The sequence below is a fragment of the Dryobates pubescens genome, chromosome 8, assembly GCF_014839835.1.
Source record: "Dryobates pubescens isolate bDryPub1 chromosome 8, bDryPub1.pri, whole genome shotgun sequence".
Classification (NCBI taxonomy): Eukaryota; Metazoa; Chordata; class Aves; order Piciformes; family Picidae; genus Dryobates; species Dryobates pubescens.
In genome coordinates, this window is record NC_071619.1 from 28660560 (window position 1) to 28948917 (window position 288358).

The 288358-nt window shown below is 40.1% G+C and overlaps 1 protein-coding gene across 3 annotated transcripts; it reads right to left on the reverse strand.

Annotated features, from left to right (window-relative positions):
• Positions 1-7285: 7285 nt before the first annotated feature.
• MID1 (midline 1) lies at positions 7286-218760 on the reverse strand. Of its 3 annotated transcripts, none has more exons than XM_054163456.1 (10): positions 218657-218760; positions 90244-90959; positions 50584-50679; positions 35306-35413; positions 32088-32236; positions 28290-28417; positions 19835-19978; positions 12123-12284; positions 10126-10333; positions 7286-7772 (listed from the first exon to the last, which is right to left on the reverse strand). In XM_054163456.1, the coding sequence occupies exons 2-10, from the start codon at positions 90901-90903 to the stop codon at positions 7424-7426; spliced, it is 2004 nt and encodes a 667-aa protein (XP_054019431.1). In that variant the 5' UTR covers positions 90904-90959; positions 218657-218760; the 3' UTR covers positions 7286-7423. The 3 variants fall into 3 exon arrangements, with proteins under 3 accessions (XP_054019431.1, XP_009895266.1, XP_054019430.1); XM_009896964.2 differs by lacking the exon at positions 218657-218760 and adding an exon at positions 160587-160617; XM_054163455.1 differs by lacking the exon at positions 218657-218760 and adding an exon at positions 132512-132624.
• Between the last annotated feature and the right edge of the window lie 69598 nt (positions 218761-288358).

The window sequence follows — 288358 nt, forward strand, 5'->3', positions numbered from 1 at the left end:
TAATTTCAATTACAATTGATGGAAACTATGTTTATGAGCAACATTACAGTGCTCTGCATTCAGCCTGCACCTCTAGTCTCTAGGTCCTGTGTTGTTCTTCACCTCTATATTCTGCCATAGGCTACTGACATTATATTAATAATGTTTGTTTTTGAAGCAGCTTGACAAAACCCTAACAGTTAAAATCCCAAACACATTCAGCTCCAACTTTAACAGATGTTCAGTGAGCATGTGCATGTAAACTGAGGGACAAATGGAGAGATAAGTCACAGTCACTTGAAGACATTAAAAGGATAGGTTACTCATTGCATTAATGAACAAATCTCCATTTGCTGGTCTCTGTTTCTGGGTTGGGGTCATCACTGGTTGCAAACACTGGTCATGATTCACCAGAGAGGCCTTCCACCTCTTCCCACACCCCAAAATCTGGATGAACCTATTTAAACCTCGGTTTGGTCATCACTCTGCACAAAGATGATGACAGAAATGCACATCAAATTGCCCCCTGCCAGTGGCACTTGTTCTCACTGTGCTAGCACCACCTTCACACCTGCCATAGGGAGGACATTTTTCTCAATTCCATAAGGAATTACATCATAATTCCATAAGAAATTAGAGCCAAAAGAGAGCCATACTCTTAGGCTGGGAAGTACGGCTTAGAGAAGACACACAATATTTAAAAATTCAAAAACTCAAGCAAAATCCTCAACAAAAGAGCTGACATTAATGAGGTTGAATGTATGTATTTTGCTATTAAAGTGAACTCATTACAGGGTTATCCTAAAATAATCCACTGTTCCTCTGCTCATGCTCCTTAATCAGCTCTCATAACACTGTTTTAATTAGAGAACAATACACTAATACTCCAGAAAAATTAAACCAAATAATTCAGGAATTGTGGAAGAGTGACAGGCTTATCTGCACTCCTTCTCTAACTTCAGAAATAGTCTTGACTTTCAAACTGCCACATGGAATCAGTACTTTCACTTCTTGGTCTGTTTTCTGTAATAAGCCTCATGAAAAAGTCATTTTCACGGAAATCCAAAACAAGCTAATTTTATTTTTGTTAAGACATACACTTCTTGCTGTTCTAATACTGAACATCTGAAAATGACACTGAAACCAGAAAAGAAAGGTGAAGAACTGGATGGATAACAGAGAAATATTTTCAAGTGGAATTATTTGCTTTCTATATTAATAAAAAAAGGGAAAAAAAGAAAGAAAAGAAAAAAGAACAAGAAAAAAAAATTCCAAATGAAGACTTTCCCATCCTCTTGGGTGGCATTTGGGCGTGATCTAAAGAGCTGTAGCTTTTTTCCTCCCTGTTCAATGACTAATGTTATGCAAAAAGCAAAGTCTCCATTTGCTGTCATTCCAAGGCCTGATTCTAAGCTGCTCTAGGAATTCACAGATTTTCAGGAGCAGTCCTAATTACTCTGTGTCTGTGTGTATTACAAAGAGATGAGGTGATAATTCTTGAGGGGAAACACCACCCTGCAGTCAAATAATTAAATAAATTAGGACAAACAGATAGGGGAAGTAAACTTTTAAACTTCTTTACCTATTAGCCATTTTTAAATGGAAGTCAAAGAACAATAGTCTTATGTGGTAGTACTATAGCTTGTGTATCTGCCACTCATGGTTTTTATCAAAGCACCTGCTAAATGAATTGTTTCCATCCTGCTTGAAGGAAAGAGCAATGTGCTGCCTGGACAATTCACCCAAGAAGAATGTTATTGAACCATACATTTGAAAAGAACCATACATTTCCAAACACACCTGTGCTGGCCTTGGGAAACTGCTCATGAGAAACTGCAGCTTGGCTAGCAGCTAACTAATGTGCTCTCTCCAAAGACATGATTTAATAGGAATGCTGAGCTGCTTGCACAGGGGCTCGTGCTCTGCTTACATCTGACCCCTTGGAAACTGAAGATTCATGGGCTTGTACCTACCTCTGTGTAAATCAGGACTATCTCCTTTGAAGTCAACAGATGTAAAAATCTGTGTTAATAAAGGAGATTCAAGGCCTGCAGCTGTCATCCCTGCCCTACTGTTTTTATTCAGGCTATATTGCCATACTTTTTTCCTGTCATTTGGGAGCTGTAAAAAAAGGAAGAATAGGTGAACACTTGTTCTGCAGAGCTGCAGTGTGGCACCAGGAAAGGCAGCGGTGGCAGGTTTCCATCTGTCCTGTCTGTCTCAGTGATCTCTCTTGTTTGCCACCTCTGTCCCTCTGAACAATCTCTCTGTTCCTCTCTCAGGCAGCAGCAATAATGCCACTGTGGATGACACTGTAGCAGACTTCAAGGCTTCCTAATATATTGCCATGCTGTTAAACCAGAGCTGCCTCAATACTGATGGCATTCAAGCCCACACCTTTCCTGTATCATTTTTGTGAAATATATGAACCTCTCACTTTGAATTAGTGTCAAGATTTATGCTAGAGTTCGTTACTCACTGCAAGATGTTATATACTTAGTCAATGGCTTAAACACCAGTCCACACACTGGAGGTGATATTGCAAAGGTCATGGCTGCAGGTGGTGTATTCAGCAACCTGCCAGAGGCGTGTGACATGGCAGGGCTTGCTAAAATAAGTAACGTGCTGAAAGTTGATATTACTTACAGTCTTACTAACATGTCTGTGCTTGAATCAGAAAACCCATTAAGAAACAATTAAAGAAACAGAATATTCCACTCCAAGAGTGTAATTAATGCAACAGCCTGCCTCAGTAGAAAAACACTTGCACCTGTGCTGTTCAACTCTCACATGAATGACAAATCAGTCTATCCTGATTTGCACAGAGATTCATGTATAGATTTGGCTTAAGCCTCACAGTTCGAACCAAGAGACTCATCTACACCAAAGTATTGTTCACATCCTTGCTCTTTAGTGTGTGAAAATTGAGTTCTAAACCAAAGGTTGAAATGTAAAGTGAGTTTCTCTCACTTCAGAAGGAACACTAAAACTATCTCAGTATAATCTAGAACACCTGCCACCAGCACTTGGGAGTGACCCAGGCCATGTGGAGAATACACAGTTTAAGCCTGACGTTTGGAGTGCTGTGCTCATTTCTAAAAGGGTAAATAATCCAGTAAGACAGGGAAATTATGCAGTTTATATTCCTATTTCTTAACAGACAATTCCACTACTGGAAAGATCAGCATGTGAAAAGACATTAGAGAGAGTCACAAGAAAACTGCCAATACATCAGCACAAAAGCAGCTTCTGTGTATTTTTTGTTTATCACTGACTCCTCAAAGCTTCCCAACTAATGGCTTTCAGGGCAGGCATACCCTGGCAAATCATCGAGATAGTCTGGTGTGTACTGTCCGTGTGGATCCAACACTGCTCCACTCCTAACCCAGAAATGAAGGCAGAGTATCTAATTAAAAAAAAGGTCCCCCAGTTTTGGTGGTGCAGGGAAGGCCGACTAACAGTTCTTTGTTTTGGTGCATGAGCTTATTTGGCATTTGTGCTGCAGTAAGTAAAAGCAGGATCTAGGAACTACTAGACATTTGCTGTATCAGAATAGGTAAGGAAAAAATATTTGTATTGTGTTCAGTGTCAATAGTTTACAGGAATATTCCACAGTAAATGCTGGCCATCACAAGGTGCACTGCTTAAAGAGCTGACACTTTAATTTGTGCTATCAATGGTGTCCTGTGGCTGACATGGAGTCTTTGCAGTTAGAAAGCAGGATTAAAACAGATGATGCACACAGCTGTTTAGTGACCTGCTATTGGTATTATAATGAAGAACATGTATGTGTTTTCACCTGTACCTGCAGACCTCCACCTTTTTGCAGTGTACCCACACCTGAGGGACTTTTATGCTCTCTATTGTTTGTACTCCTCACAGGGATCTTTTTGCTGAACAATTGAGAAATGGGATACCCAAACCAGCAACTGCATTGCTCTCTGAAAGCAGGCAGTTGGGAGCTAGAGTGGGCTGGTGACAGTCTAATAAATAATTTATGACATGCAGCCCATTACTGATTGATTTTTTTTCCCCACACATGGAAACATATGGAAAATGTTACCTGGCCTTAGAGATAAAAAGGTCCCCCACTGCTTCATTAGCTGAAGCTTTGACTACTCTGAGCCAATGCTACTGTCTTCGAAAGAGATTGTGCTATAGTTAGCTCTAATTCTGCTGAATCCCAGCTTAGGTTTTAAATACACTTTCAAAACAACCATGATACCAACACAAGCTTTATCTACTACATTCATTGCTTGCATCTCAGCCTATACCTCAAACACCTCTTTAAACATGGCATTATACAACTCTACCTCGTTCCTAGTCACAAAACTTTCAACAATCAGGGAAAACCCTCATCTAAGACTGCACACTACATCAAAGTACCAGGTTTTATTTTTACACAGGGACTACCATTCCCCCTCATTTCAGTTGATTACTATGGACCATGCAAAATGCCACAGACCACAGAAGCTACATTTTCAAATGGATGTTTTTATTGATTAATCAGGCATTGAATCAAGTATTGGAAAATAAACAGATTTTGTTAATTAAAAAATGTCCAGAAGAATACCATTGGTAGCAAACTTGTTTCCTCATAGTCACACAAACCAGGAAATTGTTCAAGAAACAAGCAAGAAAGGAATACCTCTGACTGCTGTCAGTTTGTGTGTGTGTGTGTGTGTGTATGCATGTATGCACATACACAAACCACACACTGTGTTTGTGCATATGCTGGTGTGTGTGTGCACCCATGAATATATGTACATATATACACAAACATATGCACAAGGAGCACTCACTGAACTGATAGTCCACTGGAGAAATCTGGCTTAGCTTAAATGATGTATCCTGTGTTAAGATAAAATCGATACAGCAAGGCCTGTAGACAACAGACCTTTATTTTCCCACTGACCAAACCCATGATCTATCTTTAGACTCAGGGTCTGCTTTTACAGTGGTAATATGTGAGATCATTCATGGTCTTACTACGACCCAGCTCAATCTTTGCCAACGTTGTATGGCCAAACACTGAACAGTTTTTACTATTTGTCCACTACTGAAATCAGCTTCTAGGTTTAATATTTGGGGCAAAAGAGAACACAGACAGCTTTGCTATTTGTACTTCGGTAATACACCCTTTCTTTTGAGGCAGAAACTTGGCAATATTTCTGGATAAAAATAATTTCCCATCTACATTTTTTTTTAATCACTGTTTTGCATCAGTCATCTCCCATCAACTCATCATCATTTTCATGCCTCCTGCACATCCCTGGCTAGATCATCTCAGCAATGTATACCAGATTGTATTGGTAACATTGTGCTCAGTTATAAAATGTAAAGTTTAGGGACTAATTTGCTTTTTCATTTTTGAAGGTATACATTTCATAATCGTGAAAGACTATGACAAACACTGCAGCTCACTATATATACACTTTCCCCCTTATTTATGTCCACTCTGTAAAGGTCAGTGTCAGGATCCTACCTGCGAACCATGGGATGCTGCCCCAGATGAAGTTGTGGTACCAGCAATGTACTGCCAGAATTTTCTCCATTCAATTCAGCAGTTAGCAGAGCATGTGAAGGGAAATCAAAGGAGTATGGATATGTATTTATTTTCTACTTAAAAATAAAACAACCCCCCCCAGCTAAATAGGTATGTATGTATTCTTCATCTCGATCGTGTGTCTCCTACATCATCATAAGGCAGACTGTAGTACAGATTTGTACCTGGAGAATCAGAACTTTAAAAATATGAAGCTGAGCCTGGGACCATTTTTGTGTTGGACCTGCTAGTGAGCAAAGTGCATTAAGGCATCCTTTTCAACAGACACCTAAAGCATCGGTATAAGTTATTGAGCAATTTTTTTTCTTAAAGCTGATACTCAATTTATCCTTTTTCTACACAGGCAGTGTAGGCATAGTAACAATGAAACACTGTGGGAAACCGTTCTTTTAGAGTTGTCATATGCCTCAAACATCTCCCCACATGATCAGCTGTATATAAGCGCTGGAGTAATTACAAAGGGCTTCTGTTCTGTAGAAGGAAAACAGAAAAAATATGCACCTGATTCAGCTCTGAGATAAATTTGGAACAAACTCTATTGCCTTCACTCAAGTCCATCCACCACCACCTGAACGAACACACAGCCTGCTTGTGCAGCTTCTTACTGCTGCTTGAAACTTGCTATTTACTCCTGATTCACAGAGACACCTGTGCTTTCCCTAGCAACCCAGGACAATGATAGTTATGAGCAAACTCCAGCTGCATCATTTCTTCATGAAGTAGATGCAAAACAGATTTCCTTGATTTGTTATAGAGACCACGTTGTGCATGACAATGAAACACTTGTATTTGTTTTAAAATCAATGATTAAGTGGAACATGTCTTACTTTGAATTGCTGGCTAGGCTTGCTGTTTTGAAGCTTGTAAAATCAGCAATAAACATTCATATGTTTGCCACCAGAACCGTGACATCTTCTATTACAATCAGTCCTTAAGTGATGCCATGCTCTATCAAATTAGTCTACAGTCAGACCTTGTATTGGCTGCTCTCCTTCAGTGTTGCTGATTCTCAGAGATGGTATCAGTCTTTCACATCCTCAGCGATTCTACAATGTTTCCCAAAGATGAAAGCGAAGCACTGGAAGATGGGAATGTTGCCATCAACAAAATAAATCACCAGATGATTTATCCACTCACATTCTAGGAGATGTTCCACATATTTTTCATGAACAGAGGGAGAACTGCCCTGTGAACAAGAGCAAATTAAACTTTCTTCCTTTGCTGTGTTGGCTACCTCCACTTCCTTTCTTGTTTATTTTTGTTCTTTTTGGTCTGCACACTCTCACATGTGAAGGAGAAATTAGGAGATCTCACACTCAATAAGCCTGGTAATGACTGTGGTAATATTGGCAGGAGCAAAACCTGCAGCATACTGACTTGTCCACTGTGCAGTTTTCATCCTTCCAGTTTCCTCGTTTTATCCACTGTAAAATAAAATGATGTAAAGGGCTGATGAAACTTTAATTAAGAGGACCATCAATGTGCAAAACAAATAAGTCATTTACCAAGTGTCCAAATCAGGTTTTCCTTTATCTCTCTTTCTTTTTTCCTTTTTCTTTTTTTTTTTTTTTTCTTTATAAATAATTTATAAATCTTCCTGTAAGAGACTAAGTACAAACCCAAACAAACAAAAAACCAGAAGGGAAAAAAAAAAAAGGAGTTCTAAAAAGGAGTTCTAAGATATTATTAAAGCCACTTCTCATCCTTCCATAAAAAGTACACATTAAAGAGAGATTCTCTTCTTTTCAGTTCTGGCTGGATTTGGCAGCAGCAGTTGGGATGCCACACAGTATGCCATACAGCTCCAGGCAGGCTCATGCAGGCAGCCACCTGGCCACCCTGGGAAGATGTGTTGTCCTACCTTTTGGCTTTTAGCAGTCATGCGAGCTGCTCAGAGGAGTCTAGGTGGTCAGGGATAGGCAAGCCGGTTATAATGGTCAAACACTTGTTCCACACAGTGAATGTGGGGCACACCGGCTGCCCAAATGAAATGTCAAACGTGTAAAGGTGTAGGGAGTTCAAAGCATCATAAAAAGCAAGGGAACCGTTGTCATAGTCCAGTAAAATCCCAACCCGCCGCAAGTGAGGAGCAGGCTCAATGGGGACCTCTTTGCTGTTGTGCCGAACCACCCATGTATTGTTGCAGCGGCAAAGCACCCAGGAGACAGAATTCTTCCCGATCCACTCGTGCTTTGGTGCCGACTTGTAGGAAATGCCAATAGCATACCTGCAAAACAAAAACAACTCAAGGAAACAAATGCTTCCTGCCATAGACTCGTAGCATTGTTAGGGGTGGAAGGGATCTCAAGGACCACCCAGTTCCAACACCCCTGCCGTGGCCAGGGACGCCTCACACTACAGCAGGCTGCTGAGAGCCACACCCAGCCTGGCCTTAAAAACCTCCAGGGATGAGACTTCCATCACCTCCCTGGGCAACCTGTTCCAGTGCCTCACCACCCTCATGGGGAAAAATTTCTTCCTACCATCCAATCCAAATCTAACCATTTCTAGTTTTGCTCCATCCCCCCAAGTCCTATCACTCCCTGACACCCTAAAAAGTCTCTCATCAGCTTTCTTGTAGGCCCCCTTATGATACTGGATGGTCACAATAATGTCTTCTTGAAGCCTTCATGTTTGTCTCTCTTTTACAACTGTAGGGCATTACCATCCTGGACAGGGGATTCCAGGTTGCTCTCTCCTGAGTGTGTGGGCACATTTTTTGTCAGTTTTCAGGATTCTGGATGACATTTCCCCTTTCCCCTTCTTTCTCTTTTGTACATGTACTGATGTAATCTGTTACTTTCATAGTGGAGGAGTAAAATATTCTGTGTAAATCAACTAGAAGAGTCTCCCTGCCTTTCCCCCCCTCACCTCCCTGCCTTATCTCTTGGGAAGAGGAGGTGGGAGGGGGAAAGAGGTGGCACTAAAACCATAACATTCACTATGATAATTTTCTGGAGCATTGCCTCTGGTATCCAGAAGGAAAATCATTGAACACTTGATGACTCTAGGTTTAAATTTCAATTTACATTTCCCAAATTTCCACTTCCAAACAGAAGAATGCAGAGGAGTTCATTGATTTTAAATACACTGCTATCTGTCAGATAATCTGATCTCTCATTGCTCCTTTAATATATGTCCCAGAAGAAGGTATGCAGGTGTAAGCATCAAAGGATACATTAAAAAAAAACAAACCTGAAACACACTTCTTTGCCATTCTGAAATATGTTTTGCCAGGTGTTGGTGTGGTTTCAGATTCAAATGAGCATTTTTGAGACTGTGTTTTGGGCCAAGTGAAGCAATTATAGGTGAAGACATTTGCTCTGCAAACCACAATTTATGGCAAGATGTACAGGATAAAAGGACTGAGAAAATGTTTGTATAAATGGACACTGAGGGCAGATACCTGATTTCTTGTATAGAACAGAAAGGTAGAAGTTCCGCCTGCTGTGGAGATACTGCAGTGTTGCTTGGACTTTCAATCAACAGAGATTAATGTGACATGTTACTCTATTTCCATTCCTTACAGTTGGCACAGGCAAACACCATTTTCCTTGTTTGAGACAGTGGGCATATCTGAGGCCCTTACTGACTTTTCCACTCCATTAACCTCCTTCCTAACTGTTGCCTTTGAATCTCAAAGGATGACATCACTTACACTGTCTGAATAGTCCCTGAAATTCACTCCCATAGGACAGAGGATCATTCAGGAATGGAGAAATGCATTCCTTCATTTTCTACCCCTTACTTCCATACTCTGGGGCACAGACTTACAGCTCTGCCTGTCCCTAATCAAATCTGACCTCGAGTCATGTGAAACTGGATAATTGTCCTCATTTTCTTTTCCTTACTGAAGGACACTAAGATGTTTGATATTTAGTAAAGAAATGGTTACTCTGTGGTATAAATGAGATGAAACTTTCTGACTTCTCCAGTTCACTAAAATATTAAACTATACTGCATGTAGGTTCAAATCCCAACCATTCCTAGATATGTAGTAAAAGTCCTGTGAATATATATGCTAAGTATAAAGATCACAGAATCACAGAATTGCCTGCATTGGAAAAGACCTTTAAGATTATCAAGTCAAATCATCAGCCTTACACTGACAAGTCCTTGACTAAACTGTGTACATGACCCTTAAATACCTCCGGGGATGGGGACTCCACCACCTCCCTGGGCAAAACCTTCCAATCTCTGATAACACTTTCAGTGAAGAAATTCTTTCTAATATCCAACCTAAACTTCCCCTGGCACAACTCAAGGCCATTTCTTCTTGTCCTGTCATTTGTCACTTGGTTGGACAGGCTGACCCCAACCTCTTTTCAGCCTCCAGGCAGAGGCTTTACCTAGTAGATTTAATTCCAGAATACAACAGTGATGGAGTTTGGAAAACAGTCTTGACAAACTATGTGAAAGGATATGCTTGTCCTCCTGCACTGCTCCCCGTGCCTCCCCATGCCTATTATCCTGCTTTTCTAGTTTGCTATGCCTCTGCCACTGGTCTCAACAAGAGAAACTGTGCCAGGACCTGCATGATGTGAGCTGGTGATTCCTTTCACATCTGTTTGTACACTTACCATGTACTTCCACTTATAACCACTTCCCAGTAGTGCCGCCCACTGTCAATGAACACGTTGCCAGCTACTCCGTAACTCCCTTGGCTCGTGAATCTCTCTGGTGTATGGCTCTTTTTGGACGATGTTTCATCACGTTCCACTGTCAAATTATCATGAGACACTTTCAATTTTCTGTGAGCAGACTTGGGGTCCAGTTTAAATGGCTGACCTGAAGACACAGACAAAGATGGCAGAAGAATGTTTCGCTTTGATTGTAAAAAGGATTAGCAAGCCCCTAAGAAGACCACAAGCTTACACAACCATATTAATCTTCTCCTCTGAAACATTCTTGAGGCAGACTAACCTATTCTGCTCCTTGCAATAGCTAGCTGGCATTGTCAGTTTACTGTCCATCTCATTGTGCACTAACTTCCCCATGCTGATAATCCCTGAAAAGAGCCTTGCATAATCATCATGCCCATTATCTCTGACCTAGAGGTAACCCGAATACTCTAATTCCTGCATGTAATTGAAACCAATATACATGCTAATAAAGCTTGGAGGGGTGATTTTTTTTTCCCACAACATATTAGATTTTAAATAAATTACATTCTATTAGTTCTCTAGGGATAAAGCTCCATAATAACATCTTCATTGTTACTACAAAATTATGATTTCACATTCCACAAACTGAGTTTGAAAATAGGAAGAAGCCTTCTCTGTTCATTCACTCACAGCTTTATTTATAACAATCACAGTCAACAATTCAGGATTGCTTTGGAAGCATGCCCACACGGCACTGGATACTGTGCATTAAAAAGAAGGAAGTGAATTGTAACTTGGTCCAAATAATATGGTGTAAAAACATTACTAAGGCTGTTGCTCTTGGCAAGTATCTTTGGCTGTAGCACAAGGTTTGTAGACAATAACAGGAAGCTTTTTGGTAAACTGAATCCTGTAGATATATAAAGCCTGCCACAATTCTGACAAGCTTGCTCATTGTGTCATAAAGCAGAATGATCCTTTACCTTCACCAGGAAACAACTAGTAAAGTATGAGTCCACAAGTGGCCCAGCAAAGCCCTTTTCCCTTACTGAAAAGTCTGTATGTGACAGGTAGTTCAACTATGATGTAAATTGTTCAGAGTTATCTACAACATATATTTAGTTATGTTTCATGGCCACATATGGAATAAACTCATCTGGGGACACATTTTACCTGCTTTTTCTTACTACTTGGTAGCAATAAAATACCTGCAGCTTGCCTCTCTAACTCATTAGTAGCCTCTGTGTTGCTAAAGCAGTTCCTGAAGGATACTCTTCAAGCATCCTTCTCTACAATAAACAGCGTTCCCTTTCCATTGCTCAGAGCTGCCTATGATGACTTTATGACTGAGGGAGTGGCTAGGGCACAAGAAGAAAAGTGCTGAAAACCAGTCCTAAAATTGCTATACTACATCTGCTAAAAATTTGCAGAACCACTGTTTTTTTGAAGTGGGATCTCTGACTATTCTACCACCTTGCTGAACACCATAAAAAACTGAGGGGGATGGAGCTAGGAAGTTTTCCAGTGCCCTAAGGAAGAGATCATTTTGGAGGATAAAATTAAACTAGTAATCATCTTATGAACACTACATAAAAATGAAATGTTCTACTAAAAACAAAAGTTGCTTTTTTTTTCCCCCTTTTTGCTCTGTAGAGGAGCAAAGAGGGAGGAGATTGAAAGAAAACCACAAAAGAGTACTTTCAATCACTTCATATGTAATGGCTCTGCTCCTAAATGGTATTTCCAGTGACCAAACTATAGCTGGATCTCCTGAAAAAGTAAAAAAAAAACCAAAAAAGGGCAATTTCTGCACTACTCTGGCAATCTTAAATTGAGTTAAATAAGTGACTTCCATTGTGGGAAGCACTTTAAAGAAGTTAAACTGCTCTGTGCTCACGTATCTTCCAAAGATCAAACCTAAAAGGAAAGACAAGGAAGAAGAATGGGTGTGTAGTGTGTCTCACATTACTCACTGTTTGTCTTGAGCTTGCCAGGCTCGCTGCTTCGGCTGCCTGCCTGATTAATGGCCTTAACAATGAAGATGTACTTAGTGCCACTCTGCAAGCCGTGCACTGTGTAGTGGTTTTGTTTGATATTGGGAACAATCATCCAGCTGTCGGCTGAGTTGCATAAACCTGCAATTTCAAACAGAGCACATCAGTCATGACATACAAACCACTTTGCAACAGAGGAACATTTAGAGCACTTCCAGGCACCCAGTGGCCTATGCGAATTTTGCTTCTGTACCTCTCAAAGTGTGGTGGCACTTACTGAGTCACTATGTAATGCCACTCACTCATTTCATGAGCCTTCAAAGTACCTTTTATGTTCTTGAAATATGAAGTCAACCATGAAAAATGGGCATTTAAGAAATGACTTAGTAGAGGCATAGGCAATCTGAGATTTTTCATATCCCAGCACAAGGAATTCTTTATTGCTTAAGAACTAGAGGATTATGGAGATCCCATCAATCTACTGTTTGGATTAATGAACTCAGTTTAAACCTTAGAAAACTAATGCTAGCAGAAAAGTTAGGAGGGGTGAGGAGGCACCTTTGCTGACAGTCCCCAGGTATGCATCCTTCAGAACCTGAAGCAAATCATAAGGCCAAATGAGGCAGAGTATGGGCTTCAGCTCTTACACTCCAGACTTTGCCAGGATGTAGTCTAAGACAGTGAATTTAATGGATGCAACTTTTTGATTTATATCCTCACAGTTAGAAGTCAACTGGAGAAGAGTCAGATAATTTTCCACTTACAACATTTTTGGGTACATTTCATTCTTACCACAGAAGTATAATACGTAGCAAGTAAGTAAAATAAAGGAGGAGCAATATCACCTTCAAAACATGAACATACTCTGTTAAGATGAACTTAGTCATCTACATCATTTTTTTCCTACTGTGGTATAACTACAATGATGTTCAATCACCTATATTACTTACTGTACATTCTGAACAGCTCCTGATCTGATGGATCCCTGGTCTCACAGCTCTCTTATTATAAATGTTTACATAAACAACCATTTTAACATTCATGAAGTGTATATATATTCAGAACATGTTATATAGACATACAACTAGAAAAAAATGCCTGCAGATGGAAATGTATTCATGTGTGTGCCTAGGTAAGACTGGAGAACTTAAAGATGCTTGAGTGGATAAGTAATATAAAGTCTAAAGTCTCTGCCTGTACTGGGCATAGAAGATGTTGTGAGAACTACCATGCTATTAAAAATCCAGCTTTCAGCTTTTAACTCATGTTTTACCAGCAAATCACTGTGTACTAGTGAGGAGAACCTTGCAGAAGTCAGCACTACTTTCAGCCCCGTGTATTAGACAACACAAAACCTTTATGTAAAATAAAAATTAAAAGGCTACTGACATGAAAACTGAAACTTGAAAGAAAAGGACCTGTGGTACAGGTTTACAAGCTCACAAACAATTAATAACCTTCCTAACTTGGGATATGCTTTTTGTAACAAGTTCAATAGAAAGAGAACTCAGACCCCAAACTTCAATGCAATAATTACATAGCTTGTGTCTCAAAGTTCTCCTATATTACGTAGCATCCTTGAGAGGCAGGCAGCTATTCATACTCTGCACATGGGTAACTGAGGCACAGTTTCAGGTGGGACTCACTTCACCTGGCCATCTAACAAAGAGCTGCAATGTCTAACCTGATAGCACATCAAATAATATACGACAGTAATTGGAATGGATCCAGACAGTGGTCCTTCCACAAACACACGTTGAAAGCAACTGTCTGTGGTATACAGAGGCCATACACAAACCTGACACAACCACAGAAATACCCAGAGTCTTGCTAAATCACCTTGACAACAGATTTGTATTAGTCACTACAACTCTCTGAAGCACACATTTTCCAGGCTCACATTACACTTTTAATGATATTCTACAGAGATGGATTGCTCCTTAAGCAAGTAAAAACCCCATCTGAATAGGTGTATGAAGGACTCCAGAGGTACAGTTGCATTGTTATGTGTCTCCTCTCCAGTCTATCCTCTCCTTCCGTGCATGTGGATTTATATGTACCCAGTACTCATGAGTCTGTAAATACTCACACAGAGCAAATTATTATGGTATTAAATAATCAAGTTAATGATTAATTTATATTTCTCTGTACAAAAGCCAGAGCTACAATAATTTTAGGTATTGCTACACCTTGTCCTCCTCTGCTGGAGTTAATGCCAAAACACTCACAGGCAGGTGTGTATTCATCCCATCTGACCCTGGACAAACAGCAGAGGTCCTGAGACCTTGCCTGCCCTAAACTGTCTGCATAGTCAATAGGGAAAGGTGGGAATCCTTCATTTGATCTGACTCATGTTCTAGGGGAAAGCTGTTGATGACCCAAGATAAGGTGGATTTCTTCTCTTTGTTCTTCCAATCTAAGGCACACCAGACAGCTGGTGGGCAGTAGATGTTGGATGTGCAGTGACTGACTTGGTTACTTTGCTTGACAACCTTTTGCTGACCCAACAGGCTTAGCTCATTCCTATGCACTAGGAGACTCAGTGATGTGCCCATGTTCTTCCTGACTGTGAGCCATTTCATAACAGGCTTTAAACTGGACTTTGATTAAAAAAAAATCTTGGGAATGAAGTTTTGATGGTGTCCAACTACAAGTCCAAAATCCTTCAATAGAGAGAGCAGTAGCTAGTGGCAACCAAGCTAAGTTTTTATGTATGAAAGAATATTTTGTCGCTGCATCAAAAGAATCTGTCGCCAGTTATGCCCTGTCAGGACAGCCTTTATTCTCTGAATACAAAAGAAGATTACTAAGAAAGTTGAGGGAAACGAGCAAGTAGCCTGGTAATGCAGGCATCTGAGGGTAGTGTCTGCCCTCTCGGCTCCCTACCAGCGGCAGCAGGTTAAGTGGAAAAACACACACCCTCACTGGCACAGCAGCAGGAGCTAAGGGGCTCCTATTGTACCCACTCCTAATCCAGGCTACATTCAGGTTTCTTGTTTCAAAAACACAGGGCTTTTTACAGGGTTATGCAGGTGGCAAAACAATGTATTTAAAAACTGTAGCCTACAAAAATGTAGAGAATTTAAATTACATCCTGGAATGGTGCACTGAGCACAGTGATGTCCACGCAGGATGTGTGAGTTTTCAAAACAAGTTTCTCGGAGTCTGGAGGTAATAATTTTTAAAGCAATGTGCCTGGTGTTGGCTGGTGATGCACTTTAAACAACAGATGGGAAAAATCCCAGGGTGTAAATCCTCCTAAAATTTACACGGATAGGTTTTAATAAAATACATCTTCTGGAAAACTGGAGAAGGAGCACAGAAGTCCTGGGAAGGTTATTTCATCTCTTGAGTATTTTAATTCTTTTTAAAAGCTTTATTTGAATAAATGATTACCAATTCAAATGGGGAGCATAAATACAGTAGGTGAAAGTAGCAAATATCTCTCTGCCCCCACTCTGCATTCCCACGTGAAAGAAAATAATGCATGCAGGATTTCTGCAAACCACGGGGCATGTTTTAAAGAAATACACTCTTCTTATTCTTTTCAAGAGGCAGACATTTTCCTGGGTTTATCTCAAGGCTGCATTTGAAATACTAGAATATGCTCACCTGAGGATGGTGAGGAATCTGGTTTTAATAAATTAAAACTTCTGGAAACAGACAAAAGCTAGAATGTTCAAAAATAAACTGAAGAATCATAAGTTCACTGCTTTTCAGGGAAGCTTGAGCTCCTCATTGTCTTAGATCCTCAACAGAATTTTATCCTAATACCATGGAGAGTGTAGCCAGGTAACACTGAACAGGCTCTAACGGTACAGTGCATCCTTAATACAGTGACCTTTAGTATTTAGCTGATGTAACTAACTCACCTGAATTCCATTTACTAGGAAAGAGAGAACTGTTACTTCTTTTTATTTTGAAGACAGAGATGCGTTTTTCATAAAGACTTCTTGTACCACAGTTAATAAACAAAGGGATGTTTAAATCTTACCCTTCCTGAGGCACATGAAGCAAATCCATGACATTAAAAAAATGCAAGCTCAATAAATACTCAAAAAATTATTGAAATGAGATAATGAAATTGTAATGCATGTTAGCTAGCTAGTGACAAAGTCTTTTTAAAAGCCTTTACAATATTCAGATTGCAGGTGATTAGGTGCCTCTCTGAAATGCAAATGTGTGAATGGTATAACTGAGAACACTCTGAGTACAACTGCTTTAGTAAAAGCCTGATCAATTTAAAGTCTGTATTGCTCTTATGCATAGAACAGGGCTGCCAAGCATTTAATAGCCAAGCACTTTGGCCACATTTGGAAATAATCTTTCCTGTATGAAATAGGATTCAAAATGAAATACTCTGTTTGGATCTTTTCCATCAAATGTTAACTCTCCAATTTTTCAGTTAATAAAAAAGAATATAGTTGATTATGTTGGATTGAAAATACGCTAGAAAAACATAGCACTGCTTGCTCTTGTTACTGAATTCTTAGCAATGTCTGAGTGATATATGCCTCTGGTGGGGGGAATGTACTGAGCAGTGGAAAGTGCAGTCAGTCTGGCTATGTGGTTTTAAGAAATGGATTCCAAAATAACAGCTTCCATTAGCACAGTTGGTGGGTATGTATGCAAAGTGATTCCCGTTGTCTCAGGGGAAAAAGGCTTGTTAGTTTAATGCAGCACTCATCCTTCTCCCTCCTGAGTAATTCATAGCTACAAAAACACAGGACCAAAGAAAATCCATGAACCTGTTTACATTACCTGCTATAGGCAACACACAATGCCAGTGGAAACTTCTGGGGATATGGCAGAGAAACAAATGGAAAAAAATAATTTTGTGCAACAAGGTGCAAGTGCCATAAATAGAAAGAAACTGGAGCTAATTCAAAATCTCTGCCATTAAAATAGAATCAAAAGAGAAAAATCACCTAGCTTCAGTTCATCAAAACATGAAGGCTGCAGCACAGCACCTGCTAACGTCCCTTACAGTAAAAATAGCTCACTCTGTCCAACCACACCAATAAGGTACACTCTGATATTTAAGGACATTCTTTGAAAGCAATTGATAAAAGTTGAGATATTAAAACCTTTTGCAGGACAAAGAGTATAACACACCAAAGTGGAAAAAAAAAAGTCCAAGCAGGTTCTAAATAGAATTGGGACATTGTTTGGCAAATCTCCAGCACCAGTGGAACTTAGAATGAATTGTGAGAATCTCCTGTGTTAGAGAACTGGGAAAAATTGTAGCAGTTAATTTTGGTGGCAACATCTCTATTGGGAATGTTCAACTCTACATTAAATATATATAATGTGATTGAAACAAACAAAAAAACCCTTTACAACATTAGCAAAACCCTTTTACACACACATATATACATGCATTTAATTTAGGTTGACTTTGCAGCTTTCAGTAAAATTGAAACTGACAGCTGGGATGTTTGTACACTAAAAGAAATTAAAAATTAAAAGGGACAGCTCTTTAATTTAATTATTGTTGTTCAAGGTCTTCAGAACACTTTGTAAACAAAGTTCTTACAGCGTTAATTTACTTGTTACATATTTTCTAGTAAGCAAACAGAAACACCCCATTATCACAAAGCTGTGGAAATGACCTCTCTGCTGCCTTTAGTGCCAACAACAGACTTGCATAAAGTCTTCTAGCATGAAGCCTAACACGGCCTCAAGCTTCATCAGGGGAAGTTTAGGTTGCATATCAGGAAGAATTTCTTTACTGAACAAGTGGTGGGGCATTTTAACAGGCTACCCAGGGAGGTGGTGGAGTCACCATCCCTGAGGGTATTAAAAAAAGATTAGATGTGGCACTGCAGTGGTCATAGAGACGCTGGGTAGAAAGTTGAACTTGATGATCTTAAAGGTCATTTCCAACCCTAATGATTCTACAAATGGGCTAGAACACAGCAATGCACTTTATCATTAAGTCCTGACCACATAGTAGTGATTAATCATGGAAGCTTTTCTTTCCTCATCTACCTTGCACTGATTTGTTTCAAATTGCTGTAAGATCTTTTCGTTATCCAGCTTGCTCAGACGTAGAAGCACGTGCTTGGTCTTTTCAGCAGTCTTAAATTTTACAGTGTGTTAGCCAAAATTAGGCTGCTCAGTGAAATGCTAAATGGAGTTTTTGGAAAAACACTCACCTTATTTTTCAGTCAGTCCTGAATACCTTAATATATTCACAGTATACTACATAAAAATGGTGTTAAAATGATAGCACTTGAATCCTCAGATATTCCTTCAGATGGCTTGGAAAATTAACTCCGTTTAAGTGATGGAGAAAATGAGGTGCACACAGTAAGAGGAGTAATTTTGGCTCAGTACTGAAACTTTGCATAGGCAATACCATTTTCCCACTGACATAAAACATGGAAATGCATTGACAGCACTGACCCTCATCAAATTACCTCGATGGATTTTGTGAGAAGAAAAACACTTCTGCACTGGATCAGAACTAAGCCTATCTATCAGTGTATGTCTGGGATATCTGATAGTAGACAAAAGCAGGAGTGTTGGAAGGTGTTAATGACCAGGGAAAGCACACAGTGATCATTTCTCACCACTCTCTCCCAGGCCTCAGCAGCTTAGTGCTCTGGGACTTCCTGAGCTAGGAGGAAGTCTCTGCACTTCATTGTTCTCAGTAGATTTTTCTTGCATGATCTGTCCAGTCATATCTTGAACCCAAAACACAACAAGCCTCTGTGGCAATGAATTCCCAGTTTAAATACATGTTGACTGAACAAACTCTGTCTCTTGATTGATTTGATTTCTATCAGAAACTGGTTCGTGAAGCAAGTACATGTCAGCTAGTGGTATTCCCACTAAATGTAAGAAGAACAGGAAGTTCTTCAGATTCACAGTCAAGGATCACTATCCAATGAATCCGGAAGTGTTGACTCCCTGGCCTCTTTTGTTTTGCTTGGTTCTCAGAAGAATAGTTATTTGCCAACAAAACAGGGAATAATCAGTAAGTCTCTTCATTAAGGAAAGTCAGGGATTCAAAACAGAAAGTCTATTTAATAAGAAAGGTGATACAAAATATAAACCAATTATTATTAAAGCCATTATAGGTAGAACAAAGTTCCCATATTAATTGTTCCACTGGTGTTTGCTGAACTAGCCTTCATTATACTGAGACCTTTGCTTTGTAGTCTTGAAGACAGCAAAAGCAAAACCAAAAAATCCCAAGAAGGAGGACCTTAATCTGTATTTCTGAAAAAGGTCTGGTTGTCAAAGTTATCTAAATCACAATGAGGCTGCAGGTCTAATTACTGATCAGTCCAACACAGGCTTCCAAGTGCTTGACTAGCTAAGGCAATGGAACTGAGATCTTTGTCCTTGCTCCATATGCAACAAGGAACCTAGGATATGAGAAACAAGTCCTATTAATATAGATGATATTTATACCTTTGGTAATATGCACTGGATTTATTCTTTGAAAGCTCTCACTATATGGCACTCACAGAAAAGACAAGAAATTTGAGCTGAATTAATTCTGAAATTTAAAATGTTTTGAAATCATTATTACTCTGGGTTTATCATTTTGACTGTAAACTGCCCTAGAAAATATTCTCTCCTTTTGTTTTTAATGTATGAGTACATGTACACTTAAAGGCACTTGATTGAGAGAGAAACCATAAGGAAACAGAACTAGAAAAGTGAAGGTTCATACTTACTAACAACATTAGCTTGGCCAGTGAAGATGGTGTACTGCAGCTCATAAGAGACCACACTGAACTCATCATCCGATGTCCAGTGGACAGTAATAGTATCATAAGAAGCTGTACAGAGCTCTTCTCGAATCGTAGGTGGGTTGGGAGCTGTGAGATACAAGAGAGGAGGCTTACCGACAAAATCAGTTAAATATTTCCCTTCTCACCTGAGATCAGTGGATGCATCTGATATGTAAATTTCTATATCATTCAACAGACTTTTCAACACCTTTTTACCAATTCCAGTAACAATTTTGCTTATCAATAAATTGTTGAACAGGAATTCTTACTACCGATATAAGCACCTAAGAGCACTGGATTGTGAAAATATTTTGTATTAAAGTAGCTTTAATTTCAGACACCCTGGCTTAATTGCTATGTGGGTGGTCACATTGTGATTCGATGGGTACAGCTGACATGTCACTTCTTCTAGGATTGTTCTGACCATCGTAGCAAAATTACCAACGCTTCATATTCATGTGGTGGAGATATCAAGAGGGAGAGTCAACACTGCTGACTTTAAAGCAGTGTTTGCCTAACCTGTCTTACCAGAGACTGGTTTAAGTGGTACTTACAAAGTAAAATTTGCAGGAAGCCACCAAGCACTCCTGCTTTCCTGCTCGATCTTTTCCTCTCTGTAAGTTCATTTTTATTAATTTCCTGGCTCTACACTCGAGTTTAGACACACATGATTTGTTGGCTATACACAGAAAGAGTTCTTGTAACATCATGCTGTATAATGATTATAACCTAATTCTCAATGTCACTGCTAATTCAATAGTTCTAGAAAGCCATCCAAATGTTTTAATAAAAAGCTGTCCCTTTCTTTTGTTGAGTGCTTTTTGTTTATTTGTGGGGGTTTTGGTTTGTTTTGTCTTAATCAAGAAGCAATATCTCTGTGTAGCAAGCTATAAATTCTTCTCCCCTATGAACTCATAGGTTTATTTTAAAGACCTATTTAAAGCACTGAAACTTGAAGCAAGCTCCTTAAATCTCTGTTTTCCTTGTTTGCATTCTTTGCAAAGCCAAACACCTAAATAAAGAGAAATCAGTCTTTCTTTGACAGACGGGGGGACCTTCCTCAATGCATGCCTCAGCGGGAGCTTCGTTCTTAATCATCGTCCCTGCATGACACTATGATGCAAAAAGAGAAATCCTTTTGCTTAATAGTGGTGCTGAAGCTGTCATGAAATGAGGAAGAAGGCCACTCAGGCTGAAACAATCAAAATATTCCTGCAGTAAAGGTAAAGGAAGGCAACTTGAAAGGTATTTTTACCACCATTTCTTTAACTTCCTTTAGCCACAATTACAGGCCTTAGAAAAAGTCCCCTCTGAAGGAATTTCACCTTTACTTTTGTAATGCCTTGTTTTTATAAAACATCTGTTTTATTTCTCATTAAGGATTCCTATAGTTAATGTGCCTGCTTTACTGACTTACATTCCCAAGAATTAAAAGTGCAGCTGCACTTCCAAGCAACCTTTTCAACCAAGGGGCATAAGGAAATGTTCAAATGTGTTTCATAGTATCACCATGATTTGCAATGCTCTGAATGCTGTGGCAAAGAAGCTCACCAATGCCTCTTTTTTGGGTTGTTTTTAATGCAGAAGAGGAACCCTTGGGACAGATGGATATAAGTAAACACAGAAAGAAATGAACTAAGATAGGAGCAGTTGTCCAGGGTGGGAATATACACAAAAACAGGAGAATAATACCTGCAGGCTTCCTGAAAGATTAGTGCTGCAGCTTCAAAGTTTTGTGTAACTGAGGCCAGCTAACTGCTGTGAGAACTATACTGTACTGGATCCATCCTATCAGCTTTGTTTCAAAATCTTATCTGATGGAACAATTATTAGAGTGTTGGTTGTCTTTTGTTGTTGTTTGTGGGTTTTGTTTGTTTGATTTGGGTGGTTGGGTTTTCTTTCCCTGTCTGAGGGTTTATTTTTGTATTTCCACCTTCCTCCAAAGGCAAAAGAAAAGAGATCAGCTGATCATTTTTTTTTTTTTTTTGCATTCTGGTATTCAACTAAAGTCATCTTCAGTCACCTTCTTCACTTTACAGAGAAAAGCCTCTTACCTGAGAAAAGTACTTGTTGATATTACAACACAGATAATAAATATTGATTTATGGAAAGCAAGAATTACTGAAGGTTTAATGACCTTTAAAGTGCATTTCAGTACCACCTTAGTGTCTTCAGCTCTTTTGAAAATGACAAACCTAAGATCTCTCTTCATGTGCACACCTGGCTGGCCCTATGGCTGGAGATTTACTGGCTTTCATGTAAAGAGAATGATAGAAAAACAGTCACTTGACCTAAGCAGGACATCTTTTCCCTTGCTCCTGTGATTAACCCACACCCACTTAAGACTGCATGAAACTCAGTTTTTCAAACACTCATTTCATAAAACACTCAGAGTAAAACAGATACCTGCTTCTCTTGCAGACAGGCAAGGAAGGCTACATGAAAATGTTTTGTTCTGACTTTCAAAATAATGTAGAATTCTGATCATCAAATTCTTCATTCCACATTCTACTTTCTGTTGCCGAGTGTAAGATGGTAATGCAGTTAAAATAAATTGACTGTAATCAGTTATCTTTGTTATTACATTTGATAGTGTGTGATTTGCATATGAGAAGTACAAGTACTGCTTCAGAGCTCAGGTGCCACACAGAAAGCTCTGCAGAGACTCCAGAGTGACCTCAAGACTGCACCGGTAACTTCCCCAGCTTGGTCTTGACTTGGTTGTGCTTCACCATTGCTCAGAAAGGGGAAGACCAGGATGATTCCAGCACAGCAGTGGAAGACATATCCACCCTTTAGTCCTGTTTCCCAGTGTAGAAGCAGTGATTGCTCATGAGCCTTTCTAGACCATTTCAGTCCATCAAACAGGAGTGAAGTTTGACAAGTCATGTTGATAATGTGAGTTATTAGCAGCCTTCACAAACTGTTACTCACTGGCAAGGGGAGACAGAAAATAATGTGAAGCAGCTTTAGAAAACCCAAAATTTACAGCCTTAAGAAGGAACCTGGAATCAGTGCCAGCAGACTTAGCAAGGCACAATGAAAGCTGCAGTGTTCTAAGGAATTGCTTTCTAAGGTATAGCTCTCCACAAATGGGACAAGGCCCATGGAGGACCAGGGCAAAGATGTGGGAGTGATAACTGCTTTTTCATCCACCTACATTCATGAATCCACACTCTCTGACAGGAGAGAAACTAATTGCTGAAGGCTACTTGAGTTAATTTGTTTGACTTCAACTCAAGACCGAGCAGGCACGTTTAAAAGGTCAGGAAATCCATCTGAAGTGCCGGAAAGACAGGAGCTATTAGAAAAGCAGTTTCTTAGATTTGCTCCCAGAAGTAAATGACATTGTGAGCACACCTATTCCCTTTCAGACAGGCTAGTCTAACTCACCTTCTTTCAACATTACCTGCATTTTGCTCTGGAGAAGGCTGAAAGTACTTGCATGGTCCATACACCTAAGACGGAGTTTAGGGAAACTGCCACCTCTTATTGATGAATCCCAACAAGAATTCAGTGGCTCCTGGGTGACTACTGAGACTATATCTCAATCCTCTCAGCACAAAGTCACAGAGACTAAAATCAACACAACTTCCTTTTGCATGCTTGGTCTCTGCCTCCCTCCTGTCATGACATGATTGATTTTGTAAGGGTTCCTTACTGATTTGGATACTGAGTGAAAAAGCAAGATCTAAGGCATCTCCATGACTTAATGGTACCACATACTGCTGGTATGAACATGAGGGAGTTGAGGAAACTGCTCTGGAGCTCTCTCAGCTATTTTTCACTGTTTTTATGGTGTATCATGACAGTGTACAGTACCAGTATGCAGGAATTTCAAAGGCACTTGGATGCTTATAAAAATGTGATGTACCAGTAACACGTCATACATGAGCTGGCCTCAAGAGCTCAGTCATACAACCTTCTAGACATAGTCTTTGCATAGAGCAGAACTGTTCAAAACCAACAGAATCAGAAGAAATTACACCCAAAGCAGGAGACTCTTCAAACCTTGTAACGGGTTTGCAGAATGAAGCGGATTTTCTCTGAAAAATATGTTGGCATCTGCTAGGCAAGACATTTCTTTGTTAAGCCATAACTGAAGTGATGGAAGAAGAAAACTTATCACTGTTTCAGAAGGGATTTCTGAAGAAGGGTAAAATGCAAGGTCAGACTAGCTGTTCCTGCAATTGATTTCAAAGTATCAAGAGATAGAACAAGTATTTTTGGTTCACAGTGGATAAAAAAAGCCCTTATGCTGGTAATGCTGCGCAGAGAGTTTGCAAGTCAAATGCGTTGCCTTGATCTAGCTAGAGACATGTTTAGAAAAAGATAAGTTCCAGATGAAGAGTTTGAGCAACTGGCAAGATAAGAAAGCTTTCAAAAGACATCAAGGCTATATGTACAGAGAATAGAACAGTCAGAGGAAGATTAAGGATATGGTTTTAATACACTGAACTTGACATCTCAATGTCTGGCTGGCATCTTTCAGAGAGATATAAAAGATTTTCGTTTGGATAGCAGAAACTTTGGACAGACAGCTGTGCAAATGATAAGCACAAAGCAGCTACATTTATATTTGGGAAAGAGATAGCCTAGGAAGAAAGAAAGATGCAAAATCCAATATGCCACATAAAAAACTGGATCTGGGAGTTAGAGGATGAAGATCAGACAAGTAGTGCACTGGGAAGAACCACAGGAGAAGAAAATCTCCAGAAGACAGTCAAGGTCAGCTGCTTTGAAGGCAGCTGACAGCAGAGAGAATGAAGCTGGAAATCAGGCTTTGACATTTTGGTCATAAGCAGTATAGATGATAGATACAAGACAGGCTTCTTAGCTTACTTCACAACACAGAGGTACCACTAAGGCTTACAAATGGTCTTCATTTAACTTAACTGTGAAACATGATAAAAGCAAAGCCCAATTCACTCAGCCACACAGTTTTCAGTTCAATACCCATGAAGATTCTATTCACCAATCTGAAATAGGTAAAATAAAATAAATCTTCCCCTAGGGTTTCTGAACAGCAATAGATAATAATAAAGTGCATTTGACTTTGGGGACTATGCATATACACATAAACATTACATGCATACACATATTTACACAAATGTATTTTAACTGTCTGCAGAAGTTGTATTTTATGCTCAGATAATTTGGACATGTGTTTTGGATTTTTCCATTGCAGCCATATGCTATTTATTAATGTGAAGAAAAATGGTACAAGACAGACCCAGCTAAAAATGTCCTTCACTGGGCATCAAAGGCAAGAGTAAAAATGGTAGATTAGGGAAAAAACCCAGCTAAACTGCTTTATATGTTTGAAAGTTCCCTCAAACTCCCTTGTGAATAATTTTTCAAGACAGCAGACAAGGTAGGAAGAAGGCAGAGAAGGACCTGTGTAAAGGACAGAGCCAGCATGATGGACCACAGAAAGGATCTTTGTAATAAGATCATTCTTCATTTTGGTACAGATCCCACCTTCATTTTCTACAGTGCACATCAATTAGAGCAGTATTATGAAGCTGTGACTTATAAAGGCAAAAAGAGAGTACAGGTACAGGCTGCTAAATAGATTTAAAGATCCAAACTACAAATATGTGTGTTTGAATGAGACTTTCTATCCTTTCCTGCTTTTGGAGTGATTGGGAGGAAAAGGCACTTCCAGAACGAGGTCATCTGACCTGATATACATGCTTTAAAATGAGATGGTTATTCCTCTCTGACTATAAAGGAAGCTGAGGTTTATTATTTTACAAGTAGATTGCAAGGTTAGGGCAAATTAGTTCATTTATTTCTTAACATTTTCTTTCATTTCCTTGGCTTTTTTATATTTTTTTGGGGTGAATACTCAACATGGTAGCAAATTCCAGCATATTTTGGGAAGAAGAGACACCAGAACATTCCACTGCTACTATATAAAAAGCTAAAGTTACTCTCACCAGATTATTGTTGTAAATTGCTAGAGTATGTGTTAAACACTGATTGCATTCACCAGTCACACACTGACACAGAAATTTCTTTCAGACAAAATCTCTCTTTCAGACACATGACCTTACAACTCTGTAAAACAAGAGTGGCGCTGCCCTTTGCATGCAGGCAGCTTTGCTCTTCCCAGTATTAATTTGTTCATTTATTCATAAAAGTCATAGAAAAATTTGGATTGGAATAGACCTTTAAAAGTTATCTATTCCATCACCCCCTACAGTGAACAGGGATTTCTTCAACTAGATCATGTTGCTCAGTGCCCCATTGAGCTTGACTTTGAATGTTTTCAGGGACGGGACATCTGCCACCAATGTTTCAGTACCCTTGTGATACAAAACGTCTTCCTTATATCCACTTTGAATTTACCTTCCTTTAGTTTAAAATCATCACCCACTGTTCAGTTACAACAAGCCCTGCTAAAAGGTCTGTCCCTACCTTTCTTATAAGGTCACAACCAGGTCTTTTGCAGGCTGAATAACACCAACTCTCCTGGCCCTTCTAGAGAAGGGCTGGAATCCAGCCCTCTGCGTGGAAAGTTCCAGTGGCTGCTGATGAGAAGACTCCACACACTCCCATTCTTCTGAAGCAGCACAGGTGTATCTTCTGAGGGTGGGCCCAGGAAGTGCTTTCAAGTGTTTTTCTAACAGTGCTTTGTGCATTGCGTTGCAAATTCTTGCTCTTAACAGCAGATGCGTAAAGACTGCAGAATGAAAACCTACCCTGTGTCTCTTCTGTTTTCAATTGAACTGGAATGAATTGTTCTAATTCTGGCATTGAAATCAAAACACCCTAAATTACAGTAATTTGTTTCTCTTTGTGAGTCATGACACACTCTGGGATCGCACATTACTCAGGCCTTCAGTAAAGGTCTAATCCTGCACGCTTCTTCAGGCCAAAGCTCTCAGTTAAGTGAGCCAGGGCTCTGCTCTGAAAGGAACCCATCCCACATGCTGGCACAGGCAACACTGCATGCTCTCTAGTCCCAGACACTCCTCCAGTTCTGTGATGGCAGAAATACACAGTGTCACTGGCATAAGAACACATCTTTCGGTTCCGAATCATTGATGTTGATTACTTGAACAGCTTCTGTTGGCTCATGGGAAATCTGCCAGGCTCCAATCTGCCACAGTGAGGAGGTAGCCCTAAGGGAGAGGGTAACACATGGAGCATCTGTCCCCTGGGAAATGGGATTTGGTCCCTACTTTCCCTCCTTTGGCTGCTGCTGGCTGATCGCCAGCTGTTCTTTCATTTCACTCCACTACACTGCAGTGGCTTTTAGCCATTTGTCACTCCCACTTGCCCACGGCCTGGTGGGGAGGATGAAGGAAGAGGAGGTAGGAAATGCATCCCAGACATGCTCTGTAGTACCTAAGTCTTCCTGGAACATTCTGGACCTGCTGGGGGATGGTATGTTCAGAATTAAGAGGGAGAGTGTGTTTGGTTATGCATCAAGGTTTTGGTAGTGGTTGGGCTGAAGGGATGACTTCTGTGAGAAAAGATCAGGAGACCATGTTGGACACAGTCATTCCTAAGAGGGACTCACTGCTGCTCAAACCTGAACTTATCACTGATGCTGGTCATGCATCTGTGTGATAAAATATTTAAGGGAAGGTAAAAAATGCTGCACAGCAACTGAGAGAGAAAATGTGAAACAACCCTGCAGACAGCAATATCAGTGAAGAATGAGAGAGAAGAGGTGCTCTAGGCTCAGGAGGAGAGATTCCCCTGTCAAGAAGACCATGGTGACATAGGTTGTCCCTCTGCATCCCATGGAAGACTACAATAGAGCAAGTGTCTACACTGCATCCTGTGGAGGATCCATGTTAGAACAGGTGGAAATAGCAAATTCACAGAATGGTAGGGGCTGGAAGGGACCTCTGGAGGTTGTCTAGTCTAACACCTCTGCTAAAGCAAGTTCACATAGATCAAGTTGCACAGGAATGCATTCAGGAGGGTTTTGAAAGTCTCCAGAGAAGGGCACTCGACAGCCTGTCTGGGCAGCCTGTTCCAGTGTTTAAGCACCCTCAAAGAAGTTTTTCCTTAAGTAAAACCTCCTGTCTTCTAGCTTGTGCCCACCCTTGACCTATCACTGGCCACCACTGAAAAGAGCCCAGTCCCATCCTCTTAACCTCCACCATTTAGATATTTATATGTATTGATAATATTCTCTCTCAGTTGTCATCTTCTTTTTTCCCCCCCAAGCTACAGAGCCCCAGGTCTCACAGCCTTTCCTTGTAAGACAGGTGCTCCAAAACCTTCATCACCCTCATGGCTCTCTGATTCAGTAGTTCCTCAGTTGCTCTCAGAACAGTTGCTTTTGCTTCCTCAGGAGAGGAATGAAGAAAATCCTTTCACTACTCTTTAATGAGAAACACATAATAGATGCACCATGAGAAAAAAAAATAATTACCTGTAAGGTAATCAAGGCATTCCAACAATTTCTTCTCCCTGGTAAAATCAAGTGCGAAGGTATCAAAAGTATCATTGAGATTAATTTCAGGAATTAGGACCTGGGAGGATGCAGTTGCCATGGAAACCCTAAAATGAAAAGCAAAAAGTCTTTCAGCATGCAACACAGCAACTTTCACATCAAGGTAGGAGCTGATCATTATGATTTTTATCACTTCTCAAAAAGCTGGGCAAAACCTTTTACATGTATTTCATTCACTTGCTTTAGGTTAGGTTCTTCTGCCACTTCCATTTTTGTGAGTAAAGTCTCCAGTCAAAAAATCTCTTTTTACTTAGTTTTTACCTAACATGCTGTGTTAGATGAGTTTTTAACGCAATACTGGCTGAGCAATAATATACTTTGAATTGTTCTTTCTGGTCACCCATTGAATCAAAGCAGCAACAGCACCATATTTATGTGTATTTTAAGCACTCATGACAGATGTTGCATCTCTCCCAACCCTTGTTTTCCCAAGCATTTTCTTGCTCCAGGCATTCCTTGGCACTGCTGTCCCAAGGGCTTGGTTGCAGATCCTCACACCTGCTTAGCTGTTCAGCACAGCATGCTGTTGTTAACTTCAAAAAGCACAGAGGGGGAGATAAAACAAACAGATGTCAGCACAGTTTATTTCGAAAGGCTTTTTCCCCTGCAAAGCATGTGTGCATACTTACATTTCCTCCAAAATGGAAAGGTTTCCTTGCCTACCTCATTTTAGAGGCTACAGCTACTCTTTTTGCTGTTCTGCTGTACTAATATATGGAGATGAGCTTTTGCTTTCACAAGGATACCGCTATCAGCACGGATTTTTCAGGTCCTTCAGCCTAGCATCTCAAAATACCTGTTTCTGGGTAGTTTGATACTGGATATGTATACAAAAACATTCCATCCATTTAAGCAAAGAGATTATTGAATCCTGTATTACACAACAGAAATTTGTTAAGAATTTAAGTTTGGAGGTAAACATACAACTAATGCACGTGGCGTGTATCAGCTATTCGTGTCAGCATCCATGACATGTCAGATGAAAATATTTTGATTGCTCCAATTAGCAGTTTTCCAATTAGGGTATGTCTCTGTAGACAGGGCTCAGATGGCTCCAGGACAAATGGGGAGCTACTGAGGAGTGTATTCTCATATATTTCTTGTGTAGCATTTAGGAAAATACCATAGGAAAGTCAAAAGCAGCACATTTCCTTGCCTTTCAAGAAGTAGGATGAGGAGGTTTCCTAGTCAATAATTTGTATTGTACAGCTTTTAGCAGTGTTTCTCTTGCAGCTTTAGTTGTAGAACTTAATTTGAAGTAGATCCTAGTACAGATGGTGTTTTTTTCAGAGAGGAAAACTGAGGTGGTTTTTGCCCTATGTACTTAGAGGTCTTTCACTCTGTTTTCTCCCACACCTGTCTCACTCCCAGCAGTTCATCTGCAGTTGCACCACGGTGTTTTCACATCCATTTGGGGAAAACAAAGACATCCTTTTCTTGTAGGGTCTGTGTTAGAGCAAATTCAAGAATGATACACACCTCTACAAAATGAACAAATACTTTGTTCATAAACCAACAAGCATGGATCAAGGATTAAGAGCATCTTTGCATGCCTCCATAAAGCACACATTTATTGTGAAGAAGAGCATATCAAGAGGTCCTTTTGGACTCTTGCTTGGGGCCATGCAAAGGGTGCACTGTGAGTGAGTAAGTCAGTTTTTGGGAGAGCTCAGCAGTTCACAGTTTCAGACATCATGTCACCATATTAGGTCCAGAAGATAGAATTTCCTCTTGTAGTTCTCCCTGCTCTATCTGATACTGCACTTAGTTGGAAAGGGTTTTCTAGAATAAATGTGTTTCACTCACTGTAAAAACTGCATGATCTTAATCATTGTAGCATGTGTAATGTCTTTGCTATACATAGTTACCTGTTGTGCTTACAACAGAGAATATTATATTGCAATTACTTTGAAATATGTGCATAAAGAAATGCAATGAGCATAATTTCAGGAGACTGTTATAGCTGCTGGAGCCAAGGGCCCTGGTGAGACTGTTACATGAGCCGTCTAGAAACAAACAAAATATTGCTCAGCACATGAGAACCAAGAGAGTTACTTGTGGGGAATAATTTATTAATCTGATTTACTCTCTTTTTCCTCTTATAATTTGTCTGCAAGCACTTGATTTTTTTCCCCCCTTGGTTTTATTTACTCCTTAAAATGCTTCTCTGGTTTTCTGAGTGTTCACAGCCACCTCATTACAGACAGCAATCTATGATAGCCAAGAATTAGATTTGATTTGGCACATACGTCAGCTGGTCTCATTTCTGCTCTCTGAGTGTCTCTCCTGTGACTGTATTTATGATGCAACTATTCATATTTACAAGTGGAGTTACTCTGAATATTCTCTGCTAGTCAATTAAGCTTTGTGTCTCCACAGGTTTCTACCCTACTGCTTGTTCCACTGGATACTGAAAAAGGGAAGACCCTCACCTTCAGCTTTTTACTCATGATATCAATGTGGTAGTTTTACTAGCAGCTTCTGCTGGGATGTCACAATGTAACTTGGTGCAGAATCCAAACCAGAGTCTCAGTCTGTGATGGTTTGGCCACAAAGTATGACAGATCATGTGCAATCCACTTCTTTTCCATACCTTGCCTTCCTTTACCTTGCCTTGTCTGGCTCTTCTCAACAGATTTTCTATTCTCTGAATCTGTAACGAGCAAGCCAGTGGTGCTGTCTTCATTTTAAATTGATCAGGTATCTTTGTTGCAGCCTGATATTCAAAGAATCGGCATGCAGCACTTCAAAGTGATAGACTTAAGTAGTAAATAATAAGAGCAGGGAATTGACTGTTTCAAATTTGGTGAGAACTGGCTGGACAATGTGAACCTAGAAATTTAAAAATAGCTGAGTGAATGAGCATATTTTATACACTTTTCTCCTTCATTATCCAGATCCATTCTCCTTCTTTTGTTTCTCCAATGGCTAATTAGCTGACAATTCCAACAGAACACTTGGGGTTCTTTTCATTAGAAAATACTGCTAAAATGAAGTGGGAATGTTTCAGCATTCACAGTGTTGCATTGAAAAGCAGACTGAATTTTCTGACAGCAGTTTCCCGAAGATATTTACTCCCTTGTCTTTGGGTCCTTGATATCTCTGGCACACTAAAGAGAAACTAGGGTCCTAGAAGCCATAAACATTCCCTGCACCCAGGGATCCAACACAGCAGCTGCTTTAACTTCCAAACACACGAACTGTTGAATCTCCAATTCTTTGACAAGCTACCTCAGAGATGCATGCCACAGGTTTCCAGAGTTACATGTTTCATTACCTTGCTGTTTGCTATTTTGTGAAGAAGATGAATTCATTAGGATAATTACAAATTTCATCTAAGGAATGCGCTCATTGCCTGATTTCCTTCTTAATCTCAGAATATTTCATGCAGTAGGAATTTCAGCCTCCAAAAGCCTTGTTTAGCACCAGGTGCCTGCTTGTGATCTGAGCTGCCTCCTTCATTTGTGCATGCTATTGCTGTTCCATCTCTTACCTTGCACCCATTTCCTACTGTTCCAGTTTTTAAAGAGACGTTTTGCTCAGCATTACAGTAAGGTCCTTACCACTCTGACACAGCACAAAGCAGTGCTTTGGAGGAATGTGTCAATTAACCCCCCGCCTCCTTTGGCCACTTCTTTGGTGGGACAAGACAATGTGGTAACTGTGAAAAGCCATTTGCCTTAAATTGAGGTTTTGCAAGAGGAAAGTCTGCTTTACCTTTCAGTGATATTTTTAGCAGTTTGCAGGAAGCGAGCATGGTCGTTCTCCTTCAGTGACTGTTCAGCCTGAGAGATGAGGGATGTTGAGCGCTCAATGCACTGTTTGCAGTTTGCAATTTGCTGAGCCAGTTTTCTCAACCTTACCACCTTGAGTGGAAACATAAGAAAGCAGTCACATCTCTAAGGTCACAAATCATGATTACATATGCACTTCCGAGGCAAAGCTGGAATGCAAATGGGGAGCTAAGATGAACGGCTTTGCTGACAAGAGCTTCTTTCACACTAGCTTGATGGTGAGCCCCATCTAACCATGTAACATTTTTAATAGGGGGCAGGCACAGCCCTTCAGCCTCAATATTTTCCACATGGAACACAACAGGGGAGAGCCAAAACAAGCACAGCTGGCCTCTTTTCCAACAGAATAAACGTCATTTCCCGGTATTTCTGCTTACATGATAACCAAGGGCTATTTAGATAGCAGTTCCCCTGAAGAGATGAGATCTGTGTCAAAGGCAGCTTATAGTTAACTACGTCTTCCTGCTGCTGAGGTGAGTTTCATAAAAAATAATTTGACAAAAAAGGACCTTGACAGAAAACTCCTGTTCAATTCTTCTCACAATATATGCCTGCCCTTTTCATTAGGCACTTTTTTTTTTCCAAACAGGGTGTTTTCTTGTTGGATATTTTTAACTGGACAAAAGCACAGTAGTGCTGGAGAGCTGATTATTACTGCTGTGAACAGTGCTGGAGATAAACACAGTAGATGTGACTGTAGTCTTTGGCTGAAAGGTTAAGGAGGGGCACAGCAGGGAGGGACATGGTCTGTCCTCCATTTAAAGACAATGTTGGCTAACAAAGCTCCTAGTTCCTGAAAGGCCTGCAAGTCCTTCCCATTGTTAGCACATCAGGATCATAGTTTCAACAGGACTAAGAAATTAGAAGGAAATGAAATGGAATTTAGTTACATTAAAAATGAGGAAACCAACCAGAAAGTGGATTGGCAGAAATGTCCAAATTTATGATCACAGTAACATTCCCACTCTCAGCAACTAGGCCACAAGCTATGAAGCTGATGAATTGAATTTCAGATATAATTTTACCCTAATTAGAGATAAAGGTATCTTAGTGCACCTGTCCTACAACACAGATCAGTAGGAAAAGAAATCTTCTGGAGCATTTTCAGAAATAAAAAAATGGCCAAATTATCAGTACTCTGTAAAATCATTATTTCTCCTGAAGAGAGAAACAACAAAGGGAGAAGAATTCTGGGAAAGCATGAGATTTTGATATTGCTAATGATCTGATGAGCTTCTAGGTTGGACTAACACCATAACGTTTTGCCTGTCAGTGCACTTGCAGAGATTACCATTTGGTCCATACCAGCCTAAGTAGGGGAAGGTTCATTGCCATATTATGTAGCTCATCTCTTTGTGTACTTATTAATTAAGAAAACAAACAATTAACTGAAAGAAATGGTACCGTGTGAGCAATCAGAAGGTGTGTCATGATTTGTGAGGTCTATATATGAGCTGCTTTTTTTTGTTTGCTTTGTTCTTTTTTCATATCTTCTTCAAGAAGACAACTGATGATAGACTTCAAAAGGAAGCATCTCATCTCATGCACTGCCTACCCCCTCCCTTAATGGTAGGAATGACATCAGAACTAAAACTATCCATTTATCTCTTTCCCTGTTGCACCCTCCTAATTTTATATAGGGTTTATAGGTGAGATTAAGGATGGAGCTGCATCACATTGCCAGACTTGTGTGGCTGAATTTGTAGCCATCCATTCAAAGCTAGAACTTGATACCTGAACGTTTCCAGTTCTGTAGCCCTAACTATAGTCCCAATTTGCTGTGTCCTACCTTCCAGAAGGATTCTTAGCCACAGGCTCTCATGAAAGTGGAGACATTGGGCAGAATCTCCTGTAGCTTTTCCTATGTATCTCTCAATCCCCCAAAATCTTGCAATGTATGCAACATCTGGGGCAAAGCATTCCAGATCTTTACCAGTCCTCTGCTGGAATCACTTTTGGTTGAACAAAGTTACACAAAGAGTGGGGATAGACTCTAATATCAGCTATATTCAAACAAACTTGGAGCTAACTGCATTATAAATCTTCCATTAATCTGGACATTAGAATACATCCAGGCCAGCCATAGATTTTTATTTTAAAAGCAGCTATTGTAGAGCACAAATCCAAATGAATGGAAAGCTTTCTATTTCATAAAGAAAGATTTGAAACAATAATGCAGGAGGCCATTTTCCCCACTTTGGTGGGAATTATGATTGGTTAACAGTACAAAGAAATTCAGGTTCTGTCACACAATGCACGGGACTTGTGGTTTCAAACACGTTCAAGTCAGCCTTGCCTACAGGCTTTTTATTTCAAGTTAATTGAAGTATCCTGTCAGCTGCATGAATCATTCAACCTGCTCTTGACTTCATTCCTGTCCTGAGTTTTTCCCACACAAGAAGAGTTTATATTTGACTTAGTTCAGCAGTTAAAGAGTAAACACCGTGCACACGGAAAATAAGACTTAATTCAACTCTAATGTGTTTCTGAGTTAACAGGCAGCTAGCAAAATGGGTTGAAACTTAAATATCAGAGATTTTTCCTTCCCAGTAGGTTTGTTGCTAACAATAATTGTACCTCAGTAACTAGAAATGCATGCTTTGCTTCATTTCCTGCAGGTTTTTGAATGTTTGGGGTTTTTTTGTAGGTAAGTTAGATTTCCCATTCTCAGGAATGACCACGATTGAAACAATTTCTTTATGTGACAGTATTTGAATCATTAATTAGAGTATCCAGACTAAAATATTCATGTAGATAGTTGCTAGCCCTGATATCAAATGTTGTGACTTTGTGAAAGTGAAAACTTTGGGGGAAACACTCTCAGAAGTGTAACAGTGTGAAGGAATTGTCAATTAGCCATAGTTTAATTATCACTTACTGGTGGTGATACAATTTCTGTGTTTATCCTTAAAAATAAGAACCACATATACTAAGGAAAATGCCAAATAAACTGTTAGGGTCTAGCATGCTAATTTTGATATATTCTATTCCTTTTTACATGGAAGTAGCAGCAGCCCAGGACTGCCAGACTACATAAGGACTTTCATACAAAATTGTATTAACAGTACCCGAGGTCAAAAAGCTGCAAGCATGAGGAAGCAGTGTTGAAATATTTGTGATCTAAGGAAGAAAAGCTTTTACCTTTCCTTCCTTGATTTTGGTTCCAATTATTTGTCGTCTTTGCTGGATTATTTCAATGAGCTGGTCACATTCTTCCATCAGCTTGGTTTCTTGGCGGGATGCATTTACCTAGAAAGCAAATAATTATGATTAGCAAACCTTTTTTTTCTTTTAAACATTTTCTTTTCTTTTCTTTTCTTTTTTTTCTAGTTGAAAATTTGTAATTTCCAAACTGTTTGTTCTGGCACCTTTTTGCTCCTTTCTATGTGCAATTTATGTGCCATTTTGTTTTCCATATCTTAGGTTGTGTAAAATACTGAAGTGAGTCTAAGTGTCTTGTCTGTAGGAGATAGGACTTGAAAAGAGATACTCATCAGGTATTTCTAATTCAAGCAAGAAAAGCATGGTCCTGTGAGTACTTTGTGAGTACTTAGCAATGTCACTTGCAGCGGACATCGGTGAAAAGTGAAAGCTCTTCAGGAGCTGCTTAACACATCACAGTTTCGAGCTGTATATAGGTCTGCAGGGAATACTAATGCCCAAAAGAGCACAAGTACTGGATCAGATGGTCCATTCAGTGCAGTGTCCTGTCTCATATGCTAGTAAAGCATCTTAGGAAGACATTCCAATATGCCTGATAATTCCCATTAATATGTTCTCATCCTCCAAACATTGCAGTTCTCGAACTAGACACAATTTCTCCATCGATACTAATCCTCAGAAGTGCTATCTTCTGTGAATTTATTTAGTCTCTCCTTCAACCCCTGTAAACTTAAAGTATCTCCAGCATCCTCCACCAGAGGACCATAGCTCAGTTCACTGACAAGTGAACAACCATCTCCTTTAGAGGAAGATGAACTTGCTGCCTTCCAGCTACTTTATTACTTTCATAATATTCATAATTTAACACTTGAAAATATTGTGGTTCCTGAAAGGTTCAAAATAATGTGGTGACATTACCAAGTCTTGTTTGTTGACTGTCTTTATTATTATCACTTTGCCACAGCAGATTCAGATAGAAAATAATAGTTGTACTCATGTAGTTTTGAACAGTATAAATGTATGAGCTAGTGAAATAGGTTTCAGTACTAAAAAACCTCATGAAGTAATTACCTGTCTAAGGAAAATGTTAACTTTTGTCAAAAATAAGAAAAACTAAATGATAAAAGTTTGGTTCTTAGCTGAAAATGTTTTGTTTCTGGGGGAGATGGACTTTTCCCCCACCAGCAGCAGTGTGTATCACTTCCATGCACATGTAAAGAGTCAGGAAAAAAGTGCAAAGAGCTGTAATCACAGTTAGAATACAGAAAAATGGAAAGAGGAAATTTCAGAGCTGTGTTTCCATATACACTTTGTGAAGAGGGTAAAGCAGTCTTCAGCCCTGACCAATGGCTCCTAGAGCCACATTAGCTAGTAAGAGCTAGTGGTGAATAACAACAAGGAACAGTTCCCCTTGGTTATTTTTCAGTCTGATGAGCCTTTTGATCTGCCTCAACCTTCTTTCTTTTCTTCCAGTGCTGTGTTTAAACATGCATTTACCTGGAGCTCATTAAGATTAAGCAAATGCTTATAGGTCTAAATTTGGACCATGGCCAATTCTACAAATAACCTTCTTATGTGAAATACATTATGTCCTCCAGGCAAAGAGGGGACTTGTGTACAAAGGACTGCTTTCATTAATGTTTTGGATTATCCTTTCCAAACTTTCATAAAATTAAAATTTGGTTGGATATTTTACATGCTTCTGTATTAATTATCAAGATATCTTAATTAAGATGTCTTAATCTTCCACAGGGGTGGACTTGATGATTTCCAGAGATTCATTCCAAACCCTGGCATTCTATAAGGATTATAAAGAGAAAATATACTTGTTTCTGGAAGGGGTCAGATCATACTGAAAGTGCTGGAGAAATCTGCACACACTGGGTGAAGATGTAGAAAGTACTTCTACTGTGAAGTTTTAGGTGTCTATTTATGTCCTTATTTTGGCTATTCGCTCTGCCTGGCTTCCTACCATAGTCCATGAGGAGACAAAGATCATGGAGCAGCTCACCCATAGCCTCTGGCAGTGCCAGTGTCTCCCGAGTTCATGCTTAGGGACCTCAGAGGAACTAATCAATCAACACTATCCCTCCCATTCCCCCTCTTCTCAAATCCCACCACTCTGGCTGCACCATGCTTCTCCTGTCATACACTGTACTTTGGTGTGAGACACTGCAGAGCTGATTCCAGTGAGCCATCCAGTGCAAAAATTTCCTCAGTGTGAACTCCAGGTTTACCAGTGGACTGAAGTTCCACCACAGAGCAGGGAATCCCCAATGTGCTCAGCCAAGGGCAACGATCACTCTCAGCACATGGACACAACTCCTTCTATGTCAGTGCTGAGGTCTGCTCATGGCAGAGACGACTTTGGCACTTAATCACGGCAATACTTCACAGGATTTTCCATTCAAAGTGTTATTTCTATGACTACTTAGATCACAAATTCATTTTGTTGAGCAGGTCTAATTAATCTTTGGGGGTAACTGTAATGAAATACGGAGTTATAGGAAGGTTAGGTCAACATTGTTCTAGTTAATGCTCTGGTTGGTTTGAATAATAACATATTAATTGAATCTTAATTTAAAAAACTCTAGAGTAAGAAACACAAAATGCTTGGGAAAATTATTTGCATTTCTTATACACTAACTGCAGACTTCTCTTTTGCTTTAAAATCTGAAAAGTATACTCTTCAATAAACTTCATTTGAAGACATTTCCAACTTTACAGCTTGCACAAGCTTATTAAAAGTGAAAAGAATATTCCCCAAATGATGGGATACATCTGAGCTTTGTATGAAAAACCCCAACATTTAATCTGGGGACTTTTCTCAAATTGAAAGACACCTTCATCAGATTTTCAGCCCACAAGGCCTCTGATTCAGTAATAACTTTATAATTGAGCACATGGCTAACTTTAAGTGCATCATATTACCTGTGGCCCTAAAGGGACTATTTGGTGAGATTACCATTGAATAATATTTACTTGCATGTTTCTGAGGAGTCATATGTCAGACCAAAAAGCCATAGGCATGGATCAGGGCTCCACTGCACAGGTGCTACAGAAATACCAGAATAAGTCTCTGCCTTCTGCTGGAGTCCTTTGATGAGCAGCAGCCTTGACAATAACTTCCAGCTGGGGCTGGCCAAGGAATTCAAGTTCTGTTTGATGAAAATATTTGATGTTTTACATTCTACATCTTTCCACATTAAAAACAAGACCTCTTTCCAAGGAGTTCATTGAAAGAGACTGAGAGCTCCATCAGAAAAGTGTGGAGACTGTCATTCACTTTGGTTATGGGAGGCTCTGAATGATGCAGAGAGCAGAGTTGTATCTTCCATCCCAGGTGGATGCTGACTCCTTAACCTGAGCTATCTATTGCTGGAGAGTTTATGCTGTGCTTGGGGACATCCTTCCGCAGAAAATCTCTCTGACATGAGTACATTTAGTTTTGACATCCACAAATTCCTTACAAATCCATGTCCACAACTATTTCAGAGCTAAACTTTGTGCTTTGTGGGTATCATTTTTATAATCTCCTGTGCTGAGGAAGAAGAGGCCTTGCTACAATATAGCAAAAATGATGACATATTCTGCTACCAACAAAGCAAGTAGTACAGATTCAATCTATCCCAGATGCTTTTGTGGATAATTTATTCCTCTATCTGTAACATCCACTAACCTCAAACTGAAAACACAATAATAATTTGGGGGTTCTTTCCAAGTTTTCCAGACAGATGGACAGGGGCTGCTAGCCTTTGCCTTGGGAAGTGGGGGCAGCCAAAAAAAGGAAAAAAGAGGTTCCTCAGATGTCTGACAAGGAGCTGGAAACAAGCCCTCCGGACCCACAGGGACAGCATGCCAGCTGTTCTCAGCTCCTCAAGCTGAGAACTGCTTTGGAAAATGTTCTGCTCTCTGCAGAGGCTTCCTTGGCTTTCATCTTCAGAGACCTGAGTTAAATTGCCGTTTAGGTCACAAGAAATTGAATGTGGTGGTTTCAAAGTCCCCAGCAGATGTTTGGAAAATCACAGAACTACAACACAGCCAGTGGCTCACAGTTACAGAGGAGCTTCTATAGTTAATTCAAAGGCAAACAAGGTGTCAGAGGGCTAGATTCATAACCACGAAAACTTCCTCAACTAATACACTGGAATCAAAGGATGTTGTAGTGTCTCAGCAGAATGCTTCTTGCAGGGGCAAAAGATTTCCTCTGAGATTTCTCATGGGTGAGGCAATTTTGTCCACAAGTGGAAGTGTACATGTGTCTTTCTGGCATATAATCTCTAAATGATAAGTGAAAGAACACATCCTAGATTAGAGAAGGGTTGGTCTTTTAGACTCCACTATCAGGGATAAATTCACCAAAACCAGAGTAATTTTTACCTACTAGTCCTTCGCTGGCTATGCAAAATGGAAGAAAGTAGGTTGTACAGAGTCTGATCTTTGGGAAGTGAGGATGAATTTCACTTTCAGTTTTACTATTTAAAATTGGTCTCAGTGCCCAAAAAAATGTGATTCTGTGCATCTGTGGCTATCTGTGTGAAGAAGAAAAATTTGGGTTTTTTTAATGTGTTTGAGCTGATGGCTACAGAATTATTGCAGTCACAAATAAGCAAACATGTCAGAAAAGCAAAAAGCAATGATTCCTCTTAACTTTAACAACTTTACCACACAATTCAGTCTAGATTTTGAGTCTGAATTCCTCCTTACCCCAAACCCAGAAACTGGGGGAAAACCAATCTAACATGATGACATATAATGACTGGCAACTGTATTCGCTAGGAAACTGTTCTTCATTGTCCTGTAGATGTGATCCTGTGTAGGATTACTCTCCAGATGAATTAAAGGATTGTACTCATCTAGGGAGGCCTTTCTTTTTTTTTAATTACTCCACGTTGTGAAGTGAATAACTTTTCTTCATAGAGTCACAGTACACCGAAGTCATATTTTAACATCATACATGTCTCATTTATTTATTTAATGGAAGTACAAAGGATTAATGAGCACTTATGAAAGCATTATTTTTATGGATAGTTAGACTGAATGTCAGTCATGAGCTCAAACTTCTTTAATTTTACATATCTTTTTTGATACTATGGGTTTTTCATTATAGTGTTTTGTTGAGCGAAAGACAACTCTTGGAATAGAGCTTTTTCAGACTTTATCTACCTTGTGTGTAAAACTGATTTTATCTATTATGACAGGCTGTGCCTTTGGAAATATGTGATATTAATCAGCTTGCCATCTGAATGGATCATCTAGGTCTCCTTTATTCAGAATTGGAACAGGAGAAAGGAATGGTCATCTCCCATTTCAAGTGTGCTAGAGGCTTTGTTTTTGTTTGCATTCCACATCTATCTCTAACCAGGGGATCTGTGTTTAGAGGCAGTCTCAGAGCAGGTTAAACAAAGGTCAGTGCAAAAACACAGCAGCTTACTCTGGCTACTTAGGAATTTTGTGAATGAAGGATCAATTCAGCCAGGACAGCTAAACCACTTTGGGTCGGGCTGATAAGTCTATCTGCCCCATTCTTGACTAAAAGTAAACCTTTCTAGAAGCTTGAAATACTCATGTTACTTATTAAAATATTATTTTAAAGCTCTTTTTTGTCCCACTGTGCTTTGAAGCATATTGCTGAGAAACCAAACAGCAAGATACCCAGCAGTCCTCTGGTGACATTTACAATCTCATCACAATTAAAAAAAAAAAAAAGAAAAAAGGAAAATAAACTGCTTTGATAAGATTTCCATTAAAAGCATTTAAAAAAATCATTAAATTCAAATGAACTGGAAAGTTCTCCTAAAGAGCTACTCCAGAGATGCTTATGCTGACAGCTGTAAAGCCCACAGACTGGGCTTGCTTCTGTGAACCACATATTGTTTAGATAAAACACAAACGCAGCATCGTCTTGAAACTATAGCAGGAGTCTCTCAGCCACTGTGGCCAGCTGGGGAGATGGCTGGGCTGAGCTCACCTGCCTGATAGGGATGTTGCACAAGCACATAAGAAGCAAGTAGACAAACACAGTGGGGAGGGCTGAAACAGAGAGCTTTGGCAGCAATGAGGCTTAAGATCAGATTAAGCTGTTTGTGAAACTAACCCCCAAGATGGATGTAGCTTTTGAGATGCAGTAAAAGGGTCATATTAATAATTAATGTCACACTCTTCTTTATGCTAGTCCTTGTTTTGAACTTATGGAAATACTTTTTTGAATTTAACAACATTTATTTGGTTTTTTATTTTGTTTTTCCTGCTGACATTAAGGCCTTTGATTCACGCTGAGCAAAACACAAAATATGTTTCATTTAGGGTTGAAAACCAAAAAGCAATTAAATAATCACTGAAGTTCAAGGGGCTTACTGTCCTTTGATGAAGGTGGAGCAAAGGCTCTTGTCATGAACAATTTAGTACTTAGAACCTTCAGGAGGTGTCTAGTCTAGTGTCTAACATATTCAGTAGAGGACACATACATTTGCTCTCCTTGTTGTTCTAATCTCTATTAGGCAGAGAAAGGAGGATGTCAAGAGTATTTTGTTCCCATAGATGTCTCAAAGGCTTATGACATTTTGATGGTCAAGTTACATTCTCTGATGACAGCATGAAGTATTATCTACTACATTATTTAACCAGTGATTAACAGTGAACAAAACCTCATTTTCTAGTCTAAGGACAAAGTTTTTTAGGCCTATCAATGTAGCAAGAATGTAAACACATACATGTGCAAGCACCCATCACTTACCACCAGTCATGGCTAACTGGGGAGGTCCCAGAGGACTGGACATCCATCTACATGAAAGGCCAAAAGGAGGATCCAGAGAACTACAGACCTAGGAGTCTGACTTTGATGCCAGGGAATGTCATGGAGCAGATCATCTTGAGTGCCATTACACACCATATACAGGACAACCAGGTGATCAGGTCCAGTCATCATGGGTTTATGAAAGGCAGGTCCTGCTTGATAAACCTGATCTCGTTCTATGACAAGATGACCTGCCTAGTGGAAGAGGGAAAGGCTGTGGATGTTGTCCACCTGGACTTCTATAAAGCCTTTGACACTGTTTCTCATAGAATTCTCATTAAAAACCTCACTGCTCATGGCTTGGATGGGTGTACACTCTGCTGGCTGGCTGGCTGGACCCAAAGAGTGGTGGTGAATGGAATTAAATCCATCTGCTGGTCAGTCACAAGTGGTGCTCCTCAGGGCTGAGTATGGAGACCACTTCTGTTGAACACCTTTATCAATGATCTTGATCAGAAGATAGAGTGCCCCCTCAGTAAGACTGGATGACACCAAACTGGGTAGGAGTGTTGATCTGCTTTAGGGTAGGGAGGCTCTGCAGAGGAATCTGGACAGGGTGGATCGATGGTCAGTTGTATGACTGCTAAGTGAGTTCTTACTGGGCATGCAGCTTCAGACATCCTTAAACCAATATTCTATATTTCCATATGCCATGCAGCACTTCTTGCCACTTTTATTTCTCAAATTTCTCTTTTCTCTAATGCTATATAAAATTAAGACTGACTACAGCTTACCTGAGATTTTCACTCAAATCAGCTTTTATGAGTGGCATTAAATGTAGAACTGTAGTAATCAGAAATCAAAAGTAGATAATGCCACGTATTTAATCTACATAATGTTAATAGAGAAAGTGTCTCTTGAACCTTTTCTCATTAGAAACTGTCTTAGGAATCACATGCTATAAAATCATCCTTTGGGTTTTATGCACATCATGAAATTTGTTAATTAGTCTCTTATTGAGAGTAAGAAGTCCCAGTTTCCTTCAAGTCAGATTTTCCTATTTCACAAATCAAAAAAATGTCAGTTACTTCTAGCATTTAAATATAGCAAATAAATTCAGCTGCTGAACAAGCATCTTCACCAAAATGGAGCAGAGGAAAAAGCAGCTTTCAGTGGAGCTACTTTCTAGTTATTTGCCCCAGGTATTTCACAATGATGGTAAGCATTTAACCCATGTCCCCTTTCCTATTACCTAGAAGAATCCCCAGCAAACTGGATTCTTTATTCCAAACTACTGATGACCATGAAGGCCTTTTGCTTTCCACCTAAATTTTCCCAGTGCTTGGGCTTTGAATGAGATGGTTGTAAGTCTCAAGAAAGAGCAAGTACCACGAAATGTAGTGGAGACAGAATACTTTTTATCATCACAGATTAAACCTCTTTATCATTTGAGCATCCTCAAACAACCAAGTTTTAACTTTGCTGTCCCTCAAGTGATAGAAATGCTATAGGTACCTCACATAAAATCTGAGAGACGTTTCGTCATAAAATTTGAAGAAGTTATCTTGTAGCTGAAACTCAAATTTCCATTTTATTGCAGGACTTGAACATCTCTCCTAGGAAGAAAGACAGAGAACTAGGGCTGTTTATTCCTGAGAAGAGAAGGCTGAGAGGGGATCTGATCAATGTCTCTAAATATCTGAGGGGTGGGTGTCAAGACAAAGGTTCCAGTCTCTTTTTGGTGGTGCCCAGTGATAGGAAAAGGAACAATGGGTACGAGCTGGAACACAGGAGGTTCCACCACAACATGAGGAGACACTTCTTTATGTGAGGGTGACAGAGCACTGCAACAGGCTGCCCAGGGGAGTTGTGGAGTCTCCTTCTCTGGAGACTTTCAAGACCCCTCTGGATGGGTCCCTGTGTGGCCTGCCTTAGGTGGTCCTGCTTTGTTAGGGGGGATGAACTCCATGCTCTCTAGAGGTCCCTTCCAACCCCTAACATTCTGTGATTATTTATCTATTCAGTAATTTCTTTTTGAGCAGCTACACAAAACAAACAAAAAACCCCAACCAAACAAAGAAAAAACAACCCCCACCCAACAACAAATACACACCACCACAAAAACACCCCACTGATTTTAAAATGTTATCTGATATGTGTGAGTGTTCAGCATGTCTGCCAAAATATCACCTTTTTTCCCCCCTCAGGTGAATATGTAACATGGTTATATATATAAAAATAATCCCACCCTTTGACACAGACAAACCCAATGTTTAAATGAGAAGTTTAGACTGTGATTTAGCCTGCAGCAGATCTTTGGAAGTGAGGTAGAAACTGAGCATTTCCATTACAAAGAGAAAGCAAAGGATGCAGCAGTCTGAGGGTTACACAATTGGAGGAAAATGCCTTCCCTTCCTTATAAAACCAAAAAGGATTTTGCAGTGGTGTCCAAAATTTGCTTCCTATGATGTTTAGTGAATTGAAAAAAACCCAACCAAACCAAACAGCCTGAGATACAGCTGTTATAAAGCTGTCTACAAGCAAAACCTAGTTCCTTTCCCCTCCCCCCTGCATAATTGCTCCAATTTTCCCTCCAGCTGAATACAGATTACATTTCTGCCTAACAGATGAGAGAAGCTTCATGGTATTGGCTATATAACGGGCTTTTAATCATATATTTCCTAGAAGAGATGATCTAGAAGATGTCTGCAGAAGCCTCACTCATTCACAGAAACAATGTGCCTTAGAAACTAAGGCAAAGAAGGAAATTCACTGGGATACAGCACTTTGTCAGACACAGGAACCTGTAACACTAAAACCAAGAGGAGAACCCAAATGCTTGCAGTGTTAAATTCCCTGATTCAACAGCAAAGCATCTAAATTCAGATCTGCATACAGCTGGAAAAGGCACAGGCCAGCAGAGTAGGTAGGATTCAGTCCTCACCACTTCACATGTAGCAGGCATGCAGGGGAGGATGGAAATGCAGCAGCCAGAGGGCAGGGAGGGAGGGCTGCCAAAGATCACCCTCCCTGGGACACTGCCATGCTGACACCTCCCCAGTGCATGGCAGAAGGAGGAAGGCTTGCAAATGGTTGGTATGGTCATGGGGATGCTGTCACCCAGGGATTAACTGATATTCACAGATCCTAGACCTGTCTAATCCCAATATTACAACAAGGTTTTTGGATGATTTATTCAAGGATCCTACTGAAATAGTGAGATATTCACAAGAGCAATTTCCATGGCAAGTTTGTTACAAGCAAATTATTGCAGCCTTGTTTCACCCAGCAGGACAGGATCCAGACAAAGATTCTTCCTCCTCAGCTGAGGTAGGATGCTTGTACCTAGACTGTTAAATTTATGCCAAAGCATAAATATTTTCATTACCTCCTTTTCTCTCAAACACCTTCTCCTCAGTAGCTTCAGAACTAAGTAGCTGCTTTCCTGACATGCACAAATATCCTTATAGACTTTTAAGAGCCACGTGCTGCTTTAGCCCCATGCCAGAGGGTTCTCTTTTTGGGTGAATGTCCACAGAATGTAAAGATAAAAATTTTCCAGGATGAGTTAAAATGCCTTTTTTAAAAAAAAAAAAAAAAACAGAAAAAAAAAGTATTCTACAGATACTCTGTGCTGTGTGAGTGCTGTGAACTGGCACTTCAAAGAAACATACTTCAGATTAGCAGCCATTTCTATTCTACTTTCTCAGACTGTGAGGAGAATTGTATTTTATCCTGGTAATCATTTTACGTAGCCAAGCCTGCTATCCCTGGGAAGGCAGCTGTAGCTGCTGAGCAGAGCTGGCTTACCAGGGCCAACCAAGCAAGTGGCCCTGAGGGAGGGACTGCTCTGCAGAAAGCAGCCTGGCCAAAGGCATGACCTGTCATCATCTCCAAGGAAGGAAAACAAAACTTTGCTGATTAACAGTCTTCAGGGTTTCTGCAAACCCAAGAAATGACAGACAGGATTATAGAGGAAGGGAGAGCAGAAATTCTGATGGGAAAATGAGTGCAAATGATAAAAGATGGTAGGGATGTGTCTGAAAGATTTGTAAACCCGGTGTGTCAAGGTATTCCTAACAAAATAGAAAGGTTAGAGATAAAGAGGAGAATTATCACCTCATGCATTCACTTTTCATGGCTCCTTTGAGAAAATGGGATTTTTTAACTCAAGTGTTACCATAAAATAGGTATTAGCACAGACTACTTGCATATTAAGCATGAAATCAGACATTCAGATACTAAAATTAAAATGAAAATTATTATCAAATGCTTAATAATATCCCTGCTGTACTTGTAGCAGTAAAGAGCACAAGTTTGCCTTGATTTATTCACCAAAGATTTCCTGTTGGTATGCCCAGAACTGCCCACAGGAATGCAAGACTGGAAGTGGACTTCTTGAATTTCCCAAGATCAGGATCCCTATCAGGACAAATCCAGTCATAAACTGATGAAATCCATCTAAAAACAGACAAGATTCATGCCTCTGCTGCTGTGATGAAAGGTGGCCCCAGATCCCCCCACTCTGCTGCCTGGAAAGCATCCAGTGCCCAGATAATTAACATCCCCAACCAGTCTTTGCCTGCTCATGGGAGTGAGAGTTAAAAATAATTCCATTTCTTTTCAGAAGAGTTTTGAAACATAGAGACTAAGATTTGGCCTTTGCAATCAATGAAGTTAGAGCTGCCTGATGGGAAGGGTGTATGGCGGATAATTCATCTGCAGTGAAGCTGGTTGCTGGGAAGCCGTTAACAGCTCACTTGGTTGATGAGAAACAGTGGCTCTGCGACACCATTTGGTTTGGCTGGCAAGGAGTCATTTATTCAAAAGACAAAGAGCCTGCTTGTGGTTCATTTTCAGAAATATCAGGTTCTGCTTCACACTGAAAACCAAAAAAAGACATTCCTTTTTCATTTTTCCTCTAACAGTAAGGGTTTTTTTGGCATATGACATGGCAAAGACTTTTTTACTTGTTTGTGTTTACTTCTGCTAATAAATGTTAATTAGCACCACTTTTTCCCCCCCAAAGTTTATGTATCCCTTACTAAGAGCAAGGGAACTTTAACACAGGGAATAATTATTTCATTTCCTTCTTTCTTTCTCAAATCTCGAATTATGTGTGAAACTTTCCCTCCCCCAGCTAGTTTTAAACACCCCCCCCCATCTAAATCAGCATTAAAATAGCATTATTTAAATGATTCACAATTAACTAAGGCAAATGAAAGTATGCAAGAGCAGCTTTTGAAGTGTACCGCCTGTTTTTACATTTAACAGACTGTATACAATATATTTTATGTTATCATCTGTGGTATACTGGATTAAAATCTGAGAAAGGAAACTTTTCCTGTGAAAGGTTTCAGCCTTTGAGTGAATTCCTAAGGCAGCGCTAATACAGACATTGGATGTGCCAGCTTTTCATTGCCTGATATATTGTAATTTTAAACGTGTAGCATTAATGTTACAATTCTTCATTCAGGTTCCTGGTTTGAGATGAATTTGTGTGGTGAATAAGCACAAAGAAAGAGACCATACTGACTTAAACAAACCCCACCCAACATCTAAGCATGAGCTTCTCTAACTCTGGAGATACGCACAAACAATCTGAACTTTCCACAGAGCTCTGAGAAACAGAGATAGCTTTAAAGTTTACTTCCACATCCCCACTTGCCCAATATCCAGCGTGGCCTAGGTCCGGGCTTTTGACTGAACCTAATTTCTTAATATTTGGCTAATTTAAATGCTAATTAGAGTAATTTGATGACTAAAACGTGGTAAGAATTAATTAACAATTTTTCTGCTATTGCTTTATGTCTACAGAGAAATTTTCTAAAGCAGGGCTCCAGGGACAGCAGCGCATCTGTTACCAGTTGAGCAAGTTGAATTTTTGGTAATTCTAAAGCTCAGAGCTGGTCATGTATTGCACAGTTGCATAGGAGATGCAGCAGGGACTTACAATTTTCCAGACCTAGCCCACCTTGGACACAGGCTACCAATGAAGAAGAGGCCTTATGCTGTCTTGAGCCCATCTGCTTCATGGGTTTTGCCTCTAGTTTTATACACAGAGGAAGAAAACACGTCTCATCTCTCTCTCTCAATATCTACTACACTTGTTCCAGCAGGCACTACTGCTGTTCTGCCTGAAGTTGTTCTGACTCTACAAAGAACTCAAATAATTTGCCTCATGCCTGGTACTGTGGATAGACTTTCTTGGTTTTATTAAGTCCTACGAAGTCAGTGAGGTGCCACAGGGGTAGAGCTGACAGAAAAGTAGAGAAGATGATTTCAGAAAAAACAGTCCTGAGATAGATTTTGTTTTGTTTGCTTTAGTTTGGTTTGAGGGTTTTAGGGTGGATTTATTTTCTGGCCTTTTTTGGGGGGGGTTGGAGTGTGTGTGTGTGTTTGTTTGTTTGTTTGTTTTGAATCAACAGGCACAGATGCAAGATTTTCAAGATGTGGTTTCAAATCTATTCACAAGCTAAAGTCAATCTTGGGCTTAATTAGGTCACTGAATTTTAGCCTGGGAAAAAAAAAAAAAAAAGAGAGAAAAGAAAAAGCCCTGTAGAGAACTTCCATGGGACTTCATAAATAAGAAAAAGAAACTTCCCTAAAAACCTTTCAGCAGAGCTGGGAGGTGGCTGCGTTACATCTCTCTCTTGCATTATATACTTGTCTCAGAAGCTCTTGGTTAAGGCTACCTTCCTCTCTCAAATTCTCCTCAAGCTAACATTGATGAAGAAACCTGGCTTGATTTGACACACACACTCTAAGTAGAATACTCTTCCTGCACATCACTGCTATTATTTAATTTCCTTGTCTGCTAGGAACATACAGAGTGCCCTTCTCTGAACAGACCAGGCTGCTGCAGGATTTGCAGTGTAGTCAGAAGTGAAATGGTCCTATGCAGAAATCTGACAGCAGACAGCATTGTAATATGAACAAAACCCAACCATTTTTCACAAGGAAATAAAGTTCTTACTGGTAATCTGACTAGTATTTGGCTGTTCAAATAAAAAGACTCTTTTCTCTTTGATTGAGATCTAAAGCTTCTTTCAACCTAAATTGGCAGCATTTATGTTGTATCAGGTCCTCTGATTCTTACCCCTTTAATTTCACCATGCCATCCCAGACAGAGTTTATACTTAACGAAAGCTGATCGCACTGCAAATGCTGGCCTTGGCAGATCCCAGCGAATCTAGTGTATATGTCAACAAGCACATGGGCCTCAAGATGTTGAGCCTTTCCTAGTCTGTCAGTTTCTCAGCCACAGTTTATCTGGAGAAGGGGTACAAATGTTTTACATCAGATGTTTCACCTGGGACCCATGGCTGAAACTGACAACAAGAAAAGCACTAGTGATAAAGTTTTGATTGCATGAGGTTGGTTGCATAATATTTGCTGGCAGAAGGCATAAACTCATGAAGTGAAAAAGCATGGCAAAAAGCAATAAAAAAAGAATTTTGCTAAAAAAATGACCTATTATGGACAGTCTGGCAAAAGCAGAAAGAAAAGTTTTGCTACAAAAGCACTTATTTTGGACTCTGATCTTTTCCTGTGCGAGCTCCAAAGGCTGAACTAGTCTGCAATTACTTTAATTTGCTTGTATAGCAGTAGCCTCTCTGGGGCCATCTAAAAAAGCCCATAATTTGGGGGGAATATGGATTCAGATCTCTCCCTGATAAATATTTTCTGTGACACTCGAAGTGGAATATGGAACCGAGGCAACTCAAAGGTCTATAGGCATCTTTCATCTTCTGAAAAGAAATATATCTCATGTATGACTTTTGATTCCTCACTGCTCTCTACAACTGCCTGAAAGGACATTGTGGAGAGGCTGGTGCTGGTCTCTTCTCACAGTTAAGTTATAGAACAAGAGGGAATGGCCTGAAGCTGTGACTGAATAGGTTTATACTGGACATTAGGAAAAAAATTTTCACAGCAAGAGTGGTCAGGCATTGGAATGTGCTGCCCAGGGAGATGGTTGAGTCACCAACTCTGGATGTGTTTAAAGGTGGTTTGGATGTGGTGCCTGGGGTATGGTTTAGGGGTGAACCTTGTAGAGTAGGGCTATCAGTTGGACTTGGTGCTCTCAGTGGTCTTTTCCAACCAGAATGATTCTGTGATATATTTAGATACTTAATTCTGATAGGGAAAAAAATAAATCTGTGGCTGATAGAAACCTAAATACCTTTGTGGATCTGGGCATTACTATTTCCAACTGTAAATATTACTCTAGTTCACAAAGCACACAAGCATGTTATGCATAGTGAGTACAGCAGTGGCAGGAGCTACAAAACCATCACAACTTAAAGGGGGTAGGAAGGAATGTAAAGTGAAAAAGCTCCAGATCAGATTGCCACTAATGTGATTTAGTTTTGGTGTTTTCTGTTGGTTCATTTTTGTTGTGGGGGTTTTGTTTATTTGTAGTTGTTGTTTGGTTGGTTTTGTTTAAACTTTTGTTCCTGAGTGCTAGAAGTGAATGTGATTAAGTCTACAAGTATTTCAGACAGAGATCAGTACTCACTTCTACATGTTGACAGGTCTGGATGAGTTTTGCCAAAAGAGTTTCCAGTTCAGTATTCCTCTTAATAAGGTTGGTGAGGTTACTTTCCAAATTTTGCTGTCAAAAAGAAAGAAAAGAACAGGTCAACACTTTGAAGAATTTAATGCTTAGGCAAACAGTTGAAAAATGGATATATCTTCTGGATTTGAATGTTGAAATTGCACAAGTATGAACATGAGACTTTCATATGCCCCATTAGATGTTTTGTACATATTAAGGATGGCAAGACAAAATAGCAGACAGGTTCAAGATAAAAGTGGGGTTTAGAAAAGAGTGATTCTAAGGTCCTACTGAAAACTAGATTAAGCAATTAGTTTCAATCAGGGAAAAAAATAGGGAAAGTAGAAGAGCCCCAAAGCTACATATATTTCACCAAAAAAAGAGAGTGGTTTCTTTATTTAGGCTGGGAATATTGGGGTTTTTTTACTTCTCCTTTCCTGCTCTCATTCTAATATCTGAATTTAAAAGCCTACTGAGGTCTCTGAGAATGTGCCCATTTAGAACTGTGTTTGTAAGGACCCAGTAGGCTGGTCAGCACGTTCTCCCTGGGATTCACAGTGCTGGGGGAAGTGAAGCTAGTAGATTTAATTCCATAGCTCTGTGGTGTTAGAGTTTATTAACACATAGTTTCAGAGGAAAAATGATCCTTTCTGTGCATAAGAATGAAATATCTACTCACAGACTGTCCCTTCACTAAATGTTCTTAGTAGAGAACTTATGGTTTGTGGCTATGTTTATCAACCAATACTGGTATAAACAATACCCGCAACTGTGGGAAATCAGTGTGCTTTCCAGCTTCCAAATGTGATGTCCCAACCTGGTCACTGTGCAACTGCATTGAGGTCTATCAAGAAATGTTTGAGCCTCCTTTCTCCTCTCCCTATCCACAGGAAGGAAATCCAAGCATGTGAGAAAGAGGAGGAGGTCTCTGATGGCTGTGGCCCACTCCCTGGCTGCACTCTGGAATCTGCAGCTACCAGCCTCTCTTTTTTTCACTACATGTCTCAAGATATCTGGTGTTCTACATGAAATTCCATCTTCTGGAAGCATGTGGGCATGAAAAAGTAATTTTTTTCATTTAAAAAGTAAAGTTTCCACAGAGATAAAAAAGCCCTGTGAGTATAAATTAAGTACATAAAGCAGAAGATAAGAAAGAAGCTATTAAAAAGAATCTTGACTGCAAATACTCATTCCAGGGGCATATATTTCATCTTAAAAAACCCGAGGGCTGCTGCCAGCACAAGCTGTTTCTCATAGTTATTCACCTATGTAAGTGTGTGAGACTAGTCCCTTGCTTAGTATTCCTGACAGGCTGACAGTCCCTGTCTTTTAATTGTACTTTGTCCTCTGAGCAGTCCCCAGTATCTAGGAAGTACTGAAGAAGAATACCAGAAATGGGCCCTGCATTTCTCTCCACACAAGGGCTGTAGTGTCTCTGCAGAGCTCTCATTAATTTCATCCCTCCTCATCTTTTATTAATGGGCTTCTATTCTTCACACTACTACTTTTCCCCTTGATGTATCTATTACATCACTTAAGTCCCTTCAGCTACCATTAACTCATTTGACTTCCCTCATTTATCTCAGCTTCCTGCCTCCCACCTCCATGCACACATTTAATGTGTGTGTGTTTTCTGACACTGTTATTCTCTGCCTATTTCACACTGGTTTAAAACACTTTGCTCCTTCCCCTCCCTTTCTACATCTCTGCAATTCTCTTATTCCTTCTTGCACAGGGCTACAAACTGATGAAACTGGCAGTAGTTCATTGCTGTACTGTGTGCTTTGTTGTTTACCAGGGCTGATGCTGTAAGTGCTGCAGTAGTAGACACTGCTGTTACATGAAAGACACCAGAGGATTTTAATGGCTTTATGTATATAACCCTTCCAAGAAGTGTGATGGGTGTTGGAAGAACATGATTTTGGCATTTTCTTCCCAGTACAGCCATGCATATTGCATATCACAAGATCTGGCTGTAAAAATACCTTCTACACTGCATTCCTTTTATAGCCCATTAAGAATGGGCATTGTTTACCCAACAGTTTGAACTGTATCTTAGACTTCCATAAGGTGCACTGTGAACATTTAATTGCAAAGGCATGTCTGCTGTGCTGTTAGATGTCCCTTTGCAGAGCTGAGACTCACATGCAAAGTCAAAATAACATACATAGTTACAGTATCAGATAACCTTTGTCTTTAAGGGCTAGTTTGTTAAGCAAATCCAAATGTGCAAATACTCCTGAAGCGATATTTATATACTTTCCTAGTGCTCATACATTGCTTTTGTACAACCTCTAATATTTTATTCTAAAAGGTTGAAAAAAATTTTCTGTATTTATTATTGCCTAATTTAAAATGCATTATTGGAGATAATAAATGCTAACAGTTGGGATCTAGATATACTATGAAGAAAAAATGCTCTCAAAGCTGTTATGAAACACTGAAGTGATTTTAGATAACCTGAAATAATCTTCAGCCCAGGCCATTAATACACGAAGATATGACAGTAGGCACCAGAAGAGTTCGAGTCCTGCCCTCTTTCTTTGCTCCACAGAGGGGAACCCAGCCAGGGCCTGAAAGCTGTGTAAATTTCAGAAGAAGAAATTTACTCACAGGCTTTCCAAAGTGCTTCAAACTCATTTCACATCCACACTTGAAATTTCCCAGGTTTGGAACTCTGTTCATCTTGAAAAACTGATCAAGTACTGTCGACCAGAATTTCTGGAGTAGTGAATTATTGCCTGGGTTTTCAGTGTGGAGAAAGTGTGCTCTCACATTATGATGAGTCCCTGTGAAAATGAGTGGCAGAATAATTTTATTCAAAGCATCTTCCTTCCTCTCACCTAATCTTTTACTGCCATTCTCCCAGGTGAACAAAATTCCAGCTCTATTTTCCCTATTATTGAGGTAAATAGTAATTTCTCCTACTGCATGCACCTGTCTTTCTGCATCTTCTTTGTCAGTCACCAATTTTTATTTTTATCTGCCTATTAAAAAGTGATACTAGAAATGCAGAGGCTGTTTCTTTAAAAGGAGAGTAGGTGCTGTGCATTTACTCTGTGAACAGACTTCATGCATCTTAACTCAGTGGATGCAAACTGCACTTGTAAGACAAAAGCCAGGCTGGATGCTCCCTGACTTACAAATGCAGACGTAGCCCAAGATATTGATGTTCCACGAGTGCTTTGAAACTGTACTTACAACATTCAGTATAAAGCAAAAGGAATGCTAACCGTCTATTTAGCGTGGTCTGACAACTGTACAACATAAATATTCCTAAAATCTTGGGATGAATCCAAGTACATGAAATCACAGACATGTAATTGAAAAGGACAGTTGAGGATGATGTTTCGTTTTGACTCTGCCTGCCAATAAAATGATACAATCCAGGGACTCAAGTCTGAAGTCAGAAAAAATAATGCTAATAATTAGAGGAAGGCAACTCAGGACTGAATGCCTTTTTTAAGCTGCTGTCTAGCCCACACTGAAGTGGCAGCAATGATTGCGTGAGGCTTGTGTCCCGACTGAAGTGGAAGGTCAAACTAGATGATCATAATGGTCTCTTCTGGCCTTTCAATCTCTCAGTCTATGAAAACCAAATGTGAACCCGTGCCCTTTGCCAAATTAACAGTCTCACGCAAAGCATAGCTTGTCTGCAATCAGAAGGTAGCACAGATAGTCGTGAGCTACTACAGGGTTAGAAATGCTGTCAAAATAAATTAATGTAAGATTCAAAAGGAGAAAAATGCTGAGCTGTGTGCTCCTGCCTTACGTCACAGCAGAGAAAACAGCATTCCTGAGGTCACGTTCTCAGGGGCTTTTTTCTGCCTGATAAATGGCATCTATGCAAAGGGCCACAAACTAAAACATGCAACTATCGGCTACAATGAGGTTTAAAATTCCATTTGAAGTAAAGCCACTTTTTTCTCATTAAAAATATTCTTTTTCCTGCCATTGGTAAATATGAGAACCACTCCCTGCTTCCTGGAAAGCTTTGAGAAGCAGTCCATTGAAACTGCAGCACATGCTAAGACTCACAAGCTTTGGGACTGCACTCTGTAACAATGGCCTTGATCACCATTAACATCAAATCCATTGTGATCAACACCTTTTGGCAACAAACACTTAGAGCAATGTGCAGTTTCCTTTGCTCCTGGTGTAGAACTGACCAGAGCAAGCCATATTTTGAGGCTACCTCCTGGCTTACAGAATCAAAGAGAATCACACAGAATCACAGAACATTGTGGGTTGGAAGGGACCTGAAAGATCACCTGTGGTGATCCCTGTAGTTTAGAGTTGAAAACAACTTTGGAAAGAGTTCTGAGTATCAGAGTCCTGCATAGTGGAAATTAGACTTAGTACTTTTATGGGTTTCATGAGAACCACGGGCACCCTCCCGTCACCCCTTTACAAATGACCAAACTGAATCAGAGATTATATATATTCTGATGTTTTTGGTTACAGTATGCAACCGACAGCCACACAGTTATGCTGCAGTAGAAGAGAGATGAGGAACAAAACACCATAAAGCAGAAGCGTGATTGTATCCTAACTTACTGAAGCTATCAGGGCAACAAGAGCAGCCTTGACAGGGCAGGTTAGTCTCCAGTACATGCCAGCTGCTCATAAATATACACTGTGCGGCTAACAAAGTCCATGCAACCACATCTTCACTCTGACTGTTTTTCCCTCTAACTTGAAGAAGCTATGCTTGCATGTGCTCCAGTTACATTTTCACCTCATTGTGGTGACATACCCTATGACCTAGGCCTGTTGCCTCCAGGACTTGTGTCTAACCTATTAAGAAACTTGCCAGTCAATTCCAGAGGAATGGCCAGACTATCAAGCACGGTTTGGGGCCAGATTTTGGGTCTATGTGAGTTTAATGTTTCCTTTGTTGTTCTTTATTTAAATGGACATGCCAGGTGCACATGGAAAAACTTAAGCTAATTTTTATTCTATATACTTGTCCTGAAACAGATGACTACTCTTCCACAGGATACACATGCTCAGCCTTGTATTTCTCCAGCCAGGGAATGGTAACATTTGCGGTTAATAGGAATGATTGACCTCAAGTCCCAAATGTGCAGAGCTTGACAACTGCACTCCACATTTCTACATGAAAAGAAATAACAGCTATGATGTGGATAGACTCCTGGGGACTAAGACTTGTACCTCAACTGATTATAGTATATAACAAGGAAAGACCCACGAGGTATTGCACTGTTAATTAATTGTCCAGGAATATTTTTATTAAAAGTGCAATAAAAATAGCTGTATTTTAAGTCATTTGACATAAAGGTTGTTAAATAACCTGTGTCTATTTCCATATTTCATAGAAATATGGAACTTATTTTTTTCATTAACCCTTATTTAAAATGGGACATTGTGGAAATGAAAGGAAATCCAAGTGTTTCAGATTCTTGACCATGTAAAATCTTCATTAGCTGAGAGGACAACAGTCTAGGGAAAACCTACAATTGCACTCTCACTTCTCTGCAGAGCCATGCCCTCAAAAATAGCATGAGTACTGGCCACTTGCAGCCACAGCTCTGCATTTTGATTTAACTACACTAATCTGCCTTGTGAGCTGCTTTGCTGCAGTGCACTTTCATCTTCCTTTACTGCTTCTTCTTCGATCCTCAGAGCATAAGAGATATTTCAGGACTGGGGTCTCTGAGGAAAAAATACATGGGAGCTATATATATATAGTACCCCATAGCAAGAATTTTCCTTTGATGTGTAGTTACTAGTTTGGGAAAAGAAACAATACATAAATATATACTTTAAAACTACTCTGCCTGTAACAGGAACCATGACTACCAAGAACACAGGCCAATAAAACTGACACTGCTTAGTTATTTTCAACATTATAATGAGAAGTGGAATTTTAAATATACATATACTAAAAGTAGTAACATTTTCTTTTAAACAGAGGAAGTAATCTGTTTTCTGAGAGCATTCAAAAACATTATAAGAAATGTGTCCCCATTTGGACAGTGACAAAACTAACTATATAAAGCAAGCATTCCTTTAGAGATTCTCACTTCAATGAAACCATTAGAAGGTACCCAAACACTGGCTTAGCAGGGATCTGGAGGGAGTGGGTTCAGCCCTATTTCTAATAAGTCATTAATCACAGAAAGACCAGAGTGATGCTCAAGAACCAAGAATCAAATCTAGATTAAGCATAAGACTTGGTAATAAACCAAGCATTTGACTTGATAATAAAACAAAGCCAGTCTTGGAATGATATGTGAAGTAATAAAGGTTTGCAAAACTTGATATATTTGAGGCCCTAATTTGTCTCCATTTGTGTGGGTTTTTTCTTCAATGCAGTAGTCAAACTGGAAGCTAAGTATTAAAAGAGCACAACAAGTACCAGACACTCTGTGTTTAAAACATGTCATTGAAGACTTATTGTGGGGATTGAAGGATTCATAAGCTCATTGCTTTCCCAGTGCAATGAAGGCGGTTAAGGAGAACTTTAACTGTTGTGCAGCTGTCTTGCTGCATCCTGGCTGTGTCCACTTCCAGTCTCCCAGGAAATGGAAGATATTTTAAACAGGGAGCTCAACAAGAGCCCCTGCTCATGAATTGCCTAATCTAGTCTTGCACAAGCAAGATCTGGGAGGAATTCATTAAAAAAACCACAACCACTGAAGTTCTGTGTTTTGCACATGAGTAATGACAGACATTTATGTGAAGAGAAAGCAAAAAGCTCATCTAAAGAACCACAATTTATGCAGCACTACTGAAGTCCTGGCTTCTACCAATGTCTGCCCAAACATTTCTAAGAGTTTTTATTTAAGAGGTTGCATTATGAAAAAAAAAAATCTGGTTTTAATCAGCCAGAACACATTACTGCATTTTGTGGTTGAAAATTTCCATCTTATCTAGCCAGGTATGCATAAAAGGCAATACAGTATTCTGCAAAAGGAGCAGGTTAGAAAGGACTCTTGGACAGGCAAGAAGTAGAGAAGGTCAATGTGTTGATTTGGTATTCGTTAAAGAGCAGACTAGTGGAGCTTTCACAAACTTCAGCTATTTCTGCTGGCCTGTAACAAAGCTGACATTTGGGACAACTGCACTCATCTGCATTTCTGTTTCTCAGTATGGCAAAGAGTGCTTTGAAGGATAGGAATTTTCCATCTGGAGAATGAAGCTGAAAGTCCATCTTCTGACACATCTGGAAGGACTAGGGCAATCAGAGCACACACTGCTTTCATTTTCTACTGGTGTCACATCTAGCATTTGGAATAAAGATAACTGCAGCAGTTCTTTTTTGAGAAATGGGAGTGATTTTCCATGCAGGTATTGTCCAGGCTGCTAGAAGCACTCTCTGGAGCCTTTTTCCCTCCAGGCCCCAACTCTGGCAGCCTGTCCCTATAGAGGAGGTGCTCCAAACCTCTGATCAGCTTCATGGCCTTCCTCTGGACCTGCTCCAGCAGTCTGATGTCCCACTTATGCTGGGGGCACCAGAACTGGACACCCTATTTTAGGTGGGATCTCACAGGAGCAGAGAAGAGGGTGAGAATCATTTCCCTTGTCCTGCTGGTCACACTTCTCTTGATGCAGCTTGTCTGTCGTTGTTTCCATTTCCAACACAATATTTTGTAGTGTACATTCTGAATTCAAGCTTTCTCTTTGCTGAAGGATAGAACACTAAGGGAAGATCTACCTGTCTTCTTCATAATAGAACCTAAACAATTACTAAAAGATACACCCATCTGAATAGGAAGAGACTTGGAAAGTTTTACAGATAAAATAAGGACAAGATGCTTTGTCTGTGGCCTTAATATTAAACATCCAAATTTATGTTAGTAAGTTTGATAAATCTGGCATCAGACAAGAGAACATTTAATGCAGAGAAAACCTTTTTGAAGCACTACGAACCCACAGTCCCCTCTCTATGATAACAGCAAGTGAAAGGTATAAGCCAACCCTTCACAGAAAGGGTGCCACTTTCTTGTTACCTCTTCTTCCTTCAGAACATCAGATACAGAAATCATGATCCTCTAGACAAACTTATGTGTGAGGAATCCTGCTAACTTATCTTAGACCTTTTCATCTTATCCACACCAGAATATATTTGAATTAGGGATGCAGAACTGACCTAGTTTTAAATGGCCTGCTGACCATGTTCACAACAGGTGGCCTAACAGCAGGAAGCTGTAGAATCAGCCTGCCTGAACCCTCCCAAACTGTTTTGGCCACTTTTCTGTGCCATTTATCATGACAGGCACTCAGATGATGAAACATAAACCTTCTTGCATTTTGGTGAAAAGACTAGCAATTTAGAGAGAGGTACAAATCCAATTATTCCTGAAGAAAGGGAGAGGGAGATCTTAACATTTCATTTGACACATTTAGATAATGCAGCCAATTTATACAGACTTCCTCCAGACAAATTATTCATTTGATTTATCATAGTCTTTGAAGTTTTCCCTACTGTCAAGGCAGACACTGAAAAATCTGAGCCAATGCTGATTATACAAGTAAGCTTTTCATGGCACTTAAAAAAGATACAAAAAGCATTAAACCCTTGGAAGTATTTATTTGGGACCTTTGATTAATTTTGATCTCAGAAAATATTTCTTTGGAATAAAGACTTAAATTTGTTTCACTGATAAGTCTTTGATTCCCCCTTTCTGCATGCAGGACTGTTTGCCCCACGCCTAGACAGGCAAGTCTGTGAGATGGCCAAGAAAGAAATTGTGCAAATAGCTGAGGGTGTGCCAGGAGGCCTAGGCCATATATTGCCCGCATCACCGATGCTGTGAGCAGCTCTATTTTCCCAATTGCTTTGCTGCTTCTGGAAGTGCATGCATTTTGCAGTTACACTGTGACAGGAAAAGCAAGTTGGTGTCTGCAGGCCTTTCACTTTGTTGTAGCTGCTCATGCAGGATATGGGAATTAGCCCTGGAAAACTGTATATTCTAGATAATGTTACTGGATATTGAAAGGACAGCTCTATTAACTTGCATTTTTTTCCCCTTAAACTTGTTTCTACCAGAGGCTGCCTATTCCACACACTTAACAGCACAAAACTAGCTTTTACTCAGGATATGTTAATTAATAATGATGTTATTCTACTTTATAGTTCAATACCTCAGGGATTTATTCTTGGGTTTGCAATAATGTATTTGCTCCCAAAGCGAACAGCAACTCAAATCACACAATGTCTTTGTTTCCATAGTAACTACCCTGTTTCAACTGAAACAAATGAAATGCCAAATGCATGAGGCCTTAAAATGCCTTAAATTACTTAAGTAATTAAATGAAAAATGATAAAACTGGTTTTCTCAATAGAGATAAAAGAGTAACAGTGCATACTTTATACTTTCTTTCTATGAATTTCAATCACTTTTGCAAGAGAGAAACATTATGATCTTTACTTTACATATTATTCATCTTCCCTAAGATTAAATGCCTTTAGTCCAAAACCCACATAGCCTTCAGCTATATTAACTTTTCTACTGAGTCAGTGGTCTTTGAATGAGAGTCATTAGAAGCCAGTGAAGTTAAGAAAGGTCTCTCTTGTCACAGACACCACACACTGGTAACACATGTAGTCTGGGTGCTCAAGATACTGACTAATTATTACTTTGTTGTCAGAGTAGTATTGGTATATATGATACCAAAATATGCTTAAATAGCATGCACATGGTTGCTGATGACAACAAGCACAATGGCTCAAAGGTACCAAGGTTCGACGTAACAGCAGTATCTCCCTGCCTGAGTTCATTGACACATGATTGAATCGAAAAACTTAGTGGATGAACATCCCCAATGCAGATTTCTAACACTAGCACTTCAGAAATTTCTGATGAAAAAGTTTGTCTTGCTGCCAAATGTGATTTTGAAAATGCATGTGCAACAAAAAAAAAGGAGATTTCAGTGCTTCCTGATGGGTTTGTCCAAACCTTTAAGGCTGCATGTTCCCATTGCTAAACACATGCTGTGGTATGACCCCAGTGTATGACACCAGATGATGTGTGCCTTTCAAAGTGAATAGAACTCTGTTTGTTTAAAAACATGTAGAGTTCTCTACAGGTACCTTCAGAAATTACTTAAGTACAAATTAAATTTGTACATCAAAAATGCTTTTGAGGCTGGGGGCAGAACAACTGGCACCAAAATCGATCCTGAATTAGAGAAATGGAAATGGCCATAAAAATAATTCATCATCAATAAGTCACAACTTTGTGGCTTTCTTTCAGGAAACATTGTGCTTGGTAAAACAGCTGTTCACCCTGGCAATGGCAGAAAAGGTCCCATGATCCTCATGGACAATAAGGTGAACATGCTTTCACAGGAAAGGTGGCTGTTGTCACCCTAAAGGTGTTCAAATACTGGAAGAGGTTGCCCAAAGAGGCTGTGGTGTTCCATTCTCAAAGATACTCAAAACAGTTATCCCTGTCAACCTGTTCTCGTTGTGCAGGGGGCTGGACTGGATAACTTCCAGAGGTCCCTTCCAAACCAAATTATTCTGTAATTAAGATGCTTAGTAGCATAAATCACAAATTTTCCTAAAGTTATGAAAATCTGAAGATCTTTTAGGATAGATAGTTGAGCCTTAAATTTTATGAAGTGTATTTATTTAGAAGTTTTCTTATACACTCTTTTATGTTTCACCAGAGCTAGGAGGCCTGTAACATCCAAATCCGAACTAAGCTCACACACTTTGGGTAAAAGCACGAGAAATTAACAAATATCTATGAACTTAAGAATTTGTTTTAAACATTTAAGGAGGCAGATTTCAGGAGGATCGTGTTTTAGGGTTTTAATAAGCATAAAACTTGATCAGCTATGACTAATATGTTCATAGTGCATAGGTGCCAACTTTTTCTCTACATTTGATTGCAGTATTTGCTGTGCAGTATAAACTCAGTGAATCACACAGCTACGTAGCTTGCTCTATTAACTCCATTGAATCTTTTCTTTGAATTCTTATCTTTTGCAGGATATCAGGTTTCAGGGAATAATATAATCTCTAGGTAGTGTACAATTGCAGAAACTTCACACCTTTTCTACCTCACCTGGAATGTGTCACAAGGAAAGTCTTATTTATTAAAGGATGTTTTCGGTTTTCAGAGCAATTGTGAGAGGCGATGAATAAAACAGGACAGGAACTCCGAGGCATCTTCAGCCTTCATTATTTAACACACTCTACTAAAAAAGAAAAATCTGACATATTTCCTTCATTTGGCATTGGCTGGGCACTGTAAGCAAGAGTGGAAAAACTGCAACCCTTTTTCAAGCCTTGGTTTGTCAGCATGTGGCACCAGATGTGGTTTTGTGTTCCTGGGCTGCACTGGCGGGCATGAAAGTTTCAAAGAGCTTTAGTTTAAAAACCTTTCAATGCACAGAACAGATTCACGCCTGCTTTTAGCTGCTTTTAACATTTGGTTCCTTGGCATGAAAGCTGTGGAGCAAAAGGAAGAAAAAGCCTTAAGATGTGTGTGGATTGCTTTATGTAGAAGTACAAATTAAATTAAGAGGATTGAATACTATACAGTGCTAGAAAAGTGCAAAGAAAAGAGCACCACTTCAATGAATTACAAACCCTCACACAACACTTGTTCCTATTGCTCAGTTTTCCCTGCATAGCCTGGCTACCCTGTTTTCCTCAGCTTCATGGAACTGTGGGGTTTTCTCGTCTGGTGGTTGGGTTTTTTCCTTCCACAGCAGCAAATGCCACTTAACTGAAGTGAAATCCTTAATGCTTTTGAGGGTATACAGTATGGGTCTCCTAATTAGGACATCCTGTGGAAACTCCATTTAAAAATAGACTGGAGAAAGAGGAAAGAAATACTATTTAATACTTTGTACAGAAATAATGCACCAATTAAACAAAAATGCAAGCTAAAAATTGCACGCTCTTCATTTTACCCCAGAGGTCTTGCAGAAGGCTGAAAGCATTTTCAGTTTAGCCTCACAGATTCTAAAATCTGAGTGCTGTTCTGCAATTATTCTGTAATTAGTCATTTTGTTACTAACAATGGAGTTTATAATTTCACACCAGGATGATCATCACTTAAAACCATTTATTTCAGCTCAGTACATCCCCTGTTAATTGGAATGTTTTGCTCGTGGTGTGCTCCCATTAGGATACAGCCATGTCATTACAGCCATTAGGCTCAACCTCTTCTCTTGAACACAACCCAGGAAACAGCCCCCCTTGAACACATGCATATTGATATCTGGAACTGGATAGAGTAACAGCTACCTTGGTTTGTGAGTTTTAGGTGAAACAGAAGAATTAGTATGCAAAATGTTGCCCTCTCTCTTGCACGTGAGGTCAGATTCTGCAATTACTTCAGTCACGTCTGGCCTTAGAAAGCTGAGGATTTATGTCTGCCTGCAGCAAGTTGGAAAGAGAAGCTTTGCCATATGCAAAGGGCTCCGTTCTGTCATTAGTTGAATCAGATGATTTCTAGAGATGCAGTTCAGCTCTTAATTTATCCTCAACTACATGGATTTCAGATTTCTTAAAGCTGTTCCTCATACCAGCAGGGACTGCAGTCTCACCTACGATTATGCATTATGCACTGACATTTCCCATTATTGAATTCTGTTTTCCCATACAGAAATGTCAAACTTCAGCTCTTCCAGATTACATTTTCCAGTTACAGCATTTCTTTGGCCCGATTTTCTTTGATTTTTATTTCTATGAAAATGACAGATAAAATCACCAGCTAATTTCACAAAACAGGCTGAGCAAAATGTGCTCTATCAATGATGAAAAAATCTTGCTCTGCTGCCTCAGTGCTATGAAAGAGAGGCTTCTCTGCCAGGTATATGTGTTTTTTTCTGGCAGGTATACGGCTTTTCCTGCCAGTCCTTTCAAAGTCAGATGAGATCTGAAAAAAATTGTACATCACAGTTTTGCAGCTAAAAATTCTGAAGCCTGTCAAACCTGTCTGAGTCCCAGTGAACCAGCTGGTACATGTACCATGGTACACTTCAGGGCTACTAAAACTAAATCACACTATTTTTGTAACAGCTTCTCCCACCTAATGATTCAAGGCAGGGTCATATTCCAGATCTAAAAGCTATCCTGTGCCTTCAGTCCCACGGGGACCCACTACTTAACACACAGAACTGGTAATTGAAATTAAGCAAATGCCATAATTTGAATAGAGACAGAGAAAAGAGTTTTACAAAGAGATGAGATCTGATAGACTAGTAATGGACAAATACTGCTCCTTTTGAGGCTAGACTGGAGGGAAGTTGCTGGGAAAAATCAGGATGGACACCTGGAAAAGCAGAGTGAGCAAAGAATGACATTGGGAAAAGATCCAGGGACTGGGAGACCACTGAGCTGGAAACTCCTCTGGAATTACAGCATTCAATACTTGTGTCCAGTCCCCTGGCAACACAGTCTCACACCCAAGAAGCGAAAGTTTTAGCTAACAAAGTGTTTTAGAAACACACCAGGATGCAAATTATGAATGTATGGTGTTCACTGAGTTTCAATTCTGTCTTCATTACAAGATACAGATTACCAGATACAGCTCCACTCTAGGATGCAGCAACAGCCCAGCTGTCCTTGCCATCCCTCTACACCACAGTTGACACATTCAGCACTGAACTGCAGAGATTTCCAATCTCTATGTTCAGTTCTGTGACTTGGTTTGGACTGCAACAAGATAAAGAATCAGTGTAAAAGCAGGCTAGATGTGCTGATTTATGTTTTTCAAAGGTGTGTTGGCTGCAATTGTGTGTTCTTTATGATATGTTCATAAATGTCTAGGGAAGCAAATATATAGAATACGGATCTGTAAGTAAGATATTCATATCTGATGCATATTCATTTCAAAGGGACTTAGACTCCTACATGCAGTGCCCACTCTGACCTTTGGAAGTAGCAGGTAAAACTTCATTCTTTTCAGTCATGCCTGTTTCCATAGCCAAAGTCTTCTCCCCTAACATCTTATACTTGGGGCAGATCTGGTGAAAATACTTCACGATGGAGAAAAATGTTCCTAGCTGCTAGTACTGCAATAATCAGACCTCTCTGTGTTCCTTACATCCACAGACAAGGTAAGACCACTTAGGAAGATTAGAGCTTGGCTCAGCTAGCTAGCTTAAAGGTACTTTAGTATTCATCCAATGCTTGCAGTATGCCAAAGGCAAAATGTTCTTTCCCAATGCTTTTATTCAGTACTAACCATTTCTCTTATACTGCTAGATATGCTATTTGTTCAAGGAATATGTCACTGCCTGGACAAAAAAACTGCTGTGAACATAAAATCCTGTCTGAATGAACCCACACAGAGACTTCCCAGCAAATACCAAATCATTTATGGAAAAAAAAATACTTAGGCAAAACAAGATTTACCATTTCTTTAAGAGGTTCTGGAAATGGCATTCAGCTCTAGCTCACAGCAGCATGCTTTGAAATATATATTACTTTCTTGAGTATTTATTTAAGGAAAGAGCAGTCCTGACTGATTACACCTGGTGAAGAAAAAATATATTCATTATGAGAGCTGCATTATTTTAAACAGACTTTAAACCAGTATAAGAGATCCAGTTTGCAATGCAGCTCCACAGACAGCTGTAGCAGAAAAACTGAGGAGGTGTTGAGCTGTGACAGAGAGGGGAGAGCAACCTGCTGAAGGGCCAGAAATCGTGAGGCAATCTTCGCACCAAAGTCAGGACATTGTGAAGTGTTTCTGACTCACCGAGTCCCTTTAAACACTGTAAAATACAATTGTATAGCTCACCTCTTTTCACTGATGTGATATTAAAAGGATAGAGGAATTTTCTAAAGAAAACTGTGAAATCAACATCTGATACTACATGTGATGATAAAACAGAAAGGGAAGGAATAGCATGAATGTATACTACTACTACTATCTTATACATAAATAATATGTATATAAAAAGTAAACTGGAAAATAATAACTGCTAGATCTCAGAAAAGTGTAAGCTGAGGTGTGTGATCATGTGTCCTTGGCAGAACATTATTCAATTTGAGTAAGGGCCAGTGAATTCCAGCTGTAAACTAAGGTTGCTTCCCCATTAAACCTGATCATTTAATGATGTTCTATTTATGTATTTTCAACTGGTGTGACAATCTTTGCAATGCAAACTTCTTGCTTCCTCTCTAAGATCTATTTTAAATGTATGTATATGGCCAAAAAATGTGCTCTACTTTAATGTACCATAAACAATGACCTCTTTCAGCTCTGTTTTTCACATGACCACTGAAAACATACTCATTACAGGATGAGTATATGCTTGTGTTCAGGAAATTGAATTATGAATGCAAGTTTCCTTACCTGGCCTATCATGTCACTACAGAGAGATACTGCCACAGCTTCTGAATTCTCAGCAAGGTCTGGACTCCAGGATGGGGTTAGTTCCTTGGTGAGAAAGAAATGAATTGACACAGATAGAGTTTATGGCATCATTGCATCTTTTACTTATGGCAGATGCAATTTTAAGGAGTCAGCATGTGGTAGGTGACTTGGAGACTGGTCCTGAAACTTCAGAGAAGTCTCCCTCGTACAAAACCCCACACTTTCTCTGAGCAGAGGAAGGGCTCTGCTTAAGACCCTTTCCCTAGGTAGTCAGACAAAACCACTCAGCTTTATTTTATGTCTTTTTTTGGTCTTTTGGCAGCTATTGACTTAATTTCAAAAATTACTAAAATAACTTAAGATTGAGCCATTGTTGTAAGGGATATTCCTGCTTTCACTCTTCCATTAGCACTATGGCATGTGGGAGTATATAGTCAATTACATCAAACTATTACTCTTACTGAAAGCAAATCCTTACCAAAAGAGCATGACTGTAACAGCCAGCACCTATGAGGCAGTGGACAACAAGTTGTCTTAGCAAGTGGTGAAGCAGAACCATCACTCCTATTGACAAGGTCTCAGATTAGCTGACACATTTTCCTCAGAGATTTATAGAGTTTACAGTATTTTCTTTAGGCTTATGACTGTCAAAGGTCTTGCAGTCTCTCTGCAAACTACACTGCTTTTACTTGGAAATGCTACTGATTTGCTTTTATGGAAGCTTGGGATTTGAAGGACCCATTTACAAGGCATGGATTTATAAAAACCCCAACACCACTAGAAAAATGAGGCTCCCATGAAGCATTCTACTTTAGGCATCCTAACTCCTGAGTAACTTTTTCAGATCTTGAATAAGCTCAACATAGTGTATTTACATCTCCCACCACAGCATCTGCGTGCTCGGTCACACAAAGAAGCAGCTTCCACACCAAGCGGCAGCTTACCACTAGCACTAGAGAATGTCAGTGGTTGGAAGGCAACTTGAAAGATCATCTAGTCCGACCCCCGCAAAGGGTCAGTCAGCTACTCAGAAATATTGTATTTGCATGTCATTATAGTTTGTTTACCTTTCTAGATGAATAAGTTAGAGCTATAGAATGCTGAGTAACTTCACAACAAGTACCTCTAGAAGCACAGGGGTCACACGTAATACAGAAAATGCAACAGCCACTCCCAAACCATTTGGTCTAACTAACTGTGTAGTGTTGTGCTGCAGAAGGAGTGAAGAGCAGGGGTGCAAAAGTAGCTTTTAAACAATCTAGAGGGAAAATATATATAGAAGATAGGAAAGGTTTTGTTTCCTTTAGGGTTTTGTTTAAGTTCAGAGACTCAGGTGATATGATATTTATCAGCAGAGAGGAAAGGAAGAAAAAGCACCGGATTTTGAGCATTCTAAAAAGCCTTTCCTTCTCTAGTGCATGAGACATTTACCTCTAAATAAAACATCACTTGTGAATCATTGTGAAGCTAACAGAAATTTGTAGTAATTAAAGGCAAAGCTGAGCACTGAAACATTCCCTCCAGGGACACTTTCTCAAATACTGTCTTGTTCTAATGTTAGAGAATTCAGGCCAAAATGTAAATACTGATAATTACCCATAACCCACAAATGACTGATCACTCAGGAGTGATAGTTGGTCAAAATTAAACTCATTTATCAACTTCATATGTAAATGTTACAGGCTGTGCTATAAAATGAATAATTTATGATTAGAGAACCATCCCAAATATATTTAAATAAAACTAAAATCAATTTTTTTTTCTCTGCAGCTTTTAATACTTTCTATATTGTTGTATATGGATCCAAGATTAAAATTCGTCAGTAGTTTGAAATGCCCAGAATAAAGCAATCAGTTTGTTGTCTCCTTCTTGTGTCCTGCAGTATGGGCTACCATACATCAGAATTCTCCTGTGCTGGCTATTGTATAAAGATAAGATAAAAGTTTAGTCCCCACCCAAAATTAGTTAAACATTACAAGCAAAAGCCTAGCATTGAAAGAAAAAGAGGGGGAAAAAATATAGCTTTTTATTAACATTATTTTAAACTTCCTTGTTGTATGACTTCCTGAACCAGCAAAACCACAGGCTTCACTGGTTTGGAATTGCCACTATAGAGCCTGATGTGACCATGCCTTCAACCACCAAGCTTTGTTCTACAGGGTGGCTGAATGTTAAAGGGAATTAAATGTGAGGGGAAAAAATGCCTATTTGGAAAATGGCAGCACTAAGACAGTCAGAGCAACAGGTAAAACACAGGAGATACAGGGAAAGCACCATTGTGTAGGCTGTTCAGAGGAAACATGGGAAGCTGCTGTTCAAGGGACATCAAAACACATTGCTGAATCCATAGCTGGAACATAGAAGTAGTACCTTGGATGACAAGGAGGAGTAAAGTGAGGCAGAATCAACATTCACAAGGAGGCTAGAGTAGAAGCCTAATATGGGAAATGGTTAGCATATGGACAAACAAGGTCATGAGCATTAGAGCAACTGTACCAGGAAATGAAAGGCTGAAGATATAAGAAACTTCAGCCTGTGTGAAACTATTGTTTTAGGCAAAGGTATGCATACACACATATGCATATATATATATATGCTTGTGAACATGTGTATATATACAGACACAGGCACAAACAGTTTGTCAGTAATCAAAAATAACCTTGACAAAACTAATGCAACTGGCTGATTTTCTCCAGGACCCAGTAGTTTTTATGTATGTTTCAAGCGATGTTTGTTTCCCCCCAGCTCCTTCTCCTTCAGAACTTCTTCCCAACTGCAATAAGCTGATAAGAAGTACTGCCTGTGTGCACAGGATGCTGAGATATGACTCTCAGAGAAAGATGTCAAGCCCCAAAAATGTCATTAAAGGTCAGAGTGTCAAAAGCCTTTAAAGTTAATTTCTTAGATGCATACTCTGTGAGAAAAAGTTTTAAAGAGAGCATTAGGCAGATGGGGACAAGGAAACAATTGCTGCCACTTAGAAAGAAAGTCCAATGTGGTTTAAGGAACAAAAGAAAGTGTGGGAGCACATGCACAGAAAAAACCACAACTGGCTGAATGTGTTCTAGCAAAAATGAATGAAAACTCTAGAGCTATGTAAGAATGACAATAGCAAGATAACTGCATCATTCCTTTTCTCTTTCCTTCAAGCAATTTCTGCCTCTCTGCAGAAATGTTACAAAAAAATAGATCATTCCTCTTACAAAGAAATAATTGATTATATATAGATCAGCATTTATTGAGAAGAACATCAGCAGAAAGCTATTTCTCAAATTCCTAATCATCCCTGCTACCAATCCCATACACAATCCTATCACCCCAGGATCTCTGGAATAACTGCTGTTAAGATAGGTCAGGTTCTTCCTTGAACTAGATGGTTTTAATTTTGCAACACAGATTCAAATGTCTTCATTAAGAGTACTCGCACACACAAAAAGCAACCAACCCTCAAGTTTCTTTACTTGAAAGTTTATACAGGAATGGAAAATTAATCTTATGACCTAATGATATGTAAAAGTGACAGGAGATTCAGTTACTGGTTCTGAAATGACAAAAAATAATATTGAAGTGAATTACAGCATTAAAAGTGGCTCTGAGCCCAGGCATTAGACTATATTTAATTAACTTTTTTCTCTTGCAGACTGAAGAATAGAACAGAATATTAGACGGCAGATGATAGAAGATAAGATAATTTATTAAATAGTAAGGCTAGGAGAAGAGTACACAATTTTATTTCTTTCAGTCTTAGCTTTGTTTTAAATAAAGGAATTTGATAATGGATTCTCCTTTAACATAAATAATAACCATTTTCCAACTCTTATCTCATGTTCTTTATGAAAATAAAAGAATAAAATTACTACCATTATTTTCCTGATGCCTTTGGCTCTTGATCAAAGATAAACCTGATCTGATCTGCCTGTGCTCTGTACTGAGGTTTTCTATTGGAAGCTACACTGAAGCACTCATTGTTCGCAAAGTTTCAGGTTGCTTTCTTTGTTCCACTAGGAGATAATAGTTTGCCAAATGTTTAGGATACCTCTATCTAATGTCATAAAAACCGAAACATTTGTTCAGCTTGCTTGCTTGCTTGAAATAAACATTGAAACATGGAATGAAACAGGTATTCAAACTCTGAAACATAGATAGGAATGGAGAAAATGTTTTGCAGTTACTTGAGGCAGCATTATTTACTAGTTAGAGCACGAGCAAGAGACTCATACTTGACTATGGGCACAAGAATTGAAACCTAAGTTCCCTCTCCAGGCTTGGCAATGACTGTGGGTGAGATGAACACATGCTTTGTGTTCTTGCTTTGAACTAAGGGTACACTCATAGAAAGTGTGGCAGCAGATATGAAGTGCTTGAAGAGGAGGAGAGCACAATGGAAGTGATGAAAGAACATTTGTGGTGTCACATTTCTTCCACTTCACGCTGTGGGTTTCTTTGAAGTTCCAACAAAGCTTTTATCTCATCCTAAATTCTGTTAGTACCTTAACTCAGAAGTTTACAAAAAGAACCTAGAGTAAGAAATCCAAAACAAAATCAAGATATCATAGAGCTGTCATAGTGTCCAAAAGAACTTCCAGCTTACAAAATTCTCCAAGAGTAATGCTACCCTGATGAGTGGAAGAGTTGATTTTCTAGTGTGATCCACTGCACAATAGAAAACCTGCATGGTATAAATAAAGCCATATCTAGTATTAACAGGCTGAGACTCTGATTTTAAGGTTGCTTGTATATTTGGGACATTCTGCCTTGCCGTGTTAACTTAAAAGAAACAATAACAGTAGCTGCAAGGCTTTGAACAGATGCTGGTCCAGACAATGGTAGAAACGGAATAATTTTTCATTTACACCTAGGATACCAAGAAATGCACAGGAATAAAATAATAGACATATAATAGAGGTGACATGACCTCTGTCTTGTAAAACTGAAATAAAAGATCCAAGATTAAATAAAAGCAAAGAGTGATGTGGAAGAGTGCTTGCTGTTTTCTTAACTCCAAATCACCACTCACATTTTATGCAAAAATAGTACTTTAAAGGTTTCTAGATATATTTTGCATGGAATGAGACAAAATATATGTGAGGAAAACACTATACAGTGACATTATTAAGGCTTGTAGAGGAGTTAATAAATAGCAGTCAGATAACTAATTCACAATGTAAAGTTCATGGTACTTGCACATTTAATTGCTTGATTGAGTGCTCAATCAAAGCACGTGGGGCTTGCTGCAGTGCATTTAAATGGTTCATGCACAGTTTGACTCCATGGACCTCACTTGAGACTTTACTACTGAAGATGCAGACAAAACACTCAAAGTAATCCCAGTAAAATTCTTATTGGTATAGTCCTGGATTCCCTATGGTATTTGTGCAGCAGCCACCACAGCCATCTAGGACTTTGGTTTCTGCTGATGCTAACAAGCCCTGAACCAGGTGTGCCATCACAGAATGTTGGTAACACCAACTTCAAAAGTTTAGGGTACAAAACCTGAAGCCTGCTCCTAATAATAGATGATTAAAACTGAGTGATATTTTATAAGGATTGACACTTAGATTAGAAAGAACTAAGTTCTAGTTCTAAACATAACCAACAGTATTTGCATATTTAGTGATTCTGAATGCAATATTTTTTTGTGTGAAGTCTCTCATTGAGCATCACATCTGTATTCACTGAGTTCTTCATCGTATTTCAGAGCTGCAAATACATTTTATACCAATACCTGAGGTAGGTACTAAATTGAGCTAGATGTCTTCTCTTGTGCTCTGAGGCCCAGAACATCATAGAAAGGAGAAACTGCAGTAACTTTAGTGAATTAACTTCATATTTGACCTACAGAAGCAGATGTCTATGGGGTAACATTAAATAATTTACTGTAGTCTCATTTAACCCTGGGGTCTCTTGCAAAGAAGGATGCCAAATTGCAAAGGTGCTTTGTGCAGTCACCTATTGCACATCAGATTCCAGTCTGAGACTCCAGTGTTCATCCTTTGCCAAGTGCCCAGACACAAAAAGCTCGTGTTTTACCTCACTAAAGACCCTTCTTTTTTTACAGCAAAATGAGAGCTGCAGCAGGCTGCCAGTTGCCAACAAAAATAAGTGGTTTACTAAACTTATTTTAGACATTAAATGCTAGCCTAGGGATCTGTAGCTGTTGGGTGTTTTCCATGATGTGAAAAAAAGCTATAGGAAATACACAAAACCATTTTACATAATGACAGGCCCGTATCTTGTAAGCAGTTATTCTGCCAAAGGGCAAGTTCCTGCTCCCATTGAAATCAACAGCATGATTTCCACATCCAAGACTGGAACCTTTGCACAGCTTTTATTTACCTTTTCTTTTCTTATGTATTTTCTGTGCCTGTTTTCATTCTTTCTTCTCCTTCTCTGTTTTGTTTGTTTGGGTTTTGGTGGGCAGGTTTTTTACAAATTAATGGAGTGAAATACATCTGTCTTGAAATATTTGGAATTAATAAACTACATTACAATCGTCATCAAAACAAGCAGCCCTCCACTTAAGTCAAATAGATTAACAGTAATTCTGAAATGACAAGAGCCAATTTTATACAGAATTCAAAGTCAATAAACAAGAGGTCCACCAAACATCTGCCCTGTCCTGGTGCTTCTCAGAAGAAAAGGTTCCTTATGGTAACAGTTAGTTTTAATTTGGCCAAAGATTTGACCAAATCATAAACACAGACTTCTCCAAACTGCTGATTATTTGGATAATTTTAATTCCCAGGACTGCACTCCATAGGGTGCTAAATAAAATTCCAGACTTCTGGATTTTAGCTGCAACCAACGTGAAAGTGCAGAAGGGACCAGCACTCTTTTGGCATTTATTGCTTGGCCATGTCCTAAAGCTATAAAAAATCAGTGGTTTGAAGTCAGTCCTTTCCCAAGGCATCACAGAACTTACTGTCATTTCTTGATTGTTTTGAAAACCTGGCATCAAATTCTTTCTCTCCTTCTCTGTCACACTTGGAAACCTGATGTTGGGCTCCACAAGACTTGGCAATGTCTCTCCCAGAACCTTCTGCTGTTAAACTGCATCATGCCTCAGGGTTTCCCAATCAAACACACGTTGGACTTCATGGCATGCTTCTGATAGAAAAGCCTTTGAACAGTTCAGGCCTTCTGTACTGTGTGGTATTCAAACTACAAAAGCCGCTCAGCACGGAGGCTGAAATAGCACTTGAAGGGACAAGTCACTAAACGTCAGTTTCCCAACACCAGTAAAACAAAAGGGGCCACAGAAGCCAGGTGCCTCAGTACAGAAAACCTCCCTACATAAACAAATGAAACATTTCTGTTTTGCTGGTGGTGTACAAAAAAAGAATAGTGAAAAAATTTTCCTTCTTTCTCCTGCAGTTATTAATTTGTAATTAAAACCCCACACCCTTCAGTAATCAGGGTGATAAGTCATGCAAACGCCAGATAATATCTGATATCACAGTTAAAATTCTTAGTGTGGGATTTAACCCTGGGATGCACAAAACTTCAGAAAGCTCATTTAAGTACTTCTGTTTAGAGAACTTGGCCCATGAGTAGCCTCACCAAATCGCAGTGGGTCAGTTGACTTAAGATGAAGGCATCCAGATTTGAGAACCACAAAAATCCATCCACAATAGCTGGACCAGAGTAGCCAAACTTTGACCACTACTCTCTTGTAATAAATGCCCTGGTTAATGACCTTTGAATATAAGCAGGCAACCTCTGATGCAACACATGGAAAGGCAAGCTATAAATATGAGGAATCAAGGTAGTACAAGGATCAAAAGTGGACTGACCACACAGCCCAAATGAGGCTGTAAGAACAAAAGGACATAGTAATGGGTGGAAATTATTTATAATATATTATTCTCTTCACATAATAAAGAGGAAGTCTCTTCCCCCCCCCCCCTTTTGGTGTTCTCTTATATATTGGATTGAAACACTTCCTTCTGGTCCTCTCTGCCAAGTCTCAGTATCAGAGGAAATATCAGCTCACTATTGTTAGTACATAAATTAGCTGAACTTCATCTAGGACCAGTCTGTGGAATTCCTGTGCCAAAAACATAAAAAAGAAAAGAAAAGGTCTCTATTATTTTAATCTGCTGCATGTCTGTTTTAAATAAACCTGCAGAGAAGACAGGGTTCCTTTGGAGAATGCAAAGGAGTATAAAGAAGTGTATAAGGTAACACATGGAAAGCAGTCTCTGCAGGTGTCTTAGATCCACATAGGCCAGACATGACCACTGTCATACTGAGTATTACTTTATTCTGCTACATAGGACTGTGACTGTAATTGATTTTCTGGGTCAACAGCCAAACTGAAATACTGGAAGCAAAAAAGTAGCTGTGTCTCTTTGGTCCTCTCCCCACCCTGGACTGGGAAAAGAATGAACTTGACCCAACTTCCCATTTACAAGAGAGACTGAACCTCCAGGCTCTGTCACAATCAAGCAGGAAGGCAGCCATGGCTAACAACATCTCTGCTGTTAAAACTGCTTTCAGCAGTAGTGTGAGCATCAAGCCATGCACTGCAGAGGACGCTTTGCACCAAAGTAGCTGGCAGAGCCAGTTGTGGACCACCTCTGGCTGGCTGGGCAAAAGAAACACCATGTGTGCCACCAGGGACAGATAATGCTACTGCAGTTTACTGAGGAAAGGATCAGGGGAAGAAGTGCTTTCTCCCATCAAGCTGAAAGACATGAAGTACACTGAAGAGAGAAAGAAGAACCAATTCCAAATTCCCTCTACTTTGTCCTTTTGCTGACGAGGTGCAGTTGCCAATACTCTCATGCTGAGATAAAAGTCAAATTCCATAATCCCCAAGTTGGTGTGTAAAGGAGGAGTGGTGTGAGTAGAACATGTCCAGGCTCATTTTCCCCTCACCTCAAACCAATTCAGTATTTTAATAAAAAAGGAAACAGCTTTAGAATCCAAACTCCATTTGTGAGGATTTTGCAGTCACTAAAAATGCTGCTCAACTCCATTGATTAAATTTCAGTATAAGGCCAGTCTGATCCTTCCAATAACCTCAAGATTATGCCAGCATTTTCTCAGAGACTTTATAGAACTTTATAGCAGCCAATTAACCTGACCAGACAGGCCGAAACCCAAGTCAGCATCCAGTAATGCTAAAAACACCACGGTGGATTTGTTAAGCAACTGCTACAACATTTCTCGTGAGTTATGGCACAGGATAGAGACCCCCAATTGCTTTCAGCAACACTGAAGGCATTGCATTTGAAGTCCAGGATAACTGTAAAGCTCCTTGTTAGCTGAAACAATATGGCATGAAATTATTTCAGGCTGTTGCTAAGATCGCCAGCGCTGCGTCACTTGGCACACCTGTGCGAAGACATGAACATTTGTTTTTCTAAATCTCAGACAGCTTTGAGTTTGCAAAGCTACATAAACAGATGAATTACATGAAATCCATGACTGACCTACAAATCCCACCCTGTTTCTCTCTTCACTTCCCCTTTTGGCAGTTTAAATTCAGGAGACATCAAGTTGTTGCTGGAGTAGGTTCATGTTGCTGAAACATTTACCTAAGGCCTAATGTTAGCTCTAACAATTATTTCTATTCCCATCCAAAGGTATGTTTACTGGCCAGCACTGAGCAACAGAAGGATACAGCAGGCTCCTTTTTTCTTCATGTCTTACATCTTAGAGTAGAAGGAATATCAAACCTCAAAGTACAGTTTTTCTCAAAGTATAAATGTGTGTAACAAGAATTCCCACCTACCTCTCAATTCTTTGCTCAGTAGTTTTTTAATGTTCTCTCCACATCAAAGCTGTTCTGTGAACTTTACTGTTGAGCCTATTAGTCTCTAATCTCAACATTTGATCTCTAAACTTTTCTTTCTTTAGTAAACTTCTGTTTGTTTGTTTTTCATCAAAGGCCTGAAATTTTCCTGTTTCCCCACCATACTCTTCCAATTACTTCTGCTGGCACCACTGTTAGCTGCTGCTGCCGCCACTTTGCCAGCAACTCCTATGCACTATGGAATAGGAAAAAAAACCTCATTTATTTTCTTTTAAAGAAGATAATGTCAAGGACTTTATATGAAGATGATGTAAAGGACTTTGCTGTCGTTATCTGATCATCTGTTTCTGAGCTGAAGTGTTAAGTAACCCTTTTGGGAGCATGTAATGTTAAATATTCATGGATATCCAATTCTGAAGTCATAATGCTGAACTGGAAACACAGTCCCAGGAGCTTTACTTAGCACACAAAGGAACAGAAACAGAGCTGCTAGACTAAAGCATGCTTTAAGACGCAGTATTTCGTGTGCTTAATTAGAACAGGCATAACTATGGATTATGAAACACACACTGAAAGACTTAGATTTGACACCAGTGCAAGTTCCTCTCTCCTGAAACTGGAACTTGATTTGAGGTCACTTTAAACACAAATCAGAAATAAAACCTGTTTTCTAATGAGACAGGATGAGCCTGATTTTAGTTTCACAGTTCTGTAACCAAGAAAATTATTGCAGTAGTAACTTCATCATAACTCTTTACACTTTAGTCTCAGCTTGTTTGATCTCAAACAGCCCAACCAAAGATAACGTCAGTTTGTTCAACACACATGCATCATGAACATTTTTAAGGGTGTTCAGTTTGTTTCTCCAAGTGCCTGACATCTCCAGAGAAACAATCATGCACCCAGATAGAGGTCATTGAAGTTATGATCAAGTGTACACACTCTGAGAGCAAGAGGGGTGGGGGGAAGGTTTTTGTAGGGAAGGAGGTAGGAAGGATGAGTCAGTGGCAGGCATGATGCCCCAGAGCCACCCTTGCCTGATTCTTCTGTGAAGGTGGCAAAGCTGTGGCTCCTACTAGTTTGCTTTGGTGAACCCTCTTTTTGTGTTGACCTCATCACTGCAGAGCATGGTGAAGAATTTTTCTAATGTAACCCATTAAATGTTTCTTCTCCCATCCTCCCCCTTTGCATTCCCTACTTTTGACTTCCTGGGAAGCCTATTAGACTGACCAGAATGGTTAGGATTAGCCTTAAATTCTTGCGGTTTCTTGTTTCAGATTTTGGGCTGGCCATTTGTCATCATCTTGGTTCTGTTTCTCCTCTCTCTGTTCTTAGAATGACAGACCACAGGATCACCTCTCTGGATAAGATTATAAATGCTTCACTGTCAAATTGCCAGTAACAAGTCTCTGCCAAATTTATATTCCAAAATTCCCCAAGCAGCAATTTAATTACATTATTTTGGATACAGCACCATAGCAGCTGCATGCATTTGATGAGGATTCATTATGGTGTATGGTGAAAACAATGGCAAGCTAACTCTGATGTGTTTTGGAATTTGTTCTTTATTTGGTTTAGAATAGCCCTGTTTCAGTGAGCATGACTCACAAGAACATTTGATCCTGCAGTCTGTGAGAAAGTGGAAAGGCTCTGACAAGAGTTCTTAAAAACTCAGATCTATCTACACCTGTTGCAGCTCAGCTGTTGAAGTGCTGCTGGTTTGTGGTTCATAGAGCATTACCAGACAGATCCATTCCTCTCCATTTCCAGGAATATTCCAGGACTATTTAAATGATCATGGCTGTTAATCAAGATGAATATGCAAATAACAAAGACTTAGCTTTGTCCATATTTCTCATGGGCCAACTTTTCTGAAAAAAGAAAATATTATATCTCTACTAGAAATTGAGTAAGGGTTCTGAAGGAAATCTGAACTCCTGTGACTGCTTCCAAGATCAAACTTAAGCCAGGGGTTGTGAAATATTTGTTCGATTCTTTGGAACTCCCCGGAGGACTTACAGTAAGTCCTAAGCACATACCAGGGGGTGACATGAAGCCAAATTATAGGCCAAAATTCACAACAGGAGTGTAAAAACCTCCAAAGATGCAATCTGTTCTACTACCAATAGTTTCAACATAAGCCACAGCTTCACATTAGAAGCTACATGAGAAGCTTTTGCCAGGGTGACCGTACCCTGTGAGGGGGATAGCTTCTGTAGAGAATGTTTCTACTGGAAAATGTCTTTGCATAGGCACAATTAGAGCACCATTTTTCATATGCCTGTAGTTTATGTTGCATTGTTTATGAATGTAGTTGGTTTCATTGGCATAAATATTTTTTGGCCACTTAACAATAGAAGGAAAAGGAAAGCTTTCTTTTCTCAGTTTTCCTCAAATTCTGAAAGGCTGCCTCACTGTTAAGAGTCACATCTGTACATCTTGCAAGAGATTTGTGGTGATAAAGACAATAACCTGTAACAGAGATGGATATATAGAAGAATTTTTTTATACAGTTAAAGGCAGAATTGGTCCTTCGTGATTTGGGTAATATTTAAAGTCAACTCTATCACTTTCTTCCTTGTCCTATGTGCTAACATCCTCATCTTTACTTTGTGCCAGAACCAGGGTAAGTCTGACCCACCACTGAGTCATTTCAACTTGCTAGACAGACAGAAAATCATTCAGTTATTATGCAGAGTTGGTTTTTTTTTTACCAGCCTTGAGACATGGCATAGATCAGGGTGAGATCAGTCAGGTATGGCACAGATGCTGAAGAGAAGGTAGGGATGAAGCACTACAGAAGGGGGGAAATGGTTGACACAGAAATCAACCATTAAATTGATTTGGTTGCTGGGAAATTGTATTTTAGGCACATGACTCACGCACTATCAGCATCTAGCTCAGTAGTCTTCCTGGGGTACACCTGTGTGGTCAGTGAGGATGGGTGGCTGCCTAAAGAGAGATGAAATGGACTAGACTCAGTGGTCCCACATCAGGCATGCCTGCACCACTGCATTGCCAGGGCTGTCACTGACAGCAGAAAATGCAGGGAGTCAGTTCATTGAAAGGTCACAGAAGTGCCAGGGCTGCTTCAGCAGCATGACAGTAGCATGCATTAAAAACATAGGAAGAACAATGTAACAGGATGAACCATATTTTGGCAGCAGCAGGCTTGTTAAATCAGTTCAGTGATCCCATAATGCGCTCTCAGTGATAACAGTATAAATAAGAAAACCCTCACAGAGTCAATAATAACAAATAAATAAGTAAATAGTAAGAATAATGAAAACATCCAGTGATATTTGCTGAAACATCATGAAATTCTGCTGGTGTGCCTAAGGCAAGAATTTGGTATAGACTGTAAACACAACATGAAGCAATATGGACAAATTCTAAAGGCTGAACTGGAAGCCACAATTCACACTTCCAAGGTGTTACTGCTTCACAGGACTAGAAATCAGTCAGATGAATCCTGCCTCTTAAACAAGAATACTGAAATTACTTATATACTATATAAAGAGAAGAAAACTCCAAAATGCTTCTCTTCTACCTGGCATGCTCAGTTTGAAACAGCTTCCCAATACTGAAGCACTTAGCTACACTCCAGGGTTCTTGACAGACTTTTCCTCTAAACGTTTCTGTAGAAATAATGACTTGGAGAGAGCAGCCTTGAAACAGGCAGCTTCCAAGTTCGGATATTTGCCTGACCTTGCAGACCTTCTCAGGAAGGAAACGAGTTCCTCCAAGGAAAACACGTGACAGCAGATTCAGAGCCCCTTCTGTAAGCAGGAGTCATTCAATGAGGCACTTCTGGTCTTGAACTTCAGGGTGAACTGGGGCTCCTGCTATACTTAGAATATGTCAGAAAAAAACAAGAAAGGAAAAAAAATAGTCTTCCCGTTTTACTTTGCTGTTGCTTTGTTCCTTGGAGTGATAGTTTCATTGCTAAGTATAAGCAGAGTTATTACAAAATCACCTCTCCCACATCTGAATTTGTAACTTATGACAATCATGTACCTGTAACCCAACAATTTACTTACACCTCTGTACTGCAAACATTCAACTCTGCACACAATAGAGACAACAATCAGACTAAAATAGCTTCCTAATTTATTCAAAGTTATTTTGATGCTGTACACATTGAAATCTAAAGCTCTCACTAACTTTACCAGTGCTGAAATTAAGCCTTACAAGATTCAAATGCAGAGCTCCAAATCTATTTTGTTTGATGGTTGCTTGGCTTTTCCTTACGAGCAGTAATGATTTGACAGAAAATTTGCATTGCTTTCATGTGAGAATGTGCAAAGTGATGTAGGCAGAGCAAGAACCCTTTTAGAGCTGCTCAAAAATTAAATCTTTTTCAGATGTTGAAAAAAAATGTTGCATTAGCTTATCACTCTCTTTACTCAGCCTCTTTTAACAAAAGACAATGCAAGAAAATTAATAATCTTAAAGAAGTGGCATTCCTTACAGTAATTCACCATATGGTCACACAAAGCTTTTCAATTTGTATAAATATGGACAAAGTTGGAAGCAATCAAATAAATTAAAGAGGTAATAAAAGGCTCCTCTGATAGTATTCTTATCCAAAAAGAACTATTGTAATTCATAACATCCTGCCTGCATAAGAATTCCAGTACATTGCAATTTCAGGAGAGCTGGAGCACTTGTCTTCCAAGTCTGAAAAGTAAGCTAATTCGGCAGAGGGAAGGAGAATGTGAAAGCCACAAAAAATCTTCACGGTCACTGCTTTACTTGGTGGATCAGGAGTGGTCATAAGAAAAGCTCAAAAGAGGGTGAAAACATTATTGTGTTTCTAATATAATGCTCCTTCCTCCAAGCTGCAGCACATTTTTAAAGTTGAAGACTGTAATTAAATGGAAGGGAAAGAACAATACCTGTCCAAGCTTAAGCCACATGAAAGAAATGACTGCACCATTATATAAATTCACCCAAAGTGTGCATAGCCTCACCAGGCATCCTAAGTGGCTCTTCTTAGTAAATGGGCACCTAATACCCCATGGGATTAAAAAGGGCCTCGCTGCAGCAGGTCCCTCGCATGGTGGAGCTTTCCCACAGTGCAACACAAATATTTACTCAAGAGAAAAGCTGTGAAGAGCATCCTGTGGAATAGGAGAGCCCCAGCATCAGTAGGGCCATCCTGGATTGACACACTGCCCCAACAGCCTCCAGCTGCCTTCAGCATGGGGGTGTGTGTAGGAACCACAGGAAAGACAGGAACCTGGACAGTCATCATAACTGGAAAATGACAGAAGCTTTCTGTACCAAGCATTCATCTCTGCCAACCTCTGGCCTGTCTACCTGTAGCATAGTTTGCAGAACATAGTCAGGTTTGGTGTACTGGGAGACGCATTGAAAACGTCTGTTTTGGGATTGACAGATTTTAGGGGGTTAAAAAGTAATGATGTCAGACAAGTATTATTTGCAATATTTTAATAGTTCCTTTAATTATTTCTTTGATGTATGTGTTTAGAGTCCTTGGGCCACAAAAAAACCCAAACAAACAAACCCCAAACCCACCAAACAAAAAGCCAGCCTACTCAGGTGAAACATCATCATACATTGATTGATATGTTTTCTTCTCTTTAGAGACTTATTACGAAGACAGATATTGCTCAAATTAAGCTTGAATGAGTTATGTTCTCCATATGCTGCTGTCTTAATCTGGAAATAAAATTTGAACACACTGTCATTAGCTACAGTCTAATGAGCCTGTTTAATGCTCCTATCACAAGATGCATATGTTGTGAACAGCTGCTCATCTTTTATCTCTTTCAAAGTATGACTGTATCACAGGAAATAACAAAACTTGGCTGTAGAGTCTCACATTTCCAAATATCCAGTGTGCCTCCAGAAGCACAGAGATGAGTTTCATCAGAGAGGCTACTGTAACATGGGAAACTAGACCAACTGCCAGCTGCTCTCAAAGTAAATCTCCGAGTGTTGACTAGGAGATCATTAATCTGTATCAGCAGTACAGCAATGTAGATTCTTCTCTTTTATTCTGTCACAGGATACTTCCATTTCTCCAATAGTTAATGAAAGATGATATCTTTTCTTTTTCACCTTTAACTAACTTCACCTATCTGCTTGACTTGGATACCGAAAATTTGACAGTCAAATGCATCACAAGCTTGAACTGACATGGTTATTCAAGGATAGCATGATATCTGCATATAAACTGCATGGGGAAAGCAGGAGCATTGGACAAGTCTTGCTTACACATATGTGAATAGTTTTAAAGTATTTTAACCAGGGATGCACTTTGATTATTTTTTCTTTCTTACTCAGCTTCAAATTAGCCATTGCTTCCTCCAGCTCTGATACTCTGAGCATGCTAAGAAATCTTCCAGTGCTATCTGACATCAGAGAGGTTACAGATTATTTGCAGCTGAACAGGTTAGTGCACATCTTCTATGGAAAAATAGAAGTTTAATACCTTTGAAGTACATATTTTGAAATCCATGACAGGAGACACGATAAAAAAATACCAGGTGGCTTGTGATTTTAGGTATACTCCTGAACAAGAGAACATTTGCAGTCCCATCCTGCTATTAGTCCTGGAACCCAAGAGCTCCATCACCCTTTCACTCACATCTCTTCAATCAGCCTTAACAGCAGATTGCTGTTCCCATCTTCATCTGTCCTGGTATTAACAGTGATTTATGACCCACAACTGGTGAGCCTACAGTAAGTGCGTGTGCAAGAAATGATTCGTGCAGTACAGCATCTAGGAAGCAGTGGCATCCAGAAGACCCCTTTGTGCATCTTAGCTTTTCAAGAAAACACTCTATACTTTATTAATATTTCTGTAATTTATATGAGCTCTTGCACATGTTACATTAAAGAATCTCTTCTCATTCCACCATCTATTTTTTAACTTTGGAATACTCTTTGGAAAAGCATGTGGTATTGAAAGCACAATTTCAGTAAGAAATAAAAGGTGAAATGCTTGTGAAGAAGCAGAGAACCTCTGTTTCATAAAATACTGGACAAAGTCATGAGATGTTGGGTGATAGGTTGGACCTGATGATCTCTGAGGTCTTTTGCAACCTTATTGATTCTATGGTTCTATGACAACGTGGTCTCAGTTGAGCATTTATCTTGTAAAAGCTTAAGAAATGCGTACACTAACATTTACAAAAGACATGGAAATAATTCAGTGTGGTCACACTGTGATAAAATCAACTAATTTGCCATTTCCTTTGCTTCCCCTAGGTTTTTCCACTAACTTTAGATAACTGGAAAACAGAACAGGCCCTGTCTGATTTGCAAAAGTGCACTATAAATGGGATGTGTAAGCTGTGAGGGACAGGAATCCCCTCACACCAGGTCTTTGGTGTGGGTGCTCACTCTTGAGGGCAACAACATCCTCCACAGAAAACTGCATGGGGGGTCAAAGGATGCCAAGGGAGACAGGAGGCTGGATGGCTGGGTGTTGGGAGAAGGATAACCTTATCACCCATATCAGGCCACAGTGTTCTTTACCAAATCAAATATGACTTTCCAGTCCATCATCTTCTGGAGGAGATTCCCTCTCCATGGGACTATTCAGGCTTTCCAAATCAGGCACCATTTCTGACTGGTATGAACCCCTCTGTATAGGGATAAAGATACATCATGACAATGCTGAGGATACAAACAAGTATTTTCTTTTTGCTAGGAGCTGTAGTTTTTGCTGGGAAAAAAAAAAAGGGGGGGGACACAAAAAGGAAAAAAAGCTGTATATTTGTAAAGCCTGAACTGGAAAGCAGTGTACTGGGGCCAGACAATATGAAAAAAAGTTCATTAAAATTGTTCAGCATAATATGAAGAACCATAATGCTTTAATCATGTTCTAATGATGATATGTCATTACAAGACAGAGCTAAAGTAATTTGGATTTCTCTTCATGGGGTAATTTAACATATTAAATTAAAGCTTGAGACAAACTGAGTAGAGAATGTTCTGGAGTGCTTATTTGGGAGATATTTATCTCCAGGTCTTGGGATCTTCCCCTGCCCCCTATTTAAAGCATACTCTTAACCATCTTTGTCTGAAAATGCATTTGCTGTCACAGTATTTCTTAAAATATTTGTGTTAAAATAAGGTTATCCCTTAAAATAAGTTCAGAATACACACATCTAATGTATAGACAAACGTATTCAAACCTTTTCACATGCCTTTCAATGCCACCAAAGAGCATGAGATTTTAGCCACACTTCTGTATTTCCCATGATTCCCCAGTAAAGCAACAAAGGAACTTGCTTACTTATTCTATTTATCAGTTATAGGAAAACCTACGGTTATGCTAAACCCCATCAATGTTCTCCCTTTGGAAGGTCAGCTGTTTGTAACTTCTCCTGCTCTCAACCCCATCTTTGTCACTCTGGTAGGCAGACACTACTTTTCCTGAACAAAGGGTCAACCCCTGCTCAATATTATAAACCAGACCATTATTTGCCCTTAGCCTCATCTATTTGCTTAATTTCCATTTTTATTGCTTTATCCTTTTATCATTTTATTGTTTAAGCACAAATTCTCTCTCTGTTGAAGTATCTGGCATGTACTATATTCCACCACCAACTTTCACACATTGTATTATCTAAAACACGTAAGGAATGAAGAGTCAGTGAAGAGGTCATTACAATAAGCAAATTCAGAGCCAGAATGTGGACTTTAAGTCTGTTATCTGAATGGTTTGGACCAGATCCATAGAAAAGTATGAACATACATATTACTTAATGCCTAGTTTGGCTTCCCTGGAAACCAGAGCCATGAGAACAAAGGTAATAATGCTCTACTATTTACAATTTTATTTGATTTCCTTGTTCTTCCTTAACAGATTATGGCTTCAGCAACATCATTTCCACTCAAAACTGAAGGGACTAAGTACTATGCCAACAGTTACAAACAACCCATGGTTTATATTATTGAAAGGATCTTGCATAGCTAAAAACAATCTCATAGTACTTATAACTGTTATTAAGCCAGAGTTCATTATGCTCAGTCATAAACAGGGAACTTCATATTACACTAAAACAATGTAAAATTTACCAAAAACATCCCCAAACAAACAATCCCTCAAATAAAGGACTAATTCTTATTACTTTATTGACACTTTCCATTATCCCAGATGAAGAAAGAAATCCCAGATGGAGGAAACACAGCCCTGTGAATAACACCAGGTTAAAGAGAAAATGTTCTAAAGTTTGCCTCAATATTTATGTATCTTAGTGTACTTAAATGTAGCTGGAACACATTTGTGGTACAATAGACCAGTCCTACATTGATCCTCTTCAATGCAACAACTTCATATTATTGGGTCTTTGCAAATGTTGAAACACATACAATCAGCTACATTTCTGCAACTATTTCTGAGTTAAGCAATATCAAATAGAATTCCATACTAATACAGAAGTGCCCATTCATCATTGTAATGTCATAAAAATTATTATACTGAAATACCTGTTGAGCTGTGTCTAATCTAGTAATAAGCTGAAATAATTTCAAGCTGCATCTAATAGAAAAATAAACCAATAATAATGAAAGTCCTTGAGTTTCATGTTTTGTCAGGCTGGCTGTAGTGCTGTAACTATGTGTTAAACGTGCATTACTGGCACTATAGAAAGCAAATGTCTATATTCTGAATCTGTTAAGTACAATGTAAGGAAAAGTGGCATGTATGTACCTGCTTATCAAAACGTCACCACAACACTGTTATGTTATGTCTTTAAATGTAAGTGGGAGGTTTTCAGTTAACAGCTTCCATTAAATAAGAAATTAGTACAGTTAGAGGTACGCAGGGAAACTATAAATATCAACATGAAAATATCTAGCTACTAAATAAAAAACATATATTCATGGAGTGTTAAAAATTGATACCAAGTAAAACGGCTGATGTGCAGCTTTTGTATATGCGTGTAGATATGATCAGATATATTTTACTGACCTACATACATATGAAACTGTATATATGTACTTGAAATGAAGTTGTGTATTTATCAAAATTCAAGATTCTAGACAGTCATGAACTTAGACATGACTAGAAATGGCATGCATTTCTATGCTAGACAAGTCCACATACACATAATGATGTAGCATTGCCTGTATATATCAACATATCCACTATGAACGTGCAGATAAATGAATGAAATGCATAGCGACACATTTCACATGCATGTGCATAATGTATTTATCTGTAAGCCCAGACTGTCAATGCTACTCTTTGTGTAAGCATAGATTTGTAACTGCCAGGTTCTTTAGGTATCACAGTATAGTAATTAATGATCCAGCTGCAGCTACAAAATACTGTCAAAAAGAAAAAAAAATCTTCACATATTTTGCCAGAATTTCTGGGCAGAAATGGAAATTGGAAAAGTTTTGGGTTTGGGTTGTTTTATTCATAATATGCATAGCAGGGAAGCAAGCATGTTTTTGCACTCTGTTTACAGAAGCTGTGGGCTTGTCAGAGTAGGCGTAGAAGACTTGAATGCTTTTCCCTACACAAAACCAGTCTGTGGCTGCTTCCCACTAAACTGCTGCATCCTGAATCAACAGCATAGTAAAGATAGATGTGCACCGATTCTGCCACTAAGACTAGATGAAAACCATAGGAACAAGAAGCTCCCTTTTGTTCTTGGAATTGCCGAGTGCCATTCAGAGGACTGCCTTGCCCTCATAAACATGCCCAACACACGTCAGCAATAATAAGATTCAAACAAAACCATGGAGAACCACAGCTAACCTACAGCAGTTCAAGTCAACAAAAGATCTTTCTTGACTAAGCAGTACAAAATCTGTGATAAAAATTGTGTTTTGTTAAGAATATGTGTGTCAGCAGCTGGATTCTCAGTAAGTATGAAGGAGAGTAAACCCAGTGCTTTTAGTGGAGTTATGCTGGCTTTAAAAATACGGCTTACCATCTATCTTGCTCTTTTGTTACACTCCTTCCTCTTCATGGGCTTTTGCCAAACTTAAATAAAAAATATCTTACCATCCACCTTGTAACTCCTCCCCCAGATTTTCTCTCTTCTTCAAAGTAAATCTTACCTTTTCGTCTTTCTTTATCAATTCCTTGAGTATAAATACATCTAGAGAACAATGGTGATTTTATGAATTCTCTATCAAAAACTCAAAAGACTTACTTTTCAGTTGCTTTTTCCTTTCCATTGCAAAAAGACAAAAAGAAAAGAATAGCAAAAGTGGTTAGCCATAAATATTTCCTCTGGGGTCCTATGGTGGGCCAAGTTTTCATTGTTTAGGTACCTAAAAATTATTTCCAATTTATACCACAATCTTGACCACCACCTGATAAATTCAACATATCAATAGGACATTTCCTGTTCTCTGTTTTGCTCGTGGTTTATAATTTTTTTCAACTTTTAACATGCACGTACTAAAAAAACCCCAACCCAACACTGCATCAATAAACACTGAAACAGCTGCAAGTGTGAAGGTGCATTGTGTAGTTGCATAACTAAGCATGAAAGGATTAATCCTGGAGGAATATGAGTGCTCTCAACCCCCTCCATCCCTATACACATTGAGTAAGAAAAGCACCTCTCAAGGGCTGGAACTGTAGTTGCCTGAGGAAAACTCTTTCTCATTTTCAGATGTCCAGAAATACTGTTATACTGACTGTTAAACACACTTCAGCACAGACACCCCTGTTGGACAAGTGTACAGAACTCCTAATTAAGAGGTTTCATTTTTGCCACAAAAGGAGCTATATTGTAATGGCATCTTTTGTCCTTTGCTTAATGAAGGGTGATATATTGTTTAAATAATTAGTAACACCACTGGAAAAGAATGCAAATAATTAGCATAGCTTGACACCCAGAGCAACACAAGTTGCCTTTGTTAGCATCGACAATGTGTCAAATTACAAAGGAAATCACAAAAAAGAGTGTCACTGAAAGCAGTTTTGCTTTTCTCTTTTAAAGATACAATTAAGCACTCTTTTTTTAAAATTAATCTTCTATGCTGTTGGTTACTGCATGCTCATTCTTTTAGAAGGTTTTTATTAAGAGTTGGGCAGCCTATCTGTCAAAGCCCAAGTATTTAAAAAGACCCACAGCAACAATATAGCAAGCAACAGGCTGTGTTTTCAGGTGAGGGGTTTCTGGGCCACTTGAATGCTGAATTTGCCAATGGCATATGCTCATTATCCATGACTTAACAAAGGCCATCTGCAAGCTCATACCTAAGATTTATGTCAGCATGATCAGTGACTCAAGAGGTTGTATCACCATTTATGAAGGAGAAGACCTAAACATGTAAATCAACCTGGAATTCTTGCCTCTCAGTGACCAAATGCTGATGCGACAGGTATCATTCCCTTCCCTCTGAGAGATAAATGTCAGCCTACAGAGCTGACAATCTCATTCTTGGAGTTCTGTATGTAAAGCAGCACACATTTCTGAGATGGAAGAGGTAATGAGGAGAGACACAGTTTTCAGGTTATCTTCTTATAAATACACACTGGATCTGAATGGAAACCACCTATCCTACTCTTCCTGGGCTCAGGATATGTTACAACTGCTGGCATAACTGGCATGACTGATGTCATTACTGGCATTAGCAAAATGAAATAGGCTGCCTCATGACAAAGAAGATGGAAACCAGATTTCATGTAGGTCAATAATTATATGTAGAAAGTACTTTTAGATAGTTTAGGAACAAGTAAAGTCCAAATCTTAAAACCTGTACAAATATTATAAACAATACCATTATAAGGAAAGAGTTATTTCACCCAGGCCTACATTAACCATTATTTGCTCTTCAAAGTGGCTGACAGAAAGTACTTTGGCCAAGTTAGCTAAATTGTTTAACCTCCAATGTCAATGTTGCTTGCCTGTCTGAGATACCCATTTAGAGCTTGCTTAGGAAACTTGGCACAGAAAAGCCAATATGAAGTCAAAGATCTCAGGAGAAGATACATGCCATTTAAGGTCTGTTTTTCACAACTTGCCATATCTAAATAATCCAACAGTAAAAAATGTTGAATATTTATTGACATCCTGAAACATATACTTATCCAGTATTTAACTCCAAAGGTCCTTCATGCTAAGAAGTGCAATTCCTACTTGTATAAAGGTGATCAACAATCACCTTTAGCACACCAAATAGTAGCACCTGGTAAGGATATAAACCCGTTGGATTATTGAAAAGCATTGTAAATCCTGGCACCTTCTGTTCACATTTACAGCTCATGCTCCATTTTATCAATGGCTAAACTCATACACATTAAAATAACCAACAAAAGTTTAGGGGGAAAAAAGGCACAAAAACAATGACTTCTTACCAAATAAAAGAGATGAAAGGAAGCTGTGAAGTGCAGGTAAAGAAGTACCTTTCATTGTGTTTAACATGATTTGCATGTTTGCGCGTGCATAGAGGCACAGAAGCCAGGGAGCAGGTGTAGGCAGGTTTCACCTGCACTCACATAAAGTTATGGCAGAGGGTGTGCAGCCACATACTATTTTTATGAAGGTGTTTAAGAAAATTCACACAGTTAATTTGGTTTCTTTTTCTTCCTCCAAATTTCTGAGGGAGAAGGCTGACAGATAAGCTTTGCCTTTTGCACTTCTGTTTGCTTGATTGTAGTCCATCTTTAAAAGGAATACCACCCCACCCCCTCCTGCCCCAAGTCATGCACAGGCATAGGCAGACTGTCTGGAGGGAGTTGGTGGAGGAAAGGATCTCTCTACAGTAGTACCTAAATCCTCGTGAGAAGAATGTGTGCCCGTGGTGCCCACTCACCATGCCCTCAGTGTTCAGCAGGAGCTCTGCTTTCACCAGCAGCCTGGAGAGCTGCCAGAGAATGCTGTGACCTGACCATCTACTGCCACACCACCCAGGGTGTCCTGAGCAGAGATAGGGGGCTGCTGGAGACACCTGGCTACCTGGCAGGAGATATGCCAGGAGATCACCTAATGCCACAGGAATGCCATAGGAAGCTCAGAAACATTTTGGGTTGTTTTTTTCCAGGACTGCATTGCCTGTGAGCCTTGGTGAGAGGCAGAACAGGAAGAGCAGAATACCAGCATTCACTTTCCCTGGCTGGACAGAGAGTTGGCATCCCTGAAGCCAGCAAAGATAAATGTATCTCCTGTTAGCAGCAACATGAAGGGCTTCTCACAATGAAAGCAATCAAATGAAAAATAATCAAGAGCAGAGCGTAAGCAAATAATTCCTGACATCTCAGTCAGTGCCTGTGTCTGTGCAGTCAGCACTAAACCCTGCCAGCTACCACAAAACAGCCCTAGGTAGAGAAGAAAATTCACCTAAACACTAGTATATACTGCATATTCTTTATAACACCTATAGAGACATCAAAGTGCAGCTAAGGAATTTTCCCTTAAGTAAAATCTGACACCTTTTCAATGGTGATGAGCAAATGCACATCTAGGTCTGTACACGTATCTCATCCACACCTTGCTTTCCCAATCCCTGCCCAAATGAGGAATTCAGCATGCAACCAAAGAGCCCTTCCCATCCCAACCACATGATGCCTGGCCAGAAAGGACAATAGGTAGCACTAACCTTTAGCTTATCATAGCGCTCACTTAAAGCTGCCACCTGATGGTCACGGTGTCGCCCAACCAGTTTACACAAGGCACAGATTAACTGGTCATCGGTCACACAGTACATGTTAACTTTCTCATCCTCATGCTCCAAACACATTAATCCTCTGATATGAGAGTCCGGGATGGGCTCGATGAGACGGTGTCCGGTGAAGGGCTTCTTGTTGGGGTGAGTGGCTTTCAGGCACTCCTCGCAGTAGGACACTTCGCAGGTAACACAGGTTTTCACTGCCTCCTGGGCAGGGTCCTGGTCACAGAACTGGCAGAGAACCTTCTCACAGGACGACATGCTGTTGCTATCAAACGCCCGCTCCCGGCGGGTTTCACTGGGGGAATTAGGCCCGCTGACGGAGGCTTTCTGAAACCTGTCGATGATGTTCTGCAGGGTGACGTTGCGCTTGAGTCCGTCTAGACCGCGCTGACTGAGGGTGATGACATAGCGGCAGGTTGGGCACTGGAAGGCAGTGATAGACTCCACCGGCTCGTTGGTGGCGCAGTGGGAGACCAGGATGCGGTGCGCGCAATTGAAGCAAAGGCTGTGAGCACAAGGCAGCAGCAGCGGGTCTTCAAACAGCTCCAGACAGATAGGGCAGGTCAGTTCCGACTCCAGTGTTTCCATCTTCAGGCAAAGCTTTCCTGTGGCGTCAGCGAAATCCAGGGAAGCTGATCAGCTATCTGGAAACACACGTAAGATTCGATTAGGCGAGAGGGAACATGAGGGGTCAGCTGTGGGGGGTTGTCAACTTTAACCACTGCTCCAGGGGCTATCAACCCACCATTCCAGGCAGGAGAACAGTCGAAAGTTTGGAACCTGCACATGCACGCATCAAGGTACTTAAAAACTCCACTGCTTTACTACCTAACCCCTCTTCCCTGTTCACTTAAAAATGTAAAATAAAAGCTCCTTCTTAATCTGCTTCTCCTTCCCTTTCTCTCTCATGCAGTTGAGACAAAACAGCAGATGTTTCTGCGCATTATTAAAGCCCCAAATGCTGACTTTCTAACAGACCATTACAGCAAGTTTGGATTTCTTCTGCAGATGCTGCTTTTGGCTTTACTTGTCTAGAAGTAAAACATTTTTTAAGAAACTTCACCTCTGTATAGCATTGTGCAAGGATTAGTCCAGAGTACTGAAACTGACAACCTTGCAATTACAATGAACAGATTCATTTTATCACATTGAAATAGTCACTTGCTAGTGTAGCAATGGCACAGCATTTGAAGCATACATCTGTGTTTACTGCCATATACACATGATTATACACAGGAATTAATGTTTTAGGAAAGCATGTGATTTTTTTTACATGTGTGTTTTAAGAACATATGCAACTGCATGTATATGCACCTGTACTTTTTTGTCTGTATGTATCTTAACACATATGCCCCCACATAGATGAAGTACATGTTTGCAGCAATGTAAATGTAGCTGAGGATCACACAGTGTTGTAACCAACATGCCTAAAGGAAGGTGGATGAAGGAAATCATGAACAGTAGTTTAGACTGAATTTCTGGTGATCCTAACCTCTGGTACAAAAAGAGCCTCTAGAGAATAAGCTCATAAAGCACAGTGAGACAGTGAAATGTGTGACTGTTCTAAGAGGAGTTTGTGTGCGTGTGCATCCACTTCTGTGTCAATACTCTCTACTGCTAAAACTTAAGAACTCCTGCTTGCTTTAGTGGCCTTACTAATCATCTGAAGTGGATTAAGAATCAATGACTTTTAAATGGGAAGCATGGGATTTTCTCGAGAAGGCAGCAGTACACCCCCATTAAAGAAAAGCTGAAACTTTGTTTTGCGTCCTTTCCTGTGGTCAGCGTTACAGAGAGCAGTTTTGAAAGAGTCACCCTACGCATCTTTCCCTGCCTAAGCTCCCATCAAGGGCCCGTCGCTGCCTGAAGCAGACAGGTCAGTGAAGCAGAAGCAAAAGCTATGCTTCACACTCACAGAGCTGTACCTTTTCACAGTACAATCTATTTAAGCTTTGTTGCTCATAACTAAGGACAGCTTCAGATGGCACAGCTGCATCGTCCTTACACTGTAAAGTCATTGTTTGGTTGTGTGAATACTTGCCTCCTTCTCTGACCAAGGAAAAGGAGGGATGGACAAGAAATCTCCCACAAACAAACCTTAGTTCATTAAGGGTGAGGAGAGCTCAAGGCTCATTAGCAGCCTTGGGAACCAAGCTTGCTTAAACCTTCTATACTTCACAACAATTAGTGTGGGGAGTGCAGTAGCAATGAGAGGAATGCTACCTATAACCCCCATATGAACAGCAAAAGGGAAAGTTCAGCAAACAGAGGCAAGGTTCAGACTGCCCATTGGTATTTAGTTGTCCTTACTCTGTGGGAAGAGCAGCAAGGCATCTGTTCAGAGGTATGCTTAGAAATGAGGATACTTTGCCTCTTTGCACTAATGCGTCCTTTTATTCTGCCAAGAAATCTGAGCATTTAAAAAACTCACTGACCCCATCACAAAATTCGCTCTGTTGTATCTTCTGTGACGCTGATTTTACTTGAAATAAAGTTCAGTTTGCCAAAGACTAATTAATTTATAACTATCCATCAGTTGCTATAATTGCATGGTACATCTGGTCAAAATTAAAGCTCTGGCAACTTGACATAAGCAGGAAGACAACTCCCCTATTCTCTCCTCAGCCATAGCCACATAGCATAGAAGAGATGAATGCCTTTTCTGCAAATGAAGACCAGTTTGTCCTTCCTCCTCTTCACTCTCAGTATCACAGAAGTCCCAGGAGGTCAAAAACTCATTCACATGGTTTGAATCTCTTCCACACCACAACTGTGTACCTCATCATCTACTTATCCTATGGGCTGAATGCTGTGTTGGAAATGGGAGAAGGGGATTTGGGGTTGGCAAGAGATAGCATTTTTAGAAGGCAAACTAATCATTGTTCATCTAATGGCAGTCCAGTGAAAACCTACTAATCTTTTGAGTTTATTAGGACCATGTCAGGAATATGGGGCTTTTTGCCATGCTGTCCTTTCTGTACACAATCCTTCCTGCTCCTTCCTGTGCCAAACAGTTTCATCCATTCAGTTTCCTTCTTGAAGCATTATTTTTTAGCCAAAGGCTTTTTAAGGTACTCATGTAAAAGAGGTAAAAATAAATGGACAAAAAAAGTAGAAAACCATTTGCACTGCTGCCTCATGGAAAGATGTTTGAATCACCATCACAGCTCTACATAAATACCAACATCACATTGACAACTAATTCTGATCTATCTGACCTGAATGAGCAGCAGCTCATCCTTGACTAATGCTATTCAGTTATGAGCAAGGGTGCCAAAATTTGATCTTAGACTGTAAACATCTTGGAATAAGAACCTATCTTCCAAGTTAACCAAACCTGAGCCCACTGACAGAGACCAAAAAAAAGGCATTTGCTTGTTTTCTTTCACAGTTGTCAATAAGTCAAAACACACTGCATCTGGGACTGAATAATGGATCACTGAAGAGTCACTGAAGAGAGGCTACATCTTCTGGGCAATCCAGTAATTACTATTTAATCAGCTACAATTCTGCATTCACTTTTAGGTTGATGCCTGAAGTACAGAGTGTGTTGATGATCCAGCTGTGGAACCTTTCAAATTCACCAACCCTTGCCTTAAGGTTTAATGTCTAGTAATCATTTTCTTTTCCTGGAGAGTGCTATAGAATCCATAGCTTCAGAAAAGATTAGCCAGAACCTCAGCACACCAAGACATGTGGGTATATACACACAATTGTATTCCATATTCAACATGGCCCATAAACTGAAAGCCATATAAACAACCTCCAGAAACAGAAAGGAAATAAATCATTTAAAGAACATAATTTCATATTTGCAAAAATATTGAATTACTGGCAGGAAATGTTACTGTTGCAAAGTGTCACTGGAATGAGAAGCATTCTTTTTCTACCCACAAGATGTAGTTACAGGAATAGCTACCCACATAGAAGTGATTATCAGAAAACAAGTCTTATTTTAAAAAAAGCAAAAATACACTTAATTAACTTTGGATTTGTGACATCTCCTTAGCTCATAACAATTAGTTTTGCATTATGTGGTAAGCAATACAGTAAACGACATCCTGGTAATGTAGTTTGAAGGAAGACTTCTACCAACTTTAGTGGAATTAGGACCTTTGTACTTGTTTTAAGCATGACATTTTGCAGGTGGCATTAATGTCTTCAGTTGCCCAGAAGGATAAAACTTTGCAGAAGTAAAGAGACACCAGAGAAATTAAAATTAAAGCTGAACTACATTAAACATTTATCTCAAGCTATTTCATAAGTGGATGCAATGCTATGCTGCAAAAACAATGAATTATGCCTTCCATTTGTTTTATACTTGAAAAATTACAGAACAGAGATACTAGCAAAGGCCAGTAGATTGTTGCCACTGACCTTAATGAGTGCAGTAATCACAACCCAGAAACACATTCCTGAGGAGGATGAAGAACAAGTGATAGAACAAGAGGAAATGGCCTGAAGTTGCAGGAGGAGAAGCTAAGGTTAGACACTGTAAACAATTTCTTCCCTGAAAGGCTTGTCAAGCCCTGGAGCAGGCTGGCTAGGGCAGTGGTGGAGACCCCATCCCTGAAGGAATTGAAAAGCTGTGCAAATGCAGTGCTGAGTGACAAGGTTTCGTGGAGATTTGGCAGTGCTGGGTTAACAGCTGGGCTTGATGATCTTGGAGGTCTTTTCCAGCCTTAATGATTCTTTGACTCTAGCTGATTTGGTGTCTCTGACATCAGTCCAAGGCTAACTCAAGAATGAATTTTCACTCCTGGGAGTGCCAATGTTATGAATGATCCCTATGTTTTAATTACAGAAAGAAGTACATAGAAGCTGCAGGATAAAAATATCAGAAGTGTTGGTGGGGCAAGAATTCCATGAACCAGAACTGCAAGCATTTCCTCACAGGAAGCAACGCACTCCTATGATCTCAAGAAATCGCCTACCCTTAGAAAGTTATTGCTAACCATACATTCCTACACGGAGCTGTTCTCACCACAAATACCCCTACATAGCTCTTACACAGGCTAACACTCTTTCTGCATCCAAATGGCAAGTAATGTCCAAAGCAATTAGTCTGCTATCCTCCTTAGGAAAATTACAAGCACCCAGCTGTAATGCTACAGTAGTAAAATAGAATCACAGAATCACCCAGGTTGGGAAAGACCTCAGAGATCATCAAATCCAACCTATTATCCAGCACCACCTGACAACTAAACCATGGCTCCAAGTGCCACATCCAGTCTTTTTTTTTAACACCTCCAGGGATGGTGACTCCACCACCTCCCTGGGCAGCACATTCCAGTGGCCAATTACTCTTTCTGTGACCATTCTGGGAATTTAAAAGCATCTTACTGCACTGGGCAAAAGAGCTGCACCTGTGCCATATTCCAAAATTCCTTGATGGCAGAACAGGCATAAGTGTGGTGTTTGGATGAACTATGGCCAAAATACATCCAAGCAGGTTCAAATAGCATTTTTCCTAATAATATTTTCTAACAATTTGTGGTGTTGAGGCTACTACGAAATGCCTGTTACAGTAAGGCTATTTCAGTCCTGGTCCTCCAAACTTTTACACAGGAATCTTCATGAATGGACACAAGACTACCAGGCTAAATTAAAAATCAAACACTTGCACATTAAGTATTTTTGCAGAAAAACTTTGCCAACCTTTTTAGTTGGAAAATAAAAAGTATTTAAACTGCCATCCCATGAATACGAAACAAAAGTTTGTATGAAGGGTGAACATGTTGGACTTGATGATCTCGAAGGTCTTTTCCAACCTGGTTAATTCTATTCCATTTTCTCTAAATGTGATAAAATGTATTATGCATGTACGTATGCATACGTGCGTATTTATATGTGTGTATCCTACTTTTATAGTACAAGAGAAATTGCAGTTGATACACACACTACTCCTGAATAAATTATGGAGTGCTCGAGCAAGCTACCAGCACAGCATGCAGCTGTAGTTTGCAAAGTGGCAGTGTTTGTCTGTTACGTGCACTAGAAAAAGAAAATTTAAAAGGTATGTTCCTGTCACAAAATCTGCTATGGGCAATAAAAACAAACAAACAAACTTCCCAACCCACTTGCAATTTCATATGCTAACTCAAAACCTCTTTTTGCCATTTTGTATCCTGTCCTAGGATAAACACAAAACTGCCTTGGGAGCAACTTTTTCTTCCAACAGGAGGATGTGATTGTTTCACATCACATCCAATAAACATTTCAAATACAATTAAAGCAATGAAGTGCTTCACAGCCCACGCTGTCTCAAGTCCACTACAGCTTTCACCTTCTGCAGCACAGACACTGTAGTCTACAAGTACTTGTGTTGATAGTAATTGACAGCAGCAGAGTTAGTGAGATGTGTAAGTCTTCGTGCAAACAGTACAAAACAAGCTAATAATCAAAACTCAGCATTTTTTCTTTAGAAACATTGAATGAAAACTTTTATAATGCTAAAGAAAGCAAGAGTCACACACCCCAAAGCCTTCAATTATTTGTTACTTATCAAAGTAGTGTGAATTAATAAATATTCAAAGCATAGTTCCCTTTAAACTGGTTGTGATAAATGAAACCACGCAGCATAAAAGATGTTGACTAGTTCATCCTGTTCACACATTTTCATTGACAGAAGAATGATCAGCTGCCTTTTCTAGAAGTTACAGGTAGCATCTCCATGATGTTGAGAAAGTTGCTTGCAACCTTTAAAGAATATTAGTACAACAAAAGCACATCTGCTGTGCTGTTTATGGTGATACAAAGCCTACACAACATTCCTCTCTGGCTGAAATGTACTAGTAGGACAAGACATTTCCAAAAAGCAGAACCTTGCATGTTGTTCAGTGAGACAAGTGCATGGCACAGAGGTAAGGTCTTTGACACATCTCATACTACTTCTCATGGGAGCTAAAACAATAATTGAGCCTCAAAAGCTAACAGGTAAGAAAAAAAAAATCACGTCTTCCAAATCCCAAAGCAATCAACAAATAGCTGATATGATATTATCTATAGTAATATATTAGATACAGTATTACAAGTGGGATAAGCCTATAGTAGCACACATTTTGAATGCTTCTTGACTTTTATTTTTTATAAGCCTTGCAACTCACATAGCTTTAGATACAAGATTTAATATTTCCTCAAAACATTTCAGGGGAAAGAAAGCAAAGGGTTGTTTAATCTTTAGCACCTGTGATCCAGCATAGGTCTACTGGCACCAGCAGCAACCTCCCAACAAATTTATGGTGGAACAAAAAACTGGAGCAACTGGAGCAACCCCAAAACCTAGCCAAAAGGGACAAATTGCTATATAACACACAGATCTTTTTCTCTCTCTCTTATTTCAAGCAAAGTTCAAATTTACTTCCAGTAATTCTCCCAATATGCCTTCTTTATATAATCATCTGTATTTAAAGATGCAAAAGGAAACACAGAACATTGAACTGAGTTGCAGGAGAAAAATCCTAAATCATCTCATTTCCAGCTGAGACTACTGAGCTGGGATTTTTCTGAGTTCAGATGGTTCTTGTCTCTGTTGCACGAGAGGTGTGCAGACAGTTCCGGAGAACCAGATACAACGGGGTCTTGCATTGTCTGAAGACCAGCCTGCTTGTCATGACAAACCTAACTTCAACTTCTGGATTTTAGTCATAATTTTTTGGCAATAGTAGCTTGCCTTCCTATACTGCAGATTATGATCCGCATGAAAGACTTTCATCCTTACAATTGTTCATCCCTGTCCTTTCTGCCACCCCACTGCAGCTCTCTGATAGACTTCAAATGGCTAAGTTTGCGCCCCCTCACAACACCAAGGAGTACAGTAACTATTTTACTGATCCTCTCCTCAGGTTACTTGGTGTTACCAAGCAGCAGTATTAACCCAAATAACCCAAAATGATTAGTGCAAAGTAAAACAATGAATGAGTAGAAACTGACTCTGGCACAATAGGACACAAAATGAAAACAAAACACCAAAACTAAAACAAAACCCAAACACACACACACACACACCCCAGAGTTGTATGTAGTGGTTAACAAGAGGTGACTGTTCTGCCCCTAAGACACTCAAGGGTTTGGCATTCCCCTCACTCACAACGAGATGTAAAGTCTTAGTCTCTATTACTTGCTAATAAAGCTAAATCCTAGGAAGGTGGAAGGTTTCCACTCAACTGCTCTGAGGACTTCCTAAGTCACATCAGCTGGTGCTTTATGCAAGCATCCAGAAATGCTTTATTGTTTACCAGAGGCACACCCACATATATTTCATTTCTTGAGAGATACTTAACAGAAACATACCACAATAAACCCTAGTGATCTCAGATACTTCCTTCTGTGCATTTACATCCTTTAAAGACTTTTAAAAGACCAACCCAGATCATTATTGACAGCCACATAATCTTGCCTCACTGGTTTTTTAGTAACTTCCCTGTGGCAAAACTTCATTGCTTCAGGCAAAGAAATTAAGAGCAGCAAAGGACTACACTGTATCAGAGACATGGTTTTCATCTCAGAAACTGAAGTGGTAAATAGTACTGGGCTTTAAAACCCCTTCTGATGACCAGAGAGATGCTCTGGGGAGCTGAAATAAATTAGGAAACCATGTAACATCAGTTTCTACTCCAGACAGTGAAATAATAAGAAAAAATGATCTGATTTACCTGTGCTTCACTTGACATCAACCAGAAAACTGAACACCAGCAGCAGAAGTACTAAATTTAAGCTCATCCTATTGAGTGAAAATGTTGCCTTTTTGAGCTGTCACTATATGGCATCTTTGTTACTTAGAGCTCCCCTTCCCTCTAGCTTTGAGATGTAGGTGTCATTTGGTTTGTATAGCTCTTCTGTGCTCAAGATCATCCTGATGCTGGGAAAGGCCTTGCTGAATAGCCTTATGAAATGAATGGCAAATGCCTTTTTCACTGCCTGGCTATGGCTGTGTTCTGTCAAACACACACACACACATGAATACACACGCGCACACAAAAAGCATTCACTGGCTGGTTGGGCTACCTACTAGTTTGTTTGGACTATTTACTGGTTTACTAGGTATCTTCAAATTAATTGTCCTGCAGATATTCTTCTGAACATCCCCAAAAGGAGGAGGGAAAAAACAACTAAAATGAGCAATTGCTGCTGAGTATCAGTACCCTAGATAGACCTCTCAAGGAAAAGTTTTTCAATGTCATTCACAAAATAGCTTAATATCTTTTAAGATATCATGAAAAGAGAAAACAATAGCTTAATTACATCCCTTTGAGATGTTCCTCATCAACAACATATAAAGTCTTACAGTTTATCTCCAAAAACTAGCTAGCAAGCCCATTACTGTAACAGAGTGGCACTGGTGAAAGTGTCACCGGCTTACATCTGCACAACCTCCAGCCTCAAGCTTTGTTTTCCAGAACCTCGTTAAATATCCACTTTAAAACTTGACTGCATGTCAGCTTATCTTCTTCTCAGAGAATTATTCAGCTTGAAATATTGCGCTGGAAAGATCATTAGAAATTCTGTACCTGTGGAGTATACATGCTTCTGAGCCTCCTAAACATATGGCACATTTTGTGGACACAAAGCTGGCATATAAGCATACTATGGTGACTAGACCATCACCCCGAGCATACCAGTGCCAAAAATTACATCCTTTGAAAAAAACATGTCTCTCAGACATCTACTTAGATGCATTATCACTTTAGGGTATGTAGCTTCATCAGTTACAAATAAGTAAGTGGGATTTGAGAGACTTTTCACAAGGAGTGGAGCAGGCTTTAGGGAATAAACATATTTTTTCAATCTTCTCATGTAAATATGTATCTCAGCCTTCAGCTGTGGTTTCTAAACCAGAATTAGAATGTTCCAAATGTCCTTAACAGTATGAAGATGCTAATGCCCCCTTTATCTCTCTTACTAGTTTTACAACAACTAGCAAGAGAACAATGAGCCCTTGTTTGAAAATACACAATGAAAAATATACTCCACTTGAAAAGTTCCATTTTCTCATGAGTTTTCAATACTGTGAAGATAATTCACCACAGCAACAGACCAAACCTCAACTCCTCCCGTACAACTGCTAGACACATTATAAAATACTTCCTAAATCACTTGCAATGGCAAGCCTACACAAACACATCAACTCCAGCTCCCAAGAAGCCATCCAGTCGCATACCCACCGCTGGATCCCGCCCTAAATCTTCTGGCTGCAACATTGCTGTGGACACAGAGATCGTGCTGATCCTCTCAGAAAAGCACCAGCAGCCCAACAGGGACAGGCAGCAGCAGCCACCACAGCCCCAGTAATCCTACGGCAGCACTGACTCCGTCTGCAACTGTGAGACAAGTCGCAGCTGAATCACAACAGGAAAATCTCCCCTACAATTGCAGGAAAACTTGCTCCACCTAACCACCTCCGCTAGGATTCGTGCTCCCAAAGCCAGCCCTTCACACTGTGCCCACAGCAAAATGTCTATCCTTTCCAAGGGTCAGCCCCAGTGAGGTGAGAAGGCAAGAAGAAATGGTTCTTCTTGCAGAGCATCCCAAGATGGCTGCAGTAGGACAGAGCTGCTTTGAAGCCCAGGCAACCTCATCCCTGGGGCAATTAACCCAGTACACAGTGAGGGCTGGCAGTGCCCAGCTCCACAATAGGAGGCAGACCCAGAGCAGCCAAACCTGGCACACACAAAGTGAATGTTTCTGAAGTTGCAGAACTCTGCACAACAGACTTGCTGTGGATAACCACTTCACTTTTTTGGTTACTGTTTTTTCCCAAACACACAAAAGCGTAACAAAGTCCAGTGGGAGTCTGCCAGAAGTGGGGACTCTCTGAAACAGCCTAGCATGGGAGAGAAAGTCTTTTCTTCCTGCAAACACCACGAAGACTTCACTTGCTGAAGCTCAACAGTTGAAACACAAGATGAGAACAATTGCTTCATTATTTTATTTTTTAACTGAGCTTGTGTGTAAGCAGCAAACAGATAGCAGCAGAGAGCTACAAATGCTTCAGCTAAGTACCCAGAAGGAATCCTCACTGAAGTCACACCAGACATTTGGTCTCCAACAAAGGTGTTAAAAATTCATGCAAAGTGGAAACAGCAGGAGAGAATTACTTCCTTGTGTTCTGTGTTTTTCATGTTGCAATGCCTTTTCATATAATACCAACACAACAAAGTGAAACAAAACATACCTCAGACATTTGAGCATAAGGTTGCAAATCCAACACCCTCTTTGGTCTTTCTTCAATAGACAAGCCTGCACTTTGTTCTCAGTGAAACAATAAACAACTGTTTTGATTACTTAATTTCCTATTCATTTTATTTCCTTGAAACAATAGACCAGAGTCCTCATAAATGCATTCTTATAAGGTTTTTAAAGGCTTCTGCTGGCAATGCCTGCTAGCATGTGTATGGAATGACAGCTTGTAACAGGCAAAATGAGCAGGCAGAAACCAAGACAGATGTGCAGAGTGATTATGATTATGGGGAACTCTTTTCCATGATATTAAATGTCCATGGATAATCTGCAGTCAAGTTATAAGCAGCCCAGCAGGGGCATGGAACTCCCATCCGGAAGGATTTTAGATTCCTCAGCTCATGTCCAATCCTTGATCTTTCATGCAGTTTCTTTGGGCTGTCACTCCAGCTATGATGGCTCACACTGGTTCAGATGTGAACAGGGTTAGGAACTAGATGATCTTTAAGGTCCCTTCCAACCCAAACCATCCCATGAACTTATGCACACATACACGTGTGCATGTAAATGGTTAGGAGTTCAAACCCAAAAGAAAGAAGCTGATAGCTGGTGACAGCAATTTCTTAAATTGTGCCCAATTTGCTAGATTTCCACTTGCAATGTTCCTAGCTTAATCAAGTCGTACAGATATTCAGTGTAAGACTCTGAGCTAATGTATTACTGGAGAGGTAAGTTAGCATACCTACATTTAACATACCTTAAGGCTCACATAAGTAGCAAATATCCATCTATTGAACAACTGTAAAATTATTATTTCCTCATGTCTTTCTGATGACAGAATCTCTAGCATGTATCCATCTCCTGTGCAGCATTCTGTTTCATCAGAATTCAGAGTCAGATCTGCGTGGCCAGCGTGATCCTGTTGCTCAGGTGAGTGCCAGACAACACGCACACTGCTGTGATCTAGAGTAACTCTGGTTACAATGCTCCTTGCAGTCAAGAAACAGAGTGCCTTAGGAGACAGAGCAGATAAATGCTAGGATAGAAACAAGCAGGTGCTGCCCAGTTATGTTACAAGAAATCCTCTTTCCACAGTGCGTTCAAAGTCCTAGAAAAAAATACCAGAACAGGCTGGGAGAAGCAACTTGTACAGGGCACAAAACCACATCCTATTGCCACTACTGGAATTCACTGACTCTCAAAATATGATTTTTGTTGGATTCAGTTGTCTTGTTAGTAAGCCAGGCATCCTGGTAGAAACAGCTGGACTTGAAATTTGGTCCAGGTGTTGTTAGGTTTTTTTTAACTGGTAGAAAGTGCAATTTTTACTTGTTGGTTTGGAAATGCTAAATTGTATTTTTCCAAACTGCTTGTTTTTATTGCTTCATCATCTGACCACAAAAGAAAATTCTCTGTGCCATGTGCAGAACAAACCCACCATCTTTGTTTTAATGCTTATTGCTTGTGGGGTTTTATTTCATCTTGTTTTGATGGAGAGGGGACATACATTTTTAGATTGATCAGTGCTGCTGCTGCCAGGCACATACTCAGAACAATCAGTCCACTGTCCACAGAAAACAGATGCCTTGGTGTAGCATAATGAGATCATGGTGAAACTGTAATACTAACATTTGGAACAAATATGCTAATATGTCTGAGTTTGCAGCTTTCTCATGGGCAAGCACACTCACATAAATTACTACTTCTATACAGCTAATTGTAGGATGTAAAGATGAAGAAAAATAAGAGTGAATTGTTAAAAATAGTATCTCCCTCCATTCTTTCTTCTCTCATTATGTTGTCTGTCAGCACAGAGGGGTTGATCCAAAGTACATTTGCAACTTTCTGATTTGCTGAGCTGGGCCAGAGTCAGAGTCAGTTTATTGCTGTTCTTAACAGCATGTCAAAGATGTAGAGCTCTTCTGCTCTGGACAAATTACTTCACTATGCTACTGTCCTGTGCCCACCCCAAGTAATAGTAAAGAAAGTGTAGGAGCTTCCAACTTTTAGTCAATGTCTGCACCTTGTTATTCTCTTTGCACACCAAGGACATAGAAGGAAGAAAAAGGCAGTCTGGGTTTTTTTGTAAAAACTAAGAAATGTCATGTCAACAAAGCAGCTCATGTGATACAGTATTAACAGCTTTTTAGTTTGAAACTGTTTCACATGAATGTTGAATACCAATTCTCCTTCAGATGCTTATTTAGTATTCGTTGCTCTCCAAGCTATAAAATCCCCCTATTGTAGTATTGATGGACATTTTAAGGCAATGATAGGTGACTGTGTGCAGGTATGCTATTTTCCCTTCCAATGCTTCATCTGCATTTCACAGTGCCCATTTAAATTTAATTTGAATTTGGTGCAGTAAGTCATACTATAAATGTTGCAGCATTAGTGCTCTCTGCAGAAAGGTGTGGTTTCTGTAGCAGTATGTAAGCCTGAAACACTTTGTGCCTCCATAGAGAAGCTACATGTAGAATTTGATACCTGTTAGAGGAACAGATTGTGAATTGCACCATCAAGTATCAGTTTTTTGTTACTCAGACAAAATAGTCTCTTTCTAAACATCAAGGTAAGCCATGAACAGGAAATCCCCTCATTTACAATTTACAGGAACTGCTTGCAATCTTGGTGGCTATATGAGGCAAGAAGCATCAGAAATAAAACCTACTCCCATGGCAATTCACTGCTCAGTGTTGCATTTTGGGCTCTGGGTAGAGAAAGATGAGAACAATTACATTGTTCCCAATTGTTAGATTACTGATACAGAGCTAAATTCTAACCTGTTCCTTTGAAGGGCAATGAGAGAATGATCAGGGCAGGAAAACATAAGGAAGACTAAATTATTAAATAAGGTTGAAGATCAGTGCACATGTGTATGCTTAAAACAGACAAAAACACCCCGGTCAAATCCACTGGAACCTGGTTGTGGTTTGTTGGGGTGTTTTAACATCTTCTCCTGCCACATAGCCTAAAGGATTGGTTACCTGTTCAAACTCAGCTCACAGGAAAGGTTTTGTACTGAAAAGATAAGAAAGTTGTTCTGTTCTGCTTCCTGGTAAACTGCTTTTTAGCAGTATGATGCCAAAACAAACTTGATATGAAACTTACTAAACATGAAGCCTGACGCTTCTGAAGTCTTTTGAAATCAAATTCTCTCCTATTTGGAGAGTATTTGGAAAAAAGTATTAATCCTAAGTGGTGCAGAGGACAATGAGGAAGCCTCAAAAGTTTGTGTGGTTTCAAGATCAGTCTTTATTTGGCTATATCTAAATACCACAGCATTTGTGTGTGTTTGTTTTTCAGCCTAAGCAGCAGATTAGTCTCTTCAGTGGAAGGATGGAAGGTTTTGCTTTACCTCTATGTGTTAGATACAGTTTAGAACCCTGGAATGTGAATATCACATTAACAAACTTGAGAAACACCTCCTGAATCTGTGTTTTCATAGAGTGCCACAAAACCATTCCCTCAGCCTCAAGCTGTGACTGGGTAGGGTTAGACTGGACATTAGGAAAAATTTTTGCACAGAAAGAGTGGTCAGGCCTTGGAATGTGCTGCCCAGGGAGCTGGTTGCATCACTGACTATGGATGTGTTTAAAGGTTGTTTGGATGTGGTTTAGGGGTGAACCTTGCAGAGTAGGGTTTCTATGATTCTGTGACACAAATCACTTTCATTAAACTTGATATTAACACATAAGATGTTATCTTTAGAGACACAAGTACTTTACATTCAAAGGCAAGTCCAACTAATTTCTCTTTATCCTCCATACTTCCTGCATGTTGTGCTTTGTCCTACAGAAATTCATGTATTCCAAAGAAAATAAGCAATAAGTGGAAAGTACACAGCTCAGTCTATTCCCAAACTATTGCTTTAACTACAATCTTAGGACTGCATATTGGAATCTGTTATCTGAGTATTAATAACATGCTTCAAATTACTTGCATGATTATATGATAAATTTCTGTCTCTCATTGAATGCTCAAGGGTGAATTTTAGCTGAAGCTTCAGTTTTGTTTGCAATTAAAGCCACAGTTCAACAGCTTTCTTATAAAGGGGGTGTAGTCTTACTGCAAACAGGAGTGGCAACTGCTCTGCAGACACGAAGAGACAGCATCAGATATGTGAATTTCCTGGGAATGCTAAACCAAGTTAAGTACATAGACAAACACTTAGAGGATTAGAGCCAAAGCTAGTGCATGCTAATGAAAGGATCTTTAGTCCTGAGGGCATACCTACTGTCTTACAGGGATATTCCTCTATTCACTGTACCATTATATTTTTAAATAAATGAGGACCAATTTAACTAAAGACCCTTGAAATGTATTAGTAGAAGAAAGCTGCACTTTTTAATAGACAACATTAGCTCGTGGAAACAAAGCAAAGAATCAGGGAGCATAAATCTTTACTTAACAAGATAGGGCCTGTTGAGTAACTCAAGTGCATTGTACACTTGCAAAGGACTGCAGGATCGAGACCCTCAATGTGTAGGAAAATAATTTAAGGGTGTATTTTTTTTTACTAAGAGCTTATCAAATGAACTGATAAAACTATTTACAAATGCAGGTGCTTAAAAGAAGAGGGCTATGGATATCCAAAGATCTCAAAGGAAAACCAATTGCTTAAAACAAATTATATACTTAGTCCACAGTTAGTTCAAAGACCAGTTTGTGTAAATACACACAAGATGGATTTAAACACAGATCTCCAGGGACTGCTAAAGAAAACATCTCCACAAAGGCTGACCTTGCTGATTATGCTTGATTTATGTGTTGATTTATAGTTTTTTTTGACTCTCCAGTGAAATATAAATCATTGTAATGCATTACATATTTTTGTATGCACTACTGACCTCTTCCTGTGATGTTTCCTCTATTGAAAAAAATAATAATTCACAAACCAATATGGATTGCAAAGAGCTCAAATTTTAATTGATGAGACCATTATATCTAGTTACACCTGTTAAACATATAGCTCTAATTAATGCCATCAAAGTACATGTGATTTGCAAGAGATTAAATGAGTGCCAAGCTTAGCTAACAGAGCAACCTCCCCTCTCCCCCCCTTTATTATTAAATTTATAATTATCTAGCAACTCTTCTTTTGTGTCAAACTCTTTATTCTCACGTCAGTGTCTTCATCGTGGTGGTGCATTTCCATCTAGAGAGAAAAAAAATACAGCTCACTGCCAAATTATAGACGGATTCACTCAAGTATTCTTTCCCATTAGCCTGAAAGAGGCGGCTCTCCAAGGCCCTTACAGTTCTCAGGTTCACTATCACTGTAGCCTACGTAAAGGAGTTCTCCCCCAAAGTAGTGCTGATCAAGACACAAGGAAACAAATACAATACAGTTTACTTTCTGCTTTTCTTTAAAAGAGCATCCTGCTACTATATCCCATCATAAATTACAACAAATCCCAACTAAAAACATAACTCCATCGCAGAAACAGTGGAAAAGAGTGCATTTTTTCCCCCTCAAGCAACAGAAGATGAAAAAGCATAAATAACAACAAATTCTAGCAGATAAGAACAAAGGCTCCAAGTAGTGACTGAAGAGGGGGGAAATATTTAAGCAGCAACAATATCTTTAAGGAGGAATTGTTATGAAACTTCCAGGTCTAGAGAATAAAATTTTCCAGCCTGAAAAGAATGGCAAAGTCCTCTAATTGGTAGGAGGAATAAGCTTTAGGTTTCTATCAATGAAGAAGCCATCACACAGTGAGTTATGGGTTTCAACAGCTAAAGATTGCACAAGACTGATACTAGCATGCCACAGAGAAGACCAGCTGAGAATAATACATACTGCAGCTATTAATTTTAATCTAATAGAATCTCAGATTTTTAATATAGACATATTTTTTAATAGAAAACAGTCATGCCAAATTAACCAAATGCTCCTCTTCATCAGTGCCATGGAAAGGCTATGTGCCATGGAAAGGCTATGTCCCATGGAAGATGTGCGAGTTGAGAGAGCTGCTGAGGATCAGTTACTGACTGACCCTTTCTCAGGAATACACATCCTGTTGCTTGCAACAGCCAGCCATCCATCCATCCATCTGCCCATCTGCCATCAGTTACTCCTCTGAGAGACCTTTCATACTTCAGGCCTTCATGACATTCTATGGCACTGTTAATTTTAAGCTTTGGACCTGCTGAACAACAATTTCAGGAAAGAGAGGATGTGATGCTTAGTAGTGCTTTATATAGTGAAGCAGCACAGTATTTTAATATTAATTGCCAATTCAGTTTTCCATTCCAGGTAGCATCTGCCACTTATCACTAATTTATTCTACCTAGATCTCTTTAAATCAAATTGACAAAGCAGAAGCCCCCTGGAAAAATAAAGTTACTGGGCTGAAAAAAATGGACTAAGTTGGGTTATTCTTTAGCCAGCTTTGTTGACTTCACTGAGTTTTCAGTTGCCAGTAGAGACAGCTGCTATGCTTTGCAATTTTCCTCTCCACTTGTCAGTCCTATATGTATTATCAGCTCAGGAATGCAATAACTTCTCTTTTCTTCTCTTATCCTTTCCCACCTTCTTCGTCTAATTAATGCCAACCAGAATAAATGTGTCTTTGTGAACTAGTCAGACATAGTAGCGGCTGCCCCAGGTAGCTGCTCCAGGTGGTAGCTTGTGCCCATTCATAGTCCACAAAACAACCAAACAGGTTCAGCAGCACACAATATCCAAGTATGATGTGATGAAAACAACAAGGACACAGATGGACAAGACAGGCCAAACAGCCCACCTTTAGATGACTGCAGACTAACTTCTGTGAATCTGTTGTAAACTCAAGATCACAGTAATTTTTGTGTAACAAAATGAGCAGAATCTCATTTTGTTTGTGGATACAAGGGTGTAAATTTGACATTTTCTCATCACCTTTGTTTTCTGCTTGATCAATCTAATACGGTCTTCTGCTTGCATTTGCCTTAGCTGAGAAAACTCCCTCATGAGCCCCCTGTTGAAGAGGTGTTGTCCTACCTGAGATGAGGGAGAAGTAGTATGGAATAAATACATTCTCTATATATGTAGCTGCAGTATGCAGAGAAATAACATTTTTACTGCTGCTGGAAGTTAAACACAATTGTTGCACCCTGTGAGACTGATGTGTTAAGACCTTTGCACTGTGTTTTGCAGTGTTTTCTACTCTACCCCTCTTTTAGGTTCTGTCTAGAAAATGGAGTGAAACAGGCACCTCAGGATGTCCCAGGCAGATAGCAGAAGTGTCCCTCTATAGTAAACCATTTCTTCCACAGTTAACTGAGGAAGCCAGTATAGCCACTATAGGCAGTATGTTCTAGGTTCTTGACCTTCAAAAAGCTATTGCAGTCCTCTCTGGAAGAGAAGGAGGCACAATTGCCATGAACAGTCAGCTGATACCCAGTTCATACCACTTCTCTCAAAACCTGCTCAGGTTCCTAAATTGCCATTAATAATGGCTGGCCAGCATTCTCTTAATACTTTCACAAAGGCCAGACCTACTTCTGCCAAGAAAAAATAGGGGCAGAGCTTGTTTCTCTGCATATTTCCGCTTTCCACTAACCTTGCAAATGGACTTGGAAGACTTCCAGATGCAGTGGTGAGGGAGATTCCATGTTAATGACAAAAATACACAGGCCTGGGCAAGAAACTAGGTTTGTTTTCAGTAGCTTGCTTTAGCCCAATATTGAATAGTATTTAAAATACTGATTAGAAAAAAATTGAGGCTCTCATTTCCAGCTCATGAGAAATAATTCTTGAAATAATCCAAACTCACAGAAGCTGTGAGTGAAAGGTCCACAATACAGGCACCTTATTTGTTGATACTACTTGAATGGTATTTTCTGGAGTTCTTTCCTTCCCTAAACTATGGAAGCCTCTAGAAAATAAGGACTACTTTAAATCCCTGGCAAAAAGCGTGACAAGACACACAAGACAAGGTGGTACCAGTAGAACCTTCCATAGCTTCCAGCTCATTATATTGATTATAATTCAGCAATAAACCAACAGAGTTCCTAAAGCAGGAGAGAGACCAGATTCTGAAGTGTTATTCTGAGAAAGCTCCCAAGTAAAACACCAAGTTTTGCTGTCCTAAACGTGCTGAATAGTCTGCAGCTGTTTCATTGCAGCCCATTTCTCAGGCCGCAATGGAGGAAAAAATGGAGTCTGAGAGAAATTGAACCAATAAGACTTGTTTTTCTTATCTGTATTTCTAATTTTAATCATACACCATATTCTGAATGATCTTTATTGGCAAGTTAGGCTTCCTCCTTGACAAGATACTATTTTGTTCACCCTTCTTTCAAAGGAAATGAATCTAACAGAGGAGAGCGACGGATGGCATGCTGCTTTGTTCTGTTAAGAATGCATGGTCCTTAAGGACTCTATGTGTTTCAGCTAATCTGAAGCAAATCTTTTGGACTGAAATTATCAGCAGTAGGTTACTCTGTCTGTTCAAGGCACTGAGTATACCAGCCATTCAATGAAATGTTCCCTGAGAAAGATCAGAAACCAACACATTTTCCTCCCATTAGCGTGGGTGAGATGTACAAGAAAGCCCTAGAGATGAAGTATTTTAGCTGACATACGTGAACTCAAATGGCAGTAGCACTTCCATCACTTACTTAAATGTTTAATGCTGAAAGAAGATTTAATGCTATCCTCAGTAAATCTTCATTTGCATTTTCTCTACATTGATTTTTTTTAAAGATCATTTAGTAATAATAGGACGACCCCCTCCCCCCCCCAAAATACACAAAACAAACAAGCATGCAATATAGAGGTATTGTCTACCTATCAGAATTACCAGCAGGGGTCATGAGGGAAGGTATTTTTTCATTCATATGCACATTAAAGAGTAAAAGAGTACGTTATTCCCCCACCAAGGCTAAGCTCCTTTGACACAAAGGATCTACTTGAAAAACAGCAGACACTGCATCTGAGGAGACAGATTAAAAAGTCCACTGAGTAGTTCACCAGGAGCCTTGTCATTACAGCTGAGGTTATTATTGCAGAATAAAACCTGCCTCACTTGAAAGATTCTGTCCCCCTCCCCAGTGCTGCCTTGATTTCACAATCTTGGTTTCCCTTTAGTGTTAGCAGGCTGTCTCATGAGGAAATCAGAAATCATTATTATGTGACTGGCTGAGTTTACTGGTGGAAGCTTTCTTCTTTTTTTCTCCCCCTTGGGGCCAACCAAGTTTTCTCCTCACTTCCCCTCCCTCATTTTGAAGTTCAGCTGCTCAAACATCGGCCTTACATACATAAACCCTGCTCTTCTCCATCGCCTTAACTCCATCCCCATAACCCTGTAGATTAACTTCCAGAAGCAATCACCTGGATGGGTGATTTTTAATCACTATTTTGACTGCCAGCAGAGGGATTAAGCTATGGTTCATTCGAGAAGTAGCTTTAACACACAAGCCCCCTGAGGCACTAAACTTTAAAGCTCTTTCTTCTGCTATGTCTACAGTGTTCACTCTGTGGCAAAAAGCTTTACTGATGGCAGCAATGCAAGGCTTTCATCCACACTTGGTTACAGAAATGGAACTAACTGGCAGAGTGTTTTCAAAAACTACAGTAAAACTATCTTTTGGAATGCAATAATGCAGGATGAGAAACACCCTTTTTGTAAGGAAATCAGTGCTTTGTCTTGCACTTATTACTAAAGGCTATGTTCTGTTTGTTGTGGCAGTTTTACACTACCCTGCTGTCTCTATGACAGCTTCAATATGGGTCAGACGTAAACAGATGATTGAAGATATTGATCAGTCAGCATGTTCTCAATCTAGCACGGTTTCTGAGCTGATGTCAACTAACATACCATCTGGTCAGACTTTGCTATACTGATACCTTCAATAAACCAGGGCAAATCACTACCATAATGTAGTTCCTTCCACTGAAGATTTCTTTTCCATCAGCACCAAAAAGTTTTGCCATCGTAATGCAGAGTAGTTTATCACCTGTGAGAATAAAGGCATGCCATCCAGTGGGGAAGGTTTGACTGTAACACTTCAGTAAATGTTTGGTGTTTTTTAAAAATAAGGAATTTGTTGGTTTGGGGCTTTTTTTAAAAGCCAACTTTATACTCCATGTCTCTTTTACTGCAATTGTGTCAGTGTGCCTCAAAAGCTGCCATTGCCACGTTCAGCAGTGTTGTTATGTGTGTGATGGTGGTTTCATAAACAAGGAACCACTGAGCTCTTTCAATTGTCACCTAAATCAGATTACAACTTAGCTTTTCAAAAGTGAATAGAAGACTGTAGACTAAACATCCAGCATCACTTGCATTAAATCCTACATTAAATGTTTCTGAACTCTTAAGAAGAAAGGAAAGCTAACACTTCCTTTTGCTGGACATTCATGCTGGGATTTTAACCCCACACAGAGCAGAGTGCTCTGTTCCCTTTACCATTATTCTCTTGTGAATTATTTTGAAATATTGAAGTACTACAACTCAAATCAATAAATTAAAAACGTACCCAAACCCCACAAACATACACAATTAAGATCCATGGCTTTGCATTATGTTGGTGCTTGAGGTTATGACATTAATTTGCAATTCCTGGAAAGTAAAGTACTAAAATGTGATCCTCTAAGACAGTGTCCTTGCCTTCCTGAGTGCTTTATTATCAAGTCAAGCTAAGATGCACAACTGTCTTCAGGTGGGCTGGACCCTTTGCATACAACCAAGATGTAGACAAGATGGTTTATAATTATGAACCATGTAAACAACAAGGTATAACCAGCCTTTCTTCAGGTGTTACCTCTTTGTTTTGTGTGGAAACCTCACTATATCACATACATACATGGATAAAGCAAAGGTGAGAACAGACTCAAGGGGCATCCAAGTAAAAATAGTATAATTAACATAAATCATCTGACTAAACAGCTCCTGCTCCACAACTGCCATTTTTGTACCCATCCCAGATCTGGGGGCAGGACCTTCACCAGCCAAGACACCACCCAGAGGAGCTCAGCCACAGTAAGAAGACTCAGCCAACATCAGTGGAGGATATTGGAGTGGCAATCAATAATGTTCCTAACAACCGGGGGGCCACCAGGCCCCCCGGCCTTTGTTGTCACCACCACCATCACCCAGTGTGCACCAGGGGCACTCACCAGAGATGAGAGGAGGATCCTCCAGCCCAGATGGGCTCAGCTTAGGGCTGCTGCCCTTCCTGGTGGGGATTAAATAGGGGAGTGGGTGGGGAGAGCAAAGTGGCCACACCTGGGGTGGGAGGAGACTCCAATAGAGTCCAGGTGCTCTGGGTTTGAGGGGAAAAAGGGTAAAATGGGGCAGGTGAGGGACTTTTAGGCTGTCAGGTAATGATAGATCTAGGGGCAATGGAAAAAAAAAGTTGAAATGGGTAGATTCAGATTGGATGTTAGGAAGAAATTCTTCCCCATGAGGGTGGTGAGAGACTGGCACAGGTTGCCCAGGGAGGTGGTGGAAGCCTCATCCCTAGCAGTTTTTAAGACCAGTCTGGATGTGGGTCTGAGCAACCTGATCTAGTGTGAGGTGTCCCTGCCCATGGCAAGGTGGTTGGAACTGGATGATCCTTGAGGTGCCCTCCAACCCCAACAATTCTATGATTCTAAACCAATTTTGGAATTCAGGCTGGGTGTTAGGAAGAAATTCTTCCCAGAAAGAGGTATTGGCCATTGGAATGGGCTGCCCAGGGAAGTGGTGGAGTCACCATCCCAGAAAGTGTTTAAAAAGAGACTGATGAGGCACTTGGTGCCATGGTTTGTTTGATTAGATGATGTTGGGTAACAGGTTGGACTTGATGACCTTGAAGGTCTTTTCCAACCTGGTAAATTCTGTGATTCTGTGAACAAAGCAAAAACAAACCCAAAAACTACTTGCTGCATGAGAGGTGCTTGAAATGACTCAGTTATATGGTGAAAATTTCAAATTCAAATGACTGACCACAATGCCTAGAATGATTTTCACTTCTAGAAACCAATAGAGTAAATTATGTTATTCAGGTTTCATACTTAAGTAACATGGAAAAGCATCTGACGATATTATGAACAGAATTATTCTTGTGTATGCCAGCAGCAATGGTCTGAACAGGGAAAATCAATCATGAAATCTGAGCCCTCAATCATTGAGCAATATTACTTTTTCAGAAGCACTTGTGCAATACCCTTCCCCCAAAGCAGCCACACAAGGAAACCCTATGTCACATACCTTCAGGTTGCATCACAAACATTGATATCTTACCATCATATTTCACATGCAGAGCAAAACAGGGTTTAAAGTAATATATAGGAGAGAGAGGAGAATATAAATTATTCAAAGCATAATACTTCACCATCCACTTGAGATTCTCTGATAAATATCTTCCTTTGAGTCATACCAGTACTCAGAGGGCTACAAGGGCTTAAAAAGAAGATTTGTTCTGTCTAGTCTGAAGATAAATATCACCCTATTGTACCAGGTGGAGTATACCAGTTCTCAAAGATGGATTGTTTGTTTGGGGAAGATCTCTGGCACACTAAGTAGTGCTTGTTGTTAGGACTAAAGCCTTTAAAACCACAACCTTTTAAAACATTCTCACATATATATTTACTAAAGAATCAGAGACGTGATCTGCTTTCAACTTATATGCTTCAGAAGTAAACGTTTGCTTATTTTGGAACATGACATGCTACCAGATACACAGTTCAGATAAAGGAGGAAGCAGTGTCTTTTTATAGTTAATATTATCAAGCTTCCTCATCTGCTTTTCTCAGATGCTTGGGGAGTGACAAGGATTTGTGTGATGGTACATGGCATCTGAAACAGGCTGACTTTTCCAGGACAAGTGGTTTGTAAATTGGTTAGCAGTGCAATCAGGGAGAATGGGTCTGATATTCATCTCATCCCACTACAGCCCACAGCAATGCAATCACCATAGATAAGCAGAAGCCTCATTATTACTACCCTCACATGCACACGAGTCTGAAACAGGATTTAGAAGAATCACTTAAAAGCTATTATTTTATTGCACTTCACATAAACTAAACTGAGAAATCTTCCCATATCCTTTGTGGACTTTGGTTTGTTTGCATTACTACGCTGACACAAGAGATCAACTCCATTTCTGAGCTCAAGTCAAGCCTGTGAAAGTCACTCAGTGAGTGACAGGAGTGAGCCTTAGCCTCAGTGAAGGTAGAAGTCATCATAGCTACACCTTCAGCAAGCCCAATGTCCAGAAATCAAATTCACATTAAATCTGGAAATCTAGAGCAGGATAGGGCTGCCTGGGGCAACTGCACTGCCAATGACCACAGTGCAGTCCAAGCCATTGTTTACTTGGTGTTTCCTCAGCTAAGGAAAGATGCTTCTGTGGCAGTGAAAGAAACATGGAATGAAGCAAAGGAGGCAAAAAAATCCTGGGATCTTTGGCTTTCTGATGCAGTAGCCTGGGCATTTCTTGGAATGGTTTTGATTATGATATTGGACTATAATACAAGAGGAAAAATGAAGCCTAATGAAGATTAATTTTTATACTTTCTTAGTGCTGTGTCTTACATTTTCCAAAAGGCATGTCTTGTGTTCATTTTTTTTTTTGAGGAATGAGTGCTCAGTACTGCTTAAAAACCAGACCCATTTAATATGCTACCGGTGGCTTTTGAAAACACAGGCCGTTCTCTCTGACCATCAGCTTGAGCAAGCAAAATAAAGTTGCAGTCGCATAACCAGAAACGTGCTGTTTGCATTTGTCCACATGTGCCTGGACATTTGCAGTGCTCAGTATGCCACCATTTCCCTCCTGAATCAGTTTCCCCCATTTCCAAAATACTCAGGTAAAAAGCAAAACTTAATGGATGTGATTCTTCCATAGACATCTCAACATTCTGAAGTTTGAGTTTGAGTTTCTTCCTGTTGTGCAACAGGCTCCATATTTTCCTGCAGCACAATTTGTTTGTTTAAATACTAAAACATAAGGACCTCAAAGGATCATAAAACAACTGCATCACTGCAGACAGACCTCTGCTGCCAACCACTCTTTACAGATTTCTCAGTTTTCTTGTGCCCTAGCCCCAGCTGGTATATGCTGTTCCTTCATGGATCATATCATCAGCCTTTTTATTCCCAGATTTTAAGACACCAAACTGCTAAACACATTTTAGTATTTCTTGCAGTGATTGGGTTTAAATCATGATGTATAAACAACCTAGCCAACCAGATTATGTAGGACTGTTGTCTGAACGGAGAACACTTGTCCATCTTTTTCTCAGCATGATGAACACCAGAAAAGCATAGGTGTCATTTTGGAGGCTGTAAAGAAAACAGCAGTGAAGCATAACTTCAGAAAGAGTTTTAGCCATTGAAACTCAACAGCCGAGGGCAACAAAAATTTCCCATGGATTTAAAATTCACAGAATTGGCTGACCTCTTGTAGAAGAAAGGGGTAAAGTTCATGCATTTCATAGCTTCACTAACTCCAAGAAACAACGGTGCCTTTATGTACTGCTGAGCTTTTCTATAGAAGAGATCCTTCCATGGTTAGAAGAGATAAGAAATAATGCAACACAGATACAATAGTCACATACTTCTGAGCAGTATAGCTTCCTAAACACATTCATATGCTTGGTCAGCAGATATTCTGTACCTTTGGCTGAATTACAACGTTTTAACAGTAAAAAGCTGTCTGCCACCTCGAAGAAACATTAGACGCCTTTTGCAGTTCAGCCTCCTGTTAGTTAGGGAAAGAAGCAGCTCTGCTCCAAAGGGATGGCTGGGAACACACAGCAGTCTGAATAATCAAGCCCCAGTAGGGGTCTGGTAACAAAGCCCAGAGAGGAAGTTAAAAGGATTAGCACTATAATACTGTTTAGCATCAGTACTTCTCTCTCTCAGTCTGACCCAAACCCATCTTCCTACTACTGTGTCTACCCTTCAAAATTTTCACTGTGCTCAGAATATCTAAATTCATTCGTGTATAACTTTGGGATTAATCACAGCATTGTGCCTTATGAGGGGTTTGAGTGTGGCTTGCACATTAGCTTTATCTGCCCTGTTAACATTATCACACAGGATGAGCCTGGTTTGCAAAGCAGTATTAGGGAAATCAGTAGTTCAAATATCTGTGCCATAACAAAACAGAAGGCCCTCCACTTGCTGTATGCCTTCCTGTTAGTGCTTTATGTCAGGTCAAGAGAACATTTTTAACCAATCTCCCAATCTTCTCCATTAATCAAACTTTGGTTCACATCTCTGATGCTGGAGCATATGAAGTTTTTTCCTCTCAGAGAAAATAACCCAGATGATGAGCTTCCCATGAGCCCTTAAAAATGAATATCCAGTCATCAGGCCCCGACGAGGAGTACAATGTGCACAGTCTGGGTATTTGGTTCTGTGCATCAATCACCTCACTCTGCAGCTCTGCTGTTAATAGGTTCAGCATGGCCTGTTGATGGTGACAAAGGCACAGAGGGTACCGAACCCTAAGCACCTTCAGGAAAATCTTACAAGGATTCAAGCGTGGGCAATTCTGGGGAGTGGGGAATGTTCAGAAACAGAGTATACAGGAAAAGGTGGAGTTGTGGGAATGAGTGAGGCTTGAAAACACTGAAAATATGGGAGATACTCATGATTTGAATCCTAGTTTATGAATACAAAAATGTGTGGTATGAAGTAGATAACACTTGAGCTGCAGGGTAATACAGGTCTCAGCCATGTCAACATTCTGGATGAGAGAAACGTCTCTGCCATTCCCATTTTTCAAATCAAGTGGTCAGTTTGTGCCCTCCATCAGTTCACTCTGACTAAATGTCATAAAGCAGCCCTTAAAATAAACTGCAGCATGAATTCTCCTACTGAATTCAGCCTGGCTGCTAGGAAACTGCAATATCACTCTGTTAGCCTTAATAGGTCACATCCTCTACAGAGGCTGAAATTCATATTACCTGACTTCAGATCAGAAAAACAACAAACCCAAGATTTCTCTGCATTGTCTTATACAGACATTATTTTTTTTTTAATGGGACACAACAAGGGTCAGGGAAAGCAAAGCCCACTCTAGATGACACATCCCACGTAACACCAGGAGGCATAAGCTCTGTGTGTCAATCCATACATAGGGAATCATGAGGAAGAAGATAGACTGCTCACGTGATGAAGATTAGTTATGCAAGGTTTTGTTGGGAAAGACCCAGTTCTGTAGGTCCTCTTTTATAGATCTCCTTCTTTCCCTGATAAAAGCAATGAGCCAAAGATTTAGACCCAGATGTCTAAAATCCAGCTAATGAAGTAGATACATTTGTGCTCACTCACGTGTTTACAATTTTCACTCTTACTGTTTTTCACACCAGTCTTCAGACTGAAGTTCCCGTGTCTGTTGCTGAGATTTATTGAATCGGTTTCTGTGGTTCCTCTATCTGCAGCTGAACCACTCCATGATGCTTCCCATTCCCCAGTCTTCTGTGCACTTGGAGGGAAATACAGGCAGGCTTAGAGAACTAGCATGATGTAGTCTGTATCCTCCCCTTGAGGTTAATAGGGGATGTATAGAGTCTGACACAAAAGTAAAACTGAGGCCTGCTTCATACCTATGCCTGCGTTGTTATCTTGGCAGAGTTGGGGTTCATCACTCAAACAAGATAAACAACAACTTGGCTAGAACCTGAACATATGGAGATGTGAAATTGTACCAAAGCCACAAACTGGCCCAGTCCAGGCTTTCCATCTCCCAACATTTGCATTTGAAAGATGAAGATAAACCTGCAAAATATTAAAAATGCAACCATGCACCAAACCTTTAACACAATGCTTTAAACCACAGCCAAATTTTGGCATAACACAACATCTGTGACTTATTTCATCCCCTGAACTGAAATGCTCTGAATATTTGAAAAATGTGGTCGACACATCTCGCATGCTCAAAGTTAAACCAACAATGCATCGGGAGTCTGGACAGAAATTCCTCAGATCAGATTTGGGGATTTACAGCATTTTGTAGAGCAATCCTCCTTAATAAGAACACAGTCCACTTCCCAGCACCATTTGCAATTTCCTCCCAAAGTATTTCCTGCTGGTGTGAGTATGCTAGCAATGTATCTCTCATTCCAAGTCATTCTGGACACCTTATTTTTTGTGTCAGTTCCTACTTCAGGAAAATCACTGAAGGATATCACAGCGTAGTGTGCTGTTGATGCCTCGTGCAAACCCTAGAGACTTTTATTTCTTCACCTCTTAGAAAGGCATGTGTATGTCAGTCTGGAGAGAAGCATGGCAAGGGAGGAAGAATTGAAAAATAAACATGTTGGTTATCTTGTTATAAAAGCTCATGAAGAAACAAGGTAAATGCAAGATATACATTAAAGTGGCTAGCAAGATCCTCACCGTAGCCTAGGCTAAGGATGTTTATCCAGAATGCCACGAATTTTTCTCTTCCAGTGAAGCTAAAATATAATTGTAATCCTGTAATTAGTTAAAAAAAACCAAACCACACACCAAAAAAGGAACAATTTTATTATTGCTGGAATCAGGAGACCTGATCAGATTAAGTATTTCTGAGTACCTGTTCTTCAACAATGGAACACCTATTTTACATTTCATAAAGGCTCTTTTGTATCACCTGGTTTGACACAAAAATCTCATGATCTTAAAAATCTCATAATGAAATAATGCTCTCAAAAATTCCATGTAAATTCTTCACTTCCTCTTTCATCAGATGTTTTCATTTCAATGAGTATTTCATTCTCATTCAGGGATAGCATGAATAGATTTGGGTTTGGGCTTGATAGAGTAGCTCCCTGTTGAGAAGCTCAGTTTCATTAGAATAAAGACATTTCATAGGAGTATGGTGACCTAAAGGAAATGTTTTAAGGACTAAGTAAAAAATAAATAATAAATAAACAAGTATTTTTTTTTCCAGCCAGTCAATAAAATAGCATGTTTAGTGCTTTAATATAGCACAAAACAATTACTCAGTCCAGATACAGTGCAATAACTTAGCCTTCTTTTGAGGTTCTGTCACCTGAAAATGAAGACATTTTAGTGGGTTCATTGGTCTGGAAGGGTTTTGAGAATTTTTTTAGAGGGGATTGGGGAGAGAAGAAAGATCAGAAGAGGAGGGCACCATTTTAAGAGAAACATATTCCACAAAGACACAGTACACATTTTAACCCTACTGTAAGAAGCTGTCTCTGTACCTTCTCAATTCTTCGGTGTCACCATATTAGTAAAACTGTAAGTTTCAAAATGTCTTTCAAAGTCATTATAATCTCTATTTCCATTTAAGACCAAGGCTTGAAAAAAATTTCCAAAGGCTCTCCAGTATGATGTTGTCAGACTCCCAGCTCATTGGTGTGGAATGGCCAACAAAGGATTTGTTGTTATTACAACTCTCTTATACTGAGAACACCAGAAAGTCATAGTTGGCATGGACCACACAGAAACTAACAACCTTCTGACACTGCTCTCTCTATAGAAACAAGACTAGTCAAGTGTGAATATTATCAACAGCAACCAAAGGCATGATTCAGGTCATTGTTTTTATCCATAAACAGTCTTTAAATTCTTCAGTGTCCCTTCATACAGCACTGGCCTGTCAGCCTATGGCACAAGTGGTAACAGCCACAGGAATTTGTTCAGTTATTGCCACTCTCCTAACTGCTCTCTCAAACTTCTGCCTGCAAAACAAAGTAGTGCAGCATTCTTGTAATTCATATTTAAAAAAGCCTTCCTATAGAACCTTTTCTTTAAAAAATTAGAGCCTTCCAACAATAAAAACAGAATAGAAACAAATGCTGCAGTTTACCCATGTGCCATTTTGCATCCTGTTTCTGAATCGAGAGTTGACAGGGCAGCATATGTGACCAAATAACTGCTATTCAGAATTAAGGTCTGCAAATGGTGATTGACGTGGAATTGGACATGCCATTACACAAGGGAGTTATCAGCTACAGACCAGTCAAAATAAACCCTGAGAAATTTCCTCTGGGTGTTAATCACTCTGAGTATAATCCTTTCCCATACACTACACAAAGATTCTTGACCTGCTGATTTGGTGCAACCCCACTCTTATTCATTAAATAATTTGTCCATTGTCACCTGAAGACATAAGTAACTTTTTCACCCTACACCAGAAAGAGAACAGAGTAAGTAAACAAATGTCTGTTGTAAACTGACTATATCCCCAAGATTGCTTTATTTGCTACAGTGCACATGCCATCCTAATACCACTTAGTGTATACATTCACAGAAAGGCACACTAGCACTTATTTTTCACATCTCCAATGGATAAGTCTTTGCACAGCACTTCCAAATGAAACAGTCCAAAGCTGGGAAAATTAATTAAGTCAATCACCTTTCAAGTCTAATGGCTGGACTTATGCCTGGCCTGAAGTACACCACTGTACAATATCTGTCCATGTCATATAAACATCTAAGTGGTGTCACATGTTTCACAGTACTTTTAACTGAGATGATGGATCACAACATCAAATGCCTTTAGCATAAAATCTAGCTTTCCCCGTGTAACTACAGTAATGAAATTGGGTGGGGAAAGCTTCATTTTGAGGAGTAAGGGGTTTGTAAAATAAAGCAACATGTGATTTGTTTTGTGTCTGCTAAAAGCCAGATTGTCACTTCTTCAGGTGAGTCTCTGTTCACACAATGGAATACCTACAAGACCATCAGGAATAAAGCTCTTGTATTTGAAATGAAGGCTTTTTGCTTTTTGCTTTATTTTTTCAGCAGCACTTTAGAGTAAAAAAAAAAATCCCCAGAATTTTTCACACTGATGCTGTCCCATGCACCTGGATTACAAGTTTAGAAAGGATGATGGATCATGTCTGCCTCTAGCCCTCATATGCAAGGTTTCAGTGCCTGGTAGAAAGTGTTTATTTATGCATACTACACACATTCAAGATAAAAAAGCCAAAAGCCTTGCAGTGTGATCCACCAAAAAAAAAGCCTCAGTGTTTAGCTGCTTTTAGAGCTCAACAACCCAGAATATTGCAGTGACTTTTTAGTACTCATTAGAAAGAAAAGCTTGCTGGGAAAATAATTTTCCAGAGGATTTAATAAAGCAAATCTCCATTGATCATCCCATCACATCTTTACACTGTAACACAAAAGGGGCCTGTGAGGGTCAGGTACTATCAGGAGTGGTTCTTAGAACAAGAGATGTCAGACAATTTAATGGAGAAAGAATGGGAAGTTACAACTGTTGTGAGTGGTTAACCCCTTTGTGTGCCACTGCTCTACTTAAACCTCCTTACATTTCTGTCTGTTGCCTTCCTTCTCCTGCCTCCAAGCTCTTGAAGTTCATGAACTACTCCTCCCTCTGAAATCTGTGCCTATAAATGCAAGTTCTGATTCTGCAGCACTGAAAAGTCCTGTTTTCATCCTCAAGTCATTCAAACCAGCTTCATTCACAATTTCTGTATAAAAGCTGCTTCCTCTGCTTTCCTACTGCGATTTTAAGAGAGTCTGGTTATTTTTTCCTTCTCTGTAAGCTCTTCCTGGTCTCCTCTCCCACATAGTTGTATTCTCTCTAGGCCTCACTCTGTCCCCCTCTTCCATACTTTCTTTCCTGAGTAACCTTGTCAAGAATCAGGAATGCACTTGAGAGAACTCCTTGTCCTGTTTGGGGATTTTGTTGTTTTGTTTCTTTTTTTTTTTTTTCCTTTCTAGGAACAGCACATAGACAAACCTGGCCCTTTCTTTATCTTCCCCTTCCTTTACCTCTTCTCAGGTACCTCAAAAAGGCAAACCTGATGAGTCATCCCCTGGCATACCACCAACCAATGGCACAAACTTCGGCCAAAATATATAGAAAGAAAGACTAAAATACATTTTTAAGCTTAGCATTGTCAATGAAAATTTCCATTTACAATTCAGTGATGGGGGAGAGAGAGGGAGGCAGGGGCAGAGGGAGGCAGGGGGAGAGGGAGGCAGGGGGAGAGGGAGGCAGGGGGAGAGGGAGGCAGGGGGAGAGGGAGGCAGGGGGAGAGGGAGGCAGGGGGAGAGGGAGGCAGGGGGAGAGGGAGGCAGGGGGAGAGGGAGGCAGGGGGAGAGGGAGGCAGGGGGAGAGGGAGGCAGGGGGAGAGGGAGGCAGGGGGAGAGGGAGGCAGGGCTATCAGTTTTCTTATTATTTGTCACGTTCAAACTTCCAGCTGCACACTGAGACAGAAGTCTTAGGCTGGCAAAGCCTACTTCCCTGATGAGGTTAAAAGCATATTTGAAAAGAAGAGTGAGATGGCATTTCTTCTCTTTCTTCAAGACCCCTTTCTTCCCTCTGACTTTACCCTACAGTTCTACTCTAGTGCTATCCAGATTCCTGTGGAAGGAGTATGAGTTTAAATACAGAGGCCAAAAACTTAGGGACAGGGAACTGAGGAGGGAATAACATAAATCCTAGAGCAGTGTCATGGTGGGGGGCAGCAAGCTTTGATCCAAAGAGATAAAGAAATCACTGGAGTAGGACAATGTACTTGAATTAGTCTGAAAACTGAAGGGAACCTTGGAGGAGGGGAATTGGCAACACTGGCTTTTAGTTTCTCTCGGGGCATACCTACCTCATTAGTTCAAGACAAGCTGGGAAATAAAGTGCATTTCTCCACAAACTTGCTTTCTCCAGTAACAGTTTCCAGATTTTCTAGATCACAACAACACAATCTGTCTCCCTAAAGCTCATTCTCTTAAAGTATTTACAGGTATAAAATCATAGAAACAAATAGAAAAAATCATGGAAACAGACAATTTAGACAAGATCCATGATCTAATACTCCAGGATTTCTGGTCTACATAGACAGATGATGCTTGAGAAACAAGCCCTTTTGCTGGGTTTTTTTGGTTATGTTAGCCAGGAAGCCTCTCCTGGAGGCTGTAAAGCAACTTTCTCAACATGGCTGTAACCCAAGCTCTAAGAAAGATAAATGTTATGTCCTGCTCCTGGAAAGAATCCCAAGCAGCACCACAAGGTGAGGACTGATAGGCTGAGGGGTACCTCTGCTGAAAGGAACCTGGGGTGGTGGCAGGCATTGACCTGAACAGGAGCCAGTGGTGTGCACTGGTAGGGAAGGTGGCCAGCTGTCTCCTGGGCTGCACCCGTAAGGGTAAAGTCAGTAAATCAATACGGATATTTCAGACTACTTGACATTTATTAGACCACAACTGAAATACTACAACCAGTACCAGTTGGGGATGTTGTGAAGAGTCCAGGAGAGGCCAGCAGATTATTAGCAGGCTGGAGAACTTGACATATGAAGAAAGGCTGGAGGAACCAGCTTTGCTTAGCCTGGAGAATAGAAGGCATAAAGGGGATCTAATCATGCTTCCTGATTGTCCAAAAAGTTAGTTATAGAGGAAATGGAGCTGCTCTCCACAGGGAAGCCTGCTGATCTGTAATGAGGGAAATTCTATCTGGAGACAAAAAAATAAATTCTCCCCCATGAGAGAAGCTGAAGATTGGAAAAAGCTGCCCAAGGAAGTAGTAGACTCATGCTGGAAATGCTCAAGATTGATTGAAGTTGCTGTATTGACCTGCACTGAAGATAAAGCTGAGGCAGATAATCTCTAGAGTCCAATCAGAGCTTCCTGTGAATCCCTAGCAATGCACAGTCTTCCTATCTATATGAACAGCATTGTCAGTCCACAATCATCCTCCTCAAGCATGAGGCTTCAGCTACTCTGGGGATACACAATATTTATTTCCAGCCGTTGCCAGTCTTTCATAAGCAGTTTACACTTTAATTCTCTTTAAAGGGAGGAGGAGTGTGGGAGGCAATAGCAGACTTCTCCCACGACAGTTTCTTGTGCAGTCAAGACATTCAAGGAGATTTATATTGTGGGAGGATGTTGTTTTACCTTTGGTAACATGGCTTAATTGGGGATCAAGACCAAGCATTACTAGCAGAGAAGATGCACCCCTGAATGCTCAGTCTTGTTGGACTTTTATTCCAATTAAGCTGGTTAACAAGGGATGCAAGAGCATTTGCATCTGAAGTATACTCAAAGACTTCAGATACCTATTAAAATTTTAATCTTGAGCTGAAAGAAAAAAATCTGGGTGAGTGCTACCTTTTGAAGAAGTGTTTGTGAAAAAAAAAAAATGGTGAGGAACCTGCACAGCTCTTGCATCACTGAAATGTTTCAAATACTGCAAGGAACAAGCTCATGTTGAAACTTCATTTCTTGTTATTCAAGGAAATAGGAATTCAAATAAAAATAATGGCAAATAACTTTATTTTAATTGCTATATGAGTTAGCACATCCTTTACTCATTAATTTTAATGAGATTTACATGCAAAAGGGGCAAGATGCTTTTCAGAATTCGCAGCTGTAATTTTGCTGTGATTTAATTCACTCTTGTTTTGTTCCACACACAACATATATAAAAGGCAAGACAATTTCAGGAGGTTTTGTTTTGTATCAGTTTTCCCCAGATCTCTGCAATTAGCCTGAAGGATCCTTTTAGAGAGCAAGTAAATATATAACAAATATTAGGACAACGCTGCAATGCAAAAAGGATGTTAAATTGCTCACCCAAGGAGATGACATAACAAATACTGACATAATTTCCAAGCAGCAAAGCAAAACTAGGTCAAATCACATTGACCTATCTAACATAATAAGCCTGTTTTTTCAGATTTTTACAATGTAGACTGTGTCTGCAGGCATTAATGTCCCCTGTTATCAATGTATAGTGTTGTCACTCTGCCTTAATGTCTTAGCACCATGTTGTGTTAATTAGACCAAAACAATATAGTGCACTTTTGAACTGCTTAAATCCCAGTTTGAAATCTCTGCCTAAACTATACTTCTGAGGTTATCCCGTTAGCAATGAAGTAATTAACTCTTTACAGCCCTCTGTTTCAATAGGTGCTACCAAGGCTGGTGAAACAGCACAGCTTTGCATACAGGTCAAAATCTAAGCTTCGTAATTGGCACATTATTTATCAAAAGCAAGGTCTACATAGCTAACATCCATCAGTGAGCAAGTGCATGCTGTTTTCATGCCATTTAACACAAGGAGGAACCTAGGCATACACACACTTCTTGAGCATCACATGGACAGACCTGCTCTGTGCTTGGCCATCACGTGTCCCTGCCCAAAAGCTTTATCCACATGCCACGCTGAAAGGGACAATCCTTTTTCTTGCTCAGGGCAGCCTTCCCTTCTCTCTTACTGCTCCTTTACACATCAGGTTTACAGCACACATATTTTTCAATCACACTATTAACGGAGCTGTGCGGGTTTCTACCTATAGCCTTCCACAAGAACAGAAAAACAAGAAGAAAGGGTGATATCTGTATCACTGCCTCCAGAACTGAGGTGGGACCAGAGATCAAGCTGAGAGCAGGGAGATGGATCTGGGCAGGAAGGAGGTAAAAATAGCTGAGCCAGCAGGCAGAGACAGCCTTTGGTGGTCCTCAGAGCAGAAATTGTCAATAGAGTTCACAACTTCCTGTTGAATACACAGATTTTGCAACAAGGGGGTGTGTGTAGGTAGTGTTTCTCTTTTTGTTTTCTTTTATGTCTCCAGTTAGAAGAAAAACAAACAAAACCGAAACACAAACCCACAACCAAATACACAAAAACTGGTGGGGTTTGTTGGCTTTGTTTGTTTGTTTCTTTCTTAAGAAAGCACAAGCCTCAGCTAAAAGCAAAGAGATCCCAGACATGGGGGTGGGAGGAGGCATTGTATCTGAGCCAGCTGCCTCTTCACCTGAGTCCAAACAGTGCCTCAGCGCACCAGTATCACAAATAAGTCTGACCTGATGCTCTGAGGGGGGAGGTAGAGGGGTGGTGTCTCTCTGAGCTCCTACTGCAGCTGCTCAGTAATTAAATACCCACAGATCCAAAGGCCCAAGTTAATGCCATCCGTCATGGGCACCTGCTGGGGATTCAGGGGTGCCAAGGGGAGATGCTGTGGGCCCACAGGTGTACATGCAGCACAAGGTGGCCAGGGTGCAGTGTGATGGGAAAGCTGTCATCACCACCAAGGACATGAGAAATATGTCAGCCTCCTCACCCCCATATGTGGAGTGACTATCATAGCATGTCACCAGTTCCTTTCTGCAGCCATGAAATATCCCTCTGTAAATATTTTCATTACAGTCTATCATACTACAATGAAAAAATCTTACCAGCCCTGCAGATCTCCTTGTTTACTATCCCACTAAGACAGGAGTAAAAGCCTGGACTCTCTTTTCTTTTTTTTCACTATCTTAAAACTGTTCCTGAGGCAGCTATCTCAACATTTATGCAATCAAAAAAGTTTCATCATTCTTCGGGGCCAAAAAACCACTGCCTATTTTGCCAGCTTTTTTTGTCCTCCTGCAAGCCCCCTGGGAAGATAAATACATAATAATGACAATCAACCATGTCAGAACAGCAAATAGGAAAGAATTCTAAAGAATTAAGTGCTATTTTCATTGTTTACAAAAGAGATCAAAATCAGCTTCCTACCCCTTAGTGCCTTTGCCATCTTTCAGCCAGGGTGGATTCTGCACTGCAAACCAGGGATATCAGGGATATGCAGTAATTCCTTGGAGCTTGACAAAGAATTACAGGCTCTAAGCTGCACCACTGCAATAAAAGACTTCAAACCCAAGAACAGCCTAAAGAATGAAGTACCCTAAGAAGTCCAAAACTCAGTTCCAACTCCAGAGCCCACTCAAAAGGCTATTCACATGGTTGTATGCAAATACAGATCTACTCCTTTATATCAGTTCCATCTTCACCCTCAGCCAAAGCAAATAGTTCATTTCTCCAAATTGTTTCTCCGAATGATGAAGCATTTACTGAGCTTCAGCACATTCCCTGAGTATTTACCACCACCAGCTCCTCATTCCCAGCAGTTCACTTTCCTTGACCCCAGGATCCAGCAGAACCCCTTACCTCTGGTGCTACTCTGTGAAGAGACTCTGAGATCTGACAACTTATTTCCAGAGCTCAGAAGCTGTTGCAGCCCTCCCTGCCGCTGCCTGCCTCCCAGCCCTCCCCAGCGGAGAAGCCTTGGGACCAGGCAGACAGCAAAGCAGAGTGCCAGGCAGGAGGAAGAGAGGGAGACCAAGACAGATCTCAAAGGTAAGAGGCCTGGTGGGGATCAGAGAAAGTGAGATAGATATCTAAATAATTCAGGTGCTAATAAAAGCTTTAGGCAGGGTTCCACTGAAGATGTGAGGTGAAGCTGAATTTCAATGTATTTCAGGCTGCCATCAATGCAGAACGTGGTGTTACTTAATAACCTGACACTGACAAATCAACATTATTTTAGGAGTATTCCACACAAAGTTAATGAGGAAAGAAGCTATGCCAGATTTTGCAATTTTAGCTTTAGGTTGAAATTCTATCATATGAAGATTTTGAGAACTTCAAGTCTGACCTCTACAGGTAGGCCACTGAAATAGGTACTGTATCTTTTGATTGAGAGTGGTACAGAGGAACTTATATACACTGGAGAAAGGTATTGGATCAGATGTGCTACATAACACCAGGTTATTGTCACTGAACCTTTAAAGTTGGATTCTAAAGACACTACAGATGTGGTAATTTGGCTCCTATAAATACTTTCTTGAAACACAAGTGGACAGTGCAGCAACACCAGAAAAAGCACATCCAGAAGGTACATTTTTACATTCAGAAGTGTTATGGGGGTTTGCTTCTGCTTTTTATTATCCCCCTTCCTCCCCAGTCTGCTCCTTCAGAGCCAGAGAAACAGATGCTACTTTGAAACCGATAACATCCATTTGCATTTTGCAAAACTGATGTTTTTAAATGCCCTGATTGGTGCCACCTTTTTCTAATCAGAACCAACCACTCTAACAAACTACCCTTTGTCCAGAGGATCCCGTTCCCTCTGTTCCCACCAACCTATAGCACATGTTGCTATAGCTACCCTGCATGTCTATTTACCACACAAGTGATCAAAGGGAGTAGTCAACACATACACACACACAAAAACCCTCCCCAGGCTTCCTACCAGGCAATGTCCAGCTGCTAATTAACTGATACACTCCCAGCCTGTGGACCTGGTACACTCGTTTTCTTTATTCTGCAGAGCACACAACAAATAAAGCAGCATTCTCCGAGATGCTCATTCTTCCCTTGCAGGCCAAACAAACAGCACAGGGGGAACTTTAGAAGAGAGTTTCCCTAAAGCGAGGGTAAGGATTATAGCACTCCAGGATTAAATACAGCTTTTCTACTAAGGAACACATTAAGAATTCTAAAAAGGTATGCAAAAGCAAATGGGAAATAAGAAACACATGCTAAGAACTGAAACAACTGTAAGGAAGGGAAGATTTCAAATTCTGCACGTGTTCTGCACTGAAATAGTATGCAGTGTTTGTTCATTTGAATCACATGCACCCTAAAAAGCTGTATGACTGCAGTTATGATAAGTAACTGCAATGGCCTTGTGTGCCTTAAAAGCACACTTTGTCATTTTTAAGTGGCCTGTCAGTTAACTGTAATTTTGCTCAACCTCTTTATGTGACAAAGGGCTCAAGTCTGCCTTGATCAAAGTCAATGGGACTTCAATAGGAAAAGGCCAAAATAAGGAACTGCATTTGCTGTCAATGAGATTCCCACAGGCTGCACTTCAGGGATATATTGTGGGCTAAAGTGAGTGAAAATGAACGATCAGAATTCATCAAACATTTGATTTTTTGTGAAGTAGGGAACTTAAAAGAGAGCCCACAGTGCCCTCTCCAGTTCTGCAGCAAATAGGGAATCGAGCCACATAGGAGAGCCTAGCCACACAAAACTGCCATTCCAGCAGGTGAAGGTTGAGCATCTTCTCAGGAGCTTCCATCACTTGCAAGATTCCTTACTTAGGAATCCCTTTTTTGTAAGTAATAAACTGAACCAAGTACCTTACTTAGGAATCCCTTTTTGTAAGTAATAAACTGAACCAAGTACTCAGCAAAGCAGAAAATGTGTTACCTGTAAAGGATTTTTTGGTCAGGTTGGTTGCTTTTTTTTTGGTCTTGCACTCATGTTAGATACCTTGTTTTTTTTAAAAAAAAAAAAAAGAAAAGCAGGACTTCTGCTTCCTAACACTGGTTTTATGGCATGCTAGCACATCCAAATGTGCACATTTCCTGTGGATGCTTAAACTTTTGCAGGTGCATTGTGACCAGCGTGTTTTCCCAGATGTCATATGCACAGCAACAGGATAGAAATGTTCCCGCTTGGTTATAGGTGGCTCCTGTTTGGTGATTAAGTGAGATTACTCTGACAGCAAGGACATGCCTCTTGCTGAGGTTTTCAATTACCACCTAAAAGTGTCTGCTTCTTTAGCTCATCTGATTTAAAAATCTTGACTCAACATTTACTCCAGCTTGCTACCTGCTAAAGACTGTTGGCCTGGCGCAGTGGTAAAGTAGGTTGGATCTTACATAATATGCACTCTGCTGAGTTGATTTCTACAGTCATTTTTGCGCTTGTATTGGGGCTTTGTGCCATTGTTCAGTACTTGTGTGCTGCCTTTGGGCCAGGTCAGTCACCAACATAATGCATGGTTTCATTCCAATGAAACCAACCCCCACAAACGCACTGCTTCCTTGGTGGTTACTTCTGCAACCCCAAATGAAGCAATAGCCTGAGATCTGATGTGCCCCTGAGCAGCCTGTTGTAGTTGGAGGTGTCCCTGCTCCCTGCAGGGGGGTTGGACAAGGCAAGCTTTGAAGGTCCCTTCCAACCCAAAGCAATCTGTGAATCTGTAAAAGCTTCTCAAAGGAGCATTAGTTTCAGAGCCTGGTAAGAGGAAGTACTTAACTTGCTCCCTCACTGTCTCATAGCCAGCTGTTGAAAGGATGGGGAAGGGAGCACTCGGGAAGGGCAGGGAAAGCAGCAGGAAGAGTAGGGAGAGGGACCTCAAGACAGAAGCACAGGTTAAAAAAAGTTTTCTACTGCTTTAAATAGGTGGGCCATAGAGGTCAATAGAGAAGTCATCTTTTCCCTAATGAGTTCAAACCAGAAGCAGGAGTAAGAGTCTGCTCTACAGGATTTCCTAAGCACTCGTAGTTAGTTCATAGCCCATCACAGTCTTCAGTTCCCACTAAAACGAAGCCTGCTGCCGCTGGGCTGATGTTCGCAGTGGCTCTGCCCCCCGCGACTGCCAGTTCCCTGGGTTTTGTCCCTCCAGCCGAGCAGCGCGCACAGATTCCCTGCCAAACCGAGCATCCTTGTGCGCAGCAAGCCAGCCCCGCCCGGAGAGCCGCTGCCAGCCTGCGGCCGGCACGGGAGGTAGAGCGCCTGCCCTGGCAGGCAGGTGCCTAAACAAACTCTGGCAGCGCTTCAGCCGGCGCTCCCCACACACCCCCCGCCCCTCCTTCTCCGGGGAGGGGAGGCACGGCAGCGGCGGGAACGCGCGGGGGGAAGTCAGCCCGTCGCGGGAACGCGCGTACCCCCGGCTGCGCTCCGGCAGGGGCGTAGGAACCAGGCAGATACCCACGGGGACGGCACGGGCTAGGCAAGAATAAGCCCGCCTGAGCCTGCACCTTTTTAGGCTGGAATGTCCCCCTCCTCCTCTCTTGAGGGAGGGAGGGTTCTCGTGTGCTTTAACATTCTCTACCCCCCTTCTCCCCCTTCCGATTTCTTTGCGTCGCCTCTTTAACCCACCATCTATGAATCTTCATTACTCATGAAGCCTTATGCCTTAGGCAAAAACATGTCAGGAGAGTAAAGTACATGTTTCAAAGAGCATTTTACTTTTTATTGCTGCTATTCTGTATCATTTCTGCTGCTTTCTCACTCCTCGTTGGCAACCCTCTGTGCCAAAGTACTCTCTTGCAGTGGTAATGATTTCTGATGACAACATACCTCCAACTGACCCTCTTGAGCTATGCAGTATACAAAATGACCTTCATTTTGCTTCACAAGGACAAGAATTCCCCTCTAAAGAGCTATAGAAGTTTGTGGAAGGGGGGGACAAGGCGGGGTTGGCTACTGGAAGAAATACCTTCCCTACTTCCATCACCTCTATTCTTTCTTTCTTCACTCTTCCTCACCTCCTGTAACTTACAGAAAAATGGTGTAAGGAAGCTGAGATTTCCCACCGTGGTTTCAGAAAGGGAACAGAAAACAAATGCTCCATTTGCACTACAGGTGCAAAATCCTCACACATGCTTTCCCTGGACATGTACTATAAAAGTCCCACTGAGAGCTGAATGAATTACACCCACACAGAAAAGAACTTAGACAACTTCTCTCATTTCCTTGTATTTACCCATTGCCTATCTAGATAATATGTGAAGTGCAAGTTTTGGAAGTGGGCTGGCAACGCTTTTTAAACTGGGACAGATCTCTGATTCATTCCTAAGATACAGTCCAGCCAGTTTTCCTTGCTCTCACAAGGCTCTTCTAACCACACATTGTTGTAAAACTATGAACAACGAGGATCAAAACCATTTTGCCACTGTGCCTTTTAACTGTGACAATAAAGAATAAAAGCTCCCTTTGTCTCCTCAGGTGAATGGAAGCCTAAAAAAAAAATAAAATTGAATAATCTTAGGGAAAAAAACAGCACTAGAAAACCAATTTTAAGGTACTTTTGTGAAGCTGTAAGACAGCTTGAAACTACTACATTTTAAAACAATCAGAAGATTAAAGCACTGGCAGGCAAGGAACTCATGCAGAGCTGTTTAATAAATTATCCTTGGGCTGAATTATTGGCATATTTAAGCTTTTAACACAGCAAGTTCTTTCCTTTCTCATGTCACAAACAAGGCTCAGGGACAGACTACACAATGCATTTAAACCATGGCAAACTGGAATTGATTTACATCTCTCGCAAAGCTCTTTCATGCCCCACACGAACCCCAAACGCACAATGACCTGCATGGGCATCACTGCCTGCCGAGAGGATTATGCAAAAACTCTCAGATCGGTAATTTATTTATTTTTTCCCCTACCCTATAAACTTACTTTTGACAAAGCTAAGAAACAAAAAGCCAAGAAAACCAAAGCAGCGTCCGGAGTTCCGCAGGGATTGGTACAAGTGAATAACCCAGGGCCGGCAAGGCGAGCTGAACAGCCTGGGACGGGCTCGCCTCGCCAGCGGGCAGCGACTCCTTACCTGCCTCATGGTGAGATTCCCATCATCCATCCAGCCGGCAAGGGGCTGCTTACACGGCGCTGCTGTCGGCAGGGCAGAAATCCATCAAGTTTCCAACCGCAAGCAAGTTTCCCCCACCCCCCTCCTCTTCTTCCTCCTCCCTGCCTAACTCTACACACCACCCCCTCCACCCCCCCTCCCACCCTTTTTTTTATCCGTTGCTGGGAGGGATTCTTCTTAAGACAATGTCAAGTTTCTCAGCCTTCCTTCCCCAGCCTATTAAAAGTCGGGAGCGGCGAGGCAACTGTCCGCCTGGCTCCTATTTCAAACCGCAGCGCAGGGATGCAGGAGTTGGCTGAATTAGGCCATGAGGTAGCCTCGCCAATCAGGGGGAAGGGGTGGGAGGCAGAGCGCAGAAGGGCCGCCTACACTGGGATTAGGAAAGCTTTCAAGGCTTTAAAAGACTGAAAGCAGCTGGAAACAGTGTCTAGAGCTACAAAGAGGGAAGTCAATTTGCGGTGTAAAAGATTATTCCCCATGCTCGTCTAACTGCTCTGGATCTGCCTCCAGCCGAACGGGCTCCCAGGACTTCAGCAAGGAAGTGGAAGGTCCAGGTGAAGGTACTGCAACACAGAAACACTGACCAACCACCCGCTCAAGTGGCAATATCCCATACGAGTCACATACGCTCCAGAAGCACCAATTTCCTCACGCCAGATTAAAAAGCAGATTGCGCAATGACATGAGCAGGAAGTAGTAAAATACACTCTGCCATCTACACCAAGAGCAAGTGCCTTTCTGCTGCAAGGAATGGAAACGCGTGTGTGAATCCACAGGGCGTGGAAATGTTTTGTTGCAAAGCTTTGTCTCGGTGACAAATGTTTAATCAGCCTTAGCACCAGTGTGTCATCTGCTCTCCCTTCTGTAGGGAGAGTGATTTCCTCATTCCTGAAGTTTAGTTCCTTGTGCAAGATAGCACTAGACGCCAAACGCAACTTGAAAGGAAAAACAACAGATTTATTTATTTATTTTAGATTTTAACAAGATCTGCTCCTATCTGCTGCCCCTCGGTGGTTCTCGCTAAAATAAACAAAAGGCAAGAAAGAAAAATCCCCGATCTGAGTGCTGTTGTTGTTTGAGTTACAGCTTTCTTGAGTTAGAAAAAAAATAAATAAATGCAGAGAAATAGCAACTTGGAAATTCGTTCCACCCACTCTTCTCTAAATTCTTTGCCTCTAGCTTAATATCAGTTAAGAAGCCTGTTAGTCTCTCTGTTCCAGCCTAAATGGAAATCTGGCTTTTGATCTCAGGTGACAATCAGGAAAATCTCCTGTCTGAGGAAAAGCCCCAATATGATGGATTTGCTTCTGCAAGGGCTTTATATACTAGTGCAAAAAGTAGCTGCTATCTCGAGAAGGTCCTATCAGTACAAGAAATCTTGCCGAACTGAGCTGCAGGGGGAAAGAACAATCACAATGGTGTGCTCTCAGAATTTTAATTAAAGGCTTCCTGAAATATATTTCCTTTTAACTTATGATAAACTCCAGAACTGGGAAAGGAAGAAAAGGTCTGAAAAATGTATTAATTTGCTTTCCCATTTGAAGACAATAATGATTTTTCTCATAAGTGCAGTCAAGAAAGGAGTATATGCAGTATTGGCACTGTGCAGCTCAGAAGCAAGGTATGGGTGGAGAGAAAACTTGATTTAAAGCACCACTACAGTTTATCCAGGACCAGCTGTGCTCTTGCTTGCTCCATGTCCTCTGCTGGAAGGATCCAGCTACATGCTTTAACATACAACAGAAACCACCTATCTCATGGGATGAGGCTAGCAGATTGCATAAGGGTAAAACCAACCATTTACAACTGCCAGCAAGGAGACAACTCAAGGATCTTTTGATGCTGGTCAAATCCTGCACGCTTGCACAGCAACTCAAAGCAGCTGCAATTTGCAGAGCGAGAGGCATTGAGAGCACTTCACAGGAATGTCTGTCCTCTGTTCACCAAACATAGCTCAGTGGGCACGTCACTTGAAATGAGCATGCGGTAGGCAAAGACCTTTTACTGTGGTTAAATCTAGGAGGATCCCTTTCAGGATGCATTCAAAGGAAGCACAAGAATGCTTTTCTTAAGCAAGGAGAGCCTTAGGGATAAGCTTCCATGGCGAAGGTGATTTAGTGAAAGGTGCAAAACTTACACAACTGGATTCACTGCAAAACCTTGTATTTGGTTTCAAGTGTTTACGAAGGGGATTCCAAGGACAATTCTATGTGGAAACACAGGAAAAGGTTCAGCAAGAACTCCAACATTTTAAAGATAAAACAATTGCAAAACTCTTCTTGAAATGCACACCTTTTCATATGCATCATGCACTCCTTACAGGAAGGGATGCAAATTGCCTTTTTCTGAAAACCCAGCAGAATATAGCATAAAAATTTGAGTTCATGCTATAGGATGAAAACTCATCTTAAATGTTAGCAAAAAAATCAAATTCTAAAAAAGTGTTTCATCAATTGGATGTTGAAGATGGGGTGAGGACGATTTAATGACTGAAATACACAAGTGTCATAGACAGCCCCCATTCTAATTCCAACATTCACCGTTCCACCTTGGAGGAATGTGCTTTGTGATCATCCCTCCAGGCAGCAGTACTGTCACATGACAGTGAATTCAGAAAGCTAGATTCTTTACTTCTAAGGTCTTCTGAGTGGCATGAGAGGAGGAGAAAAAGTCCACATCTGAACTGATTTTGAAGACAGCCAGCATCCAAAGACACGACAGTGCGGCTAGATGTGAGGAAGAGGAATTGCCACTGGGGATGAAGAGAAGACTGGTGCTGGTTTAAAATCTTTCTCTAAATACCCAGATTCACATCTATGGCCCAAGTGTATGCACATGCCTGAGGAAATCATATGGACTTCAGGGAACTGAGAAAACACTCTGTCCCTGAAGAAGGAAACTTTTACTGTGTGGTAGGAACCTACAGAGGGAAGGGCAGCCAGAGGAGGTGGTGCCAGGTTTAAATTCAGGCATCACTGGTAGTAGTGATCTGTAAGCGAGACCAAAGCCATGGTTATGAGTCCAGTAGTTTTAGAGGAGTATTATGGCCACAAGTACACCAACCATTGCAGTTTTACATTCTGTGAACTCTGGTTTATCAGCAGTAATGGTCAGATCTGCCTTATCAAGCCTCAGTCTAATGTGCCCTTGGAGTTATGAGGGACTCCAGCAGACAAAGAAATACCTAAACAGCTCTGGCCTCGCTATTCACTGCAGGTGTCTGCCACACTCCTTATCACACACCAAGCACCTCCCAGGCAAGAAGGGAAGACATGTAAGTCGTCCATCTAACCTCAGGTCTTAGGCGCAGTGCTGCCTCATTCACTAAAGCAGAGACAAGGCAAGGTAACTTTAGCTGGGCTTCCATTACCAGCAGGATTGACCAGCAAGAATTTCAGCACAGTCCATGATGACCTAGCAAAAGTAGTTATCAGGTACTTGTGGGAGCTCAGGATGTTGGGTGCTAACTCACAATCCTGCCTCTTATTGCTACTTAAGATAAAGAGGTAATTTTAGCATGTGTGCTAAGCTGTTTCAAGTAGCCAAAAAGCTTTGAGGTTTCTCACAAATGTGAGCAAAGCCCCAAACCATGTAACACAAATTATAAAGTGTGCAGTATGTACAAATGTTTTTACTAAACCATAGTAAAGTTGGTGTTGTATGTTCTTTGTCAGCACATAATTCTCCTTCTGCAGCAGTTCAGCTGAGTTTACTAAGTGGCTTAGCTCAGTGCTCCTCGACGCAGTTTGTTGAATCGTGACAAGGCAAGGACAACAGCCTGGAGAGCAAAAGTTTAGCAGTTTCAAAATCTGAAAATTTTGTCTATTCTGAGCTGGTTACTAAACCTCCCTTAATTATCTTCATTATTTTCCAATAAATTGCCAAACACAGGATCAGTTTTGAACTGATGAACCAGATGCCAAGCAACCTAATGCAGAATTACTCCGCCACTTGAGTTTTTTTATTGTAGCACAATTTTATGTGGTCTGCACCAGCTGCAGGGGGAGCACAGAATGGTGAGTGGAGAAAAGGACTTTCTTTAGCTGAGTTCCAGCTGCCATGAAAATCCTTCTGGGCTCAGAGAATTCAATGTATGCTAAAGATAGAAGAACCACACCGTCTCCTTACAAAGCTGTGCTAAATAGAGACAGAGCAGACCCCAGGATCTGATTATATGGTAGGAGTGAAAGAGTCGCAACAAGGGAAAACAGGACCCAGCACACAGGCTAGAAAGAAACAAACCTGTGTTGAAAATCAACACCTACAGGTAGGAAGTCAGTCACAAATAGATTGCCTTTAATTTGCAATCTAGACAACTGATACAGACACACTTAAAAATTAAACAAACAGCTTAACTGATGCATTTTGGGAGCAAAAGATAATATTCACATTCCAACTACTGGCGCTTAAATTCATTTCTAGTGGTTTTTATAGGCCCTCCCTTGGCTGTTTCAAATTGGCACCTGCAGGAAGAGCAGGGTGTCCAGAATACAAAACACTATTTAATAACCCCAGATAACACTAACTCAAGGCAACACTGGAATATAAAAATAACCTCCAGAAGAACTTGACACAAAATAGGAGGTCGCAAAATGAAGACAGATTTGTGAGAAGACAATGGTATAAAAAAGGGAAAAAACTCAGAAATAGTGTTAATATGAAACACTATTCTCAAGATGTAAAAGTGTCACACAATGATTTAGAGATATAAAGCCAATATTTGTGAATATAAGAAGGTGCAGAGCTGGATCTCACAAAGCAGTGCAGTACTGCTTTTATCAACACTGCTGTAGTGAATGCAACAAAGATAAACGAGTTATCCTGGCAGAGTGTCTGACTCAGGGGCATTTCAATGCACACCTTTTCCCACAGATGTTTAAAAATTAGACAGCAGTCTCAGATATCCTTAAATTTACATATGCACACAGAAAACCACGGTGCACAAAGATGTCCTTAAGGCAGACTTTTTGGACATTCATTGCCTTACAAGCAAGATGACTCAGCCATTTGGCAGGGTAACACCAGAACAGGTGGAGATGAGAAGAATCAGAACACCCTACAAGTCGTCTTGGTGGAGTGCTCCTTAGATGACCATTCATCCTTGCTTAGTTATTTACAGCATCCCTCAAACTGGTCTGACCTCACTTAGGGCTGCACCAGATGGAGGCAAGAGAGAAGGGAAGATATCTTCAGAAAACTTCTTCCTCCATGTCTGATGCAGTCTAACTAATCCAGAGCTCAGACGGACAGAAAGGTGGTTAGAAAATGATCCCTCTGCATTTGCCTTAATGACAACATTGACTAGAATTTTTGTTTAAGGTATTTTAATCAGAAGAATAATACCTGCTGGATTTCATTTTACCACATCTGCTATGAGGCAGATGCTTGATCTGCCAGGCTGAACAAGTTGGTGCACATTCATGTGTAACAAATTAGTGATAAGATGACTTTCATAGCCTATTCCAAAATTATATGGAAGCATAGTAAGTTAAAAAGACTGACAAAGAAGGATGCTACAAGGGCTCAGAGTTTCCAAAACATCTGTTCTCTAGTATATATACATGCAGAATTAAATGGAAATAAGCACTTTACTGTTTTTTCTCCATTTTATTCCCTAGAGTTTTACAATTAGTTGACACTTCAGTGGTAATTATACCTCATTACTCTTAAAAGTAATAGATAATAGGTAAATGACACCAGAATGTTCTTAACGGCCCAGTCTTAAGCATCATCCATGAAGTAAGAAGACAGGAATTGGCATATGTTCTTCTAGCACAAACAAAAGGTACACAATTCAGCAAAATACATTTACTTTAATTGCTTTATTTAGTGACTGATTTTAAAAACCAGCCAAGCTAAGCAAATAAAGATTCAGGCAAAGAGCAAAAGTTTTCTGATATATGCCTTTTACCACCAAACATCAGTACCTGCAAAAACCATTGCAGTTTCTGCTGTTCGAGGACTCACATCCTGATACACAATCACACGGATTCAATGAAGACTCACCTGGCCACAATTTCACTGGAACAAATCAAAATCTAAACTGGTGAATTGTCACACGAAGCAAGAAGGTACCTGCTCAAACTTCCATTACCTGGGTTAGCTAAGGGCCACCAAAGCATGCAAATACTTCATTTCTACATGAAACCCACCAGCTACAAATTTACATGAAAATGTGTAACCTTCTCACATTAAGCCATTCTGCTATAAAAGAGCTTTTCTTAAAGCTGCACACACCAGGTCAGACACACCATATGCCATGCAGAACTCCATGCCAGAAGTGAGAAGACGTAAGGACTGTCAGAACTGTTCTATCTCCAACAAGAATTACAGAGAGATCTGCTCTGTCTGCAAAACTTTCCGAAGCAGAGGGAATCCTGGAATTCCATTACCCTTCAACCTACCAGCTGAGGAAAGGCAAAAAATTAGTACTTCTGCAGTGTTTTTCCTTCTCCACATTCCATGTTCTCAGAAAACAGCTGATATTTCAAATTCTGCTGTACTTCCCCAGAATGGCATTATGGTTCTGGTCATACTGAGGTGTAAAGCGAGCCCTGGCATCTCTCTACAAATCCCATGAAGCAGCCAGTGTTTCACTGACTTGAAATCAGATGTTTCAGCTCAAATCAACAGAGATGAAGTTACCTAAAAGTTCTAGTCAAACCAAAAAAATGGGTTTCATTTTTCTAGGCAGAAAAAATTGTTAAGCAAATCTGCATTTTCTCATGGAGACTGTTTTTGCAGGGGAAAAAACAACACCGAAACCACAAAACCTCCCAGCTTTCTGCAGCTTAGCCTCCTCAAGATTGTTCCATAAGGGATTCTCCTTTACTCCTTCTCTCCAGTGTCCTTCCTACCCATGCCAGCTGCCTGACATGTGGAAAAAGAGTTTCTCTGAAACAGACAACCTCTTGGGACAGGAGATGCAAAAGTTACTGTTGCCCATTCAGCAACAGGGTGATGTGGAAGCCTTGTGGAGTAAAGCGACTCTGGGTGGCATCTTAATAGTAGTACAAACTGCTACCTGTAGACTGCTTATGTGTCCATAACCAAGGCATTTTACCTCCACTGTTTAATTGTCAAGCTGGGTACTGAAGCTGCCTCTATTTTCCTGAGGATAATAAAGAATAATTCAAAAAAAACTGAGATACCTTTAAGACGTTCTTGGAATTGGGCAGCACAGGTTCTTTCATTCCACATCAGGAATGAAAGACACCAAAGACTAATCTTTGTAGATGTCTCTGAGCTAAACATAAGTAAGTAGCCAGAGTGGGAAACACAGTATTGATCAGCCATACAAGTAGACTACCAACATTCTTTATGGGAAATAGTGTGTGTGCACTTGTGAACGTGCAACAGAAATACACTAAAACTCTACAAGAAAAAACAACTGTGTGTGCTTGGACACTCTCCATTAAAAAGAAAGATCTTGAGGTTGTCTTCTCTACAACTAGCAAAATATCTCCCTAGCCAGGGTATCAATGGATCGCAATGTTTGTGGTGAGATGAGGTCTGCAGGGATGGGCTGGATAATGACAACAAAAAAAGAGACCCAAACCTGAAGTCCTTAGACTGTGCCCAGAAAAAACCCTCTTCACACGACTGAGAATTTGCTAACATATGTGAGTCATGATTTGACTCATAAGCTTCTGGAGTTCACCGGGGTTACCCTCAAGGTCAAATTACCTACGGAATATCAAATTACTATCCCTTCCCACCGCTTCTGTGAGGCCTTTGGTAGTCAGTATATAATACATTGATGTGGGAAGGAGTACACACAGAAAAAAATATCCTGTTCTTCGAATTCCAAATGAGAAAAACAGGCAAATCATTTAGAAGAAAAGTAAAAGAATCTTACCAGAGAATTTTGTATTACATAATACAAGTTCCTGGGCAAATATCACAAAGCATTAGTCACAGTAATAAAATAGGAGACAGTTTCAGAGGTCTTCCCTATTGCATTACTATTTTTTCTCACCAGGAGCAATGCTCAAAATTATTTATGTGTACACCAGCTAAGGAGAGGTTTGAAACACTATACTTATAAATAGGCCTATGGGAACTACTGCCCTGGGAGGACCGGTCTGGTTGGGTCTCACCCCTTTTGTCTCTGCCAAGTAGCCCTTTTTTAACCTTTAAACTGTTTTCAGATGGTACCTTTATGAGGCACTCCTTTTAATTACAGACGTATATAGTATAGGTTTACCAGTTTCCAAAGCATTTTTGCTTTATTTAGATCACATTTCCAGATGTGTCCCTTCTTCAGGCCTCCTCTTTTTTTGTTTTTGTTAAGTGGCACTGGTAATAAAAGACAATGACTGCAAAGATAATGTCCTTCTCCAGGTTCCAAGCAAACCAGTTTTATAATCCAGTCCCTTTGGTTCTCATTTCATAAGCCACTCTCATTAAAAATTGCTGAAATGAACCCACAAACTTATCCATGGACACTGAATGTTCTTAGATGGCATTAAACCTTTGCATGAAGATCCAGACAATCTGATTGGGTAAGACTTGGAAGATGAAGGCTTCTGCAGTTTATAATTAGTCTGCATTTGTCACTTCAATGCTGAAATGCATAGACATCCCAGCTCATTGTGAGCACACGTGCTTTTTTATAGGGATATCCAATGACTTCAACTCCTGCCTGCAACAACCTCTTTGACACCATTATTTTGCACATTACCCCAATAGTGAAGGTTAATGCATGCCTCCTGAGCTGCATCACGTCGATTTTGATCCCTAGGGCTACACGTCACCACATATGCTCAGACTTTCTCCCCATCTTGTTCCAATCCTCTCTCACTTGTATTTTTCTGTAATAGATTATGAAACTGCAATGATACAGTAAGGTCCTAGCTCCCGTTTCATCAAGGCCTTTCCCACACCTCCTGGGCACCAAGAAGGTCCTTTATGTCAGTGGGAATAGGGAGTGCTGTGCTGATAATCATGTCAGTTCCAGCCACACATGCTTTCAGTGCTCTCAGTTTCCCATCTACTACCTGTTACTGAGACCAAAGGATTTGGTATTACATGGTGCTGCACACAAAACTTAATCATGAAGATGTCTCAGCACATGCAGAGGAATTAGGCTGAATTGTGCAGCTATGCTGCTGAGTACCAAATCAGTTGGTAATCAAATTTCCCACCATTCTTCTACATGTGTACTTTAGGGTGGAAATGTATATACACAGTATGCAGCACTTCACAATGAAGTAAGAGAGAAAGAGGAATCAATAATATTGAGGTTTTGAAATTAAATACTTCTGTTATTTAAATGCAGTTTCTATACCTCTTTTATCAAAGGAACTGAATTCAGTGAGATCTTCAGACAACTTATAAGCTCCTGCCCCTCTAAGCAGTTCATAGGCTGAGAAAACAATCCACCTCACACAAAAAAATAATATAAAAAGGACAAAGCAAAGAATCATCTGGGGAAAGGTGGTGACACTTCAGCAGGGGAGTTTTGCAAGCCACCTCAGTATCCTTCGCTTTAGGGCTGTGGGGCACGGAAATAGGACTGCAGAAAAATTCACCTGCTGTACCCACATGTTAGGCTTCAGAGGTGCAGGGCTCTGACCAGCTTAGAAGAGAGATCACCTGAAATGTAAAGTTTAAAATGGCAGAAGCTGGCTGTCATTACAACCAGTAAGATCATTACTGTTGCAGCTTTATGTGGTTCAGAAGCCTGCAAATAAAGAAAAGGCCACAATTTTCTTTGTAAACGTAACTGCTTCGAGGGAGGGAATCTGTGCTTACCAGGTACTTCTGGGTAACTTCTTGTGAGATTCCATGTTCAGCTCTTTCCGGAAGCCTTCCCCTTTGTGTTGCCTCTGTTCAGTCACCACAAACCACTAAAGCCTTCAAAGCACTTAACTGAGGGCCATTATTATAAGCACATGGTGAGCGAAGAGTGGTGTGTGTTCAGCACCCTGCTTCCTCGGTGCCTCCTTGCACTCATTGATCTTGTGCTTTTGAGCAATAAAACATTATCTATATAAAGCAGAAAGGCAAGGAAGAGGCAGAGAGGGGAATGGTGAATCTCAAGCATCTTTATACATTTTTTTCTGTGTAGCTCTCTCCAAGATGTAAGATCACCAGCATGTTACAAATATTAGCAAGGCATTTTGTACACATTTCATTAAGATGTTGCAGTGTCTCAAACAGGTGATAAGGGGTTGCTATGGTTACTATATTCTCATAAGATGGATACTAAAGAGTTTCACAAAATATGGATTGCTACTTGTTATGTAAAATATTAGTCACCTAACTGGCATTTGCTTATGCACCCCTTTTATTTTGTCAAAGGCTTTCCAGTCCTCCATCTTTCAAATAAAGTGGATTTAGGTATTGTTTAGAGAAAGGAGAGGTCACTAATCATTCTTGTTCTACAGATAAAGGGGACAAGTTAGGTAGCTCATTATGTAGCCTGTTTATAATTAAATCGAAAAATGACTGCTCCACTGTACCGGAATTGTGAGAGCTTTTATTTCAGAGGATTTAATGAGTCATGGAACAAGCCCACACTACACAAAGGACTGAACATTAGCATGGCAATAGACCATATAGCTTTTAATAGCCCGAACCCTTTGTTTCACATTCACACCAGGCCCTGAGATTGTCCCATCACCAACATTTGAGCCAACGTTTCTTTCAGACGGGTTACTTTTTTTGCCAATGGACCTGAGGGTGATATTTAGGAAGTCTATTATCAGACATGCAAATGGGGAGAAAAAAGTGTCACATCAAATCATGACAGTTTAATAAGATATTGCTCATGGGCAAATGCTTTCATGCACTGCCTACCCAGAAGGGCAAGTTGAAAGGAGTTACAGTAAAGACATCAGATTTGGTGTTTGTATCCTTGTGTGTCCTCTTTGTGATGCCACTGAGGGAAAGTTCTAACAAATTAATTTGATTTTATCTTGTTTATTCAGATATCCAAAATAAAAAAAGTGTATAAAGTCCCCTAATCTTTATTGTGATCACAACAGCACTGTTTGGCTTTCTTGCAACCACTGTGACTATTATATGCCTTGTACATTGTTTTGAAAACTCTCATTGACATCAGGTGCAGTTGTAGTGGAATTCTACTACTTTGAAACTCATTTACAACAGTATCACAGAATGTGAGGGGTTGGAAGGGACCTTCAAAGATCATCTAGTCCAACGCTTCTGCTGGAGCAAGACCACCTAGAACAGGAATGCATCAAGGTGGGTTTTGAGTGTCTCCAGAGAAGGAGACTAAACAGCCTCTCTGAGGCTAGGACTAGGGTTTCATCTGTATGCCTCTGATTACCTGACTATGATAAGCAAAAGACAATTAAAAAACTTCAGCAGGCCAGGCGTGGATGTATTTGAACACCTGTTCCTATACTACTGTTAGGAAGAAGTTCAGTTTTGAGTTAGATTAAGCAAGAGCAAATGTGCTTGCTTCTTCCAGACCTGCTTTCACAGCTTGTACCCAGAGATTCCTGGGAAATTAATTTTTATTTTTCAGTCTGAGGCAGCAAATTTTTATAGCAGGACTGAGCAAGAGGGTAGGAATTTGTGGAGATAATATATCGAGCAGATCCAAGTACTAACTACTACATTCCTCATGTACTTTGAAGTGCAAAATGTTGCATATTTCCAGAACCAGAAATGGACATAACATATTGCTCTTGCAAGGTGTGACCATGTTAACAACTAGAGCACCTTCTGTTAAAACGATTAATGTGTGGCTTATCACGTCATAAAAGCTAGAAATCACAACACAACAACAATAAGTACCTGTGGTCCATATGAAGTCAATCTGCAAGCAGAGTAATTAAGCATTCAGCAAGAAGTGTTTCTGTGCTACAGTCAGCAGAGCTAAAATTGTCAAGTTTGTTCTACAATTGCCACTTTTGTTATCCACAAAATATCTAATACTCACTGTGTATTTCCTTCCTCACTCTGGGTTCTCTTCTGAAATGTAAGAATGTTGTTGTCTCCTTGTTCCTCAGCACACCCCAACCAAACCGGTGAGGTCTGAAGGTGATGCTGGAGTCAGCCATTTGAAGCTTAGCAATTTTAAGGAAATCTGTTTCCAAACCTACAGCTAACCCTCTCTTTATCAAGGCAGCTTTCATCTATCATGATTCTACCACTACTTTCAGTATTTAGGTATTTATGGCACTTACAGAATAAGCCCTGATTGCAGAACTCAGTATGAAGTGGATGGCATGATAAGTAACGAGGCAGAGATGTGGGAAAAGAAAGAACTTCCATGCAAATACGTACATCTATGTTTTAAACAGAATCCTGAACTCATGGATATCAAACTCTCATAGAATCACTAAGGCTGGAAATGACCTTTAATATTGAGTCCGACTGCAACCCAACTACCATGGCCACTAAACCATATCCTGAAGTGCTACATCTGCATGCTGCTTGAACACCTCCAGGGATGGTGACTCCACCACCTCCTTAGACACCCTCTTCCAATGCTTCAACACTCTCTCAGTAAAGCTTTTTTTCCCTAATGTCAAATCTAAACCTCCCCTGGCACAACTTAAACCCATTTCCCTTTGTTGTATTGCTAGTTACTTTGGAGAAGGGACCAGCACCAGCCTCATTACAACCTCCTTTCAGGTAGTTGCAGAGAGCAGTTAAGACCTCCCCTTAGCCATCTCTCCTCCAGACTAAGCAGCCTCAGCTCTCTTAGCCACTCCTCGAATGACATGCCCCCCAAACTCCTCACCAGCCTTGTTGCTGTGCTCTGGACATGCCCCAGAACCTCACTCCAGGACCTCAGTGTCTTTCTTAGACTGCGGCACGAACAGACAGAAACTGAAAAAGCTGTCAGGAGATCAGAAAGAGACATCACTCAGGAAAACAAACCTAGAATTTCCCCATATACACCTAAATGCGGGGGGAAAGAAGGAAGTTGGTTTGGGAGTGACCTTCCCATGGTTATTTACCGACGCGATCCATTTCATCCAGCTGACAGCGCTAACCGGGGAGCTCCAGGTGCCGGCGCAGCCCAACGGGTCCCGCAGCCGAGCACAGAGCGGCCTCTGCCGGCCGCCGCCGCTGCCCTCTTCTCCCGTCTCATCCCCTGTGCCCCGCCACAGCCTGCCCAGCTGAGCACAATTTGCAAGCTTGGACGTCGAGTATCTCAGAAAGAGACGGAAAGCTCGCCGAACTCCCTATGGGGCAGCTGCGACATCGATTTCTTGTAGGAACCGCAAAAACTTTCTATTTGCAGGAAAAAGCTAAAGTTCTGTAGCTTAGGTTGCTCCTCAGCTGAGCTTCATTATTTGGCAATGATCAAATGTTAAAATTCTGTACAGCAGGCAGTTCCATCGATTCTTGCTGATAATGCAGTCCTCTCCTTCTTGAGATGTGACGTGGATTCTACTTCTACACCTCTCTAATGCATAAAGCTGATCTCTATACACAAAAAGAAAAAAGCACCAGTTCAGAATGACAACTGTCCTAGTTCGAATGGTTGCAGAGCAATCTTTGCACTGTTGGTGTGTACCAGGAATGTGCTATATGGCACTTTATGTCCCAGCACTACTACCCTGGTCATGTCTCTATGGTGTGAAGTCTCTGTCGCACAGTCTGAAAAGCCCACAAGAGTTTGCATACCTGAGATTGGTGGTACATTTCTGCCCAGTGTATGCCTAGCCCGTGGGACAAAAATAAATAAATAAACAAAAATCCTTAAGGACCAGCTTTCTGCTTGTGGGAATACAAAGAAACCACTGAACTCTGACCATTGCAGCAGAGTGCATTCCACACTAGCCTATAGCAACAGGATATCCTGAGAGTCAGCAAAAATGGGACAAAACCACCAGCAAGTAAGCCTCAGCATAACTCAAACCATTCCACCATTGCAGATATCAATCCACCTTGCTCATTTTCACATTCTTCTGTGCTGTGTGGTTTGACACACACCTTTCTCTCCCTCTTTTTTTTTTTTTTTATGATTTCAGAAGAGGTACCCAGCAGACACAAGCACTGATTTTTTTTCTATCAAACAAGCAATGTCATGTCCAGACAGGTGAGAAATGAGCTCAATACCAGGGAAGCTATCTTATACATATAATGACTCTGTGGAAACAATATTATTCTGTTAATTACTAAATCCTCCAAGATTCACACAAAAGCCAGGTCTCCACATAATGAAGTTAACTTTTATCTCTCTACTTACACTTTTCTATTAATCATTTCTTTCTACATGTATGAATTATAAATATTAGGGAATTCCAGCATAAATACCACTATTTCCCCCCTAGCATTTGTGGGTGTGAATAGGTTGAGTCCTTGCCTTTGTTCTCAGAAAGTCCCCAGACCTAGAATTCATAACCAAGCTTGTACTCCTCTGGTAGAGAGACTGTATTCAGCTTACAAAAAAAAACAAACAAAAGCAATACAACCTAACTTTCAGACAGAACTTCCTCTCCATCTAGCATTTCCTTACAGGAATTCCTCCATTTAACTCAGTGACTCTTCTTACACATGCTTCCTTTATTTTAGATGTAGTTAATGAAACTGCATTTGTTGTATTAGTTCAGCAGAGCACCAGTAGCTTTGTGCAAGTGCTCAACACTTGTGAAGAGGGTGGGACAAGACCATCCTGTTATCCCTATCAGTGCTCTTGGTGCTGACAGATGACTAGCTGACATCTTATTGTTCTTCTTTTCAGTCTCATAAAAAAGAGCCCTCAAAGAAGAACAAGTTTCATTCATATGAAGTTTTACTATTTCTCTGTACTTCCTCAGCCCTAGCACTAACACAGCGTTGTGGTGACTTAACCTAGGAGTGTGGGAATTACTGAGGGGTGCGCTTGTTTTTCCAACAAAAGTTCAGGCACACTATTATTAGCCATCTATGGTATGTCATCAATGTCAAAGGCCAAATAGTTTCTTGAAATGTTTAGGAATCAAGTATATTCTGAATCTGAGGAGTCTCTGTTTTCACTCTGCCAATCACATGCACACACAGGAGCACACTGCAGAAAGGTTCCAACTTGCCTAGGTGCTCTCGAGCAACCCCAGCACACCCAGGTTCAGGGCAAATGTGTTTCAGAGAGCAGACTAACCTCATTAGTGGGCAGTTCTCAAGTTTATATCTCTGTACAAATGCTGGACCTGTTTTAGAGGACAGTTTCTACCTCATATGTCTCATTGCCTGCATAAACATATCTGGCAGTTTAGCATCCCAATAATACTCAGCCACTTAATGTGCCACCAAGAACACACAAAGAAGACACCCAGAAGGTATCTTCAAGCAATTTTGCCAGCAGGTTATAGGTAGGTCAGGGAGAAGAGGATGCTTTGTATCACTCACAAGATCTGTCTCTGAGAGCAGTATAGATCTACCATATCACTCTAATAGAGGACTGTGCATTGAGCTTTCCTCTTCATATTTTATGAGCAGAAAGGGTAACCAAACCAAAAAAACCACCACCAAGAGAAGTAGCCATTCTTTCATTTAAAACTGCCAATAGATTTTGGAACCAAAGTCCTTATTTTTGTCCTCATAGTCACTAATAGAAAATATTAGCAACAGATACAAGATACTTCATAGAAAACAAGAGGTAAGACAGTGAAAAATCAAACCCAAACCTTCTGTTTGCCAAGGAAAGAGTCATGTAATATAATTATTTCATTAGAAGCAGTGGCCATCTGTTATGCTTTGTGGAAAGACTGGCAAAAAAAGTTGAAACCATCCATTTAATGAACAGAGAAAAGATGTCTATTTTGAAAATGTTAATGTTTCTGAAAGATGTTTGATTAGAGAGTGGAATTTATCAGCATTTGCTTGAGCTCAGCCTAGAGTATGAGCTTCATCAATGCACGTTGTCAAGAGTCATTAATAAACAGTCTCCATGGGAAAAGCCAGTGATTCAGTACTCCCAATCACAATACAATGTGCAGCAACCTCCACAAAACATGATATATGCTTTTTTCACATCTGCTTCCAAGGAACACTTTATAGCAACCCCTCTGATTTGTAGTAATGGCTTTTCTTTTGCCTTTTTTTTTTTTTCCTTCTCCTTTTTCCTGTGTGGTATGAAGATCAAAAAAAGGTCTTTAGAAACAGACAGGAGGTGTTTCCAGCAGAAACATGAGGCTTTAAAGTTTTACAGGGAAATTTTATGTAAGAAGAAAGAACAATGTAATTAAGCATCAGAAAAAAACCAAAACTGAAATAGTTTGCTAGTAAATAAATAAATAAGACAACATCTAGAGGCATATAGCACGTGTAAAACTGAAAGCAAGCCACCGTTCCTGCCTTGATTGAGTCGTTGCTTCTCAACAAACATACAAATAGTTTTAAAAAATGAATAGTGGAATTTGCCTGCTGTGGCTTCCAGAGGGCATCATGGAGAAAAGAGAGAATGATGCTAAATTGTAAACTGAGATGTCTGGTGAACTCTGATTTGCATTCAGCCCAGCAACAGAAGACAGAAATACACTTTCATATGAACAGCTACCTATCAGTACTATTATCTTTGTACTGCCCCTCTCTGTGGCCTTAAATGATATAATTTTTTGGTGCAGTTCTGTGTGGTTTGCTACAGCATAACTTAGAGAAAGCAATAGCTCTTTTTCGTTGTTTTTTAGAAAACAGGAGTGGGATAAAAGTCAACACAGCCTTGTAAAAGGCATATATATATATATACACACACACACACACACAGAGTCACACAATGCTCCATTCAAATCAGAGACTAGATGGATTAGATGTTCACCGACTAATTCACTGTCCATGCATAATGCAGTATTTCCCCCAGTTCAGAAGCCCCTGTGTTGGGAGAAGCATAGCAGAGGGATAGCAAGGATGTATATGTAACCAGGAAAACTTTCCAATGTGTGCTTCATTCTGTACTCTCAAAAGCATAAAAAAATCTCTCCAAATGACATTTTAGTTTACACATGGTTGGTAAAAGGTCTGAAAGTAAACTTTTGCCCTTGATTTCCCTTGTACTTATAGGGAATTAAAAATTGTCAAGATAAAGCACAAAGTTGTGCTGGTAGCATTCCACCTGTTCGTGACTTGTTCATGAAAGCCTGGAAAGGCATCTGCTAGCTCTGGCACCTGACCCCACTTCATCTTCTGGCTGCAAGTTTGTCCTGCGTAGGTCCTGACCAAGAGACACCCTCACTAGAAACAATACTCACCAGGGCACAAACTGCAAAACCCTACACATGTGACTGAGAAACCCATGTGAGGTTTATGATCACTCTCTTCAGTAAACACAACTGCTTTCTGCTGGCTTCTGGATTTCCCACAAGGGATAGCATGTTTCCAATTTATATGTACCTAAACTGAAACAGCTTAAAGAGGCTGATTTAAAAAAAATCAGTGTGTCATTTGTAGGTGTGGAGGGAGGAGGAGGAAGGAATAAAATATAACCACCAATATTTCTGGCAACTGTTGCTTTTCTTAACAAATGAGACTGCTTTTTGAAGCACTGTGATCTTCTACTAAGCACCTAATGTCTTCTCGGCCTTCCTATATGCTCCCTGTGCTAGTAGTACCTCATTTATTTCTTTGTTAGATGCTTTGAGTCTAACAAGCATGAAAAGACTTATATAAACCCCAAATCTATTCTTTCATATCCTAGTTAACCTTCAGAACCAAAATAATGCCCTTGGATGCACATGTGTAGCTTTGGCTTCGGAGTTTTCTGCATGTATCTGCAGGGATAACGTGGGTCTTGATGCTTTCAAACTGCTCAGAGATTGGGAGGCTGGTGGGGGAGTGCTTTAGCCTTGCAGTATGCATCATACTGTATCCATTTAAAACCTCTAAATGTTCATATCCGTAGCAGTTATGTAGCCAGATAGGATCTGTAAAAGTCACCTGCCATGGAAAAGAAATTTCCCAGGACAAAAAGGTCTTAAAATATTTTATTACAGAAATATACTTTTCAGGCCTTAAACCAGATTAACTATATGAGAATTCCTAGAAGTCTATATTGTTCCCTTTAGGGGTGCCAGACTTTATTTACAAAGCTTATATATTGCTACAGCAAGGAGTTTTCATGGATGAAAAGTGCTCAAGGCATTATGATGGCTGGGCAGAGGGCAGTGAATTGAAAACACCACATAGAAGCTCCACCTGGCTGAATGGCATTAGTAGATCCCCGTGGGAGTCATATTAGGATGCAAGGCTTTTCTCTGTCGTCTGCTCTAACAATGACAGACAGACAGACAGAAGTGAAATCACTCACAGCACTCAATAATTTATTTACTTCATCGTGGCCACGAATGTGCTAGAATAATAAACCAGCCTGCGGGTGTTGGGGCAGTGACTAGTGGTGACTCTACACTAGGATAGATGTGGAAAAAAAAGACACCTTAATTTTTGGTTCCTTTGAAAAATCAGAAGCGAAGGACACATATAGCCCTGCTTTAAGTCACAGTTTCTATTGTATATATTTCCTCATATCAAATGGGCTAGACTAGAGCTCATTTTTAATGGCAAAAAACCCCACAACAAACCACCCTAGCAGGACAAGGACTTCAAATTCTAAAGATGCTAATGGCAAACCCCCACATGTGTGTAAATTATTAATTGTTTCCTTGTTAACAAGTTTCTTTTTTTCCTTCTTTGGTTACTGACCTCAAGGGTCACTTTTCCTATGAGAAATAGAAACATTTAGGATTCTATCTTCCTAGCTCATAACTAATGTATAGGCTCTCCTGGTGTCAGGTGTAAAAACTCAAGATCCAATTTGTCACCCTAGGCAATTCCCACTTGAAAAGACAGTGTAGGTATTCTGCAGAAATAAATGAAGGGAAGCATTAATGATGTAAAGCCAGCAGAAGTATCCCCTACAGAAGTCACATCTCTCAAATTCATAGACACACATCAAGATATAGAATGCCTTTTGTACTGATCTGGAAAGAACATAAAGCCCAGTAATGATGTCCTACAGGGGGGAAAAAAAAAAAGGGGGTGGGGTGGGGTGTTGTTAAAGGAAAAGAAAAAAAGAAAGAAAGAAAAAAAAAAGAAAGAAAAATAAAAGAAAGAAAAAGAAAGATAGAAAGAAAAGAGCATTAGCAGCCTATTTTTCACGCTGCAGAGTATTGACTATAGCTGGTTATCTTTTTTTCTTGGCCTGCTTTTGCTCTGCTAACTGATTTATTGTTTCTTGTTTTTACCTTCTCAATCTGATCTAGCATTTCCCAAGCCCACAGCTGTATAGAAAGATGACAGCACAGACATAGTGTAACAGAGTCAGACACCTAACTGAAAGAAAACGAAAACACAGGCATTTTGGTCCCATTTTCTACCTTTTTTTCAACTAGATCACCAGTCTCACAGAAATATTTACTTTCAGCTTCATGGCTGCATTGTTAATGACTACAATAGTGTTCAAGCAGCCGTGTCTTCTTTTCAATAAATCCCCACCTGCTCCCCCAATATGTCTCCCTGGGACTCATTCCAGGAGAACATCTTCTCACAGGGGAGGGAGGAGCATCCATGGAAGATGTTCAGTGCTCTTACCGTAGATACCAGTGACCTCCTTGGCTCAGAAATGCCAGAATCGTGACCAAAACTCTGAATTCTGTCTTTAGATTCCTTTTGCTAAAAAGAACTTCATACAGATTTCCTGACACTGAAAAGATTGTGTAAATGAAAGTTGATTATGCTCATTTTACTTGAATACTTCTCGGAGGATGACTGATTTCAGGCATATCACACTGAATTCTGTGTATGATTTTTACATTGTAAGCACTTCAATGGAAAAATCATTGTGCTGTAGAAAACAGCTGTCCCCTCCTAAGGTTTGCAAACTAAGCACCTTAAGAAAACTCTGCTTATGTCACTTCACCACACTTAAATATTTTGCTTTGCTTCTTTACTACATTCACTTGAATTCACTATGTAATCTAAGAAATAATTATATAGGTGTGTGTATTAAAAAGCAACAACAAACAAACACCAAACTCTCAGGAAAGCAATGTTCCAGAGCTGTTAAAAATAGGCACTGCAGTTAGATCTTTCCAGAGAAAACCAGATACATAGAATAAACCAGGTTGGAAGAGACCTTCAAGATCACCGCGTCCAACCCATCAACCAATCAAACACCACCCAAACAACTAACCCACGGCACCAAGCACCCCATCAAGTCTCCTCCTGAAAACCTCCAGTGATGGCGACTCCACCACCTCCCCAGGCAGCCCATTCCAATGGGCAATCACTCTTTCTGTATAGAACTTTTCCCTAACATCTAGCCTGAACCTCCCCTGGCGCAGCCTGAGACTGTGTCCTCTTGTTCTGGTACTGGCTGCCTGGGAGAAGAGACCAACATCCATCTGTCTACAACCTCCCTTCAGGTAGTTGTAGAGAGTAATAAGGTCACCCCTCCGTCTCCTCTTCTCCAGGCTACATACAGTATCATACAATAGTAAATATTTGTTGCTGCTGCTAATATAAAATTGATTAAATCTTTTGGCTGTTTCTCCTGGTTAAAAACTTGTGCATTACATTTGGGTAAGGGTGGCATTTCACCTTGAAATATCAAGATACTTCTTCAGACTGAGACTACACTGATACCACATTTAAGTCATTAAAGAAGAGATTTCTCTCACATTTTAAATGTTTCTATTAGGGGTTAAATCTAAGAACATGAGTATTTTAATCTGCCTACAAGAGTCCTGCTGTAACTGTCAAACTACTTAAGATTTTAATTCACGGAGGTTAGCAGAGGAATCTTCATTTTAAATTAACTTATCCAGGATGGGTATCAGAAGCAAAGGTAATGAGGAATAATATAAACCCTACTATTAAGGCAGATCCATCAAAAGACAAAACTGAAACAAGCACAGTTACCTTCTCTGATGTTCCAGAGTAGGTAGGCTGGCAAAAGCTCCTTCTGGATTTAGAGGGAAGAGAGTTTCTAGAGCTACTGTCCATAGGTAAAATGAAAGTAAATTCTTCACATACCAACAGCACCCAAGAACTAACACTTAGAGCTGTCATTTATAAGCTGCTTTCTGATATGCTTTCCTGGGTGTAGGCATGCTACTCATTCAGACAGCCATTTTCAGGCACCATACCACATCTGTAGACTGACTTCAGTGGCAGCTCTACCAGTGTGCATTTAGGCTAAACCAGGTTGTACCCATCATCCATTTCTTTGTACTTAGGTCAAGAAATATTGGTAGAACCGCATTAATGCAACATAGCAACTGAGGATAGCTGCTGAGTTTTAAAAAATACTTGGCTCTGTGAAGACTAAAGTTGCTCATTGTGAGCCTAAGATATTTCAAGTGCTATATGTAAAGGCAGTTTCTAACACTCCCAATTACAAGGCATGAAATTCTTGTTTTACAGTATCAAACATTGGGGTTTAAATAACTTTATAGGTTGGCTTTTCTTGAAAGGATTCAACACAAATTCTTAGCATTTATCTGAAGCTTACAGGATATTTGGAAATGGAATAAAAGTGTTTCCATAGTTATACAGAATATTTCTTTTGCTTAGTGACCGGAATTGAAAGGAGCATGGCGATTTGTAGTACAAATGGAAGCATGAAGTTAAGTGAACATTTAATACTGAGAAAATAACCCACTAAGTAAGAAGCCAGACCTCTGTCAAAGCCTACAAGGATAGCTTGAACATAATGAAACCTTTGAGAGTATGTAAGAAATAAAGGACATTGGCAGGCAAATAGAGCAAGGAAGCTTCCTGGGTCTTTTGCACTAATAAATTCTCTCTGTTTTGGCAAGAGGTATCTTGTAACTTGCATTTTTCCCTTTATTTCTGTAGTGAGAAAACACTTCCTATATGGGAGAGTCTGACACCAGTCCCCTGGGTGGAAGGCCAGGGTAGCATCCAACACTCACACAGTGAGTGGTACAGATTCCAAACACAGTTCTTGCCTTGCCTCAAAAAATCATGTCATGCCTGAAGAAAATAGAAAATATATAGCCATAAATTGTGGCCTATTCTGCTCAGCTGTCAGTTCCAAACAACACAAAAGATGTTTTTCTCCTTGTCATCACCAGCAGATCTTGCTCCAGCTATCATGAAAGCAAGGACAGAAATTGCATGCGATGCACGTTTATTCTGCACTCTTGTGATAGCGGGAACACAAAATGTGAGAGATGTAGAGTTTCTGGTTTCATCATAAAAAAAAAAAAAAGGACTTCCTCCCTCTAAAATATTTCATAACAAGATTTTGCTTTTAAAACTAAAAATAAATATACACTGAATGTTTCTATCCACATATGACTGTGTGTACTTTGCAGCAGTGAAAGATGTACAGCAAGGAATCAAATGGTGAAAAATTCTAAACCTCTCCACTGGGAGATAGTCTCAGACAGGCTAGCTTTTGAAAACAATATTTGATAGTATTCAAGGAATTTCAAAACATGTATGTATGAAGAAAGTTGATTTTTACTTGTAAAGTAAATTAGCTGCAGACCAGGAAGGCTTTAAACAAAATATCAGGAGAGACATTGTTCGCAGAGATGAAGTCTTGCCCAGCAGGTTACTCAACTACAAAGAAATACTTAAATTGTGCTTATCCTGATTCCATGTGGGCTCCTGTGGAGAGATTCCTGGGGCTGCATACATGTGGAACTAATCAATCAGATAAACCCATCCACAGTTCTTAAAAAACATTCTGTGCTCAATGTGTTTGGTACAAATCTGTTATTTAATAGCATACCTGATACAGGTTACCCATTGGCCACACTCTGCCCTCTAGGGAAGATGCTATGCTACCTCAGGTGTTCTACACAAGCCTAAACAGTTTTAAGCTAACTTCCCTTATTAGACCAGCTATTAAGGTCTTGGCTTTAACAGTGCTATGGAAAACAGCTACTGGGAGCCTGTATTTGCTTGGAAAAAATTCTCAGGGGTGAGAAGGCAGGCACCAAAACATCATGATGAGCTTCTAGCTAATTAAGATGTTGACTGAGCCAACTTTAATCATGGTCCATCAGTCCATGTTTGATTAACATGTAAATTGGTAAAGTCTCTTCTGCAATTGCCCTACCATCTGAGCTCTAATTAGGGGCATCAAAACAAACAATAACTGCATTTGAAATTTGTATTGTTCAGTTGGGGAAATTATTTTCTGGCACTGAGGTGGAGTGCATATGTGTATTGTTTCAAAATACACACAAATACGTTAGACAAACACTATAGATATGCATAAACAATGTGCAAGTTTAAATAGATCTCAGCACAACTTCATGTAAGGGGTGCATGAAAAAGGAAAGTGTTTCTTCCCTCAGAGTATCTTCTCAGAGGCAATGGTCCTATGCAGTTGATGAGGAGAGGTAGATACAACTAGAAGTCAGTTCAAATCACACAGGAGAGCAGTTATGCCAAATGAGGTTAATAAAATAGAATAAAAGAGATCTTGAAAAGAATTGTTGGGTACAATCTCTCTTAGTCTGAACACTTATTAACAGAACTTAGAGAAATCTTAGGAAAGTATGTCATATTCAGATGACTTAAGCTGCAATGGGCATACCTGAGGTTTCCTGTCAGCTACTCCTATGTGTTACCAGCTCAGCATCTTTGTCTCCCCTTGGCTAGACATTAATAGAGCAAAGATGCCTTTGGAAGAGAGGATAAGTATGCTTTCCCCCTTCCTTCCTGCTTTTCTTCTTCCCTATATTATCATAATGAACAGAAACACTTTAATATTGCTCCATACACAACTCAGATCTTTTTCTTCAAGACAGATGACATAATAAAAAGATGTAAAAAATCAGCAGTTATTCAGACTGTGGGTAGATGTCTGTAGGCAAGCTCACTGTGAACGGTGGGGCTGTAGCCTGTGATAATAATGAGTTAACATGAGTAGTGGAATGAGAAGAGCTACAGAATTAGACAGATATGATTGCATGCCTGTCCAGGGGCCTATATGGAGCTGTCTAGCATCCTTTCAGATGCCTTGGAAGAACCACTTCTCCAGGAAGACATGTCCACATATCGTGTGTCACCTCTCAGTCCCATATGGATGTCTAAGGTACTTTCATACACTAGATGCCTGTGTGTGGGCAACTGAATTGAACCACAAGTGTCAGCTGTCACAGAATCACAGAATAGTAGGTGTTGGGATTTGAGTGGAATCACAAATAGACATTTATACGCAGCTACCCAAGTTTCAGAGACCATCTGGAACTGAACACCATCCAATTGCATTGTATGTGCTCCCAGCTTTCACTGTACAATTCTCTCAGCATCTACTGACATTTCAAAAACGTCTTCCTAGTCAATCTACTAATTTAGACTGCAAAATGTATGGAGTACAGAAATAGTCTGAAAAAAGGGAATAGCACCCAGTACAAAGTCTGATATTTGGCCTTGAGACTGCCAGAAGCAAAACCATTATTGACACAACTTCCAAAACACAAGTGATGTCTCCTTGTACTACACTGTACTAGTATCAACAGGGTGCATTCATCTCTTCCATATCCTGGAGGAAAACAGGTCCCAAAAGTCAATCAGCAATTGCCTAGATCTGACCCAGTAAAATCAGTAGGAAAAAAAAAAAAAACACAACAGAAATTTAAACTGTGATCCAAGTTTTAGCATAAACCCATTCCCACTAGTACATCTAATGAACTACAGTAGATGGTAGTCTACTGGGAGAGGTGCAGAGGCAGTCAGAATTCATTGTTCCTTCACTTGCCACATAAGGAAACTCTGAAAGCTCTTGGAGTCCCAAAGTCTCAGCTCACACCAGTTCTACAACTGGCTGCACTGGATGAGAAGGAACAGTGCAGGAATAAAGCTTCACACATTTTTGTAATGTAGATGAGTTTTGACTGACAGGTTGACCCTTAGCTTCCTTTATTTAGCAATGAAGTATGATATTCTGGCTCATGGAAGTAAAAATAATCCATCTCTTTTCAGTCTGCATGTAACCCAAAAAACTTCAAAAGCTCTTACAAATCTCCATAGATGTCAATAATGTACTGGGTTTGGGCAGACTCAGGTATGGTTGGAAGCTAATAGTTCTTTCCCCTTAGGAAATCTCTGGTGGTCTTTCCTAAAGTGTTGGCCAAAAGACCATTAACATTTCAAGCAGCTTTAATTGAGTAAGACTCCACATCTCAATAATTTCATTCTGCACCAGCTAGGAGACCCTGACAGACAGCATCCTGCCCAGTCTGTCACACCATGTAAGCTGGATTTTAACTTACAGGGGACCACAAGTCAACCTCTTAAAAACTGTTTATCATGGAAACAGATACTGCCTTTCTACAAGACTGAAATGCTGAAGATGAAAGATACCTACTACATCAAATCAGAAGGGACAACTTGCTTGTAAGTGATGAAGAGCCATTTTCAGTGATGAAGAGCCATAGCTACACATCATTGAAACACTCTCTGGGAAGACAGTGAGCTGCTTGTGAACTTCACAGATCTCAGTCATGTTGTTTAGAATGTCCTGCAGTTCTGGCAGTCAAACCAGTCTGCAGATGATCTCCTTCTCAGCAGCTCAGTTTCTCTCTGCTTACATGGGATTTAAAGAACAAGCATATCCCAAGCCACAGAACACACTGCACTTCTAAGGTGCTGGAAGATGTGCATAAGAGAAAGATGCATCGATAATTGCGCAGAATTGAATTTAACAGTTTTGAAAATGACATAGATGTATCTAGGAACTAGAATTTCAATATATATGCCAAAAAAAACCTCAAACCTGTTGTACTTTCTATTGCTTTATGATTAAAATTGACTGAAGGAGTATCTAACTACTAGCCATTAACAATAAAATAAATATTTTGATGCTACATTCAGAATCTCTTTCTGCCAGGCAGTTAAATGGGAGCTGTAGTCTCTAATGCCCATGCAGCTCCACCAGATTGGACCTCCTGCTGCTTACTGTTTGTGAAATGGCAGATTCCCATGAGACCCCAGATGTGTTTTCTTTCAGTTAAGGATAAGAAAAGTAGAATCACGTTACACTGTGCTTAGCCTGACTTATAGTGACATGCACTTCAGGTGGTTATTCCTAGGCAGATGGGTAGCTATGAGCTTTAAGTTTTGTGACTCCTCGGTGTAATAACAAGCATATGAAGTGTTCAGTTAACATGAAAGCTACGTGGTGAACGCAGGAGATGCATGATGCTAGCATGCAACTGTACTGGTCTGTTCAAACAGCTCTTACAGTGATGTGAGCGAGGGTACAAGTGTGAGAATATCAGCTAAATCAGTCTGAAAACAGTGTGCCAACTGCATTTCAATAAATGGCCACTAATGTTTATAGTAACATGCATAGGTAAGTATGCACACATATAGGGGAGTGGGGGGTTGTTGTTGTGTTTGAGGGGTGGTTGGTTGGTTGATTGTTTTGGTTTGGGTTGGGGTTTTTTTGCTCTATAGTCTTTATGGACTAAAAAATTCACCAAACTGCAGACCAGCTTCACTGTGGCAGCTCCAACCTTACAATTAATTTTACAGAATTGTATATATATTTCCAGCAGCAATATCATAGTTTTCATCTGCCTGAACCTTCCAGTTGTGACAAGTAGCTGGGAGCTAATGACTGCTGGAATATGTTTAAATTGCTTTAATTTTATGAGTAAAGGGATGTTAAGTTTATTTATACGTGTTACCCTTCACCTTTGGAATTGATTTTTGTTCTGTTTTAACTCAATAAACTACATTTATAGGCAGAATTTCCTTCTTCATGCATAAATGTTCATGGTGATTTTTCATTTATAACTAGAGACTTTTTCCAACTATAATGGCCATAAAAAAGTATATGTATTTCTGCTTTACATAAAATGATAGGATAAGCACTTTTCTGTTTCAGGCAGTCAGTTTTAGGGCTTGCACAACAACTTCAGTGTAGTTCCTTTACCATTCACATGCACAGGTGTAATACCAGTTGTGAGTTGTTCTCAGTCAGATGGCCACTTTAAGAATCACATTTTGAAATATAGAATCCATAAAACTAAGAAAGAAATAGCAGCAAATGTCACCTTACCTCTCTAAACTAAAAGATGCTGTTGAACAGTTTAGTGGCACTGAACAAAAGTAATTTATCCGTTAGAGAGCTGAGGAACTTTGACAGGTGTATCAATAACCAGCAGTACATCCTGCATTGTTTGCTTGCAGGGAAACCAAAGATGTGAAAGTGAAGAACAATATATTCTGGAGATAGTGTCTCTTTGTCTACAGAAAATCAGAAGCACAACCTGAAATATCAGTTTGTTGTCATTTGACAGTTATTACTGGGAACAGGGGGGGATAAAGACCACACTAAATTAACTCTTGTTCTCAAAGAGAGGAATAACTCATAGCTGTGGTGGTATTTCAAGGGTCATGGCTGCGTCTAGTGGTGCAGCACAAAGAAATGAATTATGTTTCCTGTGTTTCTAAAACTGTTAATAAGCTGAAAAGCAAGAACATTTTTATCATTCTTCTCAAAATACTGCTGTCAAGAGTCTGCCACATTCTTATATGAAAATCAGTGAATTTGTCTATCCTTGGGCCCCTCTAACAAATCTCATTAGTGCTCGTTTCAAAGGAGATTTTTGTTTTTAAGCAAAAGGAGAACCATAGTAACTGTGCAATTCCTAAACCATTTCATTCATGAATGGGAAATGAGTCTCCAAATCTCTGCTCACATGAGTAACCACATTGATATCCTCAGGCTTTCCATTATTAAGAGCTAGAACTGCGAGTATAAATTTGCAGGATTTGGATGTGGCACTTCATTACTCCATAAGAGTGAAATCTGTAGCTGAAATCAATAACTAAGCCTGTGAGACATATAAAAGATACACATTCTTTCATGGAGGTCTGGTTGCAATGCATCTCTCAGGCTTGCTTTGGCGTCAACAAATAAGCATATCATTGTAAAGAGATGTACAGACTACAGACAGTAATTACTCAGAGACATTTTAGATAGACATTTTATCCTCAATAGGGGAGGTGGGAATAGTCCACTAGAAAGAATAATAGTGAAAAAGGTCAATGCTTCTTGAAAAACTGACATACTAAGTCACAGACCATGGTTTTGATTCTCTGTCAATCAGCAGTGTAACTGTTGTCAGTCATTCCTCCTTACCTTGTTTGTGATTTTTGAATGGCCACAAAAGAAACTTTTGTTGGTAATTATGGTCCTTACAATTCATCTGAGTCACAGGCAGGATTTTCATAGCCTGCCTCTGGAATAGACGTGGTGTACCCCAAGCTGCGCTCATGGATGTCCAACCAATTCAAGCTAAAGTTTCCCACGATAGTATAAAAGGCAACAAAAAGACTCTGACAAACACGTGTCACTATTCTAGAGACAACAAGAAGATGATAAAGGGACAGGATAGTCAGGATCTTCTGGTTTTCCTTTCCCATTTTTTTTTCTTTTCCCATATTGTATTTTCTTCTCAAAGAGGATAAATACAACTGCTCTTTCTTTGGAAAGGTGCCGTTAGACAGGATATGCACCTGCTCATCTTGAATCTTCTAGAAGAGTATTTATATCCTCTGCTTAACCACATGCTTCCTATTACACTGATCATGAACATTCTGCTGAAAATTAGAGCCAAGAATTAATGCTTCATTTATTTTTTAATTCCAGAGTTCCCCTGAGATTTTTCCTTTCTCCAAATATTTCCACCTTCCACAGATACTTTTACAATTTTGTTTTCCTCGGCTATCAGTCCAAGTGGCATAGCTTGTCCCTGCTGAAAATGTGAGGAAAAGATTTGTGAGAGAATGTTCTCACATAAAACTCAGCTTTGGAGTAGATCCAGCAGAGCAACAAATCCTATAACATCAAAGGAAGAACATCTGAAACTGGGACTTAGTGTCTGCAAGAAATTGCAGCCTCTCATACATGTATCCATTTCGAAAGAGCTGAGCCTTTTTGCTTGCTTATTTTGCCACCTTTGCTGACAGAACGGGTGGAACAACTTTGGAAGAATAACAGCAAAGTTGTTCAACGGAAAGCAGCCCCTGTACTGTTAACACTGCCTCTCCAACTATGCAGCTGCACGACGCAAAGACAATGCAGGGGACCCTCAGCATCATTAACCAACTTCCCTTCCTCACCAAACAGTAGCTTCCATAAAGCAATTACAATAGCATGGTGGAACAGCAGAACAAGGGAGAAAAAAAAATAACCTTACCAGCTTCTCCTACAGTATACAGCTGAAAGGAAAACAAAACCCCCAGCTGCCGTATCGCATGCAATTGGTCTCTCAGAATGAAATGACTGAAAGGACTATGAAAGGCTAAAGTCTTACGGCCCCTCTGTTCAGCCTCTCTTCAGCTCCCTCTCTCCGAGCCTCCTCACAAAGCCATTCTCCTACTCCCTAATCCTCGCACGGGAAAAAGCAGTGCGCACCAAATGACTTCAGCAGAAGCGATTCTGCCGGGGGGTGGGGGAAGAGATGCTGCTGCCACTCAGTCATCCCCCACCACCCCCTCCCGCTGCACAGCAATCCTCAGGGAGGGTATCCAAACAAGATCACCGGGCACTTGGGCAGCACATCCCCTACGCAGACAAGCGTGTCGGGACAAGGCATGGAGAAGTGAATATCTCCATTCATCACCCGTGCAGCCACTCATTTCTGAAATGAGCACACCCCTGGGTACTTGCAGGAGTTCCCCACCAAGCCTGCAAGGAAGTACATTTCAAACAGCAAAACAACAACAAAGATGCTTCCCCAGAAAGATCAACAATAAAAAGCGTAAGAGAAAAGACCCCAAGTGACAATAAGGTTAGGAATCACCAAATTAAAAGCAACACTAAGAAAAAAAAAAAAAATCAAATAAAACCCCCAAACCAAACCAAAACCAAACCCAAACCAAAACCATTGCTGCCCCCCCTGAAATGCTTTGAATAGCATCCAGCTTATTTCATGTAATTTGTCTCAAAATCATGCCATAGATATTGAGATAACATCCTCTGCATCCTGCCTGGTTTTCAAGCAAGCATCAAATCTTTGTTGAAGAAATGCTGTTGTTGTATTAGTTTTCAATGCAAGTTTGATCTCTCTGTGAATTGTGAAAACTCAGAAACAGATAGCTGCCACAAAGTAAATCAAAGACCTAGGAAAGCAGATGGCACAATTTCACATCTTAAATGATGGTTGTGAGCCTTCTAGTAATAATTTATAAGGAGACTTCCTCCTGCTTGTTCCTCTGCTTGGCAGCATGCTGTTTGAGCCTTTCAAACAAAATAAATAGACTTCAAACCACCAGCTTCACACACACTAACACTTACCAATGCTATTTCAACCTGACACCAGCTGACTTTGTTCCTCTGTGACCCTGGACAGAAAGCTGAGGTGACAGTTTGATGGATGAGAGCTTCTTTTTTTTTTTTTTTCAGTATGGGTTGTGACTTCACAGCTCTGTCTCCCCATTATTGCTTAGCTGAGTGAGGAGACAGGAGCAGAGGAGGATCTTCCACCACACTGAGCCATTTTAACAGTGAAAATGAACCCAACGTGGGCAATAAATGTCTGGCACGCCTTTCACTTGCCTCAAAATCAGGGATCCCTTTCCAATTTTGTTAGGGTGTAAGTGGATAACAAAGAGGAGAGGAATTCCATCTAATGGTTTACTCCAAATTATGCTTTGGTTTAGGAAAATGACAACATCATCAGAGAACAATGGAAGGAGGAAGGAAAGAAGGACTTCTGTCTGTTTCATTTATGACCAAGTTCACACTTGGAGTGTGAAATTTGTGAAGTGTCTCTTAACTATTCTAACTACTTAACCAGGAATTTTGGACAATTATTTACTGGACAAAGGCCTCAATGCAGCAACCTGAGACAAGCAACTGCAATGTAAAAAATCCCCAATAATTATTTATGACCTAAAAATGAGCATAAACCATCACAGGATAGTCAATAGGTGCCCTAAAGAGCACATCTTTTAACAGACTCCTTAACACAGTAAATCAATTTTACCATTCAAAGGTAAGGCTGTTTAATGATCTATGCTCAGCCAACCTCTAACATATGGGTGCTGAATTTCAGGGATATTCTTTAGCTGCTTCACGTGATCTGTCTTCTGAGAAAGCAGTGTGGTGGCAATTCTGCAAAGCAGAAGTGGAGTGACCTGAGGAGAAGGAAGGATTACTATTAACAGTGAGGGAAGAAGACAGTAGAGAAACACAGTTAGGTAAAAGAAATAGAGTATTAGAGAGGGTCATTCTAGGAAGAAGGTTACTCAGATCAGTGTTTCACTTCAACAAGGGTTTTCTAAGAACATTTCTTTTGGGTTTCATCTCCATGGGCTCAGTCTAAACCCATTCTCTCTTTGCTTTTGATTCTGAGTTGGATGAAAGCAAGTATTCAGCAGTGCAGTTGAGTTCCCACTAGGAGTGTATGTATGAAAGTGAAGGTATCTGGACTGGAATTTCAAAGCATGTCAGGCAGCACTGGTGCATCTAGCCTGTGGACTTCAGCAAATGTGTCAGACTTTCTAAAGTTTGATAGAGGTGCTAAGTTAAAAAGTGTAAGAATAGGCTGTGGCTTGTAAAAGGTTAAACCTTCTTCCATTCTCCGTCCATTATCTGTAAGGAGCAAGAAGGATGTTGCTCTCTATAAACTGGGCAGAAAACACATTCCAAGTACTTTTCAGAGGCTTTGGCATACACAGCATGCTGGTCAGAGATGAGTCAACACCGTAATTTTGGCCATTAGGGTATAGCTCTTGTGCAGACAAGAAAAAGCCTTCATAATCCAGCCCAACCCCCACATCCCTCTGCACCAGCCTGGGCATGGGTGGGCAGTCTGGGATCAAGAGACATTCAAGATACAGACTCACCCTGATTTTTTTCCAAATGATGTTATCATCACGATTGTGCTACAGACTGACTGACAGGAATAGGCACATGGACAGGCACTGAAAAAACTAAAAGGCCCTCAAAAGTCCAACCACCAAGGTTTTTGTAACCCCTTCAGCATTTAAAGACAAACATCTGCATAAATAATTCCTGGGCTTAAAGCCTCAGGCTGTTAAGTTTTTCAGAGGAGACACATGTATTTTCCCTGTGGTTGCAGCACAGTTGGAATTCCAACTGTTGGATATTGCTATGATAAAATAATACATACAATGACTTAGGCAGTGGTATGCTTGCCCATATATCCAAAACAAAGAGAAATTAATATAGTTAACTTGGGTGTGTTAGGGAAGAGGAAGAAGCAGCAAGAAACAGAGTAGCATACTGACATATGGTATAAATAAATTTAGGAGAAACCGCCCTGCAAACTGCTGCAAGCAGAGGCATCATCATTGCCTTGTAGTTACTCAGACTCCATACAAGAAATCTGCTTACATGATCAAGAATTCGCAGTACTGAGCTGTAAACATAAGCACTGTTGCAGATTTACACCTCACCCCCACCAAAGATTTCTCCCAGGAGTTATCATCATATCCACATGACAAGAAAAAAAATAACCTATCCCTTTATCTGGACATAATCCAACCATGTACACAAGAAAAGGAATCGAACATTAGGTGTGGAAAATGCCTGAGTTAATACCATGGACTGCTTTAGCTGGGAGAAAACAGGAGATTTTATTTATACAGAATAACATCAGATGAAATCGTTGTTATCTAGGACAGACTTCAGACTATGCACTGAGTGGGCAGAGGATGCAGAAAATAATAATGTGGCTCAGTACTGAAGTAACAGGGGGAGAAACTGGGAAACACAGCTTAGCAAGGCTGGAGAAAGAGGACAGAATAAGTGAGACCCCACTTTCCTGCTTCAGTCTGCTGTGAGCTCTCACTCCAGGAACTGGAAGCACTGTGCTCCTCTGTGCCATCTCAGCAATAATTACCATCTCTCATTTAGACTCCAGCCCCAGTGGTCCAGCTCAGACTTGTAGACTGAGGTAAGGAATGGCAGAAAAAAAATGGAAGAAAAAAAAAAAAGAAGGCAAATCACCCAAAATTTAATTTGAATATTACGCTCTAATAATCAATCATTTTACCTTATTATTTTCCCTCAAGCTTTGCTAATCATTCTCTGTTTTTAATTCTCCAGAATTTCCCTTCTGCATTCATTTTGTAGATTTTAATTTGATTGATTAGTTTATCTCTCTCTCACATCAGCTTATTGATCCAAAACAATATAATCAATGTCATTACAAATGTATTTAAAGGTACTCACACATGGGCTTCCTTCTACTTACCTCCAGTAAAATATGGAATATTGTTTTTAGATTGTGTAAACATTGTGCCAAGGTTGTACCTAACTTGATCCCAACAAATGGACAAGTACAAATCCTGACAAGTAAGAGTCCAGTAACGATTGGCTGCAATGGAGACAGAGATGACACGGGAAAGGATACAGCACAGCCTACACAGTATACAGGTAAGCAAGCAGTGTTACCAGCAGCAGCTGTGGTGCTTACTGCCATATTTATGTCATCCACCTATTTTCTACCAAAGACTGAATCCCATTCATGCTCAAGTGTAATCACACTCTTACAATCCTTTAGGAGCAGTGATTGATAGTTTCTGTATGACTGTATATATTGACAGTTTCTGGAGCTAGCAGGCTTGTCTCCTGTGCCTGCCTATGAAACGGCAATGGATCAGCCTTACAGGAAAGAAAGGAAAAATGACAGCTCCAAATGCTAACTGGTAGGAAGAAGCTTCCAAAGGCCTATGACTGCATCTATGTAACTTGGAAAGAAGAGAGGCTCCCTCCTATGGTTAAACCGTGTAAAACTGTGAGCACCATCATGAGCATGGATTCTTCAGGCATAGTCACTTGGTAGGTACACTAGCCAGCACACCACCTTGAAAAAGAAAACTGTACAAATCCACTATTGCAAATACAAGACGTCTGGAAACTGGGGCAGGAATTTATGTTTTGTTTACACACAAACACAAATTAGTGGTAATAATAATCTCAGTATCATTATTCTTAGTTTTCAAATGAAATCTCAATGCCAGACCCAAACATTCTCCCTTCAGAAATCCTTTTACAAACGTTTTGTTATGCTTTTGTAATATTTTAATAGCTAAAACAGTATGGCAGCCAGAGAAGAGCCTCTGTCAGGATTAAACATTGGACAGAGGAAAACAGTGAGGATACACTGCATGAAATAACCACACCCATTTAAAGTCGTCTCAAACCCACTGGGAATGTAAAGCTTACCAGTGAAGTGTAACACCAGAAACAGATTATATGATTTGATCCTTTGTAAGTTATACTTAACTTCTATACTTACTTAACTTATAAGTTATTCTTAGCTTTTGTATTTTGCTTTCTTACACTACAAGGTAAAGATTCTGAAACTACAGACTTTGAATTAATAGACTGAAGGGTTGAGAAATGACAGCTTTACTTATCTTAAAGATGTAGTAGCATCTGTATCCTGAGTCTAATAATGCCACTGAACCAAAAGAACAGAGACATGCCAAGAACAGGGTGGGGGGAAATGTTTAAGAAAATACTCAGTTGTTCATTTTTGTCTTGAAACAGACTGTGGTTTTTAAATTTCATTGTTATCAATAAGTAAACTCTTTTGGCAACTCTGTCTGGGCAGACCAATTTACATTCAAGGCTACCAGACCTAAAATGGGTTGTCAAGAATTCTTGGTTTCTATTGTTTGTAAAGCAAAAGAACTTCTGAATGGAAAAAAAAAAAAAAAAAAAGAAGAATTAAAATGTTAAAAATTAAAATCATGGACAGTCTGCTGAGGGAAATAATACAGTTTGCTCTAAATTAATGAGGCTTTGTTTTGAAACAAACAAACAAAAAAGGGTACACTGTTTAAAAAATATATTCCTTTAACTTATTTCACCTTTTAAGTGGCTCTAGTCTTGGTTTTTCATTTGTTTTGGCCTCACTGCCTGTGAGCACAACAGAAGATGTGACTGAGTACAATAAACAGCCTCTTGACTGCAAGAATTTTACAGTGGTACCTAGAGCACCTGCACCAGCACACTTCTCACTAATGGACTACAGTAAATGTTTATGTCATTTCCAAGAGAGTTTATTGACGTGAACAAAACTTCTAGCAGATAGATCATCCTTTGCAACAGTTCAGCTCTGCAATAAAATGAAGCCTGACACATACACAGAGCTCTGAGGCATCTTAGCTTAGTGAAAAGGGGAATATAAAATTAACCTGGACCATGTGGTGGGAAGTGCCATTTGTCCTACACAGCAGCTTTACACAGAGAGTCACAGCTTTTATGGAAAAAACAACAACACAAAAAACCCCAAACCACAACCAAACCCCAAAACAAACAAACACCAAAAACAAAACAAAAGAACCCAAACCAAAACCCAAACCCACAGCTTTCCTTTTTCAATAATTCTTCCATTCATCTGCAATGAAACCTCATATTTGATTTTAGCCTTCACACACCAACAAACATTGGGCTTCCTGAAGGAGCTGAGGGGCTGTTCCAACTCCCTGTGAAGCCAGAAGGACAGTAGATACCAACTATATTGAACCATGACTGGATGGTTTAAGGGCTGTCTTCCAGAGGGTCACCAGCACAGTTTCTCAAGTGGTGAACTGCTATTGGATCAGGACTTGATCCCAAGGGGGCACATGAAGAAAAAGCTTAGTGAGAGCACTTACTGTGCATGTAATACCAGATGGCTTTGAAGCAGTTTTCACTGTTTCAGCCTAATATTATCTAAAAAGTTGACCTGGTGTGAACTGTGGCAGAGTTTTATGTACATTTATTTACACATGAGCAAATATGTTATGAGCATCATTACAATGAGAGTGTACCTTAAAGAGCATAATACATAAAGCAAAACATTCATGAGAGGAAATGGGCTTTAAAAAGCAATTGCCAGCAGCAGTCTGGGCACCTCATATTTCACATGTAGCATATAAAACAATTGTGCATACCATCTCCATCCATTTATTCTGCCATTGCTCTGCTGAATTATTTAAAAAGGAATTCTTTCTCAAGGCAGGGCATAAGCTACAATTATATTAAAATAAAGAATGAGATAAACACATAAATCTAGCTATTGCACTAATCCCTGCTACAAAGCTATTCACTTGCCAGCCTCCTCCTCATCTGCTTTACCAGTTCCCTGCCTCTGTTCTAAGAGGCTACATCTCTTTTTTTCCAGCACAGAGCTGTCCCAGGTCATAACAACTCTAAGAAATAACTTGCTGGATAGAAGCCTTCATATTCAGAGGTACACTGCACCAGATTTCACAGCCTTTTGGTCCTTCTTCCATGTGTTCTCTTATACAAGGACTTGGAGGACAAACTAACCTAATCATCACACTGTAAATCCACCCCAAGTGAAATTCAGTTTGAACTGTAAGTATTATTCACAGTATAACAGTAAGTACAACATTTCAATTACTGTACTCTGGCAACATCCAGTTTTCCATAATGAAGCTAATTAACTTGTTTTCCACGTGATGAAGTAATGGAAACAGCATTAGAAGTGCTTGAAGCAAGTTACATAGGAAAAAAATGCAAAGCACCCTGGTTTTCAGTCGCAGGTCATTTCAACCCACGCAGCAAGCACACAGTGGGACTGTCTCAAGGATGAGATGCAGCCCCTCTCATTCACACAAATAGTTCCACTGAATTCAACAAGGTTACTGGAGTGAATCTATATTAATCACAGAAGAAACTTTATTAAATAATTCAGGCATACCATTTTTATTTTTTTCCTGATGATTAACTGCAGTAACATGTGGGGGTTTTCCCCCTGCACACATGGACTTATTATGCAGACATATATATGTGCATATACATCACTAAAATTACACCTTCTAAATCACAGCTGAATAAATGTCCCTTTATTTTTCTTTTAATTGCCAGAGGAGCCTGACAGCATGCTTCTATTTTTCTCTCCTTGGAGATCTCACAGAGCATTTAAACCAAGTGAAGTCTTGAATATGCACCTTATTTAAATAAGAATGGATGTGAATATTCTCTTTGGCAGTCGCCGTGCCTCCAAAGACAAATGTTTTTTTCCTACTCTGAGCCTTGCACTCTGGCTTGGAAACCACTGAGCCCATTTCAGCTGGGCTGGCAGGGGTCATGATCCCTGAGGGAGAAGGTCAGCTCCGTGGCCTGGGAGTAGGGGGCAGAGGAGGAGGAGGGTGACCCCACACATCACACATTGTGCTCGGAGGCTGGAAGTCAGCCCTGCTTATGCTGGATCACGCAGAGAACGAGCCTGACACGTCTGACTGCCAGAGGTCACTTTCCATCGTGGGGATCCTTTCATACAGGCAAACCTCTTTTCTGTGCCTTTCTGTCACTTGAATAGTGACTGGGACAACAAGAATGGCTCACAGGCAGCGTTTTGGGGTAGTGATGAACACATTTTCAAAGAGTATTTGAAGAGAAATAATCATGGGCATCTTGCCATTGCCACAAAAATAAATTGCATAATATGTCATAATGCTCCTTATCAATAAGCAATGGGTGGCAGTGGAAAGGACACTGTGGAGAGAGACGCTAGGTACCAATACAGAATGATGAAGTTTGCACTCCACGTTTGTTCTATAGAGTGCTTCCACCATGACCTTGGGTAATCCTGAGCTCACTGCTCTCTCCTTACTTGTCCTTCTAACTGGGATATTTTTCCCTCAAAAGGTAAGCATTGTTAGGATAAAGCCATTAAACTTTACGAGATACCTGGATATCCTGTGGAGGAGTATCATAAAAAAAGCCTTTGAGTCTATAAATAAAATTATAGAAGATATATATGAGAGATTACCCTACAAGGTCTACAGCTTAACAGATACAGCTTGATTTTTTGTTTTGTTTTGAATTATTTAAACAACATAGCCCTGTTATTGGTGTTATAAGAAATAAATTGGTGGGTAGAGCTGTTTTCAGTCTTTAGATGTATTTAGCATTTTTATTGTCACACCCAGGGGCATTAATAGTATCTTTCAGAACTTATTCATACACTACTAGTCAAAGAAAGTATCAAGAGCTGTTCATTGGTGCGTTGCTTTTACTGCTGGTTTTTTCACCAAATGAATAGAAACAAACATAAACCAGAAGAGAGATTTGTAGTGTGTAGAAATTATCTAGTCATTTGGCCTACACAGAACTTCAAAAATGAAGTATTCACTTACAGTTTAATCCATTTGAATCCCATTCAACAAATCATACTGTCTTCAGTAGCAGAGAAAGGTAAGGTGTTGAACAGCCACCAGCTGTGCTGAAAGAGCAAACCAATTCTGTACCACCCTTCACAACATGCCAGAAGTGCTGGCACACTTTCTCCACACACACTGGCCCAATTGCCAGCTTCTTGCCCAACTTTATTCACCCTTTGTAGTACTACAAAGAAAAGTCTAGGATGAGTGAGCAGATACACACACACTCTAAGCACACACCTAAAAGCCAACACAAAATCTCAGCTACACAAAAATAGCTGGAAGCCTTATTATTGCATTCAATGGGGGCAACGTCACAACCTGTGCCAAAGCAGGTGTATGCAGCATGCACCAAGCTGCTCCTGCACACATCGACATCCTGAAGTAGCATTAGAGAGCTGGCTGCAGCAGTTCTAGTGTTGAACCTGTTGCTGATCTGCACTGTCAAAAATTGTAGGACTCGGTCTCAAGCTGTGCCAGGGGAGGCTTAGGCTGGATGTTAGGAAGAAGTTCTTCATAGAAAGAGTGATTGGCCATTGGAATGTGCTGACCAGGGAGGTAGTGGTGTCACCATCACCGGAGGTGTTTAAGAGGAGACTGGATGAGGAACTTGGTGCCATGGTTTAGTTGATTAGATGGTGTTGGATGATAGGTTGGAATCGATGATCTGAGAGGTCTCTTCCAACCTGGTTAATCCTATTCTATTCTATTCTATGTGGCTTGTGCCTCATTCCTATGCCAAACAGTTCTAGACCCTTTTAGCCTTCAACACCCAGTGTGCACCTAAGGTTGGTGAGGAAAACACAGAAAAAGATGAGACTACTTCTGTTTCTTCCCATCTCCCTTAAGAGTTAACACCTCCATGGCCACAGAGTATGTGCTAGGTCGAAATTTCCAGTGAGCAAACATTTTCAGTTATACATTGCAGCAGGGATTTATGTTAAATACAGTGGGACTGTAAATCCTTAGATGACCAGTTTTAGGCTGTGAAAGACAGTCATCTACTATGCTGGTACAGTGTCTGGAATAATGCACTTGTCAAGTAAAACATGACACAAAAATAATAGTGTATAATGTAATATTTCACTGTGAATAATAAAATGAAGCACTAAAATTAGAGCCAAAATTGACATTTAGGTGGGTAGTAGAGGTAGGTATGGGTGCACACCCTTCCCTTTTGCAAAGAAAGCGCTGTTAGGACATTTACCTACTACTTATCTCATATGTATCCCTGACAGTCACCATGAAGAAAAAAGGGAGAGTAAATTCCATTCATACTCTCAGCAGATATATGAAATGATACATGAAGCATGGATGCTATGGGTTGGTGAAAGTGAACTCTGAAGTGTCTGCTTTTGCAAAAGCCTTGGTAGTCACTCGAAACAAGGTGGGGGTTGGGGAAATTACCCTTTGAAACTACAACAGGCCATCTATGTGCAAATAGTGGCTCTGGGGTGTAGGAAGAGTTAGGAATTTGGGACATTAAATATTTTTTCACCAGGAAGTTAAGATTTATTAGGAAAGCTAAACATTTAATGAAGATTTGCAGCTTGGAGTTTTGAGTATGCCTCTCATCTAAAGTGACTGTCAAAGACGAGCTATTTCAGGGTCAAATCTTGGGGGGTTTTCTCCTTCTAGAGAACAGCCTTAAAATATGCTTCTGCCTTTTTTTTTCCCCACTCCCCTAAATCCCTTAAAATTTTAATGGCATGGGAAAATTGTTCCTTGCCCAACTCTCATGGTGAGTGGCTGGCAAATGACAGGAAGACACAGAATGCAAACAGCTGGATTCAATCACTGCACTTAGCAAATCCATGAAATGTGGTTGTGGATGCACTAGGTACTTTAAACCCCAGTAAAGAGAGTCCAGACTCCAGGACTAACATCTGGCACTAACAGAGTTATGAGACTATCAGGGAACGTGGCACATCCCACACCCAATTAACAGATAGTTGAATTAATCACGCTGTAATTAACATAGATGGGTAATGATCTGTGCTTTGCTGTCTTTAGAAATAAGTATTCATAGGCAAGAAGGCACAGCAGATCCCCGAGCTGTCCTACTGAGATATTGGTACTTGGCAAACAATAAAATGAAAGGCACTCCCACCCTTTCTGAAACACAGTACATGTTTCTACAGTAAAACTGTTTCACTAGCAGCATAATTCAGTGGGAAATCATTACAGATTTACAGAGTCATAGATTACATCAAGTTGGGAGGGACCCTCAAAAGTCATCTTGTCCAACCCCTGTACAGTAAGCAGGGACACCTCCAACTACATCAGGCTGGCCAGGGCCACATAAAGTCCTATCTTGAACATCTTCAGAGACATGGCTTCCATCACATCTCTAGGCAACTTGTTCCACTATTTCACCATTGCCCCTTGTTCTATTACTACAAGCCCTTCTGAACAGTCCCTCCCCAGTCAGTCCTCTTCAGATAATGAAATTTAGCTCTAAGGTGTGCCAAGACCCTTCTCTTCTGCAGACAGAACAGCCCCAATTCTGTCAGCCTGTCTTCATACGAGAGGTGCTCCAGCCCTCTGATCATCTTCAGGCCCTTCTGTGGACTAGTTCCAGCAGATTTGTGTCCCTCTTGCACTGGGGCTTCCATAGCTAAACACAGTACTCCATGTAAAAGAAAACACATCTTCTAAAGACAGATAGAACCTCAAAAGAAATGTATTTCTACCCTCCAGTCATCTTGCCTTCTAAAATCCATTGTTTCAAGTGCACATGTCCCACCACATGACTGAAGCTAATGGTTAGGATGAGTCTCTTCACACAATCATGTAACAGGACAGTATTTTTGAAGTTGTTATCATTTTTTTCCTAATGGTGTTATCAGATACAGAAGACTCCAATTCGAATTCAAGACCAAGATGTGGATGAAACTTAAAGAATAAACATACCAAAGCTGACAATTGCTATAATTACAGCATGTTTTGTTAAACTAAAGTTGAATACAACAGGACAAGCAGGCGGAGACTCCATTGAACCACTGTCCTGCACAACTGACATTCTTCTCTAATCCTCACTGTGTGTCCCATGCTTTGCATCTTTACCTTATCCAATGCCTATTTTGCCTTTCTGTTCCTTTTTGTCTCTTTTTGCTAAAGACAATGAGAAAAATAAACAAGTGAGAGTCAGGAGGCTATGTCAGAGGTACGCTGGAGATTTGGGGATACAAAGTGATGTCTCTGACACTTTTACTCGTAACAGATGAAAGTTGCACTTCAAGTGAATTATGGGGGTCACTCCCTCACATGCACATTTAGTGTGTTTTCCACATGTCACATGAATCTACTACATATCTAAGGGGAAATACCACATTTTTCTGTGCATAGTAAGAAATTACATCTGATGTTTTACATTCAACTCCTTACAAACATTTTCATTTGTCTTCAGAGGACATACATACAAACCAGGAAATAATTAAAGAACTCAATGCTCTCCAGAGAATGAGATGCTAAAAGTATATGCATGCTACACTGCCCTGGATATGAAGTCTGCAAGTCCTCCCATTTTCCTAATTACTGGAGAGTACCTGCCTAAATCATAAGCATAGCACAAAAAGAGCTCTGATTATATACTCAATACCAAGGGCTTAAAAATAAGCTTGACCCACATCTGAAAGTTCCAGTCAGAAGAGCACCACAATTCTGCTGAATCTTTAGAAACATTCAGAGATGAGAGCTCCTGTCCCACACTATTATGTCATGCACGTGCATCACAAGTGAAAATATAATCAGATAAGAAAAATGAAGAAAAGCATGATTTTTCTAAACAGATTAAGATGTCTTTGTTAGTACAAAGTGTCAATGACATCCCACTAACACCAGAACACTAGCAATCTTTCATCTGCTTCCTGGTAGCTGGGATAACAGAGTTTGGACTTAGTTTTTTAGAACACAGTTTCAAATATACTGTTCAGTGGCTTCATTACAAAGATTAGTCAACCATTCCTCCACAGCCAGGCCCTCAAATGTGTTTATATATGAAAGGCTGTGGTCATATAAAGTTCACATTTCAAGCCAAGCTTTTGGCATATGAATGTAAATGACCCAAGAGAGATGAAATGTTTTGCCTAATAGCAACTCAGACAAGAAGAATCCTATCTCTGATTATGTAGCTCAAGCTAGGAGCCTGGTAGTCTTGACTTGGTAGCCTATCTATGATATTCCCTAGCTTGCTGACTCTGTATGCACTGCTGTACGTTGCCAGAACAGCAAGTCAGTAGTCACCAAGAGCAGTGCAAAACAGCAAAGCAGCCTCATTATTCCTCCAGGTTTACAGCAAATTCCTTTTATGGAGCACAGCTCTCCATAAAACAACACAGAAGACCTGAGAACAGTGCTGAAATACAAAACTAAGAGATACCTGCATATTTCTTGAGTCCCTCCTGAATACTTAAAATGCCTAACTGCGAAGGAAGACAACCAACTCCTTTAATTTCCTAACTGGCCTTCCACAGATGAGCTATACATTGAATGTGGACTCTCAAAATGCTTCTGAAGATTTTGATAGTAGTTATTTGTAGTTTAAAACTTTAAGATCTCCAACAGAGAAAGACCTGTTAGTAGCTAGAAAGATGATAGCATTGAAGCACTTTCCTCCTGGTATTTCAGTGAGAGTAGTGGAAGACACCTTTAAAACGATAACTATAATAGCCCAGAAGCTGTTCCTCCAGGAAAAAGAAACAAAGAAAAGAACAAGCCAATTCTATTTAAAATGAAAGCCTGCTTGGCCTAGTGAGCTCTTTTTCAAAGCTTTCATTGCTTACACAAGCATTGACTCATTAATGATCTAAATGGTAGGTAGTATCTGAAGGACCTCTTGTCATCCTCAAATACCTCCTCCACACCTTTAAACTGCACATACTGAAAACTGTTAAAGCAGCATTCATGGGATCAGATGTGTCCCAGACAGAGAATGGTGAAGTATAACTGTAGTCATTGCTAAAGAAAACAAAACAAAACCCAACAAAAAACCTAAAACAAAAGCAGCAAAACCCACACCACAAAAAAAAAACAAAAAACCACAACACAACAAAACAAAGAAAATGAAAATGAAGGAAGTTAAAATGCTGTCTCTTCCTAGTCAAACATTGTTCATCCCAGACAACACTCTGAAGTCTCATATAACAGCATGCAAATCATTTGATTTACAAGAAAAGATCTGTTTCTTAAAAAAAAAAAAAAAAAAAAGAGAGAGAGAGAAATAATACCCAAGGCTACTAATTACTAAATGGGTTAGCACATGCTTATATGAACCTGTACAAAACCTTACCAACCTTACAGAAAACAATTATTGCCAAATGTGATGTCAAGTCCCCAGCATGGAAGTAAATCTTCTAAAGCTTTCACTCATCTGCCAGACAACCTCTTATCCACTTAACATTAGAAGCCTTTCTGATTTTCAAAGCAGAGTTGAAAGTTATTTTCTTCCATTTCTGGAGTTTTCGAAACTTAACTTCGCAAAAACTCTAATGGAATAATCTGCAGTTTTTTAAAACACTCTCTCCCTTTAATCTTCTGATTCTCCTTTTTCTTTCTGGCTGAGCTGAGAGTGTCATTTAGAAGATTATTCTTTTCAGTATTTCCACCCTGCAGTAGTGAGAGTTGCCAAGGAAAGAAACAAAGAAAGAGAATGCTGCTCCTCTCCAGCTCCCCAGCTGTCAGGACAATAAGTTTAGGATTACAAGGGTAAGTACTGTATCATATTGAAGAACCAAAGTCACTTTTGCAACCACTTCACAAAAAAATTCTGCAGAGGAATGCATTCAACAGGATTTATGAGCTTGAGTTTCAGTAAAAGTAAATTAATAAATATAATTTGGTCTAGAGATGGAACAATTGCAGCAAAACCATCAGTCCTGCCTGTACTAAAATGAAATATGCACAAGCAACCCTTGATTTTTCAGGGCTGCATCAATGGGCTGTTCAGCTTGATTGTAAAGGCAAAGATAGGAGCAAACCACCACTTGTCTGAAGATAAACAAGAACTGTTTGTGGTGTTATAGTTCAATAGACCTAAAAAATTAAGTAAGTAAACAACTTTTGTGGTGGATTAAACAGATGCCAGGCTCCTTTGGCCAAGAGAAAACAACCAAAAGCAAAAACCTATGGGAAGTGGTCAGTTTATCTCCCTCCAAAAAGGCATAAATACCTGCAGGTATAACACACTGCTTCAGAAGGAAAAAAAGTTGCTGTACCATCAAATTTTCTAGTGTTGTCTTCTGCCACGAGGACTGTTCTTATTGAGAGTATGCACTGCTCTGAAATTATCCCAATTAAAGCAAGAAGTTCTTAAAGAAAGGGCTAGAAGAAAATATTTTTATTATGTGTAAAAGTCTTGAGTTACAAATTGAAGGTATGTGCCACTGAAACAGCCTCCAACCAGAGTATCATACTGAAACGTAAGAAACATTGGCTCTGACCAAAGAGCCAAGAACACAGAACCAGCTGAAAGATGAAAAAGGTGAGATCACCACTGCAAATCAAGCATGGGGCAATATGCCTGACACAAATGATCCTGATTCATGGGCATTATAGTGTTTATGTACATTTTAACTGGAAGCCAAGTTTTAATTCTTGTTTCAAATTGCTGAGGAAAAACAATGAAACAGTGCAATGATGTGCAACTCCCAAACATATTCACTAAACCATTTCTGATTATCTCTTCTGATTATTAACAATAAACTGATAATTTATACTAATTAATTCAAATCATAGCCTTGTGTTTCTGTGACCAACAACTTTGCTCTTGGCTATTCTTCAGGCAACATGCTGGATGCCTGTATTTCTGAAAACCATTTTCCAGCCTGATTAGTCCCTTTTCAGAGCAAAACCAACTGCAGCTTCCAAAGCTAGTAAAAGATCTGTGGCCACTTAATGCTCACAAATTAATAGGTTTAAACACAAATTCAATAGTTTTTCCTCCCTACTCCCTAGACAATTCTCCAGGAATGTTTATATATATACACACACACACACACACACACGTATACACTGTCAGATAATAAACAGTTCTTATGACTATTGGGAGAAAATACACACAACAAAGCATCAAGAGTAGAAGCAGTTTCATTTTGGCAACATTTTTGAGATCATTAAGGTTGACTGCAGAGAAGTTGAATTTCCGCTCTTACAGCTCTGCAGAGCTGAGCAGTTTAAAGCTGACAATGCATGGTCCTGCAAGTTCATCTTATATTTTACCAGCTGGGCACTGTAGCAATGAAAAAGTAAGTAACTGTTCAGTGTGAAGCAGTGCCACTGCTTCTTTCTATATACTTTTTACTACCTTCTAAAAGAAAATAATATAGAAATATTTTCTGCAGTTTGGGTTGCCTGATGCTTTCCCACATGTAACAACAGAGGAACACCACAATCAATGTTTCAGTGCACCAAGTGTACCAAAGAGAAGCATCATGGTTTTCAGCCTTTGCTGCACATCGTTTGGATGGACATTGGTAGTGAGAGCTTCATAGTGCAGCTAGGAAGAAAACTCATTATGTTCAATTTTATCCTAAATTCTTTCATGATGAGAAGTGTTTCCCATATAGTGCTGTGAGAATTTTGCTTGCCTAATTTGTAGCAGGGCCCATCTGCCTCCTGGTCACAGGAACAAGACTTACTATTCACTTCCATGGAATCAAAAATAAGGCCAAGAACTGGGCAATACCAGAGATGGTTGTAAGCCATCTGTCAAGATGTGATGCCCAGATTCAGGGCTTCAGCTTAGCTGAAATCCTAATGACTCGAGGAACCTGTGTTAAACTAAATATTTCTCATTTAGTTTTGCTTTCTACCTAAAAGCACACAACAAACTGTCACGGATGTTAAAAGTTTCATGCACCTTGTGAGCATCTGAATTCTTTCCTGTCAAACAGCCTAGAAACACTATTTAATATGTTTGATTTGCAGAAAGCACAGACATAAAATGGAAAGAAAACAAACATTTTAACACATCTGTGATTCTCCTGCTGCTTGACATGTTATTTACTGCTTTCCTAAGTCAGTAGCTTTGTTTCCTCACTGTAAATTAAACACCAGTGGTTAGTCAAAAAGTTTTCTCTTGAAATTATTTTGCCTTTTTCCCCTCTCTTCCATTGCTTAAAAACTGTATGTCTAGCTGCTTAACTTATACTGGACTGCTGCTCCAAATGGACAGAATATGCTTGTGCTCCGTGTCATAATGAAGTAAACAGAAATCTTAACAGAAACTTCAGTGGCAGCTGAATGGAGCCTGTGACATGCACACTGATGACTGCTAAGTAGTGCCAAGGACAATTAATCATACGTTTTGGATTTGGTTATTTTTAGATTGTTCATAACACTGCACTATTTTGAAAGACAATAAGATAAAGTAAGAAACCAGAGTAATTACAGTTCAAAATTCAATGCATGTGTATGAGATCAGTTCCTTCCTCTACCATAGACTGCCAGTGTGACATTAGGCAACTTGCTTTTGTCCAGTGTCACAGACTATACACCTTGTGCAGGAGTGTGGGGAAATAATGTCAATGGAGATATAGCAATGAAAGCAACTGAGGCTTCATCCAACATTTAAAAAAAACAGGCAAAAACCTCAAGATAAACATATATGTATAAGATAAAAATACAGAACTTCACTGTCAGCTGTGCTATAGTAGCCTGCAAGCAGCCACTGGCATAATGAGAGGTGATCAATAAGAAGCAGTGAGGAATAATCTCAGATTTCATTAATCTTTGCCTATCAATGTATACTTAATATTTGGAAGTTGATGCTGTCAGCTATATAAATGTCTAGCAAGAAGTATAACCAGAAACAGAAGCAAAGGGAATCATCAGACAAACGTACTGAAGAAGAGAGATGTGTGCTATAGCAGTTACTGTCTTTGACATCATCTGTGAAATACCAGCCTCTTGGTAGTGTGGGAAGCATAAAAATATCAGGAGCAGTAGCTGAAAAGCAGCTAGGTTGAACACTGCAGTATTCCATTCAATGAAAAAAGGTTCATACTTTCAGTGGGAGAAGGATAGGGCTTTAAGCCTAATCTTTCAGCTACTCTCTTTTAGGAAAGCAAAAGGAAGAAAACCTAGAAATGGTTGTGCCAAGTGCAGCTGCTCCTCCATGAAAGTATATGAAAAATGTAGCAAGAAGTCTTTGGCCCAGTTGCTCTCTCACAATCTTCCAGACAGCAAAGAGGCTGAACTGAGAAAGCTGTTAAATGCTCAGAGGTGGTATGTAAGTCTTTCTGTTATCCTGTAGTCAATTAGCAGTACAAATGATTTTCTTTGACACTTACGTGGCATTGACAGTAGCATAAGCCTTCCCTTGTGAGTCCAGCCCTTCAATCAACTAAAACATTGCCGGTTAGCTCTACTGGCACTTTCAGTTGAGAAGTCAATCACTGAAGTACTTACGGGGTTGAGGGTTTTCCTCAAAGGAAAGGATTTCAAACTGAATGATGTTTCAGGTTCAAAGGAAAGTGAGAAGCACTTAAGTTTTCTACTTAGAAGTACTTCATGAATTATATAGACAGAGATTCTCCAATGAACCATCCTGTAAACTCCTTCTATATCCTGAGGGAGGACGTCTGGAACCTTGGCTCCAGATCTGCGCCTGTCCTTCCTATTATCATTTGTGAATTCGGATTTATGAGATTTGGATCTGGTCAGAGTAGGCTTTTTGTGCATTTCTATAGCCATGCTATGTTATACTAGCTCAAAATGTTTACTCTCAAATGTACATGGGTTTTTTCCAATGGGAGGTGAATATTAAAACCTGAATATTTTTACATTTTTGATGTGTAGAAGATGAAATACCATCCCAATTTATTGTACTTTTAAAACAGAGATCAGAACATACAACATTTGTAAGTCCTCTTATTGTTTATGACTCAATGCAGACTAGAAGAACACATGCCTGTAGCAGTTAAATATGTATTCTGATTCTCAAACAATTTACATATTTACAAGCCTCACTAGCTCTCTGCTTCCTCTACCTCTGGCTACAGATTTCAAATCATCTGCAAATGTCGATGACTTGTCAGTGCCTGCCCACTTGTTCAGAAATCAGCAGAACAGGCTCCTAGGTCAACAGCTAACAATGGCAAGTTCTGTTTTCTACAATTCCCAGCCCAATCTTGCATTCCTGAAATGCCATGGGGATTTTAGATACTCGAATCTTCTTGTCAAAGCAGAATAAAAAAGTAACATGCTGTCAGCATATTTTTGTCTCTGTTTGAACTTAGTGATTCAGTTGCTTTCAGGAGATTCCCCAAAGTGATGAGCTCAAAAATGAGGGTTTGATTCTCTTGTTTCACACAGATTACTTTAATTAAGCAGAGATGTTATTTGTATTAATATATTAATTTTCATGTTAAAAGCAAGCAGGGTTTTCTTGGAAAATTGAAAAGCAATTGAAAAGTTGGTAACTGAAGATGATTTCTCAGGGATTTAATTTTGCCACCACACTATGACTCCACACAAGAAGGCTCACAGATCAACTCTAGCTCTGCTGCATCTCCCTTCTGCTGCCCCAGACAGGGAAGACCCCAGCGTCACATGGGCAGGAATGGCCAGCAGCTGGCAGCAGCTTCTCAGCCCTTTACCAGAGCAGGGGTGCCCCTCCTCTGCCTTACGAATTCTCCTCACAAACCTCTGTAGAAATGAATCCCATTGGAGGGCTTCACTTTCCTGCTAAGCCTGGTTGAAGCAGGTCCATCAGTTTTCAAATCTGCCTTGGGGAAAATGGCACATGCACACACATAAACCCCTAAAACCCAGATACACAAAGTTCAATGAGGAAATCAGGCCAGACCCATCTCATTCTCCCAAGAATGTAGGAGGGAAACAGAAAACCCATGGAAGGCCAAGCACTTGCCCTGGTTTTGGCAACCATAAAGCCCCAAATCTTAATTTTCAGCACAAGGAATGCAACATTGGTCAAATGAGTTAGAAGCAAATTCCGACAAAGGAGGGGAGGCATCTCTCTGGTGCTTCACAGGCTGCTCAGAAACTTCAGCTACTGCAGCAGTACCAACAAAGGTTTCCACAATACTCTTCCCCTCCTTCTGCTTTGTCCAGATAATGATAAAATAATGTAGAGAGTTTCTCCAAGCTTAAAGGAGAACACTAACATTGTAAGGGGGCCAGTAGGCACCACACACTGCATTATGGGTCCTAAACATTTTTCAGTTAATTCTGCTGCTAAATAGGACACACTTAACACCAATCTTCCTCCTTTGAAAACATCACCCTGACTGATGACAAAGCTGGAGAAGATAAGCACAGCAAAACACTGTCAGAGGAGATGTAGAGGATACATATTAACTTTGATGTAAGCCTTTTATGGCATACATAAAAATAAATGATCTTAAAAGTTGATACCAATCACTGAGCATATATATGTGAAATCACAAGAGCCTTCAGTGAGTTATAGATCAGCATCTGAATAAAAGGACTCATGCACTGCAGCTTTGGATAAATCACATTTACATAATCCAACTGTGCTCCTCTGCACATATCTCTGCAAAGCATCATTTCATTATCAAGACTGTTTCTCCTTGTGAAATATAAATCTTGCAGTAGGGGCCTGCTGAGATGCAGAGCTGAGTGTAATGTGATTCTACCGCTCTAATTAAGGAGGCAGGCTCAATCTCAAAGTAAATGTCGATCCTTGTGATTAGAGAAATTGCCTCACTGGCATTTTCTTTACTACCTAAAGAAAGCACCTTCAGAGCCATTCTTTTCTTTAAATGCCAAACTGCAGTTTCTGGACCTGGGTTACTATTCAAGTTTATCTCCCTTCTTATTTGCTCTATCATAACCTCAATTTCCTCATTTTCTCCTTATTAAAAGAAAAATATTATAAGGTAACATTATAGTGGGTGTATACTTAGAGAAGTATAATAGGCATATAACATTACCAAGATGTATAATTTAAACCAACTTTTTAAATGAATTTTTTTTAATAAAATTAAGCATAAATCAAATTAAGCCATTTAGATGCAAGCAATTAGAAAGCAATTATTCAACAAAAGCAGGCTTGAGAAGAGGAAAGAGAACAGAATAATCTAGAGCTCTCCCTAGCTCATGTCAGGGCAAAACCATGGCCTAGCATGTAACAAAGTAAACCACTATTATCCATCCCTTTATTGATTTAGAAGACTAATTGTCTTGCAGTTCAGTGAATGAAAGCACATAGTTTCGAACCCATGAGACTGACACTTTTCCCCCTACTGTCTGAAAACATTTTCTACAAATATTTTATTACTAAATCTTTCAAACAAAGCAGCTGCAGCCTGAGATCCTTGCTCTTTCTCTTAGCAGGACAGAGAACCAAATCTAGAACAATCTGTTTCCTCAGTGTGTTGGGATCCATTGGCTCCGATTCTCTTCTCAGCTGCTTTTCATACCGATCCCATCACTACCTGTGTGGCAGGATCTCCCCTTGCATCAAGTTCCCATAAGCAGAGTGGGTGAAGCACAGGAGGCATAGCTTAGCACTGATTACAAGTTACTTCTGATAAACAGAAAAGTGTCATTTGATTTTGCCTGTAGCTCTTTGGATTACAGGCAAAAATTCTCTTCCCCACACAAGTAGAGATTTCCAGTAGAAAGCAAACCAGGCATGTAAGGTGGTACTGTGCTCTACCCTGGCCTGAATGATTGGGATCCAAGAACGACAAGTCAGACCTTAATTAGCAGGTTTGAATCCTTATCATTACCAGGACACCACAGTCATGCCAAACTTCTTCAAATGATTTGTCTAGTCAGGAATGGATAAACATCTTATGAGAGGTGCCTTCAATTCACTGTTCTGTAAAAAGGTATAGAGGCTTTTCAAGACTACTCATACAGAGTTATTCTAAGCATAGTACCAAACGTGAGTTTGTTCCTCCTGAAGATTTGCTTTGTTCTTATTCTAAAGCCAAACCACGCTTCATGTATTGTTTGTAAGTTTTATACCAAAATTAGAAACTCTAAGCAGGATAGGATCATTTTTGCTGATCAGACACTGGATGTTAGGACTCCAGACCAGTCCAGCATTTGCATGCTTCCTTGGCTAATGAATAGAAATGGAAAGAAATATCTGCAGCACTTCCCTCAAAAGCTCCTATGCTGCATTTCCTCATGTTGAAATTCACTCACACTGGAGCCACTGATGACTGCATCCTCAGATCTTTTTTTCTTTACTGTTTAAGAGTGTCAGTATCCATGAGCCATGAATCAGACAAATGACTCCTTAAACCATACTTCACCTGACAGACTTTTCAGGGGTGGTCCTGAATCTCTCTGTTAAAATGCTCATTCTTGGGTTACACTGCATTCACTAGGTGAGGATCTATATCTTCTCAGCTTTGTGGCTCTGAAGAGGGAAATAGCTCAGCATGCGAGAACTTATTTCACGTTCAAGGAGAGAATTGATTACACACAGGAAAAAAAAACCACAAAACAAGATGGTTGCTACATGCTAGATAAAGTAGCAGTGCTTCTAATTAGAGGAGTGGTGATTCATTCAAAAATATATTTGACAAACAGCTGCTAGAAAGAAAAACTTTCTAGGTGGAGTGATGTGCATGACAGTGTTGGGATAATTTCCATCTCAGCTCTCACTTGATTTTAGCCAGCCAGAAAACAAGTTTGTTCCTAAAGTAACCATATTCCCTTCACCTCTACTCCCAAAATATTAAGATGGTATCCAGTTCATGGCAAAAGAAATAAGCACCTTCATTCTACTTTCATTAACTGGTATTGCCTTTTCTTGAAGACTCCTCTTGTCAAAACATGTTTAACTTGTAGCACTTCGCTATTAGTAATGATGTTAACAACGGCCTGTCAAATTAACTAAAAACAAGTGAATTAGGATTGCTCGTGATACAGACAGAAAGCCTGATGGGAATGTCAAAACTAACAGAATAGTTTCAACTCTGGTGGTCTTCTAGGATTATATACAACATACTTTGAAAGGTCAGAAACAGTTAATCAGCTTAACATAGAAGTGTCGATCAGAATTGTCACTTCAGAAAGATTTCCAGACAAAATATATGGCTTGGTTTCTACAGAGAGGGAAAAAGGGCAAGCAAAAGCAAAAATAAAAAAGGCAGAAGAAAAAGCAAAGCTTATTCTATGACAATGCACCAAGGAGATTTTGCATATTCTCTTATTATCTTATGTTCCTCACTGCAGACCTATTTAGACATAAAAACATACACGGAGTTTAGAAGGACCACAATTCATTCACTCACCACCACAGCAAAGTAACTGCTTTATCTTCCCTAATTGATCAGAAGAGTTGGAAAAAAAAATATTTTTTGATCCCAGGGTTTTCTTTAGGAATGAAAGGGTTTTCCAGCACTCACCACCACCAAAAGGCAAATAAAATCTTCAATAAGAAAAAACATCCAATGGCAGCTTTGGGAGGATACACACAAAGACCTGAATGCAAACCTCTAATTGTTTTGAGAGAATAGCCCTGTATCTCCTGACCAGAAGGAATGTTGTTCTTTGTTCATCCTGTTTTCAACTACAGATATGCAACAACAAATATTTCCAACAAACCAACCCTCCCTCAAAAAAAAACACAACCAACACAAACACCCCCAAACAAACACCAAAACATCCCCCTCACCCCCCAAAAAAACCCCAAACCACAAAAAACCACCACCACACAAACCACAAAAGACCACTTGAAAATCAACATCAGGGAAAGGGGTTGCACATCTTCTGGAGAAATGCAGTACTGCAGATTCCACTGATGTGCTTTCTTAAACCCAAATTTCATATTAAAATATATATCTATGTCTTGGCCTGTCACTCCTAACAATGCTCTAATCTGCCAGGATGACAGTAATATATTTATTATTAAAGTACCACAGTAAGAAGCAGAAGCTTCTCTGCATTTTCAATGCACGCAATAGATGTTGAAGCTCCCGTTCTTACGCCATGTGCACTTCGTGTAAACACCCCAAAATATTCCAGTTTTCAAGGTTTTGGAAATAGAAAAGTAAGATGAGGTTTATGTCTTGAGACCTGCCTCTGGGTCACAAAAGGAGAATTCAAAAGAAAGAGACAGTTAGTTGCTAAGAGACTACAGCTACAGAGCACACGCTGTTATCTAATGGCAGGCAATGAAGGCTTTCCAGTAAGAGACTGTGTAATGTATCTCTAAGTACCAATAACGCCTGTCATTTACTGAGGCTAAAATGCCATAATAATAGTAGGGGAGGCCCTCCTTGTAAGCTAAAGCACACAATGACTACATTAAAAAAAAGAAGTGTGAGGACTAAAATCTTTTGAATGAATCTAAAAGCATATGGAGAATTAATGTAGGCAAACTCATAATTTGGTAAGTAACCTCTCTGTTACTAATTTGGTGATACTAATCCTCATCTTGTGATCAGTGATGTAATATTCCACAACGCTGAAGCAGGCAGAAGAAAGCATTCAGTACTAGCTTGATAATCTGAGAGCTAAAAGTGTTCTGTGTGATGTTCAGATGACAAAATGCCTACTCTGGTCTACAAGGAGCTTCAAACTGGCAGAATCCTGGTTAGAACAAGCCAGCTTTAGACTTCACACATGTTCATATAATGTTGGAAGCATCAAAAAGGCAAGCTAGTTCAACATTTATTAGATTACAATAGCCAAGAAACTTTAAAAAGTAAATTTCCATTTAGAACTCCATTTTCCACGTCAATTCTATTCATTGTTTTACACTGCTGGAGGTATCTCAGGAATATTATAAAGACAATGCATGGCATTGCTCCTGCAGCTCCTTTGCTCTAAAATGTTTCAGATCTTTTCCTTAAGTGAACTATTCCTTCTGCCTCCCTCCTCCCTACTCTCCTCAATCAGCATGAACAGATAGAAGAGTAGACAATCCAGGAGCTGTAAGCAGTAACCAGCCTAACTAATCCTAAACTAAAATACTGCTCTACCCCATGCCATTGTCTTTTTCCAGACTAGACTGCCCAGAAGGAGAGCGAAGCTCTTGATCCTGGACATCAGCTGATGTGAATAACGATGCTCCCCTGAAGCTGTAAATCTGGTGCATGTTGTTCATCCACAGAGCTACAGTAAATATTTGCTTCTTAGCAAGATTATTGAACTAATCAAGTGTAATTGTTCCTTTGCTGTTATTGTGGTCAGTTGCATATGCAGCTGTCATAAATGTACATTCCATTCTCAGGCCAAGTTTCTCAATGAAACAAAACATTGTGACATTCTTCTCTTCATGTGTGTGTTTAATTACTGATGAAAAGAATGGGGCTTACACATGTGAACTAAAGAACATGTCTGTGTATTCACCCAAATGACATGAGAAATCTCCCCCCATAAAACCCTGAAATCATTAATTCAATTGCAATATTTCCTTCAAATATCCAGAAATAGAAAAAAATTTAACCTCTTGAATTCTGTTGTCTTTTTGGTCACCTGAAAAGCCTAACTACATCTTCAGAAAACAAATAACCTTCATCATAAAACATATACACATAATACATAGTGTCCACAACTAAGAAAGAACATATACACATAATACATAGTGTCCACAACTAAGAAAGAAAAGAAATCTAGAAAGGCAAATCTCTTCTGCAGTCTACAGTCAAGCTCGTAATGAGAAAGGCAATGAACCATGCATTTCATTTTTAAGAATATTCAATCAGAACATTAAATTGCATTATGATTGTAAGAGGCTGCTAAAAATACACATTTTGCTTTATATCCATGAAGTCTTTAAGTGATTTAATAAGGTAATAGGATTTCTACATTAAACCTGCAAATACTTGTGTATAATCCAAACAGCAGATGTGTGTGTTTATGTGTTTGTGCATTTTAAACAGAACTGGGTTTACCTGTGAATAAATTCATTAAGAATGACAGTCCTCTGAAAGTGATCTTTGTAAGAGGAATAATCATAGTTCTGACTCCACTATAGTCATTGCCAAACCTCCATTTGCTTTTAAAATCTCCATCTATCCTCCAAGTGTGCTACATATAAGGATATTCTTAGATAAATATAAAAGCAAGACCAGCATAAGCCCAGGTGCTGAAATAAGAATCTATGACTAGAGCTTCCACTTGTTACAAAACTCTTACTACTTCTGAAAAGGGCAGAATGCCTCAAACATCAAATAAGGTCTATAAATTACACTGCATTATTGTGAGGAACTACCCCCAGGTTATCTGTCTCCTGATAATGCTCTTCATAGCACTAAAGAGATAGGCTACAGAGAGCATCTGTTGTTTTGGATTTCATTTAAATTGTGAGAAAACTACCTGTTTGTTCCAACAGAACAAAGCACCCAACCTCAGGTATGTGCTTTGTTGAGGTTTTTTGGGTGAAGGAGAGGAGCAGGATTTCCTCAGCCTCACTGTACAGGTTGACATTATAAGGAAAAAGGATTGTTTAAGTAAAGGAGAACAAGCAAAATACCCCTTTGAGAATTTAACACATTACACACATAACGTGCTCTTTGTAATCAAGATCTATGTTTCAAATAAGCAGTTAAAACTTTTCCTGAGCAGGTTACAAATCCCTAAAAATGTTGCCTAAACTAAAGCCGCTTTGAACTTTCTGTGATGGATTACATGTGGAAGGCTGTGAAAGGAAGCTGGGGGCTAACACCTGTTCCAATGGAAAAAACAAAGTTCAAAGTTTCTGGCTCTGGAAACTCAATTTGTGGCCCTGAATTTTAATTTACTATAATTTGACACCAAAGAGTACTTCTAATGCAATAATCCAGACATCTGAAAAAATGCAGCTACAGAATGAAAACTTTTTTCCCCCTGAATGTCTATTTATATCCTTTCTCTTCATAACTAGTTGAAAATGTGTATTTACACCACATTACTAATGGAACTCTTACATCGGTTACTAAACAAAGTAAAAGCTGAAACAAAAGATTGTTTTTAATCTGTTATCATTTCTCCCCAGGACATACAGTACAGGACACCACATGTGATTAACTCTGACCACTGAAAGCAAAGAGTTGTTTCTACCAATGAATCTAAGAAGTGTATCCAGTCTAAACTGCAGAGAAAGCCTTTCACTGACCTCAGTCATTTTTGAAAGTCTATTTATGAAAATAGTTTATTTACAAAGATTTTGTATTCAAAATATACCAATATGTTTTGACCTTTTAACTCAAGCTAATGATAACAATTGCAACATTTAAAGCACAAGCACACACACAGCTTTATCCTTCTCCTTGCTCTCAGGAAGAGAGACTATAAAAGCTTGTTAAATCCCACTGGTGGAAAGAGAAGCACTGTGGGACCCTGAGGCAGTGCTCACACAGGCCAATGAAAGCCTCATCATGGACTTTCCCAAGTCTCCTCCACCTCTCCTGGGGTACTTCCCCAAGGAAGACATGTCCATTGGCCTTCATGTTTTAAAACCACAAACACAAAGACATGCAGAGCAGACCTCTCTTGGCCCAGGCACCTGGGAGCCCCAGGTAGGCATGCTCTGCAGGGAGCACAAGAGGCAAAAAAACCCAGCACCTCCAGCAGAGTATGATCTTCATGCATGTGTGGGACCAACAAGCAGCACGTGCACAACACCTTAGCCTGCAGCACAGAGGGGTGGTGCAGGCCACCAGCTTTACTTGTGACTCATCATTTGAGTGAAATAAAGTTCAGAAATGTGACCAGTGCTGAGAAACTATCAAGCAAATGTTAATGCTTTGAAATCTATGTGCTTGCAGAGATCTATGACCTACATCAGATAGTTTCTGGGTTTAGCCTATTTCCAGCTTTTGATGTCCATTTATTTGAGAGTCCAGAGCAAATTCAGATGCTGCTTACACTTACATTTTTATTTCCTAATCTAGACTTTTTATGTTAAAAATGAAAGTAGCATTAATTCCAGGGCTTGCTTGAGGATGCCCTCTAAGGGGAGCTAATAACTGGAACAGAATGTAAAAGTTTTAAGCACTAAGATGAAAAAGACAATCAGTAAGATACTGAAGGCAGCAGCATTTTACCAGTCTCAGTGAAAGAACTGATCTGTAATGAACAAATAGCAGGGAGAAAAGGCACAGACCTTCACTAGTCATAACAATTACATTTGAAGTCTCTCTGCTGCTGGCTGTCAAAAAGACCAAAGAGGTACAGCAGATTTATTGGTATACTCTTGCAGAGGCTAATCACTAATTCTAGCTGATAGCTTGAAATGTTTTGGATGGTTGATTTTGTCTTATCACCAGACACAAAGCCACAAGCCACTAGAGAGGACACACACATTCAGTGGCAGATATGATACTCTGGATCAATTACCCGGCAGTAAGAGGACCTAGCTCAGCTGCTCGTAATTTCAGCTATTCATCAGCAGATGGGACTTAGAACATATAAGGATCTCAGCTAATCAGCATCCTCACATATTGAAAAGTTCATTTAAACCCCCCCAATGAAGTAACTAAAAAGCATCAAGAAACTTCACAATAAAAGTATTTATTAAATATTTTCCTATTCTGAGTGACAGGGAGAATCTGATTCCATACAGAACAGAAACTGATGGGGAGACCAAACATGGGCCTGGCCTAAAATCATAGAAGGGTAGAGGCTGGAGGGACCTCTGGTCAGCAGTGAAGAGCTATTAAATCACTTTGCCTTTCTCTCAGATGCCTGTGAAATTAGCTGATGGCCAACACTTGTTTTAAAAAGCGGTTCAGAAGTGTACCTGGAAGCACCCAGGAAAGAGATCAGAGACCTGAGACCCATCACAGAGAAATCCATTTTCCTTTCAAGCTGCATAGTCTGATGAGCAGCAGCACAGGCCCCCTAACACCTTGCAGCTATCATGCCAGAGACCCAGCTGAGCATAAGTGCCTCGGCTCATTGCTTTTTCATTTCCACGAGACCCTTGGCCCTCTCAAGAGCTTGCCAGAGGCAACAACAATGGTGCAAATATTCATATTGCACATGAGCCACCAAAAAGAAATTGGTTCATTAGTTTTGTCAGCCTACTTTAATAGGAATTGGAAAACTTAACAACGAAAGGCTTTGTTTCTTGGCTTCATATAAGGCTCCTAGTTGTTCAGGGTTGTTTTTACCCCTTCGTGTCATACAGTTTGATGTTAAATACAATCAGTTTCCCAGACTCCATATGCCCATGTGCATATGATCCCACACTCCCACTGTGCCTGACTGTTTAGTTTCAGACTACTGCCAATTAAAACACAAATAGAAGAAGAGGTCCAAGAAGGAGACTGTGCTGCAGCCAGGTAGGACACATTTGACTCTATTTAAAATGATCACAAATGTACTTAAATTGAGATAAGGAAAACTGTGAGGTTTGGATTTAATGAGAAGGAATCAATCATCTTGCTGCTCAGGAGAAAGAAGGATTTAAGAAAACTGAAGAGACACAGCTGAAGACATCTTTCACTGCAGTCAGCAGAGGATTATAGGCAATGAAAAAAAGAAAAACAGTAGGGAAGGAGGACTGGAATGAGGAACAAGAAAGTGCTTAAATCTCTGAAAAAGAAAAATAAAAGTAATTATTACTTGTGACCACAAAGCAACAGAGGGTAAAAAAAACCCAAAGTCTTTGCTTCTTTGCTTTCATGCACAGACACTGCTATTTACTAATAATCTGTAATTTTGATGCAAATTATCTTTACACTAATTTGAGTTTAGGTGTGGAAAACTCCTTTTGTACACATTCTTCATTTAGTACCACAAGGTCTTTATTTTGCTTAATTTGGTCTCAAGTCCTAGAGCCAAGTTATATTTTGTAGTAAAAATAGATGCTCTACTTTCTGCCTTGGTTACAGGTATGCTTTTCACACAGGGGAAGTGAAGGATGCTATTCCACTAATTTTATTCTGCTTTTTCACTGGTCCCTTTGTGTCCAAGGGGGTAAGATGGGGGCAGGGAGGGAGAAGCTATTGGCAGCTCTCCTGGTCTTTGACCAGGAGGGTCCTTGTGCTGTTTATTAACTGTAAATACCTGTAAATATTGTATATATTCATTGTATTTAATTGTAGATTGTAGTTTTGCTTGTAAATACAGCTTTCATTTGCTTCCCACTGAGCTGCTCTGGCAAGTTTAATGTTGGGGGGGGGGGGGGAATTTTCAACCCACCACATCACTGGAAAAATTGGGAAGGGAAAAAAAAAGGCAGGTAGATATTAGCTATACTAATAGCTATGTTATTGAATCTTGGAATTGTTTCATTTGTAAAAGACCTCTGAGATCATCAAGTCCCACTGCCAACCTCAGACTACCATGACCACTAAACCATGTCCCCAAGTGCCATGAATCTTGCCGAGGACTCAGATGGATTTCAGGTTTCTATCAAGTTTAGGAAAACTATAAAGGTTTCAAGAACACAAAACATGCACTGTGAATACAACAGAAAAGGAGTCAACTGGTTTAAATCCATATACAGCTAATTAACTTACATGACACACAAATGATTACAGATGTTTCAAAAATGTAGCCTTTCTCCCAGTTCATGTTTAAAACCCACACTGACAAAAATTCCTTCCTCAGGCACTATCTGCTTTGAAAAAGCCTCCCCCAATGATGAGCAAAGATATGACATATGTATGTTTACATTATTTAATTAAACAATGACAGCATAGCTGAAATTGTGTGAATAATCAAATCATCAGTGTCTCAGGAGCAATGTGTGACATGTTGGGAATGCTTCCCACCACTGACTTCAACCCAGGACTACTAGGTTTCTATTCCCCAGGAAAGAATTGCAACAATAATCAAGTCCCATCATACTAATAATTAACAGCTGCAAATTATGCATCCTTATCTTTGATGTATCTCTGTCTTCTTGTTTTGTGGTTTTGGTGTTCAAGACTTTTTTTCCTCCCAGCACCCACTATGAAATTGCAACCATAGATGGATTTATGTTGGAAGGTCATTCAGGCTAACCTCCTGTTTGAAGCAGGGATAATCAAACCCTTTCAAGGATTCTCGTGTCATAGGGCATATATTCCAGTATATGGAATGTCTCTAACTCAGGGACACAAAAGGCTCCCCACTTCTCTGCAAACAGTATCTTAGAGACCGAGATGTTTTCTCAACCACTTGGAAAACAACTGCAGAATGGGATAAAGCAATGCAAATGGCAAGTCCCACATCTAACGTGGGGGTGTGGCAGGGCAGATGAAGGAGAAATAAAGCAGAATTCAGTTCTGTTTCATCCTGATCCAGTGAGAAGAGAGGAGGAAGGCAGCAGCCACATGAAGAAATCCAGCTCCCAAAATCCCATGTCATCCAGAGTGCAAACATCCTTCCACACAGCACTGCTCAGCCTCCCTTCTTCTCTGCCACACCTCAGAACTGCTCCATGCATGATGCCTTTGGGTGGGTAGCACACTCACCCAATGTGCATCCCTCAAGACAGACTGTTCAGGAGACAAACTCCATACAGTTAGGACATAACACATTTCCACTGAGAAAAGGGCTGTTGGAGGTAAGAGGACTCTTGGGTAATATCAACCAGAGACACACACTGACCACATGGGCCTCTCCTCCCACCTACCACTATTTTGTTCTCTCAAGCGGCTTTCATCTCTTTTTCACTACACAGACAGCAACAGTATCTGGCCTAATAATCCATAACTATTATTCACAAACTTTAAAGAGGCAGAAAGTACATTCTCCACATTTACAATGCTGTTTTGCATGTCCTTCATTCCACTTTTATTTTCATTTGCACATCTAAGCATTGTCTGCTATAACAAATGAGACTCATAATACTAATCACACAGCTGCTACCTTATAGATGAAGTCCAACATTAGACTCTGTCAGATTTTGTTTTTCCATAAACACAGAAACATCCTGTGTGGAAAAGAAAAAAACAAAAGCAACAGAATACATTTCATTGCTATTAGGGAGCCACTGTTCTCAAAAAGTTTAGTTTTCTGTTCTTTACAGAGTTAGATTTATTTCAGTAAATTAAAGGGTAGACAAGTAATGGAAGATCAGGCTCCAAACACTGGAGTGTGAGGCACTATGTTTGTAAAGGTTTTAATCAGACCAATTTGCACTCCATCCAGACCCATAATAGCAAGAGAGTTTTATCATCAAGAGCTATAGAAGAGCAGAGCAATTCTCTGGCTGAGCTACCTTCCCACCTAAGTGATCCAATACAACAAGCCATTATAATTTTAAATAACTGCAAAACCAGCAAGCATCACACTCTGGCACGACAGAAATAGGCATTACATTTTAAAGCTTCACAGAACTGGACTTCTAGTGTTGCAAGCAGCCAACTAGCATTTCCAATCTCCTGAGAAGCTTATTGCCACCCAGCCGCCTCTTATGCTCTGGGTTCCGCACAGGTTCTCACTCGCGTGTGACGCCAGACACTCACTCTGGATAGCAGGAGTGCAGCAGCCAGACTGGGAAATCAAGGCACAGTTACAGAAAAGTCCCTTTCACTGAGTAGAAAAACTCAACAAAAATTTAAATCCCCAAGTTCTCTAAAAGTTAATCACAGTTGCTGCTTTCCAGTGGCTTCTACTGGCTAGAAGTCTGTCATTTAAAGCAGATTTGCCAAATTAAGATTCTATGTTTCATACAGGTTACTTGCTCAGGGATACTCTGAAGTTTTTTAACAAGATCTTGAGAAATTGCTTGCAATGAAAATGTAAATTGAGCCTTAACTGAAGTTTCTGGAAATTGTGTAGAAATTAAACAGTAAGGAGTCTGTACTTTTACAGGGCTTTTTTTCCCCTTTCAACATTTAATTTACCACACCTGCTTGAATTCCTGGCTAATCCTGAATGAAGTCTGAGTTGTTGGCAGTTTATTGTTGTGTAAAGTACATTGTTAAAATATGTTTTCTTTGTCTATGAAGTCTGTTTTACAGGGGTTTGTTATTTGTATGCTACTTTACATGCATGTGTTATAAAAATACATTATGTAGTTAACATAAATAACATGAATATTATTGTAAGCATATTCTGCTGGCCAAAATGTGATACAAGTGTGATTTGACAATGATGTGTCAGATCATTGCCATCTACCGAGTACATAGAGGAAGAAGCGGTTCTGCTTGCAAGAAACCTTAGAATAGACAGAAAAAGGATGGCTGAAAGGTAGCATTATTATGCTTCCCACACTACAGATTCAAACCTGAAAAAAATTACAGCTTTAAGTGTATGGAAGGCCACTCTTTTAGAGACTGAATTATGACACTGTAAAGAACTGTCCAGCTACCAGGAAAACTCATTACTCGCTTCTGAAAACTGAAGAAGTATTTGGCTCAAAGTCACCCTGAGAGTCAGCTAGGTAGTGCTCCTTGTGTCACTCAACCCAGGTCAGCTTGCAGAGCTGTATTATCCTCACAGTTCAACACAACACTGTGCCCCAATCCCATTTACTGTTGTTTTTTCTTGACTAAGTTACCTTTTACAGTCTCTTACAACATGTGCACTGTAGGCACAGCCAAGAGCAGTGGTTCTTTCAAAAACCTGTATAGTAAAATGCTCACCAGATACACTGCTGCTATTCATTGCCTTGCTTGGACTAAAAAACCTTGAATGGGTAAATTCTCCCATTTGCTTAATGCTTTGCTGGGACATTGTACCTGCAGTTATACGAGTCAATTAAATGATTCTGGGACTGTTCTCCGGCACCAAGGCCAACAAGCATGGAACAACTCACATTCACACTGTTAAATTCTCCTGTCCTCTAAAACAGAGTAGTCACAGGCATAATCCCTGAAAAGGGCTATCCCTGGCTCATTGTACTGCCCAAACCATGCCTGGGAACAGGGAAGACAGTGCTGGTTTGCCCAGGACCTTTCTAGTCGCACCCAGTACCCAGAGACCTTCCCTGGCCTCCTACTGGCCTCTTGTTCAGAGGTGAATTTCTGTTCAAGCTGAAGAAAGATCGCTTCCCTTGATCTTTCTTAATCACCCAAATAAGTCCAACTCCATTGATGTAATAAGTTTGATTCCCACCCTGCACACAGAAACCAGGTATTTATCCACATCTCTTTCATAGGTCTGGGAGCCGCAGCTTAGCTCTATAATTTTGTGGGCTTCACCATTTAAGGAAAGGAGGTTGTTTTCTGTCTGTAACATGGCCATTAATAGTGAAGAAACTTTGTCCAGGTGTTTGGTTTCTCATTTCACAGGGATCCAAACAAAATCACCTCTACAAAGGTAACATTCCTTTTTATTTCAGAGTGGCAGGAGGGGCATACAGTTGTTTTCTCACATGTTCCCACCATGGGCTTTCTACTGCTTTGCTCAAGCAGGGAAAAAAAGAAAAAAAGGCCAGAAAGATAGTTTTCCTCAGTCTGTTAAGAACAAAGAACTAACACCCACATGGAGAGACTGCTTTTTATATCAAACACACCTCCTAAAATTTAATTACTTTCAATTTAACACAGCAGGAGGGACTGAAGGGGCAGCTGAAACAAGCAGTGCCACCTAACGGAGGAAACATCTCGTGTCATCTGAGCACCTAAACACCAGGAAAACAAAAAGAGCCCACCAAGTGTCCATGTCAAGCCACAAGCACACCAGGAATTTTTCAACAAGTAGGAGATTATTTTGGCCAAGAAGAGCCTATCTTCCAAGTTTAGACATGCTGGAAACAACCAGGCTGCACAGGTAATTGCAGCAAAACCAGGTGGAGAGGATGCATTCTTCTCATCCAGGGTGCAGGATAGCTATGTGCAAGCCAAAAGAACACCACCACTGATTTGTGACATGATGCTAAAGGACACACGCTGTGACCTGCAGAAAGGCAGAGGGAGAAAATTAAGCTTCAAGGTTGCTCTCACCCCAGCACAAAATCAGTAGTCTTGCAAGATGGTAGAATAGAATTGAATTAACCAGGTTGGAAAAGACCTTAGAAATCATCAAGTCTAACCTATCACCCAACACCACCTAATCAACTAAACCATGGCACCAAAGCCCCATCCAGTCTCTTCTTAAACATCTCCAATGATGGTAACTCCACCACCTCCCTGGTGGACACATTCCAATGGCCAATCTCTCTTTCTGTGAAGAACTACTTCCTAACATCCAGCCTAAACCTCCCCTGGCACAGCTTGAGACTGTGTCCTCTTGTACTGGTGCTAGATGCCTGGGAGAAGAGACCAACCCCCACCTGGCTACAACCTCCCTTCAGGTAGCTGTAGACAGCAATAAGGTCTCCTCTGATCCACACAGCACTCCACTACAAAGTGCCTCTACTCAGGGCTGTTGCAGGGTCTACCATGCACTGCAGTGTCACATCAGGAAAACAGTGATTTCTTTTATAAACATGAATTCTGGAGATGAAATGGTAAAAAGTTCTTACATGATGACTTTGAGTCTGAACCAGATAACATCATGGTTTTGAGAGGGCTGCAGGGGTGGGGAAACATCACAGTGAAACGGTAATTTTTAAAGGGTTGATTAAAAAATACAGAAAGAGAAGGCAAAAAAGTAAAAGGCAGGGGGAGAGGATGGGGGGTGGGGAGTGCCTACAGTTTTAAAACATTGAAGAAATTTAAATGGTATTTGTGTTCCAAAAATCCTCAAGGCTTAGAAAAATATCTTGACAAGGCAATACAAAACTAAGCTAATTATACAAATTAAAAGAATGCTGAACTGTTGTATGAGAGACACACATAAAAAGCACGAGCAATAAACTATTCTCAATGGAAGAGTCATTAAAAGTTCCCTCTATAATTTAATTTAAACCATGCCAGGAAACTAATTCTGAGACAGTTCTTAATCTTAGCTTTAACTCCCTAATTGTCTTAGCATTTGAGGACTTAGGGTGCATCTACATGGGGAAAAATAATTAATTATTTTGCTGAACAAAGTACCAAATGCTTGCAAAGTGAACGACATCTTCATGGCAGTTAGCAGAGCATGGTGTAAATTCATATGGCCAGGTATCTATAGTTCTATTAATACACATGGCCAATTTGTAAGCCTCATCTAGGCTGGCACATCCTTTCAGAAACTTCAAGAAGAGATCACCTTTTGTTTGAAGGAGAACCTTGAGGTGCAGTAATAGGATATTTATGCCTTACATTTTATTCAAGGGATAATTAAATTTATCTTTACATTGAAAAGCAAACTCAAAGCAACTACCACTATATATAAAACGTTGTCTTTCTTGCATGGTTGCACATCTCTTGTTTAGAACACACTGAAAGTGCAAACCTAAATGTTTCACTCCTGATTCTATCTTCCTTTTATATATATGGGGAAACTCATTTCTTGTTATGAGATTTTTCGTCAGCAGGATTTAGCAGAGTTTGGAGCGACTTTTAAGTAAAACTTGTGTGCTCTATTAAAAATTTAGCAGACAAACACCACTGAATCAATTTGGTTAAAGAAGGGGGGGGGGGAAGACAAAAAAAAAAGATGGGCATTCTAGGGATTTTATAAATATTTAAGGCCTAAAAATGGCAAGGCAGTTTGAGATCAACTGCAAACAAATGGCAAGACAGTTTGACATAAACTAAAACCAAATGTGCAAATATATGTTCAGTGTAACTGTGAATTCAACAGCAAACTGTGCTATGCTTGGCTGAAACAGAGCTCTGTCTTCTTCACATTAATGAAGTCGTGTATTATTCAACCAGGCTACAGACCTGTGTGTTCCCACGTGCCTTGGTGCACGCCTCTTTGTGTTACAAATAAGGTGATGTTTAAGTAATTTAACCAGTCCATGAGGATTCAAATTCAGTTTATCCTAAGACTCATCCTCACATCGTCCTTCCCTCTTGGTCAACACAGGGACTCTCAGGTAACCTCGCCGCCTCCAGGAAGGATTTGTTTTCTTCCCATTGAAACATGAGATGAAATCACTGGGAACTTTTTCTTCATTGCTCAGTAATTCATTCTCAGTAATTCAAACTAGAGAGGGATTTGCAGGGAGATCATCAATGGAAAGATGAGAAAAAAAACTGTGATGACCTCAAGTTTCTCCAAATTAATTTGTCTCATCCGCACCTCCACTGCCACAGAGAACAATGCCATCCTGTAGTCACCCTGGGCAGATTGGCTGGATTTACTGAAGGGAGCCTCTACAAGATAAGAGGATGTATGAAACAGAATCACAAGGTTTCCTGGATTGGAAAAGACCTTTAAGAATATCAAGTCCAATCATTAGCCTAATACTGACACGTCCCTGACTAAACCATATCCCTAGGCACTATTTCTACATGACTCAAATACTTCCAGGGATGGGGACTCCACCACCTCCCTGGGCAAGGTGTTCCAACATCTGATAACCATTTCAGTGAAGAAATTCTTCCTAATATCAAACCTAAACTTCCCTTTGTACAGCTTGAGGCCATTTCCTCTTGTTCTGTCACTTGTTACTGGATTGAACAAACTGATCCCCACTTCTCTCAACCTACTTTCAGGTAGTCTTAGAGAGCCATAAGGTCTCTCCTGAGCCTTGTCCTCTCCGGACTAAACAACCTCAGCTCTGCTGTTCCTCATAAGACTTGTTCTCTAAACTCTTCACCATCTTCCTTGCCCTTCTCTGGACGAGCTCCAGCACCTCAATGTCCTTCCTGTAGTGAAGGTCCAAACCCGAACACACCTCACCAGCGCTGAGTACAGGGGTAAGATCACGTGCCTAGTCCTGCTGGTCACACCATTCCTGATGAAGGATAGGATGTTGGTGTCCCTCTTAGTCACCTGAGCACACTGCTGGCTCATGTGTGCCATACATCTTCTGCATCACACCTCATCCATCATGCAGAGTTGTGCAGGATGGAAAGAAGGCACAGGAAGGCATCTCTGCAATGGCATTACCTCACACTGCAGTGCCCTGGCACTCTTGTGCCATACACAAAGACACCACCACTTCTCTGCTTTGCATTGTGCCAAGGGTGCACAACTCTCCCTGATACTGGTGTCTTCCTCAGGTAATTCAGGTGTGCTCTGCATGCCATGGCAGCTCATAAGCTCATTTCTTAGAGTGGCTTCACCTTTGTTAGCAGTAGTTTTAACATAGTAATATATTCACCAAGGGGGTGGTCAGCTTGGATGGAGGATCTAGCAGTCAGTGAAGACACATTTCTGTGTACTGGTTTAATAACTAAGCTGGCCAAAAGAATCAAGCAGTTTTCCCTAGGTTATTCAGTAAACCAGGGTTGCACTTCTCTTTAATACCTGAAGTGCTTAGACCTGAATAGTAAAGCTGCCTTTCCAGAACAGAAAACAAATAAGAAACCATTTATAGGCTGCTTCAAAACTCAATGACAAAACAGAGTGTGGAGGTCATGACAGTGCAGAATACTATCAGCTGAATCTGGGAAGAAAAAAAATTGAGAATGGTTAAAAACAAACAGAGAGATACATTCAGACTGTTACATATTCCAAATTTAGAGATGAAAAAGCTACAATGATCTGCATTTATCTTCAATTACTACTGGAAGATGAGGGCTCAGCTTCTTGTTTCATCTGCAGAGCTCTTTTATGAAAAGCCAATTAAATTTTCTTTTGGTGGAAGCAGCAGGCCTCTATGTCCATTGCTCCTGTATTTTTTTGGGCTCTTCTCTGTAAAGTGAAGATAATGAATGTTTCCTTTTCTCTTACTCTTTGTCTGACGTGGCTTTTCAATTTCCCAGAAACTACATCCATACAAATTGAATAAGATGAGAAAGTTCCATTCTCAGCAAAGCCTCTAGACACCACTAGGGAGTTAAGTATATGAAAGGTTGTATAACATACTTTAATAAATGAGAGTTTATCAAAAAAGTCCATAAACTTCTGTCCATGAGTTCAAATGTTCCTTCAATATTCCTGCAGTTACAGATAAAATGTCCTTTCATCAAAGGTCCCATCATCTAGACCTTCCCTCTTGATGTTTGCAGTGTGTTTATTAAACTAAAAACTGTCCATAAATGAATCACAGGCTCCAACTATCGATTCAATACTTTTGCCAGTAAACATCCAAAAGCCAAACTGTTTTAAACATACAAGACTATAAAGTTCTCTTTTCATTTATTATCTCCTCTACACCTGCTCTAAATACTTCTTAGCTTAATTGATGGTCTCCAAACAGTCAGTATTTATATACCCTTTGGAGCTGCTTCAGCAGAAAGATAATAGTTACTGTTTGTTTTCCTTCTGTGTCCTGTCTGTCACTCGGAGCCACACTGAAGGGGAACTTATTTCTACTGCAGAGGCTGGCAAGAGATTCCTTCACCCATCCCAGTCATTTGTTGCCTGACTCTGGTTAACACTTCACACATTAACCATGCTTTCTCACCTACACTTCATGTTCAAATACTAGCTTTTTTATTGCATTGCAGTAAACCAAACCATTTTCAAGGCAATAGGAACATACAGGGTAGTGAAACTTGGCCTGAGGTCAACCACTCCTACAGCCAGGTCCCTGGGACTATGACATGGAGAAGCAAACTGCTTGGCCCTGGCATCTCATTCCTCTGAACTCCCCTACAAGGTGGACCATGGACTTGGTTCCAAACCTCTCAGATCCTGGAAGCAAATAACCTAGGAGCACCGCAGTCATGGAGACCTGGATACAAACTCTCCTACCCAGCTCCTGGCATCATGTACCCTCTAAGAAGGTACATTATTTTGTCCTCTGTGCCCCAGACTCCTTGGGTGGGCCACAAGGAACAGAAAACATAACCTCACACTTTAAATATATCTTGTGCTTTGACCCTGAATCCATGGGGTGCTCACTAAGAAAAGACAAATTAATGTTGTGTAGGTGGATGACTCACACACTTGCATGAAGGGGAAAAAAAAGGAAAAAGAAAAGAAAACTAAGAAGAGAGGCCCTGGCTGGTGTTCTGATAATTTCCATAACAATTTAATTGTTCACTTTCCAATGAGAACCAAGTTATAAAAAGGAGAAACAAAGAACAAAAAGCTGATTGGTTTTCCCCCTGTGATGTGGGACAAAAATGTGCCAGTGGCTAAAGAATACTGATGCTGCAAAACATCAAATATCACTGTTAAGTAATCATTGTGCCTCACCTGTACTTATGGACTCTCTTCTTATTCCAGTGGCCATGCTCAGCTGACATCCCACTGAGTGAATACAGCACAGGACGCTGGGAAGGACTCACACTTTGAAAAGTTTCAATCAGCCCAGAAGAGATGCTAAGCAGATAGGTTCAATCCACTCAGTGCTGCCCAGTTCCTACAGTGATAATTTTGCTGCTATACTTCAAAACAAGCACCTCTCCCTTCAGCAAACAACTTAAGACCCACAAGATTTAAACAACAAAGAAAGTGCAATTACAAGGAAAGCTGTGATTTCCAATACTAGGTGATGAGTAAGGCAACTCTTTTAATCACTGTGGAGTTACAGTTTCTCAATTACATGGGTTTTGACAATGCATATCCTAGTATTTCCAAAAGGAATTGAGTGATACTTAGCCAATAGGCTGCAGTTAACACCAGCATCCTCTCCAAAAGGAAGAAACTTCTCACTGACCAAGGCTGATTGGTGTGCAGAATTGTTCAGGAGAGCTCTCTTCAACATCTATCCATTCTACCCCTTCCAAAGCATGGGATGAATGACAGGTAGCACCAATATAGTGCCATCTCCCATGACAAACTAACAGTTTCTAGAAAGCATGCAGATAAAGGTATGGATATTGCAAAAAATATGCCTTCATTAAAAAAAAATTGCTTTGTAATGAATGCAAAAAGAAATCAAAAAGTTTCTTTCCAGGAACTGTATTTCAGTTTTTCTCCTGTGAATTGAGTGAAAACTTGAAATGGTGATTTCAGCTGTGAGGGGTTTGTATTTTAGATAAATATTCTTGCTGTTAGGGAACTGATACCTGACAAATTCCCCCCCTTGATTTATCACATTTCACAAAAAATGCATCTAATTGCAAGCTGCTGTTTTGGCATTTACAGTACTATCCTTGTAGTCCACCATGATTACAGCACCTGGGAAACTTGCTGCCTGCGGGAAAACTACTGTAGTACCACCTCCTGTCTATTAATGGACTAATTCAATGCATTTACCTTCCTCAGCACTGTCATTTTATACAGCCAGAGCTACATATTTCCTGCTGAAACAGTGCAAGAAATGTTCCTGTATTTTGCTTGCTTAATATAGTAGATAATTCTCAGGGAAAAATAAATAGTTTTAAAATAAAGATACTGATTTTACCTTCTGGCAAAAATGCTTCTTGACTACTTACTGCAATTTGTTTGTTTGTTTGTTGTTGTTTTAAATCTTTAAATTAGACCCAGCACTTTCTATGGGGGATGGTACATGAATAACAAAGTTAGCAATCAAGTTTTTCAAGTGGATTAAAAAATTGGTTTTGAATTGACTCGGTCAGTTCTTGTTTCTTGACAGTCATCTTCACAGCCTGTGGAAGCCTAAAGCACTCTGTAATCAGTAATTATTGCTATGCAGAGCTTGAAAAATATGTAACAAAATCAAGGCAGGGAAAGCAGAGACGTCTTTCCTTCAGTAAGTAGAATCTGTAGAGAGTCAGATTCCACATTTCGTTGCGCATGCACCTCTTTATGTACAGTGGAACCGAGGGCCAAGTCACACCCCTGTGTAATTATCCTAAGATCTTATTTAAGCATAACACAAAGCACATTTTCCCTCTACAGCTCTATAAACCATGACGAGAATTGTCAAGTTTGGTTTCCAGGCTTTAAGAGATACCATTAACTTGACAGTGGTTTGTGAGAGTGCTCACTAGTCAACTAATACTGCAACCCAAAGGCAAATGCTTTCACACACTCCTTGTCGTCTTTCACGTAATCAGGGTAGTTTGAGCTGGAGTCCCATTGCAAAGAGCCTAAAAGCAAACATGCCTACCCAGCAACAATTAATCCTCCCTGAATCTGCTTATCTCATTCTCATTCATAAAAAATGTTATATTTCATCCTCCTAGGCTGACTGATGTCAAAGTGCACAGACATCACCGAGATCTACCTACTATTTGAAAATAATAGGTAACAATTAGTAAGGGAGGAAAAAAATATGGACATAAATATATTAAAAATGGCCTGCTTTTAAGTAGGCTATGGGCCATGTAAGCTCAATAAATAAGAGTCTTATTTTCACTTTATAATAATACTTTAGAGGTGTTTTTCCTTTTGTTATAAGGACAGGCGGAGGTTGGTCTCTTCTCCCTGGCAATCAGCACCAGAACAAGAGGACACAGTCCCAAGTTGCTCCAGGGGAGGTTTAGGCTGGAGGTTAGGAAGAAGTTCTACACAGAGAGAGTGATTGCCCATTGGAATGGGCTGCCCGGGGAGGTGGTGGAGTCACCATCATTGGAGGTGTTCAAGAGGAGACTTGATAGGGTACTTGGTGCCATGGTTTAGTTGATTAGGTGGGTTGGATAATAGGTTGGACACGATGATCTTGAAGGTCTCTTCCAACCTGGTTTATTCTATTCTGAGTATTAGCTTATTAGCTTGCAACTCAATTTCAGAGTAATATCCAGTGAGGAATATCTCCTGAAGCAGAAAGATGCTTTGTCTTTTTTTTTTTTGGGAAGGGAGAAGAATGAATAACTTCATGTTCTACAGGATCTAGGAATAATGGGGTTCAACACAGCAGTATTTGTCACCTGAAGAGTTAAAAGGAAAGTGTTCTATTTACCCTTTATAAAGAATAAATTATTTATTCCCTAAGATTACAGATGTGTTGATCCAGAAGTGTTAAGTGCCCTGACCCACTGTGCTTACCTGGCTAAGAAGCTGCAAAGAAATTGTCAAAGCACCAAAGAAAGCTTACCTTTACATTTGTTACTTTGCTGGCACTCACAATTACTGTCTCCACAAGTCTATTCCTAGGCAGCAGTGGGGGAGTCTTAACAGACTCCCTTAAGGGGCAGGGAGCCAACTTGTAGTTATTTTAAAGAATGCATCAGTTGTCTAAAATTTTGCACCCTAGTACAGATCCTGTTTGTTTGAAAAGGATCCAGGCCATGTAAAAACGGTCTGCTGGACAAAGTCCAGAGTTTTACAGACTAAAAGCATATAACTTTACAACATTCCACTTCAAATCTTGCATGAAAATGCTAGTTAGCAAGCTGTGATGGGTAAAGGGAGGGGAATAGCTTTAACACTGTCAAAACATTTTGGGACCAATCTCAGAACTGTGGGAAGAGCAAATGGAAAAGGTAGCATCTGTAAAATATTTCATACTTTACTCTTTCTGCATCCTTGCAGTGAGACTTCACTCACTGCTTCACTTACAGACAGGTGTTACTGATATTTTCAGTTTACAAGGTGAAGGCTTCTTGCCATCTGTTCAAAATTCAGACCAAAAAAAAATCATCTAGCTACCAATATGATCTGTTAAGCCATTTGACAAACCCCTTCCCCGGTTTTCTGATGTACTGAGAATCAAATATAAGGCTTTCTTACATTTTTAGCTTTATTGCCACAAGCAGACCTACTAACATGGGACTATACTGTGTAGTAAAGTTAAGCAAGTGTGTAAGTGTTTGCAGCTTCAGGGCCTTAGATCCCTGTTTTGGTCCACATGACCTAACAAAGCAAGTAATATCTGCAATAAATTCAGTTCCTCCTCCTTTTATTTCCTCCATTTTTCATGGGAGTGATGTTTCAGCCACACACAAATCTGTTATACTTTCATTAACCCTTTATAATTGTCCAAGCATTGAAACTGTGTGCAAGAAGCGTAGTTTCTTTGCACCACTTAATTAGAGTATGTCCTTTAATGCCGTAAAACTGGACAGTGAGATGAATCCATCACAGCTTACACAGGTGCTACAGGCATGCTTACTGTAGGCTACAGCACTCCGTTACAGTGGGAGTGACATACTAGTTCTGAGTGTGACAATACATGTACACAGTTGAAAAACAACAGATAAAGCTGGTAGACTCAAGAGTCCTTGGTTTCTAACAGACTATCAACATTGCTTAGCCAGAGCTCAAGTTTACCAAATGAACAGGCATTCAGCAGCGTGATCGAGTTCCTGGGGAAAGGGGAATCAAAGCCCAAGCAAGAATTATCTCTGCAATAGTGGGCACAAACACTCAGGACCCCAGACAAGGAGATAGGCTGAAGCAGCTGTGGATGAATTAGGATAGCCATCCTCTTTAAAAGAGCCCTCATGAGAAGCATTGCTGCCCTTTTATTAATCTAGTTACATTTGAAGAGTACATCATAAGAGTGAAGCTGGTAGCTCATGTGGTTAAGTACCTCCACGCTAAAAGCCATTTGAACTTGTTCCAGGAGCATACAGCATTGTAGGAAAAGCTGCCAGTTGCGCTGGTCTGACATAAAACAAGGTCACTTCAACTTCCCTTATAGAGTAGTCACTGCAGAAGCAGAACTGTTTTCTTTATAGGACCACATTTCCCTGTTTAATCACGTAGTAATTCCAACAGACTGGGTGTTTTTGAATAGTTACTGCAAAGAAAGGAGGCATAGGACGAAATACCACAGAGATAAATTACTTTATACTGGCAAAAGCTGGAACGAGGCAAGAAGAGTTTTCCTTTCAGAAATGCCTCATTATACACCTAAGGGAGTTTATGGTGATCTGAATCAGGAAAGACAACAGAAAGGGAGATTCACTCATTTCAAGCTCTCATAAAATGCTTACACCACTCACCTGAAGGGTAGGTTTGGGTTTGTGTTTGTTTTTTAATTAGGGCCCAGAAGTAAAATCGTTACTCTACATTAGGAGCTACTGAGGACAGCTCAAAGCAGCCAGGATCTGGATCACTCACCCAAGACATAACAAATTCAGAGTTAAGATCCCATTCTACCAATAATTGTATGTGACTCTGAAAGCCTGTATCAGAACTGAAGCGAAACCCACCTGCCCTTTTGAAACTAGCTTCTACATTTCTCCTCCACATAGCCCATTTCACTGGCTACTCTTAAGACTGATGAGCCTTTTATATAATGGAAGTATAGTCAATTTTTATCAGCCCTCCAAATAAGTGTGTTTTGACCAACTTGTGTTCCATTACAAACAATTAATGAAAAGCTTAATAATAAAACCAACACAAAATGTAAGTACCTAAATAACTCATTTTCCTTTGCTCCTTAAGTAAAATCAAGCTGCTTTTGGAATACAGCAGTGACTGTTCTGCTCACAGATACCAGACAAGATTTTTCTGCATCACATGGAGAGTGATGCTCCATACCTTACAGGAGTTTCAGTAAGTGTGAAATTGTGACAGGCTTGGGTCTCTCTCAAGACTGCTGGGGCATTTTTCATTCCAGAGTCTGTTATTGTATGCACTTTGTACAGACTCTCCATACCCATTTAAACTGCCATACATATCTCCTCAATCTCCAGTACTAATATTACCAAATAAAAACATGCTCCATCAGAAAAGTCTCTGATAACAAGGACAAAGGAAGGGGTTCTTATACTCTGAACACTAAAACCTGCTGGCAGCACATTTTGGCTTTCACGACTGCCAACATGCAAGTCAGAAATGGGACATGGGAACTCTGCTATGTCATCACATCCACACAGCCACTCTTCTCAGATCTGCTTTCAGAGACCCTTCAAACACTTTGTACAGATCGTTTGCCGATGGTTTAGTACACACTGCCTCACCACTTCCCTGGGAAGACTATTCCATAAGTTTTACTCATAAGCCAGAAGAAGAATTTATAATTGGATACAGATCTCTTCCAAAAATTGTCACACACCATATATTAATTTCTGCATGTTGATCAGTGCAGTTTGAGTGCTTCTGAGCAGTCAGTTGACATTCTTTGTTATACATGCTGGGATGAGACACTCTAAACCATTCCCCTTCGTGCCTTTTTTGAGATCTTTTCAGAAGTTGTATTCTTTACAGCCAACATTTTGAATATAAGGCAGATAAACCCAGCACTGGAAGAGGCACAACATACAAGACAAAAGAAAGTCTTGATCCTGTTGCTTCAGTTTATTAGCTTGCAACTCAATTTCAGAGTAACATACGGGGAGGAATATCTCCTGAAGCAGAAAGATGCTTTGCCATTTTTTTTTGTGGGAAAGCAGAAAAATTAATAACTTCATGTTCTACAGGATCTATGAATAGTGGAGTTCAACACAGCAGTATTTGTCACCTGAAGAGTTAAAAGGAAAGTGTATTTATGGATTGCAGTTGTTTATTAGTTTGGAATGATACCTATCTTATATTGGGGGGTAGGGGGGAAAGCACACAGGTCAGAACAATAAAAATATACTCTCTTAACATTAAATCTCTTGTTAGTTAAGTCTCCTGCACCTGGGATCCCTCCCTCTAAGAGAAAAGCTGTTAGTCACTTTGGAGAGAGGCCAACTGTCTGGAATGTTTTGTCCAGAACCAAGTGTGGGCTTCTAACAGGGCACGACATAAAATGTCAAGACCCTTTCTCTTTTGCAGTATCTTAAAAGCCACTTTCTTCCTACAGTTTGACAGAGACTTAACAGACAAACTAAATCAGAATAACTGAGAGCAGAGAAGTCATACTTCAGGCAGAAATGCTCAACACAGCCTCCAGTGGAAACAGTACACGAGCAAGCAATTTCTGCCCACCTAAGAGCATGAGAAAGCAATGACAAGTATTTAAAAGTGGACACAGAAAACAATAGAAAAACTGCCTATAGCCCTTGAATGTATTTGGTTTTGCTGCTGAGTTTTGGTAACACAGAAATCATTAATTTGCACCTGCAGCTTTTAAAAATCAGGGCAATTTCATTTTCCATGGACATACCTAGCAACTAGTGTGTTCAGAGCCTTGAAACCTTATCATGCCTGAACACAGGGCTCTCTGCTCCCAGCAGTTCATAAATTACCCATTTCTTCCATAGGAATTGCAGGCAGACTGATATCACTTTGAAAACTCTGACCATTTAGAGGAAGGAAGCCAAAGCCATGCCTGATGTGTCACAAAGAAGAAAGAATCCTCCAAGGGAATTAAAACACATGATTTCATAGGCATGGAAGAAAAAAACCTTGAGAACAGTCTCTCATGGCTGCAGCAGTATAATACTGTCACCTTCCTAGCTCTGTGCTCAACAGACATGATCCAGTTCACCCTACAGTAAAACACCATGACTTAAACACAAGATGAAGAATCCACTATAAACAATAAAATGGACTTTCAGAGTCTGGTTATATCAAGCCCTTACTGCATTTGAACTTTAAAAAACCAACCAAAACCAAACAAAAACTGCTGAGGCCCACTTGTTCAGAAAGTACAGGTTGCATTGTGTTGAATATTGGTACTGTATTTGCACATTATTGAACAAGACCTTTGTGTCACATGCCATTAGATTTCCACTTTGATGTCCATCTTTGGCACATAAAGCCATGAAACACCATTGACACATTCCTGATCTAGGAGAATTATTGAACTGTGCTCATAAGAATGACATCTTTCCAACCAGTTTTAGGCTTTAGACTTAGCTTGTCCAGGCATTGTAGAGAGGAGTTTCCCCCAGGGAAAATGTTAAAAGCTGCTTTGGAATAGACATATGGCTGTACAGTTGCCTACGGTTACCAAATATTTCAGTGGCCTGGTTCAATTTAATTTTTGCAAAATATTTTTAGATGCAGCTTCTAAACTTCAGAAATGAGTCAGATAGTGATGCTGCCTAGGAATATAAAATGTAACATGGTTCTGCCCCGAAAGACAGCAGCTGAAAGTCATAGTAATGATTGCCATCACAAACCAAGTCTTTTCCAACAGTTACAAATCATACTGCCTGAGACAATGTTCCCCTCCTGTATGCTCAGGATAAGGCCTGGATTAAGTCAGAGACCACTTGTGGAAGACAATAACTTTCCAACAGGAATGTGTAGAAGACATTATGCCATCCCTTTTGCAATCTGGGGTCTCCCGTCATTAACCTCATGATCTTGCTGAGACAGCTGTAAAGTTCACAGTGCCCGTCTCACAACTTATGCTAAATGCTGCTTTGAAAAGCACGTCTGAAGAGCAGCCCTTGACTGCAGCAAGGAGCGGAGCATATTCAGCCTCTGCTTCTGAAAGATTGAAGAATGTGGTAGAAAACAGCTTGTTCTGCTTAGAAATATCTCTGCTGCAAATAGCCCTTTGCATCCTCTGCATTAGAGTAAAACACTCCTATTCCTTCTTCTATGAATAATCAACTGATTCAGACAGATTCTTGCAATATTCACCTCTCTTAAAACTGATAATATGAACTAATTTTCTAATTTTAGGAAGGTCGGGAGTTCAGTGTTTGCCATTTATGACCTAGACACTAACAATAAAGTCAACCATCATTTAGGAATGCAGCTTACCCAGTTTCACAAACTGACTGACCCCAGAAATGCTGAGTCATGGGAGTGAGGTTATGGGAAGTATCAAGTGCAAGACATTAATCTCACTTCTATTTTCCTGTTGTTCTTTTCTATTTTTAAATTATCTTTCTCTTGGATCATTGACTTAATCTGAGACCTTACTAATTGAGTGTTAAGCTTTGTATTCTTGTAGTGAGCTTAATGGATATAGCATTGATCGACATTAATCAATGACTTGGCTCTACTACGTAAACACGGGACATGTACTAATTTGTTGCCCAGAGCACATCAATAACACATTTTATACAACAAACCAACATTACTCTCTGCTCTCTGAGGAGACCCTTGTCACATAGCTCTCCAACCTACCTCTACCTAGATACAGTGCTTGGGAAAGCAGTTTCCTCTCTCACACTAACACAAGGGAGTTTTTCACTTACCCACATTTGTCTGCAGTAGTTTCTTGCTTGCATTACCTCTGCAGAGATGGTGCTGTGCCATTTTTGTTTGGGTTCTTCTGTGTGTGCATGCATTTAGTAAATCTCAGTGGTTTCACATATGTAACTTTCTTTTTGCCAGTTTGTTCGGTTTTGCATTCAATCTTGTAGTTGCTGTACTTGTATGAGAGGTAAAGAGTGGATGAAGGCCCAGCTTAGGCACTCTCCTACACCACTGGGCCATGGTCATGAGACAAGCTGGGGTCTGAAATTGGGAAGCATTTCCAGCTTCCATGCTAGGGACACAGCCAGTCATCAGAGCAATCAAAGAGATGTAGATTGAAGAAGACCCATGTCCAGTCATCTCCCTGCTCACAGAGAGGATCAGATACACAAACATCACCTACAACGGGAATTTGCTCAGTTTGAGAAAAAACTCCCAAACCAGCTTTTTCAGGTAAGACATTTCAGTGTCTGAACACCATAATAACTATGCAGTTCTTAAAATCTAATGAAAACCACCATTGCTGCAAACTTGCATTTTGTTCCATCCACAGCAGAGATGAAGAACAATAACTTGCTGCATATTTATAACCATGTCTGTGTTTTACAGCACAGTTTATTCTCTTTTCCAGAGTAATTCACCAGGCTGAGTTTGTCCAAGTACTGCAAATAAAATCACCAAGTTGCCCGGTTGCAGCAACCAGTTTGGGTCTCCCCAGTTCAAGAGGGAGAGTGATCTACTAGAGAGAGTCCAATGGAGAGCTACCAGGATGATTAAGGGACTGGAGCACATGTCCTATGAGGAGAGGCTGAGACCTGGGGCTTTTTAGTTTGGAGAAGAGATGACTAAGAGGGGATTTAATAAATGTTTATAAATATCTGAGGGATGGATGTCAAGAGGGAGGGGACAGGCTCTGCTCAGTTGCACCCTGTGATAGGGAAGGGGTAATGAATATAAACTGCAACACAGGAGGTTCCACCTCCACACGAGGAGGAACTTCTTCACTGTAAGGGTCACAGAGTACTGGGACAGTCTCCCCAGAGAGATTGTAGAGTCTCCTTCTCTGACGATTTCATGACCCATCTGGATGTATTCCTGTGTGACCTGTGCTGGATTCTATGGTCCTGCTCTGGCAGGGGGGTTGGACTCAATCTCTGGAGGTCCTTTCCAACCCCTAACATCCTGTGATCCCCAGCTCTGGTGTGTTCTCTTTTCTCTCATATGAAGACAGCAGTGGGCAGCCTTTGTGTGAAGGCAGATGGACAGAATGCTAATTCAGAAGAGTCCTGGTACAGGACACTCTGGGAAGCCAGGTTTTCAATAAAACATATTCAGTTCCTACAATCTGTGTCATTTTTTGTCACCCCTTTTTTTGCTCACTTTCCATTAACAGATACACAAACTGGAGAAAGAATAAAGTATCATGTATACAACTGGATGAAAAATTCAGACTGTGGGCTTATCACAGTGGAACAGGACAGATGATCTCTCATCCCCTTGTATACAATACTCTCAGTAATGATTCCCAGAATGGCTTTCACATTTCAGCAGTGTCACATCAGCAACTTGCATTCATTTTCTCATTTGTGGTAGCCCACAGATACTCCTGCTGGCTTATTCCCCATTTTCTATAGATAAACTGTGTTTTCTTCTCTGACTGTAGCAACTCACACTTCTTTTGGTTCCTCTATATCTTCTTGATTTCAAACTGCTTGCCAGCTATTCAAGCTACTTTCAAATTTAATTCCAGCTCCCTCAGCATGGGTGATGTGCCAGAAACTTGGCAGATGATACTGCCTCCATCAATTAAACTTTTCATTTTAGTAAGCCCTTTGTAGAGAAAGCTTTTTATTCTAATTTTTGTTATATTGCAGCAGTTCTGCATAACTTTTAAGCATCCGTGGGTGAGTAAAATCCAGTTCAGACGATTGTTCTGCTCCACTGTAATCTTCCATTTTCTCCTCACGTTCTGTTTCTTTAGCTCTCATGTGACAGACAAAATGTTCAAACTGAACTCTTCATGGAACAGAAACAAAAGAACTAAAACTTTCAAGGCACACTACGTTAACTTCCAAAATTCAAATGCAAGCTAACAACTGTAAGTCATTTCACTGAGTTAATTTCCATTAGTCCAAATCAAAACAATCCTGTTGTACATTACAGCAACATGAAGTGATGCAGATTACAACCAGGATGTTAGGTCTCCAAGAGACCAATCTACCTATGGGATGTTGCTGTAATGCTGCTGAGATCAGCAACTAAACTTATTCAAGATCCAGGTAAAACTTTCCATTCAAGAGAGTACTGGAGACTATCTACAATGATGCCAAAATATATCTGGTTTTATCTAAATGTTTGTTCTGCTTCATGCCATGACTATGGTGTGATCCTACAATGAAAGGTGTCATCATTTTGCTTTCTAACATCAAGTGCATTTCTCTGTTCCCATCTTCCTTACCTGACATATGTATGCATGCCAGTTTCACTGTCTTCTTTCCTCCTGTACTGGCATTTACATGACTACCTTCCAGCCATTTAAAAAAGCCCAATAAAACATGAAGTATTGCTGAGTCCAGACATGAATGTGACAGTTTTCTCTGTGTGTTACCTATATCATCCCACAGGATATACATTTTACTGACACAATCTAAGGTTTGCTCAGTAAATAAATCATACGTGCTGGTGGAGTCCAGTGACTTACATCATGTAAAAGAAGAGTATCTGAAGCCACACATGTGCGATAAAAGCAAACAGATGTTTGCAGTCTAAGCACTGTGCTAACAGAGGTGGTATGGCAATGCACTAAAGGCAAAATGCCACACAGCCAGAATTGCCCACCAGAGTGTTAAGTACAGCTTCATAACTTTGAGCCCACAACCAGTAGGAGATCTTAAACTACCCTGAGGTACATTGTCATAATGAAGGTAAGAATTCTAAATCAACTGCTAGTGCCTACAATTCTTGGCTCAACTGAGGTGGAATTTCTTGTGAAAAACCAAAATAAAATGAAATCAAACGAAAGCACAGTAAAATAGCTGCACAATTTAGAAAATTAGCATAGCAGGAACACTGCCATTGTTTTATACATGATCAAATTTAATGTTCCCCCAAAAAAGTCCACTTCAGGTGGCCTGATCTGAGGTTTCAGATGGAATTTTCCAGGCTAGGCAGCCACAAAACAGAAGTGTTAGAAACTTAGCAGCAGGAATACATGCATCACTGGAGGAGCACAGCAGACAAGTCATGACATTTCCAAGCTGATACCCTGAGCACTCTGTAATCCAGTGCATTAGCAGCAAGAGTGCTCTCAGCCTGTTGGAATGACTGAAACTATGCACAAGGTGTCAAAAGTGGCATTTTGTTGAAACCACTGAATGTGGCCATCGCCAAACGCTAAAGGAAGCTGAACTTAGTACAATGATATCTAACAGAAGTAACTTTTTCAATGCCATCTCCCTGAACCTGACATTCAGAGGACCCACATCAAAACCAGCAATGACTGAAACTACCAAAGAAAAAAGTGTAACTTAACATCCACTCCTCAAAGGAGTTTTGCAAAGAATCTGTAAAAGGAAAAACCCTCTGAGCATTAGTAGACTCACTTAAAAGCAAATAGCAGTTGTTCCAGCCACTGTGCACACAGTTACACAGGAATAGCAACTTTTTACTCAAAATATTCATCAGAGAATTTAGATGCATCTGAAATGGAAGATGTGTTACAATCCCAGATATAGACACACTGGGAACTCCTTATGCACAGACATTCAGACTCAAGTATGTTCTTAAATACCCTGGTGAACATAGAATACATTTGCCATGGAAAAAAATGTAACTAGGGAACCACAGAAAACTGTCCAAGGCGTGTTTATGCGTTCCCTTAATCCCTCACTACACCACCAAAACTGAGATTTAATATTAATATTTCTGATGAAAGACAAGCCCCACCATAACAGCAGGAAAATAGATTCTAAGCAGCTAGTAAACTCAGATCCTAACACATGTTGCATATTTTCAATGCCTTCCTGCGTCTCAATGGGTATTCCAAAACTTCAGCTCTGGTATACAGTTTTGAAATACAACTTGGAATTAGCACAGCAACAAATAAATTCAAAGACAGGCTTAATTTTCAGCCCAGTAGTTTCCTGAACTTTTCAGGTTGAATAAACATACAAGGAGGCATGATAAAACTGCAATTCCACATCTTCATCACAGACTTTGCATGCTTTATGTTTCTCAACCTTTTCAAATTAAAATACTTGCATTCTCCCTGTCCTAAACAATTACATTACACATTAGTGAATAAATATACAGATGTCATAGGCTTCTTTTTCTAATCCAGGCCACAGTTTAATGTTCTCTCCTCTGAGAATGCATCTTCTTAAGCCATTCCTCAGCTTTACACTGTCCAGCTTTTTGCCTCCTTCATTTGCACAACTCTTAAGCACATATGCTCACAGAACCTGTAATGCAATGCTAGGCAAGAGGCTTCTAGCAGGGAACACATCTCGGTTTTAGGTTGTGGCTGCAGATTGATCATCATAACTATATCCTCAAACCCAGTGCTGCAGCAGAGCCAAGGGAGGCACTGTGGTATGAGGACAGCAGCTGGACTAGAAAACATAACTCAGACTTGGAATGGTTTTTTTCACTTTAAACTGCAGATACATTTACTCAGCAGTGGAACAAGAGGGACACAAGTTTAAAACAGAATAGAATCATCATTTTTAGTTTTAAGTATCACATTTAATGTATCACATGATCCTGGATATCAGCATTAGGGAAATGAACTGGGCAGACAGATTAAGATGTTCTTCCTAGAATTCCTTACCATTTATCTTCAAAAGAAAGTTTTAACCTCATGTACTACACTCAGTGCTGCAGATTAATTTGTCTTGCCTCACTCTCCAGACACCCATCTCCCTCTTGCATTTTTCTTAGAGTTCTTGGTTAGAGCTCTGCAACTGCAGATGGCAATTTTCAATTAGGCATATGCTTCAGGGGAAATAAGGAATTTACCAAGGTCACTTAAGGGCAATGAAATCACACATGCCATATAAAATGCTTACACTACAAAATGATAACATAATGGAACGGTAAAGCCTTTAACAAAACCCTAAAGGGATCATGCAAATAGTACAGCATGTTCTTTTATTATTTCAAGTTCTCCAGCTACATCTTGAAAGTCTAGTCTTTTTTTAATTATTGAATAAGTGAAAAGATACCAGGGGAAAAAAAAAAAGGAAAAAAAAAAGCATGATGTGCCTAACTGCCTCTTGTAAATGTGTAAGAGCACTCAGCTGTGTGAGAGCACTCGGCTCCAAATTGTATGCAAATCACAAAAAAAGTAAGTATGAGGTGATGGTTGCACATCAAGTAATCACACAAAAAACCCTCAACCCACCCAACTTTATTTGTAGGATGAGCAGGTTACCAAATGTGAAAAAACATTTAATAAGTTTATAGAAAAAATATGATACTGTATGCCAAACACATGAAAGGGAGACATGAGCGAGAGCTGTCATGAGATAAACCTATTGGTAATGCAACAGTGAGACGAAAGAGCATTTTTGTTCAAGTAATCAAAGCTTCTGTCACAACTTTGGGGTCTCCCATCTCTGGCATACAAGCAAAAAATTCCAGCTCAATCATCCATTAAACTTCAGACTGTCAGATTCCAGTGTTTCTGTTTCACTTCACTCTTGTCTCAGTTACACGACTATAGCTGGTACTGGAGATGCATGCAATGACTCGGTGTGCTTAGTGCCTTTGTCTGGGTTCAGCACATCATCTTCAAAACAGACTATAACTGCATCCTGAACACAACTCTGTCATTAAAACTGATATCAAAGTATCCTTGAATGAATGAAAAATTAATCTTTTAATCTGGATATGAATGAATGTTAGCTCTTTTTTCTTTAATCAGTGAATGAAACATGTCACCTATTAACATGAATTGGAGATCAGTGTCTAGGGTAGGAAGACAGTTTGTAGGAGCTCAAGCAGAAGGGTCATTGTACAGCTCAGCCATAGCTACTGAATTTTTTTGCTATTTGAGATAATACAGAAGGTATTAAATTGCTTCATCTACTCTGCAGTTTCTTTCTCACTGTAAAAAGGATAAAATTTCCCTGGCATACATCTTCTAATCACATATCCTGTTCTGTCTCCTGTGCATCCAGGCCAATGTAAACTCATGCGACACCACAGACAGCACCAAGCAGAGGTCAAAAAAAATAAAATAGAGGAGACACTGGTTTTCAGCAGGTCCCACTGTGATGCTACAGGCTCTGCAGCCAAACCATTACACATGCTGTGGGTGGCAGAGGAGGGCACAAGCATATATTGTGGCTGAAAGGAATGAGACCCTACATGGCTGCTTGCCTCCCTGGAGGAGTCACAACCATACAGCTCTCCTGGGGCAGGCTGCAGCCAGGACCAGACCTGCACTAGCATAGACATGGATGGCTGCTCAGTTCCTAGGGCACAGTAAGCACATATCAACCCAGAATATATTGTGTGGCCATTTAACCAGGTATGTACCTTGATTTGCACAGGGAAATCAAAAGACCATTGATGACTGCAACATGGCTAGACTAAACCAATGGGAGAAAATGCAATTTTCTGGAGAAACTCAAGAAGAGATGATTTAAAAGGATGTTTCCCTGGTGCCTTCTCTTGGCCTTTAAATGCACACTGTGATTAGTAAAACCCCTGATGAAAGCGTTTCCTCTGTGATCCTGTTTGATTCTCAAGCAATAAAAGTTGTCTGCAAAACCACCAGGAAGACAAGTGAAGTCTATGGTTGTGGTCTACCAGCCCTCCTTCCTCTGCTGTGATGACCTCCACCAAGACTTAAAGTGTTTCTCTTCTCAGATTTCATAGGAGCAGAATTGTTTGGGTTGGAAGGGACATTAAAAATAATCTTCTTCCAACCGTCTTTCATGACAACCAACCCATTAGCTTCAGCACTTAAGCAGCATCAAGGAACTTGCTGTCTACTTCTCAATGATGAGGCTCCTACACAATTCCCTACTGAACCTACTGGCTCTTCTGTGCCATTTTGTTCATACTTCACTAAAAAAGTGAGAAAGGTTCAGAAAAGCCTTATTTTTTTGTGCCAACACAAGTGAATTTTAATACTGCCAGTTCCTTATTCTGAAGGAATACCTTTAACCCAGCAATACCATGTTATTAATTTCAAGTAGACATTAATTCATAACAATTACAAATACTTAGGAGGAAGAGGCTTTTAAAACAATAGTCTTCACTGTAAGCTTCTCATCTCTTAGGTCTTTTACATTCTCATTTTGACTCCTAGGAAAGCTCTAGCTACATCTGCCATAACGCATGTATTCACATGCACATGTACCAACAAATATGAATAATCATAAAAATAAGTGAAAAGAAATCATATGTCTATCAGTTGTTAAGACCAGAAAAGAAAACCATTCTGAAATTTGACTCCACCCCTTTCTGACTAGCTTTCTGCACTTTCCTTTTCTTAGAAAGTACTCAGAGTAATAACGGAGTTTTCCATTCTTATCTTTTACACCATAACAGCATAGAACTTGAATGAACTTACACAATTAATAAGCTGATACCTAAGAGTAACAGTCCTGAAGGACTGCACTACAGTGTTCTGCAAACAAGAAAGCTGTTCAAAAGAAATTTTTCAGGTCTATTTTTTGTTATATCCTGACCAAAATCTTCAAGGAATAATCTGTCTCTGCATGAGGATTCTACCCAGAGTCTGTTTCAAGGGTTATCAAAATACAAAAACGCTTCCTAACACATATCTTTGTTTTGAGCTGGAGTAATCCCTATTGCAGATGAACACGCTTTGCTTACATTTCCTAGAAGAGCACCCTATTTTTCAGCTCACTGGAAAAATCTTTATTGGTGCAGGAACTCCCTGTATTCCAGCAAACACATTCCAGCTATGCTGAGTAGCTGCATTCATACACATCCAAATAAAGTACACTGAATCCCTGGGAATGCTTACAGGGGAGTACCTTTTACAAAGTATACACCCTAAGTTAAAAACCCCATAAAACAGTAGAAGACAACTTTTCCCGGACGTACCGGCATCATAACGCTGTGCGTTCGCAAAGCTTCAGCCAGCTAACCAAAGCATCTCAGCCTTATTTCCAGTCTCAGCTCACATCTGTGTTCCATCTGAGATAAGAAAGTTTGAGAACCTCTCCAGTTAAAAGAAGGTGCATCCATCCGAATTAAAAGCACACGGGCTGTCAGATAAGTTGTTGTTTACACAGATGCTGCTGGACACAAGCAGCTCACTTTTGCTTTGCAGCCTTTATAAAAAAACGCAAGCCATTTTTGGAGGGTTGTAGAGCAGCTTTCGCTCCCAGCCTCTCTGCGCTCTAACGCCGCTACCCTCCAGCTGCCCAGATCTGCCTCACGTACCTGCTTCTCCATTTTTCCCCTGACAGTTTTTCTTCTTTTTTTTCCTGAAGCTGAAGAAGTGAGTGGCACAGGCGAAGTCGCGGGCGGGCGCTGCCGGTCCCGAAGCAGGAGCCTCAGCCGGGCTCTGTCCCACCCTGCCCTCATTCACTCACTCACTCCCCGCCCTCCCGGGTGTGGGCTTGCTCCTCACCCCTCTCGCCGGCAGCCCGCAGCCCTGCCGAGCTCGTTTAAGTCTAACAGGTTTCCTTATATAGGTAAACACGGAATTGCATTCCTGGTGAAAGAGGCTAACTGGCAGTAAGCTTAACTTAGTTAACTCCACAGATACCAGATGGGTCTGAGCGCCTGAAGTTGGCTGGCGCGGTGCTGTGAAGTATCTTCAGAGAGGAGAAAACTCTCTCTATAGTAGTTCAGTACCTACGAAACTCTTCCATTACTTAAAGCTATAAAAATACTGAGAATTGTGTTAGCATTATATTAAACGCTTAACATTTTAAAAGAACACTTTCCTTAGTCTATGCTTTGCTCCAAGGGGAGTACACAAGAAGACAAGGATACTTGCACATGCAGTCTGACGGCACCAAAGTAATTCCAACCCTGTCCAAATTTTCATGTAAAGAACAGATACATCCAATGCTAAGTGAAAAGGTTAGGAAATGTGGATTGCAATACTGCTACCAACAGGAAGAATCAGTGTAGGAAAAGCTGGGTTTGCTCTTTTCCAGTTCCTTTTCTATACAATGTAATAGTCAAGCCTGTGGTGATAGATCTGCCTTTGTCAGAGGTATGTCTGCAATTTACTAACAGACACGCCCCTATCTGAACAGGGAAATATGGAGGTAGAGGGAGTACCTAGAACAAGCAGATACTTCACTGTGCAAAGCACTGACACATGGATTTCACAGATGTATTTCCTGCTTTCCCTCTTTCCTGCTCACTACTCACTAGCCCCCTGCTGTAAACACAAACTTATGTGTCTTGAAGAACTTCAGCAGGTAATTAATTAATTACAGGGAAAATTAAGTAATACGTTACCCTTTGTTTAGACAAGATTCACCTGTTAATTATGGTCCTTCTAAAAGCTAAATCATTGTCAATATGCAGCATGAGTAAAGGGAAAAAAGGAAGGAATAAAACAAACAATGGAGGAAACCAAAATAAAAAATATATATAGTGAAAAGGAGGAAAGACAAAATACTGATCAAATTATGAGGCTGGTGTTTAAAGAAAAATTACACTGAACTCATGAAAACATATCATTTGTTTCATTCTTTCTCGCAGATGTGTTGTCAGTAACTCAAAACAGACAAGAGACACAAATTTGGTTTCCTGGTGATCTATGGAAACTGTAAGAGAGCACCACCCAAAAGCTAAGAATTATCATTACCCAGTGGGCTACAGCTTTTCCTTTCCATGTGTAATATATGACTTAAAGATCATCAAGTAGTTTACTCTGAAGAGAAGCTATTCCTAATGATCATTCCTAATGGTTTCAATACTTCTTTAGTTATAATTTTTCTCTTCCCCTGAGGCATAAACATTCAACCTCATGATACTGCAGGAGTTTGGCTTGGAAGTTGAGAAAAATGAAAAACAATACCAATAAAAGTTGTAAGACACTCAATAAATATATCTAAAATAGTTTTTCTGTACAATATATAGGGAATCAGGAATATGTGGCCAGGGGCTTAGTATAATGGCCTTCATGGGACTCTTTAAGGACACATAACTCACTTGTGGCTTTACTGCCTAAGAAGAGTGTGTTGGTGTTTCCAAGTTCATGCTCCTGTGACAAAGCATTTGCACTGGACTATGCAGCCATGTATTCCCTTACCACCAGTGAGCTTGTGACCAGTTCCTGACTGAGTATCAATTTTTTTCATGTGAACAAAGCCTAAAGCCAATTAAAATCCATCAGAGTTCCAAAACTGCAACAACAAAGGAAGTTAAAAAGGACTATTAGGCAAAAATACAAGTCAACTTTGTATGCTTCAGCTAGCACTTTTTTCTGATGGTCAACCCAGAGCCCACAACAAATATCACATTCATTTATCCAAACCCACTCCCTCAAGTAAAGATTTTTCTACTACTTCTTTTATGTCTAATTTCCCCCACTTTCAGGCCAAGAGCTCAACTAGCTGTCATATGCTACACCTAGCATACCCCTTTTACCTCCATAATGGTGACCCAAACATCATACTGTGAATCGGTCATGGGATTTAGGGTCATATAGCCAGATATGAAGTCTCATGTTTTAGTTTCTGACCTCCTAACTGTGAATTCCTTAGACCGCTGGTACAAGCATGAAAAGTTTTCCTGAGTCCATTATGTATGTAACAGAGAACCTCTTTGCTTAAAAAATCTTGCAGTAAAATAATAATTTGTTTCCTCGCACATAAATCAGGAGGAAATTTACCTATGCTTCTACTGCATGCCCCTGCTAAATCATTAATAGTAAGAGACATCATAGTCAAATAGTTTTTATTTCCATGAGGTTCTTTGGGTTTGAAAACCCCCTATATAATCCTGAAGCAATCCAGTCAATTCTTGAAGCCGAAAGTAACAATCCTATTTCTTCCATTTACTTTGCTGTCATGCATGCATGATCTGCAAGTAATACCACGGCGACTGTAATTACTCTTAACCATTCTCTCCTGTTCTCCAGAAAGAGGGCTAGTAGTTTTGAGCCTGCATGCAGAATTAGAGTATATAGGAAAAGCTCTGAGCAGACATCTAAAATATGATTTTTTTTTTAATGTTAGCAATTAAAAGATCCACTAAAAATGAACACAATCTATGACAATGTGCTGTTTTCTTTGTTACAGTACTCCAAGATTTTTCCAGCAAAAGCTTACCATTACATAGACACTTTCATTCAGTATGTCATGAGCTGGTTCCCTCTGCACAACTCATACGAATGGTTTATTGAGGTTAATTTAGTTCCCGTTGTTTAGACACTACCTATTCATGAGCCAAATGACCCTTGTGCAGCAGAGCCAAAGACCCCAGTCCTAAGCAGAACCTCAGGGGCTGATCAGTGTACTACTGTGTTTCTTTTTGCTGTCAGTTACATGCCTTACTGGCCTTATTTTCTTCATCTCAGAAGACAGTATATAAGAAATATATTCTCTTATTAAAAGACTGATGGATTTTCCTTCTCCCATTTCTGCCCATTTTTTAAATATACAGTCCTGTTGCTGTTTATGTTCCCGTACCAGAAATGGAAGCCTAGTGTAAATTTCTATAGTGAATTTTGATGGAATGGAACAGATAAGTGCAGTGCACCAAGAAATAAATTTCCTGCACTTACCTTTCCAATAATATATATAAAACAAGTAATGCTAGCCCCTAATCCTGCCACAAGTGACTAAATATGTACCTTGACATTTTTTCCTGTATTTAAAGCTCAGGGTGGAACATGGCAGATTCAGTCTTCTTTTACTGTATTCTTGCTCAATAACAAGGTTTTCTTCTGAAGTTCTTTGTAGGCTGAAAATGTCCACACTTGAGTGGCTAATTAAATTGGTTAAATCTATCCAGGTAAATTTAAAGCACCAGAGATCTCTCAAGTTTCATTGCACAACACTGTTGCCCCACAGTTTCCAGAATTAAGCTGTTAATGCATTCTTGAAGTTCTAATTCCTTCTATGCAATGGCAACACTTCCTTTCACTTTGATATGGACAAGATTTCATTCCTCATCTTGGTATCTGCATCTTTACATCTTCAGTTTCCCACAGAGATGTGCATCACCAAGCATATCACAATGCATGCTCTGTTCCTGTGGGGTGCAACGAGATCATTCATTCAATAGTTCATTGTTTGTCTCGGCCACATTACCCAGTCATCAAATCAAGTAATGTGCTGGGCTAGAATGGCAGCAGTGAGTACCTTACAAATAAGGTAGATTCAGTTCTAACAGCCTTTGTTTAACACACAAGTCCCCTCAAAGATATGCAATGGCATATTGTATCTCTCTTTTCATGTCAGAAGATCTGTTTCCCTAAAAAACTAAAATCCTGAATATATTGCTGTTTCCAACTTCACAAGTGTTATTCCTGAACCACAACTAAAATAATTCATACACTCAGAATGCTACATTTGTGTCGTGAGATATTGTTGCAGTCTGAGCAGTTAAGCTTTAACACTCAGCCTTTGGGTTTCACATCTGAGAAAGCTATGAACAAAATGCTCTGATTTAGAGCACAACTTTCTCTAAGCTAGACAACATCTGGACAAATGCAGCTGACTAGGTCTGGCTAGGATGGAGTTAACTTTCTTCCTAGCAGCCAGTATGGTGCCATATTTAGTCTTAGTGGCTAAAGCTGTGTTGATAACATATTGTTTGGTTATTCCTGAACAGTGCTTGCACCACCTCAATATGCAAGCTACTCCAGCAAGTAGGTTGGGAGTGGGCAAGTAACTGGCAGGGGATCCTGCCAGGACAGATGACCCAAACTGGCCAAAAGGCTAGTTCATAGCACATAATATCACTCTCTGCAATAAAAATCAAGATAGAGCAAGAAGAAGGGGGTTAGCTTCCGATGTTCCCATTGTTTGGAGGCTGTCTGGGCACTGATCTGACTTGGAGGGTGGAGACTGTAATTTGTAGTGCTCCCCCCCTTCTCACCTGTCAAACTGTCTTTGTCTTGACCTATGAATTTTACCATTTTGTTCTTCCTCTTTTCTTTTCTTGTCTTACTGGAGTGGGTATGACAGAGTGAGCAGCTGCCTGGGTACTAGCTGCTGACTGAGGTCAACCCATCACAAGAAAATACAGCAGGTCTGAAATGTTAGAACTAATCTTGTCATTCCTGACATACAACTTAACTGTCCAGTCCAGAAACTCACAGCAGAGCAACAGTTTCAGAAATGGCTCTTTACTACTCATCACCTAACAGCTTTTGCCTTCCAGAAGATACCTCAGAGTGGCCTGTGTAAATGCTTCCATCTCATTTCATGAAAACGTCAAAAACTGTCATGCTCCATTACCTTCTGTGGTGGCAAACTGAAGTCATTTAGCTTCCCCTTGAAATGCACTAGAAGAACCTAAATAGCAATCACAGATCTGAGAAGCAGCTGAAGTTGCTGCCTCTCAGTTACCTGTATACACACAAGCACGGTCAGGCAATCCACATCTCCTTGCTAGCAGATACACTTGCAACAAACTTGGGACTGAGAGCTCTGAAGATGCAGCATGCAATTCACATGCTCAGCTCAAGGAAGGCCCATGGTTTTGGCACCTATTCTTTTCTTCCAATAGATGCAAAGTAATAACTAACGTAAGAACATACGTTCCTTCAACATTCAGGCTGTAAATGGAAATGTTCAAGAAGAGACTAAAAGGTTAAGGCATTCAGAAGCAGTAACTCACAACTGAACACACCATAGACAGCTGAGCATGTACCTTATCTGGGGAACACTAGCTGTATGGATCAGTTAACTTTATGATACAACCTTTCCTTTTTATTATTTCCTGACCTGGTGTTCAATTTTACAACCTTAATGCAAGTTACTTCGTTAATAAAGCATTACTTGTAAGATCTGACCATGTTACTTAACCTTTACACAGGAACAAAGATGTCAAAACAAGTTAAAGGCTAATGTCTAAGGGGATTATTTTTACGCTTGGGAAATGAACTGAGCTTTCTTCCTCGTCGGTGTTTCAAAATGCATCATTAAAAGCTATGCAATGCAAAAAAAGTTACTATCTTTACCCTTGCACCACATGTTCTTCAGGTATCAGTAACATGCTTGCACTAAACAAGACCTTTATCTTTTCATTAAATACATTTGAAACTCAAGGTCATGTTATTAGGTGAAGCAATTAGCACAAGATCTGGGGGGAAAAATGCTGTTTGCTCCTGAAGAGTTTAAATGCTTTATCTGGGCAAAGTTAATGAAGTAGTTATAATGTTGTTATTAATGAAGATCAAAGATGGATTAAAGTGGCATTCAGAAAATAAACCAGACAATTAAATCAGCTTTGAGAACGACAGAAATTTCTTAGGGTCCAAGGGAAAACCACTCAGAATACCTACACTAAGAAGGATGTTTGGGAAACGCTTGGTTTTAATGCCATAGGACTCCAGACAGCAGAAAGTGTCCTCATGTCAGCATCAACACTGGGGATTTTAAGCACTGTGATGCTTAATGCTGACCAGCTGTGCTTGAAGCTTTATTATAAAGTTCTTTCAGGATGTCTTTTAACTGCAGCACCTTCCATATTAAGCATACTACATTAATGGTGGGGCTATTAGAAATGTTCACGAGCATTTGAACTGACAGGACTATCAGATTAGTTAAATTGGTAACACAATCTTGAGCTAGATGGCAGAGAAGGGTGATGCTGCAAATGAAACAATTATGGCTAGTCATTTTTTTTATGTTTTATCCTATGTAATACTGCAGAAGATGAAAGAAAGTCACTTGAGCTGGAAAATCCTTTAGGAGTCCACAGACATGGTGCAGAGGGTCATGTGGGTAGGAAAGGCTGTGCAGGACTGTGTGTGCTCCTGTGTTTGCCATTAAGGCAGCAAACTTCAGGTCAGAATGCAATTTTAGATTTCATGTCTATACAAATGAAACTAGGAAATATAACTGGTATATCAAGAACACATACTCAAAGCACTGTACTTAAGAGTAGAGAGGTAATAAAAGGCATATTCACATGACAGCTAAATCCTCGCTTAGGATATCCTTTGACCTTCACACTACAAAGAATGAGAAAGCAACAAAGGAAGAACATTAAGAAAGCTGCAAGATACAGGGAAGGTGGTGGAAAAGACATGTAGTTTAAACAAAAGATGGGACTTGTAGGGAGTTTTTGAGAAAAACAAGACAAAAGAGAGACCTGATAAGAGTTGACCATGGAGAATATTCACCTAAAACATAATTAGAAATTTAAATTAGATGTGAGGATAAGCCTCCAAATAAGAGTTATTCATCAATGGAGCAGACTGCCAAGAGAAACCCCTGAGATCTCAGGGGAGGAAATACTTAAAGGGAGATTAGATAATATACTCAAAATAGCGCAGCAGATAAACCTGCAAAGTATGTAAAAGGCTGGAGCATGTAACTTCTTTCAGCCTATGCTTCTGTGTCTTTGTTTAGGACTTCACATGTAAAATGCCCTTACAGAATTTGGCTTGTGATAATATTAAGAATCCAGTCCTGCAAAGTCTTGGTTATTTTAAGATTTCCCAAGCATGCAAATAGCCTCTCTGAATTTAGTTTATTCCCACATTCAAATGGAACTTCTTATGTTCAGTTTTATGCCCATTACCTCTTCTCCTGCCACTGAGGACCACTGAGAAGGTTCTGGCCCCATCTTCCTCACACCCACCCCTTAGGTAATTGCAAGCATTGATAAGATCTCTCCCACAGTCTCCTTTAAGCTAAACCAACCCAGCTTTCTCTGCCTTTACTCACATGACAGCTGTTCCAGTCCACTAATCATCTTAGTGGCCCTGCATTGGACTCTCTCCAGTAGTTCTTTGTCCTTCTTGAGGACTAGACACAATACTATAGGAAAGACCTCACTGGTGCAGAATAGAGGGGGAGGAGAACCTCTCTCAACCTACTGGCCACACTCCTCTTGATGCACTCCAGGATGCCATATGCTTTCTTGGCCACACTGGCACACTGCTGTCTTGTGGTCATCCTGTTGTCTACCAGGACTTCCAGGGCCTTTTCCTCAGAGCTGCTCTCCAAAAGGTCAGGACTCAACCTGTCTTGATACACGGGGGTTGTTCTTCCCTAGACACAGTATTGCCCTTATTGAATTTCACTAGATTCCTCCCCAGTCCAGCTCTCCAGCCTGCCTACATCATGCTAGATGGCATCACAGACCTGTGGTGTGTCACCCACTTCACCCAGTTTTATCTCATCAGCAAACTCACTGAGGGAACATTCTATCCCTTTCTCCAGATCATTGGTGAAGATATTGAGTAGGGCTGGACCCACTATTGACTCCTGGGGGAGACCACTAGCCACAAGCCAACAAATAGACTGCCCCACTGACTACAACTCTCTGAGCCCTGTCCTTCAGCCATCTCCCAACCCATCTTCACTGCCCAGTCATCCAGCCTGCACTTGTTAAGTTCGGCTGTGAGAATACAGTAGGAGACGGTGTCAGAAGCTTTGCTGAAGTCAAAGCAGACCACATTCACTGCCTGCCCCTCATCACTCCATCTAGTTCTTCTGAGCTAATCACTGCAGGCTGCTGCTGTATTCAATGGGGAGAAATCAGCACATCAAGGGCTCATTTAGCCCAGCTATTTTAGGCATCTGCTTTAGGAATTATCCCCTGTAAGTGCCTATTTTTCTCCAGGGACTGTAAAGTGAATATTGATCTCTGGCTCAGACACTGTCAGCTGATTCCCACCTTCAGACTTTTTGAGTAAAATTTTATATCCTCTTAGCAACTACTTCAAGTAGTCAAACAGCAGGAAAGTAGCACATCTGCCACCAAACATAGAACCAAATCATCAAATTACTTGTAACCAGTGATGTCCACTGCCAGGACCCCTAGAGCCAGCAGGGCATGCAGTTGTAAGCAATGAGGAAAGCCTGGCTCTTTGGTTATTTTGGTTCAGTATATTCACATTTGTAAACATTTGGTGGATAGAGGCTGGTTTGTTATCTCACTTAAATTTACAGGAGTCATATGACCCTAAGTAATTTGAGCAGAGAAAAACAAAACATAGAATTTTTCTCTTTTTTAAGTCTTCTTTTCCTTTTTCTTTTTTCCTTTTCTCTTCCTATTTCAAGTCACTCCTGAGAAATAAAAACCCGAGAGGTCTGTGATTGTAATTCAGTGCCACACTTTGATTAATTCTAAAAGGAATTAGAACTGCTTGAACAATGAAAATAAAAAGAGTTCTCAGTTCAAAAGTCTGCTGAATATTATACAAATATGTTGGAATAATCTATGTTAATCACAGAAAGGGAAAGAAATGCTCCATTAATGGCAGATACAGCAAAAGAAGTTTCATTAAATCTAGCTCTTAAGAAAACTCGTAGCTTGTAAGCTGATCTATAGGTAGGAAAATGTAGTCACTGTCCTTGGGGTTTCATTATTCTGGAAACAACATCTACTTTTAGTCTTCTCTTTATCCTCTCTTGCTAAATGCTTCTCATTACTCCCAGTAATATTGAGGGTGTAATTGAAAGAAGTGGTGGACAAAATTGTCCAGCCTCTTAACAGCCAATGCTGCAGCACCTATTTGCATGACTCAGAAAATACTACCTACCGTCTCAAAAAAATGAAGGTAATGACATTTTCTCTCCAACAAGGGAGTTTAGAGTTTGAAACAGCATTATGGCAGCATTTACAGAAAAAAAAAATAAAAATAATTTAGTTTCTTTTGGGTACTCGTAGGTTGAGGAAAACAGGAGAGTTTCTTCAAAGTGTCTGCTTTTGATAACTTGGAGCTGCCAGAATAACCTAAAATGCTTAGAAATCTGTCTGATCAAGGCCAAGAAGTGAAGGGAACTTTCATTTCCTGAAAAAAACCCACCCTATTTCTTTCAGATTTCTAGGGCAAAATAGAACCTTTCTGCATTCTTGGCACCAAATTTGATTTTTTAAAGAGCTAACAGGAAATTTTATTACTTGAAATGTACTCCAAAACGAAGCACCAGAATTTACATAAAAATTTTTACATATTGATTTAATTTTGCACTAAATAACCAATTCTGCTGCTGAAGTAGTTAGATACACTTCATTTTGCACACCACGGAGTGAAAATTGCTAAAACTTGACCTTTTTTAAGGTCAAATATAAGAATAACAGAGGATGCTATGACCTCATGGTCTGTCACAGGCTTAGAAGCATGCTAGATCAGTACCTGTACAGGTAGATCGATATTTGAAACCCTCCCATTTGAGGTCATTGAATAATGAAGAAATGATGTGTTTTCCTAGTGAATCAGCAGCTCAAGTGCTGTGTCTCATGATACTATCATACTGGAAACACAGATTTCAGAGTAGATAGGGAGGTAAAACTTTAGGTGTTAGTGTTTATTGAGCCACTACTACTTATGATTATTTCATAAGGTCTGCAATATTAAGAGTTATCTCAAGTGACATTCCAGATCAGGTGAACCCACTCACCAATGTGTGACATCTTCCCTACATCTTCAATCATCCCAACCACCTTACACTTCTGTGCATGAGCAGCTATATGTGATGGCTATGTGCAACAAAATTCACCTCAGATTTCTCAACAGTAAAAATCAGTAGGAGAGCCACCTACATCTGAAAATGTGGCCTTGTGTCAGGATTATTCAAAGAATAGTGCTTTGCTCTGCATTCAGGCTACAAGAACACCTTGCCCAAATAGCACCCTGCTCCCAGGTCTGTAACACCTCCCACATTTCTAAGAAATAATTCCCAGTGCCCACATCCTCTTCATTTTCCCCCCCAGTATACTTCCCCAGTTACCAGCTCTGCAAGAGTTGTGCAGTGCCTAACTGACCAAACACACTGCTTTCTCCTGAGCAAACTCAATACAACAGCCTAAATGGTTTCAGTAGCTAAGTGGCCTTGTCCTACATCATCAGCTGGAGCTGCTGTTCACCTGTACAGGTGGCTAGAGGTTTGTGTATAGGCTTAAACTGCTTCTTGATGTAAGACTGAAAGGCAGCTTCTTCCCTTATCTTTTTAGGTATCTGCAGTTTATGTCTGTTTTGCCAACAACTGGAAACATTGATCATCCATTAACTCCTGGCTGGGGTGTTGCTAGCTGGGGTGACCTCAGCTGTTTGTTGACACTTTACTGATTGGCATTCACCTCACTGCTGCAGGTTCAGGGGGCACATATACCATACATTGTGGCTTCTTGTGCAGCCTGAAAGAGACCACCTCCACGAATGAAAAATCTGGAGAGGGAACACTTTTTTACTGTCATGAATAAGAGCAGCAATGGGGAACATCTGCACTGGAGTAACAGACTGTAAAATGCTTCTTTTCAAGGTTGTTTAGAATAACCTAAAACCTCTTTTCAAAATTCATCTTATTTACAGAGGTTTATGTACATATTAAATGGTCACTTGGCTCAACTCATCTTGTCATAGTAGTGGAAGCAAGAGACCATTAAGCTAAAGGTTTCTCTCTGGGCAATGCTTTCTGGAAGGCTGTGAGAAGGCAGAATTTCCTCTGCTTTCAGAGAATGGTGGTGCTAACATGCAGGAAAAAGGAGAGTGTTATACACGGTTTTGTACTTACTTATGTAATGATGACAGCTAGTGAGATGTACTTCCCCTGTTAAAACCCAGGGGAGACTGTTCAGGTGGTAAACTGTGACCTCTCCATAATCAACCACAGCACACAGTTCCCCGAGGTCCATGTGTGCTTGCAGTAGGTTGTACACATATTTGCAAAGCCTTATTTCTGATATTTTTCTTTCTCTGGCCCTTGAAGATATTACAGACCAGCTCACCAGCATGACAGTAACAAGCTTCAGCATGAATGACACTAAGATTTTAAACCAGGGGTGACAGTAAGACTCTAATAAACAGATAAGAGAGCTACCCCCCTTTGGTTTGGCCAGTGAAGCCTTTGGAGCTGGTTAGGAATTCTTCTCTTCCCTTTTCTTCTTTCTGGTTTCTGTGGTATGAAGTATGTATCCCTTGGGATTCTTCTTCAGAAACATGTCAGCTTGAGGTTTCTTTTTATTTCCAGCAAACAAGAAGATAATTGAAACCCTTCCTAAGTTACAGCTATATTTCCTGCCGAAGAAACTGACAGATCCAGCAAAGCACAGAGGACACTGAAAAAGTAAAAGAACATTTTGCTGAGTTTGCCATGTTGTTCCCTTCATACTTTTAACACATATCACAGCTCCCTGGACCAGACTACAGGTCTGAAAAGGTAAATAGTGACAGGCAGGAGCAGGAACTCTCTTTGCTTTTCTATAGTCAGAGGAAGTGCCAAACCTACCAGCCTACAACAATCCTACAGTGTGCTAGCTGGGCTGCTGAGGGCGAAGCGGGGTGCAGAGCTGATGGCCATTCGCCACCTGGCTTCTCTGCCTGGAGCCATTACAGTCGCCTGCCAGTTGTAGCAGTGGGTTTGTTTGTGCCAAGAACACCTGTCCAGAATGAGCAGAGTAGATATCCCCATTGTGGGGACTGACTGGGGACTTTCCAGCTGCTTCTCTGAGAAACTCTGGTCTTCCCTGTTTAGTCCCTTTATGGTGGGACTTTTATTTCACAGTGTATCTGTAATAAACCTTACCCCATGGACAAGGTGAGCATAATGTAAAGTCCATCTGTGAGGCATGGCAGCTACAGAAATCTGATATGGTTGTAGAGCATAGCAAAGTTTTGTCTGACATGATGGGATTGTAATGGACATTCAGGCTCGGTGCTGGTAGAGCTATCTAGGGGAATCGCTTTTTTCTTTGTTGGAAAGGGAAAAGTGTATTTCCAAGAAAGAAGCAAAAAAATATTCCACTGAAATAAAAATTTTATTGGAAAATTTCACCAGACTCCAGCCAGACAATGTAAAATGTAAAAGCCAGCCACTGAGCAGGGGACTTGTCAAGCCTGTATCCACGTTATGCCCATCTCAGACTCCTCTAAATAAGAATCTCTTGCAAGCAGCAGCACAGATTTGCTGCTCCTTGGGGTGTCCATCACTGAGCAGGGCAACAGGAGCAGCAGCACTGTGCTAGATAGGCCATGGGGACTCTGTAGCTTCTGCAGGACACAAGCATGCATCTCCTACTTGATCAGACACCTACATGTCACTGAGAGTTCAATGTGAGAACCTCAGACCAAGCCTTGGGTTTTGTCAGAGTTAAGAATCCTACAGACTAACTAGCCCTGTGCTGGATAAGGTGGAAATCATGGAAATTCCAGATTCCAGTTCTCTACTAAATTCATAACCAGGCTATCCTAAATAACAGGTAAGATTTCCCAAAGATTACAACAGACAAAATATATTTCACTGTCTTTTCATATGCTGGTAAAAGCACACTGAAGGGCTATGTCTTATTTTCATACTCCTGTCTTGCACAGCAGTTTTTTCCATGCACAAACAAAGCATTATTACCCAGTTGTGTGCAGAAAGACTCAAGATTTTGTAATGTCTCTCACAGAGTTTATCACACAGACATTTGCATAAAAGAAAAAAAACACAAGATAAAATAATGTTATGAAATTACTTGGAATTTTTTTACAGTAATAAAGAGTGCAGTCTACTGTGAACTGCAAAGAGATGGAGCTTTCACAGTCTCAGACTAAACACTGGGTCCATGCATGCTTTTTTGCCTTCTGTTTGAAAAGGCAAAACCAAATGGAAAGGAAAGATGGAAAGATTTCATAATTTAACAACCTCAGACCAGGGAAAAAAACAGCTGCTGCTTTTTGATTGCAAATATAGGACTTGAGTTTCCTAATTGCATGTTCTTCATAGCACAAATTGTGCTGGTATACAAACTGCCTAATGTGTAAGGATGTGTGTACACTAAAAGCAAAATTGAAAACATAACATAGAAAGTTAAAGAGGGTTAAAAAGGGAGACAGCCTTGCACACAATTTATATCTTTGACAATTTAGTTCAAAACCCTTTTTCTTTCATAAAAGAAAAGGGGAAAGAAAGGGGCACATTTTCTTTGCACTTTCTTCCCGAAATAAGAAAATAGTTGGAGCAATAATGTGCAGTAATGAAGAATCTTATCAGGTGGTGGGAGAAGAGAAGGGAAGTATCAGTTGTTTGTAACAAGCCTTTTGCTCTCAGAAAGTGTGTGAACACTTAAGAAGACATTTCCTGACAGGACACATTCAGCCAGAAAAAATATCTGCAGGAATCACTCAGTCTTTATCATGCAAGTGAAACCTATCCACAGCAGAAACGAGACAGAGTGATTTTAGTGCTGCACAAGGGTAGAAGGTGTATTTTAGTATTACAGGCCCTAGTCACAGATCTATTTAGAGTGGGCAGAAAGCTGGACTAGTCCTTGGCTTCAGCTACTACAACTTCAGGACTAGTTTTTCATTCTTACAGTTGGCATCTGAGGTAGCTCAGTTTCAATCTTGTGGGATCACACATTAAGTATACACAAAGCAAGTATGCTGTCTTGGGGATGTCTACCCAGCTCAGGTGTGCAGGGTGTGCATCAAGCAATGGAAAGCTGAGATACTCTGTTATCAGGCATTTTTTGTGGCTTCTGCAATCCAGGTTGAGCTTGATAATATCGTAATGCTCTCATATCTTCACCCAGGCTGGCTAGTTATTCTTGCTGAGACAGTTCAGAGGGATAAGCTGTCATAATTTTGGCTTCAGTACTTAATGTTGCCAGCCTAGCCTTTGAAATAGGTCTTTTTTATTCTCCTGGTACTTCATAGATTACAGCTTCAAATATGCTTCATGTATATTGTGCATCATCTTATATATCGTCTCCAAAAGGCAGCAACATTCCCTACCTGCAACAGTAGAATCCTGGCCTCCCACCAGTACAATATACTGGGACACAATGTTAGACCTTAATTAGTTTTACATATGGAAGACTTTATGGAGTGTATGATGTAGTACACATATCTCCATGCTGTGGTTGGATGTTATGGAGAGACTGCAGGTCCAGAGCAGTTCCCTACAGAATAAATGTTGGAAAAATCTCTTTGCATAAACGAGCAGCAAAAATCCTTGTCAAGTGACAAGAGGGACATGGAAGCAATACATGAGCAACAGGAAAATCTACCTATCTCAAGACACAGGAGGAGAAACACTGCATTTCCTCATGAAGTGCAAGTCATTTCAGCACACTCTGCATTAGGTAGCACAGTAATAGACCACTATAGTTTAGATGCCACTGAAAGAAGCTGCTTCCATCACCAGAGTGCCGGTCCACCTTCACTGCAGCTCCCTGCCCACTGCTCTGCCACCTTCATGTCCAGTAAAGAGATCTCATAAAATAGAGCAGACATTGTTTCAAACCACAGTCCATAAATCAGGCTCATACTACCCATGAAGAGTGTCTGTGGGGTACAAGTATGGAATCACACAGAATCACAGAATGATAGGGGCTGGAAGGGACCTTGAAAGACCATCTAGTCCAATCCCCCTGCCAGAGGGGGTTCACCTAGAGTAGGTCACACAGGAAGGCAACCAGGTGAATTTTGAATGGCTCCAGAGAAGGAGATTCCACAACCTCTCTGGGCAGCCTGCTCCAGTGCTCTGTCACCCTCACAGTGAAAGTTTTTTGTTATGTTCACATGGAACCTCCTGTGCTTCATCTTGCACCCGTTGCCCCTTGTCTTATCGTTGGACATCACTGAGACATCACTGGCTCCACCCTCCTGACACTCACCCTTCATGTATTTATAAACATTAGAACCAGTTATGTCACTGTAGAAATAAAAAGCCACTTAGTTAAAGCAACTGAAGCACAAACAAGATAGATGTCACCTGCTAAGTGCTAGCCACTTCCAGCTTCCTTCAGCCCGTGCCTGGCATCCATGGGGCAGACAAACAGCTCTTAACAGTGGGTACAAAAGTTCCACTGGATGCCCAGAGCTAAAATCTTGCCATTAGCTCAGCCAGTGCCCTAGCCTACCCCACAGCTGCCCATCAAGTAGATGTAGTCAGAGGTCTTTAAACCTGTTAATTGTAATACTTCCTAACTATACAGTTGTGAGTACTTTAATTTGTCACCAAAATTACTTCACAGGCTACACATTTGTTATTGTAATTCACACCTTGATGGAGAGCATGCCTGGGGAAGCTGGAAGAAGACATGTATTTATGTGTTTCTCACTATATTCAACCTGCTTTTCTCTCATTTTTTCTCAACCTTATTCTCTTTTCCTAGCTCTGTTTTCTGCATAACTCATCCATTTACACCAGGAAGGAGAAATGCTACAACCAGATTATTAGATTTACATTTTCCCCACCCCATTGAGTGTTACAAGTGGCTCAAGAAAAGACTTTCTTCTGGAGATCAGCTGTGTTTATTTTCCACTGCCTGCAGCAGCAACAATTTCCCTCAGACCTGTATATTTTCCACCTTCCTGACTGTTCTGGAGAACTGTGTCCCTGTTAGTTGTGGCCAGCATGATGCTTGGCTTCTTCAGGAGCATGTCAGCATGGCTACAGAATGCCCCCAGAGACTCCACAACCTCTCTGAGTAGCCTATTCCAGGGCTCTGTCACCCTCAAAACAAAGATTTTTTTCCTTTATATTTATGTGAAGCCTCTTGTGTTCCTGTTATTCAAGTCTACAATCCAACGCAATCCAACACAAGTCTGCAACGCTGCCTTGAAGAGGCAGCACCTCTCCTGTGCCTACAAGGCACCAGGAGAAGAGCCCAAATGGCCTCAAATGGAGAAGAGTCGGGGAAGCTATCAAGCTGAAGAATACCTTTTCTGGTTGAATTTCCTTTAAAAGAACCATTTCTTGTGCTTCCCTTACCATGAAGCAGTCCATGCAGTGGTGCCAACACAAAAGATATAGTGGGAATAAGAGCTGTAGTCCCCTCTTGCAGTGGCTGTATGGACTTAGGCTACAGTAAACAATGGCACAAGTCAGTAATTGGCCTGAAGCCTCTGATATTCCTTCTGGGTTTTGTAAAATTTGATACCAGTTATGTGACAGAGACAGAACAGGCAAGTAGAAATACACATAGAATCATGCATATACACAAACAAAATTGTATTATGGTTGTTATAGACCCTGGCAATCTCAATTATTTTAGTTTTGTAATACTATAAGCTTAGCTCATAGTGCCCCTGGAAAACAGACTATCAGCCTTCATCTCAAAGTGCCTTTTTCTCTTGCTCAGTTTGTGCAACTGCTGTAATCTCTGCAGACTTAGCTTCCCATAGTAAATTTCACATTATAGCAACTCTTGTGTTCTCTAGCTTTTCTGGAGGGTTAATGCTGGAAAATAAATGACAACAGCGTGGACCTAGCAGTGATGACTCCAGTTTAAGACCTCAAAATTATTCCACACTCTACTAATAGAAATTATTCTAATTTCTACTTTGTTTGTGACACCACTTCTACTGATCTGTAATCACACTAAGTAGAACTGTGTAACTAGAGATAACCAACACAGAATGCAGCACCAGCCAAGGAAAGGATACTGACACAGGTTCCAGAAGCAGTGCCAGCAAGTCATTCCTCTCAGCATGCCAAGGAAGAGGTCATGCGGCACAGGAATAGAGCTGCAACTGCAGCCTATGCAGGTCCTCACGCAAGACTCTTCAAGCAGGAACTCTGACATCTGAAGTCAGCTTTTGCTTGCATCCTACCAGTTTAAGAAATTCAAATTGCTGAGCTTGCCTGCTCTGTTCTCAATATTTGGACACACTTTATGTCATCCATGAATTCTATTTGCAATGCTTTTATAGTTAATTTTCCAGTAATTTATAAAGCAGTATTTAATAGCACTGACCTGTAACTGATCTCTGCAAAATCCCATTTGAAATACTTCTATTCAATCATAAATCTTGCATGACACCACCTTGATATATATCAGGTACCAAGAATCTAAATCCATTTAATTTGCACTTAATCAGACAGTGTTGACTTCTAATCACCATAACATGCAGCTCGGTGCTTTACAAAAGCAAGTTTCTGAGGTAAGTGAACAGCTGATTTGATGAACCAAACTTAACCTCACCAGAGGAGTGAAACCAGACCAACATGCCAGAAAAGCTGCTTGAGTCATTCCCATCTTTTAAATTCAAAATAATTAAAACTTTGATCAGCATTCTGATTTTCACCCTCTGTCTGATGTCACTCGGGTTGGTCTGACAGCTTCAGCTGGACCACCATTTTCAGCTACTCGTATGGTCTTAGCACACAGCCCCCTGCCTGGAGCCTCTTTGTTGTTAGAAAGATAACTCAGGTTTCCTGTATAAAACATGATAGTACTAGATTCATCCAGATGTATGGAAAAGCACAGGATTTTCCACATTCCTCACAACATTCTTTCTGATTATTTCTAGCTGCGTCATTAATCCAAGAAGCATCATGGAAGGCAGAAAAGGCCTTCAACACATACAGGTAGGACCATTCCAAATTCTAGACACAAAAAGCTTTAACTGAAGATTCAGAAGAGCCCAGTATCCACAGTTTCATGAGGCACAGTGTTTGCAGAATTCTCCTTCTACAATACCATCACTGATATGTGAGACTTCTGATCTTGTAAACCTGTGAGCTCTTGTTTGAATGCATATTTAATACCCAGATGCTGGGAAAAAGACCAATTCCTGTAAGAAAAATGTTATGTTTCCTTGTATTTTGGGGGGGGAAATGCTATGTTTGAATTACAGAGTTGCCACATCCAGCAGCTGTAGCTTAAGATGGATAAGAATTTATGGGGGGTGTATTGTGGTTTTTTGTTTGGTTTGGTTTTCTGTTTGTTTCTTTGTTTGTTGGTTGGGGCGGTTTGGTTTGGTTTGGTTTTGTGGGAGTTTTTGTGCTGTTTTTTTCTCCCTCCTTAATGCTGGCCTGAAGTTTTCTCTCTTTCCATAAGCAGGTATTCCAACAACAACGACTCAAAACAAATAATGGAGATTAGGACACCTGGGAGAATATGTCATGAGTATTCATACCACTTTTTTTCCCCACAAACAGCCTCACCAAACTTCAAAATGGATGAGGCAGAAGTACTGCAAAATATATGCTATAGAAGCAAGGACAACAAAACTAAGTCTTTTTTCTAGGTTGTTTTTGCCATAACCACAGAAGTTCCATTGAGTAAAAAGTTTAAATTCCAGTTTAATGTACTAGAGGGCAGAGGCAAAAGAAGACAAGCTCTTACAGTGGCAGACAGAACATTAATTCCTCCCATCTGTAGATATGTAACTCTACAGCAGTGACAGAAAGCAATTCAGAATGTTACCACCTCATTTTCAGCTGTCTCTTAAAAACAACTAGGCCATTTACTCTACCTGACTTCCAGTTATGTCTGATGCATTCAGCCTGCTTTAGAAAGATTCAGTGAACATTTTTCTTTATGGGCACTGGAAGTCCGAGATCAAAATATTTGAAACATCTAAGAAGCATTTTTGTCCTTCGGTTTTCACAGAGGAGTGATGCAATGGTTAAAATTTAGCAACATAATGTTTAGCCCCATATACAATCTGGCCATAGCATTTCAAATTAACTGCAACCTATTCAAAATCTGGTATTTTCAATTAACTGGAGCTTATTCACATCTGGCAAGCCAGCAAACAGAGCAGGAGGGTGTTACAGCAGCTTAGCGGAAGCCTGCCATGAATACACATTTGGACAGCCTGGGAGAGCATCAGTGTCACTCTGGGAATGTTCCTGGCATGGTAAAAGAAAAACATCAAAGACATTACTGATTTAAAACTGCCTCCACGAGTGCAATCTGTAGTGACAGGAAATGGAAAAATTATCCTCAAAGGGACTGCAAAGAAAGAGCTAGTCCAGCATGATAGTGAGTTGCACACACAAAGCTTATGCTTTGTCAAAGAAATCACTGAAGCAAAATACTGTGCAGGTTTTGGCTCAGATTCAGAAATAAGTCTTCAGAGCAGCTCATAAACTGCAGGAACCAAATCAAATTTGGAAGGGACAGCTCAGAAAGGCAGTCTTGTCATCTGCATAGTACATCTAACATTTTAAAAGGCCACTGTAACCTAGATACCAGCATTTGCAAAACGTTTAACAGCAAAAGACTGATAAGGTTGGAAGATGGAACCCTGACAGGCTACAAGAAGTGAAAAAAAAAGGTCATCCAGTCATAGAAGTCTGTCTGAGACTACTCCAAGGATGCCAAAATAGTACTTATAGTAACCCAGCAGTGTCTCTTTAAAGTTGACTTTGCCTCATTGCGACTGATGGAATCAAAACCTGCCAATAAACAAAGGAGAAGAAACAGGGCACAACTTTGATCCCAGGGTAGGTCTGGGACTATCAAAGCTCATGAAATTATGATGTGCGATTCCCATGCATAATGCACAAATGCAAATTCTCATGGAGTATACATTATTGAGGCTTAATTGGAAGAATTAATTGACATAGGCTTTTGCAGTAGCAAAATCTATTTATAGGATGTGGGTTTTGTAAAGCACAGAAACAGCTCCTTAATCTCCTCTACCTAGCTGCTGAAATGCATTTTAAGGAAACTGCTTAAATATTCAGAGGTAAATTTCTTGCCAGTCTTAAGCCTATTGCTAGAGAGCCCTGTAAGAGCACTTCAGTGCAATATACCATTCTGATTACTCTTTAGCATTTGACTATTTCTGTGCAGAAATTAATTTCTTACAGAGAGGGAAAGACATTTGTTAAGCTTCATCTTAACTTGGCTTTACACTTCTGGGGCATTCCCCTTTGACATAAGCCAACCAGAGAGTAAGCCCTTGACAATGTTGGAGCAGACCTACTACACTACACTACATTTGCTTAAGTGTACTCTTCCAGCACCTGTGGATCATGAGAACAGCATAAAAGAGCTATAGCAAGGCTGCATTTTTTATCTGCCACTCCTTGTTGATTCACACAACATGTTCCTAAGGAAACTAAATGTTATTTATACACAATCAGTTCCTATTATGATCAGTTCCTGTTATGATTTGAAAACATCAAAATGGACAGCAACAACCAAGTGTCTAGGGAAGAAAACTGATTTCCCTGTATATTTCTTTGTGACTTAGGTACTTACTTGTATATCTCATAGGGTAAAAATGCAGGTCGGGGGCATTTGCACATAAGACCTTGATTTGTTTGCCAAATTTTAAACCAGCCCTTAACACTGCATGGTTTTCCCATGTGTCCAAAAGATCATTCTAGACAGCTGCAGCATTTGGCACCAGGGGCCCTTTATGGGGGTGACCACATCAAGAAACACGGAGGAAGAAAAAGACCATACACTATAAGATGGTGGTGGCAAAGGAGAAGATGTGCATTTGGGACACAGCCAGCCTCAGAAAGCTGAGAGATCACTTTTCAAGCTGATAGTCACAATCTGAACAGCAGAGGGAAGGAGGGCTGTATTAGGGGATGTAGGATCTTGAACCACATCTTGCATGTATTTCCACCTGAAACATCCCAGATAGCCAAGGAAGGTACATGAATTAGGGCAACTGCAGGTATGCATGACTACAAAATGGCATAGGTTTAATAAAACATGTGTAGACAAAGCCAATTCTTTGCATGTGTGATGAGCAGTCAATATGGACATTTCTACAAGATTTAGATCTCTTGAGCAAATGGTCAAGTTCCTCTTGGTTATCTAATGATATCACAGGCAAGTGCCAGGGATACAGCCAAGCAACCAAGAAACCTACAGTGCTCTTGTGCAGCACATAATTTCAGCTATATTATTATATATATATATTATTATGTATTCAAATGGGAAAGTATATCTTTACCAAATAATGTTAGAAAACCCTTCACTCAGGAAAGAAAAAAAATCACCCTCATATGTACTGATGGTTTTCTACTGTTACTCAATCTTGAGGAAATAAGGAAATCTTATTAAACATTTTAAAGTAATAGGAAGGAATGACTCACTTCAGTTGTCTGAAAAGCAATTTCTCTTCCCTATGGTTTTCAATTTTGGCTCATTGGAGGTGCCAAAATTTTATCAAAGCACAACTGCCAGCGCTGTTAACTAAAGGTACCAGCAGATATGAGCAAAACATAGTTAATCTCTTTCCCAGCTCCACTGTCTTATCCTGAATTTCTTTGAGCCTTTCTCTGCCTCAGTTCATGAAGATGAATACAGACAACATGGAACCAGACAAAGCCTGGTTGCAGAATGGTAGAGGTATGCACATTTAGAAACCTGGAGACAAGATGCTGCTGTCATTGCCATCATCTGAATGCCAACATTGCCAGCAACATACAGCTGGATTGTGTCACCTCCCATAACATCTGCATGCTAAAAGTGTGCAGTTTTATAGGGAGTAGAACCTGCACAGACAGTGCTCTATTAGTCATATTATAAAAGTGTTAAGTGCCTTCCTAAGCAATCTGAGACAGTAATCACAAAGAAGTGATAACAGAGAAGGGTCTTCCCCCAGCCCAAGACTGTTAAATACTGTGAGACACAGCAGTACCCTCCTACAGAGCTTCAGAATGCTGCTTCTTTAAATGATTTTTTTTCTTATGGAGAGAGGACTGCTAATTCCTGACAGCCATCTTGGGCCCCACTGCTTTGGGAGTTACCATTTGATAAGAGTTTACTCAGCAAAGTAACATTTAATTTCAATTCTCTTTTCTTGCTGGCTTGGGGTTAGCAAACAGGTGCCACTTTATTGGCTTCCACAGGTTGCTTTCAGTTTGGCTACACTTCAATAAAATGTCTAAGAACAGCTCTGGGTGTTCACTCAGTTAGCATGAATCAAGACCTTCCTCTCCCTCTTCATCAGTATCAGTATCACTAAGGTTGGAAGAGACCTCAAAGATCATCGAGTCCAACCTGTCACCACAGACCACTTGACTAGAGTAGGGAGGACACTAGTGCCCACTGCAGGCTTGAACTCACAACCTTCCCATTAAGGGTCTTATGTGCTACCAACAGAGCCAAACCTGAGAGAGTAAAGTCACACACTTGTCTAGAGTGTCACATTCAGTGAGTGGAGTCATGGCAATAAATTAATCAAAATGTGCATGTTAGGCCACAGAGAGAAGCTGTTTCTGTGTCTTTGTGTGATAGTCCTTGCTTTTCTGCATAATTGCTTGTATTTCAAGCCCGTGAGCAGGCACGAGTTGGCTGCAAATAGCATTGCAGAGGTGAACAATCTTTCTGCTGCTTCTTGACCACAGTCAACCAATGCTTTGAAAGTAGCATTTCATATCTGAGAGTGACAAAGCATAACACTCAGACATGGACCTCATCAATAACATGAAACTGCCAAATGCTAAAAGCATTTGGATGAAATTCATGGGAAGGAAAAGAAAAACAGTTAATTGAAGGACTACAGAGCTGTTAAGAGATCATATTTGACCTGTTTCTCAATCTTCTCAGAGGTGTCAACAGATCAAAGCTTAATTACACTGCACTTGTTCCCAGATGCCAGCTGACATCAATTACACTCTGAAAAAAAAGATTACCAAAGCTTGAGCTGACCAAGCAAACACTCTCATTTTCTGCCACACTTGGGATAATGATACAAAACCAGGTCACAATATCACTAACAGTGTGAAGAAATTATCTGAATGAAAGAAGGTAAAAGAGAAGTTTGGAGAAAGCAAGTGAAACAATTTTGCTGGACATAACTGGCTGTACAAATTCTTACAGAAGGCTTGGTAGATATAAATCCATTCAATCACTTCTGTGGCTTTTTAAACTATGAATGCTTTGATATAGGTATCATTGATATTATCATAGTATAACAATCTCTAAAGTAAATGTATGCTGAAGACTCCACCATTGGCATTCTCAGCAGAGACACTGTTAGCAACAGCTTCAAACACATTGCAAAAGTGCAGCAGGAATCAGGCCTTACTAAAGCAGCAAAGTAAGATATGTTCTTGAGCAGTAAGATACACTCTTGAACATGTCAACAGTAATTACTTCAAGTCTGTGGTTCACCAGTTTCTGCAAACTTTGTAGACTAAGTGTTCTGTCAGCTTTTTTGGTGGAGAGTGCATTTGCTCTGTACTCAAGCTCAGCAGGAGAACAGAGCAGGATTCCTAAATCAGTCATTTTCTGTCTTCAAAAAGGGTGTATCTAAATATAGTACTGAACCACATTGTTTGGCAATCTGAATGACACAAGCTCTCTGAAGTGCTAAAGCTGTAACTTTTTTTATTCACACAAGTTGTGTAATGCATTTAAAAGACTCAATTTTTAAACACTTTATGCAGTTATAAGTAAGCCTCATCAGAACATACTTTAAAAGTACAGACTCTACCCAGGTAACTTTTCTGTCTCACCTTTTACAACTACCACATCAAAGCTATCCTATTTCCCCATGTCAGCCATAGAACGATACGAAACAACTGAAGCACCACTTTGCAAATAGCTTGGTTCCACTATGCAATGGTTGGAAGTTAATAGAGCACAGTTTATTTTTAGGACAGCTTCAATCTTCCTTATTGGAATTCCATCTATTATAGTCAATAGAAAGCAATTCTGATCACTGCAACTAATTAGAAGCTTAAAGTAAACAGAAAAAGAAAGGCTGAAAGACAGTAGTGGGTAACTTTATTTCCATGGATAGAGGAGGAAAGAATTATCTAATGCTTCATCCATTTTTCCACTAAGGCCTAATTTAAGACATTGACTCGTGGAAACATTTTAGGAGAACAATTTGCAAATAGAAATATGTCTTCAAATTACTTGAAAATATGTCACAGCAAATGAGTAACTGCCCAAAGGATGTGTAATTCCCTTGTTTGCCAGTGTCTACCATGGCAATCCATACACTTGGCAGGAGCTGACAGAGATACACTACATATGATACTGCATCTATAATGAGGGGGGTTTTATTTGTTTACAATTATATTCCTTCACATAAGAATAATAGAAGAAAAAACCCCCACAATGCAGATAGATAAAGGAGACAAGACAGGAATTTCAGCAGAATACAGTAAACATTATGTTCACCTAAAGGAAACCATTGAACTCCAACCCTGATTCTGGAGGTATACTGAAGACGGCTTACATCCACCCAACTTCCTTTGATGCCTCAGCTTTTCTTATTTAACATGCAAAAGTGTGCCCCAAACATTGCACTGTGTTGCTTGTTTCAAGCTTTAACAGAAATAAGAAAAAAATTCAAAGAGATTTTACATACTGAAATATATTGAAGATATTCCTCTTTGAATGAATGAAGGCAAGTTGTGAATCAAAGACTCTCCCCTCAGTTTAACCTCTATCTTGAATGTCCAAGAAGAACCCAGTAGGCATATGAACAAGCATACCATGGAAAATTAAGTTCTCATTTTGTAAAGGGAGCCAAGCATGAATACAAACTCCTTAGGTGTTTGCCAAGCAGAAGTGTCCACTTCCATTGTTTCACTTGGAGAAGAAAGATCCCTGAGCTGGCAAACACCCAGACCCTTAGCAGTTCAAAATTAGGATAGGTGATTCTGACTCCAGAGAAGTCTGAATTCCATTGTGTTAGCACTTTACATGCAGAGAATAACAACCTGTCATTTCCAGATTAGATGCCCGGACAATAATCTTCAATCAGAAGACAAAAGGCAACATGTCAACTCCTGAAATGTTAATATCTAAACAATCGTGCACATCGATTTTTGCAGCTACAAGGAAGCCTCTATATCTTCCATAAGTCAATAAGCACAATTTTAACCCTTGCTGAGGCATCTGTAGTTTTTTATTGGAGAGTAGATGGGTTTAACAACAACTTCTTGTAGATTCCAAATTCATTTAAACATCATCTAATTAAAACATCTTAATATGAACACAGTTTAAGATCTTTAGCCTCCTTCTTGGGTTATCAAAAAGAATCACGTGGGAAAAATGATAAACAATCAGCCACTTAGCCCTACCTTTAGTAAGCCATAACTTTAGGATACTTAAATCTAAAACTTTAGAGATAGGTTATTGTGAATGCCTGAAAAGTGCATACACCTTCTACCTGCCTAGCCAAAAGGAATGTTGTTAATAATCTTATATTTAATGTTGCACCTCTTTACTGGAACGCTTCCATCATATTTTGCAAACTATATTGAGAATGTATCAAGTAACACTCAGGAGACTCAGCAAAAACATTTTTCATAATGGAAGTTTCTTTCTCATAAAGCTGGAGAGGACCTGAACTCTACTGTACACCCAGGGACACTCCAGAATATTCTCCCTAAAACAGGAGGAAGCCTAATAAGGCTGTATATATATCTCAATACACACACATTCATATCTGCATCTATGGTTATGCCTAGATGTAGACAGAGACACACTTTTAGTCTGCATATGTAGCATAATATGGATTAATATACACACACCTCATGGATTTATTTATATATATATATATATCTCACACACATTCTCACACCACTTGGCATTTTAATACTATTTCTCATGCCTCAAGAATAGCTTGGTGCACCAGCTTTCTTAATGTTCAACTTTCTATTCAAGTACATGAAAAAAGTATGACGTAGCTTAACATCAAAATGATCTGGTGGAAAAATAATCTTCTACCTGAAAATAAAGAGCAGGGGAGATAATCCTCTCTTAATATTCTTCCTTCTCCAGAGGACTGGTAAAGCCACAGCGGCACAGCTTCTTTCTGTCTAGAGTTTAGTCCTTGTTTTAGTGAGGGTCTCTAAAGTAGGTATCTGCTTCAAAGTAAGATGCAACAGCAGCGTTTTCAACACTCAGCAAATACTACTACCCAGCCTGATTATCAAACTTCCTTCACCCAGTTTTACCTCCTTTTACCAGTTTCATTTGACACAAGGAGTCCAATCAGTACTATCTTATTTTAACACCATCACCACTCTCACATCACAAGTTTTTGGAGTTTCTTTACTCTCCCCTCTGACAACACCTCTTGTCTCTCCATCTCTATTATTATTCTTGCCCTTAGCTTAAAACCTGTGACCCCCAAAGTCACAGCCTTCAAAGCCACTTCCCTTTTGCTGGCATTCACTCTCAGATCTACTTGTCAGTAGACACCTCCTCAGTGAACAGCTCTCACTCTTTCTTTATGCCACCTCAAGCCACTCCATCCACCAGCACCCCTGTTGTGCCATCTCTGTCCATGAGGCAATGCAGTATCAAGTGCTACTGTGATTGTAACTTTGGTGTCTGGTTTCCCAGCCTTTAATAAATTGGCCATCTTGTGATACATTGAGACAAACACCTCTCACATAGGTCTCTCAGCTCTTCTCACCTAGAACCCATGAACTTGAATCCTCAAGTCTGTGACTGCACATAAGCTTCACATCTACCTTAACAATAAAAGACAACCACATTGTTAATGTATGTGAAACAGTGCTGTCTCTCCAATGATGAAGCTACACAGGGACAAAGAACATACATCACCTCCAGACATGAGAAGCAATGAACTTGCCTTGGTCCTCCCTGTATACTACTTAAATTCACCAGGTACCTGCCCTAAGTTCTTACTGCATTCCACTAAAACTGTTAGATTCACCTTTTTTATTGAAGTACTATTCTTACTACTTTGTAACTAATTAAAATAGCTTTATGACATACTTCTGGCAAACACATCTATGTCTCCCATGATACCACTGCTTGCCCAACCTGGCAAGGCGTAGGAGTGTATGGAGAGAGGCAGGAGGAGGCAGATCTGATGCAAAATCCATTGATGGCTACTCTCGTTTGTTCTAACGGACTTACACGTTCAAGATCATTTGGCTCATTAGAACAAGTGAGAATCTGCCACAGCAGCCCTAATCTTTGTTAGCAGATGTCTGACTTTGGACCATATGTTGGGTGTAATCACTTTCAGTTGCCATTTCCACTGCATGGTGAGCAGTTTGGCAACTACCTCCTCTATCTGAGAGGCATCTGGCACAGACAAAAGCAAGCCCTGTGGATTTTTGTAGCAAAGAGAAAGATATTGAAAACAAATTATGAATATCAAAGACTGTGTCTGGAATGTGCTGATAGTGTTTCCACATCTATTTGCATATTTGTCTACAATTATTGTATTTCCTGTATGCACAATTATTATAGGAAGCTCATAATATACAGAAACATTCAGATATGTGACTGCACAGAAAGTGAACAACAAGCCATGAATTTCATGGAAGCAATGGCACCTGTTTTGGGTTCAGGACTCCCCCCACCTGTCATGCTGTAGTCACATACTTCATGCTACAAATCTGCACTTCACTATCACCAGATTTTGCTGGGCTTTCTGCATCTTTTGTTCATGAGCACAAAATAAGCAATGGAAAAATCACTGAGGGGGAATTCAGTAGAATTTTATTAACTGATCTCCTGTAATTTTTAAGTCAGCTTCCTCAAGCATTAAATGTGTGTGATGAAATGCATCAGGACTGTGAAACTGCTAGCAAATATTCTCCACAGTTTCTTTTGCTGCTGTTCAAAGAGTTCTCAGGATTTACAGTTAAATTTCTCTGAGATTTGACTAACTCTTTTGACAAATGAACATGAACTAGAAACAGTGATATTCCCACTGCTGCTTTCTACTTGGTCCTCATGTTGTGTGTTACATGTTATCGTTGTTATCACATTATAAAAGCCCTGATACACCATCTATTACTATTAATCAGTTCTGAATGAAATGTGTTCTTTAAGGCTTCCCTTTGCTTTAAAGTGTTTTATCGCTACAGGACTACTGCTTTCAGATACAATATACAACTGCATTTTGACACATTATAAGGCAAAGATTCAATTTGTAGCAATATAAATAATCTTCTTCTCTCACACAATACAAAAGCAATGTGCTGCTGGCACAGCCATGAGCACATTAGGGACTTCTGCCAAGCCCAGTTATACCAGTGACACAACTTTCTTCTGCATGTTTGACCGACATGATGATTATTCTGAGAGAGCTGTGGTCTGTGGGAACAACTTCTGGTTAAGAGTTTAATTCCCTGATCGAGGTCTAATTCTGATTTGCAAGCACAGTGATACAAATCCAGTATAATATCAAACACCAGGATGATTTCAAATCCCATGTCCGAAGAGAAAGGTTGCTCGGTAGATTGCACACAAACAAAAATGAGAGCAGAATCTGAGCTGCTGATGAGAGAGCGCCACAAAGATCCACTTGTTCAAAAACTCACAAATTGCAGGCAGACTTTGCTCAGCATGAGGAAAGGTGGCAGACATACAACAACATTTAAAGCAAACACAATCACAGATGTTTTAATCAAATGGTGGTTCAAATTTAATTGAAAGAAGCTTAAGAATTCTCAGCATTAATTGTTTGGTTCTGTATGTTCAGCATGGATAGAAGGAAAGAGACAGGCTGACGAGGGGCATAATAGAGAAAGCATCCCAGGAGCTTGTTTCCTCAGCAATTCCCAAAGCAAATGAAGGTAATCTGAAACTTCAAATCTTACAGTATCTGCTTTATTAGACTTTAGTTTCTTGTTACTCTTTTCTCATTAGAAACCTCTTTTAAACACTAAAGCCTCTATATAGCTCCTTCACCTCTTTCAAATCCCTTTCTCTAAACTCTTAGGCATGTATTAGACTTTAGCCTTGGTACATGAATTAGTTCCTTGTGATGCTGTTCCACAGTGGGTATTTTACTGATCTAATAAAACCACAATGAAATTACTGTACACAACTTAATATTGAAGCCCAATTATTGATTTTTAGGGCTTTATTTCCAACCTGAAAGTGGCAACACGTTTGAAACCCATGCAACTAGATCTGTCTTTGGCAAAGAACCAGCCAGCCATAGCAACCTACTGTTCGAACATTATGTTTCCCCTCACTGCTCCAAAAGCCAGGAAATGATGTGTGCATGTGGGTACATATAATATAGATGCCACTCAATCATCCTCCACCTCTCTAATTATTTTTATTGAACCATCACTTTTTTAGCACAAAGATGCAAGGACTGTTAAAAGGATGATGGCATCTCACTGGGGAGATGACAATGAAGTAATTTACCACTATGATTTGACATTAGTGCCAACGTGTCCTTTCTCCAAATTGAAGGTCCTGGGAGGAAGCTTAAGTATCTGATACAACCCACGTAGTCTTGTCTGTGCTGCAGTATTAATTTCTACATTAGCCTTACTTCAACATCAGGAAATAGCTGAATGCTAGCTCCTGAATGTTTGTTCACAAGGAAGTTCACACTGTAATCACTACATCCAGAATTGATCCAAAATATGTACTTAATTTCAACAAGCTTGGAATGAAAGTCTAATAGTTCATTCATACAACTAACTGGTGGAAAAATTCATAGTATGCTATCAGAGGAGAGGCTGAGGGAGCTGGGGTTGTTTAGCCTGGAGAAGAGGAGGTTCAGGGGAGACCTTATTGCTCTCTACAGTTACCTGAAAGGAGGCTGTAGATAGGTGGGGGTTGGTCTCTTCTCCCAGGCAACCACCAACACAACAAGAGGACACAGTCTCAACCTGTGCTGGGGGAAGTTTAGGCTGGATGTTAGGAAGAAATTCTTCCCAGCAAGAGAGATGGGCCATTGGGATGTGCTGCCCAGGGAGGTGGTAGAGCCACTGTCCCTGGAGGTGTTCAAAAAAGGATTCGATGTGGCACTTGGAGCCATGGTTTAGTTGTCAGGAGGTGTTTGGTATTGGGTAATAGGTTGGACTTGACAATCTCTGAGGTCTTTTCCAACCTGGTTGATTCTATGATATATTTTTTTAAATAGAAGAAATTACCCCCTTAAAAAGAAAGTTAAAACACAAGAATACATTTTGTACTGAAAGATGGGAACTGTAGTGCCTCACCATGGGTGGAAGTAAGCAGTAAGACATGAGTTATGCTGTCTTTTATCAAATGACCTTAAACTATCTTCAGTGTATCCACTTGGCTTAAGACACTACATTTTTTTTTTTTTTCTCCTAAATACAAGAGCTTTGAAAACAGTTTCCACAGTGGAGCCATTGTGCTATATTGTATGATCATAAATATTTTCCCTTCCTACCTTTCCCTTTCTCTGCTGCTATTATAGCCAGATGATTATATTTCTATAGGTGAGGAAAAGATTAGAGAAGATTTAAGTCCTCTCTCAGATGCCTATTCTCCCACTGTCATTCATGTTTCTGTGTACAAATTATAGCGAAGCAGATTCGAGTCTGGAAATTCACATCTATAATTCTTTGATTAGGACTGAGAGGCAGACATTCTGAAATTGTCTCCTGTTCAAAGCTCCTTTTATTTTATAATGCTTACAACATTTATTCATTACTTATAAGGAGAGCATCTGAAGAGCAGATATCTAAAATTGGAAATGGTAATCTGCTTTTGATGGAAAAATCAGAGACCAGTAGGCTGTCTTCCATATGCAGCAGTAATCCTAGTCCATCAATTCTGAAGATTTACAGCAGCAAGAGTGAATTAAGAGTATTCTAATTGTAGAAATTGCCTCTCAAGTTCACATAATCAGAGTCTGAATTCAATATACAGTTACATGTTGAGTAAGCAAAAGTAAACTAACAAATATGCAGCCTGTCAGTTCCAATGAACCCAGACTGCAGAGAGCTGACAGCACATAGTCTCTCATACAGCTATGAAAATTGCAGATTGTAGCATGAAAGATTACACATTGTTAAGCAGTGTCAAACCACATTGGCAGTTTTCACATGTCAAATGTGTAATTACACAAGGATTATTGCTAGAAAAGCACAAGATCAGGGTGATGTGAGCTGAGTGCCAACTCAGCCATTCATCTGACAACATTTATTGTGCATACATGCTCTTTGGATTCAAAAAGGAAAAAGTGTTTCAAGGAATTTAATTTTCCCTTTGCTGGTTCCTTTTGTGCTTGTGACCCTGGTGCTATTACTGATGCTATGCTGCAGTCTCCAAAGGATACCCTTTCAACCTGAAAGCATCATCTTCACACAGAAGCAGACCATTTCTGACATGCCACCAGCACCTGTACAATAGCAAAGCACAAGGCAGTCCCTGCTTTAAATCTCCTTGCCTTGGACAGTATCAGGCTGAGTCTCAATTTCATTTTGAACATGATGCTTACATACTTGTTTTTTAGCAGCACTGTGAAAGAAGTCCAACCACAATCAACCACAGGGTGAAGAAATGGAAAAGAAGATTGCAGAAAGGTGCAAATAGACCACCTGGGAATTAAGCAGGTGAATGAGGGCTATCATAGGTCTACATTTCACAAAGGTCACTAAGTTGGCCAACAGAATGCACCACACTCTGCACAGCTATGAAAAACCAAACAGGTATATTTCTAGTGCTGTGACTAGCTGTGACTTCGCATGGACCTACCAACTAACAGCTGACCTCAAGCTGAATTTTAATAGCCACATGCTATACACTGCTAGCTTTGTATTCATTTTGGAAAATTGGAAAGATCAGCACCATAAACTCATCCTAAATGCATAAAAAAGAGATGTTGCTTTTGGGGCAAATAGGAGAACAACATTACATCAAAGAGATGTTAACACAAACAAGCAGACCCCAGATCTCCACAGGTGTTATCAAAAGAGGTAAAACAAGAAAACAAACAAACAAAACTTCACCAAACAGATTCAGAGTCTAAATGGGGGCCAGGAAAGCTTGTATAAGCAGAAACAGAAACATTAAGTCTCAAAACCTCTAATTCCAAAATTAACCACAGCAGGAAGAATATTTAAATTTGGATGAAGGAAGCAAATCTGCACTTCTGCAAAACATTTCTAGCCATTTTTCTGCTAGTTTTGTGTTAGCTTTCATTAATTCTAACTCAGGCCTGTCCAACAAAACAATAAACACTCCTGTGCATTCCAGCATGAAGCAAAGCAGAGGCTATGACTTGTGGAAGCTACAAAAAGAGACAAGAGAAATAACAAAAAGTTGAAGTCATACTGTTGATATTGTCCTAATGCTTTGAGTTAAATACTACAGGCAGGATTTTTTTCTCCTCCTTGTTTGTTCAGTAGCTGACCTACCTGACAGCACCTCCATAAAGAGGAAACACTGGGATATTTCAGACACCATTTGCCAGCTCACTCAGAAAAAAAGAACAGAGAGATGGAATTGCTCCATGATTGTTTTGAAGACGTAGCACTCCTACTTTAATGTCTTCTACTTCATGTGATTCCTGTACCCCTGGGTCCTCATGGACTATATTCCAAAGCAAACTGTGTACATCTTATTGATGATAGAAAAAATGTCTGTTGTATATTCTTAAGCATAAATTCAATTGAACTCAGCTTCTGGAGCTGTGTGTTAGGATACAAGAGGCAGCAGTTCTGCAAGAGCAGAGAATCCCTTGTGTGTCTCTGATTTAGAGCATCTTCAGAGAACTTATGTTTAATAGACAGTGATCATACTTCTGATACTGGTCATACTTCTCATACAGAGAGACAATGCTGCTACCTAGCCTATTTTCACTAAGTTGTGCTTACATCACTTTTATAATAGAGCAGTCATTCATATTTGTTCTAGACCACATCTGAATGGTTGGCTGGCATTCAGTGAATTGTTCCTTAAGAAGTGGAATTCAGTTTTAATTCATGGATGGGAGGTAAGCTAGGTGTTGAGGCTTTGGATGATAATCTGTTGTGGCTTGCCAAGAGCTCTTATCAGAATAAAATAAAATAGTCTGGTGGAGTGAAATAAGAGAAGGAACAATGAAAATGCAGAGTCAAATGTCTACAGTATTTGACATGATTCTCAGGGGGAGGGGCATATCCAATGGCTTTGCACATGGTGAATGGTCTCACAACCATGGTTTTGGTACCACTACCTGAATATTAAAATCCATAGGTGAATGTGGCTAATAAAGTAAATACCATGGTCAAGCTTCCATGAGGTTTCTCGAGTTACTGTTCTGTTCAATCTTCTTGGGAGCCACATTCTCCCTTTTTTTTTTTTGACTGCTCTGAGTATGAGCCACTTCTAGCAGAGGTTTTCCTTACTCAGTGTTTCTAGCCCATATAAAAGAACTATTGTTCCTTTACCCATGACAGAAGTATTTTAACATCAGCAATTACATACTATTTAATGGGTATCCTCAACAGTCATTGGGATTTGATAGAGAAAATAATTGTGCCATACTTCTAGTCCAAGCTTGTCTGACTTTTGCAAAGATCGGCTCTTATTAGTTCATGATTCCACAAGCTTCTCTAAGACCTTGATGAGACTTTAGTTAATAAAACCCAAATTCAACACTTTGAAAGCTTAAGAGCTGACTGACTTCAAGGAGTCAAGAATGACTATAAGAAACACGGCAAGATGCCAGCTGCAGGCTGTAGCAAAGAATTATGGAGTTACAGCCATTGGCTCCCATCAGATTATTTCCAGTCTTCACATATTCACATATTCTTCACATATTTTCAATTTTGCTACAAAGGCCAGTTAATAATTTCTGCCTCTATTTGTTTTCCAAATGTTAAGCATAGAGTTCTGCCAACAAGCTGAACCAACAGTTAAATAATAATAATAATAACACAAACCCCCCCCCAACAACAAAACCCTGAAGCATTTAATTAAAAATTAACTGCTTCTTTCTTTGTTTCCAGACTTCCCATAGTATACAAAGCTTAGTTTTCAGCCTGACCCTCCCAGTTTATGAGATCAGGAATTTTAGTGGGTGTCCAGATATCTCAGAGCATCAGACTTGTAAGATCTTAAAGGGAAACAATATTCATACAGAGCTGCTTGCTTCGGTTGGAAAAATTAGGAAAGCCTCATTCTAAAAACCAACATCCCTTAATATTTGGAACCTGGGACTGCTGGAATGTCATGCTTTCATGAATTTAATTTCAATATCTGCTTATTAATTTAACCTTCAATTTTGCATTCTTCAGTAGTTGCCTTTTGTGCTACTCAGTATTAATGAATAATAAATAATGGGATCCTTATTGAAGAGACTCTCCTAACCACCAGAGGGGCAAAACTTACAGACCACTTACTTTAAACATCTGTGTTCTGTAGCCTTTTGGAAAGGCTTCTTTTTTTCCTGATTTAGCTACAGAGTGTATTTCAATGAGCCATTCAGACTACTTTTATTGACTAAAAGAGCCAATAAGGGGGGGGGGAGTTTCCTGAAAAATCAGTGTTCCTGCCTTCCCCCCGCCCCATAAGTCATTGGTTTGTGGTTTTTTTCCCCAGTTTTGCTAGCAAACCCTCTACAACAAAATACATTTCTCAGCTAAAGACTCCTCCATTCTTTCTAAATCTGTTTAAGTATACCAGCACCAATTAATTCATTCTTTATTTCCTTTGGTATTCCCAGTACAACAGAAGAAACTTGGAATTACATCTCTATGAAACCAATATAACTTTGACAAATGAAGCATTTGCTCATTAGCAAGAGGTACTCATGCATATGATAAAATCTCCAACAGCGTTAACAGCTGCTCATTAATGGCTCTTTGCTTGTTGATACAGTCAGTTATGTTTAAACATGAGCCAATACATTACTGCAGTGGGTAGATCTGCCCCTGTGTTTTCCATTTCATCCATGCATATCAGATCATATTCCTGTTTCTTTTACCATTTGCACCACTGTAAACCGGGAACTAGCCCTATTAAAATCCAGTAAGCACACCAGCATAACAGGAGATCAACATGAAAATGGAGACCAAGCTCATACACATTCAAGCACAGACATGCACACAGCATTATGGGTGCTTTATGTGACCTCCCTGTCCATTTTCTAGGTATATTTTCTGAGATCCAATATACTAAAGTGTTCAGAATTATATTGATGAATTATTCAACAGCTCTCTTAACTGTGATTTATCTGAAAGCAAAAAGAATTCATCACCAGCAGAGCTAAAATAAATACCTTCTTATGAATTTAAGATTAAATTACTGACATAAACAAAAACTAAAGTTCCTTCGTATGGTTCTCTCCATGAGCATCAGCAGAGAAAGGCATAGAATATGTTCATGTAAGGGCTGTGAGAGTGCGGGCAGTTTCTCAGCTAAGATCATACCTCTTCTTCTTCCACAAGAACTCTATAGTTAACATTTATTTCTGACGATAAATGGTGACATAAACTGGAATTTACAGATATTGTAAAATGTTTCCTGTAAAGAAGATAACAAAAAGGGCTGGTTACCCAGATTGCCTGGATGCCAGTTGCCAGAAATGAGTAACATCTCGAGTATGCAGCACCTATATTTATTTACTTATTTATTTATTTAACTTTGCCTGGTGTAATTTTAATTGGTCCCTGAGGAACAAGTTACCAAGCAGTGAATCCAGTCATCCCCTGGGTCTTGTAACCAGGGGTACACAGTTTGGCTTTAGTTCTATGCTTCATAAGTAAGCATCCACAATGAATACACATAGGAGATTGAGACACAGGATGCCATTGTGCTTTCCCTTATTTGCAAACATGATGAAAAGTTTATTTTTGAGCTCAGCATTGTATAGAGGGGCTTTTCTTTCCCTCCTGTCACATGAAATACCAGAGAGGGATGGTTATTCTGGATAGCTATTCTGTTACATGTAGACAGTATGGAAATTAAGTCTCAGACCAAATATTTTAGGATTTGCAACGGGAAAAATGATAACATCAAAACCCAGAAAAAGTCATTCTGCTGCAGTAGGCGTCTCTGATTAATTTAATTCTCTTGGCTTACTTCATGTTTATGTAGCATAAGGAATTAGTGGATTTATTATGCACTTGTAACCCAGTACACCTCTTTACATATTTTTATACATTTTCCTGTACCTTTCAAGTGTTTCATGCACTTGAGCTGTTTGGATCCAAAAGCTGTACTAAAAAAAGTATCTTGTGACTTTTGCAAAGTTACTGCCATGAACTACAACGTGGTTTTATTTTTTAAAGACGATTTCCACTCCCCTCCCCCCAGTTTTCCTTTCCAGAGTTTTTACAGCAGTTGTCAAAGTTTGATTTGCCAAGACACAGCTACTGCTGAAGACTCAGGTATCTATTTTTAATGTCATTTCTGAAACTATTAGTACTTAAGTAACCAATTTTTGGTTACAAGTGCACATTCTCAAAAAAATGTTTCAAGTACATTTCTAGTTTAGAAAGTTTATACATGAACTACTTCTCTGATCTATTCATCAGCTACTCGCTAGAATAAGCTTACCCATATGACTTTACTTCTGGTTTTGGCTTGTCAGGGCTCCCTCACTATGAATTTGAATGGCCTTTAACAATGGTGCTTTGATCTGAGATATTAGTTTAGACACAATTGAGATACTCACCATAATAGCAGTGAGTACTGTAAGCCTTTAAAAATCTTGTGCAAACCCCTGTTCTTCCCATTTCAAAGGAATCAAGGTATTACTCCATTGCTTAATTCATAACCTTCATCTCCAGCACTTAGCCTTGGTACAGGAGAAGTGCCTAGACACTTAAGTGTTAAACTGGCACATATCCTATAAAACCAAAAACCAAGCTACTTTGATTTCTGAAACAGTCAAAAAAGAGCAAGCAAAAGACACATTTTAGACATTGCAAAATATGGGGTTTTATGTGATCTTTCTCCTGTTCTGGAGCTCCTACTGGTGCAGACATTCTCCTTCCTGCCAAAGCACAGATCATTATGCAAGAGAGGGCTTTAGAAGCAATGAAAACCAATTTCTGGTATTAGCGACTACAATAGCATGTCTTCCATGCAACTGCTTTCCTTTAGAATGATTATTTCAAATTATTAAACACCCATTTAACTTTCTATTAAGCAGCAGTGCTATTGTCTTTGTGCAACGACTTTGTAAGATTACCACCACACTAACAGAAAGCATTCATGAGGTAGACACTGCACGGGACTCGGCAGTTAGCGAAGCAGCTTTCACTTCAGGTAAGTAGCTCGGAGTTTCAAAAGCTTAAGTTACTTAAATATGAAAAACATTAGAGAAATTTGGGTAATTTAAAAGAATCATTATCTCAGGATTTCTAATAATGCAGAAACAAATGGAAATGCCAGACAGTATAATCCACTGCTGCTCATGGATGACCTCACATCAAAGAGATGTATATATATATATATATGGGATAAATACTTGCTCTCATAGGTGAGATCTCAGGCTGTATCTAATCAGGGAACTGGGGAATGTTTCCCTGCTTGACATTTGGCTCCATACCCAAGCAAATTCCCTTGAGCATTTTGCCATGATTTCTCTCCCCTGTTCAGCTGAGGAACAGATTGACACAGTGGCTTTGGTGAGCACCTAATGTTCACCCAGTGTCAACCCACCACATCGGGTCAATGAAAGAGAAAGCTAAAGAACCTGTAACATAGGAATCATGATAGATGTATCCCTACATGCAGTGAGTGAAGCTAATTTAATTTTACCTCTTCTTTAACATATCAAGTGAAGGAATCTCTTAATCAATGTAATATAATATTAAAGAAAATAGAAGCTTTCATAATAATGCAGTGTAATGTGTAACACAGCTTCACAAACCACAGCTCTGTGTCTCCAGGATTTCCGGATTCAAAACCACATGAGTTTCAACTTTCAAATCATAATATTATTCCATTATGCTGAAGTATTTAGGATGTTGCTACACTTCTTTTTCAATCTCAGAAGACAAAAGAGAAATTACCAAAGGGCCATGGGGAGAAAGATCTTCACAGCAAATATCATCATCGTTTAAAACTGACTACTCCATATGCATGTCAAAAGAGACAAAGCCTGCAAATTCCAAACTGTTGGCAGGTTTGTTTTACTCTTACTCTGTGTTTCTAGCTGTGTCCTGTGACACTGTAAATCTATTACATCTGAAGTTAACAGGGTTATTATCAACTTCACTCCATTAAGGAGAAAATACTCTTTTCTTGTTGGCAGTCCTCTGAATGAAGTTTTCCTTCTTCCATTATCGATGTGTCTTATTTATAAACATGCATCATCCAGTACCTAATTTGGACCAAAATAATTTTCACAGATCACATTTATGGCTTTTCAGAGAAAATGACTTTGTCAGAGACACTGATAACAACATCACTGAAAAAATTATTCTCACTGAGGAATTGGTCAAAAGCCTCAAAGATATCTTCTCACAATACCAATGTCTGCATTCCCTGTACCAGGAGAAACCTAACAGAAATCTAGGAGCAGCTTCCTCAGAAATCTACAGCAGATATACTGATTTGACTAAATCTCAGTAAAATTGCTAGAATAAATATCCTGGGTTCACTGCTTTAGCAATTTGTTTCACTATACAATTTTGTTTGACGTTTTTTAGCTACAGGCAACCCTACTTATTTGCAGAAATAAGTGTAGGAATATCAGATTTTCTCCTGCTAAATCAAAACAGGGAAGAAGAGTGAGCTTTCTCTTCAGAACATTGAACTTGTGCTACTGAGTGGTGGTTCCCTTTGAAATTTTATTGCCTTTTTTGCTAAATTTTGTATGGTCAGTAAAATTTGAATAAAGCCATGAAAGACTGAGGAAAATCTGTAACGCTTTATCAGGTGACACTTTCAAGATCATAAGTGACAGTTTTAAACCTCTTATTTATCTATTTTTTCCCCCCTTCTTTTACGTGCTGTTATCAAAAACACAGGGGAGTGTATCTGTCTCCTAAAACCTCTAAGGAATCTTGGCTATTTGCTCAGCACACACAACAGTACACAGCTTGCATTTGTCTTACTTTGTGCGTGGTTTCCTCCCCGCACTTACAAACACAGCAATATACTTTAGGTTTATGTGCAGCTACGCCCCACTATAAAGGTCTCAGATAACATCAACAAAGTGCACAAGATGTGATGAGACAGATAACCAACATACCGTATAACTTTGTGACCTTTTGTAACTGACACACATGACCCTACACTCTTTTGTTCTGTCAAGCAGCTCTCCCATAGAGGACTGCCAAAGCATCAGCTAAATCAGTTCAATGATGATACTTTGCTTCATTTCTGACCCTATAACTTTCAATGAATTTTTGCTTGGACACATCAAGCTCTGCCTTTAGCCTTAGCTCTTCTAATTCGGAGTGTAAGTTCTGCAGAGTGACAAAGCATGGTGTTTCAATAGTTATCCTGGAAGGATCAGTAGCTAGGGGATGTCCACACAGTGTAATGGGGTTTGGTGCATGATCTCCTATGCTAGAAGCAACCCGGCTTGTTCCAAAATGGTAAGTGGTACACTCAGCACATCACACTGACTTTAGCAGCCTGGCTTCTGGAACAGGGACTGGCCTCTTTCCCATGCTATCCTACATGCCTGAAGAGATCTACTACTCTGCTGGGATTTTCAGGTTTCCCCACAGACATTGGACCTGTAAGAGCTCATTTACTTCTCATTCACAATATGCTCTGACTCTGTCAAACCATTTTGGTGGAGCAGCTTTCTCTTTCAGACCCTACCAGGCAACACAGTAAACACACAGGGATGGAAAAGGTGTCGACTCTAGCACCATAATCTGGACTCCACCACCTCTAGCAGCATCTCTGCTTTTATTGTCTATCACAGGTATCTGCAATAACATTTTCACATAGAAGGAGGAGCTGGCAGGATACAGAATTATGTCAAATTCCAGGCATACCTATAGTCTGTCTATGGGATTTGGACTCTTTGTTTAAAAACAGCTAGCCCACAACCGCCCATGCTTCCCAAGTCCCATTTAGGAAGTTTCCATTAATAAATTTGACTTTACTTGCATTTTACTTGTAATAATAAGAAAGAATAACCATTCTTGTAGCTTTTTATTGTTTGAATTAGGAGAAATTCACATTTTAAAGATGGTTTAATGAAATAGTAGGTGGCAGCTGGCCTTTTCACTATTTATTGCACAGTACAGAAAGAGTTCACCTTTCTGTGTCAATCTCTTTCAAATACTTCCCTCAGAGTTTTGAGACTCCATGCTACCAAACCCCTGGTTTCTCTTTCCTTTGTGAAAAAATGAAAGCTCTTGATTTGATATGCTTACTTTTCTCTGTCTTTGCTTTAGGTGGGAACCAGACAGGGAGGCAAGATGGTCTGGAGCTGTTTAGTGCTTGTATCCCTATTGCTTTCATAGCGTTGGCTTCTGCACTTGAACTGAAAGTGCCTGGCATCTTGCACCATGCTCTTCAGAGCTCAGATTACTAACAGGCAGATAACATTGCTTCCCAAGAGAAGGATTGGTCTCTGGCATCCTACAAACTGATGCAATTAACTGGAGTCTTAGGCTGTTTTCCCAAATTCTGGGCTTGCATTCTCTTCATACATGCAACTACCTGTGCTGGTTTTGTGTAGAGCCTAACACTAGCATCCCATATACCTTGCTCCCTTCACCCCTCCAAGATGCTCTGGGGATCCAACTTACGAGTCCTGCCAATGAACCACATACAGAGACTTATTTTGCTTGGCAGGTACTTATCTTTACCTCTCATGACAGCTGCAGCAACACCCTATCAGTACATTTTGAGAGCGAGTCTCCCAGCGTCTCCACTTGTGTTTTGTTTGGATGATGGGAGCACACACACTGAATTCCCTGCAGATGAAACAAACTGCTAGTGCTCTCAATGTGATAATGGATAATTCAGCCCAAAGGTCCAGACTAGAGCCACACGAAAGCAAAACTTCCAAACAGTGTGCAGTGCAGGCATCACATCTCAGCAACAACTGAGCTACTCTTACACCATCTTTCTGGCTAACTCAGATCCAGCCTTCTATTCTTGACTCTGATTCCATCCCCGCTTGGTTTCCCAACCAGGATTCAATTTAGGTCTCGCAGATGCAATAGCCTGACTCCTCATTTTCAGTCATTTACATACTGCACTCGGGATCTTTACTTAAAAGCTATCACTTGTGCTTAATTTTTTTTGTGACATTCCATATTTGATGCTGCTGTTTCTTTTACCTGGACAATAAGGAAAAAATCCCCTGTGAGTCAAGTAATTCACTAGTAATAAAAAAACAGAAGTTTCCCTTCATGTTTTAAGCCTGGTCACATATCATCAGTGTTCAGTTTCAGCAGGGCCAGAATCAGAAGTGTCCCCACTTCCACAGTTCACACCAGATAACACTTAGCAGTTGCTCAGAGTCAACAACACAGACACCCTCAGCCTTCTCAAGGTGCTGGAAAGGGGCAAGTTGGTGGTGTTCCAGGGGCTCTGTGAAATCCAACATCCTTTTACCAGTGGTTACTGGTTCAAGTGAGTGGTGAAAAGGGAACCACTGCTGCCTTTGAGATAAGATTTCTCTCTGTGATGATGAGACCTCAAAGTAGGCTTGAGTACCTACAATTTAATGCAGGTAATAAAACAAAGAGATCAAATCAGAGGAGTGCTGGAAGGCATTTCAAACTATCACTGACCCCAAATAAAGCATGCAAGTCTTTTACAGCCCTGGAGTGACATGGTGACGTTGTCTCAGTTGAGAAGGTGTGAATGCCTATCATGGAAGCCACAACTCACATGAGGGGATGCTGGAGGTGACAGCACTGGCAGACATGCTGCCACCTTGTCATCATATTGAAAGCAATGAGTGTCTAGAAAAGGCTGATGGCAAGCACTGCACGCCAAGCTCAGACTCAGTCTGTATCCCCACAAACTATGGCTGGATCATCTACACTCACGTGAGCCGATTAGCGGCTTCAGATTTTTCAGTCTGGACTTCAGTCAGGCTAGTGTTCAAAGGCAGATACACAACAACCTAAAAACAGCTGTCAAATGCACAAGCTGGAAGCCAGCACAGTGTTTGGGGTTACTCAGACTTATGAATGGCATTGTGAGACTCTAGGGATTTATAGAGCTAACTCTCTTAAGGTACTCCTCTTACAGCAAAAGAGTAAAACTCCTGAGATGGGAAATTAAAACATCAGATTGGAACCTAATCACCTCAGTAGTTTGAGAATAAAAAGGTTAATACCTTGACTTCCATTTTATAATTTGCACTTGATTAAAAAGATGAATTGCACATCTGTGTGAGAAGAATTTATTCAGACAGGATAGTGAATGAAGAACAAGTCAGATTTGTGGGGTATTCTAACCTAAGTTTTACTTGCCTTGTTTACAGTGACATACCATTTATAATAGAAAAGCATTATAAGCTGACATGCTTAGCTTTAGTAGCATATGAAAAAGTTTGTCCAGTTCACCAACTCTTCTACAGCAGTATGCTTTATAGAAGAGACTGCAGCACCTCAGTTAATGTGGCTGGCTGAAACACACCAACTTAACAACCACCTCTCTACCACACACTTGAAGAAATTAAAGCTTCTTGCTTTTTCCTGGTAGTGAACATGTCCAAAGTAAACCATAGGTTGCCAGCAGTTTTCCTTTTAGAGTTTTATCCAGCCTCATCCAAAGTCCCCAGTGTTTGCCTTCCTTTGCTTTGTTGGCCCCACAAAGCTGCCAAAGCTGATAGGTTGGACTCAATGATCTCAAAGCTCTTTTCCAACCTGGTTAATTCTATTCTATTCTGATGTGCATGACTTCATATGCCTCCCTCACACAGAGGGCCACTCCGCCACCTGTTCTTCCTTGCCTATCCCTTTTGAACAATAATTCAACAAGTATCAGCAAATGTTGTGGTGAAGTGCCAGGATAGTATTACTGTTTCTGCTCTACAACAGGCACTTTCAGGAGCAATTGTGGAAGCTGTGGAGTCAAACAAGGACCTTTTTTTTTAAAGAATGAAAAATAGTCTGAAAGGCACTGACTTATCACATTGAGCTTAAATGTAGACTGAAAGCCATTAATCCACATAAAATGGATACAAATCTTTTGCAAGAAGAAAATAGGTGTGGAGGAAATAGCAGCTTTGCAAAAATTGAAGCCTGGGTCTAATTTTTGTAACAGGGAGAGTTTATGAACCTGATTCTTATAATTAATGCCTGCACACACAGTTTCCTGTCCTGACTTCCATCCAATACAAACATTGATTTTCCCCCGAGAGAGAAACCTACGATATCTAACACAGCCAGAAGGCCAAGCACAGAGGAGCCAATGCTACTCAGACAGTGCAGAGAGTACAAGATACCCTTTCTTTCTCCCCCACAAGAAATGAGGATACATTTACCATTTTAATCTTGGTGAAGAATGGGGACACAATGGTGGTCAGATAGAGCCTGCAAACTTGTTTCATATAACCCCTGACCTATTTCTCTTCTCACATACATTGTGCCTATGTAAAGGCTATACACCCCTCATGTGAATGAGGAAAAAAGCAAGTAGGTAAATAAAATTGCCCAGTTGATTTGAGGTTTATCCCTTTCTACGCAATAGGATGTTTCTCATTCTTTCTAATACTGCTGCTGACATTCCTTCATCTTTCTTATGTGTTCTCATTACTCTCTCCCATCACATTCTGCATCACCACCCCCCACCAGCCTTTTCATTCTAAGCAGGATGCAACCCCGAGCCCATTTATTCTCAATTTATTAAAACCATGAAAAATGTTTATGCAAAAGTAAATGCTCCCCAGATGGGATTAACTTGCATTTATTACACTAAACACTGAATATACTGGTCTACCTTTAAAAAATTCTAGAGCCAGTGGGGTTTTCTAAAGCATGTTTATTTGCCATTGACATTACTCCTGCTGCAAAAAGCAAAGTCACTATAAATAAACTACTCCGTTTCTTAAAAGGGGAAACTATTAAAGCTAGCTGCAGAGTGCTTAGTTTTCCAGTGCTGAGGCTATAAAGTAGTAAGCCCTTTATTAAAGTCATGTTTTCTGAGATTTCAGTGAACTGCATGAAACTCCAAAGATCTATTCCATGCCTTACATTTTTCATACTTCATGCACTTGTTTGCATGCAAGTAAAAAATGTCCCTTTCAGCTACTGCACTCTGGCTATCAGGGAGGAAATTCATCAAACAGTCTGCCATGGAGATGTGTATTCTAACATCAGTGAGTCAGCAACTGGGTCTGTATGCAAGGGACCAGTTAATAAACCTGAATATCTGAGTTCCACCAATACCTTAATTTGTGACTGTGGACAAATGACTTCACTCTTCTTTATGAGCACATGTACAGTCATCTGTGACAGCCTGCTACTAGAATTTAGCTAATATCACATTAAATATTTAAATAATGTTTAGCATAACAAAGTCCATTGTAAGGAGTGGTTCCACCTTGAGATTTCAAATGCTGCTGCAATGCAAACAGATGAGGTCAAACTGAAAACACATTTCCTTTTCAGCTATGGAAAAAATTGCATTGTATCCAGAAGAAGAGCCAATCATTTTGCATGTTAAAAGACTGCCTCTTTAGCACTAAGATTTATGTAGAAAGTGAGCCAATATTCTGGATTAACAACCCACTCTTCATAAATATTAACAGTATTAACTATCAGGCAAGATAAATCCATAATGCTGCAAGTGAACCTCACTTTAAGGTCAAAACCATCCCTCTGGCTATTGCTTGCAAAATGCACAAGACAGAGAAGATGTACACATTTATTTTTTCTACCCTATTTCTCTCTCTGTCTTTTTAATTGATTTAACTACCCAAGGCTCCAAATATGCACTTGTAGATAAGTTTACTTTCCAGGTCACTTCTCCTAGCCTTCCTAATAGGAGGAATTCTCTCTTTGAAGCCATCATTTAAGTCTGAAGAAAAACATTGGCTAAGCAATGTCAGTTTTATGATGCTGTTTATTACTGGCTATATTGTAACAGTTTGATGCAAGGATTACTCAGAACTTACAGATAATTTGCTCAGATCAATGCTACACCAAATGAGGACAACCTTGTGGTTGCACCAATTTAACCATTGTAGTTCCAATATACACTTCATGGAACAAAAGTATAGAGTGAGACTAGCATGTGACAGTAATGAAGAAATAGGCTTATTTTAGCTCATACATGTGGTATAAGGTAGCGAACTCAAGCTATCAAGCACCAAGCATCTCCTGAGTTTCTCCAGCCCCTGCAGAATCAGAGTACCTTCATACATCAACCTTCAGCAATTCAGTTCACTGAAATTAAACTGAATATATATGTCATGCTCTCCTGGCACTAATCCAAATGTGCAGGCAGACATCTTGCACTGAACAGTTTAGGGGAGCTTATTTGGAGGAGGGAGGCAGGGAGGGATAAAGAAAACTAATAACTCCTACAGACCCCTTCAATCATCTCCTAAAAAGGGTCAAAGTACAACTGCCCTCAAAAATTCAGGCCTGGCCTAGCTGGAATTCTTCACATTTTCAGAATTCCACACAGAATTAGGAGGCCAGTAATGACAGGGAAAAGCAGTGACCATGTGCAGTACAGACAGCAATGATCAAACCCATTGCCAAGTTTATATCCCACGGATGCACACTGGAAGTGAAACAGTACCAATAAGGGAAGCCACGCAAAACAAGGCAAAGCAGTTCTTTGGTGAGGAGTGTTATCTCCCCTGCCTGCCAAGTGGTGTAGGAGATTCCACAAGGCTTAAGTCATCTGAGCTAAGAGAAGGTCGTCAAGCATGGGAATGACACCTTTATTATCACCAGTTTCCAGCCTGAGAGGAAACCATACCAGTTAAGGAGTTATCTGTACCTTCCCCTAGGCTTTTCTCCTCTCACTCCTTCACTAAAGCACATTATCAAAGAAAATACAAACAAAGCCCAATTTAGACCAGAAAAAGCTTTAAAAAAGAAAGCCCCCCACACAAAAAGAACAGACAAAAAGAGCCCCAAACCAACCAAACAACCCAAAAAACAAACCAAAAGGAGCTAGCAGGGTTTGAAATAGCTTATGACTGCTGATGGGAACACAAAGAGGACTTTTCACAGTATGAGACAAACAGAATTTTTTAATCTGAAGCATGCAGCAGTTTCACGAAGAAATTCTTCCAGGTGTGGGCTGCAAGGGTTACAGAATCCTGCAAAGCCAGTACCAGCCATACACCTGCCCATGTGACATTCAGAAGCAAGCTGGCTGGCACCAGCTGGGAATTTCACTTGAAATTGACTGGATTCATACTCTTAATGTAAGTGGAGATTATTCATCAAATGCACTCAAGTTTTGTGTGTTTTGCCAAAAAAAAAAAAAAAAGATTTTCTTAATTGACCCAACTAAGGGGAGATACACATTAATGTACTAAGATGTCAGCTACCATCCACAACTTTGCATCTCTTAAAAGGTATTGAAAGAATCCTGAAAAGTACAAAAGAGTTTGATGTATAGAAAACATCTCCAAGGGGCAGACACAAAACCTGAGCTTATCAAGAAGACTGACAATGACACAGCTGCAGCACAGCTACAGCGCAGGGAAAACGGGGTTATTAACTGAAGAGCATAATCCCCGGCGGTCAGAAGCTAACGCCAGGTAAAGATAAAAATCAAAGTAATTGTTTGTTTGGACTTTGTCAATCACCAAAAAGAGTTATCAACTCAAACCTTGCTTAATTTCAGATCAAACCCAGAGGCCTTTGTGGAAGGCGTGTTTAACTTAAACAGGAAACAGAGCTCAACACGGATAATGGGATGAAGTGTAGCAGCTTGTGAAATACAGAGAGCAGACCACATTATCGCCTTCCAGCTGTAGGCTTTACAAATCCCAGACTTTATTGGGGGACTTCAGTCATACACTGCCATCAGTGGTCCTTATGCATTCCACCAGGCTGTCTGGACCTCTGGTCATACACCACGCTGCACTGTACATTCTTTGCAGGACCCTCCCCTCAGCCTGTGTCAGAGGCAACTGGTTAGTTCACTAAAGATCCATTTGAACCAGTTTAACAAAAAATAAAGACGAATAAATCAGCTGTGGACCCTGTGGCTCAAAGCCTAAGTTTCAAAATGTGTGTAAGATGGTGACATGGAAATCAATTTCCTCTGGAATGTGCTTCTCCTCACAGCAAGGGCTCTTTCAGTGCCAGTGCTCACTCTCACATCGTTGGGTTAGGCTGTGGCACTATTAAATGGAAGTGGCAAGCTTTCCCCCCCTCCCACAATGGATAAAAACCCTTCATTTTCTGAAGTCACTGCATAGGGTTTAAGGTCTGAGGAGGGGCATGGGGTAGGTAATAGCATTAATGTGTGTATTTTGGATGAAACAAGGCCTGAAATTTTCAATGTAAAAACCAGGGAATATTAGATTACAGTGATTGAGAAAAGCAGTTGGGAGAAGATTCAGCCAGAGACTTGAAAATACAACTGCACTAAAGCTTAAGCTAGAAGTGTAGTTCTGAAAAGTAACGAACCAGCCACCCAAAATTACCAAAACAACCATCAGTGGGGTTGCAAGGAATGAGGCAGGAGGAAAGCAAGCCTCCTCCCTGTCCCCTGAAAAAGTGGGCAACACAAAGCAAAATGCTCCATCCCCCTGGTGCAGGCAGAGGGGAGATACCAGGAACAGAAGCAGCAGAGTCACCCCAGCAAGGCTATGAGCCCCTGCACACCAGGGAGCTGCTGCCTGCTGCTCTCATGCATGAGCCCAATACCGTTTGTGCCAACAGTATGTTTCTCTGATTGGGCTGAGAGCTGTGCATGGTGCCTCTCACTGGGACAGGATATATTTTTAACCAAATGTTTGAGATGCCACTCTTCAGACCTGGGCACAATAGCAGAAAGTAGAAACGAAAAAAAAAAAAAAACCCAAACAAAAAAAAGAAAATTCAAACAAAAGGAACAAAGTAAGAAGAGGGAAATGGGAGGGAAAGGAATATTAAATGAGAAATCTTTCCTGTTCTCCCTGAGCCCACAAATCCTCAGGACCACCCTGGATATAAGTGAAAACATGCCAAAAAGAGAAGAGAAAATGCTTTTCACAGAGCGGTTAGATTTCACCTCTTGGCTTTAGAAATGCCAGGCTGCCATTTTCAGAACCTCTCTCTATAAGAATAGAGTTTTTACTCTCCATTTCCATTAGCTAAAAATCATTTTCTATTTCATTGTAAAAAATTGTGACCCCCCAAAAAACCAAAAAACTCATCTCTCAGCAGAGAGCAGCAGCCATATCCATTCCCAGAGGCAAAGCTGTTTCATCCCACTCTGAATCCTGGTTAGTAAACAAATCCATACATCCATTTGGACAATGTCATCAGATTAAGCACTAGCTTTTTGGGAAGAGGGAGAGGGGTTTGGTCAAGGCAAATAATAACTTTAGAGAAATGACAGAAGCTTAAATTTAAAGAAAAGAAATCTAAAGTGAGAGAAACCATACAAAGAGTGATGAGGAAAAAATAATTATGACACCACCCCCCCCCACTAGCCTCACTTCACTGAATCCAGCTGCATTTGAACTGGACCTGTTTCCAATACAGCTGAAGGTTCATTAATACTCTGGGGGGGGACTGGGGGGAGGGAAATTGCTTCCCTTTTTCATATTTTCTTCTCTTTTTTTTTGGTGCCTAATCCAATAGAGAAAATCAATCATATTCCTTCATGCACCTGAGGGTAATAAAACAGCCCTAAATATAGTAGCTTCTTTTGGTTGAGGGCAAGGAGGGAGCCTCGGCCACACAGCAGCAGGATCACACCACCTGTGATCTGAGAGCAGTCATTTGGTTGAGGCACTCATAAGGGATTAAAGCAGACAAATGTCCTATAGCTTTGCATAAGGCAAGAGGCTATATGATATGTTCCATTAAAGATTTGTGGAAAGTTTTAGAAGAGATAGCTTCCTTTTAGAGAAAACAAACAAACAAAAAACACAACCCCAAACCCCCACCCCTCCAAAAAAACCCAAACCCACCAAAACAAAGAACCCAAACCAAACTTAAAAACATAACCCACAAGAAAACCTCCACAAAAACCACCACCAAAACCAAACAAAAAAACAACAACCAAACAATGCAGAAGTACTACAAGGGGGAAAAAAAAGGAAGGGGAAAAAAAAAAAAGGTCTGGACTAAAGAACCCAGCTTTTTTTAGACCACGAAGATTAGATTAACCAGACATTTTCACAAGGTTGTATTTGTCCTCATTCACTTTCCTAGGGAAAGCCCAGTTACAAGCAACAAATGAGACAGGAATATTTGGACCCTGTCTGTACCAGTAAATGACACAAAGGGATGCTCCCAGGAGCTGCAGTTTGGCTGTGGGTATCATTCACTTCTAGTATGGGTTTGACTTCTGCTATGGGGAAGAGGCTACAAATATTTCCAGGCACAGTTTGGAAGCTGACTTGTTGTCATTGCTAACAGGTGGTCAACATGACTGTTTTGGAGGGTAAGAATTTAACAGCATAGCTGTGAGCTGCTCCACCTCAGGACCAAGTAGTGTTCTGGCCTTGTTGAGTTCACTGGTCCAGACTAAGTGCCAGACCAATGCTAGGCTAAAGCAAAGCACACTCTGCAGGCAACACTGGTGGGGTTACTCTTTCCTTAATCAGAAGATGAGAGTCTCCATGCTGAGTTATGTTAAACTCTTCCCCAGTCTCTCTCATGCAGTCTCAGTGACTCTCCCAGAAAAAGGAAGGAAGAGAAAGCTCACGGACCCCACACATAGTCCAAACCACCACTTGGCCAGCAGTTGCCCAGATTCACTGCTCCCCTTACATCAAGCAGCAGCAAACACAAGAGGAGGAACTCACTCACAGTTTAAATAAGATCAGTTATATATGCTAGGGGGGTGATTATAGCTTGACAACATACACTTTGTTCTGCTTTTTGTACTAATTGTGGAAATTATGCATCAGCCCTCTTTATTAACTTCTATTTTGATGGACAAAGCAAATGTCTGTGAGAGTTATGAAATGCCACATTGAGATTTCTGTGCAAACATCATATATCTACATCTCTGATGTAAGGTTCCTCATAAACCAGTATTTCTTTCCCTTGCAATTCCTTACTGCCAAATAAATGTATTTCCAGCTGTATCTGCGGGAAACAAAGAGTGTCACGGAGTGGCCAGCTAGGAAACACACACCTGTCATAAACTGGAGAGCATCTCCTGGGATATATTGTATTCCATTCCCAGCTTACCCAGAAAGGATGCAATGAAAGAATGGATTGGTGTCGACTACCAGATGTTTCCAAGCCTCTCTAATTAGTTAAAAATTAAACAACTGCTATGTTCTCTATTATAGATACTTTGCAGATGTATAATTCATATAAACATACAGAGCCTGATCTTCATGTGTAATGAGGCCTCATTATGCTGCTTTTGCATCACAGCATCACTTAATATTGCCATATATTATTTAAATTTGCATTTCAAGTTCCTTGTTTTACTAAGAGAGTAAAATAATCAACTTCCCATGAGCAGAGCCTTCGATTTCTTTGTCCAGGTGGCGACCATTGACAAGAAGAGTTCCTCAGGGATCCGTGCTGGGTTCAGTGCTGTTTAACATCCTTGCCAGCGACATGGACAGGAGCATATTTGCCCATGGCACCAAGCTGTGTGGTGCAGTGGACTCACTTGAGGGAAGGGATGCTATCCAAAAGGATCTCAACAGGCTTGAGAAGTGGGCCAGTAACAACTGCACGAGGTTCAGCAAGTCACAGTACAAGGTCCTGCATCTGGGTTAGGTCAGCCCCAGGCACAAATACAGGTTGGGTGCAGAGCTGTTTGGGAGTAGCTCTGAAGAAAGGCTCTTGGGTGTATCAATTGATGAGAAGCTCAGCATGAGCAGGAAGTATTTTCATGCAGCCCGGAAGGTAAACCCTGGGTTGCATCAAGAAGAGTATGGTCAGCAGGTGATTCTTCCCCTTTGTCTTGTGAGAGCCCACCTCAGATACTGCCATCCATTATAAGGACACAGAGCTGTTGGAGTGAGTCCAGAGGAGGGCCACAAAGATGATCCAAGGGCTGGAACACCTCTGATATGGGGATAGGCTGAGGAAGCTGAGGTGGTTCAGCCTAGAGATGACTCTAGGGAGACCTTATAGCTGCCTTCCATTACCTGAGGAGATCCTATGGGAAAGCTAGAGATGAACTTTTCATAAGGAAAGTCCAGCAATAGGACAAGGGGAAATGTTTTTAAGCTGAGGAAGAGTAGGTTCAGACTGGATCTTAGGAAGAAGTTTGTCATTACAAGGGTGGTGGAACTCTGGAATAGAGTAGTTGTGGATACCTCTTCTCTGAGGGTGTTTAAGGCTGAAGCCTTGAGCAGACAAGTGTAGGCGAGAGGTGTCCCTGTCCATGGTGGGGAGGTTGGAGTACAGGATCTCCAAGGCCCCTTCCAACCTAAGCCATTCTGTGACTCTTTGATTCTATGACTATCAGGATCAGGCCCATAGTAAGCTGGAGAATACCAGAGCAAAAAGTACTGAGGAACACCATAAGGAGAAAGAAAAGACAAAAACCAGAATTATCTTATTCCCTTTCAGTATTTGCTTTTCATGTAGAACAGGTCCACTGAAAACAAGTTCAACTCATCTGCACTGTACATCTTTGCAAATGTCATTGCATATTTAATTGTAACTGAGAATAACTTGCTCCCAGGGAACACAAAATGTTGCCCTCTGTTCTCCTTACTTGCTCAGCCCTTTTCCCCAGGCTCTGCACAAGCACTCAAGCTGCAAACAATTCTGGAAAAAAAAAAATCAAGTAAATCTTGCTTGTATCAAACTAACAGCAGTTTCTCATTCTCCAGATTAAAAGAGAGGCAAATTATCATTAGGCAAAACTTAAGTAAAAGACCTAAGACTAAACTAAATTAACTACTTTACTCTTAATGGTGAAGGGGGGTGGGGGGGAGGGGAAGTTCCTGTGATCTTCCCTAAAGAGAAGGATGGTTTAGCTGGCTGTTCACAGATAGCCTTCAGTAACTCATAGGTGAAGAGTCATGAGGCAGAGGATGGTTTTGAAGGTACATATACCTCTGCTTACGGAAACTGAATATACCTTCACCCCAAGTAATAATCACCAGAAGTCTCTACACTTAAACACGTATTTCTGAGTAAAACAAAGAGTATCCACTACACAAAGAACTAAAAACATGAACATGATTGACTGCTTATCAGCAGCTGTCTCCAAACAAGCTTTTCTGATGCTACTCAATCTTGGATGTCTGGTTTTGTACTGTGACAGCAACACAGTCCCTCCAGTAGGGACTCTGCTGCTGGAAAGAAAAGCCAGATAGACCATATGCTTAAGACAATGAGTGCCTGGACTGAAAATCATTAATAGAACAGATGATTAGGCAAGCATACATTCATTTTGCTCTTGGAGAAGACTGAAGCATGGTTATTAATGTATTTGATTTGTTTCTCAGCACTACTGAATCATCATTTATCTTTTAGCCATTTGGTCTATTTGCTAATTCTTCTCAGAGATGGGCAGGCAGACTGCATGCTTAGGGTAAGCATCATTTTTGGTAAGGAGTTATTTATTATTATAAGCAGTATCTGTCTAAATGATATTGCACTGGTTGAAAGCATTTGTCCCAAAACCTAACAAGAGTGAATGTGATAATCATGATTAAAATGTGCTTTTATTTGGCTGTTATAAATTTCTCAGAAAGAAGGAACAGGGAAGTGAGTATTCATCTAACCTGCATGTTCAGCTATATTTAGAAGAGAGGTTTTTTTGAACTGTTGAGAAGTCTGGTCTGGATTTCTTATTTCATGGCCCTTTTGTGAATAAATTCCAAATTACAAAGAGATAACAAATGTGCTGCATCCACTACAGCAACTCACTTTCCTGCCCATCAACACCAAGGCAAGAATTTCCTTCCTCCAGTAACAGTCCCTTCCCTTGGTCTCCTCTCATGCCACTCCTTCCTACACCCTGCCATATCCAGTAGTGCTGGCATAGCTGGGGAACAGGCCATCAGAGAAGTCCTCCTGGTACAATGGGGAGAAGCAAGCCGAAGCAAGGAGGATCCCTTAGGTTGAACCTGTATATCCTGCTATCCTACCAAAGACACTCACCAATGACTACTCCCCCAGCACTGCACAGTACCCTTGGGTCCTCCCTCTGCAGCAGCACCAGCATCACCAAGCATCAATCATTACAGAATGAACCAGGTTGGAAGAGACCTCCAAGATCAAGTCCATCTGATCACCCAACTCTAACTAATCCACCAGACCATGGCACTCCATGCCTCATCCAGGCTTTTCTTAAACACCTCCAGGGACATTGACCCCACCACCTCCCTGGGCAGCCCATACCAATGGGGAATCACTCTTTCTATGAAGAACTTCTAAGATCAAGCCTAAACTTCCCCCTGCACTGCTTGAGACTGTGTACTCTTGCTCTGTTGCTGGTTGCCTAGGAGAAGATACCAACCCCCACCTGGCTACAACCTCCCTTCAGGTAGTTGTAGACAGCAACAAGGTCTCCCTTGAGCATCCTCCTCTCCAGGCTCCCTCAGCCACTCCTCACCAGGGGTTTGCGCTTCTAACGCCTCACCACCTTTGCTGCCCTTCTCTGGACATGTTTGAGTTTCTCAACATCTTTTGTGACTTGAGGTGTTCAGAACAGGACACAGTACTCAAGGTGTGGCCTGACCATTGCTGAGTACAGGGGCAGAATGACTTCCCTGTTCCTGCTGGCCACCTTATTCCTGACATGGGCCAGGATGCCGTTGGCTTTCTTGGCCACACTCTTCACATTCTTCAGCAAGAGCTCCACAGGCAGTCAGCCACGTTGTCTCATCCCCTTTCATCTCTGTGTTTCACTACCTTAGGTAACCTCATCATTTAGGAAGCCCTACAGTTTCACTTCCACATTCTCCTTTTCCCAGCAGTTCACTTAGTTCACAACCACTCAGCCACATCTTCCCTGAGCCTTTCAAGCTGGGACAAACTGTTGCTTAGGGGCCCCAGAACAGAGCCAGCTTTTAAGCAACAACAAAACCATTTGCAAAGGGGTTTAAGTACATCTGGTCCTTTAATGAGTTCATAGCACAACCCTTCCAATGGGACTGAGGGGATAGAAAAGAGCACCATACAAGCACCGAACACAATATATCACCAAATCCCAGCTGTCTTAACAGCTTCCCTTCCCAAACACATCCTGGGCTTGCAAAACAAAGAGTCATTAGATCATGTGCCTCACCTTAGGAGAGTTTACTGCTGGTCTGTAATCTCTTGGTTTTTATCTCAGCTAAAAAAGCAGTGGCATGTCTGGAGGAATCCCTGAATCAGTCCCTGCAGCCCTGTTTGTTTACCCCCAGTGTGTGCCTCCTCAAGAGTTACACTGCAAACAAGCCAGCTCCTACTTTCAGTAAAACTCAAATAAATTCTTTGCTGAGTTGTAGAAGGCATCTAAAGGGCCAGAGCAAAAATCACAGATCCAGTCCATTGAAAGGGGATCTTTTTTTAAAATCTAGCAATATTTTTATTCTGAAGGTTATCATTCTTACCACAGAGAGGCATCAGATGGAATTTTGCTCACAATTGCAAAGCAGTTCAGCACACTCCTACTGACTGGGTCAATATTGAATTCCTGAGCTTGAATGCTATCCAGGAGTGAGGCCCTCTCAGAAATACTCTCCTCAAAACCACAGTATTTCACTATTGGGCATATAATGCCAAGTGCCTGAATGAAGCATTCAGCTGTAAAGAAGAGAGGGAATTTGGAATGTGGTCCATGATTACAGTATCACTGAGGTTGGAAGAGACCTCGAGGATCATCGAGTCCAACCTGTCACCACAGACCTCATGACTAGACCATGGCACCAACAATACATTTCTACCGGATTGGTCAATTATCAGCCATCACCTCCCAAGAAAACAGATCATTGATCACAAAAACTTATCTTATTTTAGCAATACAAAACTAAATAAGGAAAAAAAAAAAAAAGCAAGCTAATTCTGAAGCCTGCATTGCTAAATCACAGAGGAAGCAAAACACAAAGATTTGACAGAAGTTGTTTTACCTGAGCTTGTTCGAATTGACAAAGCAGATGGATGGGTGACAGCCATAATTAATAGAAGCAATGTTCTAACTGTCTAATCAATTGATAAAATAGAAAGTCTAATGAAATCTTAAAGAAACCCAACAAAACAAACAAGCAAACCAAAAACCCCCAACCCTGTTTACCAAGTTCTTCATACACAGAAACAGAAGCAAAGGGTTTTAAAACTGAAGCAGACAAGGTTCAGGTTACATGGCAGGTACTGTGAAGCCCTTGTGAAAGATTAGCTAGGAAAGCTCAGAGGTCTCCATCACTGTATTTCCTGAGAAGAGGTTGGATACACTTGGTAAGACATATAGAATATATTCATCCAGCCTTCATTAGCTCAGGAAGGAACAAAGAATTTTTTCAGTGTCCTGTGTTATCACAACTATGGTGTTTGCTTGTATCCATGAAGCTCCCTCTCCTTTTTTGACAGATTTAAACAAGAAAAAAGAAAGAAAGAAGGAAAAGAATTTTTTTCTCATTATAGCCTTCAACAAATCTTTAGCAAAGCTAAAGACTTAGGAATTTCAGCTCACATTGTCATATTCATTAATGGGATGTAATGGTTCTTCCTAACAGGCTAAACAGAGCCAGGTCAGGTTCTAGAGGCATTAGCCCATCATTTCCTTGCTATGCTTGTTTTGTTCCAAACTAAATATAATTTCAAGCAAGCTTTAATTGTCCTACCCATAGTGGCTAAAGTTGCACAAATATTACCCCTGTCATCTTGACATCACACATGAAATCTTAAGAGACTTCTACTGACAGCTTCATGAATAGCCTGTGATGTTGCTACATGTCATCTATTAGGGAACAGAGAAATGAAGGATTCAGCTGTTACAAGAAAACTTGGATAAAAACGTTTGGTTTTGGTTTTTTTTTTTAAATCTCTTATGAATTTGTGCAATTTTAACATCTTAACAGACCCAAAATACATTTTTTTTTTCAGATTCTAGCAGAAGGACACATAAAACTGACTAATATCAAGTAATTTAGAACAAAAATCTTTCCCATTTATTGATCTTTTTCCCTTGAAAAATACCAACACAGGCAGTATGTGGACGGCTTTGATTTTCACCCAGAATTGTCTTAGAGGCCAATTCAGCTGCATTTGTATCTTAGAAAACAGAAGCAAAAGACAAACTTTCAATATATGAAGAAGTTCTGGACTGGATCTAGTGTACATTGCAACTGCTTTTCGTTGATTGGTTTGAAGTTACTCAATACTGGAAGCAACCAAAGACCTGCTCTAGTTGAGACCCAACTTGGTAGGAAGCCACTTCATGCCCCAAAGAGAGATTTTACATGATGTGTGGAGTGGAATAGGTCTCAGTGCATGGGCATGCAAGCTTACCTTACCCAGGCAGGAAAAGCTACACCAGACTTTCTAGCATGTAGGGATTAACAGCACAGAAGATATCCCACTCAACACTCCACAGAGGTGCAAACAGGGGGTTGATTGTGGCTTCACAACTCTTAAGACTGAGATTGCTAAGGTTAATTTCCCACAAATGTCCCAGCACCCACACTTCACCATTTTACACCAGGCTGTCCCTGACCACGGTCCAACACAGCCAAGGGAAGGGGTAATGAGGGAACTTCCACTGAGGGAATGTATGCTGTTACATAAATGCTTCCATAGGCCTGACTACTGTTTCCTGAGAAAGGAAACTCCATTCATCAAGTCTGTAATAAACTGACATGTCATCAGCAGGGGAAACAAGAGGAAGGCACTTGCGAAGGGAGAAATCTGCCTCTCTACGTACACCAACTGTTTTTCTTTGCATGCCTAATCCGTGAGGTGACTAAAGTTTTACCCACTAGTGTTAGAATACTCACATGGGAAGCATTAAGTTAAATATTACAAAATTAAAGTGTAACAGTTATTGGAAACTGGAGCTGAGCAAAAGATTAGAATTTGCATCCTGGGGGAAATTCTAATATTTCAACATTTGTTTTCTTCCAAAATTAGGATGGAAATGTTGAAATATTTCCCTTTTTTCGTCGAATGAGCATGTTTGCAGCCAGTTTGACTTTAAACTGAATCTGACAAAGGTGTTACAGCATCCCCTGGGATTTGCTGTTAAGGTACCTTGTACTTGGAATCATGTTAACAAGCGTTATTGTAGTTAGGTTATTGAAACAGCTATAAAGAAATGCTTGGGGTCAGGCAGAACATTCACTTCAACCTCTTATTTTTTTCAGCTTTTTTAATGCTTGCAACTCCCTGGTTGGGGGAGAAGTGTTGCATTGTGAAAGGGAAACAAGTTTTGCATGGGAGCAGCCATACCATTCCATTTTTGAGCTATTCCACAGGGTTCTGCATTTTGTTTCTGATGGCCAAATACAGATCTTCCTTTAGTTAAATGTTACAAAGAGGAAACTAATTTGGGTTCTCCCACTGTGACCAAAGTTAATTATTGATGTGGATTGAAGAGATTGTTTTAGCTTTAGTTTTTGAAAATTATTGTAAAGTTCAACATCTTTTTTTCTTTCTAATAATCCTTGTTCTTTATAGGTTTACTGGTTTGATTGTGTGCCCTCATAACTCATCCTCACTTCACAAAGCTGAGATGCTCTCCTGTCATATTTCAACACTCTGACACTGAAACAAGTAGCATCTTAGGAACTTCCTATTTTTGTCCCTTCAGGAGGAATACTTCTTCTGTCCTGATACTGTGTTGCTGCATGCTGGGTAGATCACTTTTGTTATCAGAGTATTGCTGATACATTGGCTGGGGCAAAGGTTGAACTGGATGATCTTTGAGGTCTCTTCCAGCCAGAGACACTGTGATTCTGTCACTTGAGGGGTGTGAGAAGAGAGGCCATTAGTGAGAACATAAAAAAGCCCCACTTGCCATGTACCTCAGTAAGAGGTAGTGTATCCATTTTACAGGTTGAGAAAGGCAGAAACAAAAAGCAGGAGCATCAGCCTATATTCTTAGATTATTTCCCTTCCCCTGGCTTTCAGCTTGGATAGGTACTTCAGTTTGTAGCTGTATGGTCTGTAGAACAGCATACAGTAAAATCAAATAGTAAAGTAGATTAAACAGTGAAGATTATGAATGGAGAAAACTGTACACAGAAACACTGCCGGAGACAAGGAAGTTTTGCTTGTTATCAGGATAACATTGAGAAACAGCACTCCTAGAAAATCCTATGAATTGATGTGGTACACTTAACCAGAAGTCTGAAAAAGATTGCACTCATCTTAGTATTTTGACCAGTAAGTGAAATCAAATTCCCTGCTTAGCAGAAGATCATCTGCTATCCTCCTATCAGCAGAACTTCACAAGCTTCCTTAGTAATAGAAGGTGTTCCTCAGCCTCTGCAATTCTCACAAGTAAAAGCCCGAAGTCAACAGCTTCATTACACTTGAAATAACTCTCAGTATATGCATTCAGCCTATCAATAGTTGTAAACTCACAGTCTCCTAATGAAAACAGAGACCTTACTACAGATTGAGAGAAGCAGAAGTGACCTAACTGGAACAATAAAAAGAATGAATACCAAACTCTGATTTATATTCACATATTCTGTTTTACTTCTCCTATTCCAGGTTCCTATCCCTTCACTTTAAACATTTCCACTGCTCTAATTTTTCTTCTGTTTCTTTCTTTTACAGCTACTTTGTCAGGACATGCTGATTAAGTTACTCTTATCTGTTGAGTTCAGTCTATTAGGTAAATGCTGAACATGCCAAAACAACTCACGCAGTCTGAGTCAGAGAACGTGGCTGATGCCATATTTTGCAGAGAACTTCAATGACACATGTAATAACACACACACTGTGATTTAATTTTTGAAATACAGTCACTCTAATATGGTTTCCAAATTCAAGTATTTTCCCCTCCAAAGCAATGCCATTTAATCTGCTGCTCTTTCTATCAAGCAAAATGAGTATTGTATGTATTTTACATACTATCAGAACCAACTGGCTTGAAAATTTCTCCAGGGATAAATGAGGGGGAAATTCCTTGAAAGAAAATAATTTTATACATCTTGTGTGATGGTTAATGAAGAATATTTTATGGTGATCTCATAGCCTAGGTCATGTTATTTCTGAAATGATAAGCCTGTAGACTCAGCTTCACAAGCAGTAAAAATCGAAGCCAAAAGCAGTAAACATTCAGCTCCAACAACTGAACTACTGAATGAACCATTGCAATAAAACTAAAATGAGGGAAGATTATAGGATGTGTTTCATCTTTTAATACCTAGAGTTGAAAGAAGAATTGCTCTTTTCATACCACAGCTTGTATTTCAGAAGTTAAAATACTCCCAAGGCAAGCAGTGTACAGTCAAAAATCCCAGCATGTCGTTAGTGCTATGCACCATTGGGTGAATATTCTGGGGTTTGGGGACAAAAACAAAAAGCTCAACCTATACTTCAAATTCTCATGTAATTAAACAGGAAGATTTTTTCCCCCTAATTTTCCCCCACCACCACCCTGTAAAATGAAATACTTTCCCATCTTCTGACATTTGGAAGGACAAAGCTACTAATACCACGTGTTCTCTGAATTATTCAGTGCAGTTATTCCTTTCTGTTCCAGCCAAGGCAAAGCAAACACAGCTTTGGTAGCACCCAGGTAAAATGCATCCACACGTTGAGAGAAAATATCCTGTCTAATCCCTGACTACCAAATCTTCCCTATTACTGAAAAAGAAAGGACTATAGCCTGTCCCAAAATCCAATTCCTCTACTTGTCACTACAAATGTGTCTTCCATTCCAAAATCCAGATTTTCTGCTACTTGCATTCTATTCAAATTCCTTATGGGCATTACCTAGACTTTCCTCTGCTCTCAACCCTTCTCCCAACCTCCCTTCCATTATTTTTTTATATGCCTACAGGCAAGATTGGAAAAGCACCTTACTGCTGAGACTTTCAGTCTGAAATATTTCTGCTAGGCTACACCTCCTAGCAAGGCATTCAGGCAGCTTGATAGCATGCCCTGAACAATAGCAGTTATTAGGAGCTACATTGCAAGTGCTCATTTTCAGTTAACAGTCTAGCTCCTGTAAAGCTGTTAAGTGATAAATCACTTCACTCTGTTCTTAAGAAGAAAGTGGTAGCACACAATTAGTGACATAATTATAGAATAATTGTGTTCCACAGATTATACAGCCAGGCCCCCAACACACATAGCTGCAGGGTCCCAGTGCAGCCAAGAGATTTTTTTTCTCCTCTAAAACAACAGGTGAGTCAGGATGGATTAGAAATCTTTTTCCAGGTGCTTACTCTTCTCTGGTGTTTTCCTTTTGCTGCCAGATCTGGTTTATCTTTTGAAATACCTTCTCTAAGAAAACATCCAAATCAAGATATGATTAAGAGGTTGCTGAAGGCAGTGAAGTTCAGGTTGGGACTCCAAAATTTAGCAAGCCTAGCTGGCATCTTGAAGTGAAGATGCTTGTGTTGTACTTGGCTAAGAGCCAAGGTGCAAGCGTATGCTGAAAACACTCTCAGCCTCTCATTATAGATGGAAGCTGAGGGCCAGAAATCCCTCTGAACAAAGAACAAGGACAACGTACTTAGGAGAAGAGTGGAGTGACTTACTGACACCAGTGCTGCAGCTAAGGAGATTCCTTTCTGCTGAGCAGGGCCCACCAAGCCTGCCTGCCACACACTGGTTTCCATAAGACAATAAAATACATCACTGTCCCCAAGTTTAGTTAAGTCTCATTAAACCATTGAGTATTTTATGTATACACCCAGTTACAACGAGCAGCAGCACCTTACTTCTATTTACAGGACCCTGAACTCAAGTAGGCAGACAAATGAAACCACAGACCTGCAAGAAGTCAGGAGTTGGTTATCTTTCACAAAAACTGATGTTTTCAGGAAGGTATCAGGATCACCTGAGGAGTTTGTTCACCTAAAACAGTTCAACACAACCATTGCCCTAATCACAATTTTAACATAGCAGCAAATATCTCTAAAATGGGAACCACTCTTGCCTTTCATAATAGGATGTTATGGGAGTGGGGAGAAGGAGGAATAAAGGTAATCCTTTCTTTTATTGTCCTCAAATAGCCAGACAGCTGCTGAAATCTGTGTTCTGGGAATAAGAGAGTGACATTCACCAAGATGGGTTTGCATTCTCCACGAGTGACAAACAGCAGCAGCAGCTGCCACAGGACCAGAACCTTGGATAACTCCCTTTTTGGACAAGATGACATCTGGGGGGAAGCTGAGGCAGAGGAGAGAGAGCACATGAAAGCCATACAAAGCAAACAGCTTTGCTAACATGTCTATGGAGACAACAGGTTAAAGTGCAGGATTCCCAGGCTGCAGTAATCTGTGGGTCTACTTCAGTTAGAAGGCATCCTGCCTGCCTGTCTGGGTTCCATGTGCCACATAGCTGCATGCTATAATTGGTCTGGTAGCTGGACACTATTTTAATGCACAGCAAAGCAATATCTGGAGTTGCCTGTAGCTGGGCTGCTGTGTCAGTCTATACATGACAGCTTTATTGCCTACACTTTGGAGCTGTAAAACCCAAATATTTTTTCCTGCAGTTTGCCAATTATTACAATTTTGATAATTTTATACCACCTATTTTACTGAAAAAATTAAACAAAAGAAACCACCCAATCTGCCTCAGAAGTTATGAAGAAAAGAATTCAGCACTTCTCCCATGCTTCTCCGTGTGGAAGTGCTGAGTGCACAAGCAGGTGTTCAACTCTTCATTTAAGGGACTGCTCTGCAGAGGAGTGGCACTCCCATGGAATGCACACACAGAGATCATTTTATTAAGAGGAAGTGGATTCTCAGACTCTTCCTCTCCCAGGCATCTGCTAGTGTTTTTTCCTCATCCTTTTTGGCAACACCTGAAGAAAAGTGGCTTCTTCAAGTGCTTTTCCTGGCAGTCCCTGCAGCGTGGTGTCAAAGTCCTACTACCACAGCAAGCCCCTGAATGAGGAAGTAAGAAACCTGCTCTTTATCGGATGCCCAATGACCTTCACCTACCCTCACTTTCTGCAGTTCGAGCTCTCATCACTTTGGTATCCCCTGCAGATATCTGTTCCCTGACTGAAGGCAGAATGCATGTCATGGGTATGATTTGGCCCCAAAAGGAGATTTGAAAGAGGGCATCACTGTGTTTCAGCTGTGGACATCTATTTTCAAAAGCCAACACCAGCATGCCCCAGGCACTTGTACTGTGACTTCCTATTTAAACCTTATCAGCTTTAACAGGATCCAAAATAGAAGACACCAGCCTTGGCAACATGTGTGTGCTTTAGCACTCTGTGGTGTTGAGCTGTTATGCCATCACTGCCCAGGGGCCAGGCAGCAAGACTGAGTTTTCCAGTAAGCAAATCTAAATGGACCACAAATACATCTGCTTTCCTCCTCTGGCTTTCAGAGGCTCACATACTTATACAGCCTAGGGCCAGTAGGATTCTAGTACCATGTTCTGTAGAACAAAGAAAGTAAAACACATAATTGAGCATGTATATCAAGAGCTAATTCCCTCTTAATTAACACATCACTCTCTGCTCTTGTCAAAAGAAAAACAAAACAAAACCCACACAAAAGAACACCACCAACAAAACAAAACCACAAAAAACCCCCAAACAAACAAACAAAACCAACAACAAAAAAACCCACTATCACCACATCATGAAACTGATGTCTTGCTTTTGCCAGTTCTTATTGAACTATCTGGAAGCTCATACCAGATTATCACTGTGGCTCCATGTGGTCACATAAGCCACTCTCTTCAAGACCTTGCCCTCTGGATGGCTCATCTGCTCCTACAATGTGAAATGAGGCAGGCCATCTCACATGGCCATGATATGAAGCCTAGTGGAATGGTTTCCAGCATCATTGCACTGTAGTAAACTCTCCCAGTCCCGACTCCCTGGCCCTGGTTACTTGGGTGAGCTGTCAAACTCTGCACAGCACTGCAAAATGCAAGCAGAGCCATGTGTAACTCCCAGTCCTTTTTGGTGTGTGTCTAAGGACAGAGGAGTGTCTATCAGGAAACAGCTATTCATAATTATCACTACTTTTCTCTTAATAATTCCAGCATAGCAATATGGATGTACTGGATTTATAAAGCTATCAAAAAGCAGGGGTGGATACTCTGTATCATACAGGAATACAACAGCTCTGCTTTGGCAGAAAGACTGCCCCAAAGATCACAGGAGAAAAGGCATAATCAGGATCATCTAAGACCAGGCATCTTCTGAGAGCTTGAATTGCAAGCTGGCACATGTGCCACAATCTCATTCATATGAGAAGGACTGAGAGTGCCACAAGGAAGGATAGTGACTGCCAGAGCAGGACCAGATCGCAGGGCACAAAGGAATGCATCCAGACAGATCTTGAAAGTCTCCAGAGAAAGAGTCTCCACAACCTGTCTGGGGAGCCTGTTCCAGCACTCTGAGACCTTTACAGTGAAGAAGTTCCTTCTCACATTGAGGTGGAACTGCCTGTGCTGTAGTTCACATCCATTGACCCTTGTCCTATCACAGGATGTGAGTGAGTCCTTCTTGACACCCAGCCCTCACATATTTTTAGACATTTATTAAATCCCCTCTCTGTCTTCTCCAGACTGAATAGCCCCAGGTCTCTCAGCCTCTCCTCATAGAGCACATGTTCCAGTCCCTTAATCATCCTTCTAGCCCTCAGTCTCTCAAGCAGATCCCTGTCCCTCTTGGCTAGGGTAGTTTTAATGAGTTTGAGCCAAGCTGGGTAGCTTTTGTTAAGGGACATAAACCTCTATGACACTGGGATTAACAAATACTGCAGGTTAACATAAAATCATCAGCCATTTTGCCTCATTAAATCTCTTCTTTCCAAACCTAGACAGGAAAGACATTTAACGAGGTCTTGAAAGCATAAATATAAGCTAACATTGGGTAAGAGGAAAAATAAAACCAAACCAATAAGCCAACCAAAAAAAAAACAAACACAAAAACAAACTACCCACAAAACTATCCCTAGGTGAAAAAGCATAATTATATGGAGAAAATTATTTTGTCAGTCATTTCTAAAGAGCTTGACAATTCCTCTTCCAATTGCTCACCCTATTCCTTTCCTATTTTAAGAGCAATCCAGAAATCTCAGAGGTAGACAAATTTGTATACAGCTCACATTTCAGCTCAGGGCTGAAGGGAGATGGGTTTGCATCTGATATTTTTATGACTCCTTTCTTTCTGTTAAAAAATGCCAAACATTCACTTCCTATATTAGTTACTGGCATTTGAAGTCCATCTGTGCCTAGCAATGCTTGAAGGGAGATGTTGGCCCTGAAGTCCAACTGAAGCATACAAAGCCAGATTAATTTAAAGCTCTGAGATGAGTATTGCAGAAACTACATTTTGATATAAGAGAGGGACCTCAAAACATAATTTATTTGTTTGCTCTGTCATGGCCCTTCCACTTTTTCAAAGATAATTTGTAAAACCATTTTGTGTGGGCAAATTAGATTATCTTAATTACATTAGAAAAGCACAAGAGCAAGAGTTCTGCTGACAGAATAGGTTCCTTTCAAACGACAAATAAAAAGGCCTGACTGAAACTCACAACTCCCAGGGGTGGGGGGAAAAAGAAGTTGAAAGGAGGGAATGATATCTGCAACAGTGCTTAGCAAGGAAGAACAAGTTGCAGTGGGAAAATAAAGGAACAGTTCCTTTTTGAGGAGAAACTTCATCAGTAATTTGCTCCTATGGTGATGGGCAATAACTGCTTTGAAGAACTTTGAAAAGCTAACACACTGCTGTTTGAAATCTTGCAGTGGTCTGAATGAGAGGACAGAGGTGTATGGAAGAAGAGGGAAGGGGCAGAAGGGATCCTGTATGACAAAGCATAGAGTTGCCCCCAGTGATGCAAAAAGGAAACAGACAGCTGAGGTTCAAACCAGTCACCCACTGGATTTCATGGCCATTATTCATAAGACTTTGAAAAGATAATGTATTTAGTGCTAATTAAAAAAAAATAGCTCCAAGGTGAGGAAGGTGGAAAGCAGATGTAAAATCAATGCCTCTAGAGAGACTGATGTGGCCCACTTGGAATTTAAAAGGCAGGAAATTCACTGAAACTCTGATACAGTGGACCTGCCAATACTTCAGTAATGTCAGCTACATACAGGAAACGGTCAGAGGCAGACTCTGCCACGGACTGCCATCATGTTTAGTGGTGCTTCACTCAACAATTCATGTCCATGCACTCAACTGGACTCCCCAGCATGTGAGGTGCCATGGTCCCTGTTATTATAACTATATAATACTAAGTGCTATAACTAAGCACACACAGTAGTATGGAGTCTATGCTACAAAAGCTGTTGTCAAGCTTAATATCTGTGTTGGGTTTATTTTGGTTTGTTTTTAACTTAGACAAGACCAGTAATTAAACAATAATGCATAGGACTACACCACCAAATTGTTCTATTTATTAATTAACTATGGATCTGATCCACTCTGACAACAATGAATTATTGCTGGGCGATCAGTGTGGCTTACAGATCCTCAGATGGCATAAGTGAAGCAGAATCAATCTCTGCCTCAGAGCCAAAGAGCAGAATGAAACCTTATGTTAGTGTTGCTTTTCCTCTATAATTAGCCAAACTAATTCTATTGGCTTTGTTACCATTCTTCTCTGACCAGCTCACTTTATTTTAGCATATTTCTCTTTTTAGCCTGCCTTTGGTTAGGGATATCATCCTGCCCCTTAGTGCACACAGGAATGGGCCAAGGGGAAAAAAAAGTGATTTGCCCAATATTTGTTACATGTGTTGTAATTCAAGGCATGGCACAGCACACAAGATTCAAGAAGTGGTAGCAGATGCAAGATGCTAGTGGCACCTCTTCTCAGTGCAAGACTCTTACTTTGTGATGGTCTTGAGTCCTCCCACTACTTCCCCTCTTGAAGGAAGGAGAAACATATGTCAGAACTAAGCCCACATTTTCCTGATTTAGTGGAAGCAGACTTTTCTCTGATCTGCACTCTCCATGGGAACAGCGTAGCTTAATCTTACCAGCACCAGCTTCATCCACTTCAACCCAGGCTTAATGACAAATTTACAAACATTGCTATCAGGATTGTCTACTTTGCAGGATTTAAAGGGGCCTTAGACACAGAAATCAGTGAATCATGAAGAAAATCTTCACCATACTTAAGGAAGCTCCTGCCTGGCTGCTTCAGCTCCACTCTGCAAGAGGTCCTATCATGCCTTCCCTTGCTCTAGGTCCTGGGACCCTGAATTCAGAGAGACATCCCTCCCCCCTCAGTTGCCTCATCTAGTTGAGAGACAGATTTTTCTGCTGATTCAAGTGCCTCTTGGCAATCTATCTAGCTCAGTTCACAATTTCTCTTTCCTATTTCTACACAGCCATCCAGAAACCTGTGATCTAAATATGAACATTGATGGGGCTTGTCAACTTCTGTGTTTAAAGCCTCTCTCCTACGCTCTTCAGCCAGCCCTGCTGGCTGGCTGCCTCTACTCAGTCCAGATTACTCCTTTGGTCCACTGGAGCTTACTGAAACACTCATGTAAAATGTCACATGATGCATACATTTTGTCAGGCTTGTGATCTGGGTCCCTTGCCAACTTTCTGTGGAGACCACACATTGCTTTCAAATATATGGGAAGCACTAAAGAAGAGAAGTCCAGCTCTACAGGACCACACTGAAGATCCATTTAACTCAGAAGCTGATTTCAAAGTAGTGAATATTTTGGAACAGGTTAAGAAACAAGGGCAAGTAGACAGAGGTATTTCTTGTATATTCCACCAGTTCCTGGCACCAAACAATCTAGGACTTCCTGAGCCAACAGTTGAATCAACATATTAAACTGTAATAGGCCTGGGTGGAGTTTTATTCCATGAACTTGTCTCATTGCAGTGCCTGGAAATGCTAGCAAGGCAATCTTTGCTTCTGTCATTTGCTTTACTGGGGTTCCCATGACACAGAAGGCAGTGAAACCCATAAGATGTTTCAGCACTTCAGAAGATGAGTACCTGGAAGGCAGACAGCTGGCCCAGCTTCAGTGTAGATGAGAGGTTGGTGGCGCTGCTAGATGGAAGAAAGCCTTTCAAGGATAAGCCACGAGGCTGGGATTAAGTTTTAACTGAATGCATCATCCAGCCTGTGTTTACAAACCACTGCATATTCAAGGAAGCTTTCTCAGCTGATGAGCACCCAAGCAACCCAAAAACTTTGCCTAAACAGCAGGTGCATAATTTCATAAGCATAAACAGGAACAGCCAACATCATCTACTCTTTCATCACACCAGAGGTTAGGAGTGTGGCGTTAAACAGTCTAATGATATCAGGAGTGTAATCCACAGGATTAACTACCAATTGCAGGGTTGATTCAAGAAGTGGGCAGCATGAACTCATAATCAAACACCCAGCAGATCCAGCTACTGAGAATAGTGCTGTCTGATCCAAACCGGGCACTCTGCAGCTCCCAAGGCAGAGTATGCTGTCTATTTTCCTCAATCTGTAAGGAGGAGTCATAGTCTCTACATCTACACAGCAAGATTCAGATTTGCAAATAAGCATAAGCACAGACAATAAATGAGACAGCCCTGGAGGGAAGGGAGCATGCAAATGCCCCCAAAGAACTGGAATCTACATGGGACCTCTTTCCAGGAAGGAGGATTTTCCCTCTGTGTAGCTGCAAAAACATTTATGGCCATAAAATAATCCTATAGCTGGACTCAGCAGGTCATGAAAAAACACTGAAAATATATCCTTGTATTTCTGATGAAAACTTTTCTCCCAAGGCTTGCACACTTTGGGAACCATGATGACACCTAGACACTCAGATTTCTCAAGGTGCCATGTGGGCACAAAACCAGAGACTCTGAAGAGCCTGCTCTCAGAGGCTGACAAGACAAAAATACAGGAGGAGTCAGAGGCACTGAAGGACTTGCCTGGAGTCACAAAGGCTCAAAATTGTACAGAAGAAAAGCAACCCTGCTTCTTCTGAATTCCAGGCTAGTTCCCAACATATGCAGTCCCAGATTTTGCACAAAATTCAAGCCATATGAATTGTAAAACCTGAGACTAATGAAGATAAACCACAGACAACACTGGAAAGAGGGAAGCAAAGTGGATGTACATGGCATAAACTCAACACGCCCAAGAAAATCATGCAGAATCCTTTCTATTAGCACAAATGGATTAAATGGATATATATTTGCACAACTCTTCTCCAAGAATGATTGCTAAAGTACATGCTGTAATACAAACCAAATGCAAGTGAAAATTGTCACTCAAAATCCTCTAAAAAAAAAAATCAAACAAAAACCCATGAAAAAAAACCAAACACCAAAAAAAAGTAATGTACATACATGATACACATTTAAATAAATACTCCAGAGGTATATTCTGGAAATCACATTCCAGTTCTTCTTTCCAGGCTAAGCTTCTTTGTCCTGAAGTCACAATTTCAAAGAAAGCTAGGCTGTGAAAACAGAGCAAAGAGCTCACCCATGATGTTTGATTTCATGGGTAGCTGTGATTTTATTTTCAGTCCTTCCACACTCCTGTTGGATGGGTGCATTGTCCTCCCAGCATCTATTCAACATCAAAACAGCCTGAAATATTGTTTAGTTGCATACCAGAAGCTGGGTGGAGTGCTCACATCTTTCAGCTTAGCTTTCAGATATTTGCTGAGGAGCCATTCATATTTATATATGGAAACTAAAATTCCAACATAGGGTAGGAGACTCTACAGTGCACTAAGCCACAAAGCAGCACTCTTTGTAGGATGATTCAAGCAATTCAGGAGTTAGTACCAAGAAAGAACAGGCATAAACAGTGCTCTGTTCACAGCCAAACCACCCAAGACCACCATGCCTTGGAAGGTTAGAACAGAATAGAATAGAATAGAACAGAACAGACCTTCAAAATCATCACATGCAATCCATCATCCAACACCACCTAATCAACTAAACCATGCAATCAAGCACCCTATCAAGTCTCCTCCTAAACGCCTCCAATGATGGCAACTTCACCACCTCCACTATCACTGCCGCTGGGTGAAGGAGGAAAGATGAAAGTACCAGATGAATTCTTCATTCTAGTAGCTGATCAAAGCAATGACATTGGCTTTGCCAGTGTGCACCATTACAATTATGAGCTACTGCAGACCTAAAATAAACCCATTTAGGATTGTATTTGGAACATCAGATTTCCATCCTAAAGAATAACATTGCTGATGAAGATGGTTACAAAGGGCTGACCCCAGGTTCCCCCAGGCTCTTCACAGCAAAGGCTTTGAAGGGTAGCAGTGCAAGAATGAACCCCAAGTGTTTCCATCACTGGAAAAGAATTGGTTACTTTAAGCATAAATAATATAACAAAGGCAGAGAAAGACTGGTTTGGAAGAAATTCCTGCACTGCATTGCTGCCCTGTATGTGGGTTATGGCAGTGCCCTCCTGGGTATTTTTAATTCTCTCGTTATATAAAATCATATTGATTCAGGAAAAAAAAAAGAAAGAGAGGAAGGTCCTCATTTTATAGAAAGCATGCTGGCTCCCCAAAGACT

Bases quoted from the DNA above. Each gene is read 5' to 3' on its own strand.
- MID1 (XM_054163456.1), bottom strand. From the start codon at position 90,903: ATGGAAACACTGGAGTCGGAACTGACCTGCCCTATCTGTCTGGAGCTG. The intron at 35,414-50,583 runs GTGAGTACTGAT...TTTGCTTTCTAG, and splicing joins AGACCTGTCAACATGTAGAA to GTAAATGCATCCCGCCAAGA. The intron at 19,979-28,289 runs GTAATTATTTTT...TGTATCTCACAG, and splicing joins ATGCCTTGATTACCTTACAG to CTCCCAACCCACCTACGATT.